General features: G+C 45.9%; 3 protein-coding genes and 1 long non-coding RNA gene across 7 annotated transcripts in view; 2 read left to right on the top strand and 2 right to left on the bottom strand.

Moving 5' to 3' along the window:
- Positions 1-71,382, top strand: part of LOC138745525 (AT-rich interactive domain-containing protein 3B-like) — a 183,617-nt gene extending 112,235 nt beyond the window's left edge. Inside the window, exons 5-10 of one of the 3 annotated variants that reach the window (XM_069902620.1) lie at positions 44,531-44,714; positions 45,756-46,000; positions 54,096-54,347; positions 59,730-59,819; positions 61,899-62,040; positions 65,760-71,382. In XM_069902620.1, coding sequence (XP_069758721.1) covers positions 44,531-44,714; positions 45,756-46,000; positions 54,096-54,347; positions 59,730-59,819; positions 61,899-62,038 — 911 coding nt within the window. In that variant the 3' untranslated portion in view covers positions 62,039-62,040; positions 65,760-71,382. Of the gene's footprint in view, positions 1-44,530; positions 44,715-45,755; positions 46,001-54,095; positions 54,348-59,197; positions 59,334-59,729; positions 59,820-61,898; positions 63,156-65,759 lie in introns of those variants that run through there. The other 2 variants (XM_069902621.1, XM_069902623.1) reach the window with 2 other exon arrangements.
- A 4,914-nt stretch (positions 71,383-76,296) lies between these two features.
- LOC138745523 (synaptotagmin-11-like) lies at positions 76,297-124,839 on the top strand. 2 transcript variants are annotated; one of them, XM_069902618.1, is made up of 6 exons: positions 76,297-77,462; positions 77,897-78,126; positions 106,482-107,371; positions 118,757-118,916; positions 120,531-120,697; positions 122,301-124,839. In XM_069902618.1, the coding sequence occupies exons 2-6, from the start codon at positions 78,060-78,062 to the stop codon at positions 122,448-122,450; spliced, it is 1,434 nt and encodes a 477-aa protein (XP_069758719.1). In that variant the 5' UTR covers positions 76,297-77,462; positions 77,897-78,059; the 3' UTR covers positions 122,451-124,839. The 2 variants fall into 2 exon arrangements, with proteins under 2 accessions (XP_069758719.1, XP_069758720.1); XM_069902619.1 differs by lacking the exons at positions 76,297-77,462; positions 77,897-78,126 and adding an exon at positions 97,896-103,065.
- A 3,445-nt stretch (positions 124,840-128,284) lies between these two features.
- On the bottom strand, positions 128,285-287,835 carry LOC138745183 (early endosome antigen 1-like). Its single transcript, XM_069902240.1, has 36 exons — positions 287,823-287,835; positions 287,218-287,553; positions 245,990-246,143; positions 243,721-243,938; positions 225,875-226,026; positions 211,150-211,307; positions 208,502-208,823; positions 205,783-205,880; positions 202,719-202,851; positions 198,507-198,632; positions 196,686-196,811; positions 194,603-194,707; positions 189,292-189,480; positions 188,169-188,407; positions 185,008-185,215; positions 183,800-183,876; positions 180,728-180,824; positions 180,577-180,644; positions 180,316-180,379; positions 177,738-177,884; positions 174,457-174,539; positions 172,615-172,664; positions 169,442-169,493; positions 167,468-167,585; positions 160,893-160,934; positions 159,252-159,383; positions 154,903-154,976; positions 152,595-152,679; positions 149,921-149,982; positions 148,411-148,475; positions 147,370-147,452; positions 137,329-137,427; positions 135,747-135,863; positions 133,020-133,175; positions 131,276-131,336; positions 128,285-131,178 (listed from the first exon to the last, which is right to left on the bottom strand). The coding sequence occupies exons 1-36, from the start codon at positions 287,833-287,835 to the stop codon at positions 130,583-130,585; spliced, it is 4,905 nt and encodes a 1,634-aa protein (XP_069758341.1). The 3' UTR covers positions 128,285-130,582.
- LOC138745522 (uncharacterized) lies at positions 215,993-224,758 on the bottom strand. The gene is made up of 3 exons (XR_011346320.1): positions 224,680-224,758; positions 217,023-217,173; positions 215,993-216,076 (listed from the first exon to the last, which is right to left on the bottom strand). It is a non-coding gene; the product is annotated as an uncharacterized lncRNA (long non-coding RNA).
- Positions 287,836-288,358: the final 523 nt, after the last annotated feature.

Below are 288,358 nucleotides of genomic sequence, written 5' to 3'. Positions count from 1 at the left end.
CACCGAGGCTCTGTACAGCTGTAGCAGGATCTCGGTACTCCTGTACTCAAATCCTCTTGCCATGAATGTCAACATAGCATTCGCCTTCCTCACCGCCTGCTGTACTGGCACACCCACTTTCAACGACTGATGCACAGCAACACTCAAGTCTCTCTGCAGCTCCTAAACAGATCCCATTTAGATAATAGTCCTCTTTCCTGTTCTTAACTTCAAAGTGGATCACCTTGCATTTATCCACATAAAAGATATGCCAGGATCTGGAGAGGTTCCCGGTTTAAAGTGCGCCGGGATCTGGAGAGGTTCCTAGTTTAAAGTGCGCCGGGATCTGGAGAGGTTCCCAGTTTAAAGTGCGCCGGGATCTGGAGAGGTTCCCGGTTTAAAGTGCGCCGGGATCTGGAGAGCCATCGTCTTGATTGTTTCCTGCCATGACACTTTCCACATTGCTCTTGTGGACTGACATCAATGTAATTACAACATTCATCCCATCAGCTTCTTACTGGTTTCCAGCATTGCAGTCCTACCTGTTCCACAGCCTTACAGCTTTTTCTCCCTCCATCTGTCTCTATCCCCCCTCCCCGATCTCTCTCACACACTCTGGCTTACACATGCACGCACTCCAATAAGGCAGCCTCAGGTCTGACGAGGGGATATCTGTTGAGTGTTGGGAAATTACGAAGCGCCAGTCCTGCTTCACAGACAGACACTTTCGACTCCAAGGACCTGCACCGAGAGAGTCCGGTCTGACACCCCTCAGCGGTGAAGTCTTTCCGTCAAGAGCTTTCCATGGGGCCCCATCTGGAGAAGGCAGGCACAGAGAGCTCAGCGCCACCCGTGGGATCTTGCAGTGCTCGTCGGCAGAGTTTCGTGGGGCGGAGGGGATTGACCTCACTCCTGAAGCACTTCACAGGGAGTAACATGTTTGAGGACAATCTGAGGATCCAGATGAATGACTGAAGCTCCCTTTAGGAAGGAAACTTCACAGCTGTAGTTAAATACTGGATCGAAGTATTTCAAACTTTCCCTGCACTTTGTTTAAAGTTAATTTTAAACCTAATCCCTCTACGACTTTATTTGGTATTGTTGGAGAGAGTGGTGTTACTTTAATGGCATCTGATTTGATTGTAGTAGCTTTTATTTCTCTTGTATCTGGGCGGGTGGTGTTGCTCAGATGGAGGGACTTTATCCCGTCTAATGACGCTTAATGGCTACATGACATCCTCAAGTTTAAACTTAGAGAAGATTAGGTGCTCAATTTCTGATTTGATTGTAAATTTTCAAACACTTTTCGAATTACTTTGATTTGGTATGAAGGTGGAAATGTTGATTAATGAGATAGTTTATCTCTGAGAAGAATCATGCCTTTTGTTGGACAAACAACTTTTTTTGGTAGTTTTTTAAAAATAACAAAATATTAATATAATCTGTTTGATTTTTAAAAAGTGTCTCTTGGAAATATTAAATTTAGCTGATAATTTCACCATAACATCTCAATTCCTGTACCCAGTACTTTGATTTATGAAGGCCAATGTTGCCAAAAGCTTGCTTTGGGACCCCACTTTCAGGGAATTATGTCACCGCTTCACCAATCAACTTGTTTGACGATCCAGCCGCACACTGTGTCTGGCTGGGCACAAAGCTCCAGGCTGGCGGGGGCTATTCTGGATGGGCTCCGTTCGAGGAGACCCCCATAATATGCTTGCTCGTGTGGTCTGGGGAATTGCAGAGTTGTCTGGCCTCTCTCCAAAGCACAAGGATCAGGTTCAAATTTATTTGTCATCTGATTGTACGAGGACGGTGTTCCCCGACCACATTGCAGAGCGGTGCAAAGCACATATGCAGAGCAACGCACATGCAGACAAATGATATACAAGCGCACGACATAAGTGCAGATAATAAAATTAATTTTCTGATTAAATAATGGAGTCACGGAGAGTTGTTTTGAAGCAGGCGTTCAGCCGTATCACTGCCTGTGGGAGGAAGTTGTCCCTCAGCTTGGTGGTTCTGGCTCTGTTACCGCTGTACCTCTCTTCCGATGGGAGTAGCTGGAAGATGCTGCGTGTGGGCTGTTAGGGGTCCACCTTGATTTTGCAAGCCCTTTTTTTAGCGATCCTGATAAATCCCATCGGGGGTGGGTGGCCGGCGACCCCTCTGATTCTCTGCCTGTGGATTGACCTCCGAGCCGAGGCTCACAGCCACATGGTGATGCAGCCAATTTAAGGATCCTAGGTTATTTTGTAGAGGGGAGTGTCCGTGGTACCGTGGAGACAGTGAGAATTCACAGCAAATTTAGAGGCAGCTTTAATGCAAGCAATATAAATCGGCTTCCTTGTGCCCGGATCACAGTTGAAAGCATCCTATAAAAGTCAACATCTTGTTCCAATTACAGGGGACCCCATTGTTCCAGACCAAGAATGCACCCTCCCATCGCACCACTCTGAAAGGGATTATTCAGTCCACATAGGAGCATCCACGGGAACGTCTATGTCAATTAAATTAATGATCGGAGACCTCCAGTATCTTTTCACAGACTTTATTTCACAGAGAATAGGTTACAGCCTCCACTGCTACCCAGCTCTGAATTCTACTTCTACAAGCAGATTATTTATATAGAGAGACAAACAAGAAAATGGAATTACATCATGGATTAAACTCGTTGAGAACTACATCAAGACCGTTATTACAATTTTCGTCTTTTAAAAAGACGACCTACTGATTAGCGCAACGCCTTTAGAGCGCCGGCAATTGGGACCAGTCCTGGGTTCGAATCCTGTGCTGTCCGTAAGGACTTTGTAAGTTCTCCTCGTGTCTGCATGGAGTTTCTCCAGAGGCTCCGGTTTCATCCCACCCTTCAAAAACATTCTGGGGTGGACGTTGATGGGGTGTAAATTGGGCAGCATGACTCATTGGGCCGAATTGACCTGTTACAGTAATGTAGGTCTAACTTTAAAAAAAAAATTAAATTTAAATGCGTCAATAACCACTGTTCACATTCTTTACTACAGTTAAGGCTAAGATGCAGTATTAAAAGGGGCTGTTTGCCAATTATGTTATTGCCAGTGTGAGTCCTTTCTTTATAAAATGTCGTCCACAGTCTGCTGCCTTGCCCTTCTTGACCTGGCTGCCATCTTTGAGATACTATTATAAGTCCAGTGACTTCTCCATTGAGGAGCATTCAGGTTGGTGCCAGAAGCTGTGTCCCTTCCTGCTTGACCACTTCCTCCTGAGCCACTCAAGATTCAGTGCTAGCGTTCACACAAGCCCAGATCTCCTTGCCCTTCCCCTCCCAACCACTGTTCCCGCTAACCTGTGTGCACGTACACGTTTTGCAACCAGCGCACAGAGGAAATTAACACACTCACAAAAGGTTAGTGGCCTAAAATAATGTAGTAATTAATAATTATATCGAAATAATCTCCTAGCTCATGGCTTCTGTTAACTAATCAGTTAAACAGGTAGTTAATCATAATTGAATTACAGGTACGCAATCCTTTATCCAGACATCTAAAATCCTGAAAGCTCCAAAAACCGGCAAATGGGGAGAGAGAAGGCAGCGCGAGTGGGGCGGGCAAGGGTGGGGGGGGGGGGGGGGGGGGGGGGCGGGAGACCGGCAGCACGAGTCGGGCGGGTAAGGGCGGGGGGGGGGGGAGATGACTGGAAAGGGGTGGATACAGCAGTGCAATTCAGGTGGACTTAAATCTGGCTTTCCAAAATCCGGAATTCAGGACGCACTGTCCCCCAAGGGTTCCGGGTAAAGGATTGTGTACCTGTATATTAAAACATGCCATTACAGTTTTATTAGCCATGAGAGATGGTCGGTGCCAAAATGATTTCAAGTTTCTATTTGCACAAACATTCAGTGCGCACAGACTTTTGTCGCAGGAAAACGATTTGCACAAAGTAAGATTTTTGCACACACTGACGACTAAAAATTAGAGGGACCTTTGCTCCTAACCCCATCCCATCTCGCCCAGCACTAACCCCCAACCGTCCCCTCTCACCCCTTTTCCTCTCTCTTGCCTCACCCCTCCTCCGTTTCTTCCCTCTCACCCTCCCCGCCCCTCCTCCCCTAATCAGGCCGTCTCCTCCCCCCCCCCCCCCCCCCGCCTCATGACTGTCCCTTTCTCATCCTCCTGCTCCCTTCTTGAGCTATGTTCTCTCCATGGATTCTGCCTGCCCTTCTGAGTTCCTGCTGCAGCTTCGTGGCTCACTCATGATTCCAGCATCTTTTGAGTTTCTCACCTTAAAGGCAGTATGGGATGAGGTGGGGGGGGGAATTCCTCAAATTGAATAAACGATCGGACAATGAATGGACAAGCCTTCGGACCCACAGTTCCCATGCTGTGAGCTTCTAAGGTTCATGAGATGTGCCTGTTGCTCCAATGGGGACAGGCTGCAACCCGATAACTCCTCGCTCTGTGGGAGCTGCCGCATTAGGTCATCCACCGAGGAACTTCGGGCCCGCTACCTCCGCTGGGGAAGACCGAGTCCTCCCGCCCCCCTCCTTCCTGCCAATCTGCCTCCCCCCACCTCCCTACCCAAGCCTAACCCACACCCAGTCCTGTCAACACCAGGGTGATTGATGGCTTCCCTTCTGAGCTACCGCAGCCCACTGTCTTGGACGCTGCCGAGGTGGTAATCAACTCAGCAAGAGAGTGAGACTGAAATGAAGCGAGTGGCTACTTTAAACGTGGGACAATGCAGCACAGGAACAGGCCCTTCTGTCCACAATAACTGTGCCCTAATTAAGCTAAAACTCTATGGGTATTCCAAATTCCCTGTCAACTTTATGTATCTTTAGAAGCCTCTAAAACACTGCTATACTATCTGCTTCCACCCTGACTCCTAGTGGCCTGTTCCAGGTACCCACCACTTTCTTATTCTAAAGAATCTCCTCCCCCACTGCCCTAAATCTCCTTTAAAATGTTCCCTTCTCATCTTCAATGCATGTCCTGTAGAATGTGACATTTTTACCCTGGGAAAGAGGTTCTGACTCTCTACCCAATCAATGCCCCTCACAATTTTGTGATTAGAAGTAAATTGAGATCTGAAGATTTGTGAAGAGTTTCCTGATCTCCTTGGGTCAATTTTCTTTCTTATAATGAGTGGTCTTTCCCTGAGGCAACTGTTACTCAGGTGTATGCTCACCAGATCGTGGTAATGTCAACGCCCCGGGCAAGGACGCTACCAATGCCAATACATTTGAGACTGGTCCCAAATCAAGAGGAACAGAATACAAGAGCAGGGATGTGATATTGAGGCTTTATAACCAGCACGCTTGGCATAGCGGTTAGCGCATTGCCTTTGCAGCGCCAGCGATTGGGACCGGTGCTCTTATCTGTAAGGAGTTTGTACGTTCTCCCCGTGTCTGCATGTGTTTTCCCCGGGGGGGGGGAGTCCATTTTCCTCCCCATCGTTCAAAAACGGACTGCGGGTTATAGTCAATTGGGAGTAATTGGACGGCAAGGGCCCGTGGGCCAAAAGGGCCTGTTAACGTGCTGTATGAATTAAAAAGACACTAGTGAGACCTCACTTGGAGCATTGTGAGTCATTTTGGGCTCATTTAAGAAAGGATGTGCTGATGTTGGAGAGGGTTCAGAGGAGGTTCTGAGAACGAAGGGATTATCATATGAGGAGCGTTTGACAGCTCTTGGCCTGTACTCGGAATTTAGGAGAACGAGGGGGACTTTATTGAAACATTTCAAATGTTGAAAGACATGTACAGAGCCGATGTGGAAAGGTTGTTTCCCATGGTGGGAGAGTCAACTTCAGGATTGAAGGGCATCCTCTGAGAACAGAGATGTAGAGGGATTTTTTCATCCAGAGGGTGGTAAATCTATGGAATTTGTTGCCATAGGCGAATGTGGATGCCAAGTCATGGGGTGTATTTAAAGCCCCTTTTCCACTGGCACCTTGACCCAGGGATTAACTGGGAATTTACTGAGACAGGGTCCAATGGAAAAGGAACACTGTCTGATTTCCGACGTCAAATGACATCATTTAACGCCGGGGATTAACCGCCTCGACCCCTACCTCATATTCCCAGTGTTTGCTAATAAAGCCACTGGAAAAGGGGCAGCAGAAAGTCACCCATTTCCAGTTGAAGGTAGAACATTCCAATCGCCCGGGGATGAGTTGTGTTCAGTGGAAAAGCAAATCGTGTTAAAGGTGGCCCCGTGGAAATGGCACAAAGGGCTTCCTATCCCGGGACACTGCATGGTCAATTCCTTTGACATTGGTAGGTTAATTGGCTGTTGTAAATGAATCCTTAGGGTAGGGTCAATGTCAAAAAAAAATTCTCTTGAGTGTACATGAGAGGTGAACGGGAAATAAAGAGAGTGAATCAAACTAATGTTGATCACTCCTCTGGAAGCTCCGAGCCAATGAGTCTAATGTCCTTCTCTGTAACAAGATAAGAGACGTGATATCATGGATGTGAGGTGGTCAGGAAAGTGAGCTCTAAATATTTTATATGACCCACATTTGGTGTTCTGAAATGTATTGGGTCAGGAAGAGCGGTATGGTTGGCACAGTGCTATTAGAGCACCAGTGACCCAGGTTCAAATCCGGTGCTGTCTGTAAGGAGTTTGCATGTTCTCCCCGAATCTGTGTAGGTTTCCTCCCACATTCCTAAAACATACTGGGTTTGTACATTAATTGGTTCATTTGGGCGGGTGCAGGCTATTGGGCTGGAAGATGCACAGGTGTAACACCTGTGGCTTGGGAGCCATCCAACTCACAGCCCCTTCTGCATCCCTTTGTGAAGTAACTTGCCACGGCTCAATGAAATTCCATGCAAGCTGCGGAGACCTAACCTGAAAATGAGGTACGAAAATGAGTGGGATTTTTCAGAAGTGGCATTACACCCAGGATTTGGGGGCGTGCCCCATCAGTTCCGCCACAGAGAGCTGGACACCAGCCCTCAATCTTCCGGCCTTCGAGCGCAGCCGACCTCATGAACCTGCTGCTTCCTTCGAGGTCACCCGAGTCCCCAACAGCAAAAGGGTTCCCACACCCCTCTCATTGACCCTTGCAGAAACATTGTCAAAGCCTGTTGGGTCAGTGTAATAAAAGAAAAATAGTGTTGGAGAAACTCAGCAGGTCCAACAGTGTACTTTGTATAGCAAAGATAAAGATGCCATACCAACGTTTCAGGCTTGAGCCCTTCATCAAGGTATGAGCAAAATGTGGGCAGGCACCTGAACAAAATGGTGGAGGGGGAGGAGCATGGTCCCACAGGCAGGAGGTAAATAGCTGGATATGGAAGGGAGAAGGGTGGGGGGGATGGCTCTGTTAATGGAGAGGGAAGGGGTGGAGAGCTGGAGGACAGAGGGATGAGGGAGTGGACCAGTAGAAACAGTAGATGTCTTTGCTATATAAACTACAGTGACCTGTTGAGTTTCTCCAGTATTGTGTTTTTACTTCAATCACAGCGTCTGCAGACGTTTCTATTTTACCACTGATACGTTTATGCACTGCCTTTGAGAGGGGTTATCCATGAAAGGCTCATTCACCGCTTGAATCATTGTCCAGGAGTTGCTTTGTGACTGGCTTTTGGGTGGGGTTTCTTCAGTGTTATTGGAAGAAGGGAATATGTAATGGAAGGCTTCCTAAGTTGGTGTCAAGTACAAGATTGAAGCTTGCCCAATTCTCCTTGAAACTACCTTCCCAAAGAAAAATTACCGCTTCTTCCTATCTCCTCGAAATTGACGTCAAAAAGGCAGAGGGGGTTGGAGGATGGAATTTTTAGGGTCTGTCATCTGGTAGGGTGCAACCTATCAGTAAAGATGGTGACTTGTGATTGGCTTGAGTCTGACGTTCATATTAGTCAAGTTTATTGTCATCCAATACAAGTACAACCTGACGAAACAGTGTCCTCGGTGCAAAACACGCAGACACGCAACCAGACGTAACACTCAGACAGACAATACATATGGAGGGCAAGTGTTCATATATGCAAATAAATAAATATTGTTTCACGAATATTCGTCTCAGATAGTTAACGTGAGCAGTTCCTTTGGTCGTTCAGCATTCTCGCTGCCCGTGGGAAGGAGCTGTTCCTCAGCCTGGGGGGGCTGGCTCTGATCCTCCTGTATCTCTTCCCCAACGGCAGCAGCTGAAAGATGCCATGTTTGAGGTGGGAGGGGTCCTCAGTGATTTTACACGCCCTCTTCAGACAACGATCCAGGTGGATCACATCAATGGGGAGGGAGAGGGATTCCAGTGATCCTCCCTGCCATTCTTTTGGTCCTGTGGATTAACCTCCAATCCATTTCTCTGCAGCAACCGTACCCACACTATGATGGAGCTGGCCAGGATACTTGATAGAGCTCCTGTAGAAAGTTAACTTGATGGTGGCTGGTATCCTTGCACATTCAGTCTTAGGAAGTGCTGTTGCACCTTCCTGACAGGAGAGGAGATGTTTTGTGTCCACATAAGGTCACTCATTAACTGAACTCCAAGGAACAGTCATTGATATGTAGAGGAGGGTGCTTGATTCATCCCTTAGATTTATACAGAGATTTTCACCCACTCATGATGTCCCACACCATTTTAATGTTGCTGGGATACTTCTTGAAGAGAAGACGCAGCTTAATATCAAGGAGGGAGAAACGGGAGGAGGTTTTTCAGAGCAGGAATTAATCTGCTGGAGGAACTCAGCAGGTCGAGCGGCATCCGTAGGAGAAAAGGTTTCCCCATCTAATCCGAACCAAAGTGATTCATCAGATGTTACTGACCTGCCTCAAACTCTACACGTTGTCATCCCCTGCCAGCATTTGGTCAGGTGACCTGCTCTCCCCTAGCAGTCCGCATGACCGGCCGTTACCACCAACTCTGCTTCAACCGTCCATCTGTGTGTCACCCTGGCCTCCTTTCTGCGTTCAATGGAATATCCTCATTGAGTTCTGTCATACAATGGTAAATTGTGAATCCTCCCAACTTCTTGACCACAGATGATTGGTGAACTAACTGGTCTCTGACTTCCTGTTTTTTTTCTCGCTGATGTTTTGTAAATAACATTGGAGCCAATTGCCACGAATTTTGCAGTGGTGGCCAAATAATATATTGGGCAGTTTCTTTGAAACAAAACCTCAGGGTCCTTCTCATCCACCTGAGTGTACAGTGGTACCTCCATCCACAGCTGTACAGTCTGGGTTACATTCAGGAATCTGGTGGTTGAAGGGAAGAAGCTGAGTGCTCATCTTCGGGCTCCTGTACCTTTATCCCAGTGGTAGCAGAGTGAAGCGGGCATGGCCTGGGGGGGTGGGGGTCCTTGAGGATAGAGGCTGCTTTGTTAAGACACCTCCTCCTTGATGGAGCGGTCTGGTGCCAGTGATGTCGTTGGCCAAGTTAACAGCCCTCTGGAGCGTAGGCACCTCCATACCAGAGGTAACCAGCCAGAATGGTCTCCACAGTCCACCTGTAGAAGTTTCTGAGAGTCTTCGGTGGCGTACCGAATCCTCTCAAACACCTCACAAAGTATAGCCGCTGGCGAGCCTTCTTTGCGATTGCATCAGCATGGAGGGACCAGGACAGGTCCTCAGAAAAATTGGCACCCAGGAATTCGAAGTTCTTGACCCTCTGCACTGCTGTGACCCCTCGACGAGAACTGGTTCATGTACTCCTGATTTCCTCCTTGGTTTTTCTAACTTTGAGCGCAAGGTTGTTGTTGTGACACCACTCAGCGATTCTGCTCACAATCGGCAAATTTGAATTTTGCCTAGCCACGCAGTCGTGGGTGTCGATTGAGCAGAGATACGTGTTTGTCAGTGAGGAGGGGACGTTGTTTCCAAATCACACTGACCATGGTCTTCTGATGAGAAAGTCAAGGATCCAATAGCAGAGGGGGGTGCAGAGATCCAGGGTATGGGGCTGAGAGAGAGGTTGAGAGGTAGACAATGAGGACTTTGCTCAGAATGGAGAGAACACATAGATCCACAGTGTCCAGATTTTGGAGTGCATTCAGGAGAAACTCCTTTGCTCAATTAATTATCTCAATGCTGTAAGTGGGATCTTGCTGAGCACAGTTTTGGCTGCCCTGTCTTCCCACCACAGTCACGCCTGTATTATTGGTGAGAATTACCGTAGGCTTGTAGAGGTAACAAAGCTGCCATAAAAATGCAAGTTGCATTACCAGGACCTCACTCGTGAGTAGATTTCTACAATCACCGCGTGGCCATGGTAATTAAATGTTAAATAGCAACATTAACATATCAGGATGTTTCCATTGATGAAGGGGTTGGCTTATGAGGAGATGTAAAGTGTCTGGAACTGTACTCACTGGAATACAGAAGAGTCAGAGGGACCCTTACAGAAATATGTAAAATTATGAAAGGCACATATAAGATAGAGGTAGGTAAGTTGTTATCATTGGTAGGGGAGACTACAACTAGAGGACGTAGACTCAAGATCCAGGGGAGTAGATTTAGGACAGAGATAAGGAGGAACTGCTTTTCCCAGACGGCGGTGAATCAGTGGAATTCGCTCCCCATTGAAGCAGTGGAGGCGACCTCAGTAAATATCCTTAAGATCAGGTTGGATCATTTTTTACCTAGTATGGGGAATTAAGGGAAATAGAGGAAAGTCAGGTTGGTGGAGAGGAGTCCATCATCAGATCACATTGAATGGTGGAGTAGGCTCGATGGGCCGGATGGCCGACTCCTGCTCCTATTTCTCATGAGGTACGGCACGATAACACGTCCTTCTGGCCCATGAGCCTGTGCTGCCCCTAATACACCAATTAACCTGCAGCCCCCACGTGTTTTGCAGGCTGGGAGGTAGCCGGAGGAAACCCACGCAAACTTGGGAAGAACGTAGTCGACAGTGCTAGATTACTAACCACAGAGCAGTATTAAACTGTTGTAAAATTGTGAATCTGGATTACATGAGGGTTAATCATTTTTATTCTGCAGAGAACAGGGTGTACGGCAAAAATATTGACTTAACTTTTGATATCAACAAACTGCTTCCCAGAATTGATGTTGAGATGTAATGTGATCAAATGCTTTGAAGTGTTTATTATTAAAAGACTTTGCCCATAAGAATATTTATATTGAAGCAGTGCCTTGTTAAATATTACTGACCCTCCATGGAGAATAGAAATGTAGAGTGTAGGAAAATAAAAGCTAACCCGTTAAGTTTGGCTTTGGTGATACAGACATGACCCCTGTCTGGTTTGTATCCTGGGATAGTTTCCCCCAACTGATCTCCAAAACTCTCCCACCACGTCCTTTAGTTTTCTGATTAATTCCTCCACTCTTGTTAACATCTAGTGTTTCCTGCTTCCCATTGGAATTAGAACATTACAGCGCAATAAAGGCCCTTCAGCCCTTGATGTTGTGCTACCAAAAAAAAAAACCGAAGCCCTCCTTATTTGTAACTCTCCATTTTTCTTCCATCCTTGGGCCTGTCTAAGAGTCTCTTAAATGCTTCAGCCTCCACCACCATCCCTGGCAAGGGATTCCAGGCACACACAACTCTCTGTGTAAAATACCCCCCCCCCCCCCCCCCCCAAACTTCCCTTTGTGCAGGTGGTGTTTGCTATTCCTGTCCTGGGGAAAGGATGCTGGCTGTGCCTCTCAGAATCTTGTAGACCTCTATCAAGTTTCCTCTCATCCTTCACTCCAAAGAGAAGCCCCAGCTGTGTTAACCTTGCCTCATGAGACTTGTGTTTCAATCGAGGCAGAACCCTGGTAAATCTCCTCTGCACCCTCTCCATCACCTGTAATGAGGTGACCAGAACTGAACACAATGCCCTTAAGTGTGGTCTCACCAGAGAGCTTCCACACCCAATAGTTGGTCATTTCACCCTGTTCTTCCGATCCTGGCTCCTCCACACTTTATTTCCCTAGCTGGGCTCCTTCATTTCCCATATCTTACAGAAATCTGTCTCTTTCTGTTTGAGAATGGGTAGCTCCCTGTTACGGGGTATTTTGGGGGCAAGAATACAACTTCCTAACCTTTCCTCGTCCTCAGGCACCTATTCTCACGGGAAATAAAGTGTGCGTTTTGCTTCCGGGATGCATTGCAGTGACGCGCTCCATGTTTCAACCTCTTCTATGGTCAGGCGATCTTTTGTTCATCGTGGTGTTCTAGCTGGTTGGTTCCTCCAACCCCCACCATGTCTGTCTGGTTGGTTGAGGCTTTGTAACATTTCCCCCTGCTTTCTTGAGCATTAGGGGCCACGTTTCCTGTCCCTGTCCTCCCTTACAGTGGGTGGGTCACGTGGATCTCTTGTAGCTGCCCAATGGTGTGATTCACCCTCCACAAGGCTTGATTTGGAATGCTTTCATCTAGATGGTGATGAAGAGAACTTATTGTCATATCCATAAGTATAATGTACAGATACATGGGGGAGGGATAGTATTATATAACAAGGGGCCAAATGGCTAGCACAACACTATTACATTGCCAGCGGCCTGGGTTCGAACAGAGTGTCCGTGGATTCTACTCCAGCGCTCCCACAGCCTCCTGTCCTATCCTTTGGTAACTCGAGCTCCAGATCCAAAGCCCTCTGGAAGCCTTCAGCGCCCGAGGCCCCTTCTTCCCGGCAGCACCCTCTTGAATCCCGGCTCCGACACATGGTTCCCATGAGCCAGTCTCCAGCAGCCCGCAGCCTGCGTGTCCTCCCCTTCTGCTGCTGAGCCCCTCACTGGCTCGCTACCGTGGTCTCCGTCCATGGGGTCGTCTCCTTCTCAGCAGGAGGTGTTTCTCAACGTTTCTGGTGCCCTGCGCCCCTTCTGCTGCTCCCTTGCAGTCCCTCAAGGCCACTAACTTGAGTGGTTGCAGGATTTTAAATAAAAGCACCGCCGGCTCCTTTGACAGGGCATTTAAAACCTGTTAGGCGCCATCGATATTGGGGCTGGGTGGTTGGACCCTGCAGTGGAGCTCTGAATCTCCATTCCCTGCTCTCCCTTAGTCCACACCAATTGCAGTCCTACCACTGCTGCAATTCCGGCAGAGCCAGAATCCAAATCGAAACCAGAATTTATTGTCATGAACAAGTCATGAGATTCGTTGTTTTGCAGCAGCGTGTCGTAGTCTAAACATTTATATAAACCACCTTACAAAATAAATAAAAAATAGTGCAAGAAAAATCAAAGGTAAGGCAGAGTCTGTGGTTCATTGATCATTCAGGAACCTGATGGCAGCGGGGAAGAAGCCGTCCTTGTGCCTCTGGGTGCTCGTCTTCAGGCTCCTGTACCTTTTCTCCGATGATGGCGGAGTGAAGAGGGTGCTCACCGTTTTTAGTTAAGTCTGGAACGGAAACGGACCTGGTAAAAGCTGAACAGATTTCTTGGGGATTCTTTAGAGTCCAAGATAAAGGATCAGAAGTAGGCCGTATGACCCATCCACCCTGAGCTAAACTGTTCTCAGATCTCGTTCCAAATTCCGGCCTTTTCCTCATGTCCCTTGATACCCCGACCAATAAATCTCCCCCTTAAACTCCCCCAATTACTGGGCCTCCATTGCTGGATGTGGAACAAATTGCACAAATCCATGCCCCTCTGGCTAAAGGAATTTCTCCTCATCTCCGTTTCGAATGGGTACCTTCTCATTCTGTGCCCTCCCGATTCACCCACCAAGGAAACATCTTATTCAAATTTAAGCATTCAAAATGTTTCTATGAGACCACCCGCCCGCCCCTCAATCTTCTGTACTCCAATGAATACAGTCCAAGAGCAGCTAAATGTCCTGCATTCCAGAAATCATCCTAGTAAATCTTCCCTGTATTCTCTCCAACATCACTACATCCCTTCGAAGGGAATAGCAAGGGGTTCAGCAGGAAATACTCAAACCAAATCCCTTCCCCGCTTACACAAGGCTAGGAGACCCACCCAAGGAAAGCTAGAGGAGATCGAGTAGACTGGACCGTAGAAGGTTGAGGGGGGATTTGATAGAGGTATATAAAATTATGAAGGGATAGATAGAGTAGATGTGAATAGGCTCTTCCCCTTGAGGGTAGGTGAGATTGGAACGAGGGGGTCATAAGTTAAGGGTTAGGGGGCAAAACTTTAGCGGTAACATAAGAGGAAGCTTCTTCACTCAGAGAGTGGTGGCTGAGTGGAATGACCTTCTGGAAGAGGTGGTTGCAGCCGGGTCACTTTTGCCATTTAAAATGAGGTTGGATGGGATTGGAGGGTTATGGACAGGTAGGTGGGACTAGTGGAATTTCACATAAATCGGTGCGGACTAGAGGGGCCGAGTATGGCCTGTTTCCATACTGTAATTGTTATATGTCTATATGGAGATCTGTCAGCCGGAAGCAAAGGAGGAGGGTGATTGGTGGAGCTTGCCTGAGGACACTTCATTCCTCAGTTGTATTGCCCCAATCGACCAGCAGCAAGCAAACTGGAGTGGAAATCTGCCTTGTTTTGGAATCCCCTTTCCCTTGCAGTCCGTCCGCACTTTTATCTGTTGCTCTAGAGGTACAAACGATTGTCAGATTAAGGACTGCTATCTCTGAGGCAATCACGGAAAAGGGATCTATCTAATCAGTGAAGCTCTTTGATCCTGACAACAGTAGAGTCTCGGTGAGATTACGTCATGGTTTTGTGAACCAAACGATGGAACCTGGTTGAGGATTCACTTTGGTCCAACACTTGATGTACAGTGTGTCTTGGCCAACGTTCACCCTCTCATTGACAGCAATGAGGAACCGTACCGGAGGGAGAGGGATCAGCTAGTTGAGTGACGTCAGTGTTAGCAAAAGTAAGGAATTGATTGTAGATTTCAAGAAGGGATAACTGGGAGGACACAAACCAGTCCTCATCGAGGGGTCAGCAGTGGAGAGGGTAAGGAACTTCAAATTCCTGGGTGTCAACATCTTGGAAGATCTAACCTGGGACCATCACGTCGATGCAATCGCAAATAAAGCGTACTATATTTCGTTAGGAGTTTTAGGTGATTTGTTATATGTCTGCAAAGACTTGCAATTTTCTACAGATGTGGAGAGGACATTCTGACTGGTTGCATCAAAGGACAGGAAAAGGCTGGAGTGGTAAACTCAGCCAGTGCCATCATGGACACTTGTCTCCACTCCATTAAGGACACCTTTAAGAAGTGGTATCTCAAGAAAGCAGCCTCTGTCATCAAAGACCCCCAAGCACCCAGGCCATGTCCCCTTCTCACTGGAGGTAGAGAAGCTTGAAGACGACCGCCCAAAGTTACAAAATCAGCTTCTTCCCCTCTGCCATCAAATTTCTGAACGGACAGAAGTGAATAGACACAACCTCACATTTTTCCCCTATTTTTTAAATCATGTACTTACGGAATTGTACTTTCTAGCATTTTTGCACAGTGCTGCCGAGAGGGGATCTTGTAGAAATGAATAAAATTTATGACAAGAGTGAGGAAGGTAAGTTGGAACAGACTAGAAGGGCTAAATGGCCTGTTTTCTGTGCTCTGTGGTACGTTATTCCCATCAGTGGGGGGAGACCAGAACTAGGAGGGATAGCCTCAAGATTCAGGGCAGTCGACGAGGAGGAACCGTTTTTCCCAGAGAGCGGTGAATCTGTGGAATTCGCTGCCAGTTGAAGTAGTGGAGGCGGCCTCAGTAAACGTAGTTAAGGCGAGGTTGGATAGATTTTTTTTTACCTAGTAAGGGAATTGGGGAAAAGGCAGGTCGGTTGAGATGAGCCCATCTTCAGATCAGCTATGATCACATCGAATGGCGGAGCAGGCTCGACGGGCCGGATGGCCGACTCCTACTCCAATTTCTCGTGTTCTCAGCATCAGTGGTTATTCCAAGAGATGCATTTTGCAATGTAATTTTTTAAAAAGAATAAACGCTTGTGTTTGAAGGGAAAAAAACATGACGGCTGAACTTTGTCCTTGGTCACATCAGTGTGAAGTGGTAGCAAGACTTTGATTGCACCTATATATTGTACTGATGTCTAAAACAATCAACTCTTTGTTCTTGCATGTTGAACTCATTTTCTGATATTCAGGTCAACTAAGGTGGAGTTACAACTTCTGGCTTCCCTCATGCAAAGGCCCATCTTGTTTCTGCCTTACCCATCTATACTGACCCCGTTCACCAGCCTTAGCCCTTCTGTGCCTTGGTGATTCAGGTTTTCATCAAATGTTTCAAGGTTGTTGGAAGTCTTACTCTTTTAGCCACCTTCGGGGTGAAAAATATTCTTTCTCTTATTTCTTGCCTGTTACAGACACCTCCCGGAGTGAAAGGTTTATCACCATGTGCTCTATCTGTGCCCCATTATAATTTTGCAAATCCTTCAGGAAGGACGAATTTCTAGTCTACAGTTTCTTTCTTATTTATGCTCTGTCCATTTTCTAGACCAGCCATTACCATCAGGGGCCACCGCACATTTAAGTTTGGGGGGGAGGGGCCAGGGCCTGAAACCACGGAGAGACGTCTGGAAGAACGAGTGCAGTATGGTTGGCGTAGCAGTTAGCACGATGCTGTGCAGCGCCAGCGACCGGGACCTGGGTTTGAATCCCGCACTGTCTGTAAAGAGTTTGTACGTTCTCCCTGTGTCCGCATGGGTTTCCTCCGGGGGCTTCGGTTTCCTCCCACTGTTTAAAAGCTCACTAGGGTCAGTTGGGTGAAATTGGCCGGCACTGGCTCGTGGGCCAAAATGACCTGTACTTTGCAGTATGTCTAAATTTAAAAATGTAAACTTGACTGCATCACAGGGAAGTTGAGCGATGGCCAAAGGAAAGGTTCTAAATCAATTGCAAAGGGGCTCCAGAAAAGTCCGAGAGTTTGCAACCTGAATATCAGCAACAAATTTTAGCTGAGGCCCAACCCCAACCCACCAATTTTCCCTTGCAACCGCTGCAACCGTGCCTACCTGTCCCGCATCGGACTTGTCAGTCACCAATGAGCCTCCAGCAGACGTGGACATACCCCGTCCGCGAAGCCAAGCCAAAGAAAGAAAAAAAAAAGAAAATTCATTAATGTACGATTATAAGATTTTTTCTCTGGTTACAGTTCGATGCTTCAGTGACACAAAAGACCCAAAGTGATTTGCATTAGGGCGTCATCAACTCAAAATACACACGGCGTCGCTTTGAAGTGGTGGCCAGAAGGCAAACGGGTTTTGTGGTTTGTTTGGTGATGTTGTTCTCATTTTGCTGTTTATTTCTGCAGTGTTCACCGTGATCTAATGTGACTAACGGTTAATTTTAGAAGCTTCACGGAAGTTGCCTTGAAGCCACTCTGGGACTGAGTGGTTGCAAAAACCAGCGCCGGAGTGGCAAGGCGTGTCTTGGGTCGGTGGGTGGACAAGAAATGTCAGACACCTGGGCAGGTGTTCAGCCTCTTCTAAATGAGTAAAATCCACTAGGGCTCTCTCCGTAGTGTCCAGGTTGTATGTGAGGTGGTGCATGTACCGTGAACTTGAACTTAGCACCATTTTGTGTTCCTATGGCGGCATGGTTTAGCAGTGCAGTTTGCGCCACGCTTTTACACTGCCAGCGACTGGGGCTGGGGTTCGAACGACATGCTGTGTCTATAAGGAGTCTGCACATTCTCCATGAGTCTGCGCAGGTTTCCGCTGGGGATACTCCAGTTCCCTCTTGCCCTTCAAAATATACGGGGGCTTGTAAATTAATTGAACGGGATGGTTAGTGCAAGGCTATTACTGTGCCAGCGAATTGAATCTGGTGCTGTCTGTCAGGAGTTTTTTCATTCTCCCCGTGGGTTTCCTCTGGGTGCTCGGTTTTCCTTTCCTCCTTGGAATCTTAAATGTCAAAACTACATCACTGCTTGTCATACTGTACGAGGGATGGGGTGGTTCTGGGGAGGACTCAGTGGGATGCTGGACGGACCTTCATCATCAATTCAACAGTATTATCCTCCCATGCTAACTTACCCCCGATACAGTGGCACCTCTAGGGTTGGTGTCACCCAGTGCAGTAAACTCATGGTGTCACGCCCCCCCCACCCCCATGGACCACCTCCCGTACTAGACCACACAGAATCCTCAGTAATATTTTTTGTGCTAATGTTACTTGTAAATCGTAATTCCGGTATATCACTGAATGTAACGGCAATAGCAGTGAGATAAACAACCAGCAAAATTAAAATGACAGTATCTAAATGTAAACACAGCCTAAATGTATTTACATTTACATAGTTTCATGTGGTTAAAATGAACATTCGGTAAGAAAACAATAGAATTCGAAATAATAATGTTTAAGAACTACCGGTACATCAAAATGTTAGCGTGAAACTTCGTTGTTACATGAGACACATTAATGGATTAGGTTTGCATGTGCAATAGTGGCCCAAAAAATATCGAACGTAGACAAATTCAGATTACTGATGGAAAATACTCATAATTAATATTGTAGCTAAAACATCAGAATATTTGACAAAACCAGTGACTATAAAAATACCAGCTGCAATGAAAACAACAGCACGTGGTTGTAGCGCGTCCGGCAGACGGAACCACAGGATTCGAAGCCTCGTCGTCATGGGGTAATAATGACGGCTCTGACCGGAGCGTACTAGAAGGTTCAAAAAGTAAATTAGCGTCGAGTTTTAGCTTTGTAGGTATATTGATGCATGTAAGCTGGGCTGACGAAAAATGCTTTTGTTGTTATAACTAACGGCAAGCATATTTTTATTTTTAAAAATTATAAATTTCTACTGAAACACCTGCACAAAACATTTATGGGCAGTGATCTTGGTGTCACCCCATCTGATGATGTCACCCGGTGTGATCCGCACCCTCGCAAGTGTCCTCATGCCCTGACAATGTGCGCTGAGGTAAAAAAGATGCTGTTACAGCATCACTGCTGGTGGTGTGCACTCGGGAGAGCGGAGACACCCCGCTGCTCCGGAGGGTTTCAACTGCCCAGTCCTAAGGCTGGAGGCTCCCTACGTTTGTAAACGTTCTGTTAAAAGAGCTGCCGGTGTTTGTAAGTAAAACCCTGCAACTACCGGGGTGCCTCAGATCGCGGCGCCTCCATTTGGCAGCGGCCACGAGGGGTTGCAGACTCCGGGATGGGGGGAGCAGCAGACCGGTACGAGACCATGGTCAGATGTTGTCAGCAAGGGAATGGGGCAGGGAATTGAAACAGGTGGCCACTGGGAGATCCATGCGATTGCGGCGGGCAGAGCTGCGATGCCCAATGAGGCGATCTCCCAGTCGGCGTCCGGTCTCTCCGATGTAGAGGAGACCACAGCGGGAGCACTGGATGCACGAGACGTCTCTGCAGGTTCACAAGTGAGGTGCTGCTTCACTTGGAAGGACTGTTTTGGGGGCCCTGAGTGAGGGAGGAGTTGTGGGCGCAAGTGGAGCACCCCCTATGGTCACAAGGGCAGGTGCCAAGGGGGTGATGGGTAATCTGACTAAATTCTGCCAATCAGACTGAAGCACACTTTACCTTTGGGCTGTCGGGTCGGCTTGTACTGAAAATAATCACCAAGTGAGCCAGGCGTTGGGATTCCGGCGTTCCTCTCGTGTTGGGTCTTTTCAAAAAATATTTTCGTTTCCCCATGACTGGGGGAAAGGGTAGGCAATCTCCCCAACCCCCCCCCCCCACCCTTTCCCACTGACCTCAGCCAGAACAGTGCTCCATTCTGTGGCCGTTCCTCTGCACACCATTCCGTGTAATGGGAGCCCACCACAGAGACAGGGACTTTGATCTCTGCAGTTGCACTCCTCCTGATATTCCAAGGATTTGTCCAGGATCGTTTACTTTCAAAACAAGCCTCAAGAAGAGACTTCCTGAGCACATGACACACAACTTAATAGCTTAAAGCTTCTCTCTTGAATGGGTGCAAGTGTACTGTACTTAAAGGAAGTGAACTGGTAAGGTATGGCATAGAGGGAGAATTAGTACTTCAGATTTTCAGATTTATTGTCAGATACATACATGACATCACATACAACCCTGAGTTTCTAAATTCTGTGGGTGCGGAAGAATTATCACTTATTGGTATTGCCAAAAAACCTGTACTCAACGTACACTTGTAATCAAATTAAGAAATGTAAACAAATTGACTGCAAAACCAAGAGAAAAAAAATCAATAAAGTGCAAAAGCATGAGTCCTTAAATGAGTCCCTGATTGAGTTTGTTGTTGCGGAGTCTGATGGTGGAGGGGTAGCCGCTGTTCCTGAACCTGGTGGTACGAGTCTTGCCCCAATCCCTCTTTCCTGATGGCAGCAGCGAGACAGAGCGTGCGCTGGGTGGTGTGGATCCTCGATGATCGCTGCTGCTCTCCGACGGCAGCTTTCCCCGTAGATGTAAGAATTAAAACATGAAAGTCTCCAGGCACCGTGATTGATGTAAGAACCCAACGCTGGATAAACTCAGCAGGTCAAACTGTGTACTTCATGTAGCAAAGGTTAGAGGGTGCGCCATGTCACTGAGGACCCCTTCCATCCCACACGTACAGCATCTATTAGCTCCTCCCTTCAGAGAAGTGATGCAGGAGGATCAGAGCCAGTACCACCAGGCTGAGGAACAGCTTCTCCCCACGGGCGGTGAGATGTTGAACGACCAAAGGAACTGCTCGCGCTCACCATCCGAAGTTCGCACATTCGCGAAGCAATATTTATTTGTATTGATGAAATCCTTGTCCTGCGTATGTATTGCTCATCTGTATGTGTGTTATGTCTGGCTGTGTGTCTGCGTGTTTTGCACCGAGGACCGGAGAACGCGGTTTCATCGGGTTGTACTTGTGCAGTCAGATGACAATGGACTTGCCTTGACAAAGCACGTCCTTCGTGCGCTTTCCGCTCGATGGACCGTGCAGCTGCAGAGGCTGCACGAAAGCAGCCTCTTCCGGGATTTGCTGAGATTTCCGAATGAACCACAGAGCCCACCTCACTTTCCTGGCACCAATTTAAATCCAGTTGATCTCAATATTGGCACTAAATGCCGCCTCCAAATTTCGTGACGTGCTCAGTAAACCTGGCAGTGGTTCGACGTCCGTGCTAGCAGCACCATCTCAGTGTGGGCCAGAAGCCTCTGCTCGTGAGCGCCCTGTAGCTGACGGGAGCGGTGCCTGCGCTGAAACTCCGCAAAGCAGGCGCCAACTGTACAGTGGGTGTCTGACCATCCAGCTGAGCCTTTCCCCTGCGATCGCAGGGCTTATCGATTGCAGGTGCTCTTGTTGCAACATGGACTGGATTTATATTCGGCGTGGGTCAAAGCTCAAGGCAGGGGACTGTTTAATTGAAGGCCGGATGTTGAGCTTATTGTCAATGTGACTGATCTGTTATCCACACGATAAAGTATGGTGTTAATATTTAATCAGAAATTGCATTTCGCGATGCTCCTTCAAGGTAGTCCAAGTTGCATAAAGAACAGTCAATGCACCCGCATTCACGTTGCAAACATCTTAGAAAGATTTCCACTGGTTGAAACCCTATCTCAATTATGTGTTTGCCTAATTTGATGGGCTGGAAACAGAACAAAGTTACTGACTTATAGTGTGCGCACAGTCCAGCAGGCTAATATTTAACAGTGAACTCTGTTTAAATAACAATATTATGTTAATAACATAGCCCATTTGCCATTGTAAACCGTTCTTGGGGGCTTCAAAGGACTGTAATCAAACAGAGTCTGGAACTGAGCTTGGACAGTGGTGTGGCTTTTAAGAGTCTACGGAGAATATAGAAGGTTACTTGGCAGATCAGCTTTGCTGTGCCACCCTGGCTGGTCCTTCCCCACCGTGTTCCCCATATCCCTTGATCGTTGACAGTCGAAAGGCAAAGATGATGAATTCCAAAGCTCAGGGCCAATTAAAAGTGGGGCAACTGAAGTCCAGGATCGCAGTGGTGGGGGGTGGGGGGCCTTGGGAGATGCTGGAATCTGGAGCAAAAAAATCAGTCTGATAGAGGAACCCAGTGGGTCATTCGGCATCTAATTGGTTTTAATCTAAAAGGGCGGCACGGTTGGTGTAACGGTTAGCGCCACGCTAACCGTGCCACCCTTACACTAACCGCACTGCCCCTCGCTAACCGTGCCTCCCATCTGTCACGGCAAAGGTATGGTCGAAGTGACTGCTCGTGACCCTACACCAGGATTGAGAGTGTGAAGTGGGGGGGGGGATAGGACAGATCATTGGGTTTTGACAGAGCAGGGATTTAGAGGCTGTGGGGAACTGAGACAGAAGAGAAGGCGAGGTCCAGGGTAGATCAGCCATGATCTAATTGCATGGCTTGAGGGAGTGAGTGGCGTATTGATCCTCATTCTGACGTTCTTGCCCACTCTTTCGCATAACGTTGTGGCTAATATAGAGACGTCAAAATAGGCCCTTCAGCCCATCCTATCAGTGCTGACCAAGTTGGCATTCTGGGTGAGCTCCATTTGCCTGCATTGGCTCTTATCCTTCAAACCCCAGAATCTGTCCAACTCTCTTCTGAATGTTGCTGTGGTCCCCAGCTGTGGCAGCTTGTTCCAGATGTGGACTCCCCTCCAAGAGGAAAAAGTTCTGCCTTCTTACATATCTGGGTGGCACGGTCAGCACGACGCTGTTACAGTGTCAGGGATCGGGGTTCGAATGCCGCGTTCTCTGTAAGGAGTTTGTACGTTTTTTCTCCGGGTGCTCCCGCTTCCTCCTGCCCTTCAAGACAAACCAAGGGTTGTAGGTCAATTGGGTAGCACAGTCTCACGGCCCGAAATGGCCTGTTACCCTGCTGTGTGTCTATCTAAATCTCACCTTAAGCCCATGCTCTAGGAAGTTGACTGGAGTATTTGCTTTATGCATGCCCTTCAAGACTTTATATTCTCCTTTAACGAGACTGTTGGCATCCAAGCAAGATTTCTGAAGATTTGACTTAAACGCTTTTAGATTTGAGTTGGAAAATTGGAAGCACATGTCTTACCTAAGTTCGGGGGGGAAAAAAAAAACAGATGTAACATTAAAAATGTTTAGTTTAATTTTCCATAAGGTGTGGATTGCTACCACAATTTAAAGATTTGAGGTGTTTGGAAGCTCCGGAGATGCGCTGTCTGGTTTCTGGAGGTCATCATTCGATTCACGTTCGCATCCGTTAACCTTGTTTCAACGGAGGGGTTTGATAATATGGGTTTTTTCCACTTCTCTTCTTTTTTCTTCTTGATAGGAAATTAGATAAAGACGTATTTAACCGAGAATTGTAAACACAAATCATATTAAACAAGTAGAGGTATGTTTTATTTTCTGAAAAGTATAAATCCCCTTCTTTTTTAATAAGGGAGTTTTATTTAGAAACTAGTTTGAAAGAAAGTGATTTTTATCTCAAGTTTTCAACATTACCTTTAGATATGCTATGAAGAACGTGTAAATTCAATCCAATCCTAGATTCAGTTTTAGATAAGATTAATTTAGAGAGAGAATTATGGATATGTTTTCTGTGAATTTGATCTCGATGCGGTTTATGTCATTTACTCGGTGATTTGGTGTGTACGCTCTCTATTAAACTCAATAAAAAAAATTTAGAAAGGAAAGGAAAATTGGATGCAGCCATTAGCATTAATAAGATTGGGTGTTTGAGCAGCTGGAGCTGTCACTAAAGCTGATAAACAGGTATGTGTGAGGGAAAGGAAAGGCTCCGTCAAACGTCACATTCTGCCGCTAGCCATCAACAGATTGATTACCCAACCTCATGGGACATTTATTGATGATGTTAACAAATAATGGAAATTCTAACCTTCAAATCAAACTGTCAGACCAGCTGATTAATTGCAAGACCAACCTGTTGAATGGAGGAAAAAGTCCTTTACAGCTACTGCCTCTGGATTAGCATCCGGTAATGACAAAGTGGGGATGGGAACGATCTGCTCCTGGACGCCCAGGCCTGGCCTTGGAACGTCAGTCTCAGAGGAAAGGAGGGCAGGGCCAATTCACTCTGTTCCCATCCCGCCGGCTTGCAGTGTACGTAACCCCATTTCACGGGGGGCGTGGATAGTGTAGATACCGGTGCTCCCCCTACTTACGATGGACTGACTTACGATTTTTCAAAGTAACAATGGTTCGAATTTCAAATTCTGATCTGTTCCCGCACTTGCGATGTGTGACACGCTACTCTCTCCCTCTCTCATTCCCACCAACCTCTCCATCCAGCAATTAATTTTAGTTCAATGCTTCAAACATTCTTCAGGCCCAAATGATTTTCTTCAGTGTAGAATAAAGATATTCAAAATTTTATTATAGATAATGGTAGGTACGGTATTAGAACACTACAGCACAGAAAACAGGTCATTCGGCCCCTCTGGTCAGTGCCAAAACATCATTCCGCTAGTCCTCATGACATGATTTTTCTCTTTACTTACGATGGGCTTGCCGGAACGTATCCCCCATCGTAAGTTGAGGACCACCTGCAGTTGCATTACACAAGCGTGCTGGGCAGCGCTGTTACAGCGCCAGCGACCCAGATTCGGTGCTGTCTATAAGGAGCACCTCCACCCTTCAAAATACATGAGGGTTGTAATTGGGCGGCATGGGCTTGTGGACCGGTAGAGCCTGTTACCGTGCTGTTTATTCTATATTTTTACAACTATATATACATTTAGGGTAAGTGTATGATATTTGTAATTTAAAGGTGTAATTTTAATTTTGATAGTTGTTTATCTCACTACTATTGCCGTTACATACGGGAATTACGATTTACAAGTAACATAAGTACAAAAGCATTACTAAGGATTCTGTATGGGAGGAGGTCCATGGGGGGGGAGTGACACCATGAGTTACCGCAGTGGGTGACACCAACCCTAGTGATGGCCCTGCAAACACGACCACTTTGCCAAACACCTGCCCTCTGTACATTGGTTGAAGCTGGAAGTTCCCGGTCGCCAAACGTTTCAGTTCCCTTCACCTTCCTACACGGCCATGTCTGTCCTCAGGCTTATCCATTACCAGGAAGAGGCTAATTGTAAACTCGAGGAGCTCCCAGACAACATTAATCCCCACCTCCACTTCATCTCTTTCTTTAGTCTCTCTCAGCTGCTGTCCAATACCCCCTCCCCTCCTTCTCCCCCCCCTCTTTTTTTCCCCCTTGATGTAATTGATATCACCCTCTTTCTACTTTGGTCTTGACCCAAAACGTGGACTGACCATTTCCTGGCCTCCTGAGTCTCCAGCTTCTCAGGATGGTGGAGTTCAGCCCTAAAGATCTGTCCCAGAGCCTCCCATGTCGATGTAATCATGAAGAAGGCTCGCCAGCAGCTATACTTCGTGAGGAGTTTGAGGAGATTCAGTATGGCACTGAAGACTCTCGAAAACTTCTACAGGTGTACCGTGAAGAGCATACTGGCTGGTTGCATTGCTGGCTGGTTGCATTGCTGTCTGGTTTGGAGGCGCCAAATCTCAGGACAGGGGGAATAAAACTATAAAAAGTTATCAATTAATGTCAGTACATCATGGGAATCAGTCTCTCCATTTAGGACATCTACATGAGGCAGTGTCTTAAGAAAGCAGGGTCTCTTTTCTGGGAGGAGTCACGCGATGGAGCCCTCTCCAGGAAAATTGGAAAAAAGTTAGGAAAAAGCAAAGCATAACAAAAATAAAATATAAGAAATAGAAGATAAAGATACAGAGAAGAGAAAGAAGATGGCTTCTAAGAAGGAGAAAGTAAGAACGATTGGGAAAAAAGTAGAAAAGTCACCGGAGAAGAAAGAAGAAGGCCTTACCTGCACAAAGGAACAGGACGCTGTGGTGACGAGGAGCGCCCAGCCCTCGAGGTCAGTACCTGCCCTGCAGAGTCATGACCCACCAGCCGGTACACTACAAAAATGACTCTCAGAGCCAAACAAAGGTGCGCAACTGTGCATGCGTGAGGAGTTGCGCATGCGCAGTGTGCAATCAAAGGAGAAAGAAGACACCGGTGGGAGAGGGGCTCAGCAGAGAAGTGGCTGTCACAGTGTGAACAGGTGAGGGACGCCCGACACCAGGGATCTCAGCTGGAGGATGAGGAAGATAGACGGAGGGGTGACCGACAAGAAGACCAACGTCAGGAAGCACAACAGATGAGCAGCCCAGGAGGGGAGGACTAGCAAGAAGAGGCCCGACAAAGGGATACAAGCAGCTCATCAGGGAAAACAGAAGAGGATTGGACACAACGAAGAGAAGAAGAAGACACAAACACAGGTACAGACACAGAAGAAGAAGACAAGATCTTCACAGAGAAATAGAAGGTAAAGCTGATGGACAAAGAGAAATAAAAGGTAAAACTGATGAACAGAATAAAGTCTTTTTTGAAGAACAAATGAGATCACTAAAAGAATGGTTTTCATTAGAATTTAGTGCAATTAAAAGGAAAATGAAAAGAACAAAAGATAAAATGCAAAGTTTAGAGCTGGCGGTGACAGAAATAAGGAAAAGATTAGAGAATGTGGAAGAGCGGGAAACGGCTGTAGAAATGGAACGACTTAAGAGAAAAATTGGAAGAAAGTGACAAAAACATTAAAGAGACACAAGAGTTGTTATCTCAGAAAATTGATATGTTGGAGAATTATAGTAGGCGAAACAACATAAAAATAGTGGGCCTGAAAGAGGGTGAAGAAGGCACAGACATGAAGGAATTTATAAAAGGATGGATCCCGAAGGTCCTGGGAACGACAGAAATGCAGGAAGAAATGGAAATAGAAAGGGCACACAGAGCGCTAGTTCCGAAACCACAGGCACATCAAAAACCAAGTTCCATCTTAGTAAAATTTTTGAGATACACGACAAGAGAAAATATACTGGAACTGGCGAGGAATAAAATTAAAGATAATAAACAATTGGAATACAAGGGTCAAAAAATATTTTTTTATCCAGACATTTTGAACTCTTAAGGAGTTTAATATAGCAAAATTAACTTTATGGAAAAAAGGTTATAAATTCATATTAAGACATCCAGCCATGCTTAAAATATTTATAGCCGTGGAGCAAAACAGCAAAACAGACCATTCTCGGATCCAGAGAAAGCGCATGAATTCGCAGAACGTTTGCAGGACAGGAGAAGAGATAAAGAGATGTAACTAGAATGAAGAACGGCGATAAAGTATATATAAAGATGTAAAAACAATGTACATGTAAAGAACTAAAGAGGGAAAATAGAAGGGAAGGAAGGGAGTAAAGGGGAGAAAAGAAGAGAGAGCTTGTTATATGTGTTAAAAAAAAGTGTTTTCTGGAGAGGGCTGGGTAGAGGGGGAATAACCATTACTGCAAAATGAGTTGACGCTGCGAACAAGATCGCAATCCAAATGAAAAGGGGAGTTGTGGTTGCCCAGCAAGGGATATGGGGCAACTCAGAGAGGGGGGGGGGGATCTTTTGGGGTTAAGGTATTAGTGGATGTGAGAACTGCGGGGGTACTTTATGTCTTAAATGTGTTGTTGTACATTAAATGTAATAAGAGAAAACTAAGAGATAAAAGGGGGATGGAGATGGCGAAGAGGTGGAAAAGAGGTGTATGCAAGATATAAGATGGCCTTGTTGAACTATATGACTATAAACATTAATGGAATACATAACCAAATTAAAAGGAAGAGGCTACTAAATTTATTGAAGAAGGAAAAAATAGATATAGCATTTGTGCAGGAAATGCATCTAACTAAAGCGGAACATAACAAACTAAAGAGAGACTGGGTAGGACACGTAATGGCAGCATCCTATAATTCAAAAGCTAGAGGTGTAGCCATACTAGTTAACAAAAATGTACCAATCAAGATAGAGGAGGAAATAATAGATCCGGCAGGGAGATATGCAATGATAAAGTGTCAGATATACTCAGAATTTTGGAATTTGCTCAATATATATGCACCTAACGAGGAGGATCAAAAGTTTATGCAGGTTTTTTTTGAGGATTGCAGACACACAAGGAAATATATTGATAGGAGGGGATTTTAACTTTAATTTGGATCCAATGTTGGATAAAACTGGACAGAAGACAAGTAATAAGAATAAAATAGCCAAATTTATGGTTCAATCAATGCAGGAAATGAAACTTATGGATATATGGAGGAGGGAACACCCAAGAGAGAAGGAATACTCATATTATTCAAGTAGGCACAAAACTTACTCAAGGATTGATATGTTTTTGTTGTCGGCCCATATTCAAGGGAGAGTTAGGAAAACTGAGTATAAAGCTAGATTACTATCAGATCATTCACCCTGTTAATAGCAATAGAACTGGAGGACATCCCACCAAGAACATATAGATGGAGGTTAAACTCCATGCTACTTAAAAGGCAGGAATTTAGAGAGTTTATTGAATGCCAAATTAAAACATATTTTGAAATAAACAGGATCAGTGAAAGACAAATTTATATTATGGGATGAATGAAAGCCTTCATTAGAGGGCAGATAATAAGTTATGTAACTAAGATGAAAAAGGACTACAATCGGGAAACAGAGAAGTTGGAAAGGGAGATAGTAAGTACAGAAAAGGAATTAGTAAAAAGGGATGATATAACGAAAAGGGGAGATCTGGTGGACAAAATAATTGGTGAATAACATAATGAAAACAAAGCAAAATTATTACGAACTGGGAGAAAAAACACATAAAATATTAGCCTGGCAACTTAAAACAGAACAAGCTGAAAGAACTGTATTGGCATCAAGGAAAAAGGACAAACAAATTACATATAACCCAACAGAGATTAGTGAAAACTTTAAGGAATTTTATGAACAATTATACCAAACTGAGAATGAGGGGAAAAGAATCATAAAATAGAGGAATTTTTAGCTAAAACTGAACTGCCAAAATTGCAAGAAGAGGAACAAAACAAACTAATAAAACCATTTGAAATAGAGGAAGTTCTGGATATATTAAAAAAGCTGCCGAACAATAAAACACCAGGAGAGGATGGATTTCCAATAGAATTTTATAAAACATTTAAAGAGTTATTAATCCCTCCTCTCCTGTGGAAAATTCTTGTGGAAAGGGAGGAAACTGAGGGTAGCGTTAGATAAATTAGCAGAGAGGTATAATCTAGGTGGTTTGCAGTTACCAAATTTTAGAAATTATTATAGAGCCGCACAATTAAGGTATTTATCAGATTTTTACTAGAACAAGGGAAAAATCAGCCTGGACTAAGGTAGAACTAGATAAAATAGGGGAGAAGATACCGGAACATATTCTTTATAAGTGGGATGAAAAGCTGGTGCAATATAAAAACTCACCAGTACTGCATCATTTACTTAATATATGGAAGAAGATCCACTTAGAGAGGAAAAAAACGAATTACCAAATACTAAAATTATTATTGACGCAAAATCCACTAATCCCTTTTACAATAGACATCCTTTCCTTTAGAGAATGGGAGAGAAAAGGAATCAAAAGAATAGAAAACTGTTTTTTGGGAAATAATTTATTAACATTTGAACAGTTGAAGTACAAATATGGAATAACTCATGGTACAATGTTTGCATATCATCAACTGAAAGCTTATTTAAAGGATAAATTGGGAAACAGCTTGAGATTACCAGAAGGAAGCAGCTTTGAATATGTGATTACAGATAAAATGATATTAAAAGATTTATAGCCAACATGTACATTAAGCTGCAAGATAAGGAAAAGGAAATAAACTATAAACCTAACAGAAGTTGGAAAAGGATCTAAACATAAAGACAAAAAATGAAACATGGGAAAAGTTATGTTCTGGAACTATGAAGAATACAATAAACCCAAGGTTACACATGACACAGTATAATTGGTTACTCCTCAAAAGGTAAAAAAAAATGGGATTCAACATTATCGGATAGATGTTTTCGCTGCAAGAAGGAAATGGGAACAACATTACATCCAACTTGGGCATGTGAGAAAGTGAATATGTTTTGGGAAGAATTAAATCAGATACTAAATAAAATTACAAAAAATATCATACCAAAAAAACCAGAGATATTTCTTTTAAGTAACATAAGTAGAGAATTAGGCCTCAAATTGGATAAATTGCAAAAAAAAATTCATTATGATAGCCTAGCAGTAGCAAAAAAATGTATAATGTCAACTTGGAAAATGGAAGAGAGCCTGAGAGTACAGCAATGGTACATGGAAATGAATAAATGTATTCCACTGGAAAAAATAACATATAATTAAAAAAATAAAGTCACATTGTTTGAACAAATTTGGGAATCATACATGGAACATTACGACCTCCATCCCCTAGAATGAGAATGAAAATGATAAGAAGACAAAATGACTAGATTCAGTGTGTAATAAATAGATGACACATTTTTCTTGTTTATTTTCCATTGTGTGAAGATATTGTTTTATGGTTTTATTGTATTGAATATGTTGAATATTTATGGGTTTTGGAGGGGGGTGGGTAGAGGGGAGGGAGGGAAGGGGGAATAAAAGGGGAGAAAAGACCACTGTGTACATTTAATGAGATACGTTCGTACATATTTTGGTTGATATGGTTCACAGTGTGAAAAAAAATTATATAAATATATATCTTCTTTTGGCTTGGCTTCGCGGACGAAGATTTATGGAGGGGTAAATGTCCACGTCAGCTGCAGGCTTGTTTGTGGCTGACAAGTCCGATGCAGGACAGGCAGACACGGTTGCAGCGGCTGCAGGGGAAAATTGGTGGGTTGGAGTTGGGTGTTGGGTTTTTCCTCCTTTTTTGTCAGTGAGGTGGGCTCTGCGGTCTTCTTCAAAGGAGGTTACTGCCCGCCGAACTGAGGCGCCAAGATGCACGGTTGGAGGCGATATCAGCCCACTGGTGGTGGTCAATGTGGCAGGCACCAAGAGCTTTCTTTAAGCAGTCCTTGTACCTCTTCTTTGGTGCACCTCTGTCTCAGTGGCCAGTGGAGAACTCGCCATAGAACACGATATATATATATATAATATATCTTGATATTCTTTTATATATCTATAGATATATCTGTAGATATATATATATATATAATTTTTTTCACACTGTGAACCATATCAACCAAAATATATATAAAAAGAAAGCAGCGTCAATCCTCAAAGACCCTCAGCAACCAGGCCATGCTCTCTTCACCCTGGTACCATTGGGGAAAAAGTACAGGAGCCTGAAGACGAGCACCCAGCGGCACAAGGACAGCCTCTTCCCCTCTGCCATCAGATTCCTGAATGGTCATTGAACCACAGACACAGCCTCACTTTGTCTTTATCTTGCACTATCTTTATTTATTTTGTAAGGTGGTTTATATAAAAGTTTGCACTGTGAGGTTGCTGCAAAACAACGAATGTTGTCACCTGTTCATGGCAATAAATTTTGATTCTGATTAGACTGGAGGTGTTAGGCTTGTTCTTGCAGCAAAGAAAGTCAGGAGATTGGATACCAATGGATAGGATGATGCCTGGTTGATCCACATATTGTTCCCATTATTGGATGGTTCAAGGACCTGGAGACACGGATTTAGAATTTTGGCCAACAGAGGGAAGTGAGAGAACATTTTTATTAGTGGTCATTAATTTTTATTAGTGGCCATCGGCAGTGCTGGGTGGATGGAGTGGTCTAAGAGCAGAGCTAGCATGGAATTGATGGGCTGAACAGCATCCTTCCGTGCTTGCAGCACTGGAGAGACTCCTGCCTCGACTGCGCGCTGAAGCCAGGCCTCAGCTCAGCCTTCAGGCCAAAGGGATCAAATGGATCTTGGACAGAAGTCACTTCCCCCCTTGGAAGGCTCATTTGCGATGAACTGATGAATGGAGCCCTGTGTCCGTGAGGTTTGCTGCCTGTCGAACGTGCCCCTGAGCCCAGCAGCATCACAGAGTGTTAAACAGAGCCATCTGAGTCTGATTTTCTGCTTTGAACGAGGATGGGGGGGGGGGGGGGGGCTCATTAGTGCTGGACTGTATTAAATTACACACAGCCCCCAGCTCGCAGCTCCTGGGCACAAGGAGCATGTGGGAGCTGGTGCCAGGGTGGAAGGCTTTGATTTCTTATCAGATGGAGGGCAGCGGGAGAGAAAGCAGCTCCTTCACAATTTGGCTTCCAGGATAAATTATTTGGGGGAAATGAAAAGGAGTGGGGAGGGGGGGGAGAATTGGATGGTTCTTCTGGTCATGGGCAGTTCCATCTCAGATCCCAAGCAGGCGCTGGTTGAAAGGCCCCCCAACCTTTCCCCTTTGGAATTCTGCCCTCTGACCCTTTGCATCATTAATCATCATGTGCTAAATGACAACCATTCATCATGAAGGCGACAGGAGGTGAAAACAGCAGTGAAAGAATCAAATCCCCAGCATGCCAGTGTTAAATGAGACCTCTCTCAGATCTCCAGGCAGCCAGACAAGCCTTCCCTCCACCCTCTTGATATTCCTTCACATTCTTTCTCTGAGAGCTTCCTACAGATTTCCCCTCCTCAGTTTCTGCTCCACACACCACCACTCATCACCTTCTGCATCTCTCTTTCTCTCCTCCTCTCTCTCCCTCCCCTCCATCTCCCTCCTCCCTCCATCCCTCTCTCCCCTTCTCCCTCCTTCCATCTCTCTATCCCTTCCTCCCATCTCTCTCTCCTCATTCCTCTCCCTCCATCTCTCCTCCCTCTCTTCATTCCTCTCCCTCCATCTCTCTCTCCCTCTCCCCACCTCCTTCCCTCCCTCCCTGCCCTGTTTCCTCCTCCATCTCTCCCCACTCTCTCTCTCTCTCTCTCTCTCTCTCTCTCTCTCTCGTTTAATTTGTACAGTTCTGCAGCTCCCACCACCCAAGTAGGATGTCATTTGGTCGCTGCTGGCCACCTGTGGTTCAAATCCCACTCCAGACATGAGCAGAAAACCTTACCTTGTTGTCCAAATCCGGGATGAAGGGGCTGTTGAGCTGCATTTTGGGTAGCATGCAAAACCAAGAACCAGTGAAATATCGGGTGTAAAAGATTCCATCGTGCAATATTCAACAGGAATTCCCTCCTCAAAAATGTTGCAAAGTTTGACCCCTTCCCTCAAAAACTACATACGGTCAACCAAACAGTTCATTGCAAGGCAGGTCTGTTCAATAAAAAAAGGATTGAGTAGAATAGGTCTATATTTCCTCCCAGCTTCTGAACACTCAGTTGCATCTCTCTCTTCCTAATTTCTGATGCAGGGTCACCGACTGTTGCCCTTCCCACAGCTTTTCTTTTAAATGCTACCCTTTCCAGCCCATGAAAACAGCCCCGCCCATTTGCACCCGATTAACCCACCAACCCTTATTTTTTGAAGGGTGGGGGCACCCGGAGGAAACCTACGCAGGTCACAGGGAAAATGTACAAACACCTTGCAGCCAGTGGCGGATACGAGCCTGGCTCACCGGCGCTGTTACCGTGACGCCCATTGAGCCTGACTTGCTGAGTTTTTCTGGAGTTTTCTGTATTTCAATCTCCTTAGTTTCTTTGCTAATTTTAATCCTCAACTATCACTAAAATTTGAAGGGAGCTTGCTGTGTGCCTCATTTCCAGTACAGGGTTACGAATGAGCACCATCTGCCTTTGAGTTGAATTTGTGGATAAGTCGGAACAGATACATACGGTTCTTATTTAGCATCAATTAGACAAATGTTTGTCTTAGTACTGTTAAAAAAAAACACTAAAGAAACAGTTCAGATCAGTGGTTCTCAACCTTTTTCCTCCCACTCACATCCCACTTTAAGTATTCCTTATGCCATCGGTGCTCTGTGATTAGTAGAGGATTGCACAAGGTGGGATGTGGGTGGGAAGAAAAAGTTTGCAAGCCAGTTTTAATCGTCCCTCTTTGACTTGTTATGTGCAAGGTTTCATAACTCCAAAGGAAATGGGCCTCAAGCAAAATATTTCAGTAACAATTGGGTCTAGAGCAGTGATTCTCAACCTTCCCTTCCCCCTCACATCCCACCTTAAGCCATCCCTTACTAATCACAGAGCACCGACGGCAGAGGGATGACTTAAAGTGGGATGTAGGTAGAAAGATAAAGGCTGAGAACCACTGATTTAGATAGGGGAAAAAAAGATCACGATTAAAAATTAACATTTATTCTCGTTCCATCGATGTCAGGTAACCTGAATTGGGGGCACAATTTGTTCGTGAGTACAGGTTGTCTGTAAGTCGGATATTCCTAACCCGGGGACTCCCTATATTACAACATCTTTGGACATGAGAAGTCTTGAACTATAAGGTAGGGCAGAGACTGGTCTTTGAATGACGAATGTTCAGAATCAGAATTTATTGCTGTGAACAAGTCATGAAATTCGGTGTTTTGTGTTTCACAGTTGTACATTCATTTTATACCATCTTAATACATCACTGTAAGGAAAAGAAAAGTACATGAGAATAAGACGGCATCTTTGGTTTATAAAATTATTGATGATTCAGGAATCCGATGGCAGCGGGGAAGAAGCCGTCCTTGTGCCGCTGAGGGCTCGTCTTTAGGTTCCTGTACCTTTTCCCCAATGGTAGCAGAGGGAAGAAGACGCGGCCTGGGTGGTGGGGGTCCTTGAGGATAGAGGCTGCTTTCTTAGTGCACCTCCTCGTGCAGATATCCTCGATGGAGTGAAGACTGGTGCCTGTGATGTCGCAGCCCGAGTTCACAACTCCTCTGCAGTTTACAGCCAATCTCAATCAATGGCTGAAGGAAGCAAATGTAACCATAGAACACTGCAGTCCAGAAACAGGCCATTGGGCCCATCTAGTCCTGCCTAATCCCACTGACCATACCCCTCCCATCCATGCACCCGGACCATACCCCTCCCATCCATGTACCTGTCCAAATTTTTCTTCATTGTCAAAATCAAACCTGCATTCTCCACACTCTCGCCACTTTCTGCATGAAGAAGTCGCCCGTCCGTCCCATCCCCCAGTGTTCCCCCTAAACATCTCATCGTTCACCACGTCTGACTGAACCTTTGTGGAAAAAGCCTATCAAAACTCCTCATAATTTTATATGCACATATCATATCTCTCTAGGGAATAAAGTCTTATCCTTTCCCTGTAACTCAGTTCCTCAAGTCCCTGCAACATCCCTGTAAATCTTCTCTGCCCTCTTTCAATCTTAATAGTCTCAAGATAATACAATGTGCTGTAGGAACACTCAGTAGATCGAGAAGTACCATCAGAAAGATGATCTCACTGATGTTGGTCGAATCACTGAGTTCCTTCGGCAGGTTGCCTTTAGCAGCCGCAGTCTCCTGTGTGTAACAGCCCCAAGTCGGCTTTTGAAGTGAACCTCTGTGCGAACATGAGGAGGGAGGATAGAAAGAGGCTTCAAGGGGATATAGACAAGCTGATTGATTGGGCAGTAGCTCGGACGTGGAAAAATATGAGCTTGTCCCCTGTGGTGAATGTCTGCCAAGGTGCCTATCTCCCCTCTGGCAAGCCTTGCTGTACTAACATTGGCTGTGGATGATCTCTACTGTTAAGGACACTCCCCTTGGGTATAACTGTGTATGCACCTATTACCTTTCGTTATTGTGCCATGAGTTTCTGCTAATAAAAGCCAAGATTATTGTTTAACCGCATCGTCTTTGTCTGCTTCATCAACTGGCACTTCAGCCCCCCTTCAGAAAACTGAAGTGGAAAGCAGACCACTTGTGACGGAGTAAAGAATTTGGAAATGTTGATGCTCTACAGCAGAGGTTTTCCAACTTTTTCTTTCCACCCAGATTCCATCTTAAGCAATCCTTATACCATCGGTGCTCTGTGATTAGTAAGGGATTGCTTAAGCCGGCAGCGGGACCAGGTTCAACATTCGGCACACCTGGAACTTCAGCACATAATGGAACTGGAGATGACTTACTACAATAGAAAGCCATGGAGAGATCACATCGATATTAAGTGCAGTATTTGTGCGGTAGGGTTACTGAGGGAATGCAGCAAAGATTCAGGAGACATTCCTGGGAGAAACCACGCTGGATTCCTCATTCTAGGGCAAGAGGTATCTGGAGAGGATGGGTCTGTTTTCCCTGGAGTGATTAGAGACCGCGGGGTGTCCTTATAGAGGCTTAGGATAAGGTCACAGACTTTTTCCCAGGGTAGGGGAGTTGTAAGATTTGGGGGCACAGATTTATGGTGAGAGGGGAAAGGTTTAAAGAGGACTTAAAAGCAGTAATTTTCAAATTTTTTTCCCATTAAGTAATCCCTTCCTAACCACAGAGCCCCGATATCTAAGCCAATTCTTAATTGCATTCCTCATTTGTTTACATGTACGTTTTCTCTCTCTGTTGAGCCAAGGTTTGTTTTTGCCCTACCAATAAGTGGTAAATATACTTAACAATTATAGAGAACACAAAACACCAAAAAACCCCATTTCCCTGCCCTTTCTATATCAATCCAATTAAACAAAGAAAAAAACCCCCCGTCAGTGCGTACAGTGAAGCACATAGAGACACCGTGCTAACAGTGTGATATCCTTTAAAGAGGCCTTCTGATAAGTGGTAATTCTGCCGCGCCCACAGGAAAAAGAATCATAGGGTTGTATGTGAAGTCATGTATGTACTGACAATAAATCTGAATCTTATAGCATTTAATGAGTACTGTCGATACTTTCTTTCTTTGGCTTGGCTTCGCGGACGAAGATTTATGGAGGGGGTAAATGTCCACGTCAGCTGCAGGCTCGTTTGTGGCTGACAAGTCCGATGCGGGACAGGCAGACACGGTTGCAGGGGAAAATTGGTTGGTTGGGGTTGGGTGTTGGGTTTTTCCTCCTTTGCCTTTTGTCAGTGAGGTGGGCTCTTCAAAGGAGGTTGCTGCCCGCCAAAATGTGAGGCGCCAAGATGCACGGTTTGAGGCGATATCAGCCCACTGGCGGTGGTCAATGTGGCAGGCACCAAGAGATTTCTTTAGGCAGTCCTTGTACCTTTTCTTTGGTGGACCTCTGTCACGGTGGCCAGTGGAGAGCTCGCCATATAACACGATCTTGGGAAGGCGATGGTCCTCCATTCTGGAGACGTGACCCACCCAGCGCAGCTGGATCTTCAGCAGCGTGGACTCGATGCTGTCGACCTCTGCCATCTCGAGTATACTAAACCTGTTTATATTACATAATATCCCTCAGCGCATATTATGAATACCCCTGTATATTAGTTTGTAATATAATGCACTTTATTATGCAAACACTATGTAATATATACTATTCTTTTTAAAATATCTTTGTTGAGTTTAATAAAAAATGTACACACGCCTTGATCCAATATATAAGACAGATAATTTGTGCTTCTCAAATAATAACTAGTGTAAATTGTGTGTACCCTTCTCAATCAAACCCATTTTGTCAAAATATCTCAAAAGAAAAAATACAAAAAAAGGTAAAAGAGGACCCCCCCCCATTAATCAAACCCCTCCCTCTAAACAAGGCTAACAAGGAAACGAAGGGCGACATTGGGAAACCAGCCAGCGCTTCCCAGGAGCATCGAAGCCCGCTAATTCTTTAAATTATGGGCCCCTCGTCCTGTAAAGATTCACCTTTTACCTTGTAGCGGATCTTTATCTAAACTTGGGGAAGACGTCACCTCCTGGACCCACTGAGTAAGAGGAGGTGGAGCACCGTCTCCCTTTCATCATAATTGGCCGTCTCGCAATCACTGAGGTAAACGCTAACATTCACTTCTGAGATTAATTTTTTCTTTAGAAGAACCAAATAGAGCAACTAAGGGGCCTGGTTCTAATTTACGCCTTAAAAAAAAACTGATAGAAGTTTGAAAATAATTTTTCCAAAAATGCTCTAAACTAGGGCAATCTCAAAATGTATGTATCATTGAATTTTCAAAAATTTTACATTTATCACATAAAGGATCAATATCAGAATAAAACCGAGATATAATACTCCAGAATATTTATTTTCCTTCATTTTTGACAAAGTCGAAAGTTCAAATTTATTACTAGTTTATACAACCCTGAGATACTTTTCTGGGGGGCATTGGCAAAGCCAGCATTTATTGCCCATTCCTGAAAGCCCCTTGAGAAGATGTGATGAGCTGGGCTGGTGGAATATTCCAGAATGAAGATCAATGAAGGACAAGCAATATAGTTCCAAGTCAAGGCAGGGCATGACATGGAGGGGGACCTGCCAGGTGGTGTTCCCATACACCAGCCGCCTCTGTCCGACCAGGTGGTGGAGTTGGGAACTGCTGTTGGTGGACTCAGAGACAGATCGCTGCAGTGTCCCTTTATGGATGGGTCACATTGTATGCCAGCAGTGGGGGTAAAGAATATGACGGAATGGGGCATCATCAAATAGGAAACATTTGTTGGAGATGGGCCTTGTCTGGCTGTTTAGTGCAGGGATGTTAGTTACCACTTGTCAACCTTTTCTGAAAAGAGTGAAACACGAAAGTCTGTAGACGCTGTGATTGTAGTCAACATAGAAATGCCAGAGGAAATCAGCAGGTCTCACAGTGCCCATGGGAGGTAAAGATATATTACTGAAGTTTCGGGCCTGAGCCCGTCTGACAGAATGTTGACTATGCCTGGCTACATGTACTGCTTTGATTGTTGATGAGTTCCCTCTGGAATTAAATTTTGACATACAGCACGGTAACAGGGCCTGTCAGCCCACGAGCCCATGCTTCCCAATGACATCCAATTGACCTACAACCCTCCCCCAGTACGTTTTGAAGGCTGAGAAGAAACTGGAGCACCCGGAGGAAACCCACACAGGCACGGGGAGAACATACAAACTCCTTACAGACAGCCGCCAGATTCGAACTCTGGTCGCTGGCGCACTAACAGCGTTGCGCTCACCACGCCTTCGTGAACGTCCCCACTAAGCATTGAAGGGGGCGTGATTGGTCGTGGAGCATTCCCAGCGGAAGTGATTAAGCACAACTGGGGAAATACAAAGACGGCAGATTTTGGAATCTTGACCAAAGAAAGAACTGTTGGAGGAACTCAGCGGGTCGGGCAGGATCCACGTGTGGCGCCCCCTTGGATGTTGTCTGACCTGCAGGGTATGGCTCATATCCTTTGATGCTTGATTGAATTCCAAGTCTTGTTAGGCCATCTCATCCCACCTAAGTAAAAACACTGGCGATAACGCTCCTGTATGTGTCAACACATGCAGGTTAGCAATTGTAACACACTTCATCTTCCTCGGTTATATATTGCATAATTGATGACCATGTGTTTCTGGGTCTATCACTCCTGATGTCATATCCCATCTGTTTGGGAGACAAATTGGATTTGACAATGCTGTCAGGAAGTCCCCTTGGGACTGGCGGTGCAATAGGCAAAGAAAGATTTGGTATAAATGCACATTTCCTTCAGCATACCGTTCCATCCTATTCAGCTCTTACACATCGAGCTTTCTTGGGATCTCCTGCCTGTAATCATCGCTGAAGACGCAGCCCATACCTCATGCTACTCTTCCGATTACTGAGGAAATGGTCTGGCACCAGCAAAGCAACCGAACTTTCTCCTCTCTCGCTGGTGACGTTGGGGTTACTGCGGGGCCAGCATTTATTGCTCATTCCAGCAGTGGATGTCCAGTGTATGTTCAAGGGTACAGGGACACCGGTCAGAATGTTAATGTGTGTGTGTGTGTGTATATGTGTGTCTATGTGTCGTGCATATGTGTGCCCAAATATACTGTAGGTGGTACACGTGTGTGGGTGTGCATGTGGGTGTGTGCGCCTGTGAGTGTGCCTTTGTATGTGTGTAATGTACATATGTGGCCATATACTGGTGGAATGTGTGTGTGTGTGGGGCGGGGGTGGGGGCGAGCTTTGTGTATATGTATAGTCCACACATGTGCCCACATATAGGATAGTTGCACACGTTTGTGTGTGTGTGTGTGTGTGCACGCATGTATGTCTGCATGTGCGCGCACATGTGCCCGTGAATGAGAGTGTGTGTGTGATAGCAAGCACAGAGTGGTGGTGGTGTTCCTTCCCGACTTCCAAAGATACAATCCAAGTGGACCTTGCCTTTTCAATATGTATTGCAGACAGGAGAGGGCATCCGACTCAGTGTGGGCAGGGCAGGGAGAGAGGTCCATCCTTACCACCCGAGTTCTTTGATTTTTACTATAAGGGGATCTCATACACTTGGCCACGATACCTCTGCAGTGGTTGCCCACAGCAACAGGGAAGTGGGGGGGTGGGGTGCGGTGGTGGTGGTGAGGGGGCTCACTTGCTTGTCCAAAGTGTTGCCTGGTTTAACGAGAAGACTTCATTCTCTCGTCCTGCGGTAGGTCGCAGTAGCCTTTTCAATCACTCTCTTCTTGTTATGTGGCAGCACAGATGTTTATCAGCTGGAGCGACTCGGCGGGTTTTGTCTTGATTTTAAAGCTTGCAATAGCTTTCCCTGACAGCCTATTAGTTTTCATTGAATCTCCTTAAATTCAATCAACATTTTCAATGTGAGAAAATAGACAGGATAATATAAACTATTTGAAGAATCCTTCAAAGCCAGGCCTAATTAAATTTCCTTCTTTTTTTTTCCCCTTCTCTTTTAAATGGGTAGTCCACAGACACATTTACTGAACTAACAGTAACAACTTCCATTTGTTCACCTTCAAGACCGTCTGAAGATGTTTCTTGGGGCTGTTATAAAAGCAAAGGTAGAACAAAGCACAAACCTTTTGGACGGTGTTTATAGAATGAAAACAGAAAATGCTGGAAATACTCGGCAGGTCAGCTTGCATCCATGGGAAGAGAAAGAGAACTAATGTTTCGGGTCGAAGACCTTGTCAGCAGGATTCCTGTGGAGGAACAGGGGCTCCAGGTCCATAGATCCCTCAGGGATGCCGATAGGCCTGCTGGCCTTCATTTGTCGGGTGATTGAATCCAAGACGGCTGCGGTTAGCGCAGCGCCTTTACAGCGCCAGCGATCGGGTCCGGACCTGGGTTCAAATCCCACGCTGTCCGTAAGGAGCTTGTATGCTCTCCCTGTGTCTGCGTGGGATTTCTCCGTGGGCTCCAGTTTCCTTCCACCCTTCAAAAACATTCCGGGGTGGAGATTAATGGGGTGTAAATTGGGAGTCATTGACCTGTTATCGTGCTGTATGTCTAAATACTTTATTAAAAGACCCTCGAGGTGATGTGCAGCTCTACAAAACGCCGGTCAAACCACACTTGGAGTATTGCGTTCAGTTCTGGTCGCCTCATAGATGCTTTGGAGAGGGTGCAGAGGAGATTTACCAGGCTGTTGCCTGGATTGGAGAACAAATCTTAGGAAGCAAGGTTGACAGGGCTTGGGCTTTTCTCTTTGAAGCGTCGAAGGTTGAGAGGTGTCTGTAAGATTATAAGGGGCATAGAGAGGGTGGACGGCCAGTACCATTTTCCCCTGGGTGACAACGGTAAATAACAGAGCTACCAACTCTGAAACACACCACAGGACACTGAGGGGTTTCAGCTGAACTGATTTATTTGAACTTTGCACGCGTCCTCTAAGGGCAGCGTGAGCTCAGCCCCGCGCGGGCGGCGACATCATCATGTTTGCCTGAGGCACGCGCTGTGGCCTGAGCCACGAGGCACTTAGATACCCCCAACGGCGCCATCTTCCCGCAGCTGCCCCCGCCGGCGCGGCGATACATGTGCGCCGCCACAAGAGGGCATTTGAAAAGGTGATTGAAGGAAAATTCTCGATTTCACACAGAGAGAGGTGGTGCCTGGAATGCATTGTCGAGGGTGGTACAATAGGGGCATTCAAAAGATTCAGGCGGACGGATTCAAGAAAAATAGGAGGTTATGGGTGTGAGGTAGGGAAGGTTCAGATTGTTGTGGAGGAGGTTTACATAGGTTGGCACAATTTAGAATTTAAAAATTGTAAACAATGTGCTATACTGTTCTATGTGCTTGAAAAACTTCACGATTCTTTTATAGTTATTTATAAAACTGAAAATGTGATTTTACATGAATTTTCTTTAGTCAAACAAAGATTCGCGGTCAGCAGAAATTGCCCAGCGCCCCTTACAGTCAGAGAAACCTAGCAAAAGAGAAATCCTCACCCCCACCCGAGCCACTGAGTGTCCGTGGTTTCATCTCCCGCGAGGCCCTTTTATGGTAAAAAAAATTGATTGTAAAGACGGAGATTCTCTGTCTTTAAATCGCTGCCCTTACCTCCAGAAAAGGTCGGAAGGTGAATTGATTGGTCGAACTTGCTCCATCTTCCATCCGTCTAAGGGGGGTAGTGTCAGAAGCGGAGTTGCTCCTCCTCCTCCGTGAAAGGATTGCCACTGAATGCGGCTCCAAAGGGGAGGGCTGATGACGCCGTCACCCCGTGACCCAAGGGCGCGAATTCTAAAGAACCCGAATGGTCATAAAAAGGGCGATTACGTCGCGCAGGAGGTTTGCCCGAGTCCTAAGACTGCTTTCATTGATCTCCACCAGCGCACGTACCTGCTCTTCAGTAGTCATTTACCGGTATAGGCCGCATTCCCTTCCTGGCGCGTGGGTTTGTGGTACTGCCCCATATCATTGAGCTTCAGAAGCCGGCTCGCGATTCACCCCTGCATAAAAGCACCGCGCGATCTGCATTTTTTGGCCGTCAGCATTAAAGGTAAGATCGCCTTATTTTAAAAAAAACCTCAGCAGGAGATTACATGCTTTTTTGCGTATAAAAGCCTGGCAACCATGCAGCCTTCAGTCCAAACCAACAGCAACCCGAGCTCCCAGATGCATTCCCCGACACAGTCAGGAAGCCTTCAGCGCCCTCTCATATCCTGGTTCCGATATCTGGTACCCCTTCAGCCAGGCTCCAGCAGTCCGCAGCCTGTTGCGTGTCCCCTGGCTGCAGTTGCCATCAGCCTGCAGCCGGCGTGGGATCCTCTCCTCGAATTGGGAAGGAGGTAAAGGAACTTGGGCATAGTGGTAAAGATGCAAGGAAATTAGAAATTCCAGACTTATGAATTTGAAAAGAGCGTTAATGATGTGTGATTTGGCAGTGAATCCCTGTAGGTGGGCAAGCACCTGGAGTCGAGTCCAATTTATTATCATCTGATTGCTCAAGTACAAAACACACAATCTATACGAAGAAATAAATACACATTGTTTCATGAATAAGAGAGTCTCGGAGGGTTAGTGTGAGGGCAGTTCCTTTGGTCGTTCAGCATTCTCACTGCCCGTGCGAAGAAACTGTTCCTCAGCCTGGTGGTGCTGGCTGTGATCCTCCTGGATCAGCTGAAAGATACTGTGTGGTGGTGGGGGAGGGGTGGGGTGGGGTGGGTGTGGAAGGGCTCCTCAGTGATTTTGTGCGCCCTCTTCAGACAGCAATCCCGGTAGATCATGTCTCTGAGGAAGAGGGAGACCCCAGGGACCCTCTCTGCCATTCTTCTGGTCCTGTGGATTGATCTCCGATACATTTCTCTGCAGCAACCGTACCCACACTGTGATGCAGCTGGCCAGCTCCTGTAAAAGATTGACTTAATCGTGGCCGGTAGCCTTGCCCGCTTCAGTCTTCTATGGAAGTGGAGTCGCTGTTGTGCCTTCCTGACAAGTGAGGAGGCGTTGTCCACAATAGGTCACCAGTTAAGTGAACTCCAAGGAACATGATGCTCTCCACTCTCTCCACTACAGAGTGTTGACGTGTTAGTGGAGGGTGGTAATTCCTGGTCCTCCTGAAGTCCATAATCATCTTGTTCACGTTTGGAATCATTTCATGAGATTTTCCACCTCCTCTCTGAAGAGCGACTCATCGTTGTTGCCGTGAGTGGGCCTGGGACTAGTTAGGACAGAGCAAGGACTGTTTGGTCTTGGACAGGATGCTCCATGTAAATATTCCATCGCCATCAAGCTAACACCGGAGTGTTACGGAGCCTGAGGTTGGGTCTGCCTGCCCACTAGCCCTGGGAGTCAGAACTGCTGTAGCCAACCTTCAGCCACCCCTAACCTTCAGCCACCCCGCAACAGTTTGTACGAAGAGCTGGGTCCTGTAAAATCAGGCCCCAGTGAGCTTTCCTGTCTAGTTAGGGTTGGAGATTGCCACAAGCTGTGAACCTGTCTGTGAAGTTAGTACCACTTTGGGATTAATTGTGATGTTCCAACATCCGTATTCTCTATAAATCTGCAAGTTCAGTGTGGGTGGGAGTACTGTTTTAAGTTCCTGTGTTAAACTCAGTGTCATCCAAGGTTACGGTGTATTGATTCAACCATCACTGAATTATGTGTCAACGCAGTTAAAATGCCATAAGTCATGGTTTATAGTTCCTATTTTTTATCTCCTCTATTCCCCTGCACAATCAAGCTTCACTAAAATTTAAGAACGACAGAATCAATTTAACATTCAACCTTGAATAAATCCTTGCAACTGCTCTCGGGCCGTGAGAGTTGGAGGGAAACCTGTGGTGAGATTAATAGGCAGTACCTTTCTCCTGGGTTAGCTCCTGTCGGCCCCGACAATCAGTGACATTAGATGATATTTGTCAAGCTTTGCCAGTGCAATAAACAGTCCGAAGCATTTCACTGGGGCATTGTCCAACGGTATTTGACATCGCGTCACCAGAGAAAGGAGAAAGGTTTGAAGGATCGCCTGGAACAGAGAGGGGTGAGAGGATTTTGGGGAGGCATTCCAGAGGTCTCGACACTTGGTGGCACAACTGCCTAGGAGGGAAATAAGAATCAGAATTTTTTTTCATGAGTATGTCATGAAATTTGTTGTTTTGCGGCAGCGTCACGCTGCAAACATTTCAGTAAACCACATTTCAAAATAAATAAAATACTGCAAGAAAAAGACAAAATGAGGTTGTGCTGGTGGGAGAGAAACCTTCTCACTCCCTTCTCTTTTGCAGGTACCCCAGTAAATCGGATCCCCATCATGGCCAAGCAAGTGTTGGACCTGTACATGTTGTACAAACTGGTCACAGAGAAGGGCGGCCTGGTGGAGGTGATCAACAAGAAGATTTGGCGGGAAATCACAAAGGGCCTCAACCTACCTACCTCAATTACCAGCGCAGCCTTCACACTCAGGACACAGTAAGTACCCGGAAGCCACGGTGAGCTCCCTACATGTCCATTGGCCCCACTCCAGGACACAGCAAGTACCAGAGGCCACGGTGAGTTCCCTACATGTCCAATGGCCCCAGACTTTAATCATAAATCATATATAGCTGATATCAAGTTTATTTTGATTCAGTTGAAAATCATAGATCACCCTTATCACATTTATAGCAAGGTCTTAAGGAACTCTCAACACTACAGAGTTCAAAAAACTCCTGATTTATCTAAAATGATGTTTGGGAAGTTTAAATTTAAGCGTTTATTGTTCGAATGAAGCTAAATTATTATCAATAAATAAATCTTGGAAAGATTGGATACCCAACTTAAGCCATTCATGAAAAACATTCTTGCACAGACAGTGGGGTAAAAGAGAATCTACCTTTTTTTCCCCCATTGACATACCATCTCAAGTTAATCCTTTACTCACCACAGAGCTCCTGTGGCATCCTACCCCATAGGTGATCTGTGGTTAGTAAGGGATAATTTAAGGTGGTATATCAGTGGAATAAAAAAGGTTGAGAAACACTGGTCTAAAGATATATAACCAATGTTTCGGGCCTGAGGCCTTCATCAAGGTACATCCAGGCAGGCACCTGAATAATAAGGTGGGGGAAAGAAGGGACATGGGCCAACAGGCAAGAGGTCAGAGGTGGATATGGGCAGGAGGGCAGACGAGAAAAAAAAGCTGAGTCGTGATGGGGGAGGGGGAGGGCAGTGAGATAGGGAAGAGAGAGATGGCAGGAGGTGGGGGTTATCTCACAGGCGGTGAGAACGCTAACCCTCCGAGCCTCTCATATTAATGAAACAATATCTATTAATTTATTTGTATCTATGAATACTTGTCCTGCATCTGCATTGTTTGTGTGTTATGTCCAGTTGGGTGTCTATGTGTTTTTCACAGAGGACCAGAGAACGCTGTTTCATCAGGTTGTATGTGTGCATTCAGATTATCATAAACTTGACTCGATTGGCAAGAGTCGGGATGTGTGTAACGCCCATGTTTTTGTCCATCTGCAGATACATGAAATACCTCTACCCGTACGAATGTGAAAAGCAATCACTAAGCTCTCCAGCGGAGCTGCAGGCAGCGATCGATAGCAACCGCCGAGAGGGCAGGAGGCCGAGCTACAGTTCGGCTCTCTTCGGCTACTCTCCGAGCTCGGCACCCAGCCTTCTGCCGCCGCCCAAGGTCCATCTGTCGTCCATGAATGTTCCCGCCAGCAATGGTACTCACCTCTCCCCAGGGCAGTTGATCAAAAAAGGTAACTTCCTCTACTGCTTTTAGATCAATGGGCGAATGGGGTCAGATTCCCTGTGTCTGCCGAGTTTCTATCTGCAACCTCTGACTCTCACCTCCAATGTATCCTCAGTTATTGCCGTGAGTCCAAAGCTCGAGAATTCCCACTCAAATTCACTTCACTTTAATATCTTCCCTCTTGATAATCTTTACCCCGGTTCTGAAACCAGTTAAACACAATCCGTCATGGGTGGAGCAGCATCAGTGGGGGGGTAAAGAAGTGGTTGGCATTCATCTTCTGTCTGGGTACCCTCCAACCAAATGGCATAACATCGACTTTTCCGGTTTCAATTACAACCTTGCCCTCAACTTCATCCCCTGTCTCCTTTCCTCTAGTTCTCTCTCTCTCTCTCTCTCTCTCTCTCTCTCTCTCTCTCTCTCTCTCTCTCTCTCTCTATCCCCCCCCCTTTCCCTCTGTCTCCTTTCATGGAGCCAAAATCAATTCTCATCTTTCCTCTTATCACATCCAATTAACACCTTTTGGCTGTTGGTGTGGACTCCTCCCCCTCCCATTGTTCCCCCTCAATCTCTAGTCTTCACTTAAGATGTCTGCCCGCTTTCTGGCCAGACCTTGAAGGAGGAACTCGGGGCCCGAATCGTCGGTAATATATCGTTACCTCCTGTGGACCTCCAGCCCTTCTGTGGGTTTTCAAGCCAAGGTCGGTCGGCATGTTTCACCCTGATGAAGGGTAACAACGTCGGCCACTCTTTCTCTCGCGCTGATGCTGCTCGGCCCACTGAAGGTTGTGTTTAGCTCCGGGGGATTCCAGCTTCCACAGCATCTCCACGTTTGGGCTCTTGTTTTTATGTAGGTCACTAACGACCACGTTGAATCAGGCTGGAGCACGGAGGTGGTTTGTGCAGTGCTCCCAGCCCATCCTCTCCCAGCAACATTCTCTTTAAAAAATTTTTTATTAATTTAAGAGAGAAATATTACATGTACATTTTGTTTAGATATTAATTATATAGCCTTTACATAGTGCATTACAGAATCTAAGTCACATATCAATTATACATTGTCTTGCATAATTCCCAAAACAAGTGAAATAACCTTCTATTAGGTTAATACTAAAATATACATGGTGATCATCTAAATAGCCCGATCTCTTCTAGTTGTAAAAAAATAAAACCCCTCCCCCCCCATACTAATCTAACCCCTCCCACTAAACATGGTCACCAACAAATAAATTGTAAAAAATCAGACATCGGGTCGAAAACCCCCCAGAGCACCCCTTGCGGTATACAGAGGAAACTTGGGACTATTTTATACTGGAGCATGAACACTACAAGACTGTAAGAGCTCAGTGCGACTATGTATCAATACACGACCAGTAACCTAATGTGAGTAAAGGATTGCGCTTTTAAACTTACAAGTTTTTCTTAGTGTTTTTTAAGACCTCCGATGGTACAATGAGGACTCAACATCCCTGCCTAAGTGATCGATCATGAATGGACTCATATCGTGTCCAATTCAGGCTTGATTAGCATTCAATCTAATTTTCTCCAAACTCAAGCAAGGCATAACATCCTGTAACCAGCTGCCTCTCCACCTTATCCAAATTGCTCGTCTGGCCATCAATCAAGTCAAAGTTACTAATCTTTATTTTTGAGTTTAATTCAAGGAAATTCTCTCTTCTAGAGAATAATCAAACAAAGCAATAAACGGACACAGTTCTAATTTAATCCTAAGAATCTGTGATCGAGTTTTAAAAAATTATTCCCAATATTCTCGACACCCGCAGAACATGAATGAGAGAGTCCTTAAAAATTTTGCATTTGCCACATAGTGGATCAACATCCAGATAAACATTCCCTTACCCCAACACTACCTGAGTTCACCCTTGTACTGATTTACCTGAGCTTTTGTTTTACGTTGCACCACCAGTGGTACTCAGGAATAAATTTGAATAGCACACAATCTGGATAGCACACAAAACAAAGATTCTCACTAAATCTTGGTACAGGCAGTCCCCCGGGTTACAAACGTCCGACTTCCGGGCAACCCGTACTTACAAACAAATTGTTCCCCAATTCGCGCATGCGCATAATGTAACCTTCCGGTGTGCAAGACGTCGATGGAACGGGAGTAAGTGTTAACTTTTAATCATGGTTTTTATTTTTGAAAAGAAAGGTCAAATATACTAAGTGCTTGTACTATTGACTAACTGGTGCTAAATAAGAACCGTTCCGACTTACCCACAAATTTGACTTAAAGACAGATTTAGGAACGGATCTCGTCCGTAACCTGGGGACGTAACAATAATTCAATTCCTCTAGAGCAGCCGTTCTCTGCTCTAGAGCAGAATTCTGCTCAGAGTTTATGGGCCCCCTCTTCTGTGGAACACTCAAGGTTTGGTTTCTTCCGTACTTCTACCGACTGGATGAAAAATATTGATGTTACACGAGGTGAAGAGAAAAACAAGGCTTTTACTTAAATGTGCTGCGGCCCCTGTTGAGAATGGCTGCTCTAAGCATCATGGGGCAATTTGTTTCTAATGGTGGCTACTGCTCAAGATTCTTTCATTGTCATGTAATAAAACAGGTGTTATTTTACACAAAACTTCCTTTGGTCTGCTGTAAGGCAGACAAAGATTCGCTATCAGGAGATATTGCCCAGAGCCCCTTACATTCAGAGAAAGAGAATCAAAAGAGAGTCCCGTTCCAAGTCATTGAGTGTCCATGGATTCACTTCCAGCGCTCCCCACAGCCTTTGGACCAACTCAGGCGTTCCATCTATTTTACCTTATTCCAAGATAACTCTGAACTCTGATCCCTGTTGTTCCTCTCTCTCCCCCCCCCGCCCCACCCCCACCCTGTCCATTTCGTCCCATGTCCCAAAGGATGAACAAATTGGCCATTGAGTGGGCAGGTGGGATCTGATCGATACATGTGGAGAACATAATGGGATCAGTGCAAAAGGGAGATGGTGAATGGCTAATGGTCAGCACAGACGATGGGCCAAAGGGCCTCTGGTTCTGTGCTAATACTTTATGGCTATTACTTCAGTGGCCATGTTCAGTGGATAAAGATATCAACAGCAGTGAGAAACGAAGGTGGATTATATTATTTAAACTAGTTTTAACCTGGTAATGATTTTTTAAGCACTTCTCTGCTTGCTAAATTTGGAGGAAACAAGCTTCAAACTTTAATTTTATTCACAGTATTTTTTTTTCCCGTGGACCTCAAAAATGACTGATGGTGGATGTCGACGACGTTGACCCTCGGAAGGAATGAAACATGAAAGTCTCCAGATACTGAGATTGTAACAAAAACACACAGAAATGTGGTGAAGAAATGCTCTGGACAGGCTCAGGCCTAGAAACGTCCGTCAGTAAAATATCTTTACCTCCTGTGGACGCTGCAAGACCTGCTGAGTTCTTCCAGCATTCCTGTGTGCTTTTACGTCATAAGGTGTGGTCTTGCTGTTGTAGTGTGGGATTCATGATTGAAAGGACCAGATTTAAACCCACCAAGAGAGCCGATATAAGGCATTTCAGCCCAAGGTGCTGCGCAGACCTGCGTAAACCAATCTAATTTTTTTGTACCTCACACCCACAACCCTCTAATTTTCTTAAAACATAAGATCTTGAGGGGTACAAGAGTAGACCACTCCCCTCTCAAGCCTCTCTCATGGCTGAACTCCGATATGGGTGGCACAGCGCCACTGACTTGGGTTCGAATCCGGCCCTGTCTGTAAGGAGTTTGTACGTTCTCCCCGTGACCAGTGTGGGATTCCTCCAGATGCTCCTGTTTCCTCGTAAACATATGGGGGGTTAGAGACTAATTGTTGTGGGACATGGGCTCTGGGCCGGAAGGGCCTGTTACCGTGCTGTACAGAAGAATTTTTTTTAATTGATTGCAACTTCAGCTCTGCATTCCTGCCTCCCTCTCGTCAATTTTCACTCCCTTGCTTATCGAGAACTGATCTGCCGGTGTCGGAAAAATATTGCAAGACTGAATCCACCCTCCTTTGAGAGAGGATTTTAAAGGACTCACGAGCACCTGATACAACAATAAATTGCTTCTCTCTAATCTGTTTCAAGTTGGAAACAGTGAACCCACTAGAGCAGTGGATCTCAACCTTTCTCTTCCCACTCGCACACCAGTTTAAGTAATCCCAATGCCGTCGGTGCTCTGATTAGTAAGGGGTTGCTTAAGGTGGGATATGGGTGGGCAGGGAAGGTTGAGGATCACTGCTCTAGGCTCAATTGTGACCAAAATATTTTGCTTGAGAAAAATTCTCATTGGCCCATTTCCTTTGTAGTTCTGAAACCGTGCACATAACGAGTCAATTAGGTACGATTAAAACAGTGGTTTTCTTCCCACCCTTACTAAACACAGAGCACCGATGGTATAGGGATTACTAAAAGGTTGAGAACCACTGCACTAGATTCAAATTCCTGGCCCACGTGCACCTCAGGATCAATCTGGTTCCTTCTCACTCAAGCCAGATACAGCCCCAGCTGATTGAACCTCTCCTCGTTTGGCAAGCCACCCAATGGAGGATTGATTTGAGTAAACCTTTTCAGAACAGCATTAGTATCAATCCATGAGTAAGAAAACCAGAACAATACACTGAATTCCACGAGCCTTCTGTGGAAATCTCTCCTCACCCGGTGGCTTTTGATTAATGAAAGGCGCAGGTGGATGAATTTTGCCCTCAGACCTCTCCATCCCTGCTGGCTCTCCTTTCTCCCAATGCCTGTCCCTCCATCCACTTTCTCCCCTCCACTTAGCAATGCCCTTGCTCGTCCCCATTTACTGAACACAGAGAACTGGCTCCTTACGAACTGTAGCTGCCCAACAGTTAGTGTCTGTGTGTTTGCATGCGCGCATTTATGTGTGCGGGTTTATGTGTGTCTGTATGTGCCATGTGTGTGCATGTCTGTGTTTGTGCGTGCGTGTCTGTTTGAGTGCGTGTTTGTGTGTGTGTGTTTGAGTGAGTGTGCGTTTGTGTGTTTGTGTGTGTGCATGTCTGTTTGTGTGTGTGTGTGTATGTGCGTGTCTGTGTTTGAGTGAGCGCGTTTGTGTGTGCGTGTCTGTGTGAGTGAATGTGCGTTTGTGTGTGAGTGAGTGTGTGTGTGTTTGTGTGTGCGTGTCTGTGTGTTTGAGCGTGCGTTTGTGTGTGTGCACATCTGTTTATGTGTGAGTGTGTGTTTGTGTGTGTGCGTGTCTGTGTGTTTGAGTGAGTGAGTGTTTGTGTGTGCGTGTGTACGTGTCTGTGTGTGCCTGTGTATATCTGTGTGCCTGCGTGCGTTTCTTTACTGATGGTTTCTGGATCCTGACTGGCTCTGATTACATCAACCTGAAACAGTCTTATCTATAGCAGAATAAAGTGCATTTTTCCAAAGTGCTTGAAAGCATGTTTCCTGGGGCCATTTGTCAGACACGCACGGAATGTGGGCCTTGACCTTTGCGTGAAGGTACTGAGCATTGTCTCCAGCAGTTTGGAGACCAGTGCAATGTTGCAGTGTCTGTGAGCTGGCGACAGTGTTCAGGATCCCTAATTCTCACAGACACCTGGTTGTTTCCCCATGAAGGCCCTCGTCCAGGGCACCTAGCAGGTTCAGGCAGAAGCAAACGAGAGTCTTTTCAGAGACACTGAATGTCCGTGGATCCCACCTCGTCTGATTCAGTCACCTCCTGCGCTCTGTACCCACGCGGCCTTCTGCCAGTTCCAGCAGTGAACCCAAGCTCTGAATTCACCTTAGCACTCAGCGCCCGAGGCCCCTTCAGGAGCCCCTGTTCGCCCTGAACACCTAGACGGATTCTGGCACCGATTAGATTTGATAGTGGTATTTAAAAAGATGAAGGGGATAAACAGAATAAATGTAGATAGGTTTTTTCCCCCGAGGTTAAGTGAGATACAAACCAGAAGACAAAGATTAAGAGTGCAAGGGGAAAAATTTCAGGGGAACTTCTTCACACAGAATGTGGTGGGAGCTGCCAGCTGAGGTGGTGAATGTGGGCTCTGTTTAAACATTTAAGAAGAATTTGGACAAGTTCATGGATGGGAGGGGTAATGACTGGGTGCAGGGCAGTGGAACGAGGGAGAACAATCGTTCAGCGCAGACAAGAAGGGCCGAAGGACCTGCTTCTGTGCTGTAATGTACTATGGTTCCTGCAAGCTGGTCTCCAGCAGCACACACCCTGCATCTTTACCTCCTATGGATGCTGCAAGACCAGCTGAGTTCTTCCAGCATTTCTGTATGTTTTTACGATAACCAGCCAACCCCCCCCCCCCACCATCTCTCTCGCTCTCCCTATCCCGCGCTCATTGTGGGTTATTCCAGCTGCAAGTTTATTTGTCACGCCCAGACTCCACCATTCATCCATCTTTTTTGTTCACCCCTTCGATCTCTCTTTTTGTGTCCCATACACTGCCTTTGGGACAGTTTGATCTGTCCGTTCTGCCTCTCCCCCACTCAGCTTGAGATAACCATCTGTAACAGAGGGAGCGGATTGGTCGGATAGGGGTTAAACGACTGTGTTCACCTCAGGTGCCATCAGTCAAGCGATGAGTTCAAACCCCCACCAAAGCAGCTGAGGAATTTAAATATTTCTGGTACAAACTCAGATGGTCACGCAATGTCCGTGGGAGGTAACGATACTTAACCAACGTTTCGGGCCTGAGCCCTTCTTCATACCAAGATGAAGGGCTCAGGGCAGAGACATTGGTTATGTACTTTTGCTAGACTGTTTGACCCGCTGATGTCTTCACTTCAACCCAGGTGTCTGCAGTCCTTCGTGTTTTATATCCCGTCTTCAAGGTACAAGTCCAACTCGAGCAGGCGTCTGAATGAAAGGACTGGGTAGAAAAGGCAGGCGCCCGCCTGCTCTTTGGTCAGACATTGAAGAAGGGCTCAGGCCCGAAGCTTCAATTAAATATCTGCACCTTCCATAGACGCTGTCCTGCTGAGCTCCTCCAGCATTTCTGGGTTGTTACTACAATCTGCAGACTTTCGTGTTTCACTTAAATATTTCTGGAATTATTTCTGCATCTGGAATTCACCCCTCTGACCTTCAGAGCTGTCCTTATCCTGTTTAATCTTCCCTCAGGATTGAGAACGACTCTGGTTCTGAGCCGGCTGCAGATGCCAGCGTGGGAGCAGCAAACTCTGCCTCAAACGGGGCTGGGGCTGGGTGGGGGTGGGGTGGGTCAGCGGCCTGGCAGGCCGTACCCTCCTCTCACCGCACCTCTGTGCGACCCCTCCACATTTCCCTCTATGATACCGGGTCATCCATTTTGACCCGCTGTGGGCCAGGAGTTCCCACAAGTTGGTGGGTTAGTTCCCGTGTCTTCTTGGGAACTCTTGAGAACACTTTAATATCCAGATTCGGCATGGTAACGGGCACCTCCAGCCCAGGATCCCATGGCACCCAAATTCACTAATTAACCGACAACCCTGGTATTTTTTGAATGGTGGGAGGAAACCAGAGCCCCTGGGGCGGGGGGGGAAGCCACAGGGAGAAAGTACAAACTCCTTGCAGACAGCGTGGGATTCGAACCCTGGTCGCTGGTACTGTAACAGCAGTTCACTAACCGCTACGCTAACCATGCCGGCCCATGATTGCATTGCTATATTCCATGCTTCATCAATAAGAAAAGATGTAGCAATGCGATCAAAGGATGACACAGTTAGCACAACGCCGTGTAGTGAGGGCAGCTAATCACGTGAGTTGTGTCATGCGCGGCAACCAGTCATGTAAGCTGCGTATTAAGGCCAGCCAATCATGTGAGCCATACCGCGAGGGCAGCCAATCATGCGAGTTGTGGCATGGGTGGCAGTCAATCATGTGAGCAGTGTAGAGAGGGCAGCCAATCGTGTTGAGTTGTGGCATGGGTGGCAGCCAATCATGTGAGCAGTGTAGTGAGGGCAACCAATCATGAGCATTGTGTCATGTTTGGCAGCAAATTATGTGAGCCAAGCAAAGAGTATGGCCTATCATGCAAGCTGTGTTATGGAGGATCGCCACCAATCACCTGAGCTATTTAATGCAAGTTGTGCATCCCTGACTGTCTCTCCCCCTTGTCCTCCCCCCCCCCCACCCCCACCCAGAGGGAGCCGTGGCAGCCTGCTCCTTGACGCCAAGCCGGATCCACATCCCCCTGGCCCTGGGAGGCCACCCTTCCGCCACGCAGACCATCACCCTGGAGCAACTGAGGGAGAAGCTGGAGAGCGGGGAGCCCCCGGAGAAGCGGATGGCCCGGTTCTCGGAAGATCAGCAGCGCCTGATGCAACAGGCCTTGCAGCAGAACCTCTTTGCCATGGCAACCCACGTGCCCATGAGCATCAAAATCAACGGGAAAGGTGAGACCCACTTCCAGGCTCATTGACAACCACTCCCCAGTTACAACCCCACCAACACATCGGTGCAACCCACGTTCTTCGTTTTAATATCAAGTTTTGAAACTCAGCACAGTAACAGGCCCTTCCTGCCCGCGAATCCACGTTGCACACATAACCAAATTTACAGGGAAATAATTTGGGGACTGATAAGGGTGACCCAGACTCAACAGACTGACTGAACTCCTTAACTCTCATAAGAACATTAAGAAACAGGAGCAGGAGTCGGCCTTCTAGCCCATCAAGCCCTCTCCGCCATTCAATGAAATCATGGCTAGTCTGATGATGGTCTCATCTCCACCCACCTGCCTTTTCCCCGTATCCCAATTCCCCTACTGTCTAAAAATCTATCCAACCTTGTCTTAAATATATTTACTGAGGTCGCCTCCACTGCTTCAATGGATAACACGTTCCATAGATTCACTGCCCTCTGGGTAAAGCAGTTCCTCCTCATCTCCGTCCTGAATCGACTCCCCTGAATCTTGAGGCTATGTCCCCTAGTTCTGGTCTCCCCCACCAATTTTACAAGGTCCTCTGCCATTCCGGTGAGTATCTCAATCTCTCTTCAGATGCTAGCCCCCCCTCATCTCTAGAATCAACCTGGTGGACCTCCTCAAGTAAGGTGACCAGAACTGCACGCAGACCTCCAGCTGCGGCCTCACCAGTGCCTTCTATAGTTGCAGCATAACCTCCCTGCTCATAAATTCAATCCCTCTAGCAGTGATGGGCTTCTTGGCGGCAGTTTAAATCTATTTTATTTACTCACCGCATGGTAGAAGCCAATTCCAGCCATTTGAACCCATGCTGCCCAATTACACCCGTATGACCTACAATCTGGTATGTTTTGAAGGGTGGGAGGAAACTGGAGCTTCCGGGGAAACCCTACGCAGATATGGAGAATGTACAAACTCCTTACAGACTGCACCGGATCGAACCTGGATCGCTGGCACCGTAACAGCATCACACTAACCATGTCACCTCTTTAATAGCTTTCAATGAATGATCAATTTCCTTAAATGTCTGCCTACGCAATATAACTGGAGCAGACTGAAGTCAAAACACAATGTTGGAGAAGGTCAGCAGGTCAGACAGTGTACTTTGTGTAGCAAAGATAAAGATTCATAACCAACGTTTCGGGCTTGAGCCCATCAAGGTCTGGACTATATGTGGCAGGTGCCTGAACAAAAAGTTTGACCTGAATTTCTCTCCAGCACTGTATTTTTACTTCAGTCACAGTGTCTGCAGACCTTCGTATTTTACTTCCGACTGAAGTCACTGTGTTGTCACGGCGAGGAGATCACAACCCAAAAGCAGGATAAAGCAAGCCCAATGACTCGTTTTTACCACACACGACCAGGCTGGAGCCTGTCTCTTGGATTTAAAGTGGCTTTATAACTTAATTCAGGGGTCTCCAAAGTGGTCGATATGCACCCCAGAGGGTTGATGGGACAATCCAAGACCTGGGAGGGTCAAAGTGGGCTTGATAAACTTTTGTGGTCAAAAGCAGGTGTCTATGTTAAATAACGCCTATGGCGGGGGTGGCCACCCTGTCGTGTCCACAGTAAATAACGCCTATGGCAGGGGTGGCCACCCTCTCATGAGAGCTGGCCTTGGTAGCCGCCATGTTGTATTTGGCTTCGGCCTCAATAAGGACTGACAGAACAGAGAGGTGTGTGCCCGACGCCACCAACCCCCTCTCACCGCCCAGCGCCACCATTACCCCCAGACCAGTCCCTATCCAATGATGCCACCACCCCAAGAATTCCATACCTTGGGGTCCATGAGGAATCAAGGATTCCATGAAGGGGGTCGATGGTCTAAAAGTTTTGGGGACCCCTGACTTAATTGTACAATGAGGACCGTGAGCTTGTGTCATGGTTGGCCGTGGTCCAACAATCCAGTGTGTTGTCAACTAAAATAACTTTCTAACTTGATAATGGACTTGGTCATATGTGGCAATGCCCAGGGATTCCCGGGAAGGGTCGGGACTGCAGTACACATGCCTTCAATTTTAAGGTGCTCTGTCAAACTTTGTTGTACAAGTAGAACAGAATGGAGAGAATTGCAGAGAGAGAGAGAGTTGGCACAGTGCAGTGGTAGTTCAGGCTTCAGGCCAGTGGGTTAAGTGACCATCCACATACCTTAGAACCATAGAGCATTGCAGCACAGAAAACAGGCCCTTTGGCCCTTCTGGTCCATGCCAAACTATTTATCTAGTCCTACTGGCCCGCACAGCCCTCCATATCTCTCCCATCCACGTGCCTGAGCAAAATCTTCTTAAATGTTAAAATTGAGCCCGCATTCACCACCTCAGCTGGACGCTCGTTCCACTTTAGAGAGCAGAACCGTCTCGCCTCGCTGGGAGCCCAAATCAGACAACATTGAAGGTCCAGTGGAGGTTTGGTGCCTCCCTGTGGAGTATTTGTGAGATTGGAGGTTATTGGAACACACATTTCCTGTGTGTTTTTATTTTAATCGAACTCACAGATACAGGCCATGTCCATCAACTTCTGTTAAAATATAGACTTTATTTACAATAAATTACTTACAAAAGGAAAATAGTTCAGGATCTCGTCCCACCCCTACTTTCATATCCATTCACTCCTGTCGCTGTGTCTTGTTTGATTCTACAGTATTTACACCATGACCACCACTGTGGCGCCTTGTCATTTCTCTTCACCACCACCCCGGTATCAGCCCCTCAATGCCCGGTAATGGGAGGTCTCTAGACTGTGTTCCTTCCCCACAGCACCCTCGTGTTAACTGTAGAGTAAGCACATTCCTGCACCAACGTCCCCATGTGCTGGAAGGCCAGCAGGTTTCAAGGCAGACCAAAAGTGTGTCTTTCACTGAGTAGGTGGTCTTTCCAGCTCGGGATGTCTACCCCAAGCCTCCACTCACCCCGCTGTCAATTCCCCCCACATTCCCGTCGGCTCTCCCAGATTCTACTGCTCACCTGCACACTCGGGTTAGTTATTGCGGCCATTTATCCGAACAGCCCATGCCTTCGGCTTGCGGGTGGAAACCGAGGCGGCCACAGGGAGGTCACGCATGCTGATAACACCAGAGGTCAGGATCCAACCTGGGAGGCAACAACTTTAACTACTGGGCCACTCGTGCCCAATCACTCACAGAGTTGGCGGTTGGGATTTTTAACCTCCTCTGTTCAGGAATAATTAGGGGTGGATGCCAGTGACATCCATGTCCCATCAATAAAACATCTGGGAACATCAAAATATTCCAGATGTTGGACATCGGAAACAGAAACCAATAGGGCTGGAACTATTCAACAGATCAGTCAGCATCAATGGGGAGAGAAACAGGGTCAGTCGTGTATTGGCGGGTAAACAAATTTACCGTTGCAAAGGTAAAACGCTGAAGTCTGCAGGCTCTGTCTTTGAAGTTAAACACACGATGCTGGAGAAATTCAGCAAATCAAACTGTACTTTGTAGAGCAAAGATAAAGGTACATAAACCAACATTTCGAGCTTGAGCCCTTCATCAAGGTCTGAGCAAAATGTGGGCAGGCACCCGAACAAAATGGTGGGGGGAGGAGCACAGTCCCAGGGGTAGGAAGTAATAGGAGGGTACAGCAGGAACCAGGGGGAGGAGGGAAGGGGATGGAGAGCTGAGGGAAAGAGTAGGCCGGAGAAGCCGGACGTCGATGTTAATGCTGTCTGGGTGAAAGTGTTGTCCCTCCAATTTATGGGTGGTCTTAGTGGGATAATACATCGTCCCCAGCCTGAAACATTAACTCTGTTTCTCCAGGTGCTGCCTGACTAGCTGAGTGATTCTGGCGTTTCCTGTTTGTGTCCTGAACAGAACGAGGTCTCCACCATGACTGTTGTCTGCTTTTCTCCGCTCTTTCTATGTTTTTAGAGTCAGAGAGCCATGGAGAAACAGCCCCTAATGACCCGCCTCACCCATGTTGGCTCTGATGTCTGCACTGATCCTTTTTCATAAGAATAGAATAGGCCCATCAGCCCATCGAGTCGACTCCACCATTCTATCATGAGCTGATCCATCCTCCCACTCAGCCCCACTCCCCAAACATTCCCCCATAACTCTTGATGCCCTGACTAATCTGCCTTAAATATGCCCAATCACCTCGCTTCTATAGTCGCCTGTGGCAACAAGTTCCATAGGCTCGTGACCCCCCCCCCCCCCAACGGCTAAAGAAATTTTTCCGCCTCTCTGTTTTGAAGTGACACCCTTTTATCCTGAAATTGTGCCCTCTTGTCCTTGACACCCCTCCCATGGGAAACATCTTTGCCACATCTACTCTGTCCAGGCCCTTCAACACTTGAAATGTCTCCATGAGGTGTCCCCTCCTCCTTCTCTACTCAAGAGCCAACAAATGTTCCTCATATACTAACCCTTTCATTCCTGGTATAATTCTAGCACATCTTCTCTGAACCCTCTCCAACACTAGCGTGTCTTTTCTCAAATAAGGTGTCCAAAACTGTACACAGTCTCCAAGTGAGGTCTCACCAGTGCCTTATAGCGTCTCATCATTACATCCCTGTTCTTGTACGCTATCCCTCTAGAAATGAACGCCAACATTGCATTTGCTTTCTTCTCCACCTGGAGGTTACCCTGCACAAAGATTCCCTTTGCACCTCTGAATTTTGAATTTTCTTCCCATTAAAACTTAAACCTGCACCCGCAAGATCTGGACTCCATGCCCCCGAGGAAAAATAAAGACCAACTATCCGATATTTGCCCCTCGTAATTTCGGAAAACTATTTCTCTACCTCGCCTCAGCCTCCTGCACTCTAGCGAGAACTACCCAAGCCTCTCCGATCTCATTCCAGACAACATTGCCGGGAATCTCTTCTGCACTCTCGCCCAGTACAACCACATCCTTCCTGTACAACACACAAACGTGCTGGAGAAACTCAGCAGGTCATGCAGCATCCACGGGGAGTAGAGGGTGACCAGCGTTTCTGTCCTGGGCCTTACATCAGGTATCTATCCTTCCTGTAGTGGTGCAATATGATACAGACGCTCCTCTACTTAACGATGGTCCGACTCATGATTTTTCGAAGTTGTGGTTGCTGTGATGATTAAAAATTTTTTTTCTAGTGTGGAATAAAAGATTTAACATTTAATTATAAAATGGGCGTTGTTGTAGATAAATTTGCCCAGCTATAGGCTACGGTAAGTGTTCTGAGCATGTTTAAGGTAGGCTGAGCAAGGCTATGATGTTGAGTAGGCGTGGTCTTTCTCGACTTACAATTTTTCCACTTACGATGGGTTTATTGGAATGCAGCCCCGTCGTAAGTTGAGGAGCACCCGTACTCTTAAGTGCGGTCTAACCAATGTTTTATGCAACCTCTTGTACAGATGATCGGCAGGAACTGTCCTTGAACTTGTCAACAAATGGTATCGGCAGCATTAACATGTCTATTGAGATTAATGGCACTCTTTACACAGGTAAGACATTCTCTCCTGCTATCCCATCCCGGGCAGGGCATTTAATATGTTACAGAAAGAATTGTGCACCCATTCGTGAACTGTTCTGAGGGAAATTTGTTTCCTGTATTGTTAAATTTAAATTTATATACCACATGGTTGAAGCCAATTCCGGTCCTTTAAACCTGTGCTGTCCAATTATGTCGAAATTAACCTGCAACTCCATATGTTTTGAAAGGAACCCCCCCCCGGGGAAATTGCACACAAACACGGGGAGAACTTACAAACAGCACAGATTCGAATCCGGGTGGCGGGCTCTGTAATAGGGTTGTACTAATCGTGTTACCCTTTCTCAGAGGGCAAAGAATGGCTTGAATTTTTAATTAAAAAAAAATGTAGACATACAGCACAGTAACAGGCCCTCCTGGCCCACAAGCCCGTGCCACCCTAACAGACCAATTAACCTACACCCCCCAGTACATTTTTGAAGGGTGGGAGGAGACAGGAACTCCCGGAGGAAACCCACACAGACACGGGGAGAATGTACAAACTCCTTACACGCAGTGCGGGATTCGCTGATCCCATATCAGCTTGTGCTAACCGTGCCGCCCACACCTGCAGGCAGAAAGCAGAGATGTGGTTATGACTTCCTGTATCTGGAACTGTTCCTTCTGTTCAGGAGCTGGCCAATATGGATTTGCACATTCCCAGCCCGTGCTGTCCCTCCAATCAGCTGCTCCCCTTCTTGCAGGTTTGAGGTGCAGGTAGGATCTCTGATCCCTGATTGGTGGATTCTTGGCCACCATTCAAATGGGCCTCTCTTTCTTTTTTGGTCTCCTCTGTCAGACAGACTGGAAGATCGTTTTGTTGAGCACCTCGGCTCTGTCCACCGCAATAGCGTGGATCTCCCCAGTGGCCACCCATTTCAATTCCCCATCCCACTCCATTGCCAACCTGTCAGTCCATTGTCTCATGCACTGTCAGACTGAGACCACCCGTAAATTGGAGGAACAACACCTCATCTTCCACCTGGGCACCCTCCAACCAGACGGCATTAGCATCGACTTCTTCATTTTCTGTTAACACCTCCCATCTGCACACCACCCCCTTCCCCTCAGCTCTGTTCTCTCTCCCCCGTCCCCTTTCACAGATCCAAAATCAATACTCACCTCTCATCGTATCTTTTGTTGGCTTCGTCTCTTCCTCCAGCCAGCCTTTATTCTGACACCTTGAAGAAGGCTCGAAACGTCAGTAATATCTTTACCTCCTGCGAGACCAGCTGAATTAATCCAGCATTTCTGTGTATTTTTACTACAATCTCAGCATCTGCAGACTTTTGAGTTTCACTAAGTCTCTTTCTTCTGCCAATGTACACATGTAAACCAAGAAATGTAAACAACTGACTGTGCAATACAGAAAAGATTTAAAAAAACAAACAATAAAGTGCGAAAGAAAGAGTCCTTAAACGAGTCCCTGATTGAGTTTGTGGTTGAGGAGTCTGACGGTGGAGGGGGAGCAGCTGTTCCTGAACCTGGTGGTGCGAGACGTGGCATCAAGACCTCTTTCCTGATGGCAGCAGCGAGAACAGAGTGTCCACTGGGTGGGGTGGATCCTTGATGATTGCTGCTGCCCTCCGCGTTCCCTGTAGATGTCCACGATGGTGGGGAGGGTTTTGCCTATGACGTCTTGGGCTGTGTCCACTACCTTTTGCATTCAGGGTTATTGGTGTCCCCCTTACCAGACCGCGACTCAGTCGGCCAGCAAACTTTCCACCACACCTCTTTAGAAATTTGTCAGGGTTTCCGATTTCATACCAAACCCCCTACAATTCTCACCTTTCCTTTTGTCATATTCTGTTATCGCCTTTTGTCTGTTGGTCTGGACCCCTCCCCCTTCTATTTCCCTCTCAGGCGCCTGCCTGCTTTTTGCTTATACCTCGAAGAAGGGCTCAGGCCCGAAACGTCGGTAATATCTCTTTACCTCCTACGGATGCTGCGAGATTTACTGAGTTCCTCCAGCGTTTCTGTGCATTTGTACCTATTTCTAATGTTCCCATGTCCGTGTGGCCGCAAACTAAAAGCAAACTCTTTCTTCTTTCAGGAGTCCTGTTTGCTCAGCGGCCCACTGTGCATGTAATCGCTGGACCCAGCACTAGCACGTCTGCCTCACAAAGTACGACCAGTCCTACCTCCGTCAAGGGCCCCGCCTCCGCCGAGCCCTCCACCAGCGGCTCCCCCTGAGGGTGGGCATCTGCCGGCGCTTCAGGAAAAGGACTCGTCCCGATTGTATTTTTCTAGATTCTAAAAAGGCAGGGAATTTGAGACAGAAAGTGGGAATTGGATAAACGAGAGAGAGAGAGAGAGAGAGAGAAAAACCAAGCCAGTAAAACGATTGCACAGATCTTTTCAGCTCAAGGAACCTATTCATTTTAGAATGCATTGCCCACCTCTTGAGGGTGGGCTGGGGGAGGGAGGGAGGCTGCCTTCAGGGTCAGGAGAGCAAGGGTTCATTGGACCTGGGTGCGCCGATGTAACTCCTCTGTCCTTAGACTCATCAAACCATTACCTCTTCTTGTATCTGTGTTTCCAACAGTTATGCCACTGAACCCCTGAATCCTTCCTGCTTTGGTGGAGCCTCCTCTGTTGGGAGGATGGAAACGCAGCGTGACATGTTTACATAGGTTGTCCCCATTACACGGACGGGGACTCACAATTGGCTAACTGGACAGGCGTGGACGCAAGATAATTAATATATTACTATAGAAATGTGTAGCCGGTTATATGAGTGATTTAGTTCCGCTTTGAATTCAAAAGGAAGTAACCCGCTTGTTGGCTGCGGAATCAAGACGGAGAAATCCCAGGTGAGATTAACACTCATTTAGTTTGGTGACTAGCTCCGATTTTATTTTACGTTTTATGTCTTCATTGCCATGGCAGGTGATGGAGGGACTAAAACGATGTTCCCAAACTCTGGCTGAGAGGAGATTGAGCATTGAATGTCACTGTTCCTCCATACCATCGCCATTCAGTGATGCTGACTCTCAGCCTGCCCCCTTGGCCTTGCCTTCCAGTTGTGGCCTGGTACGTCTGCTTATGAGTTGGAGAGATGGGGCTGCAGGGCCCACTCCAGAGACTCATCGGGTTGGCTCTGCACTGAAGCAGTGCTGCGCTGCCGTGGGTGCAGATCTACAGCTGTCACGCCAAGCTGAGACCCTCCCTGCCAGATGCTTGCTGTCCGAAATCCCATCACACTGCGAGGCAGCCCAGGGGAGAACTAACCCTGACAGCGACTGCCCAGGGGAATCGGACACCGCCCCACCGGCTATTGCTGTAGGGGCTGCTCCTGGCAAGGGACTCCAGTGGCTGAGGGGGGGAGTGGGGGAACGACTCCCTTCCGAGATCCAAGGCCACGGGGGCGGGGGGAGGGGGCGTTAGAAGTGAGACCATCTCCTTTCCCTAGTTCGGATCAGAAGGTGGGAGAAGCTCCGTGTCTCCCCTTTTTCAGGTGGATATGAACCAGTGCACTTAACGTTGATCTGATACAGAGGCGTCAGCATTTTTTATATTTGGGTCGGGGTTGCAGAAGAGTGGAAACTGTGTGTATGTGTGTGAATCATGTTGTGGGGCTTCTCAAAGGCCAAGTGAATTTTCGTCTTGGAGGGAAGGGGTGAAGCAACCACAATGTACAGTGCAGGACAGCAACCATCATGACTCCCTCCCCACCCTTTCATTGCAACGTGGCACTTCCGTTGGGTTTGGCGGGGGTCCCTTGGGAATCAGCAAGGCCGTCGGGTCTTGCGGCTTCTGCATCCAGAGTGGTCCTCGGTTGAAGGTGGGGGTAGGCTCAGGTGTGACAGACACTGAATCAGATTTGGAAGGACGCTGAGGGTGAATGGGGTCTGAGCAATGAAATGGATGGGCTGTCAGCTGATCTGGTCCTGATCCACATGGGAGAGGAGGCCCATCCGGAAGGAAGTCAAGAAAAATAACCTCAGTAGAATCCAAGCTAGTCAGCCACCAAAGAATAATTAAAACACAATTAATTACTAATGCACATTAAATTCTTCTCCCGATTGTGTCATTAGCTCCTTTCACAGTAGTACTTTAACCCAGTAATTTACTGGTTAACATGCCAGTGTGAACACTCGCGAACCAGAGCGAAGGGGTCAAATCGCCCCAGGGATGAACTGCCTCAGGAGGGAGTATCATCAAGGATTTGTTTTGAATTGGCATACCGGTTCACCCCGTGTGAACAGGACAGGGGTTGTGCAGGACGTCGCCTCTGGAAGACAGGCACCCCTTTGCGATGCCAGGTGGCGTAGAGATCCGGTTAACATTGGTCCAGTGTGAACAGCTCTGCTGGGATTTTGAAATGGTTCGTTGAACCGCCAATTTCGCCACAGTGAAAGGGGCTATTGATTCTGGAGGGAAGCCTCAACTAGATGGGCCAATGGAAGGGACAGGCCAATAACTGCCACCAATCACTTCCCTGTTCCTGAACTTTGACCTGATATCTCCACCTCTCCCCAGTAACTCAGATGGAAAAGCCAGAGTTTGGTTCATTACAACAGACAGTGCACTTGAAGAGCAGTTGACGGGTGCTTCGACCCACCCAAAACTGTGATAGGTGCCATCAAAACACAAGGTTCTTTTAAACAAAGGTATGGGAAAGAAGCCAGATTGTCCCCATTCCTTCACCCATCGTGAATCCAGGACACGCTGTGGGTTTGGCGTTGGGGTGGGTTAGCCAACGGGTGGGGTACGTCACAAGAACCGAGATTAGATGGATGAGGTGGGTGTACTGCGTCAGCTGATCTGGTCCTGCTGGTTGTGGTATCCACACAGCTGGATCTTACACTGAAACATGGTGATATGTAGGGATGGGGTGTGTATGTGGGTGAGTGTGTTTTTCTGTGTGAGTGTGTTTTGTGTCTATGAGTGTGTGTCTGCATGGATGCGTGTGTGTTATATATGTGTGTGTGTGTGTGCGCGCATGGAATTTCTGTGGAGTTTTCTGCTGAGATGCATTTTTTGCCTTCGAGCACTTCCTGTTTTACCAGGAAGGGGAGTGACAAGTTTCCAATACATTTTCCAGAGGGGAATATCCCCTTTCCAAAGATATTATCCAGCCTCTTCAGTCACTGAGAAAGGCTGGCCTGACCCACATGGTGCCATTGCCTGTAGACCTGGCAGACAGGACTCAGTGTGTGGCACTTGCCTGTCTAGGAAGTTCTTCCCTGCCAAAGGTGTAACCCATAGCGTATGTCAGCAATCACCCTGGAGCTGAGTTCCAATGGGATGACAGGAGGAGTAGTTTGGAGGTGAACTTACCCCGTCAAGTCTGCGACTAAAGTTGAATTTCTAGTCCGTGTTTGATTCATTCCATCCATCTCTCCCCACTGAATTTCTTAACTTCTCCCCAGCTCTCCAAAGGTCTTCTCTGTAAATTCCCTTCCAAGCCATGGGGGATGCAGCAGGGAATTGAAAGGGGGAGGGCAGGGGGAAGAAAGGAAATGACACAGGCCAGTCCGGGCACCCATCACTGGACACCAGCAAGGACCTCCGACTTTCCCTCCCGATGTCAACTGCGTGTGTCGACCCAACCAACCCTCCACGATGGTGGTAGATTTACATGTGGCCCTTCGTGTATAGGGTTCCCTCCACCTGCGCTCTGATGAACTTGAAGCTGCAATGAAGGCCTGAGAAATACCCTAATTTGGAAATTTAACAACAGAAAGGCGGGAGAAAGGAAGACTTGAAAACTGAGATATGTTTTTCCCCATTTCCTAATGTTCAGAAAGTATTGAAAGTTGAGTTGAAGATACCTGTGCTGCTTTCCCAACTCATTGGGTTGGGGTTGGGGTGGGGTGGTGGGGGGGGAGGGATGGCCATCAGATTGAAAGGAATCACGTTGAACTTCTTAAGGCCAAGGCATTGAATGTCCGACCTTTGCATCATCTAGGAATTCCGATCAATCAGCAGAAGGATGGTGGTTCGGGAATACTGTCCGACACCTCAGTTTTCCTGTAGCAAGCCCGTGCCATTCTGCAGTGTCGAAGGGGCTACACGACCCTGGTGATCGGCCCAATGAAAATGGAGGTGTTTGTGAACTGCCTGAGACGGCCACCTTTCATGAGGACTCTTGGCTCCCTGGCGGAGCAAGACGCTGGAATGTCGGGTATGGTGTTGGCAGAGGGGTTGGGGGGGGGGAGATCTATCCTTTGCCCCCAAGCTGCGAGCTCTGCTACATCAATGGCAGAACTCAGCGAGAGCGAGGGAAGGCGCGAGCTTGGCCCATGTTGGTGGGTGAGGTGCACCTAAGTTGGCACTCCCGTTCTCTAGTTCTGCCATTGCGTTGTGACAGACTCTTCCGTCTCAGGTGAGGGTTGTGTGTAGTAACGAGGGTTGAAGATCGGGAAAAAGAAACTGCAGGATGCTGGAAATTACACTGCGGGGTAGGCAACATCTATGGAGGGAGGAGCATCGTTTCTGGTCGATGGGCCTTTCATCAGGTGGGATCGTTCTGATGAAAGGTCATCGGCCTGAAACATTAATGTGTTTATCTCCCCACAGATGCTGCTTGGCCTCTTAATCATCTCCACTTGTTCCTGGCTGTCTGACAAGAAGTCAAACTGGTTTCGCCCAGACTCAGGCTTCCAAAAGACGTCAATCGGGTTCGCTGACTGTGAGCCCGCTGCCATACCATGAGGTGTCTAGTCACAGATTCTTCCAGGGAAGTCTCTCCCCCCCCCCGCCCCACCTCTCCCCAGTTATCACTGAAAGAACGCTGAATTAAGCGGCCTTTGGCGAATTGATCCTTGAATTTCTCGACCGTGAGACGACTTTATAAGCAAAAGCCAATTCCTGGTGAAAGAAATAAGGTTTAATTTAAAAAAAAGGGCAGCACGGTTGCCGTAGCAGTCAGCGCGACGCCTCTGTAGAGCTAGCGATCGGGACCGGACCTGGGTTCGAATCCCACGCTGCCCATAAGGAGTTTGTACATTCTCCCCGTGACTGCGTGGGTTTTCCCCGGGGGCTCCGGTTTCCTCCCACCGTTCAAAACGTATCGGGGGGGGGGGGTGTAAATTGGGCGGCACGGACTGGTGGGCCGAAATGGCCTGTTAGCGTGCGGTGTGTCTAAATTTAAAAATAAAAAAAAATGTAAGGTTGAAAATAGGCCATCAACCCAAAAACCTTCAACTCTGTTTCTCTCCAGTAATCTGCTTTGATTTCCGATTTCAAGCAACTCCAGGGTTTTCTTTTGCTTTTTGAAAGCATGAACCCATTTCCACAAAGGAATTAGTGCACCAAATGGAAATAACTACTGTTTGGGGAAAATTATATATTGTCCGTACTGCTCTCCAGTACAAATATCCAGGACTTGTGCTAAAAAAATAGACAAAAATACCTCAGACCTTTTTTTTCTGTGTTTCTTCATAGATGTTATATATATACCTCAGCTCTCATTAATGTTTAACATTTTAATGCTTGCGTTTGTTATGATGGTTGACCATTTTTGAAATTGTGACACCAAAGAAGAGATTTTTATGAAGATCTACTGTATCGTATACTCCCCAAAAGAAACAAAACAAACCTTAATTTAATGCCTCCAAAAGATTTTTTTAGACAAGTTGCTCTCCCCTTGGTTTGGGGCCGTGTGTCATGTTAAAATGCTGATGTTAAGGGGCGAGAGCTTCTTGTCCTTTAACCTAGGGACGTCTTGCCTCTGTGCATAAAAGCTGCCAAAAATAATGCAGGCATTTTGCAAGTCACCAATGTCCTCCTGTTGGGTCCTTTGAAGCAGGAGGGTCAAAGGGACGTGCTTAAATATTGCGATTGACTATGCTGTACAGCCTTTAGTGTATCCACCTGAACAAGATGAAGGAACATTTGGCTAAGGCAATTCGGTTGGAAGGCCAAGATGAGGAGATCCTGAAGTTTTAACTGGCACTCTTCCAGAAAACAATTAAACCTCATCTGCTACGTGGATTAGCACCTGGTGATGGAAGGGGGTCAAGGATGAGAAACGCCCTCCGTTGTCAAGGGGAGGTGAATGATGGGAAGGTTCAGGAGTGAGGCCTCTCTGGTGGTTTGCATTAACCGCAGGCCAAAACAAGAGGCTCGATCTAGCCAAAGTGTCCACAAACAACCACCCCAACATCTCACGGTGGTTGATGGAATGCAGTCCCACTCCTGATGTCACTGTGATCCCGTGGTTAAGTTGGTGGCCTGGTCGCACAGAGATGTGACCTGTTGATAGGCTGGTCATTTAAATCTCACTTCAGCCACTGAGGAAATTAAATCAATTCTAGATATGCCTCAGGAACACTAGTCAAGAAATTCCCAGGAACGGAAATCTGCCATCCTTTCGCTGCCCGGCCCACACTTAATGTCAAGTTTGCTTCTGAATTGACACCCACAGAAGCTCGGTCGTAGGGCAATTGGAATGGGCAATGGGTCCTAAGCACAGCCTTATCAAGGGGAATTATGGTTCAGTTACACTGTTGAAGCAAGGTTCAGGGAGGCTATAATTGCTCAACGTCTGACTTGGCGATGTTGGTTACCAACTTGCCTACGGTGTGGCCTCGCTGAAAAGATGCATTTAGACCTGCTTTCAAGCCTGCTCCTTTTAACGAGATAGTTTCCTAAAGTTTCTCCTGTCGGAATCCCAACCTGGACATCACGAGAGACTTGCTGCCCGACCCACTGTGTCCCTCCATCAGATTGTTCCGTGGACGTTCCTGGCTGACTATAAAATGCAGGAAGGTGAGAAAAAAGCAGTCCCCTCAATATTCCAGCATAAAGTGTTGGAGCTTCAGGAAACTGTAAGGAAGGATTGCATCCGCGGAAATGTCCTAGATGGTTCTGCCGGCTCTTTGGAAGAATTGGCCAACGCACGTTCCACGAGGAAAAGCACTGGTGATTCGGGCATCTCCCGTGGAAGCGTCTCTAACTCAGGGAGCACAATGGAGCCACCAACTGCAGTGTTTTGTTTTCAGCTGGAGTGCCCAACTTCCTTTAGAGGGTAGCCCAATAGTTGGGGGAAATTCATTAACAGTGGGTAGAAGAGTTAAGCAGGACCTTTTTTTCATAAGAATGGCCACAGACTGCCTTTTCTCTCTCCGAGACTGCTGTTGAACCACTCGCCCTCTCCAGCATTGCTTTGTTCCCCCTTTCGATCCTGTTGCTGTGTGTATCATTCACAGACAATCCATTAGCTATTGCTCGCAGATTATCGGAAATTCTTGCCCACTGATTGAATTGCCCACTGTATCATTCACTGACTCACCGACTGTAACATCCACTGGCTGAGTCATTTATTGTATCATTCACCAACTGTTTGGCTCACTGACTGAACCATGGGCTAACTGTATGGTTCATTGACTGTATTGTTCACCAACTGGATCATTCATCGACTGTTCACCGACTGTGCCGTTCATTGACTGTACCAGTCACCAACTATAATTGACCGACTGTATCACTCACTGATTGTTCCACCACGATTCTCCAATATTACGGGTGCTGTTTCGCCAGCTGCTTCTCTGATGTCCTCGAAAAGAGGAAACTCCCGCCCCGCTCATCCTGCCCTCGCCATTTTGGAAATGCCTTCCAATGTACAGAACTGAGAGCTGCAGCTACAGTCTTGCCATCTTCCCCAACCCCCACCCCTATCTCGATAACCGAACAAGTACGGTCTCAGCACGCAGCGCAACTTGTTCTGGATATGTCAACACTTCACGCGTAGACTCAGGGCAGCGAGGTCGTGGCGGACTGGAGTCCACCTAACGGGACTTGCCAATCATTGAATTGCAATCTCGGAGTCACGGCATTACTTGGGACACTACACTACATCCAACGCATCTTGTTGGAACTTGCAAATCAGCCAATTAAGTAAATCTTCAACCATTATTACTCAGAGGATGTCACGGGCAGGAAAACGATGACTCCTTCCAGTTCACTGTTGTTTCTCTACATCAACAGATTTTAATAGGAAACTAAACCACGGGGGCTTGCTGAGGTAAACCGGATCTGTTGACACGTCCCTCCAATACTTGTTTGCTGGGGTAGTTTAATCCCAGGATCGTGCCTTGAAACAGGAGTGGCATGGAAGTGGGTCTTCCAACTGGGCCAATGTGGACTTGATGGGTCGAGGACCTCCTCTGCCAGTCATTTCTGGGAACACCCCTTTGCAACTGGAATCTGCTGTGATTGAAGCCTGCCACAAATGCGTTGACACCAAGTGAGCGTGGGAACAAGCCAGAAAACTTAAGCGATGGTGAGATGGAGGTTGGGGATTTGAGGAGGAGTCTCCAGCTTAGCCTTGGAATGATCGAGAGATGGGAGGAAACTAAAAGGGGGCATCGCGGTTAGTGCAATGCTATGTCAGTGCCAGTGATTCGGGTTTTGGCCGAGAGCTCCAGCTTCCTCCTATGTACGGTTAGTGGGTTAATTTGTCACAAGGGTGTATTTGGGTGTGAGCCAGAAGGAGCTGTTACTTTGCAATAATTGAAACTTTTTTTTTAATTTAAAGGCATAGATTGGGGAGATTAGGGTAACTGAGGTGGGCAATACTCTGTGCTGGTAAAGAAAAATAGTGGTATTCCCTTTCATTGAACCAAAATGGGACTTTGGCCACTCACTAAATTTCTAATCTTTTAAAAAAATTTAGACAGCCTTTTTGGCCCGCGAACACAGGCCGCCCAATTACACCCAATTAACCTACAATCTCAGTCCATTTTGAACGGTGGGAGGAAACCGGAGAGCCCAGAGGAAACCCCGCGCCGACACAGGGAGAACGTACAAACTCCTTTCAGGGCAGCACGGGATTCGAACCCCGGTCCCCCAATCGCTGGCACCACGACAGTGTCGCGCCAACTGTTCCGCCCTCGCGATAAAGACTGTACAGTGCGTCATCCATTGCCGCGAGCACTGATATTCAGGGAGTTCTTCAAAATAAGTTGTATTCATCAGGTGGCGGGATCCAAGACAAACCCGGTCGAAGTTCAGAGGTTATCTTGTGGTACTCAGGGGTCAGAGGGAGGGAAAGGTAACCCTTCAGTTTGCCTCAGTATATTTTCCTTTTCTGTTTTTAAGGTGTTACAATTAACTGTTTCATTTTTAAAAAGAAAACTTTACAAAATGAAAGAAGTTTTATAGCTACCTCTTACAACTGTTCAGAGATTTTAAATATTTTTTAATTTAAAATTAAAAAGTGGAACTAGACAAAACAATTCAAGAAGGCAAATGAGCCGGAATTGTTTTTGACGGTAACCATCGAATCATGTATAAAAAAAAATGTTAGTAACATACACGCAATATAAATAGAAATCTGAGAACTTGTTAACCAAGATTTGGAATGTAGACTGGCCTCTCACAGTAACATACTGAAAGTCTTTTATTATTAATTTTTATTAATTTGTGTGTTTTACTGTGTAACTATATAATGTATTAACTGGTAATTAGACTAGTTGACATCAATACCTCAAATAATGTTACTTATGGATATTTCTGTATATTTTGGTTATTTCTCTTTGACATTCATGTGAATGTTTTTTTTTATCCAAATAAACTTCTACTGATCCATTGCTGTGCATTTTAATTAGATATCTTTATTGCTACCGTTCGTTAGTCGGGAGATTGAGTACAAGAGCAGCTCTGTTTGGTTAGACCACACTTCGACCATTGCGTTCAGGAAGGATGTGGATGCTTTGGAGAGGGATGTGGCCTGGATTGGAGAGCTGGGAGCGACGGAGGATGAGAGGTGGCGGCTCTGTGGAGGTATACAAGATTAAGAGGGTCTTAGGTAGGGTGGACAGGGGCAACAACAGCAAATACCAGAGGACATCTGTTTAAGGTGAGTTTTGGGAGAGATGTCAGAGATTATTTTTTTGTATACTTGGAGAGGGGTGGGTGCCTGGAATGCAGTGCTGGGAGTGTACGTTGGGGCCAGTACAATCAAGACGTTAGGCACATAGATGTATGAAAAATAGAGGGCGCTATTGTATGAGATGGGAAGGAATAGATTGATAGTGGTCGGCAGAACATTGTGGGCTGAAGGGCCTGTGCTGGAATGTTTGATGTTCTAAAGCAGTGGTTTTCAAACTGCCCCCCTCAACTCACATTCCACCTTAAGTATTCCCTAGGCCATCAGTGCTCTGTGATTAGTAAGGGATGGCTTAAGGTGGGATGTGAGTGGGAAGGGAAGGTTGAGAATCACTGCTCCAGACCCACTTGTTACTGAAATGTTTTACTTGAGAAAAATTGTCATTGGCCCATTTCCTTTGGAGCTATGAGACCCTGCACATGACGAGTCAATGAGGTACGATTAAAACAGTGGTTTTCAAACTTTTTTCTTCCCACTCACATCCCACCTTAAGCACAGAGCACCGATGGCCTCAGGATTACTTAAAGGGGGGATGTGAGTGGGAAGAAAAAGGTTGAAAACCACTGTTCCAAAGAGTAGATTTTTTTGGGCAAATTTTTTCAAATCATTTGCATCTTGCAGAGGGACGTCGGCTCACAGAGTTGTAAAGAATGGTAGCTCATCCATCTCAGTCAGGTCCCCCTCACCTGTCAACTCTCGCCCCCCTGTTCTCCCCCACCCCATCAAGTCTCCCGTCCATCCCACTGCCCCTATATTCTCTATGTCCTCTCCCAACCCCCTTCAATTAGCTCACCCAGTCAACACCCCCACCCCCATCAACTCCCCTCACCACTGACAACAACGCCCCCCAACCCTCATCCTCCCCAACCCCCATCAGCACCCGGTCAACAGCCCCCACCCCCTGTCCTCTCCCAGTCGAGATCCTGCCACTTACCGACACCCTGGGGCCAGTTTCCAGTGGATGATTGACCGATCCATCTTTTGGGGGGCACAGGAGCATCGAAGGAAGCGCAGGTGGTCACAACAGAGGACGTGCAAACTCCACGCAGACAGCAGCAGACATCGGGATGGAACCTGTGTCCCTGGAGCTGTGAGGCATTAGGTCTACTAGGTGCTGCCTTGGAGTAGATGCAGTTGCCATGTAAAAGGGGAAAGAAAGAGGGGTAGAGTTGGTTCATTGTCTGCCCTTCCAACCTATTTCTGTTCTTCCTTTAGTTTCAATAACCAGAACTGTACACAAAAAAAAATCTGGAGAACATACGGTAAAAGTCCAGCTCAGGGATTGGATCCGGATTTTCCAGATTCTCGGGCAGTACTTTTAAAATTCAAATTTAAGGAGGAATAAAAGAGAGGAGAACAGGTGAATTTTGATAGTTTATGAATTAGCAAATACAGTACACTTTGTTTATTTAAAGAAAAATAAAGTACGTTTGACGAAAATGTAAACATAAAATGTCTCCACGACGAAGAAAAGCCTGTAAAAAAAATGTTTGAAATTTAAGTTTAAAAATGAACATTGTAAAAGGAAAATATGCAGTATTACAAATGAATTTCTTTGTGATAAGATGACCTATACAGTAGGATCCACAGTATCCGGCATCTACAGGGATCGTGGATGCCGGATATGTGAATTTTCCGGTTGACTGAGACTCGTTCTTCCAATGCCTAACTAATACACCTGCATTATAAATACGCTGTTCAAATAACAATGTACAGTAGGTAATTTGATTTAAAAAATCAGTATTTTAGTATTTAAATACGTAAAGTTCACTTTAATTGGGTAGTTCTCTCGTCTTACGAATATGTATTCGAACCCCAGTCGCTGTAACAGTGAGGTGCTGGCCAACTCATAATTAACTCCCGCCAATTTTAAACTTGCTGTTTTTTTAACCTACTGGTGCACGGAACTACCCTCGAACATTAAAAACGTCGCCTTAGAATCAGGTCCTCTTGTGCACTGGATCTAAACTCTGAACCCCGAGAGCAAAGTCTCAACACTGCTGCCGTCTTCCCCCTCCCCTCCCACCGGCTCCGAGTCGAGCGCCCCCAGGTGCACTCATACCACCTTCCTCACGCTGGCAACCCGGCTCACCTTCCGGTCAGCCCCTCGACTCAGCGGGGCTAATCCTGTACGTGTCCAACGAAGTCTCAGTGCTCCCACCCCCCGCTGGGTCCATCCACCCAGTCTTATCAATTTGAACATTAACTTATTAATTTCCTCGATTTATTTTTGGTTCAATTTCAGTTTCCGGTTGATTGAATTCCGGATAATGACCGTGGTCGCTTGTTGCCGCTGTGCATCTGTGGCACTTAGGCACATTCACAAAAACCTGCTAAATTTAAAAGGTTGAGTCGTCTGGATTTTTGGACAATTTACTGTATTTTTCTACCAAAAGAGGTGAATGATTAGGATTTATTAAGGAGACATCCAGATCACAGTGGGGCTGTAAAGCCGCTGGGTCTGGTGGGGGAATGGTCACCAGTGTTGTGCTGTATTTCTAATCCATGACCACTTGGTGGCACCATTAGTAAACAATCAACATTTAGTAAAACCCAGAAATAGACTTTATTCCCAATAAAGTTTTTCTCAAAAAAACTATTCAAGATTTCTTTGCATCCTTAATGTCGCATCCATACATTTCCATCATCGTTTATATTTTTTCTTTATTTACAGCACAAATACGGCCATTTCAAATCAAGTTTATTTTCATCTCATTGTACAAGTCCAACCCGACGAAACAGCATTCTCTGGTCCTCGGTGTTAGACACACAACCTGACATAACACGCGCACAGACAAACATGTGCAGGACAAGTATTCATACACACAGTAAATAAAGAAATAATGTTTCATAAATATGAGAGTCTCGGATGGTGAGATCATTTAAACTCATGCTACCCAACTTACATTGACCTACTACCCGGATTTTGGATGGTGGGAGGAAACTGAAGCGCCCAGAAGAAACCCACACGGACTTGGGGAGAAAACATACAAACTCCTGACAGACAACGCGGGATTCGAAACAGGGTCACTGGTGCTGAGATGCCAGCATTGCCATCACTGCATTGAATGCTGGACTCCAACACCCCAACCTACATTAAACGAGCCTTCAAGAGTTAGGGCAGTGGTTCTCAACCTTCATCTTTCCATTCACATCCAATTTTAAATATTCCCTATGCCATTGGTGCTCTGTGATTAGTGAGGAACAGCTTAAGGTGGGGTGTGAGTGGGAAGGGAAGGTTGAGAATCATTGCTCCAGACCCAATCGTTACTGAAATATTTTGGTTGAGAAAAATTGTCGTTGGCCCATTTTCTTTGGAGTTATGAAACGGTGCACGTAACGAGTCAATGAGGGCCAATTAAAACAGTGGTTTTCAAACATTTTCTTTCCACAGAGCACCGATGGCGTAGGGATTACTTAAAGCGGTATCTGTATGGAAAAGTAAAAGGTTGAGAACCACTGAATTAGAATATAGCCTCATGACCGGGCCTTATGTTGTCTTCTGTGGCAACCACTGTAAATTAATCAGTTCTCATTGCAAAGCAACCTCAGTGTAGATCTACTATTGGTTGAAATCTTTTGATGCCAAACTTTTACACCAAAGCCAACAAGGACAATTAAAAAGACATTACCCTTAAAAAAATTGGGATAAGAGGTGGACCCTGCTGTGTAGAAGCAAGTCAATAATCCAGGGAACCTGGCCCCAATCTGACCCCGAGAACCTGGAGAGACGGAGCAGGTCAGACAGCATCCATGGCTTCGATACCTTCAGCTAAAAGTAGCCACAAGAAGATGGGGGTCCTTTATGCTGTTGGCTGTCTTCTTGAGGCATCGCCTCACTTCAGTGTCTTCAATGGATGGGAGATTGACACCGGAAAGCATTGGAAATAGGCTATTCAGCCCATCGAGTCTACCCGATGATCCATTTTCCCACCCAGCCCCATTCCCTGACCTCCCCTTCACCTTTGATGCCCTGGCTAATCAAGAGCCTATCATCTCTGCTGTGGCAACAACTTAGCACGGATTTACCACGCTCTGGTTGAAGATATTCCTCCCCATCCCTGTTCTAAGTGGACCCCTTTCAATCCTGTTGTGTCCTCTTGTCCTAGACTCTCCCCCAATGCGAAACAACCTTTCTACATCTACTCTGTTCATGGTTTTCAACATGTTTCAGTGAGGTTCCCCCCCCCCCCATTCTAAATTCCATGAACCGTCAAACATTTGTCATATAATAACCCTTTCGTTCCCAGAATCGTCCTTGGGAACTCTCTCCAATGTCAACACATCCTTTCATGAATAGGACCACAAAACTGCTCACAATATTCCAAATGGGGTCTCATCAGGGCCTTAAAAAGCCTCAACATCACATCCCTGCTCTTCCATTATCTTGAAATTAATGGCAGCTTTGCTTCTTCACCGCTGATTCAACCTGGGTATCCTACACAAGGTCTTCTATGGGCGACCTGACCATGTGTTTGCTACCTTCTGCATTCCTGGGTCCTTGTATTGCCAAAGCAGGCTGGGACACAACCAGCCAGTACACTTCCCACCATGGACCTGTGCAGGTTCGATCGCGTGTTCGAAAACGTAACAAATTTCCTGAGAAAGAAGAGATGTTGGTGTGGCCTCTTCACCGTTGTCTTTGTGTGCCGGTCGCAGGAGATGTGGACTCCCAGGCACCTGAAGATACTAATCCTCTCCACCAATGCAGGTGTGTGGTTCCATGGCCTCCCTTTCCACAAATCTACAATCCGCTCCTTGGTCTTGGAGACGTTAAGAGCACCACCTAACCAGGTTCTCCATCTCCACCTGATTCATCAATTCCACTTATTCGTGTCACTCTCTGCACTTTTGTCGTCACTTTCTTTTGCATGAGGATAACTGAATATTTATGATTATTTTTTGCCCCCAACTTACATGGTCTGACTTAGATTTTTCAAAGTTACGATGGTTAGAATCCGTACTGTACTTTGAATTTTGGCTAGGCTATGATGTTTAGTATCTCCCAACAGCACTGTATCAAGTCCCACACTGATCCCACTGCCTCATTCTCTCCTGACAGCCCCGTGTTTGTCCCCACACTAATCCTACTTCCCCACTCTCTCCCCACAGCCCCATGTCATTCCCCACACTGATCCCACTGTCCCGTTCTCTCCCCGCAGCCCTGTGTCATTCCCCACACTGATCCCACTGCCCCGCTCTCTCCCCACAGCCCCATGTCATTCCCCACACTGATCCCACTGCCCCGCTCTCTCCATCAGCCCCATGTCAGTCCCCACACTAATCCCACACCCCATTCTCTCCCCACAGCCCCAAGTTGGTCCCCACACTGATCTCACTGTCCCGCGCTCTCCCCTCAGCCCCATGGCGGTCCCCACACTGATCCCCCTGCCCCACTCTCTACCCACAGCTCCATGTCATTCCCCACACTGATCCCACTTCCCCGTTCTCTCCCCACAGCCCCGTGTCATTCCCCACACTGATCCCACTGCCCCGTTCTCTCCCCACAGCCCCATGTCATTCCCCACACTGATCCCACTGCCCCTTTTCAACATACGATTCCTTTCGACTTACAATAAGAGCACTGGAACGCAGACCCATTGTAATGTGAGGACGACCCCTATTTATTGTCTTTTTGACTTAACATGCTGGAGACTGGCTCGAACTGGCCAGAGGGGCGCCAGGTATCGGAACCGGGATGCGAGGAGGTGATGAGGACGCTGAAGGGTTCCTGACTGCGTCGGAGGTTTGGATCTGGAGCTCGGGTTTGAAATGCTGGAGGTGAATATTTGGACAATTGGGGACTCTGGGGGGTGGGGGTAAAGAAATTCTCTTTTGCTTCCCTTTCTCTGACTGTGAGAGGCCCTTCAGGAAATTCCTGCCGGTGGTAAATCTGTCTGCCCTTCAGCAGACAAAAAGCAATTTTATGTCCTATCACACTCTTATTTACAATTATTACAAATTGAATCTTGAAGTATTTTACTCTGGAGTTACTTTTGAAGGTTTTTCTTAATACCAAGTACCTGTCCCACTGCTGTAAGTTAGGATTTTGGGTGCATAAACGTGTGATCATTACGCCTCATCAGCGAACTTATGGTCTACAGATGGAGATTTATAGACTGCCCTCCCTCTGCAGGTGTGGCCCGGCTGCGTTTCATGTTGTTTCCTTCTCAATCAGCTACTGTTAATTACTCTCTCTCTTTCTCTCTCTCCAGACCCCGTGACCGGAGCAGAATAAATTCTGCAACCCAAGAGGGGGCTGTGTTTAGTACAGGGACGGCTGGGAAGTGACACCGCCTGTTTTAGCTGTTGCCCGGAGTTGAACTGTCCGACAGGGGATGGTGTCTCCATGTTGCGTGACCCAGCAAAGTTTCCGAAATGTCACTAGTTGGAAGTTCAGATGCGGGGTATCACCTTACCGCCCACTCCAGTGGCTCCCTGCCAGGTATGTCACAGGATTTTTGATTTACAATTTTTAGTTGTGTGCACTTTTTAAAAAAAAAAAAAATCCTTTTGGCCCTATGATGCTTGTGATTCCGGGGCTGAGTTACCCGTTAACCAGGTCAGACTTGCAGCCTTCTGGTCCCTGCATGTTCTGTGGGCAACAGTGGTTCTGGATGGTGCCACACGTTGTTGGACAGGCAGGCAGTCTGAGGTCTCAATGCCACCAGTGTGTGGAGTCTGAGCTCAACTCCCACAGGTGTGCTGGGGAAAGCTGGTTGCATTGGTTCAGGGCTGGAGCCCAGACTTCTGCTGGTTTCCACTGTGTTGCTGTGGGAGTGTTGGAGGTGAACCCATAGGTGCAACATTATTCTAATTTTTTTTAGAATTAAATTTTGACATACTGGTCACTTGAGTCAGTGCTGCCCTATTAACGTACATTTTTGGGAGGACAAAATTTCCCCCGGGGGGAAATCCACACCGACACGGAGAGAACGTACAAACTCCTTACAGACAGGGTGGGATTCGAACCCCAGTCCCGATCGCTGGCGCTCTTACACTAACCAAGCCATTCTTGCTGTTTCAGGCAAGTTCTATCTTTTGGCAAACGAAAACACATTTCGTGTAATGTTGCGCTGTTTCTATTACTTGGCAATAAGTTGAATCTTCCATCTTGTATCTCAGCCTGGCTTGGAAATTTGACTGCCCAGGAACGGAGAAGGTGGCATATATACGTAGCCAGGTGCATCACCAACACACAGGGAAAGAAATTTTAAGTTTATTTAACACAAACCATTATAGGATGAGTTCTTCTCCGACGTCAGTACTATGGGTGCCCGCAACCTTTAAGAAAACAACTAAGGGAGCTGTAACCAAAATAATGGTTGAGAATGACTGGTCTGGACCCTGGAGCCATAACACCAGAAGCCATAGGAGCACCAACAGGCTATTCAGCCCATCTAGTCTGCCCTGCCATTTATTCATTCTCCCTCTCAGCCCCACTGCCTGGCCTTCTCCCCATAATCAGTCTTCCTTTGTAAATCTAGTCAGATCTATGTCTAATTTGTCATGGGACTTGGAAGTCTTCAGGAAGAAAATGAATTTACAGTTTCAATTATGAATTGCTAAAGGTTGGTTTGCAGGTGCAGCAGGCTAAATGTTGGCCTTCGTTGCCAGAGGGATTGTATCTAGGAGCAGGGAGGTAACGCCGCAACTGTACAAGGTCCTGGTGAGGCTGCATCTGGAGGACTTCATGCAGTTCTGGTCTCCTTACTCGGGGAAGGATGGACTGGCTTTGGAGGCGGTGCAGAGGAGGTTGATTCCAGAGATGAGGGGGTTGGCTTATGAGGAGATTGAGTTGTCTGGGACTGTACTCGCTGGAATTTAGAAATGTGCGAGGGGATCTTGTCGAATAATAAAATTATGAAAGGCATTGATAAGATAGAGGTAGGTTAGTTGTTCCATTTGATGGGGGAAACCAGAACTAGGGGACGTAGCCTCCAAATTCAGGGTAGTAGGGTTTAGGACAGAGATGAGGAGGAACTGCTTTTCCCAGAGGGTGATATATCTATGGAATTTGCTGCCCATTAAAGCAGTGGAGGTGGCCTCGGTAAATATATTTAAGGCATAGTTTGATAGATTTTTACATAGGAAGAGAATTAAGGGATATGGGGGATGAGCCTATCATCAGATCAGCCATGATCTCATTGAATGGCGGAACAGGCTCGATGGGCCAGATGGTCGACTCCTGCTCCCATTTCTTATGTTCTTGTGTTTTTTTCCCTTTATGGCCAGCAATGTGTGGTGGACAGACTCTTCATTGATGTCATCATGGCTATCACTTGAGGGTGATGGCTTTCGTTCCATTTTCCGCAGAGCGAAGATGCCTGTGCGTGTATTTCCTCCCCCCCCCCCCATCCCCCCACTCCCTGTCTCCGTACCTGTGCCAAAGATGTGTGGTTAACGAGAGAATTGAAATATGTTCCTGCATATGTAACAATGGATCTCCCATCTATTCGTCTGCTTGTTGGTTCCTGGGCATAGAGCTCATAAATGTCAACAAAGAAACAGTGGGCTCCCACACTAATGTTAGTATATCCTTGAGCAACATTCGGAGGATGTGAAATTGTTGCGGTGCAGTCACAGTCGTTCTGGAGGGAACGAAATTTTGCTCAGTAAACTTCCAGACAGCGACCAGGTATGAATGATTATGTGGGTTAAGAGATGGTGATCCAAATGCCTTCTTACTGCATTGAACACACTGTAGTTCTGAAGGAAAAGGGAGAACTTGTGTATATACTTGTAGATTGTCTATTCCATGTAAAAGTCAACCCCATCCCCTTTTTTGACCCCTGACCGGCCCCCCCCCCACCCATTCAAGCTCCCAATGCCTTGACTGCAAATGCTCACCTTGGCCGCCGCCCCCCCTATCCGAGCTCCCGAGGCCCCGACCGTGGATCCTCGCCCCAGCCACCTGCCTATCGGGGCTCCAAGGCCCAGACCGCCCGCCCCAAAAGTGGACTCACCATCCGGTCCTGGCCATCCAAACTCCTGCTGCCCTTTGAACGATGCAGATACTTACCAAGGTCAAAAGTTTGATCTGAGCAAAACTTTTCTTTCCTCCCCCCCCCCCCCCCACCGCTCCCATATTTGACCTGAAATATTGGTCCAAAAATTCAATGATTACACAGATATTTACAGTATGTATATATTTTTTTTAAATACAGATGCTATGATTCATTTCTCAGTTCCTGGCATAATTTAAATCCCTGACCTGAAATTGAGCCTCTTGGCTTAATCCCAGGTAACAGTTATACATTCATAACAATTTCACTCAATGAGCAAGTCCATTAAGGGACAGGAAATGACTCCAAACTGCCATGGAGACCATAGTGAATGACATCAATGCTGAAGGACCATACTGAGGAGACAGGTGAAAAACAAATTGAAATTAATAAGCTCTTATAATTGTATTAGTAAAGTTGCATGCAAGAGTGTTTTAGCATTGGTTCGTTGGAAGGATACCAATAACTTGCTTGTCCTTTGATTTTGGATAATTTGGTGGTCAAACTTGTTATCAGAAAAAGCATCCTTCCACCACTTCAGGAGTTTGTGGAGGTTTGGCATGACACCTGGAACCCTGGCAAATTTCTACAGAGGTACGGTGGAAAGGGTGTTGACCGGTTGCATCACCATCTGGTGCGGGGACGCCAATACCCCTGATCGTAAAGCCCTCCAGAAGGGAGTGGACACAGCCCAGGACATCACCATTGAATACATTTACAGGGAACACTGCCATCAGAGGGCGGCAGCGATCATCAAAGACCCTTTCCACCCAGCACGCCCTCTGCTCTCGCTGCTGCCATTGGGAAAGACCCACACCCACCAGGTTCAGGTGTCAGACCCCTCAACAAGAAACTCAGTCAGGGTCTCATTTAAGAATTCTTGTGCACTTTTATTGTTTTAATTATTTGTTCTCTCTGAATTAATTGCACAGTCAGTTTGTTTACATTTACACTGTGTACTGTTTGTTTTGCACTACCAATTAGTGGAAATTCTGCTGTGCCGGCAGGAAAAAGAATCTCAGGGTTGCGTGTGAGGTCGTTTATTTTCTCTGAAAAGGAATCTGAAATCTATACTCTTGCCCTTCATAATCAATTTAAATTCAATTAGCTACATTAGATCCCTTGTGCCTTAACCTTCTGGACCTGACTGATAAGTGGATGCTTGTCATATGGGTTCCTGAAGTTCATGTAGACCATGCTGCCTTCAATCTCCAGCTACCTTTTCAAAAAGTTGAGTTATCTGTAAAGATGGTCGGGACAGATTCTTCACAAATAACATAAAGCAAATCCCATTATGGCCAGCGATGTGTGGAGGCAGACTCTTCATTGATGTCATCATGGCTATCACTTGAGGGTGATGGCTTTCGTTCCATTTTCCGCAGAGCGAAGATGCCTGTGCGTGTATTTCCTCCCCCCCTCTCCCCCCCACTCCCTGTCTCCGTACCTGTGCCAAAGATGTGTAGTTAACGAGAGGATCGAAATATGTTCCTGCATATGTAACAATGGATCTCCCATCTATTCGTCTGCTTGTTGGTTCCTGGGCACAGAGCTCATAAATGTCAACAAAGAAACGTGTACTTGATGTTGCTCTCCAAGAAGCACACGATACTTCACAAATCAACCAACTAGTTCCAACGGCCTAGAAACCACGACAATGGGAGCTGAGGAATTTGTTGCAGCCTTCACAGCCGTCGAGTTCAGAGTCCCTTCATCCACCTGTAGAGGTCTCGGTTGGATTGTTATCACCCTCGGTCTTACCACCATGGGTGGCCCTACCAGGAGCAGAGCTCCAGACGGCATCAGTCTCGGCAACAAGGTGACAATCCATGGATGTAACAACCCCTGTGAAAGTTAAGAATCAGAATTTATTGTCACGAACGTGTCACAAAATTTGTTGTTTAGTGGCAGCATCATTTCAAAATAAATAGTGCAAGAAAATAGGAAAAGATGGGGCAGTGTCTGTGGTTCATGGTCCATTCAGGAATCTGATGGCAGCGGGGAAGAAGTCGTCCATGTGCCGCTGAGTGCTCGTCTTCAGGCTCCTGGACCTTTTTCCAAGTGGTAGCAGAGTGAAGAGTCCTGGCCTGGGTGGTGGGGGTCCTTGAGGATAGAGGCTGCTTTCTTAAGACACTGCCTCTTGCAGAAGCTCTCATGAAGTGAGGTCTGAGTTCACAACAATCTGGGATTTTTTTCCCCCCTGTCACCTCCATACCACACAGTGATGCAGCCAGACAGTGCTCTCTGCGGTACACCTGTAGAAATCTTGGAGATCTTTGCTGCTCAGGCTTAGAGGGGAGACCGCCTAGGGACGCCAGGTGCTAGATTATTATTCTGCCTGGTCCCATGTACCTGTCCATATTTTTTAAATTCACACTCCCACCACTCTCTGTGTGAAGATGTTCCCTTTCAATTTTTCAACTTTCGCCCTTAACCCACATCCTCTCATATTTTAGATTTCAGATTTATTGTCAAACGTGCCTTGGGTGGCACAGTTAGCACAATGCCTTACGGCGCCAGCGATCAGAACTGGGGTTCGAATCACGCGCTGTCTGTAAGGAGTTTGTACGTTCTCCCTGTGTCTGCGTGGGATTTCCCTGGGGGTTCCAGTTTGATACGTAGCGGGCATGTAGATTGGGTGTAAATTGGGCGACGTGGGCCGAAATTGTGTTGAATGTCTATATTAAATTTATATTTATGACAACCCTGAGATTCTTTTCCCTGGGGACAAGGCAGATTTAGTGCAAAGAGACTACTCATTGTACACATGCAAACAAATAAAGAAATGTAAACAAACTGCAATACAGCGTAGGAGGAAAATTAATGAACAGCAAAAGTAATATTCTTTAAATGAATCCCCGCTTGAGTTTATTTGTTGAGGAGTCTCACCAAATTTGGGGAGAAAATAATCGACAGGGGCTAAAGGGTTAAATACTTGGGATCTTGAAGGGATTTATGATTGCAGCTGGATCGGCTCCATTGTCTGGTTTCTATCTTTACCATCTGAGCCTTTTTCTCTCAATGAAGAAGAGAATGGCTCAGATGAATCATCCTTCGCTGTTTATCTAAACCTCCCACAGGTTTGGCCAAATCAACTGTGGAGAAGCTCCTGAGTGGAAATCAATCTGACACAGACAAGCTTTGCCTCCATAGCGATCAAGTTAAGTTGGCAGAGAGGGGTGGGGAGGAGGGAAACAACCGATTTTGCCTGTCGATCCGAAAACCAGCCTGCTGCCTGCCGTTCAGCACGATGCCAACTTTGCATCAGGTTCCAACTGGGAGATGAAAGTTCTTGAACTGGGGACGTAGCTTTAACACCAACATGAGTAAGTAAGCAGACTTAAATTTCAACTGACTTGCAGCTTCTGTGAGGCAGGTGAATACATCTCTGTCCTTAAAGTTTGCATATTTTGGAGTGGCCTTAAGTTTTTATGAGGGGCTAGGATTTATACAAATTATTGCGGACTAAGTTTTAGGCAGAGTGAATATGAGCTTCATTTGCTGTGTAAAGGGTCACTGGGTATTTGCTGGGCTTTCTTGCGCTGACTGGCATTTAATAATGGCTTGTCCATCCTTCAGACGCCTTCTCCAGCTTTCAAAGTCTCCTTTATTCCTATTTCTCTTTGCATTTTTGAAGTGAAGGGCTGTATGTGAATGGAAACCCGAAGCAGTTAGGGTGTTTTCTGCGGTGTCTTTTCAGCAAGGACTTTGTAACTGCTGTCTGCATGGCTTTGAGGGTGCAGTATTTAACTCTTTCACTGATACTGTCTGGATTTAATTTCTTTTCTTCTTCTTTGGCTTGGCTTCGCGGACGAAGATTTATGGAGGGGCAGGTCCACGTCTGCTGCAGGCTTGTTGGTGACTGACAAGTCCGATACGGGACAGGCAGGCACGGTTGCCGCAGTTGCAAGGGAAAGCATAGTTTAAATTGCCATTTCCCTTCTGGGCTGTTTAATTCTTTGTCGCCCTTTTTTTAAATTAGACGCACAGCACGGCAACAGGCCAATTCGGCCCTGAGTCCGTGCGGCCCATTTTACACCCTACGCTAAGGGTGGGAGGAAACCGGAGCCCCCGGAGAAAACCCGCGCAGACACGGGGAGAGAATGTACAATCTCACAGACAGCGTGGGATTCGATCGCGGGTTGTCCCGAGCGTTGGCACTGTAAAGGCATTGCGCCACCTGTGCCTGCCCTTCCGTTCCAGGAAGCTAGGCTGAGGGTCTGATACATTCGGTGAAAGCAGCAGTAAATTTCATACATTAGTGTAGAATGGATTTCAGAGTCTGACTCTCAGGTGAATATATATTATCCCACAACTGCTACTGTTCCAATTATGTTTTAATGGGAGGACATTGGAGTATTTCTCTCAAGTCAATTCAATATAATTAAAAGAATAATTTGGCTGATATAAGGCTACTCAGCACATCATCCTATGGCAGCTCTTTGAATGTACAGACACTCCGTGAAAGTGTGTCATTCAGCACTTGAATAATGAGTCTTGACAAAGGGCCCTGCCCTGAATTGTTTTCTGACCCATTGAGTACCTCCGGCGACTCTTTATGCCCACAAAATAACCGGCCTGAAAGTGGGATCTGCAGTACTTTCAAGGCAATATCCAGATGTTTGGGACAAAGTCATTTTTTCCCCTTTATTCGCCTCTGCGCCCCACTGTTTTAACTTTGTAATCAAACAATTCGCATATGATCAAAAGCTTTGAAACAAGCCCAGCTCTCCTATACCTGAACCAATGAAGCAATTAAACATACCTGAGGACTCACAAACACCTGTGAAGCCAAATGTCCCAAACCCTGGCAAATTTGGGACATCGTGTTTGCACTCTGACAATAAATCTGAAACGAGGGGATGATATATAAAAAGTGCTGTGATTTCTCCATGGTAAAACCAAAATGTATACAAATAACTTCAAATAAAATCTAGAACGTGGACTTTGATCACGTAAATTATTTAATTACAAATTTAAAACCGTGGAGCACAGGGGCAGCAAATAAAGGAAAAAAAAAAACGTGTCTCTGACCCAAACATTTTAAATTTAGGCATACAGCACGGTAACAGGCCTCTTCAGCCCACGAGTCCGTGCCACCCAATTTGCACCCAATTAATCTATACCCCCAGTACATTTTGAAGGGTGGGAGGAAACCGGAGCCTCCGAGGAAAACCCACGCAGACACAGGGAGTACGTGCAAACTCCTTACAGACAGCACGTGATTTGAACACCGGTCCTGATCGCTGGCGCTGCAAAGGTGTTGGGCTGACGGCTACGCCAACCATGTCCTTGTATTGAATAAAAACAGAAAGTGCTGGAAATTGGAGACAAGGCTGCATCTTGCAGAAGGAAATAAATCGAGCATCTCATGTGGATGAAGCACCGCCAAAATGGAACATTCATCGATCTGAAGTCAGCGCTTGTTCTGCCAAGCTTACTGGATACTACTTCCAGCCTCAGCAGTATTTTATGTCTGAGTGGCCATAAAAGTGCACATCGTTGTATTAGATCACTTCATAGAAATTTACGGTGCAGGAGGTTTGCTCTGTCCAAATTTATGGTTTTCTATACTGTACCTAAATCTTCTCCCCACCCCCGCCCCCCCCCCCCCCCCCGACACTCCCAGTCTAGACAGTTTTTCCCCTCTAAACAATAATTCTCCAGCCTTTACAACATATGATAAATCTCAGATTGGAGTTGGCATAAACCTTTTAATATTTTTGACTTGAAACTTGAGAAATGCCACTGATGGTTCTGACTGAAATTGGGGTCTCGCCTTATCCACCAAAATATATGGTACAAAGAAGGGGGCTGCGAGGTACTAAAAACACAGAAATGCTGGAGGAACTCAGCCGGTCTCGCAGCGTCCTTAGGAGGTAAAGATACATTGCCGACGTTTCAGGCCTGAGTAGGCACCTGAATTAAAAAGCCGGGGAGAAGGAAAGAAAGGGGGTGAAACATGAAAGTCTGCAGATGCTGAGATTGCGGTAAAAACAGACAAAATTGCTGGAGGAGCTCCGCCGGTGTCACACCATTAAAATCTTAATTAAAGATTATGGGGTGTGGTGGGTGTACTGAAGTAGCAACAAGCAAGCACAAAACTCGAAACACTGTACAACAGGCTTTATTCCAGTAAAAGTCTTTACACCAGTTCAAGCCTTGGTGGCTCCCCGTGTGACTGGCTCAGGAGGGGCCGGCTCAGGTCTATATTCAGGTCGGCTGATTGACAGCCGGCCAGGTGGAGTCAGCCCCCTCAGGGGGTCTATTCAGGTCGGCTGATGGACAGCCGGCCAGGTGGAGTCAGCCCCTTAGGTGATCTTCCTGCAGACACCGAGATCGCCCCCTGCAGTCGGCTGGTGGTCGTATCACCACAAGGTGGGAGAATGGGAGGGGGAGGAATCTTGACCTAACAGCCAAAAGGTGCAGATTGGATATGATAAGAGGAAAGGTGAGAATTCATTTTGGTTCCGTGAAAGGAGACAGGCAAAAGGGATGAGAGAGAGACAGGACTAGAGGAGAGAGGGGTTCTGAACGGAAACCAGATAAATCAATATTAAGGCCATCCGGTGGGAGGGTGCCCCAATGAACATGAGGAGTTGTTCCTCCAATTTGCGGGTGGTCTCATAAGGAAAGAAAGAGCAAGGGTAGGAGTACAGGCCAACAGACAAAAAGGGGTGATCATTGGGCACAGATAGGAGGCACTCGCTGTAACACCCCGCACTCTAACGTACTCTTGTGCTCTGTTACTTTGAAGGCTGTATGGGTGTTGGAGGTGACTTGCTGGACGGCTTGTGAAATGAACCTTTCTCACTGCCCCACTCCCATGCTGACCTGTCTGTCTGTCTGTCTGTATCCCACCAAGACCGCCTGTAAATTGGAGGAACAACACTTGATTTTCCATCTGGACACTCATTGGATGGCATTGACCGACTTCTGCCAGCCTCATTCTCCCTCCTTTCCCTTTGTCTTCTTTCCTCCAGCTCTCCATTCACAGAGCCAGCTCCCCCTCCCCTCTGTTTGCTGCTGTGCCCTCCCTCCCATCCACCTGCCTGTGGGACCGTGCTCTTCTGCCTGCCCCTCCCCACCCACCATTTTGTTCTGGCGCCCACCTCCATTTTTCCACACCCTGACAAAAGGCCTCAAGCTCAAAACGCTGGCGACGTGTCTTTATCCTTGCTACACACTGTTTGACCTGCTGAGTTTCTCCAGCCTTGTGTTTTTACTTTCTCATTGTACCAGGTGACCACTGACTTAGAGGAGACAGTTGGATGGGAAGGGACATGGGGGAACGGGTCACAACTGGAGAAATTCATGCCATTTTATCTGTAGACACATTTGTACACAGAGCCTCTAATCTCTACTAATCGCAACACTCTCGATTGATTGACGCTCCATAGATGTGACTTGGATCTATTATCCCTGAGTCAACTAATCAATCATTGCCTGAGTACATTTGCTGACTAATACACTCTTGTTTCCTGCTATTCTGCAGTGCGAGCCCGATTCTATCTATTTCTCAGCTGGGTTTTTTTTTCTGCAGATTCAGTTGGCTCTGGACGTTTCATTCACCTCAGGAATGGGAACCGAACGCTTGCTTTCATTACGAATCAACTCACTGTCAGCTTAACATAAAACTTTCAAGATATAAAATGGGCATCTGGGAGAAAAAAAATGGCCTCGCGTGCAAGATCCCTCCTGAATCGAGAGCAATTTGAGAAATAGCCGTCAGCTCATTTGCTTCGAACTGGAGGCGACTCCAGGACCAGTCCGACTTTGGGTGAATAATTGATTTGCTAATTGGTACAATTAATTCCATCTGATGCAAGGGAACCGTTGCGGTCAGTGGGCGTGTGCGCTTGATGTTCGGTTAGTCAGCACTCTGCTCTCTCCCTGTGGTTATCCCTCTCACTTCTGTGGTCGAATTCTCCGTTCGCTAGCTCACCGCAGAGCAGAGGCTGTATTGTTGTTGGTATCGGAATTCGGCTGGGTGTAAAGTAACCAATTACAGGCAGTCCCCGGGTTACGAACTTGTACTTACGAACAGACTATCTGTGGCCTCAGCGGTTCATCGGCTCGAGGATCACATCGCCGTTAATGATCAAAATCAGTCTCATATGCCTGTTAGCCCGCATTTTAGTGCAAGAAAACGCTTTTTAATGATTTAAAAGCTGAACGGCAGCATGTTCCGACTTAAAGACAGACCTAGGAACAGATCTCGTCTGTAACCTGGGGACTGTCTATTTTATTTCCTGATTCTATTCCTAATTTATCCTTGGCGTCATGAACAACATCCATTAACAAAATATTATTGACTATTCAGAATATTGTAAGACAATTAGAGGGTCGTGGATCTGAGGTGGGGAAAAATTAGATTGTTATGGAGTAGGTTTACATAGGTCAGCACAACTGAAGGGCTTGTACTGTGCTGTAATGTTCCATGTTCTATTTATACGGGAGGTCGCTGTGTGCAAATTGCTTGCCATGTTACTTTAATTAATATCTTGGGATGTAAAAAAAAACGCTCAGTAACAATTAAAATTTTGCTTCTAGTATTTATCAGTCAGTAACAATTAAAATCTTGTTTCTAGTATTTATCAGTCACTTCATGGCTTTAGTTGTCTGGTTGCAAATGTCACGGGGAAGCAATGCAGCCCTTCGGGGAAGCAATGCAGCCCTTCCAGAAAGCTAAATGCCTGCAAAGTTTAATTTTCATCAATCTTTGGCGATTCCGTGAAGACCCACAGCAGTTCGGAACATGGCGTTTAAAAGGAGGGGCTTAATTTTTCAGGAGATTTCTTGACTGGGAGCCTTCATGACTTTCCTTCAAAAATATTTGTGGTTGATATAATTTTCATCAGGAATCTGGGTGCACACCCTGCACGAGTGACAAGTCTTGTCCATGTGACAATCCCAGCTCTTGGAAACACTCCATGGAATCCTCCAGATCCACCCTGCATAGAGTGGCAGGACCTCGGTTTAACCTGACAGATCCAGTCGACCATCATTCTACACTTGGCGTTGTTTCTGTGATCCTCACAAGGGATGTGATCACAGAGGAGATTCACTGGGATGGAGGATTATGAGCTTTTATCATCGGACTTGTCAGCCACAATCGAGCCTGCAGCTGACGTGGACATTTACCCCCTCCATAAATCTTCGTACGCGAAGCCAAGCCAAAGAAGAAGAAGTGCCTTCTAAGTTAAATGTATAGGTGCACTAAATTTCTTGCTTGCTTCAGCTACATAAGATACACCAGCAACATTTGTATAAATTAATTTACCATCATTATACAGAAAAGAGATTATAAATTTAAAAGGATAGATACATACAGTAAAAATATTCAAAGTTGCATAAATATTCAATATTACATTTATTATATAATTAAACAAAATGTATTGCAGGTACTCCCCAACTTGCAATTTGGGTCCATCCGCACGTACAACTGATTTTTTTTTAAATATAAAAAAATATAAAATTTACACAGATTATGTTGCATTTGACAAAGAGGCACGGCAGAGCCAAAATGTGCACACTTACCGTGTTAATCGGAGACCCGGGATCCGTAGGCTGGCCGCGGCCATCTGGATTCCTGTGCACATTATTCGCGAGTCTTCGGTTGCCGCGTGTGTGGCGGGTTCCCGCATTGGAGTTCAGTTGGCGCAGGCGCGAGGGTGAAGGGCGCGAATTCAAAATCGTCGGGACTCGGCCTAAAGGCTAATCCCTCTGGTGTGAGTCCTTTGTCAGCAAGTCACCAGCAGGCCGGGGCCTGTGTGGGTTTCTCGCCCGCACCTCACTGCCCTTCGGCGCAGAGCCCCTCGGTGCTCTTCCATCGTGGTTACCTTCCACGATGTTGGCTGCCTTCTTGGAGGTATCGCCTCCTATCTCACAGATGTACGAGAGGACTTCCCCCGAAGCCTCCCACTGTTGGCCCCTCCCCATCTCCTTTCCCCCTTCATATGCATAATATCACCCCCTTTTTCTTTTAACTTTAGTCTCAATGAAGAGTCCTAACGCGAGACATTGACTGACCATTTCTACGCATGGATACTTCCTCCAGTGGTTCATTGTGTGATCAATATCTCTCCTTAGTGACACTGGCCAACAAAGATTTTGCCTCCTGAATGCTTGTGGGTGTATTTTATGGATCATAAAATATTCCTGACACGTAGCATTGTTTTAGACAATCTATTTTTGTGATTGCCTGTCTACTTCAAACATACAAAACCATGCAGTGCAACATATAATTGAAAATTAATTTTCTGCCTTCGCACTTGGACTCCTTCCCCGCTGGTGCCGTCAGTGGCGAACACGGTGAAAGGTTTTCACCAGGACATTGCGCTTTCACCAGGGCAACTGGAATCCATCAACACTGGCCGACTATTGTTGGACACTGACACGAGACGCTTCAGAGGCTGTGTACCATCTGACCTATAAAGACATCTTTAAGTCAGTGGAATGAACACCATGTGTCAGCGACGAAACGCGTGGTTTCTCCAGCTTCCTACGTCACAGTGCAAATCTGGAGTTATCTTTGTGTTCAGCTTGAAGTCGTCTATTATTAATCACCAATTTTTTTTTGTCAGGAAGCAAACCGTTTGAAGATATTTGTTGTCCAGTGTAATCCTCTTGCGATGCACTCCAGCCACATTGGCTGAGCTAAGACAGAGTTGTTAGGTTTTTAATAAGCATCATTGATCTTTGGTAATTGTAGAAACCAGACAGATTTATAGCACTGGTAACAACCCCTGCATTTAGTACACTGAGGACGCAGGCGATGTGCATAGCTGCCGGCCAGGTCATTCTTCGCTTCAATGCTTATCTTGGGGAACAGAAAGGGATTCTATCACCGATCCTCCTTCAAGGGTCAAGCTGTTCAGTCCCTGTCCTATTGTGGGCTGAAGGTGTGTTTAATTGCTTGCTTCAGGAAAGGAACAACAAGCAAACAATCAATATGGTCAATGTTCTGTGACAGGTTGGGATTGAAAGAATGGATTTCTCATTACCCAGCTGTTTATGAGTTTATTTTAAGTGTGCATCAGAGCCAAGTGTTGCCCAATTAAATTTAATTGTGATCACATTGATCTTAAATAAAGGTGATGAAAGCAACCAATGAGTGCAACACTCCTGGAATTGGTGAGAGAGGAAGGAACACGTGATACTCTTCCTGGTAAGTTGCTTGTCACCAGTTGTTGAGCATGTCCTGCTGTTCACCTCTCGTGTTTCTCGGGGTTCAGCTCCATGGCCCAGTTGATCTGCATCTGAAGGTTGTGGCTTTATTTCCGACCTGTGTGATCCCAAATTCCTGACGGCAACCCCTCCCACCCCCCCCACCCCCCCCCACCTCTGCTCCAGACCTCATTAGAGCCTTGGACCAAGCATCTGTATTCTAGAGGTGAAGTTAAAGTGAGTGTCCAAGCCTCGACTAAGGAAGGCACTCGATGTCACCAGAAGCAAGGAGCTGATTGTGGACTTTAAGAAGGGAAATCTAGGGGTGCAGATTTAGTGGTCATTGGGGTTTCAGCGGTGGAGAGGGGGAGCAAATTTAAACTCATGGGAGTCACCAGCTCAGAGGACCTTTCTAGGACCCAGCACCCTAATGTCATAGTGAAGGAAGCACGTCAGCGCCTCGACTTCCTCAGGAGTTTGCAGAGGTTCGGTATGATGTCGGAAACTTTGGCAAACTTCTACAGATGTGTGGTGCACTGTGCGCGGTCCGGCTGTATCCTGGGGTCACCAATACCTTTGAGCAGAAAGCCCTGCAAAAGGTAGTGGACGCAGTCCACCATGTGACCGGTGAAACCCTCCCCACCATCGAGGACATCTGCAGGGAATGCTGCAGTTGGGGGGCAGCAGCGATCCACATGTTCTGTTCTCACTGCTACCATCAGGTTCGAGGTTTAGGTGCCACCAGCTCCCCCTCCACCATCAGACCCCTCAACCACAAACTCAATCAGGGGCTCATTTAAGGACTCGTACTTTGCACATGATTTATTTCTGAATATTTTTTGGTTGTAATGCACAGTTGACTTGTTTACATTTATTTCTTTGTTTACATTTCCCGGTTTTCTGCACAAATCATTTTCTTGAGAGCAGAGTGCAATGACTGATAATTGGAAGAACTTCTGTCTGGCCCTTAGGGAAAAAGAATCTCAGGGTTGTATCAGAATCAGAACTTATTGACCTGAATGTTATAAAATTCATCGATTGGCGGTAGCATCACAATGCAAGTATGGGTATGTAACATTTGAAAATAAATAAATGTTGCGAGAAAATCCGATAAAGTGAGGTAGTGTCCATTCAGGAATCTGATGGCCACAGGGAAGAAGCTATCCTTGTACTCATCTCCAGGCTCCTGTACCTTCTTCCCAATGGCAGCAGAGTGAAGAGGGCATGGCCTGGGTGGAGTGGGGTCCTTGAGGATAGAGCCTGCTTTCTTAAGACCCTGTCTCTTGTAGATGTCCTCGATAGAGTGAGGACTATTGTCGGTGAGGTTGTGGCTGAGTTAACAGCCCTTTTTTTTTCCTTGCGCCTCCAGTGCAACCAGCCAGAATGTTCTCCACGGTGTACCTGTGGAAATTTTCACGAGTCTTTGGTGACATACCAAATCCCCTCAAACTCCTGACGAAGTATAACCACTGCATCGACAAGGAAGCTCCAGGACCAATCCTCAGAGATGCTGACATCCAGGAATTTGAAGTTCTTGGCCCTCTCCACTGTGATGTCGTGTATCTATTCTGGCAATCAGTCTGAACTTGAACGTGATCAGGAAGACCTAGTAAAACGGGTCCATGGTCATTGATGAGAAAATGCACCTAGGTTCATATTTTGCACAATGGAACATAGCTGTAGTTGGACATCACTCACCCAACTCCATGTCATCACTGCAGGAGATACTCAAGCAAGGTTTCCAGCCCCAGGTGCCCTCAGCGAAGGGACTTCAAATCATCCACAACTGATTTGGTCAGATGTTCAATCCCATTCACAACTTCTGTATGAATGAAGCAAGATCTAGACGACATTCCGACGATTAGCACTCACACCACAGAAGTGACCATCTCAAGCGAGCGTCCAACTGCCTGTCCTTGACATTAAGAGACATGGATAGTGTAGTGGTTAGTGCAAAGCTATTACAGAATCAGCGATCTGGGTTAGAATCTGGCGCTGCGTGGAAGGAGTTTGTAAATTCCTCTCAGTCCATGTGGGTTTCCTCTGGGTGCTCTGGTTTCATCCCATATTCCCAAGGCTTGGTCATTAATTAGACATTATTTTTAAAAAAATTTAGACATCACAGCACAGTAATGGGCAATTGTGGCCCACGAGCCTGTTCCACCCAGTTGACCTACAACCCCCACACGGTTTTTTTGTTTGAATGGTGGGAAGAAACTTGAGACCCCGGGGGAAAACCCATGAAGACACTGGGAGAACGCGCAACTCCTTACAGACAGCACCGAATTCGAACCCTGGTCACAATTGCTGGCATTGTAACAGCGTTACCTTAACTGTGCTGATGTAGGGTTTCACAGCACAGGCATGTAGGCCAGAAGGGGCCTGTTACTGTGTTGTATAATTAAATTAAAATTTTAAAACATTCAAGTGTGTTACCATCTCTGAGGGCATCACCATGTGCATTCTTGGGCAGTGAAGACTAGAAACTCAATTTGCTCCACCTCCAATCTAGAAGCTATAAGAGGACTGTGTGAAGTGGCTCTAACACCCAAAATCATTCCCACGGTCCACAATTCCAGAGAGTGTTGGAATGCTCTCCACTTTCCTGGGAGAGGGCAGGACAAAGCAGGTCACTTGACGATTCGTTCCCACCAACATCCTTACCCTGCACACTTCTGCCCAGATCAGACACTATTTATTGTCATGTAATATTGCACGATATTGCCACAAGGCAGACGGAGATTCACCCTCGGCATTGACCTGGCGCCCCTTGCAATCAGCGAAAGAGAAGCAAGAGAGAGTCCCCTCAGAGACACGGTGTGTCCGTGGGTTCACCTCCTGCAGCCTGGGCCAGCTGCAAGGGATCCCAGGTCAGATCAGAGTGAACTCCGATGCAAACCTCTGTCACAATGAGGAAGCCCTCAGTGCCCTTCGGGAACTCTCCTTGCCCTCAGCCAGAGCCAGTTCCCGCTCTAACGTCACTGCCCAGCACCAACACCTGAATCCTCGGGACTCCAATCCTGAAAATACCTTGTGCCAGTATTCTGTAACTCCCTTCCCAACGGCACTCTGGGTAGAATGTTCAGACAAGGACACATCAAAAGGGCAGTTGAGGATGGGCAAGAGATGCTAATCAGCTGGTATTTTAAAAAAAACATTTCATTTCAAAAAATACATTAACGGTATGCTTGCAAATCATTATATATGTATTTCCACGTGAGATGTCAAAGGGATTAGATAGTCATAAATCAACATGAATTACCTGATGAGCCCCTTTCACACTTGCCAGTGATCCCAGGCATCGAACGCCAATTGGCCTTTAAAATGGCAAGTGTGAAAGCTCAATGCTGGCATCAGACATCATCATCTCACACCAGGGATTGACAGCCTCAACCCCTAGTACAATCCCTGGTGTCTGCAGACGCCGGCGTTGAGATCAGGCAAGTGTGAAACAGGCAAGCAGGACTTCCGATCCAAGGTGGAACTGACCAAACGCCGGGGATAAACCCTTGCAGGTGTGAAAGCGTTCAGTGTCCCCAGTTAGGAGTGGTCTAGTGCGAAAGGCCAAACCCCCCCTTCCTATTCCAGGACACTGAACAGCCGATTTACTGGGATGCACGTGTGAAAGGGGCTTAGGAGAAAAAAGCTTTTGCCTTTCTTTTCTGGTAAACTTTGTGATATGAATCAACTATTGGGGAGAGTTTGTGCGAGTTCCATCTACAAGCTGCGTTGGAAGAAATCCTCTAATTGTAATGAAGAAAGATTTTGTCTCCGGATTGTGTCCTGGGGTTCCTAGAAAGGCCTAATGGATAAGAAGAGACTACAGATGAGGGAATCCCAGAGGAACAGACAAGATGGGGTCAGGTAGCACCAACAGAGGCAGAGGGATGGTCGATGTTTGGGGACTGAGAGTGGCGATACAAGGTCTCGACCCGAAACGTCGACCATCTTTTTGCTTTCACAGTGCGACCTTGTTTTGTGTTAGCGGTCTCCAAGTCCGATCTTCTCTTGTTTAACTTCTGAATCAGAAACTTGATTCTAACCATCTCGCTCAGTGCCCCAGTGCAGTCTGACTGGAGGCTGTCGGCAGCGGGGTGGGGGAGGGGGGGGAGAGATCCGCTACCGGTTTCAATACTGGCCTCCAGTGCACCCTTTGTGGAGTTTTCCTCGAGGTTAGTGTTGGCGAGCACTTCGGGTCCAGTGATCATAATGCCATCAGCTTCAATGTCATTATGGAAAGAGATAAGTCAGGGCCAAGGGTTGAGGGTTTTGATTGGGGAAAAGCTAGATTTGAGGAGATGCGAAAGGACTTACAGGGTGTGCATTGGGACAATTTGTTTTATAGGCAGGATGTAATAGAGAGATGGAAGTCTTTTAAAGATCAGATTTTGAGAGTGCAAAAGCTTTACGTTCCTGTTAGGTTAAAAGGAGGGGCAAAAGGTTTGAGAGAGCCGTGGTTTTCAAGGAATATTGGAAACTTAGTTCGAAGAAAAAGGGAGGCGTACATTAGGTATAAGAAGCATGGAATTAAGGAGATGTTTGAAAAATACATTGAATGTAAGAGGAATCTTAAGAGAGGAATTAGGAAAGCTGAAAGAAGGTACGAGGAGACTATAGCAAGCAGGGTGAAAATTAATCCAAAAGGGTTCTACAAATATGTTAATGGTAAAAGGAAAGCGAGAGACAAAATTGATCCCTTAGAGAATCAGAGCAGAAAACTGTGTGTGGAGCTAGAGAAATGGGGGAGATATTGAACAGTTTCTTTTCTTCGGTATTCACCAAGGAGAAGGATATTGGGATATGTGAGATAAAAAAAGCAAATTGGGTAAATATGGAGAGTATAGTGATTACGAAAGATGTAGTGTTAGGGCTTTTGAGGAATATAAAGGTGGATAAGTCTCCGGGACCAGACGGGATCTTCCCCAGGACATTGAGAGAAGTAAAGGAGGAAATAGGAGAGGCTCTGACGGTAATTTTCCAAATGTCATTAGAGATGGGGATAGTGCCGGAGGATTGGCGTATTTAAAAAGGGTTCAAGGAGGAAGCCTGGCAATTATCGGCCTGTAAGTTTGACGTCTGTGGTAGGTAAATTAATGGAGAAAGTTCTTAGAGATAGAACTTATAAATATCTGGATAGACAGGGTCTGATCAGGAGCACTCAACACGGATTTGTGGGCGGAAGGTCCTGTTTGACCAATCTGATTGAATTTTTTGAAGAGGTGACTAGGAATGTGGATGAGGGTAGCGCGGTGGATATTGTCTATATGGACTTCAGTAAGGCCTTCAATAAGGTACCACATGGAAGGTTAGTTAGGAAGGTGCAGTCTTTAGGTATAAATTTTGAGATAGTCAAATGGATTGAACATTGGCTGAAAGGGAAAGGCCAGAGTGTGGTAGTGGAAAATTGTCTGTCAGGTTGGAGGCCGGTGACCAGTGGTGTGCCTCAAGGATCTGTATTGGGCCCATTGTTGTTCGTTATATACATTAATGATCTAGGTGATGGGGTGGTAAATTGGATTAGTAAATATGCAGACGATACTAAGATAGGTGGAATAGTGGATAATGAAGAAGGTTTTCAAGGATTGCAGAGGGATTTGGGCTGCTTAGAAAAGTGGGCTGAAAAATGGCAGATGGAATTTAATGCTGATAAGTGTGAGGTGCTTCATTTTGGTAAGAAGAATCAGAACAGGACATACGTGGTAAATGGGAGAGCATTGAGGAATACAGAAGAGCAGAAAGATTTAGAAGTGACGGTACATCGTTCCCTGAAGGTAGAAACTCACGTGAATAGGGTGTTGAAGAAGGCTTTTAGTATGCTGGCCTTTATCAATCATTGCATGGAATATAGGAGTTGGGAAGTGATGTTGAGATTGTATAAGACGTTGGTGCGGCCTAATTTAGAGTTCTGTGTGCAGTTCTGGTCGCCTAATTATAGGAAGGATATAAACAGAGTGGAGAGAGTGCAGAGAAGGTTTACCAGAATGTTACCTGGGTTTAAGCATCTAGAGTCTAGGGAGAGATTGGACAGATTAGGTCTTTATTCTTTGGAGCGTAGAAGGTTGAGAGGGGATTTGATAGAAGTATTTAAGATTATGAAAGGGATAGACAGAGTGGATGTGGATAGACTATTTCCGTTAAAAGGAGGAAAGATTAAAACAAGAGGACATGAGTTAAGAATTAAGGGGCAGAGGTTTAGAGGTAACATGAGGGGGAACTTCTTTACTCAGAGAGTGGTAGCCGTGTGGAATGAGCTTCCGGGAGAAATAGTGGCGGCAGAGTCAATTTTATTATTTAAGAAAAAGCTGGACAGGTATATGGATGAGAAGAAGGTGGAGGGTTATGGTCATTGTGCAGGTAGGTGGGACTAGAGAGGAGTGTTTGGTTCGGTGCAGACTAGAAGGGCCTAATGGCCTGTTTCCGTGCTGTAATTGTTATGTTATATGACCTGTGGGTCAATCAGGTAGATGGCTGCTGTAACTTGACCCTGGTGGGTGGCAGAATCAGGGGAGAGGTTAATGTAAGCAAATGATGGCAAGTACAGTGTGGGCTGAAGGGCCTGTTTACCTGCTGAATCTCTCCATGAGGCTGCCTCTTCCATCAGGTGCATGCAAACTATCTCGTGGTGATTCTCCTCCGAGTCCTGGCCATTATCTACCCACCTTTTAACATTGGAATGAAAGTACTCCAGAGATGAGCAGTGATAAGAGAGTGAGCCCACCTTTTAAATCAGATTTTAAGCCCTTTACCCCTCTTCTCTGGGAAATAGAAGGCCCTTTTACACTACCCTTGAAAGGTGGAAATTAACCACCTTTTAACTGCTTCACTTACCTGTGTGAATGTTGATGAAACCGGGATGGGGGTCATTTTTATCCCAGAACTTCCCCTCCAAGGTAGATAGTATCAGAGCCATTTCACATCGGCTCCTGTGTAAAGGTCTTACCTGCTTTACTGGGACGCTAACGCTGTAACACTGCAGGTCCCAGCGCCAGGATGCCGGGTCCCTGTTTAAAAGGTCGCACTGAACCTGCTTTTCTTGGTTCAGTTTGAATGCTCCGACCCAACCTGGCTTGAAACACGAGCCGTTTAGTGAGACCTCTGTGTAAAAGGGGTCTGAGGAAAGCAGGAGGGTTCGCCATGTCATTTAAAAGACTCTCAGACAGGAATGCCAATAGTAAATGTTTTGTGGGATTTGTGCCAAACACAGGCAAATGGAACCAGCTCAGGTCAACAACTTGGCAGATCAGAAGGGTTGGGCCAAGTGATGCAGTTCAGTCCTGTCCAAATCTATGTGACTCCGAAACTAACTAAAACCGGTCTCCTGCTGTATGCCTAAATAAAAAATTTAAAACCTTGCACTTTTGAGGAGCTTGTAAAGTGTTATTCAGCAAATGAATTAGAACAGGCCCTTCAAGTCCTACTTTTTCTGCCTCGTCCCCAGACCGTAGACCTCCATACCCCTCCCACCCATGGACCGCTCCAACCTTCTTTTAAATGTCAACGTCGAACTGCATCCACCACCTCTACTGGCAGTTCGTTCCACACTCTCATCCTTACCTTCAACCCATGTCCTCTAATTGTTGCCCCCCCCCCCCCCCCGTTTAACAGAAAAAAAGCCTGTCTATACGCCTCAAATATGTTATTGCTGGTGTAACTCGACTGGTCAGGCAGCATCTGTGGAGGGAAATGGACAGTCATGAATGGACAGAATTTATTGTCACAAAATTTGTTGTTCTGCGGCAGCGACACAGGTGTAAATATTGTTATAAATTACATTTTAAAAGAAGTAGTTCAGAAAGAAGTGACAGTGAGATAGTGTCAGTAGGTTCATTGTCCATTCAGAATGTGATGGCGGAGGAGCAGAAGCTGTTTTTGTAATGTTGGGGTTCATCTTCAGACTCCTGTCCCTCCTTCCCGAAGGTAGCAGAGTGAAGCGGGCACAGCCTGGGTGCTGAGGGGGTCCTTGAGGATGGAGACTGCTTTCTTGAGACACCGCCTCTTGTTGATGTTCTCGACGGAGCGAGGACTGGTACCCGTGATGGCGCTGGCCGAGTTAACAACTCACCTGTGCATTGGAACCTCCACTCCAGAAAGTGATACAACCAGTCAGAATGCACCTATATAAATTTGCAAGAGGTTTTGGTCACAGACCATACGAGTAGACCAAAAATTCTCCATTTCCCTCCATAGATGTTGCCTGACCTTTGGAATTCTTTCACCAACTTATTCCTTCTACCCCAGATTCCTACAAGCGCAGTCCCATGTGCCTCCATAGAATTTTATTGATGGGATAAATCAACATTCTGGCAGTATTTCCTCAATTGAAGTGTGTTGGTCCTCTCGAGTCAACTCTTCATTTATAAAAATAACCTTCCCCTGTCACTACTACACAAAGGGAAATAGTTACATATTTTCTATCAGGAAGTCTAGTGCAATTATGAATGATGCAATTTAACGTTTCACAAGGGATTAGAGATTCAATGGGTGCAAGAAGCAATTCACTCATTATGTAATAAAACTTATCTACACCCTCAGAACTTGGGCTTATCTTGATGTCAGGGAGTAAAGCAAATGAAAGGATAGCTGATCCGAATTGCTACCATTGTAGGCTGCGTTGTGGCTTTGTGCAAATCTGCGCTGGATCTTTAACTGCCATTCTAAAGTTAGAATGGTGCCCTTGGTTACAGAACCCAATGAAATTTAGTGCTGAATGTGGGCCATTCAGCCCATTGCATCCACGCCGGGAGACGTTACGTCGTTATTGCTCCGGCACTTAATTTCTGGAAGCTTTGGATAGGCGATTGTATCTAGAAACTGGTCCCTGCAAACAAAGATGTGTATGCCTGGTGCTCTATATCGGACAGGGAAAGATGTAATTTCAATAAAATCCAATCAGATAGAAGCTGGACATTGGTGGTCTCATGTTTTACACTATGTAAACTATGAGATCCCTCGTGCATCTCTTTAAGAAGACATTGGATATGTTTAAGGCAATGGTTCTCAGTACTTTTTCCCGCACTCATCTTATGCCATAGGTGCTTTGTGGTTAGTAAAGGATCACTTAAGGTGGTATGTGAGTGGCAAAAGGTTGAGAACGATTGATTTAAGGGGAGCATCAGGGAGAACTGTTAAATGCTGCTAGATAGAGGATTGTTTAACCAATAGAAGGCAGAGTTTTGGGATACAGGGGTGCCTTTCTGGTTGGCAATCGGTGAGCGGTGTGCCCCAGAGATCGGTGCTGGACCCACAGCTGTTCATGATATACATGAACAATTTGGAAGAGGGGACAGAGTGTCGTGTATCTAAGTTTCCTGATGACACTAAATTGAGTGGAAAAATAAATTGTGCAGAGAAACCGGAGAGTCTGCAGAGAGATAGAGATTGGTTAAGTGAGTGGGAAAGGTTCTGGCAGATGGAAACCAATGTTGGTAAATGTGGGGGTATCCACTTTGGAAGCAAAATAAATGGAAGATCCGATTAGTATTCAAATGGCAAGCGATTGCAGTGTGTTGCTGTGCAGCAGGACCTGGGAAGGTTTGTGCATGTTTCACGAAAGGTTGGTTTGCAGTTGGTCAAGAAGGCAAGTGGAATGTTGGCCGTCATTGCTAAAGGGATTGGATTTAGGATCAGGGAGGTTATGCTGCAACTGTAGAAGGTCCTGGTGAGGCCGCATCTGGAGCACTGCATGCAGTTTTGGTCTCCTTACTTGAGAAAGGATGTTCTGGCTTTGGGGGCAGTGCAGAGGAGGTTCACGAGGTTGATTCCTGAGATAGTGGGGTTGGCCTATGAGGAGAGATTGAATCGTCTGGGACTGTACTCACTGGAATTTAGAAGAATGAGAGTGGTTCTTGTAGAAACATAAAATTATGAAAGGCATCGATAAGTCGTTAAGTTGATTCCATTGGTGGGGGAGACCAGAACTAGTGGTTGTAGCTTCAAGTTTCAGGGTAGCAGATTGAGGATGGAGACGAGGAGGAACTGCTTTTCCCAGAGGGTGAATCGGTAGAATTTGCTGCCTATTGAAGCGACTTTAGTAAATCTATTTCAGACAAGGTTGGATAGATTTTTACATAGTTGGGGAATTAAAGGATTGAGGAAAAGGCAGGTCAGTGGAGATGAGCCCATCATCAGATCAGACATGATCTCATTGAATAATGGAGCGGGCTCGACGGGATGGATGGTCGACTCCTGTTTGTATTTCTTGTGGTCTCATGTACACTCAGATGGGGAGAGTGTGGAACGAGCTGCTAGTGGACGTGGGTTTGATTTCGACATTTAAGCGAAGATCAGATAGTTACACGGATGGAAGGGGCATGGAGAGCTATGATCCGGGTGCAGGTTGATGGGACTAGGTTAAAATAGTGGAGCCAGGAGGAGTTGGGGGTCCCTCAAATTAGAAATATGATTGTTCATGCCATTGGGCCCGGGAGAAATTTGACGCATTGTTCCTCATTCGCATTTACCTCCATGCTGGATGAGATTGAAGACAATGGTGGGAATGGGGTGGCGAATGGAAACTGGGAATGCTAGCTTGGACTCACAGACAGGTGCCCAGCGAATATACGTGCGATCTCACCGATGTGGAGGACACTACACCGAGAGTACCCCAGCTGAAGTAGATGCAGTTGGAGTTGTGTGATTGACTTCTGTTAGACATCCCGCTGCCTAAAGCATCAAAGAAGTTGACATGTTTAAACATTTGAAATGAGTTTGCCTTCGATCTGATCTGCAAATATTAACACTCTCTTTTGAACGCAATTACACAATGGCAAGATAACTGTATTTAATGATGTTGTTTAAAGGAAGGTCATAGCCCTTTGTGAAGCTCTGTACATTTTTGTTTCTATTACAAAAGTTCATGTGATCAGTCTCAGGCAGAGACTCTGAACGGCAATTATAAGTTCACGTCAATTTACTTTTCGAGGAATGTCATTTTACCGTTTGCTTTCCTGAGAGTCGGTGGAGTATATTTCCAGAACTGCACGCTGTGCTCCAGATGCGGCCTCACCAGTGCCACTTTGAGCAGCCAGGAACAACATCTGAGGATTTTCACAAGGGAATGGCTCGTGTAAAGGGCCAGACAGTGCAGGAGCTTTTCTAAAACTCTTCATCTTTAGCGAAGGCGTTGAAAGAGTGTTCACTACAACATGGACTTGGCTACCTGGGAAAATTAAACGTTGGGGGTATGGAAACCTTTGCACAAATCGACACAGCAGGTAGGGAACCAATGAAAGGCTGTAACGTTTGTCCGTTGTGACAATTAGTTTGGTGAAATCCTCATCCAAGTTCATTTTGGAAGTTCTGTCTCTATAACATTTACAGGATATTCCAGGCAAGATAGATACCACGTGTAAGAGGCAGACACTTTAACGGACAGGGAAATAGAGGGAGTTTATGGACTCTGGCTGGAGGAACTCATCCTGTCCGCAGCGTCCATAGGACGAAAATATATTATTGATGTTCTGGGCCTGAGCCACTCTTCAAGGTATGAGCAAAAAGTAGGCATCTCAAAAAAGACTGAGAGAGAAAGGTGGAAGAATGAGAAGGGGTGGAATCCAGTCCAACAAACAAAAGGTGTTAATTGGAGATGATAAGAAAATTGATTCTTGGCTCTGTGAAAGGAGACAGAGGGGGAAATGGGGGGGAGGGGGGAGAGACAGACTAGAGTAAAGGAGACAGGTGGACAAAGATGTGGGGGGGGGGGCGTGTTTAATGGAAACGGGAGAAGTCGATATTAAAATGGGAGAAGTCAATATTAATGCCATCCGGTCAGAGGGTGCTCTGACGGAAGATGAGGTGGTGTTCCTCCAATTTGTGGGTGGCCTGTCTGAGACCATGGGCAGACATGTCAGCAAGGGAATGGAAATGGGTGGCCATAGGGAAATCTACGCTATTGCAGCGGACAGAGCTGAGGTGCTCAATGAAGCGATCTCCCAGTCTGCACCCAGTCTCTCCGATGTAGAGGAGACCACAACGGGAGCACCGGATGCATTAGATGAGTCCTATAGATTCAAAAGTGAAATGTTGCTTCACTTGAAAGTTCTGTTTGGGGCCGCATATAGTGGTGAAGGAGGAGGTGTGGGTGGAGGTGGAGCGTCTTCTGCAGTCACAGGGGTAGGGGCCAAGGGGAGGGAGCGGTCCCTGCGGAAGGTAGAGAGAGAAATGTGTGTCTAATGGTGGGATCACGTAGGAGGTAGTAGAAATATGTTGGATGCATGGGGCAGTAGGTGAGGGCAAGGGGAATCCTATCCTTGCGGCACGTGGAGGTGGAGGGGACAGGTGAGGGATAAGTTGATGGTGGTGAGGGAAAGCCATGTTGTTTGAAGGAGGACATTGAGGGATATTGACCATGTTCAGGCAGATGAGATTAGTTGGACTGGCAATGTTGTCAGCATGGCACTTGATGGGCTATAGTGTTCGATGCTTTATCCACGTTTTTTGCTCGTTCCCCTGTACCCTTCTCTCATTGTGAATCCATACCCTTTCTTGAACTAATTCATTAATTTAATGGAATTAACCTCCCTATGTGAACCTGTATTCCACCTCACTGCAACCAAGCTGCCACAATTACACTCTGGATATGAGACCATCTATTGCCTGTGCCTTTATTTCCATTATTCTATTCAGTGACCCATACCAGCTTGCACAAGCCACATGAAAATGTTAAAACTCCTGCTGTTTTTATGAAATCCTTCTGTGTCCCTCTGTAATCTCATAAGAAATTCTCTTTTATGCAATTGCTTTTCTGTTCATTAAACCCAGGGCTGATCTACCAGCTTGGCTCATTTTCTTGCACTCACCTCATGTCTCTCAGCATCTTTACACTGGGTGGGGGGTGGGGTCTTGCTTTCCTCGACTGATGACATTTATCGGGAGGGTTGCTTGAATAGGTCTCAGAGAATTATAGAAGACCTTTTCCAGCCAGCACACGGTATCTTTGACCTACGACTCCAGTGGTTCTCAACCCTTTTCTTTCCACTCACATACCACTTTAAGTAATCCCTTATGCCATCGGTGCTCTGTGGCTAGTAAGGGATTGCTTAAGGTGGTATATGAATGGAAACAAGAAGTTTGAAAACCACTGTTTTAATTGTACCTCATTGACTCATTATGTGCACGGTTTCTTAGCTCCGAAGGAAATGGGCCAATGACAAATTTTCTCAAGCAAAATATTTCAGTAACAATTGAGTCTAGAGCAGTGGTTCTCATCCTTCCCTTCCCACCCACATCCCACCTCAAGCAATCCCTTACTAATCTCAGAGCACGGATCGTATAGACATTTTGAATTATATCAAGAACGGGTACAGATTCACAATGGTGAGAGAAGGGTACAGGGGAACGAGCACAGGCAGTGGTCATTCAGCCCATCAAGTCCTGTGCTGACCCCAGTGCCAGTCCAACTAATCTCACCTGCCTGAACATGTCACTATCCCTCATTGTCCTCCTTCAAACAACGTGGCTTTCCCTCCACCATCATTAAATCGTCCCTCACCCGCACTTCTGTCCAAGTCCCCGATGCCCCCACGTGCCACAGGGACAGGATTCCCCTTGCCTTCACCTACTGCCCCACCGGGGTAGTGGGAAGAAGGTTGAGAACCACTGTACATCTGGAAGAAGGTGCAGGAGTACCAATATCAGGGCTGCCAGTCAGGGGATTAGCTTCTTCCCACAGGCTATGGGATTGATGAATGGTATCTTGTAACCGAGTAAATCATCCCAAAATGTTTATATTTATTTAAAATTATAACTGTAGGTATCTTACGTGTTGTGTATGTGTATACACTGTAGTCTGTAAAAATGCTGTTTTGTCTAGTTATATATACACAGGTTAAGAAGGCCTATGGGATGCTGGGCTTCATTAATAGGGGGACTGAGTTCGAGGTCTTGATGTATCTCGACAAATCTCTGGTGAGTCCACTCTTGTATCTGGTCACCTCATTGTAGGAATGAAGGATGTGGAAGCTGTGGTGATTACAGCACAGAGGAGATTTACCAGGGTGTTGCATGGATTGAAAAAAATGAGTCTTATGAGGCAAGGTTCGGAGAGTTGGGGATTTTGTCTTTGGAGTGAGAGGAGACTCAATAGAGGACTACAAGATTCTGAGAAGCATAGATAAGGTGGACATCCTGCATCTTTATCCCAGGGCAGGAGTTGCAAACACCAGGGGACATCCATACAAAGTGGAGGGAGGAACGTTCAGGGGTAAGTTTTTTTTTACACTGGAAGGTTGAGGATGCCTGGAATGCATTGCCAGGGGTGGTTATGGAGGCTGGAACATTATGGGCATTTAAGAGACTCAGACAGACATGTGGATACAAGAAGAAAGAAAAGGTAGGGAGGGTTTAGTTTTATTTTTGTTAGGAATGTATAGGTCAGAAGAATATTGAGGGCTGAAGGGCCTGTTCTGTAATAAATGAACTTGATCTGCTCTATCGTAGAACTCAGGAAGGCCAAGTCCTGGAATATTATAGTTCTTGTATCTCAAGCAGCCTTGAAACCATGGGTTTCTATGACAGGAGGCTGACTTTAGAGTGAGAAAAGCCAAATTAAGAGATTATGGTGACGATGTGCAGGTCAGATCGGTTTACCTCCTGTCGCACTCTAACACCTGCCTCTCTGTGTCTTGTTCAGTGTACCTGCACGTTGTCCTCGGAGCTGGCCTGGCTATCTTCTGCTTCTGCCTGATTGTTGGCTGTGCTCTCTGTTGGCGAAGAGGAAAACACCGGGACCCCACTGGCGGCAAAGGCCTGGGATCGGAGCGCATTGTCCTGGAGACCAACGCAGGGCTGCTTGGGAACACCAGCACACCTGTGAAGCAACAGTATGAGGAAGTGGAGGGCTCGGTGTTGGACTATCCACCGTGTGTAGTCAGCCATCTGCAGGACTCCGGCCACCCATGCCAGCTTGGTCCTCATGGGAGGCCTTCTTTGCCCTTCATCCCAGTTATCCCGAAGCCTGGCCTGAACAGTAAAACTAAGAGAATCTTGGAGAGGCGTTGCACTGTGTCGGGGGACATCTCGGACTACAAAGAGCCCGTCAGGTTGGGAAGCTCTGTTCCAAAGCCCTTGGGGTCGCCTTCCCAGAATGTACCGGACAGTTTCATGGGCATGAAGACAAAGCCAAAGCCTCTCCTGCACTTCACCCTCTTCTACTCATCCTACGAACTGAATCTAACAGTGTCCATCATTGGAATCTACAACCTTCCCAGGAGGTTTGGCACGGGGTGCGACTCCTATGTCAGGGTCCACCTCCTGCCCAAGATTCTGGAGCCACGGCAGACAGCTGTGCGCAGGAAGAGCCTGAACCCAGAGTTCCGGGAGAGCTTCCAGTTCTCGGGTCACACCCCGGAGGAGATCAAATGCTTCACGCTTCGCTTTGCTGTCTACGTCAAGGAGTTCCACAATCTCAAAGACTCGTTTGTTGGTGAATTGTTCTTTCCCTTGGAACAGTTGGACTGGAAGCTGGACGTTCCTTCGACCCACACCATGGGACTGTCTGCCACCAAGACAAAGCTCAAAAAGGTAAGCAAAAAATTTGGCCTCACCAACGTCTTGTACAACTTTGCCAAAATAACCCAACTCCTGTACTCAATACCCGGTATGTCATTTTACAACCCACTTTCAGGGAATTGTGCATCTGAATTCCCAGATCCCCCTGTTCTACTGCACTCCTCAGTGCCCTACTTGACGAATTCAGCAGAAAAATGCATCCTACTTGATGCAAGGTCCTGCCACAAACATCAATTTTTTTTTTCCGACCCATCGATACCAGAGGTCATCTGTTTCAGGCGAGTGGAGGAAAGCTCAGAGGTAGGTTTGTTTAAAAAAAAAAGTGGTGGGGGGGGTGGCTGGAATGTATTGCTGGGGTTGGTAGTTGAAGCTGATACAAACAGGGACTTGTAGCTAGACACATGAACGCAAGAAAAATGGTGGAATTGTGAGGAATGAAGACTGAGATTGGTCATGGAGTAGGTTTGTATGGGCTAGCATAACATTATGGGCTGAAGAACCTATACTTTTTTTAAATAACTTTATTTATTGATTCATCAAAGTTATTACATACAATAAGTAAAATATATATTACGAACGATAAAAAAAATTTTCCTTATCAAGAAACCCCACCTCCCCCTCTCAGCCACCTCTCTTTTGGAGAGCCAAAGAAAGAAAAAAGAAAACCAAAATATATTTACTCAAATCTAATCATAAATGTAAATTTTCTAAATATAAAGACCACTTATTAAGAAAAAAAGAATAATTATCATGTAAAATATGTATAATTTTTTCCATGACCAAACAAGTTTTCAACTCATATCTATTAATATCAATCGCATTATTCCACGTACTAGCAATACATATTTTTGCTACAGATAAAGCTAAATATACAAAAGCAATCTGAAATTTATCTAATCCTAAATCTTTCAAAGGATTCAACTCACCCAACAAAAATATTGTCCGATCTAAAAGTATTTTAATCTTGTACAAATGTTCCAAAAACAATTGCGTTGCTTTCCAAAAAGATTGTATATGTGCATATAACCAAACAGCATGGAAAAAAGTTCCAACCGAATTACCACGTCTAAAACAAGAGTCTGATTCACTAAAACCTTATTTTTTAAAAACTTTTCAGGTGTTAAATACAATTTTTTCCATATTTCCTGTAATATTTGGTAATCAATGAAATGTATCCCTTCCTTGGTGCAGTCACAAGAAAAGATTCAAATTTAGTCAAATCAGGTAAAATCATGTTTCTACCAAATATTTGTTTTACTAGAGATCGAAGTTGATAAGAAACAAATAAAGAATTCTCATTAATACCAAAATCTTCCCTCATTTGATTAAAAGATAAAAATTGACCTTCTTTAAAACAAACCCCCAAGTTTTTTATATCTTTAGATTTCCAATGTAACAAGTATTGATTATATATTGAAGAAGGAATAAGTTGGTTATTATATAACGGTGTTAAAGTCAGTAATTTACCCGTAGAACCTATCATTCTATTTTTCCTCATCCAGAACTTCATTAAATGTTTTAGTTTAGGCACATTATATTGTTGTAATAAATTTAAATTCCACCGAAACAAAAATTGATGTGTTTCAAATTCAGAAATATTTGCTATCTCAATTTTAGCCCAACTAGGGGGGCCGTTCCAAGTCCATGAATAAACCAATACATTTCAATTGAACTGCCTCATAATAATTTTGAATGCGTAATCCGCCTGATGCATATTTCCAGGTTAACTTATTCAAAGCTACTCTTGGAAATTTACCCTTCCATAAAAATTCCCTAGCCATTTTATCTAAACCTATACTGGTCTATGTTTCATATTCTATGATGCTACTCCACATGCCAAGATCCTCCAGCAGATTGTTCTAGATTCCAGAAATTGCATTCTCTGTGTGGGTCTCAAAACAAGTGAGGCCACTGAGCTGTTGTGTTCTATGAAGCCCGATATTGGAGGGGTAGCCACGATCAGTCTGTGCTAGTGATGAGGGGTGTTTAAAAGTAAAATATGTCCTCTCCAGAGCAGTGGCTTTCAAACCTTTTCTTTCCTCTCACATACACCTTAAGAAAGCCCTAACCCTGTGATTAGTAAGTATGTGGGTGGAAAGAAAAAGTTTGAAAACCACTGTTTTAATCGTCCCTCATTGACTCGTTATGTGCACGTTTCATAACTCCAAAGGAAATGGGTTAATGACAAATTTTCTCAAGCAAAATATTTCCGTAACAATTGGGACTAGAGCAATGGTTCTCAACCTTCCCTTCCCACTCATATCCCACCTTAAGTGATCCCTATACCATAGGTGTTCTGTGATTAGTAGGGGATTGCTTAAGGTGGGGTATGAGTGAAAAGGAAAATTTGGAAAACCACTGCTTTAGAGAATATGTGAGACAAGCTGCCAGAGAATGTGGTGGGGCACAAAAGATCTGAGGAATATCAGCCATAACCCACAGGAAGGTCCTATACTTTGAAGAGCCGAGCGATTGTACCCAGAATGCAAATCAGAATTTATTATCATGAGTGAGTCATGAAATTCAGTGTTTTGCGGCAGCGACACAGTGCAAACTTTCACATTAAAAACCATCTTACAAATAACAAAAAAATGAAATAACCATGCACAAAAAGTAAGGCCATGTCTGTGATTCATTGATCGTTCAGGAATCTGATGGCAGATGGGGAAAAAGCTGTCCTCGTGTCGCTGAGCGCTCATCTTCAGGCTCCTGTACCTTTTCCCCGATGGTAGCAGGCGTGGTCTGAGTGGTGGGGGTCCTTGAGGGTAGAGGCTGCTTTTTTTAAGACGCCGCCTCATGTAGGTGTCCTCGATGAGGTGGAGTCTGGTGCCTGTGATGTCGCAGGCTGAGTTAACCATCCTCTGGAGTTTGCTCTTGTCCTGAGAGTTGGCGCCTCTGTGCCAGGCAGGGATGAAACCCGCCGGAATGCTCTCCACCTGCAGAGGTTTTCCGGAGTCTTCTTCGACATTCCGAACCTCCACAGACACCTCACAAGGTATGGCTGCTGGTCAATACCTGAGGAAGCCGATCATTTAGCTCAGTGGGAGCATATTGATCCCCCTACCACCCCCACTACCCCTCACACAGAAAATCCTCCTCCGCTCTGTCCTCAGCAGACGCCAACCGCCCACCCCACATACAGAAATTCCCACTGGCAGTGAGATAGATTAAATCATTCCGATTTATTTTTTAACAATAATTATTTTAATATATGTGCTACATATAAATCGCTATGTCTAAATATTTGCATGTTTTTGCACCAAGGAGTAAAGAACAGTGTTTTGACCAGTTGTACAATAATAACAAATAGACCAAAAATCTCACGTAAATCAGGCTATGGATGAATTGAGCAAACAACATTAAATTCATTTTAAAAATCATCTAAAATAAAACGCTGGGAAATGCACAAAACTGAAACAAAGAGAATTGTGCCGACGGACTTCCTGCAAACTACATCTGCCGTTCCAATGTCAAAGGCATTGGATTTTAACAATTTACTATTTATTCTAGATTAAGTCTTTCTTGCAGTGTTTGCTCATTGTAACAGCCCATTCAGAATCCAACTCTCTGACGTTAGTAGATTCTCATCATATAATTATATTCACATTTACGCCTTGCTTTTTATCTCATTGAAAAATACATCAGTGGCTTGTTAGGAAATATGTTGATTAAGCCCCTGGAAAATCTGCAGCACCCTGCATGTAAGGGTTGCCAGAAGTCCGAAACACTTGCCATCTTTGACACCCACTTGAACAGGCCGATAAGTTGCTTTGATTTCTAGCACTTCAGCTCTCAAGTGATAAGAGACGGGTACAATTTACTACGTTTTAAAGGCATTTGGACAGGTGGATGGATAGGAAAAGGATACAGGGCAAACACAATCAATTGGGACTAGCTCAGATCAGCAGTTTGGCCAGCATGGATGAGTGGGCTGTTTCCCTGCTGTGTAACTCGTGTCCTTATTTTGCAGTGAGTTATGATTGAATGGCATTTGAGATTGATGCTTCCTTCAATTTAGTGAACCGTTTCCCCCGCTCAAATGCAAATCGTGAGACCATTTTGTGAAACATCTCTGTTCAGTATGAAAAGGGTGGCCTGAAGCATTTTGCATCCTAATGCTTTTAGTTCTATTTGGATGGATCAATCCATGAGCCTCAATGGGCCAAATAGTCTCCTTCTCTGCTATACGCTTCGATGGTATTGTGAGCATTTAAGAAAGGATGTGCTGATGTTGGAGAGGGTTCAGTGATTCGGGGAATGAAATATGAGGAGTGTTTGACAACTCTTGGCCTGTTCTCATTGGAATTTAGGAGAATGAGGGCAGAATCTCACTGAAACATTTTGAATGTTGAAAGGTGTGGACAACGTAGATGTAGAAAGGTTGTTTCCCATGATGGAGAGCCCAGGACAAGAGGGCGCAACTTCAGGATTGAAGGGCGTCTGATTAGAACATGAAATGAGATGCGGAGGAATTTCTTCAGCCAGAGGGTGGTGAATCTATGAACTTTGTTGCCACGTGTGGTTGTGGAGGCTGGGTCATTGGGTGTATTTAAGGCAGATATTGATAGGTTCTTGCTTATCCAGGGCATCAAAGATTACAGGGAGAAGGCCAGGTAGTGGGGCTGAGTGGGAAAGTGTATCAGTTCCTGATTGAATGGTGGGGCAGACTCGATGGACTGAATAGCCAATTTCTGCCCCGTCTTTTGGTCTTGTGGTTCACTCGCATGTCAAACTCATATCCATGGCTTCCTACAATTGTTCCATCGATGGTCAACGTAAGGAACACTGCCTCATCTTCCATCCTGAATTCATGGTTAACTCTTGTTTGCACTTCCTCCAGACACATCTTTTTCCAATCTTGTGCATTGTTATTACATCCTTTAATTCTCCTCTGTCTCCATTTCTTCTTTCCTGCTCTTCCCACATTATTCCTAACCCACCCAATCCCCAATTTGAATAAAATCTCAGCAGCTTTGAAGTTTTCACTCCTTTCAAGAGCTTGGGGGGACTCTGGCAAGGTCGACATTCTGTGGCGTGTTACCCTTGTGAAGGTGAAAGATAATGAATGAGAATCTGACACTGAGCCAAGGGTTTGAAGGACAGATTAGTTCCGGAGGTAGGTTTGAAGAAATGAGAAGTTCCGGTATTCCTGAGTCTAGGGCTCTTGGCTACTGAAGGCACAACAGTGGAGCAATTAACATTGGGATGGAAGAAGAGTGCAGACTTGGAGGAAGGTGAAGATTCACAAAACAGTACAGGCCCTTCAGCCCACAATATTGTGATAACCCATATATCTCAGCGATCAATCTAAACCATCTCTCCCTCACAATCCATAATCCCCTATTTTAATTATATTCAAGTCTATTTAAGAATCATTTATACGTCCCTATTGTAACAGCCTTAAACACTACCCCCTGGCAATGCATTTCAGACACTCACCACTCACTGGGCAAAAAAAAACCCCTCCTTTGCCATCTCCTCTGAACTTTCTGCTCTCACCTTCAACAGATGTTCGTTGATGCCCTGCAGAAAATGTGCTGACTGTCCGCACTATGCTTCTCTTGTACGTTGCTATTAAGTCACCTCTCACCCTCCATCGGTCCAAAGAGAAAAGCCTACCTCCCTCAACCTTTCCTCTTAAGGCATGTTCTCTAATCTGGACAGCATCCTGGTAAATCTCCTATGCACCCTCTCTGAAGCTTCCCATAACGCGGTGCCCAGAACTGATCATAAATTCAAGGACAACCAGGTGATTGGGATGGATAAAGTGCCATGGCATTTGAGCACAAAGGGCAAGTTCTTTGATCTGAAAGTCATTCACAGCCAATCAAATTCCCAGGAAATGGAGGGCCACTAATTATGATGTAGGGTGGCCAACCTTTTAATTTAGACATATACCATGGTAACAGGCCATTTCAGTCCACAACTATGTACCGGGGGTGTAGGTTAATTGGGGCAGCACAGACTCGTGGGCCGAAATAGCCTGTTGCAGTGCTGTAGGTTTAAATTAAAAGTTTATAGGTTGCCCACCCCTGGTGGAGATGCCACAGCCAATGTTTGCACAGGAACATCCCAACAGCGGCAGTGTGATAATGGCCACATGCTGCGTTGGTAATGTTGTGGTGAGCCAGGGTCATTTAAATGTCCAAAGTTTAGACATACAGCACGCTCTTCTGGCCCACGAGCCCGTGCTGCCCACTGACACCCAATTGACCTACAACCCCGGTGCGCTTAGAGGGGTGGGAGGAAACAGGAGCCCCCAGAGAAAGCCCACGTAGGCACAGGAGAAGGTACAAACTCCTTTTAAAAAAAAGCGCCGGATTCAAACACGGGTAGCTGGCACTGTAGCAGCATTGCGCCGACCGTCACACTATGCACAGAATCTCACCTGATGTAATTTCCTCTCTGTGATGTGTTTTCCACTGATGTCTCACCAGTGTAGGTGTATTGGTAAACAACTGTACAAAGATAATTTAAACCCATTGCTTTTCCTTATTGCACATCAGTCCACAACAGGGAGTTGGATCAGTAATCTGCTCCAGTATTCAACAACTTACGTAAATAATTCATAACAGCAAATCTACATGAATTATTAGCCAGCTCCGGTTATTTTTAGATGGCGCACATACTATCTTTTATCAATAGGCCTGTGTCGTCCTGGATAGCAGTGAATTACTAACACAAAGCATTAGTTCTCTTGTGACGCACAGAGACCGGTTTTCTTCCACTTCTATCTTAATATATTTGAATTGCTGTTTATCTTGAAGTTATTTGTGTTCATCTTGTTGTCATCTCACTGAGGGGTAATGTAACACATCTGTTTTCCGATACTGTTATGACATAGCATCCTTTACAGCCAGTTTTGAATGGTAATTATCTTTGCAATGTGGGTCAGGCAGACCTATTCGCTCACAGCCAGTTTTCACCAGCGATCAAGGGATTTAAAAATTGATCAAAGAGGTGGAGATTCAAAATAAAAACGGAGACTGTTGGGGGAGTTCTCAGCGGGTCAGCCAGCGTCGGTGTGGGGGTAGAACCAGAGGCAACATTTCAGGTCAGGGGCCCGACATCAGATCTGGTAAAGCAAGAGGAAAAGTTAGAGGGAGCTATATTTTTCCTGCCCTTTTCTGAAATACAGGCACTTGTCCGCATGCAAATGCCCGCGCTCATGAAGAAGTACAGTGTCCCTCTATATAGCAGGAGGGCCACTTGTTATGACAACTCAACCCAATGAGAGTAACCAGTCTAAGAAATTCAAGCTTTGACAGATTGTGTTTCATTCAAACATTGAAATTGGAAGCATGGATGAGTGAACTACAATGTTGGAAAGTGTACGGGCATGCACCCTGGTCGAAAAAAATAAACAGGCAGACTGTTTTCTCAGTGGGGAGAAAATTGAAAATCCCCAGTGGCGAAGGGACCTGAGAGTCCTTCTGTCGGATCGCTGAAGGTAAACTTGCAGGTTGAGTCGGTGACGGAGAAGGTAAATGCAATGCTGGCGTTCATTTCAAGAGGATTAGAATGTCATGTTGAGGCTTTCTCAGGCACCAGCGAGACCTCACTTGGAGTATTGTGACCAGGGCTCCTCCTTTAAGAAAGGATGAGTTGAAATTGGAGGGGGTTCAGAGGAGGTTCACAAGGATGATTCCAGGAATGAGAGGGTTATCATACGAGGGGTGTTTGACAGCTCTTGGTCTGAACGTGTTGGAATTTAAGAGAATGAGGGGTGGGGCGCATTTCATTAAAACATTTTGAATGCCGAATGGTGACAGAGTAGATGTAGGAAGGTTGTTTCCTATGGTGGGAGAGTCCAGGACAAGAGGGCACAAACCAGGTTTGAAGGGAGTCCGCTGAGCACAGAGATGCTCAAGAATTTCTTTAGCCAGAGGGTGCTAAATCTGTGGAACGTTGCCAAAGGTGGTTGTTGAGGCTGTATTTAAGGAAGAGATTAATAGATTCTTGATTATCCATGAAAGGATATGGGCAGTGGGGCTGAGTGGGAAAATGGATCAGCTCATGATTAAATGGGGAGGCAAACTTGATGGGCTGAATAACTTTTTTATGGAGTGTATAAAAAAAGTACTCAAGTGACGCCCAGCACTGGGGTGAAGTAAAGGACCCCAGGCACTGCAGGGAGGTCAGTAAACTCTGTAAACAGAAGTCTGATCAGTGACCCTGTGGCTCTCGTGAGCATTGGTGAACCTGATCATAAAGATTGAAAGGTAATGTTGGCAGATCACTGTCCTCAGGGAATGAAGAAAGGTCAGTGATACCCTGTCCCCTCTGAGGGCAGGGTTCAGTGATTCTCCACCATCAAGGTTGGGGGGGTGGGTGGGTCATTGACTCTCAGATATTTGAGAATAGATGGGACTGACCTATTAAGAACATGTAATTCCTATGCCATTGGTGCTCTGTGATTAGTAAAGGATTGCTTAAGGTGGGATGTGAGTGGGAAGGGAAGGTTGAAAACCACTGCTGCAGACCCAAATGTAACTGAAATATTTTGCCTGAGAAAAATTGTAATTGGCCCATTTCCTTTGGAGTTCTGAGACCGTGCACATAACGAGTTAATTAGGTATGATTTAAAACAGTGGTTTTCAAACTTCTTCTTTCTGCCGACATCCCACCTTAAGTCATCCCTTACTAATCACAGAGCACCGATGGCCTAGGGATTACTTAAAGGGGGATGTGAGTGGAAAGAAAAAGGTTGAGAACCACTGAATTATATCTTACACTGCAGAAGTTGAATAGATTGAAATCAGATGTAGGTGTGGTGAAGATGTACAATCCGTTGTACATTTAACGTGGTCTTGGCCCGATGTGAGACCTTTCTGGGCGGCTTTACATAACTGTTTGGAACAAGTTACAGAAATTGCTTTTCCACAATGTCCTGATATATTTTTTATTAGGAAATATTGAAAGTGTAAGCCCTAAATTGAAACTATCAATTGGAATTTGTTAAGTTAGCATTAGTGGTCGCAAGGAACTGTATTGCAATTACTTGGAAATCCGACATATCTTTGACAATGCCAAGGTGGCACGCTGAAATTCAAAATGGTGTTCCTTGAGAAAAATGAATCACATAATTTAAGAAATAAATACCCTATGTTATTACAAATTTTGCGCCTGTCCACCCAAAGACTGGGATTAAATTTGAAGTGATACTCCTTCTTCTTCGTCTCGACCTGCGGGATTCTCTTTTGCAAGTTCTTGTTAGATCTGGTGAATTGCATGGACGACATCTTTCTCTGCAATCCAAAGATTTAGTTATCTTTTATACCTATAAAAATTTTTTTTTCAGTTTGTATATTGTTCCTTTGAGGGGGGGAGGGGGGTTGGGTGGCAGGGAGGGATTTTGGGGTGGGGTGAAAACCATCATGTATGGAATCAATTTTTTAAATATTTGTAGTATTATAATAATTATAGTATCCATCTGAATGGAATTTAAAATAAAATATTCAAAAAAGAGAGAGAAGGGGTGGGGTACGAGAAGAAAGATGTATAAAGATACGGACAGAGCTATAGGAAGGGGGTGGGGTTTATGGAAACTGGAAAAGTCGGTTAGTGCCATCTCATTGGAGGGGGTCCAGACAGAACTTGAGATGTTCCTCAGTGTGGCAGTGAATGAGACCATGGACTCGTATGGGGCAGAGAATTGAAATATAAGCGTCTTCCTGTGTTTCCATTTCTACGACGCATTGAGTCCACAGTTGCCATCCCAGGACTATAGAGGAGGTTGAAGGCAGGGCCACATTAAGGCCATCTGACGTCTTAAGCACTCCAGTGGCGTAACTGGTGGGTGGGTTGCAGGGGGAGTGACCGCTCCCCCGAGCAAAGTTTTCGAAAGTGATACCTTCCCCCTCTTCCCCCACGCCCACCCCCCCAATCCATTGCCGCCGTGGTCCTCCCACAGACAGCCGCCACCACCACTACCCCCAATATGGTACAAAGCCGCTGAAAAAAAAATCAGCGTGACCCACAACTCAACCAACGTGGAGCCTTTTTTACGTGCTCGCTCCCCCTAACATTAGACCCTTCACTGACAAGACATTAAGACTCAGTAAGGTGCTGAATGTGAAATAATAGATCAAAAAAATCAGTTTTCTTTCAGGCCGGACCCCACAACTATACTAAATATAACGAGCACGTGTGTGTGTATTTTTTACCCCATTTATTGTGTGGGGCCCTAGTTCAACTGTACAATGGTAAATCCAGCACTGGATTTGTTATGCTCCCTTCCCCTGGCGCCCTAAACATGTGCTCATTTTGCTTCATGGCTGATCCAGACCCGGTTGAAGGATTCATGGGCTTGGGTCTGCTGGGGCAGACAATGACTCAATCCGCTTGGAGGAGGACTGGCATCTGTATTATGAACGGAACCGTTGGGATACTCAAAATATAAACCGGAAATGTTAACTTTGCTCCTCATCCCACTGGTGCTGTACAACTAGTGAAGCATTTCCAGCAGTTTTTTAAATAATATATTTTTGATTACCATTCAGACCCCTCATGCATTATAAAAGCCCACCCATCACCATGAGCATGACCTCTTTTCAGTACAGTTAACATAGTGGTTAGTGCAATTGGTATTACAGCACCAGTGATCCAGATTCGAATCCCACACTCTCTGTCAGGAGTTTGCATGTTGTCCTATTTTCTTTCCTCGCTTTTTTTTTAACCGGTTCTTGAATTTTTACCGCATTTATTATTATTTTCCTTATTCCATTTATATTTATCTTTGTTCTTGTGTTTTATGCACCCGTGAAGCTGCAGCAAGTAAGATTGCATTTGTCCATCATTTCAAGTTCATTTATTGTCACTTGCAGCGAGAAAGTTTACTGTTGAGAGCAGTCCAGTTCGTCAACCTATACATAGTACAGAGAGAGAGATCAGTCAATTCAGAGCAAAGGCAATATTGTTTTACTAGTGCAAGGTTACTTATGTCTATGACAATAAACTTCATTCATACTCGTGTCATGTTGCGGTAGTTATGTTTAAATTTATTTAAATTTAGACATGCACACTGTAGCAGGCCCTTTCTACCCTCGAGCCTGTACCGCCCAATTACACCCAATTAACTTACAATCCTGTGTGTTTCGAATGGTGGGAGGAAACCCACTCAGGTCACGGGAAGATGGTACAAACTCGCTGGCGCTGAAACAGTTCCGCTAACCGTACCACCCTTGTTAGAAGATGCTCTTGTGCCAGGCAGGGATTTGTGATGTGTTCTCTCAAAGGTTCCTGGAATTGCCTTGAACAGAGGGTCCATGAATTGAGGAGGAGGAACGTGCAGGTTTACCGACTGACAGAAGGGAGGGGGGTAGCTGTACAATCGCATCGGGCAGAATGGCCACCTGCTGTCTCCATTTTGACTAAATGGCCTTGCTTTATTTTCAGTGCCTCAGCACCCAGGACGTGGCAAGCGGTGCGGCACCTCCCAAGCTGCTGGGTCAACTCTTCGTCTTGCTGCAATATCAGACCCTAGCAAACCGCATCAAGGTCATGGTTCGGAAGGCTGAGACTCTAGCCCGCCTGACTCGCATGCCAGGCTCACCAGGTGAGGGACCTTGGAGGGCTCATCCAGTGACGTAGCTGGGGAGGTGCCAGGCGAGCACATTTTTCAAAAGTGGCGCCTTCCCCATCACCTTCCCCCCCCCCCCCGCTACTCTGACACTATCACCCCCTCACTCCAAAGCCCCCGCCCCCTCCCTCGTGCAGTCCGCCATTCAACCACTGACTCACCATCTGGCATATGTTCCCTAACATTAGAACCTGGCTAGGGCCAGGAGTGTATCGTGAAGCAATTCTTCATCCAGTTCACGTGGGATGTGCACCAGTCTCCCCAGTGGAAAAGGTAGAATCTACAGTAAAACTCTGACACCTGATTGCGTGGAAATTCAGATGTTTCAGCATCTGGAGCTCTGGGCAATGCTTTCCATGCACCTCTTCAGCAATTGTACATAATCAGTGATCTGGAAGATAATGTGGTGAATTGGATCAGCAAGTTTACTGATGACACAAAGATGGGAGGTGTTGTGGACAGTGAAGAAGATTTTCAAAGCTTGCAGAGGGATCTGGACCAACTAGGACCTTTTTCTTTCCACTCACCTTCCACTTTAAGCAATCCCTAAGCCATAGGGATTCAACCAACTGATTGCTTATGAAGTGACTGAATGCAGATGTTGAAATGCATTGTTTGCTTTTTAAACAATTACAGATTTTTACCCTCACTTCTTGAAAGTATAGTTCCCTTGACCAGTCCACAGGTTCACAAGGATTCTCTTGTACCTTGCCCAAGTGACCAATGGGAGGCGAGGATGAGTTGGGCCAAAGGGCCTGTTCCCTGCTGGTCGGCTTTATTGTCACACAGATGTGAAGTATGCAGTGATGGGAACTCACCGTGGGAGACTTCAGAAAGTTCCAGCAGACGTTAGTGATCCCTGGGAACTGCAGAACATTGTAGCACAGTACAGGCCTTTGGCCCATGATGTTTTGTATATATCAACTCAACAATCTAAACCAGTGGTTTTAAAAATCTTTCTTTTCACTCACATACAACCTTAAGTAATTCCTATGCCATCCGTGGGAAGGGAAGGTTGAGAATCACTGCTCTAGATCCAATTGTGACTGAAATATTTTGCTCGAGAAAAATTGTCATGGCCCATTTCCTTTGGAGTTCTGAAACCGTGCACTTAACGAGTCAATTACAGTGGTTTTCAAACCTTTTTCTTGCTACCCACATACAATCTTAAGCAATACAAGCACTTATGGCATAGGGAATACTTAAAGTGGTATGTGAGTGGCAAGAAAAAGTTTGAAAACCACTGAGCTAAACCTCAATTTTTCCTGCATCCATGTGCCTGTCTATGAGTCTTTTAATGTCACATTGTACTCACCACCTCCATTGGCAATGCATTCCAGGCACTCACTACTCTGTGTTTATATTTTTTTAAAAAAAGCACTTACCCCTGATATCTCCCCTAAACTTCCTCCCCTCACTTTGTCCTCTGGTATTTGCTACTGTCACCTTAACTTAGCTGTACGAAAGCAGCGAGCAGATTCAAGCCAGTGACCTGTCTAGTCGTCGTAACATTTCAGCAAATGGACCAACTCGAATGTTTCCTCAAGGAAGCCATTGACTAATTTGCCCTCTTTCCATCTTTCTTCCTAGATCATTATGTCATTATAAATCTCTACAAAGATGGCAAGACACTCTCCAGCAAGGTAACCAAAACATCAAGCGGCTACAATCCTGTGTGGAATGCCCCATTTCTCTTTGATGTCCCTCCTGGCGACATTGAAAGCTTGGACCTCTCTCTGGAGTTTATTATTATGCAGGTAAAGGCAGTGGTATAATTGGAGCTTGTGTTATGTGTCACTTCCAACAATGTCAGTAGAACATTCCAGAACTGGAACTTATAACACAGTGGTTCTCAACCTTTTTCCTTCCACTCACATCCCACTTTAAGTAATCCCTAGGCCACCAGTGCTGTGATTAGTAAGGGATTGGTTAAGGTGGGATGTGAGCGGGAAGGGAAGGTTGAGAACCACTGCTCCAGATGCGATTGTGACTGAAATATTTTGCTCGAGAAAAATTGTCACTGGCCCATTTCTTTGGAGCTCTGAAACCGTGCACATGACGAGTCAATGAGGTACGATTAAAACAGTGGTTTTCAAACTTTTTCTTTCCAACCACAACCCACCTTAAGCAATCCCTTACTAAATCACAGAGCACCTATGGCCTAGGGAATATTTAAAGTGGTGTGTGAGTGGAAAAAAGGTTGAGAACCACTGATTAACGGGCCTGCACTGAACATGATACCCAAGTTAAACTCTGCCTGCTTGCACATATACCCTCATATTCAGGTGCTTACTGAGAAGTACTTATGGCAGTCTCTTTGAGCCACCTCCCATAAAATATTTGCCCCGCACATCTTCAAATACCCCCTCTTCACCGTATCTTCAATGCTTGCCCTCTAGTGTGTGTCTTTTTTTTAAACCCTGTGATGAAGTTTCTGATGCTCTACCAATCGATGCATCTCATAACACTGGACAACAAATCTTTGCAGAAGGTTTTCTTCCTGAAAACCTATATGGAAATTATGACAGACAACTTCAAGCTGAGCACAAAGGTAATCTCAGATTTGCTGTATTAGCAGGAAGTTGGAGAAACATTCACGTTTATTGAATTTAGCATGTTGAAGCTGACCCAAGAATGTTTTGCCGCTGGTTTTCGTTTGCCCCTTTTGGCAGTGTCCAACAATAGTCGGCCAGCATTGATGGATTTCATTTGCCCTGATGCTGCTTTTCCATGCTTGCAATGTCCTGGTGAAACCTTTCGCCCATGTTAGTCATTGATTGCTCCAAGATATGAAAGTGTATCACCTTAAACTGTAATAACAAGTGTATTGTACACTTAAACCGTAATTTTTTTTTAACCTATTTATTTTTCACAAATCTGTTTACTGGTTGCTTGAAATTCCGATAATGGGGATTTTACTGTAGTTATAAATGTGCCCCATTTCTTTGAGGAACATGGCTTAGTCTTTCCAGGTTGAAGCCATCATTACCGAGCTTCAAAACGTTCTCCACTGGTATGCAAGTCCGATTTTGAATTCTAGTGAAAGATTTTTATTCATCTTGATCAGTATATTTATGAATCCTTCTCATGCCTCGTAACTTCTGGTGATGCTCTGCCCACCCAGAGTTGGAGGAGGCCGTGGACGAGAGGCATCAGGTCACCTTCCCCTTTTGGAGCTGGCTATTGTGGGTTTCTAGACCCTGGGATCTTTCAGGGCTTGTGATCAGTGAACTGTGTTGAACCTACCCGTTCCAGTTTATACATCTCTGGGCCAGTTCTGTCTCTGATGGGCTTCTTGAAGTGGGAGATGAATGCAAACACCATTCGTTACTCCAGGCAAATCTCTTCTCTCATTCCCAGGGCCGTATTTACACCAGGAGCAGTGCCCTCGGTCGGGTGGTCATCAGCGCTGATGCTTCGGAGACTGGGAGGATGCACTGGAAGGAAATGGCCAGCCGGGGTCACGTGGAATCTGCCAGATGGCACACCATCCAGCCGGATGCTTTCTAGATGCTCATGTACACATCCCGGCCCCTTTCCACAATGCCGTCCAGACCAGCCATTCTCAACCTCTTTTTTTTTTGGGCTATGGCCCCCGCAAGGACTCTGCTCAAAGTTTCTGGGGCCCCTGTCCTGTGAGGCAGTCAAGTTTTGGTTTCTACCTACTGACTACGTTAAAAATATTCATGTCACGCGATGTGAAAAGAAAATGAGGCTTTTACTTAAATTTGCTGTGGGCCTCCAGGGAGGGGGTTGTAGGGCCCCTGTTGGGAATGGCTGGTCAGTCCCATTGATAAATGCCCTAACCACCCTCTGCTCATTTGGAGCTTGGTGTGATAGACTCCCCAATGCTACCCTTGCATTTCTGTTGACCCAGCCCAGTCAAATGCTCAAGGGTTGCGAGAGGACGACGTTGAGAGCATTTCACCTCTAAAGCTAGTGGATTGTGCTTGGCCGAAGACTGAGTGAGTTTGGTTGTGAGAACTAGCGCTTAAGGTACAAGAGTGAAATGACCAGTCCCCTACCATGCACACCTTTATGTGGCATGTTCCCCCACAGTAAAACCTTGCAATATCAGGAGATATTGGGTAACGTTTGGTCAAGGAGGCACAAAGAAAGGGAGTAAGTAAAGCGTTTGAGAATAGAATTCCAAAGTTCAACCCCCCACTGGGCTTGAAGGTTACTTTTAAATGTTATGTCGTAATACATTAAAAATGTGATTATACATGATATACTTCAACTTTGGTCTGGCGTAAGGCAAACAAAGAGTCACCACGAGTATTGCCCGGCACTCCTAACACTCAGTGAGAGTCCCTTCAGAGGCACTTAAGTGCCCATTGGATTCACCTCCAGAACTCCCACAGCCTCTGCAGCTGCCCAGACTCGAGTTCAAACCATAAACAACCTGAGCTACAGATCCGAACTTCGGATCTTCTATTGCAACCACCGATTGCAATAGACGACCCCCGCAGATTCGCAAATGAAGTGTTGCTTCCCTTGGAAGGACTGTTAGGGGTCCCAAATGGTGGTGAGGGAGGAGATGGAGGCGCCAAATGGAGCACCTCCTGCGGTCACAGGGAACGATTGGTGGGGAGGGAAGGAGTGGATGAGGGAGGAGTCCCTGCAGAAGGCAAAGAGGGGAATGAGTGGTGGTGGGATCAGCTTCAGGGTCAAGGGTGAATTGGTGGGAAATGCAACACAGGCATCAGAGATTTTGATGAAAGTCAGGAACATCAAGATTCCGATCTCCAAATACCATGTTGCAGAAGGGAGCTGGATGGAAGTTAAACATGCGAAGCACTTTGTTACACTACTGTAACATATTGCAATGGTTGGACCTACCCCAGGTTGAACCCCAGTCATAGGGTTCGCCAAAGGATCATTAATGGAAGCATTCCCTTTCTTCTTTCCAAAATCCCCTCTGGTCTACAGGGATTATTCCAACATCACAGACTGAAAAGATATGGATTTCAGGGAGATTAATTGTAATTACCAATGGCTTTGCATCAGAAGTGAAACTTGCACCAGTTCAAGACTATTGGGGGTTGAAATGTTCAGAGAGCAGGCGATTTGTACGAGTGGACAGAGCCTTGCTTCATAAATTGTGATGATGTGCATTTGGCTACTGATTCTAACTGCACAGAGCGCCCGGAATATAATGAATCGCTGAGGGGAAATTAAGCGATTTGTATGTATGCTTCTAATTTTATCTTCCATTTTCATTCCACATCCTGTTTCCAAATGTCAGATGTGTTTGCTGGGTATCACTGTGTGGTTTGAAATGTTTCCCTTCACGTCTTGAATCATAATTTAGTTTCTGTCTCAATCTCTTGTCATCTATATCCCTGCAAGTTCCAGCTGAATTATGCTCCATGTCTGCTCTGCATAAAGAACTCTTCCTGTTGTGGAATGTGGTATTGTTCACTGATCCATGGCTTTGTTGAGATTGAGCCCTCCAGTAACGCCTGCTTCCTTTGTGTTTCGTCAACTTTATTCTCAGTGAATCTCTGTGGCACCACTTGGTGCGGGACGGCGTGGTGAAATAAGTGTACAAATGCACACTCGCTTCCTTAAGCGTCAAGTGATTTGCGTTGCTGCTCCAACTCACCCGCTCGCGACTGTGGTTGCATCATCTTGTGGTATCACGCTGGCCTGAATGATCTTCAGTGACGATTTAATTCCATAACTTTTCTTTACAAGACACAGGTGAGAAATGTGCATTAATCATCAGTAATGGCTGGCTCTAATTGAGCCAAGCAGATCCAAGTGTCAGATCCAGTTCCGTGAACACCTTGGATCAGAATAGTTGTGGTGAGTCTCCATTCACAGTATGTATAAACTTTGTATATCAATGTGCACCGTGTGTAAATGTCATCTCAAATAAATCTGACAAATGAAGGCTGTAACCTTTTCTTCCCATCTTGTGTAGTTCTTTGTAGACGTTCTGGTTTAACGGACATGCATTTGTTCTTTATTCCAACTTTTGTCCCTTCGATAATGAGGAACAGGTGCTTAACGAGTCGGGTGAGAATAGAGTCGGCCTGTAACGTAGATGGGAATGTGACTGCCTTCTAACATGACCTTTCCTGGGCTATTGTGAGATAGTAACTACCGCTACAAGGAATGCAGTAAGACCAAACAGAGAAAGAAGTAAGGACGTCCTGTTTGCAGACACCACAGGGGGAACATTCTTGTAAAAACAAAATTTCCCAACTGTGTGAAACTTGTAGAATCTCATGCAGACCCCTGCCTAAAGCTGTATAAAAATGGGATGAATAATCAAGGTGGAATGAAGGAAACTGTTGTATGCAAAATTGGTTCTGCTGTTTGTTTTATTATGGGATGGACTGATTTTTCACTCAGGGCCATCAAAGTTCCCAGCAGGACATCGCTAAGAGGCCATTTTCTCTTTCAATGAGATAGAGAATGATGGCTGGTCCATCCTATTTCTGCCACCTCCGTCAATTCCGTCCTTGTGTCCCTGGAATGTGTTATCCTCTAACATTAGGGGTAGAAGGTTGATGCAGTAGTCAGCTTTGGGGACTTTGGTTCAATTCTGACCTCTAGGGCCATTTTACAGGGTCTCCCTGGGTTTTTGCTGGGTGCTCTGGTTTCCTTCCACACTCTCCAGGCACGGGAATGTTAACAGGCAACTGTACTTGGCCCTTTCATGTAGGTGAATGGCAAAAGAAGCAAGGAGGAGTTGATGTGCAGTTTTGGGCCTCTTATCTCAGAAAGGATGTACTGATGGTGGAGAGAGTTCAGAGAAGATTGACAGGGATGATTCCTGGAATGCAAGTGCTAACATATGAGAAGTGTTTATTGGATCTTCTTATTTTTGTATGTTGTTAATATCGTTCAACTGTATATTCATTGGAGTTTAGAAGAATGAGAGGGGATTTCACAGAAACTTTTCGAATGCTGACAGAGTAGATGTGAATAAGATGTTTCCCTTGGTGGATGAATCCAGGACAAGAGGGCACAGTCTTAGAATTAGAAGGTACCCATTTGAAACAGAGATGAGGAGAAATTTCTTTAGCCAGAGGGTCGTGGAATTCATTGCTACATCCAGCTGTGGAGGCCCAATCATTGGGGGAGTTTAAAGAGATTAATAAGTATCTGATTAGTCAGGGTATCAAGGGTTATGGGGGGAAAAGCCAGAAATTGGAACTAGATGTGAGAATGGTTTAGCTCATGGTGGAGAAGACTCGATGGGCTGAATGGCCTACTTCTTTTCCTTGATCTTGCGATGGGCAAGTGAGACTAGGTTGCAAGTCGACGGGAAAATTATAAGGAAAGTTGTTGCGCTGGGACTTACTGGGCCAAAGCTCTTCCTTCTAGGTCACAATATGCAGTGCCCTCCGTAATGTTTGGGACAAAGACATCTTTTTTGCATTTATTTACCCCTGTGCTTCAGAGTCTTAAATTTGTAATAAAGCAATTCAAGTGAAATTGAAGTGAACATTCCAGATTTTATTCAAGGTTAAATGTATACATTTTGGATTGACCATGTAGAAATGACAGCATTTTTTATCTCTCATTTCAGGGCACCACAATGTTTGGGACATAGCAATGGTATACATATTAGTCATATTTAGTACATTCCTTGCATTGCTCTGACTGCTTTAAGTCTGTGATTCAGAGACATCACCAGGTACTGAGCATCTTCTGTGGTGATGGTCTTCCAGGCCTCTACTGCAGCCATTTTCAGCTCCTGCTTGTTTCGGGGGCTTGTCCCCTTTACATGTTCTCTTCAATTTGATTTAGATTAGATGTTTGTCGTGGCCATTCAAGAATTTTCCAGTCTTTAGCTTTCAAAAATTCCTTTGTTGTTTAGGATCATTGTCTTGCTGCAGGATGAAGCGGATGAGTTTGGAGGCATTTGCTCGCACCTCAGCAGATAAATGTCACCATGCACCTCAGCAGATAAATGTCACCATGCACCTCAGAATTAATTTTGCAGTTGGATCATCCAATGAAGGTAAGTGCACCAGTACCTGTGGCAGCCACACATGCCCAGGCCATTTCACAGATGAAATGCAGTGGTATGCTTTGGATCTCGGGCAGTTCCTTTTGCCATCACTCTGACACAGGTTGATATTCGTCTCATCTGCCCTCAAAACCTTTGAAGGGTCTTTTAAATACTTTTTTGGCAAACTGTAATCTGGCCATCCTGCTTCTGTGACTGAACTAGTGGTTTGCATCTTGCAGTGTAGCCTTCATGAAGTTTTCTGCAGAGAGTCCTCACTTTCTTCTTAATGCCGATCCTAAGGTTTGCCCGATGTCTCTTCCTGTTTTATTTTTGACTTTCACTGGCACCTCTCTGGTCCTCGTGTTTAAAAAATGGCAACTTCAGATTCCAAAGGTGATCAAAAGCTTCAAAGTAAGCCCAGCTCTCTTATACCTGCACCAATGAAGCATACCTGAGGACTCACAAACAGTGTGATGCCCTGAATTGGGAGAATTTTGCATAAAAAGTGCTGTAATTTCTACATGGTCAAACCATAATGGACACTTTAATCACGTGAATTATTTAATGACAAATTTAAAACTGTGGAGCACCAGGACAAATAAAGGAAAATAGTGCCTTTGTCCCAAACATTATGGAGGGGAAACCTTTCAATTTTTAATTTAGACATACAGCACAGTAAACAAGCCAATGCCACCCAATTAACCTACACCCCTGGTATCTACTGATGGGCCAAAATGGCCTGTTACCATGCTGCATGTCAAAATTAAAAGGTTGCCCACCCCTGGTGGATCCCATTCCTTGTTGAGAGCTGGTCCAGCAAGAATTCAATTAACTACTTTTGTCCAGTCACCCACCATTCTTTTACCAACCAAAATTAAAGACAACAGGGCTTTAAATCTGATGTGTTCCTCACCTTGGGCTGACATATACACGAGCATTTAAATTTAGACATACAGCATGGTAACAGGCCCTTTTGGCCCACGAGCCCCTGCTGCCCATTTAACCTACAACCCCCGGTACGTTTTTGAACGGTGGAAGTCCCCGGGGAAAACCCGCACAGGGGAGAATGTACAAACTCCTTACAATCAGTGTGGGATTTGAACCCCGGTCGCTATACCAGCGCTGCACTAACCGCTACACCCCAGCAGCATATGAACAATACCCTTCCTTCAACACTGTTTTGATCACCCACTCTTCAGTCAAAGATTGACTATGGCACCACCAGGCTATTGGGGGCATTTTTGCTGTTAACCAGAAAGGGAAGGAAACTGGGAGTCAAAATATACGCCCTTCCCACAGGCTGTCGATAGGTATAACGTGCATGTTATAATAAGACACAGTATCCTAGGAAAACACCACATGACAACAGAACAAGTGTAAACTCCAGCTATAATCTCACGAATCAAAAAAAACATGCCAAATTCAAGGATTTACAAAGATCAAGAAAACAAGGGAACAAACATAATCCGTGCAGTGTGATTGCCAGAACAATAAACCTAACACTGCTCCCACTGGACGGTGCATAAATATGTAGAACTGCTTCTTAATACCAATATCTTTAACTCAGCGACCATTTCAGGTGCAAACCTAAGCCAAAAATCACAGGCCTTCAAATTAAACAAACTTGCTCTCATTCCACATCAGAAACCAAGCATTTCAACATGTAGATTTTGAGTCCTACCATCTTTTGCAGAAAATGGGGGTCGTTCAGCCTCGGAATCTTCTTCCAGCATCGCGGCCACACAGCTCTAGTGTCCCAAGTTCAAAGCCTACCTGTGAGGAATTTACACTGAAAGTGTGGCCTCCCCTGCCAATAGCTTCCGCACACATCCCAAAAATGGGTAGGTGGATTCCACCCCGAGGAGTGATAGACCGTTCCTGAATCTCGCCATTGTTTTTTTTTAAATTGCTGTTAACCCAACCAGACCTGGTCACTTTCTCCCCCAGTAAAGTTCTACATGTTCTTATTTAAGAGATGTTCTACCCGCATTCAAGGAATGACCAATCAAAAGAAGCCAAACTCTGTGAACTTTGGAAGTCCCAATGCGTGTAGCAGGCTGTGATCGTGCAACGTAAAGGCTTTTTTTTTGTAATGAAGGGAATCCAGCAGCCAGTGCACAGGAAACTTACAAAAGCAAGTGTGAAAGTGAGCAGGCAAACTGTTTCAGTTTGGACAACTGAGGATAAACATTAGCCTCTTTAGGAGGAGACCTCCTCCGTCCTACTTTTAAATTGTGGTGTGGATCTTTCCCATTCCCTCAGGGGGCAGAAGGGCTCTTGGTTTAACGTCCCACTGCGACGACAGTGGTGTGCCATGGCCTCGCACCATCAATATTCCCCCCTCCTCCCCTCACTGCACTTCATGATCTAGAACCCACCCACAAGTTGAGAGTGCTAAGTACTGAGCCAGTTACCAATACAGTCAAAATTGAAAAAGAAATTCAGGTGAATTGGTTCAGATGGATCTATTTGTACCTGTTGTTGCAGAATAATTTCTAGATACAGAGGGACCTCGGGGGCTCAAGTCCATATACCTCTCAAGGTTGCCGCCCAGGTTGATGGGATAGTTCATAAGGCTGATGGGCTTTAGTCGGGGGGATTGAGTTCGAGTCGAGAGGTCGTGTTGCAACTCAACAAATCTCTGGTGAGTGTTGAGCACAGATCTGGTCACCTCCTTATAGGAAGGATGTGGAAACAATGGAGAGGGTGCAGAGGTGATTTACCAGGATGTTGCTTGGACTGGAAAATGAAGCAGGATTTGCAGAGCTGGGGCTTTTCTCTTTGGAGCGAAGAAGGATGAGAGGGGACTTAATAGAGGTCTACAAGATTCTCAGAGGCACAGATAAGATGGAAAACCTGTTTATTTTTTTCCCAGGGCAGGAAGAGCAAACACCAGGTGACATATCTACAAAGTGAATGGGGGAAAGTTTAGGGGAGACATTGGAGGTATTTCTTTTTTAAACAGAGAGCTGTGAGTGCCTAGAATGCTTTCCCAGGGGTGGTGATGGAGTCTGGAACATTAGGATATTTAAGAGACAGACAGGCACATGAATATGAGAAAAATAGAGGGTTATGAGGTAGGAAGGGTTAAGTATTTCTTTTTGGCAGGAATATATAAGTCAGCACATTGAGGGCCGAAGGGCCTGTACTGTAATGTTTTCTGAAAGACCATCTGCCTTATCCAAAGGTCCACAAAACTCCATTCCCAAAAACCTTTTGCTTCTCCAAGTCAAACTGTATGCAGCCCCAATTACCTGAATTTCCAATCACCCTGACACCCAATTGTCAACTAAAGCCCACTGACTGAAGATTTAAAGTCAACTTCAGTCCAACAACATTCGCCTGTCACTGAACGGTTCCAAATCCCGAACGCCTCAGACAGCATCCGTGAAGGCAGTGAGATGGTGGAGGTTTCGGGCCAGGACTCTGCATTCAACTAAGCAAAGGGATAAAGACAGAGGTGGAAAAGTTGTGGGGGGGGGGGGTCCTGTCTTGGTTTGTAAACAATTCTTCGGTGTAGTATTGTGCCACATATGCAAGTGAAAAACAAGCTTGTTGAAGATTGTCAAGAAGATGATGTTCGGTAAAGAGTAGAGAGCTCCATTCTTTTCTGTTCTTTCAGAATAAACTGCAATGGCACAGCTCATTACATGATCCCTTCGAGGAAGTCTTAGCTCTGTTCTTTCTTATTCAAGTTCATTCTGTGCATGTTGAAGGGGCGAGGGGATAAGAGAAGGGAGCATTTCATTGCAGACGGCATGGTTCTTCCTTGTGACTTCTCCTCCTCGTTCTGGTACCCCGAGGGGGAATCGGGAGACGACTTGCTGAGGTTCAGTGGGGAGACTGGACGGTTGGGCCTGTGTGGGGATGGCGTCCTGCTGAGAGGCAAAGGGGACAAAGACCTGTCCGGCGTGCGGGCTCGCGTTGGCTGGCGCGGGCTCGCTGGAATGCCGCTGAGCCACGCCTCTGGTTGGGGAGCAAATTCAGAGCCAAGGGCACCTTGGCCGCAGAACGCGGCATCCAAGTAGCTTTGTCCAACTCTCACGCTGGGTGCGCCGGCCTCTAAAGGCAAGGCCACGACTTCCCTTTGGAACGGGGAGCGGTCTCTGCCTCGTCGGTTAAAAGGCCTGAACTCTTGAAAAGAGTGTGCTGCCCACGGACTGGCAAGTCGCTCATCTTCCTCCCCCGATGCGGCAGGCGATGAAGTCTGGCTCTGCTCCTTCACCCTCTGCCCATTCTCCATCTGCCACTGGGCCCTCGCTTGAGCTGTTGAGGAAAGAAGGGGAGCGTAGGGTCAATGGGAGCCTTGGGACAAGCAGCAGATAGCCGGCAAGCAGCGGCAGGGACTGGGGCAGCTTTTTACCTTTCATGAGGTCTTCATTCTTGTGCTTCAGTGATTCCATTTCACAAGCCATGGCAGCCATCTAAAGTGAAGGTGTGAAACAGACTTAGTAGGAGAGGACGGAATCTGCAGCAAAACCAACGAGAAGCTGAAGGGACTCAGCGCATCTGCAGAGAGAAGTCGTCGTTGACGGAGCTGCCTGACACAGCAAGTCCCTCCAGCGTCTCATCACGATCGCACTCTGCAGGCTGTTGAGACCTGAACAATACATTTCCAAAAGGGGTCTTAGCTGTTCGCCAAAGGAAATTAACCCTGTCCCTGTGTTCAGGGACTACCAACAAATGCATACACTCCACGTCCCCATTGGCCAGGACTAATTTTACAGGTGGTCCCCTACTTACGACCATCCGTACATACGACCAAAAAAAACTATAAATTAAAAATATACGTATTTTATGTGTGTCAGGTCCCAGTGATCCAAGGGCTGTTTATTTTGAAGGACCAACATGGTGGCGGCCACGGGCCAGGAGGGAGACTCTGCTGTCGCCAATTGTGTTCCATTTTCGGGACACGAAGGCGGTGGTGGATCCGGTGTTGGAGGTGGGGAAGGTGAGCGCAGGCCAGGTGTCGGATAACGGGTCTTTCCAGTACCAGTCAAGAACGTGGTGGCCCAGAGTAACAGACGTCCATTGTGCGATCCGACTGGTTGGTCAGAATGGAACTCGAACGCATGTCAGGGGCCATCTGTATACCCAACCACCATCTGGGTCGCACTGGTGTTCGTTTACCCATGGAGTATATGTTATAAAAGGTTAAAAAATGGCCAGAGACCAAAGGGGTAAGTGGGATAGAAACAGAATCGATCAATTTTTTTTTAAAGCGACGCAACACATCGTCCCAGTCCTTGAGCCTGTGTCGCTCAAATACATCAATTAACTTAGATACTCCATATATTTTTTTGGGGGGGGCTGGAACCAGAACAGCCAGAGAAAGACCACACACAGGTCATGGGAGAATGAACAAATTATGAACCTCTTTTTAGACTGGAGTAAAAAAAATACAAACAGCTGGAGATCCTGAGAGGGTCAGGTAGCATCTGTGAAAGCAAAGGGTCGGTTGATGTTTTGGGTCAGGACCCTGCATTCGGGCTGGATTTTTAATCTTATGTTAATTTTTTTTAAAATGGAGGCTTAAAGCACGGAAACAGGCCATTTTGGTCCCAACGACCTGAAACCGGAGCCCCCCTACCCCGCCCCCCGGGGAAAACCCACGTAGACACGGGAAGAACATATAAACTCCTCACGGGATTCAGACCCTGGTCTGGTTCACTGGAGCTGTAACAGCATTGGGCCAACCTCTACGGTAAATGTGTAGCCCAATTCGGAATCATTCAACTAAGCAAAGGTATAAAGGCAGTGGGGGGGGGGGGGGGGGAATCTGTCTTGGTTTGTGAACAATCCAGCAGGGCTGTCTTACACACAGCGCAGAATTTGAATCCGGGTCACTAGCGCTGTCGTAACTTTGTGTTAACAACTGACTAATGAGACCCACACTCAGAAATTTGCTTCCCCCCCCCCCCCCCCACTTTAAGACCTACATTTGAATTTGGCTCTCGGAGGAGCTTTGAGTTGCTAATCCCCTTTCCGTTTTCAGATGACCCCACTGAGTAACCTTGTGACATTTGTTATTTTCCTGTTGCCCCCACTTTAGCCCCCTCAGTACATCACAGAGCCTGGGGCGCTCTGATGCCACAGACCGCCCTTACCTTTTGCCTCTTCGCGCACAGCTGGTGCTGCAGCCGATGCATTTCCTCCTGTAGCTTCTGGAAGTTCTGGCAGGCGCCACCATCCTTCAACCTCTGATTCTGCTCCTCCTGGTTCCTCCACTGCTCCTCCTGGGATTTCAACATTTCTCCCACGTTCTGCCACAAGCAAAGAGTGACAGTTTCAGATCTTGAAAGCAGAGGTAATGCCTTTGAAGGGCAGCAAAGATTTTTTTTAAAAGCTGCAGATGCCGGAAATCTGAAACAAAAACAAAATGCGCTGGAAACACTCAGGAGGACAGGCAGCATCTGTGGAGAGAGAAAATCAGTTAATGTCTCAGATCTAGATCCCTTCATCGGGAACCTCTATTCTGACAAAATACCTTCAGACCCAAAACATTGTGTTAATGTTCAAGTCCCTTATCCACCCCTGACAGGGATCAGTCCATCTTTCAGCTGTTCCCATCAGGGAAGAGATCCAGGAGGATCAGAGCCAGCACCGCCAGGCTAAAGAACAGCTTCTTCCCACGGGCAATGAGAAAGGAACTGTTCAGACTAACCATCTGAGACTCCTATATTAATGAAACATATTGTATGTCTGCATATGAGTTATTTCTGGTTGTGTGACCATGTGTTTTGGACCAAGGACTGGAGAATGCTGTTTCATCGGGTTGAACTTGTACAATCAGACGATGATAATCTTGACTTTCACTAAAAGTGCCTGCGATGTTCTCAAATGTGCAAATTTTGAGCACGATTTTGAACATTTGCATTGTTTGACATCACTGTGCATGCCTGCTAGAAATAAAACTCAAATTCACACAGCGTATAGACACGGTTGTGTTCACAAGAGCCATCGCTTTTTATAACCATACTTAAGATTCACTCACACGGAGAGCGAAGACTCCGCTGTCCCCGCAGGATCCAACTGCCCTCAGCTGTATACAGACGTTAAGCGGCCTGTGAAAGGAGCTGTCTTTGGTTTATTTTAAAATCACACGATTGGCAGTGGCGGTTGCAGACTCCGGAGAAACAGAGGACTGGCACCAGGAAACAGGGAGATCATCCATCGTTTGATAAGGATAAGCAGAGGAGGTGACTCGATGGGACGGTGACCAGGGTGGAGATCTGAGGAACACACAGGCGGCAGGCTGTTGGCACCTCGAGGTGATGAGCCTGCGCAGCCTTGCTGGCGACTGCAGTCAAAGGGCTCACACCAGGCTGCGGACTGGCTGAAGGGTGCCAGGTACCAGGATGCGAGAGGCTTCCTGATCATGTCAGAGGTGTACAAGGAGCAATTTATTCTGACGGTAGACAGAAGGAAACTTCGTGTAATATCACATTTTCTGTTTTATTACATGACAATAAAAGTAATCTTAAATCTTGAACCCACAAGTTCACAGTACTAGACAGAGACTGAAGAAAACATTGAAAGACCACACAGAGCATTGTGCTGGGTTCTGGGCACCCCACTATATTAAGTTGGAAAAAGTGAAGAAAAGATTAATGAGAATGCTTCTGGGACTGGCAAAATTGAACAACAAAAAGAGGCTGATCAGGCTGGCATATTTCTCCTTGGAGAACAGAAGGCTGAGGGGAGGTTTATAAAATCCACGAGGAACCCAGATACTGTATATCAGCATCGTCTTTTATCCACAGGGTAGGGGCATCTAAAACTAGATAGGATTGAAGTAAGGAAATTGGGGGAAATATTTGAGGGGCAGTTTTTGTCCTCCCCCCCCCCCCCACACAAAGGTTAAAAAAAATCTCAGGGTTGTACATGGAGGACAGCGTGCAGGTCTGGTCTCTTTACTTGAGGAAGGATGTACTGTATTTGAAGGCGATCCAGAGGAGGTTCACCAGGTTGATTCTAGAGATGTGGGGGTTGGCCTACGAGGAGAGATAGAGTTGTCTGGGGAAGCACTCACTTGAATTTAGAAGGGTGAGAGGGGATCTCATGGAAATGTATATTATGAAAGGCATAGATAAGAAGAGGTAGGTACATTGTTTCCAATGTTGGGGGAGACTAGAACTGGAGGACATTGCCTCAGATCCAGAGGAGTAGATTTAGGACAGAGATGAGGAGGAACTGCTTTTACCCAGAGGGTGGTGAATCTGTGGAATTCGCTGCCCATTGAAGCAGTGGAGGTGACCTCAGTAAATATATTTAAGACAAGGTTGGATAGATTTTCACAAAGTAGGGGAATTCGGGGATATGGGGAGAAGGCAGGGAGGTGGAGAGATTAGATCAGATCAGCCATTGAATGGCAGAGCAGGCTTGAGGGGCCTGATGGTCGATTCTTGCTCCTATTTCTTATGTGATGCCATTTATGTGCTCTGACAAATCAATCTGAACTTTGGTATGGAATGAACTGTATTCAACCACAAGCCAGCAAGGGATATCACGCAGTTCTGCGAACCCATTAAAGGAGCATTGAAGGTCTGGATACAATGAGCAACTGTCTACAGCTAACGTCATTCAGGAACCCAATACCTCTGTCCTACCCTTTCAATGGGAAACCGAGTCCTCAGTGACTTTGTTTCGTGGAGCTGCTGCTCATTTCATTCTGCAGAAGAATGCTTTCTCGTTCTCTCCCAAACTCTCCGGCTCTGTTACTATGGAAATGGGCTCTTTTTCCCCAAAAAGAATTAATTTAATTAAAAGTATCACTTACTTGGGTAATAAAGAGCAGTGTTCCCATCAGACAGATCATTACGAAACGTAGTTACCTGGACAAGGTGTGACCTGGGCGCCCAGTATTCAAGGGAAGTCTCGCCTTTCCTATCTTTTGCCAGCTCATTGTAAGCTTTTGTCAAATCCTCCTGCTCTTTTGCCAAACAAGACAGCTGTTGAAAAAGCAGGAAATTTATCATTCATTCCTTTGTATGATGAGTCTGTATTAAGACCATAAGATATAGGAACAGAAGTAGGCCTTTCAGTTCATCCAGGTTCAAGTATTATCATGCAATTAAACAATTGAACGAAACAGAATTTTATATATAGACATAGAACACATATTTACAAGCAGCACATATATAAAAATGAAAAAATATTCTTAAATAAATCTCGGAGGGCTTGTATCAGTCGTTCAACATTTTCACTGCCCGTGGGGAGAAGCTGTTCCACAGCCTGGTGGTGCGAGCTCTGATACTTCTCGATCTCTTTGCCGACGAGATTAGCTGGAAGACACTGTGTGTGTCGGGGTCCTTAATGATTTTGTGAGCCCTCTTCAGACCATGATCCCAGTCGATCACGTCAGTGGGGGCAGGAGGGAAAGTGTGATCCTCACTGCCGCCCTCAGGCAAGCGGGCGACGTCAAAAAAAGAGGAAAAGAGTTGAGCACTTGCACGAGCCGTACAGCGGGGGGGGGGGGGGTCAAGGGGGCTCAGCGCTCCTTGCAGGGAAGGGGGGTGGGGGGGGTAGAGACCCCCATTTGGAAAACTTTTGAAAATGTACACTAATTTTAAACAAAATCAATTTTTTTTTTACAGTGAGACAGGCACTACCATCTGTACCCAGACTCCAAACCCCTTCCACATCACCAGGCCATACCTGCTTGACCAATGCTCAAACCAGAGTACTTGCTCATAACTAGCAACCAGCATGCCAAGCAGTGCCCTTGCCCAACTTGCATCCAATCCCCAAGTAGTAACTACTACCCTGCACCCAATCCCCAGGCTGCGCCCCTGCCCAACTTATCCCCAATACCCAGGCAGAACCCCCGCCCAATTTATCCCCAATCCCCAGGCAAAGCCCCCACCCAACTTATCCGCAATCTCCAGGCAAGTGGATTGATCTGATTTTAGGGTGACATTTTAAGAAAAACTTTCGAGGACCGTCTTGTAACACTGGGATACACGGTAGCCAGAGCATAAAAGGTTATGGGGAGAAGGCTGGGGCAGTAAGACTGAGTGGGGAAATGCATCAGCTTCTGATTTGAACGGCAAGGCAGGCTCCATGGGCTGAAAAATGCAAGTTGCTCACACTGTTTATTTCTCAGGCAGAGTGGAAATCTTAATCACCACGCTCCTGAGTCTCGACGATTTCCTGTCGCTACACCTCTCTTGTCCTTAAACACCTCCCCCTCATCGTCTGGCCATTCTCCATTCCCTTTTCTGAGTGTGTCAATCTCCTCGAGGCACGAGGCTCTGCGGGAGTTAACATAAAAAGGTAAACTCACTTTTCTCACGTTGCACCATTAAAAAGGCCCGCTGATGCAATGTGCAGGCCGAGTGCTGCTGGAGCCAGAGTTCATAGGATACAAACCAAAAAAAAAACCATCAGCCCAGCCACATTTCTGGGGTGCCTCACCTGTTCCGACAGTTGCTGGCTGCGTCTGGTGAAGTCGTTATTCTCTCCTTCAAGAGTCTGCGTGAACTTCCGTTCAAGGCTTACGGTCTCTTGCAGCCCCTGGAGAAAAACAGGAGGCTTTCTTTATGTCACACTCATTAATCATTTCTTTGAAGTCTGTCAGTCAATATATGTCACTGCTTTATCGTCCATGTCCCAGCCATCATCCTGTCCCAGATGGCATTAACATCGACTTTTCCGGCTAACCTGCTCTCTCTTCCCTTCCCCCAGCTCTCCTCCTTCCTTTCCTCTCTATTCATCTGGTCATCCCTCCTCCCCCCTGCACACTGCTGTGCCCTCCCTCCCTTCTCCACCTTTGCTACCATGCTCTTCCCCCTCGCCTCCCCCCTTATCTTTTTTGTTCGGATGCCTGCTGACATTTTTCAATCCCTTGGTGAAGGGCTCAAGCCCGGGAAGTCAGTAATGAGTCTTTATCTTTGCTAGATAAAAGACCTACTGAATTTCTCCAGCGTTGTGTTTTTTCTTTAACCACAGTATCTGCAGACTTTTGTCTTTTACAATCCCCCCCCCTCAAGTTCAAGTTTATGTTTATTGTCACAGGCGCCAAGGTAGAGTGAAAATGTTTGTTTCATGTGCTATCCACCAAGTCAATCCACACACACATGAATAAAGCACAAAGACTAGAGCTGGAGAGAGGGATCAGTTCAAGCAGAATATTGGAATCATTGTTTCACTAGTTCCGAGGATCTTTCCTGGACCCAACACACTAATGGCATCTTGAAGAAAGCACGTCAGCGTCTCTACTTCCTCAGGAGTTTGCAGAGGTTTGGTATGATGTGGCAAATTTCTACAGAGGTGTGGTGAAAAGTGAGCTGACCGGCTGCATCACGGTCTGGTACGGGGACACACAGATACCCCTAAGCGAAAAGCCCAGGACATCACAGGCAAAAACCCTCCTCGCCATCGAGAACATCTACAAGGAACGCTGTCGTCGGAGAACAGCAGCCATCATCAAGGATCCACACCGGCTAGCACACGTTCTGTTCTGCTGCCATCAGGAAAGAGGTACAGGTGCCTCACACCACCAGGTTCAGGAACAGCGGCTAACCCTCTAACATCAGACACCTTATCGACAAACTCAATCAGGGTCTCATTTAAGCACTCTTGTGCATTTTATTGATTTTTTTTCCTCTTTGTATTGTATTACATTGCTTTATTTGTTTATATGTGTACACTACTAATAAGTGGCAATTCTGCCTTACCCACAAGAAAATAATCTCAGGGTTGTATGTGATGTCATGTATGTGCTCTGACAATAAATCTGAACTTTGAACTTCCAACTACCCTTACCCTTAAAATTAAATTAAAATCAGTAGCAAAACCTTTGGCTGAGCTAAAAACAGAGTCTGCCATCAGCTTTCTCATTGTAACCCTGCAATATCTCAGTGACCTGTTCACTGGCAGGTTCGGAAACATTGCCACCCTCTGACTGACCTGTTGGTTACTTCACAGACATCCCGAGAACCAGGTACCAGAGGCTGAAGAACACTTTAATCAGGCTTTTATGTGAATAAGTGGAAGGTTTTAAAATTTTGTTTTTAGACATACAGCATGGTAACAGCCAACAAGCCCATGCCCGCTAAATGCACCAATTAACCTACAACTCCCACACATTTTGAACAGTGGGAGGAAACCAGAGCCCCCGGAAGAAACCCGCACAGACGTGGGGAGAACTTGCAAACTCCTTGCAGATGGAGCCAGATTCAAACTGGGGTTGCTGCCACAGTAATAGCAATGTGCTTACCATTAAGTTAACCATGCTGCTTCTGTGTGGTCACCATTACTTTGTGGTCACCAATATTCAGCCTTGTATTGGTGGGATTTGAACTGGTGTCTCCTAACCTTTGATGCAAGGCACTGAATGCCAAATGTGGCCTATTTTCTACCATATTCCACTCTTCATAGAGTCCTATAGTACAGAAATAGGCCCTTCAGCCCACCATGCTCATTCTGTCTCTTAGATTTACACTGATCCAATTTATCCATATTAGGTCCATAACCCAATCACACTCTGGCTTCAAGGCTTGGTCGGCTGACGGCATTGACATCGATTTCTCCGGTTTATGCTCACCCACTCCCCATTCTTCTCCATCCCTCTGTCTTCTTCCTTCCAGCTCTCCACCCCCTTCCTTCTCCATTCACAGAGCTACACCCTGCTTGCTGGTGTGCCCTCCCTCCCTTATTCACCTATTACCTCCTGCCTATGGGACCATGCCCCCCCCCACCTCGCACCATTTTGTTCAGGCACTTGCCGACATTTTGCTCATACCTTGATGAAGGGCTCAAGCCCGAAACGTTGGTTATATTAAGGACACCGGTTGACCTACCGAGTTTCTCCAGCATTCTCTTTTCACTTCAGTCACGGTGCCTGTAGACTTCTGTGTTTTGCCCCTAGTTATGTAGGTGAGTTTTGCAAACTGGGAAAAGTCGAGAGAGTGACTAATATGGGATTAGTCTAAATTAGTCGTCCATGGTCAGTGTGCAATCAGTGACCTGGTCTTTTTCTATCACACTGTGCAACAGAGGATTCTAACACAAGAATTCCCTTGAACCAAAACCCAAAATCAACCAGTAAAACTAGTTGAGATGACTGAAAGTAATCTTTCCACATGGCATAATAATGCAATTGCTCACTTGTGCCATGCCATTTCCCGCTGGATCAGTAAATCACTTGGGCATAAAAGGTTTAAAATGTCAATGTGCTCATTGAGTCCAATGAGTCTTGGCAACATCGTTATAGCTGTCAGAAAGAATCCATTACCAAGCCGCCCCCATGTTTCAAAAGGCAAGACAAGGCACAAAACACCCCCGCAAATGGGCCAAGACCACGTTAGAAAGAAAACAGGCTGCACAATATTTGTGCATACGTGGTGTACAAAATTCTGGCATCCATGCAGGCAGCGTCTGTGCACGCAGCTGGTCCTGACCACCCTTGTTCCAATAATCCCTATCTAAAATGACAATCACTGCTTTGACATGCCTTCTACTGCAACAGCAAATAACTCATTAAACTGAACATTTTTATTGACAGATTTCTACAGTGTGTATGGAGCGAGGCGCTGTAGGCTGCATTTGCCGTGATTGTAGTAAAAACTCAATGCTGGAGAAACTCAGCAGGTCAGTAAAGATGAAAATACATAACAGATATTTTGGGAATGAACTCTTTATCAAGGTATAAGTAAAATGTAGAAAGTCGTGTGAATAGATTTGTGGGGGGGGGGGTCAGTGGGAGGAGTACGGTCCACAGGCAAGAGGTCAGAGGTGGATATGAGAGGGAAGGCACAAGCTGTTGGGGGAAGGAAATGGGGGGCTGGGGAATCTGGGGTGAGGGGGTGGTGGAGGAGGGAATGGGGGCTGGGGGAGACCAGAGGTGGCAGGAAAGGGAGGTCAGAGGGGCGTTGGGAGGAGAGGGTCGAGGACTAGGGGGGGCGGGGTGGGGAGCTCAAAGGTGTAGATGGTGACTTGAGCAGGGAGAGGAATTATGGAATAGGGAAGGGTAAGGAGTGGTGGTGGTGGTGGAGTATCAGCAGCGTAAGTATCCAAGGTGCAAGCCTTGCGGAGGCCGCGGGAACCAGCGAGTGAATTGGTGTGGACACCAGAACATGGGTGGTCAGGACCAGCTGCGTGCACAGACGCTGCCAGCATGGATGCCAGAATTTTGTACACCACATAACATAACATAATTTACAGCACGGAAACAGGCCATTAGGCCCTTCTAGTCCGCACCGAACCAAACACCCCTTTCTAGTCCCACCTCCCTGCACAATGCCCATAACCCTCCATCTTCTTCTCATCCATATACCTGTCCAACCTTTTCTTAAATAATACAATTGACTCCGCCGCCACTCTTTCTCCCGGAAGCTCATTCCACACGGCTACCACTCTCTGAGTAAAGAAGTTCCCCCTCATGTTACCTCTAAACCTCTGCCCCTTAATTCTTAACTCATGTCCTCTTGTTTTAATCTTTCCTCCTCTTAACGGAAATAGTCTATCCACATCCACTCTGTCTATCCCTTTCATAATCTTAAATACTTCTATCAAATCCCCTCTCAACCTTCTACGCTGCAAAGAATAAAGACCCAATCTGTCCAATCTCTCCCTATACTCTAGATGCTTAAACCCAGGTAACATTCTGGTAAACCTTCTCTGCACTCTCTCCACTCTGTTTATATCCTTCCTATAATTAGGCGACCAGAACTGCACACAGAACTCCAAATTAGGCCATACCAACGTCTTATACAGTCTCAACATCACTTCCCAACACCTATATTCCATGCAATGATTGATAAAGGCCAGCATACTAAAAGCCTTCTTCACCACCCTATTCACGTGAGTTTCTACCTTCAGGGAACGATGTACCGTCACTCCTAAATCTTTCTGCTCTTCTGTATTCCTCAATGCTCTCCCATTTACCACGTATGTCCTGTTCTGATTCTTCTTACCAAAATGAAGCACCTCACACTTATCAGCATTAAATTCCATCTGCCATTTTTCAGCCCACTTTTCTAAGCAGCCCAAATCCCTCTGCAATCCTTGAAACCTTCTTCATTATCCACTATTCCACCTATCTTAGTATCGTCTGCATATTTACTAATCCAATTTACCACCCCATCACCTAGATCATTAATGTATATAACGAACAACAATGGGCCCAATACAGATCCTTGAGGCACACCACTGGTCACCGGCCTCCAACCTGACAGACAATTATCCACTACCACTCTCTGGCCTCTCCCTTTCAGCCAATGTTCAATTCATTTGACTATCTCAAAATTTATACCTAAAGACTGCACCTTCCTAACTAACCTTCCATGTGGTACCTTATCGAAGGCCTTACTGAAGTCCATATAGACAACATCCACTGCACTACCCTCATCCACATTCCTAGTCACCTCTTCAAAAAATTCAATCAGATTGGTGAAACAGGACCTTCCTCCCACAAATCCATGTTGAGTGCTCCTGATCAGACCCTGTCTATCCAGATGTTTATAAGTACTATCTCTAAGAATTTTCTCCATTAATTTACCTACCACAGACGTCAAACTTACAGGCCGATAGTTGCCAGGCTTCCTCCTTGAACCCTTTTTAAATAACGGAACCACATGCGCAATGCGCCAATCCACCGGCACTATCCCCATATCTAATGACATTTGGAAAATTACCGCCAGAGCCTCTGCTATTTCCTCCTTCACTTCTCTCAATGTCCTGGGGAAGATCCGTCTGGTCCCGGAGACTTATCCAACTTTATATTCTTCAAAAGCCCTAAAACTACATCTTTTGTAATCTCTACATATTTACCCAATTTGCTTTTTTTTATCTCACATCTCCCAATATCCTTCTCCTTAGTGAATACCGAAGAAAAGAAACTGTTCAATATCTCCCCCATTTCTCTAGGCTCCACACACAGTTTTCTGCTCTATTCTCTAAGGGACCAATTTTGTCTCTAGCTTTCCTTTTACCATTAACATATTTGTAGAACTCTTTTGGATTAGTTTTCACCCTGCTTGCCATAATTTCCTCGTACCTTCTTTTAGCTTTCCTAATTCCTCTCTTAAGATTCCTCTTACATTCAATGTATCTTTCAAACATCCCCTTAACTCCATGCTTCTTATATCTAATGTACGCCTCCCTTTTTCTTCGAACCAAGTTTCCAATATTCCTTGAAAACCACGGCTCTCTCCAACCCCTCCTTTTAACCTAACAGGAACATAAAGCTTTTGCACTCTCAAAATCTGATCTTTAAAAGACTTCCATCTCTCTACTACATCCTGCCATAAAACAAATTGTCCCTATCCACACCCTGCAAGTCCTTTCGCATCTCCTCAAATCTAGCTTTTCCCCAATCAAAAACCTCAACCCTTGGCCCTGACTTCTCTCTTTCCGTAATGACATTGAAGCTGATGGCATTATGAAGTGCTCGCCAACACTAACCTCCGTCACTTGACCCATCCCATTTGCCAACAGTAGATCTAACACTGCTCCTTCTCTGGTTGGCACCTCTACATATTGTTGTAAAAAACTATCTTGCACACATTTCACAAACTCTAACCCATCCAGCCCTTTCACAGAATGTGTTTCCCAATCTATATGTGGAAAATTAAAATCTCCCATTATTACAACCCTGTGCTTATCACAAATATCTACTATCTCCCTACAGATTTGCTCCTCTAGGTCTCGGTCCCCTCCGGGTGGTCTATAATACACCCCTACAAGTGTAACCTCTCCTTTCCCACTCCTCAGTTCCACCCAAATAGCCCCCGTGGATGTGCCCTCTAATCTATCCTTCCTAGGCACCGCTGTAATATTTTCCCTGACAAGCAATGCAACCCCACCTCCTCTTGCCCCTCCGACTCTATCTCACCTAAAACAACGAAACCCAGGGATATTCAGCTGCCAATCACATCCCTCCTGCAACCATGTCTCACTAATCGCTACCACATCATACTTCCAAGTATCAATCCACACCTTCAGCTCATCCACCTTTTTTACAATACTCCTGGCATTAAAATAGATGAATTTCAGAGATTTCCCAATTTTTAATCCCTGTTTTCCCTCATGTACAAATATTGTGCAACCTGTTTTCTACAAAGAATGAAGCCAGGGTTGTGTTGACTATCAGTCCAGAGATGTCCCGCATAATCGAACTACAATAACAGTGGAATAATAAGTGTCGGCTCTGAAGCGCAGGGTGGAGATTGTGCGGGGAATCACACCAGAGAACAGTAGCAAATTCTTTCTCCTCAACTCTAATAATAAACTCACAAGAGATCAGTGCCAGCAGGCACAAAGCAGCATCGGCCCCTCTAGTCTGTGCCAAAACCACTTTTTCTTGCCTAGTCCTGCTGACCTACACTCAGCCCATTGCCCTCTGTGCCTCTCCCACCCATATATCTGTCCAAATTTCCCTTAAATGTTAAAATCAGGATTGCATCTACCACTTCAGCAGGAAGCTCGTTCCACACTCCCATCACTCTGTGCGGAAGTTCCCCCTAAACTTTTCTCTTTTCACCCTTAACCCATGTCCTCTTGTTTGAACCTCACCTACCCTCATTGGAAAAAGCCTCTCTACATTTACTCTATCTGTCCCCTTCATAATTTTAAATACTTCTATCAAATCACCACTATTCCTTCTACATTCCAGGGAATAAAGTCCTAACCTGTTTAACCTTTCCCTGAAACTCTGTCCTTGAAGAGTAGGCAACATCCTAGTAAATCTCTGCACTCTCTGTATCTTATTGATATCCTTCCTGTAGTTAGGCCACCAAAACTGGATACAATACTCCAAAATTGGCTTCACCAATGTCTTATACAAATTGAACATAACATCCCAACTCCTGTACTCAATACTTTGATTTATGAAGGCCAATCTGCCGAAAGCTTTATTTACAATCCTATTCACATATGATGCCACTTTCAGGGAATTATGTATCCATTAGCTGTGGATGAGTGGGTAGCATAAACACACAGAAATGCTGGAGGATCTCAGCCAGTCTCACAGCGTCCATAGGAGGTAAAAGATATATTACTGACATTTCAGGTCTGAGCCCTTCTTCAAGGAATAAGCAAAGAGCAGGAAGATGCCAGAATAAAGACTGAAGACTGGCCGGAGAAGGAGTCCAACTAAGGGCGTTAATTGGATATGATAAGAGGAGAGGTGAGAATTGATTTTTGGTTTTGTGAAAGGAGGCTGAGGAAGGAGAGAGAAAGAGAAACATACACACACAAACAGAGGGAGGGAGGAGTTGGGTAAGGGAGTGGGGGCTGGGGAGGCTAGAGGTAGCAGGAAGGGGAGGATGGGGAGGGGAGGTGGGGATAAGGCGAGAAGAAAGGCCAGGGAGGGTTTAACAGAAACCAAGGAAGTCAATATTAATGCCATCCAGTTGGAGGGTGCCCAGTTGGAAGATGTTTCTCCAGTTTGCAGGTGGTCTCAGTCTGGTAGAAAATTAGATCATGGACAGACATGTCAGCATGGGAATGGGACGGGGAATTGAAGTGGATGGAGCCCTTTGTCTCCCAATTGGAGGTTGTGAGTTCAAATCCCACACCAGATACTTGAGCCCAAAATCAAGGCTGATGTTTCCAGTGGAGTACAGAGAGGGGAATGCATGGTTTAATGGTTCCCATCTTCTATACAAGACATAAAGACGCTGGTTCAAGCAGGAGTTAAATTGACATCAGCTTTGGGAATTTGCTATGCACAATTGGCTGTTAGAATTCTCATCTTATAATACATTTCATAAAGTATTTTATTGTCTTAATGTGCACTGAGGCCTCCTGAGGTTTTGAAATACTTTGATTAAGCGATGAGTCAGAATACAGGAGGGAGATCCAAGGATCTGGTTGGGTTGGGTGGTGCCAGAACATCATTCTTGCTCTCATCGACACCAAGATCAACGAACTGGTTGTGGTACCAGAGGGTGAGGGACCACACACCTGTGATGGAGCAATGGTGAGGTCCTTTATGTTCCTGAGTATCCAAATGTTGGAAGACCTTCCCTGAGGGAAACCATGAAGAATGCACATCAATGCCACCACTCTCTATGAATTCTGTTGGATACTCTGTTGAACGTCTACAGGTGCACTGTGGGAACCACACTGTCCTGGTTTGAAAATTCGAGGATCCAGGAATGCAGAAGGGCTGCAAAAAGTGACGTCCATCATGGGCCCGAGCTCCCATGCGACATAGGCGGCCAACGCTGAGGGTGGGAATTCCAGGGACATTGCATGCAGTAAAAGCAATTAGCTATACAGGTGGAATACCCTTTATCCAAGTACCTGAAATCCAAAATCCAAAACGATTTTGTCCGTGGTTCCATAAGGTAATACGTTATAGAGTTCAGAAATTCCGATTGGAGATCAGGACGTATCAGAGGTACATTATTGAGTATAGATCCATATAATATATATATAGCGCATACAGAGCCGTTGTCATACCCACACTCCTGTTCAGCTCCGAATCATGAGTCCTTTACCGGCATCACCTACGGCTCCTAGAACGCTTCCACCAGCGTTGTCTCCACTCCATCCTCAACATTCATTGGAGCGACTTCATCTCCAACATCGAAGTACTCGAGATGGCAGAGGCCGACAGAATCGAATCCACGCTGCTGAAGATCAAACTGCGCAGGGTAGGTCACGTCTCCAGAATGGAGGACCATCGCCTTCCCAAGATCGTGTTATATGGCGAGCTCTCCACTGGCCACTGAGACAGAGGTGCACCAAAGAAGAGGTACAAGGACTGCCTAAAGAAAGTTCTTGATGCCTGCCACATTGACCACCGCCAGTGAGCTGTAATCGCCTCAAACCGTGCATCTTGGCGCCTCACAGTTTGGCGGGCAGCAACCTCCTTTGAAGAAGACCGCAGAGCCCACCTCACTGACAAAAGACAAAGGAGGAAAAACCCAACACCCAACCCCAACCAACCAATTTTCCCCTGCAACCGCTGCAACCGTGTCTGCCTGTCCCGCATCGGACTTGTCAGCCACAAACGAGCCTGCAGCTGACGTGGACATTTACCCCTCCATAAATCTTCGTCCGCGAAGTCAAGCCAAAGAAGAAGAAGAAGAAAGAAGAAAAGTGTGAATGCATGCATCTTTAAGTCTGAGTGAACGAGTGCATTTTTTAAATGGTTTTCCAAAATCCAAAAAAATCTTAAATCTGAACTTCTGCTCTAGACCCAATTGTTACTGAAATATTTTACTTGAGAAAAATTGTCATTGGCCCATTTCCTTTGGAGTTATGATACCGTGCACATAACGAGTCAATGAGGTCCGATTAAAACAGTGGTCCTCAACCTTCCCTTCCCACTCACATACCACTTTAAGCAATCCCTTACTAATCACAGAGGACCAAGAGTGAAAAGAAAAACGTTGAGACCACTGACTTAAATTAATCTGCAAGAACATGAAATTCAAATGAATGTTCCCAGCACTTGTGTAACAGCTTCCAGTGGTGAGAGGTTTCAGGTGAAGGTCCACCTACCTGTGTGCGGACTTGGGCCTCATTTAATGATTTCAGGGCCATTGCTTTCTCTCCCCGCAGCTCAGAATTCCTGGTACGGTAGCCTGCAAGACACAGGAATGCTCAGGGTTTTAAAATCCTGATCCAAGTTGAGGGAGAAGGGAATGGTAATTGGAGTCTCCCTTCCCGTCGGGGAAGAGATACAAGAGGATCAGAGCCAGCTCCACCAGGCTGAGGAACGGCTTCTTCCCAAGGGCAGTGAGAATGCTGAACGACCAAAGGAACTGCCCACAATCGCCCTCTGAGACATGACAATCTATTAAACAATATAGATAGAGAGTGTGAGTGTGTTTTGTTTGTCTGTATGGGTGTTATGTCAGGTTGTAGTTCTGCAACTGGTTGATAAATAAACTTGAACAATTCCACACCTAATCAGAATTTGGGCTGGCCACATGCACACAAATGCTGCAAATTCTTTCTATATAGATCCCAAAAAAACTTAAGGGAGAAAGAGAGATGGAGAGAGAGAAAAAAGAAAAGGGGAGGACATGAAAAGACAAGAGGGTGGAGAGTGAAATGGAGTGTTGAATAAAAATATAGAAGAAAGTAAGTAAACAACGAGAGCAAAGAAAATGAGGAGGTTGTAGAGAGGAAAATAATAGAGGAAAAATAAGAAATTATTGGGTTACTTGGTTAAAGGATGAGAGAGTAGTTGAGGAGATGGCCAACAGGGTCTGAAAGGGTGGTGCAGAGACAGATTATCCTTCTCCACCAACCAAGTTTCAATGGGCTGAATGGTCTCTCCTGTACCACAGTTTTCTGTGCTGGTGGGTGGAAATGAAACAAACATGTCTCAGGACAGAAATGGAAAGGGACCGGTGATGTTACTGGATGGACTCTGTACACTGGTCACTGTGAACCAGCATGGTTTTGAGTTAGGATTTGGAGAGAGCTTGGGCCCATCTTGTTCTTGGGGTTGGATTGGGCAGCAAAATGAGTGAAGCATCCCGACTAGATTGCACATCACACAGCAAGACCAAGGGAGAGAAGGGAGAATGCTACCTTGCACTTTGGCCTTCATTTCCTCCTGGAAGGAGTCACAGCGATGGCATTGCTGAAGTACACAACTGCAAAAAAAAAGAGTTGGTGGAGTTCATTTCTCATGGGGACCAGAGGCAAACCTCTCACTCCCTTCCTCCAGCTCCCCACCCCTTTCTTCTATCACAGAGCCATCATTTGTAGACCTCTGCTCCCTCCCCTATCTCTTCCCAGTTTCTTTCTCCTATCCTTCCCACCTGGGGACCAGAACGAAGCCACGTTCCTAGAAAATGTGCCTTCCCCTCTGCTGCCAACAACTCAGCCTTGCTCACATCTCCTCTATTTTCTGCGCACTTGCCCTGCTCTCCTTCCACATCCAGGCACAAGGACAAGGTTCCCTTCATTCCCACCTGCCATTTCAATGGCCTCTGCTTCCAACATGTCATCCTCCTCAATCTCTGCCACTGGCAAAATGATCCCACCACCAGACACTTCTTCCCCTCTCATCCCCACATTCAGTTGGGACCACTCCTTCTTCCCTTCCCACCAATCGCCCCATGATCACAAACGTGCCTCACTTCACTTCATTCCCTCACCACTGTTTAAGGCCCCAAACAGTCCTTCCAAGTGAAGCAACACTTCACTTGTATCTGCAGGTATCATTTACTGCACGGTGCTCACAAAGTGGTCCCCTCTGCATCAGAGAGATTGGACGCAGACTAGAAAATAGCTTCGTTGCCCACCTTTGCTCCATCCCCTCCCCTCCTACCTCAAATCCACACCCCATTGCTACACTGATTTGTCTGTCCATGGGTTTATGCACTGCCATTTGAGGCCACCAACCTGAGATTCCACCTCGGCAGTCTCCAACCAGATGGCATCAATGTTGACCTCCAATTTCCATTCACCTTCTTCGCCACTCTCTCTCCCTCATTGCTCCCACTCCCTTCCTCCAGCTCCCCACCTCTTCTCTTCCTTCTATCAGACAGCGATCATTCGTAGACCTCTGCTCCCTCCCCCATCACTTCCCAGATTCTTTCTCCTACCCCCCCCCATGTGTATGCAACCATTAGCCTGTCTTTCCCCCCACTTCACCACTCCCCCAATCTTCTTATTTTGGCATCAACCTGATTTTATTTAATGAGTCATGAAGAACTTCGACTGGTTTTTACTTTCTATGGATGCTGTGTGACCTGCTGAGTTTCTCCAGCACTTTTGGGCACCACACAGTCAGAAAATTCCTCTGCAATTAATCAGAAAGCTGTGGGAAGTCTCACTCTAGAGACTCGAGAGCTAAATTTGAGGCTACTGGAGGAGCGCAGAACTGTCAGTTCAACATAGGGGGCATTGGCGTAAAATCTTTCAAAGAAAGGAGGGAAGTTCTCCCCAATGACACCGGAATTATTTATCCATCCATTAAGCAATGTCATGATGAAGCTGTTGAATGCAAGTTGGCAGTGGTGTATTCTCTGGCATTGTTCAGTTGGCTTGGAGTTCACCCCAGCAGGATATTAGCCACAACTCCAAACCCTACCTCTTGTGTTCCTCACTTGGAATTTCTTGTTGAACTTCACCCAAGACTTCCACTTCTGCCAACTGAAAAAAAACCCAATAAGGTCAGTCTAACACCCCCCAGTCCAGACGTGTAGCATCAAGGACAACATTTAGTGCTCACTGAATGCTATAACATGGTTTTTAAAAAAAATCACCCTGCTTCTCCATTTCACAGGACTCTGAGGAGATGTAGTCATAAAATGCTCAACAGTAAAAGTTGGTTGTAGGGACATTTTTAAGGGAGAGAAGGAAATAGAGAGGGGATTGGAGATCTTAGCAGTCGAAGGCTCAGTCACCAATGGCGAAAGTGTGCAATTCCAGAATGATCGTGACCTCAGCAAAAGGACCAGAACTCTCGTTGTGTCCTATGGATAGATAAGAAGTAACAAAATCTTCCACTCAAGCCTCTTGTGAGTTGAGCGCGTGCCCTGGAAAGTGATGAAACTTCACACCGCAATATTTCTTCGTAGCACTCCATGCTTTTACCCGGAATCCAGACATTCCCAGCTCCAGGAAGTGAGCATACGTGGGTTAAGGCACTGGGGATGTGGGGGGTGGGGGGCTTAGTTGTGGTTCCTATAAGGGATCAGCTGGTGGCGACACGATTGGCGTCGCAACTTTGCGGTACCAGCGATGGGGTTTGAATACCACACTGCCTGCAAGGAGTTTGCAGGTCCTCCTCATGTCTGCCTGGGTTTTCTCTGGGGGGCTCCAGTTTCCTCCCACCGTTCAAAACGTACTGGGGATGTAGATTAATTGGTTGTAATTTGGGCGGCACCGGCTCATGGGATGAAATGTATGTCTAAATAAATAAATAAAGACACCATTTGTGCCAAGCTGCACTGTGACCCAGATGCCAACAAGTAGCCACATCTCTGGGTGATTAAAAAGGCTCATGGGATGATTGCCTTCATTTGGGCGGTGAATTAGTGCAAAAGCAAGGAAAGCAGGTTGCAGCTGTGCAGAACTTTAGAAAGACAGCACTTCCAATTCTGGTTGCCCCATCATAGGGAGGAGGTGGAGGCTTTGGAAAGGGGACAAAGGCGATTTACCACCATGATGCCTGGCTTAGAGGGTATGAATTTATGGAGAGAGGTTGGGACAAAGCTTAGTTGTTTTCTCTGCACGTTAAGAGATGGAGGACAACCTGATGGAAGTTTATAAAAACCATGCGAAGCATCGATAGGGTAGATAATTGGAATATTTCCCCAAGAGTTAAAATACTAGAGGACATGCATTTAAAATTATGAAAGGCACAGAAAAGATACATTTGAGATTCATACTCAGAGTACATGTAAGACATCACATACAACCCTGAGATTCCATTTTCCTGCAGGCGAGGCAGAACTACCACTAATTGGTGGTGCAAAAAATAAACTGTGCCCAGTGTGAATATGTAAATAACTAATGAGCTGTAAACAGATAACGAATGTAAACAAACTGACTGTGCAATAGAGAGAGAACAGAAAGAAATTCAAGAGCACAAGAGTCCTTAAATGAGTCCCTGATTGAGGAGTCTGATGGTGGAGGGGGAACAGCTGTTCCTGAATCTGGTGGGGCGAGTCTTGTGGCACCGAGACCTCTTTCCTGATGGCAGCAGCGAGAACAGAGCGTGTGTTGGGAAGGGTGGATTGTTGATTATCGCTGCTGCTCTCCGACGGCAACGTTTCTTGTTGATGTTCTCGATGGTGGTAAGGGTTTTGCCTGTGATGTCCTGGGCTGTGTCCACTACCTTTGGTTTACATTCATTATCTGTTTAAATGTGTATGTTGAGTAATTTTTTTTGCACTCATTCTGCCTCACCCCCAGGAAAGAGAATGTCAGGGTTGGCTGTGATGTTATGTTTGTACTCTTGACAATAAACCAGAACTAGGGGACATGGATCTGGGGGAGTAGATTTAGGACGGAGATTCACCCCCCCTTTTCCCAGAGGGGGGGGTGAATCTGTGGAATTCACTGTCCATTGAAGCAGTGGAGGCGACCTCAGTAATTTAAGACAAGGTTAGATAAATTTCTACATTGTGAAGGACATTTCTACATTGTGAAGGTGGAGATGAGCCCATCATCAGATCAGCCTTGATCTCATTGAATGGTGGAGTAGGCTCCTTATGTTCTTAAATAAATTGGGGGGGGAGATGGATGGTGAGTTGAAAAGAGATGTAAAGGGCAAGCGTGTTTATTTACATAAGAATTATAGGTACCTGGAACAGGCTGCCAGTAGAAATTTTGGAAACAGAAGTTTAACAGGCTGCTACATCAACACATGAATATAAAGGGAATGGAAAGATACCTATCAAGAGCAAGCAGCCAGAGTTTTAATTTGATTTGAACGTTGTGTTTAGCACAGACACGTGGGCCGGAGGGCCTGGTTCTGTGCTGGACTGTTTCATTTGGGGATAATTGAGGAAGGGTGGCACAGTTAGCGCAGCGGTCCGAGCAACGCTTTTACAGCGCCAGCGACCGGAGTTCAAATCCGGCGTCGTCCGTAAGGAGTTTGTACATTCTCCCCACGTCTGCGTGGGTTTCTTCCGGGTGCCTCCCACCTACCAGGGATTGTAGGTCAATTGGGTGTAACTGGGCGGCACGGGCTCGTGGGCTGAAAGGGCCCGTTACCGTACTGTAGGCCAAAATTACATTTCGTTAAGACAACAAACCTTTAATTCTAACGCCGAAGTCTTTATTTCATATTCAGTCTTCTCAGTTCGTCTGAACCTTTCAAGTTGTCTGAGTGTCTGCTCCCTGGATCCCCAGAGACAAAAACGTCAGTCAAATATTCTGCAGCAATATTCAAATCCTGTGAGGTTTCATCTCACATAACCTGAGGTGACACCTGAATACATTTAACATGAATGATAGGGTGCAAAATTAAAAAAATTTTTTTTAAACCCCCTTGAATTTTTGTTCCTTGCCTGCTTCTGGACAATTAACACTCCTACCTGAAATTCTGGCGCAGGACCCAGAAAGGTGAGAGCCAGGGAGTGGGGCACAATAAGTTTATTATCATCTGATCGCACAGGTACAACCTGGTGAAACAGTGTTCTCCTGTCCTCGGTGCAAAACACGCAGGCACACAGCCAGGCATAACTCACAAGCAATACACATGCTATACAAATATTCATATAAATAAATAGTTTCATGAATGTGAGAGTCTCGTGTGAGCAGTTCCTTTTTTTGGTTTAGTTTCTCACTGCTCATGGGAAGCAACCTTAGTCAACTGAACCAGATGAGTTCAGCTGTGAGACACAGAGTCTGCAGATGCTGTGATCGTAGTAAAAACACAGAAATGCTGGAGGAGCTCAGCCGATCTCGCAGCGTCCACAGCAGGTAAAAATAAATGTAACCGACGTTTCAGGCCTGAGCACTTTGTCAACCTTGAGAAAGGGCTCAGGTCCGAAACATTGGTAATAGTCTGTCCGTGTCAGCAGAAGGACGTCGAGCACCGTCATGCTAAGCGCTGGCGTACCTCAGGGCTGTGCGCTCAGCCCCATCGCACTTAAACTACTGACCCACGACCGCATCGCCAAGTCCAGCAGATTATACAACCGTCGTCGGCCTCATCAGCAACAACGATGAGTTGCCCTACAGAGAAGAGGGGAGAAATCTCATGAAACGGTGTGAGAGTAACAGCCTGAGTCTCAACGTGCACAAGATGAAGGTGATCATGGACCTCAGGAATGACCATCCTCCACTGCACATCAATAACTCTGTAGTGGAGAGAAGTAAAACACGAAAATCTGCAGACACCGTGATTGAAGTAAAAACACAAAGCTGGAGAAACACAGCAGGTCAAACAGCGTCCTTTATATAGTAAAGGTAAAGATACATAACTGATGTTTCGGACTAGAAATGCTGGTTATGTATTTTTAACTTTGCTTCATGAAGGCCACTGCTTGACCTCCAGCATTGTGTTTTTACTGTAGTGGAGAGAGTTGAGCTCCTTGGAGTCCACTTAAGCACTGACCTACCGTCAACACACAACATCTCCCTCACTTGTCAGGAAGGGGCAACAGCGACTGCATTTCCTGAGAAGACTGAAGCGGGCAAGGCTACCAGCCACCATTATGTCAAACTTCTGCAGGGGCTTCATCAAGAGCATCTGCATCACAGTGTGGTACGGTTGCTGCAGAGAAAAGGATTAGAGGTCAATCCACAGGACCATAAGAGTGGCAGAGAGGATCACTGGAGTCTCCATCCCCCCCTCCCACATCGATCTACCAGGATTGTTGCCAGAAGAGTGCGCTCAAAATCATTGAGGATCCCTTCCACATCACACACAATATCTTTTAGCTGCTCCCGTCAGGATCAGAGCCAGCACCACCATGCTGAGGAGCAGCTTCTTCCCACGGGCGGTGAGAACGCTGAACGACCCAGAGATCTGTCCACACTAACCATCCAAAACTGTCATATTCATGAAACTATTTATTTATTGGTATCTATGAATACTGTCCTGCATATGTATGGTCCGTCTGTATGTGTGTGATGTCTGGTTGTGCGTCTACATGTTTTGCACCGAGGGCCGGAGAAGGCTGTTTCGTCGGGTTGAACTTGTGCAATCAGATGGCAATAAACTTGATTTGACAAGACCAATGTGTTGAGCTGCCAAGTTGGGAACCTCAAACTCAGCTCCTGGTCTGAGCAGAATTCATTAATATCTGTTGGCCAGTCTGAAGAATGCAAGGAGGTTAGAAAAACAGGTTGCCTTTAAGACAACATAAATCACTCAGCTATTGCTAATTGTGGAACATTGATTTCTCTGAGTGAGCCACACGGATTTATTCAGTGACATTATGGAAAGCCTTTCCTAAATATACCTTATTACCAGTGGAAAAAGCATTACTTCTCCCTGATCAACCCAGTTTAGAACATGTCCCATGGCCATTAGTGCATAACACATGACCTTGGCTTGCAACCCCGGTATGTTCTCCTCCATCAGGTGACAGGGGAATGATTCACCCAACTTACTTCTCTGTCACTTGCTGCTTCAAGGTGGCGACCAGGTTCTCCAGCCTCTGGTTCTCTGAGCTACATTCGGTGAACTGCAGAACAAAAGGGCGCAGGGTCAGCTTGGATGGCAGCGAGCATTCCTGAAGGCCAACACCAATATCTGGTCGTAGCCTGAGACCTGGGCAGCGCACAGCTTTCCTGGTGCTCTTGCCAAATCTGTTTGGAGAAACAGAGAGACCAAGGAGCAATTGTTCCCTGAAAGTGGTGACATGGGGAGGCAGAGTGGTGAAGGCATGCTTGCCTTCTCTGGTCAGACACCAAGTACAGGAGCTGGAACTAGTACAAGACTTCAGTGAGACCACAGTTGGAGTATTGTGAGCATAAGAAATAGCAGGAGTAGGCCATCATGGCTGATCTGATGATAGATTCCTTTTCTGCATATCCCTTTAAGTTTCTTACTATGTAGAAATCTTTCCAACCTTGTCTTAAATATATTTACTGAAGTCTCTTCAATGGGCAGCAAATTCCACAGACTCACCATCCTCTGGAAAAACAGTTGTTCCTCATCTCTCTCCTAAATTTACTATCCAGAATCTAGTTGTGGTCTCCCCTACCAATTTACTTGCCTCGATCTTATCTATGCCTTTCATAATTCTAAATTCTAGTCAGTACAGTCCCAGACAACTAAATCTCTCCTCATAGACCAACCCCTTCATCCCTGGAATCAATCCACACCACTTCCAAAGTCAGTACATCCTTCCTCAAATAAAGATCCCAGAACTGCCCGCAATATTTCAGATATGGGTTCACCTGTTGTTACAGACTTGTGTTATTATTAATCTTTAAGTTTTATATATATTGTTTTGTAAAATTACTTTGTGGGATGGACAGGCACAACACTATTTTTAAGCTGACGCAAAGGCTCTATCAAAGAGGAGATGAGAAGAAGCTTATCATTGTTCAGTTCAAAACAATAATACTAGTATTAATGTTCTCCATTGAAAACCAGAGACAATGAATGTTTACTCAAAAAGAGACCTGTTTAAACGGAAGAGCATTTGTTTGTTAACTCAATCTTTTTGGGAAAATTAAATATTAGAGCCAGTAATGATCAAAGAAGTCATGTGATTAAAGACACATGAAGCAGCATTTTGGTTCATGAACCAGAATTATCTGAACACAGAATTGGAGAGGCATCAGAGAGGATGGCCACTTCGACTGCTTTTCTTTGTCAAGAGAGAGAGAGCAGTGCTGCTGTGGCTATTGTAATGGTCACTGTTGACTAACCCATATTTGGGTAAAAGAAACCAAGATCATTCTGGCACTTGGATCCTAACTATTCTGACGGTTACTTCATTTAACCCTTGCCTGACTTTGTGAAAGAATCACAGAAGTCACAAGTTCTGTAACCTCGACGCAAGAGGGGGGAATTGTGAAATCATTCGTATGAAGAAACATTTTTCTGAATTCATGAGTTTTGAGAAGTCTAATGACTAAGTGTCTCACATCACTTCGTAATTACTTCTGAACATCAATTTAAAGATTCTAAGTTTCAATACAAGATGTTTAAGTCTGAACTCTGAATTATCTCTTCAGAAATGTGCCTAAGCTGTAATTTCTACACATATGCGCATAGTTGAAGATTAAGTTTAAAGTAAGATTTATTTATAAAAATTATTATTTTGAAGATACCATTGTCTTGGTGAATTTATCTTGCTGTTGGTCGATGTCGTAACACAGTTCTTTGAACAGCATAACTTCCATGCTCCTAAACTTGGTCCGTGTGACCGTTACCGCAGTGCATCCGTGTGTGTGACCGTTACCGCGGTGCATCTGTGTATGTGACCGATACCGCGGTGTATCCGAGCAGGAAGTATTGGCAAAGCCGGCCGCAAGGCCGTGTGTTGACAAAAACCACGGCCCAAAATATTGTGACAAGATGTGAATTTGTTCGCTTTGGTGGGAAGGAAAGAAATACAGAATATTTTTTACTCAACGTTGAGAGCGTGCAGAAGTTTTCCTGGTGCCCTGGTTCGGCACAGACTAGGAGGGCCCTGTTTCTGTGCTGTAATGATCTATGGTTCCCTCGAGCAATGAAGGCCAACATTCCATTCGCCTTCTTGATCACGCCTGCAAACCAGCCTTTTGCAATTCATGCACGAGCCCTCCCAAGTCCTTCTGCACAGCAGCACACTGCATCGCTTGCCATTTAAATAATATTCTGATCTTCCATTTTTCCTTTCAAAATGGACAAACTCACATTTGCCAACATTGTTCACTATCTGCCAGACCCTTGCCCACTCACTTAACCTATCTATATCTCTCTACAAACTCTCCATATCCTCTGTACATTTTGCTTTTCCACTCAATTTAGTGTCATCAGCACGAGATAGGAAAGATATACAGCAATTAAACATGAACATGAACATTTTTATATATAAAAAAAGAAAAAAAAAAGAAAAGAAAGAGAGAAAACCCCCCCCCTTCAGCCAACTCTCCTTCGGAGAGCCATAAAAATAAATGGATATAAAAAAAAGTTTATATATATTAAAATCTAATCAATATAAATTGAAATGTAAATATACAACATTTCAATTTACTTTGATTAGGGCTGTCCCTCCTGTTAAACCTTTGTTATCCGGAATTCAAGCAATCGACAGCTGCAAGTTACCAGCAAACAAACAAATAAAGAGGTAAAGCAAAATGGAAATTTTAAATTGTCGCACCTCACCTTTAATTCGGCAATTGTACAACACGCAATCTCCGGCAACCTGAAAATTCACTTATCCCCATAGGTACTGGACACCAGGGGTTTTTAATTTTCTGAGGGGCATGGAAGAGGTCTTTTGTCAAGGGGAGGGGGTTCTAAAACCAGGGACGTTTGAGGTGAGATTTAAAAGAGACCAGAGAGGCAACTATCACAACACACAGGGTGTTAAGCATGGCCAACAAGCTGGCGGATGAAGTGGTATAGATGGGTGCAATGATCGCACCTTGACAGTTCTATTTCTCCCAATGGTGTAGCTCGACCCGTTGGGTTCTGCACCGAGGTGGATCTTGGAAACCACCCCAAATCTGAAGCCGTGGTGGGTGGAAGCACAACTGCCTGCATAACGTGATCAGACAAGAGCTTACAGAGTGAGCAAGATTAGACAAATTACCCCATGTGTACTCTGCTACGACATCTATGGCACAGTTTCATTTTACCGTGGAGTCAGAGAGGCAACTTAACACAAAAGCAGAGCAAATATCCACTGTTCTGCTCAGTGACATGTCGACAATAGAGCTTTTTGTTCCTCAATGTACTGTTCATCTGCTATTCAACAGAAGCAATTTAGAAAAGGGGTTTACTGGGGTGGAGCCAACTGCATTTTAATATACCTGTGTAATTTAGTCGTGGGTGCGGTCGGTTGGAATTATTCCAAGACTCAGATTCAATATCCAAGCATTCAGGTGCATCCCAAAGCCAATTTGGGCCTTCCAAGGGCTTACGGGTGGCACGGGCTCACGGGCCAGAAACTCCCTGTGTTCATGCCAGCCATCTGTACAAACCCCACTCAGGTCTCTTAGCAATCTAAGAATTTATGTTTCATCTAGTTATTCTGTGAGTATCATTGTGAGTTTGAGCCATCTGCTGGGTGAAAACATCCCTGATCAAGTTCACTGAAGAGCAGTCCCAATGCAGGAGATCTACTTGTCATGACACATGAGGAATGGTGTGCAGAAATCCTCTATTATCTGGAATTCTCAAGTAACCAGCAAAAGATTTGCGGGAAATATATAGGTAAAAAAATGTGGAAATTTAAAATTGGCACCCCCCAACGATTAGTTCACAAATCCAAACATCACACACAATCTCAAGCAACTGGCAAATTCACTTATTTGGTATCTAACAATCCCTATAGACACCAGATACCAGGGGTTTTACTGTATATTCAGGAAGTGAAGCATGAAGATTTCTTGAATATGTTTCTAACCAGTTTGATAGGTTTTTGTTTAAGCTAGAATATTAAGAATTACAGAACCAAAGTCAAACGTTAGGGTTAAATGAGAAGTCCACAGAGGCTGGGGAATGTACACAACACAAAAGGGCAGAAGGAACTTAGCAGGTCAGGCAGCACCCATGGAAAGTGAAAGGGAGCCGATGTAATGACCCTGAGCACATCATCAGGGATGACAAAAATCGGGCCTTGTTTTGGGCCCGAAATGTCGGCTTTCCATGAATGCACCTGACCTGTTCCTCCAGGACCAATGTGTGGTGTACTGGAAGGTAGGGGGATAGATCAGTCCTGGGCTGGTTGGATGGTTTACACTTGTCTCCATTTTTTTGTGGTTTAGAAGAGGCAAAGAAGACCAAGCGTCCTGACCTGGCCTCGTGCAGACTCCAGCTCCTGGTGTTGTACCTCCAGCTTGCTATCCCGCATGTGCAACATGTCCCAAACCTTCTGAAGTTCCTCCCGCACCTGAAAGAGCTCGCTGTCCACTTCCTCCAGGGAGGCCTGCAAAGGAAAGGAACTGAATAACACACACGCACAGTTCAGAGACCAGTAGTTAAGCTGCTTCCTCACTGCCCAGCGACCCAAGTTCCTCGGGACCCGTCCGTGAAGCTTGGACTGGTGATTATGGAGTTTCACCTGGGCACTCCAATTTATTTTTATTTACTGTATATACTTATTGAGGTCGACTTTTACACGGGTCATAATTTGGATCTCGTAAGTACCTGCGTTGTTCAAGGCTTCGGAGGCTCAGATGGGCAGGACTGGTGGGTGGCCAGGGCAATGGTTACAATGGTTCAAATGGCATTGCTCTGAGACATTCTACTGTCATTGTTCACTCTGCCATCATACCCCACATCTGAAATGAGGTTCCACTGCTGTCACTTCAAGGTAATTAAATGTTAAATTAATTTTTAAAATTTAATTTAGACATACAGCATGTTAACAGGTTATTTAGGCCCACGAGTCCGTTCCACCCAATTTACACCTCTACACTCCTGGCACGTTTTGAAGGGTGGGAGGAAACCAGAGCCCCCGGGGAAAACCCATGCAGACACGGGGAGAATGTACAAACTCCTTACAGACAGCGCGGGATTCAAATACAGGTCCCAATCACTGGCGCCGTCAAGACGTTGCGCTAACCATGCCGCCCAAAATTCTTTGTTTACTCAAAACTAAACTACTTCACTTAACATCTCTTACAAAATTCTCTGAGGGATTTCCCCAGAGAAATACAAGTACTGCAGATACTGCAATCTTGAGCCAACAACGACCTGGTGGAGAACTCAGCAGATCAGGCTCCATCCGTGGGTGGAAATGCTCAGCCAATGGTTTGGGTCGGGAGCCTTTATCAAGGCGGAGAAGGGGCGGGGTGATGCTAAGTACATAGAGGGGAGGCAGGGAAGAAGTTGGGAGGGGGCTAAGATGTGCTAGGGTACTGGGCAGAAGGGAGAGTTGGGGACTGGTAGATGGAGAGAGCACTGTTTGGAGGTAATGGAGAACAGATTGGTGAGAAAACTAAGAAATTGAATAGGCAAAGAAGAGATGTCAACAGTGGAACTAGATAGAGGTGGGGTTACCTAAAGTTACAGAACGGGGTTCAGATTTCTCACCTCTGGTCACATCGCATCTCTCCAACATGAGCTTTTTATTAAATGGCTTAATGTCTTGACAAAACATGACACCGGGATGTAGGTTTAATATATCAGACTGCTTAAATTTAAGGAAACACAAGAGAAATGGGTCATTCCACCCAATGTTAACACTTTCACACACATACACGTGCATGCAAACATACGCGCACACTGGCACCCATACACATGAACACACACACACACACACACACACACACACTCAGCTTATTCCTTGAAGAAGGGCTCAGGCCCGAAACATCGGCAATAGGCCCTTATCTCCTATGGACGCTGAAAGACTGGCTGAGTTCCTGTTGAAATTGCGTTGTTTTTAGCGCGCATGCTCACACCCCCCTACTGCTGAGCAAACATTTCATTTTACCTTTATTTCTCCTGGTTTGTTGAAGTTGGCTTCTTCCAATTCCTAAAGAGTTAAAAAGGAGAAGATTAGAGTGCCAAACAGAAGAAGCCTCCGCCTTGCGAATAAACACCGCAGGGAAATTACTGGACCTCGGTGAGGTCTGGATTTCGCAGAGGTCTTGTAATTTGCCCACTGATTTCCCCCTGTGGAATTTTGTCTGCTCACAAATGAGGTTCCATTCAACAAATGTGCCACTGAACTGGAATGATATCTTCACATAGGATCATCCTGCATCTATTAGTATTTCTGACTTTTCCACCATCCTAAACACCCACTCCCACCATCAGAAGGAATGGAAGGATTACCACATGAGGAGTGTTTGACAGCTCTTGGTCTCTAGTCATTGAAATTTAGGAGAATTGGGAGGTCTCTGAAACATTTCTAATGTTGAATGGCACGGACAGAGTAGACATGGAAAAAAAGTTGTTTCCCGTGGTGGGAGAGTCCAGGACAACGGGCTCAACTTCAGGATTGAAGGACGTCCGCTTGGAACAGAGATGCATTGGAATTTCCTCTGCCAGAGGGTGGTGAATCTGTGGAATTTCTTTTGGCCGCAGATGGCTGCAGAGGCCGGGTCGCTGGGTGCATTTAAGGCAGAGATTGATGGGTTCTTGATTAGCTAGGGCATCGCAGGTTATGGGGAGAAGACTGGGCAGTGGGGCTGAGTGGGGAGATGGACCAGCTCATGATTGAAGGCGGGGCAGACTCAAGGATGGGCTGAATAGCCTATTTCTGCATCTAGGTCAAACTAGGGTGAGTGTAAATGGGCGCTTGTGGGCCAAGGGGCCTGTAAAAAAGGCTGGAAGATAAAGAGTACAATACACAAAAGTGCTGGAGAAACTCAGCAGGTCATGCAGCGTCTATAGGGGTCACCAGCATTTCAGGCCCGCGCCCTTCGGCAAGGAATGAGCGAAAAAGCAGGCGGGAACCTGAATAACAATGTGAGGGGAAGAGAGGGGAAGGGGGCTAAGGAGTTGCACCAGCCCACAGATCTGAAATGTTAGTGTTTTTTGAGACAGCAAATGTTGGAAACATTTAACATAATTACTCACCTCGTGGTCGTTCACACCGCACGCCTTAAGTTTTTGTGCGCGTTAGCCTCGGGGCTTTTAAGCGGAGCAGTATGGCCTGAGCCATCAGCTGGACGTCGAATTCCTGAGGTGAGTTTTGCCGTGCGATTTAGACTGCAGGCTTCAGGGTCCTGCGGGATAAACCGCGGTGCAGGGATCGACTAAAAATTCCTGCACTTCCCTTTTTAGACTGCCCGCACAGCGGCAAATTTCGCTGATTGTGCCGTTAACGTGCCTGCAGTCTAAAAGTTCTAATTGGTTACTCTCTGCTTCCATGGATGCTGCGTGATCTGCTCAGTTTCTCCAGCATGTTTGTGTATCGCACTGCAATCACAGCGTCTGCAGAATTCCCTGTATAACGGTGAAAGAGTGTTAGCATTTCAGATTAATGAACCTGATATTACCTGCAGACCTAAAACAACCAAGTCAAAACTTCACACATCATTTAATTTCAGATTTGCAGCAACTGTAGTGTTTTGCTTCTGGCCTGAAATTCAATTAAAGAGGTCTCATCAATCAAATCCCTCTCCTTGCCCTTTTTAACTCGATGGGAAAACAACAAGATTTATAAACTCTGACCCTTTCCCCTCCAAGTGACGGTCTGATTACAGCTGAACATTTAGGACCTCGGGCTGCCTGAGAATTAAGGCAAGTAATTAAGATTCCATTCAAATTGTCAATCATTCAGATTGCAAAGATTCCCAGAGGTGCTGGGATCAATAATTTAGCACAAGCTGGTTGCAAAAGGAAAAGATTCCAGATTGGACTGCTTACGTTACCAGCATAAGTCAGACTATTCTCAGTCAAGTCACTGTCATTTTGTATAAAATACAGTGCTATACAATGTTAATGGGAGGACTTAGAGCAGAATGGATGAACTGAGAAATTTCAGGACCCTCAGGTTGATGGTGTTGTCAGGAAGGTGGATGGCTTGTTGGCCTTCATTAACGATGAGGTCGAATTCAAGAACTGTGAGGTATTGTTGCAGCCACACACGAACTTAGTTAGACTCCACTTGGAACACTGGGTTCAGCTTCTGGTCGTCTCACTACAGAAACGACGTGGACGTTATGGAGAGGGTGCAGAAGAGGTTTACAAGGACGCTGCCTAGATTGGAAGAACATGCCTTATGAGGATAGGTTGAGTGTACTTGGTCTTTTCTCTTTGGAGCAACAGAGGTGACCTGACAGAGGTGTACAAGAGGCACTGATCGTGTGGATGGCCAGAGGTTTTATCCCCCAGGGCTGAAATGGCGAAAAGGGAGTAAGTACAGGGGTTGTGGGGGTGGGTACATGGAATGAAACACACAAGTCTGCAGATGCTACGATTATAGTAAAAACACACAGATGCTGGAAGAACTCAGCAGATCTCGCATAGAAAGGCAAAGATACATAGTCGACATTTCGAACCTTTCTTGGAGGTACAAGTAAAAATGCAGGTGCATGGAATACACTTCTGGCAACGGTGGTGGAGACAGGGATAAAAAGAATCTTCAAAGAGACGATTAGATACGTACATGGAAATGAGAAAAATGGAAGTAGGGAAATTCTAGGCAGCTCTTTAAAGTAGGTCATCAGGTCGGCACAACATTGTGGGCTGAAGGGCCTGTTGTTCATTGCACGCAGGAAGGTTCCCCTGAACAGCCAAGTGACTTCACCCACAAGTGATGACATAAAACATTTGCAGCACAGTAAACAGGCCCCTCTAGTCTGTGCTGAACTATCATTCTACCTTGTTCCACCCATCTACAACAGTCCATAGCCCACCACTTCCCTCCCAAGGATGGACTTTGTGCAGAACGCAGGGGGTGACTTCACCTGTGCTGTGCAGGATTAAAGCTTTGGAGATTTTTGCTGAGAGTGAAGTTGCAGGTTCTCCATGTTTCAGCCAAAAGGCAGCTCCTCCAAGATGGTGCATGACGACTCATCAGATTGGATTACAGCACTCACCCCTTGTGGGGGTAGGGTTCAGCCTGACCTGCTGGGCACGTCCTCCCGCTCTGCATTTCACAACTCCTACATTCTTGCGTCCGTTGACTTATTGGCCAGATAACCTTGATCACATCTCATTTCCTGACAGAGACATCAGCCCTCTCCCACTCTTCCTTGCCTCTTCTCTCTCTCCTTCCCAAATTCTGTTGAACTGGTTCCAACCTGAAACATTCACTCAGCTTATCTTCCCATGCATGCGGCTTGACCTGATACTCCTTGGCATTTTTTTTAAACTTAAATTTAGACATACTGCATGCTAAACATAAGCTACAACCACCCTCAGTACACATCAACAACTCTGTAGTGGAGAGAATTCCAAGATCCTTAAGTAGTGACCAATTGTGAATACACAACTCCTCACTTGTCAGGAAGGCACAACAGTGACTTCACCTCCTGAGACTGAAGCGGGCAGGGCTACCGGCCACCATCATGTCAACCTTCTATAGGAGCTCATCCTGGCCGGCTGCATCACAGGGTGGTAAGGTGGCTGCAGAGAAATGGATCGGAGGGCAATCCACAGGGCCAGAAGAGTGGCAGAGAGGAACACTGGAGTCCCTGTCCCTCCCCATCAACATGATCCACCGGGATCATTGTCTGAAGAGGGCGCGCAAAATCACTGAGGACCCCTTCCACCCTGCACACGCCATCTTTCAGCTGCTCCAGTCAGAAAAGAGATCCAGGAGGATCAGAGCCAGCACCACCAGGCTGAAGAGCAGCTTCTTCCCACGGGCAGCGAGAAAACTGAATGACCGAAGGAACTGTTCACACTGACCATCTGAGACTCTCGTGTTTATGAAACAACATTTCATGATTTAGTTGAAAATAGGAATACTTGTTCTGCATATGTATTGTTTGTGTGTGTGTGTGTGTGTGTGTGTGTGTGTGTGTGTGTGATGTCTGGTTGTGTGTCTCTGTGTTTTGCACTGAGGATCAGAGAACTCAGTTTCGTCGGGTTGTCCTTGTGCAGTCAAATAACTTAACAGGCCCTTCCAGCCCATGATCCCATGCCGCCCCAAATACACCAATTAACCTACAATCCCTGTATGTTTTTGAAGGATGGGTGGAAACTGGAGCGCCCAGAGGAAACCCACGCAGACACGGGGAGAATGTACAATCTCCTTACAGACAGCACCAGATTTGAACCTGGGTCGCTGACACCGTGACAGTGTTGCGCTAACCATACCACCGTGTCTTTATTTTGCTCCGTTTCTCAATCACGGCAGTGATTTCATGCAAGAAACAGTTACCTCGATGCCAAAGCAGGACGTCTTTGTGACTGCTACATCCTGCAACTGATAAAGAAGTCTTCAACGCCTACGAGGCGCTCGTTTGTTCCATACACGTCAACCAGTACTTCTCAGCTGCTGCGGTGGGAACCACTGCCGACAGTAATGAACTGCTCGCTGTCCCGTGATCGCTGACCTTTCAGCCCGAGCTGCTAGCAGTGCTCTGATCAATGAGTGCACCTCCAGTCAATGGGTGATCGCCCAGCCCTGCAATCAATTGGTCTCCCCTGGTTCCTGTTGCTGGATCTGTGAACTTCCGCCCGGCTCACAGAATCGCAGCATTGTTCCAAATGTTATGGCATTTTCCCCTCCTGAAGCAAACCTGGAGGATCCTATTTCAGGTGCCAGATGAGAGAGTGGCATCATTTGTTCCAGCCTAGATTTTTTTGAAATATCATGATGAAGGGCTCAAGCCCGAAGCATTGGTTGTGTATCTTTATCTTTGCTCTGTACACGGTTTGATCAGCTGAGTTTCCTTCGCATTGTGCTTTTACAGTGAAACTCCCGGTGGGGATTGGCAGATGCCGAATAAGTGAATTTGCTGGTTGCTTGAATTTGCATGTTGTGTGTGGATTGGCAAACTCATTGCTAAGGGGTGCCAATTTTAACCTGTTTATTTTCTGCGATTTCTTAGTCGGTTGCTTAAGGCTCCCAGTAGCTTGGAGTCCAGATAATGGGGGTTTTTATTGTTTTTTTTTCCTTCTTTGGAGAGGAAGTGGAGGATGGGTTCAATCTGACCTGCCGGGCTCTGCATTTCTCGTCTCCGACTTTCTCGGGTCTGCGTTCTCTTGCCTCAAGAACCCATCAACCACCAGTTTAATGACTTGGCCTCCGATGGCCACACATTCCATAGGTTAGGAGGGATTAAAAACTACTAGAGGACCTGGGTTAAGGGTGAAAAAGGAAAGGTTTAATTTTTTTAAAAATAAATTTTAGACGGGAACAGGCCCTTTCGGCCCATGGGCCTGAGCCACCCAGTTGACCTAGGAACCTCAGTACGTTTTGAACGCTGGGAGAAAGCCGGAGCCCCCGGGAAAAACCCACGCAGGTCACGGGGAGGACGTACAAACTCCTTACAGACAGCGCCGGATTCGAACCTGCATCACTGCTGCTGTATTTGACGGCACGCAAGACACGCTACCCCCCCCCCCGCCGCCAAAATAATTTGCTCAAAAATATCCCTCAGGTCTTGCATGCGAAGTTGAAATTAGGCCTATGCCAGCAGTGCAAGATCGTGCTTTCCGGAACCGCCGCTCACTTCTCCCAGTGAGAAGGCTGACCACGGTGGCCCCTGCCAGCTGTGCAATAGGTGCAGGAGGAACCCATTCACCAACTTACCGAAAATACACTAAAAAAAATTCTTAATATCCCCTGCTGAGTTGGGGTGGGGGGGTGTCTTATATGCCCATGGGTCTTATTTATGCTGTCAAATACTTTACCTTAAGGGGGAGGAGGGAATCTTCAACACCCAAAGTGGTGGGAGTGTGGAACGAGCTGCCAGCTGAATTGGTGAATAGAGGCTCAAATATGACATTTGAGAACAATTTGGACAGGTACATGGATGAGGGGGGTATGGAGGAATATGGTCAGGGTACAGATCAGTGTCACCAAGCAGAATAATAGCTTGGCATTGACTTGAATGACCTGTGCTGTAAATGCTCTCTGGTTGAAGGGGATGTGGTGTGCCAGAGTTTATTCTACCCTTGATTGTGGGTACCAATGAAGATCTCTAAAGGTTGTCATGGCCAAAGGGTGGTCGTGGGGACGAGGTCCCACTGTTACACAAACACTCGAAGGCGGCTGACTGCTGTACCCAGCACGGCAACTCCTGTGATGCTGCTGGCATCAAACTGCACAGATTTTTGTTGTTCCTTTGGACATGTCATTAGTATGGGGGGAGGGGAGGGGATCCCACTGCACGGGCAACAGACGCAACGCCATATCAACACTGCTGTGGCTTGCAGCCTGGAGAGGCCACTCCAGCTTCGCTTCAGTGACTACCCGAGGAAGAGTATCCATGGCTGACCACGACCGAAGGAGTCCACAGCCATTGAAGATCTCAAACATCCCATCCTTGATCAATAAATCAAAATAAACTTGCAAACATCAAAAAATTTGTTTCATGCCTGGAATTAAAGCTCTCAGCCCATCCAGTGAGCCTGTGTAATCTGTCAAGACCAAGCACTGACCTCTCTCAGGCCTCGTATGATCGCGTTCTGCTGCCGTTGGGTGGTCTGGGAGTCTCGGAGTTCTTGCTGCAGAGAAGATATTTGCTTCACCAGCTCCTGTGTCAGGTGTTCGGCAGTGCTGGGGGGGTGGGGGGGGGGGAGGGGAGAGAGGCAACAGCAGTTGCGTCAAAGATGGGGAGTGCACTTGGAGATGGGGGATGATTGAACCCGCACAATTCCCGTTCAGCAACTCCCTATGCCAGGACAGATTTTGGAAGCGGCATGATCTGCTGTCAGGCAAGTGAGGGGAGCTGGTGTATGGGAGCAGAGCACATAGTGGGGGCACGATGAACCAAGGGGTAACTGACACAGATGGGGTGTTCAGGGGGAAGAGGTGCAGTGAGGGGGGGAGGGGGAAGGGCAGAGAGGGGTTAAACAAGAGAATCTGCAGACACCGGGGTCATGCAATGCACAAACGTGCTGGAGAAACTCAGCAGGTCACGCAGCGTCCAAAGGAAGAAAAGGGTAACCAACATTGGCCTGGGCCATTCATCGGGAATTCAGGGGTTTGACTAGTCGAGCAGTGTTACAGCCACAGCCTTGCACTCAATGTTAGCAAAACCAAGAAGATGATTGAAGATTTCAGGAGGGGGAATTCAGGAGAACACAAAATAGTCCTCATCGAGAGCTCAGCAATGGAGGAAGAGGGGAGGGGGGGTCAAGATCTTTAAATTCCTGGGTGTCAACATCTCCACGGATCTGTCCTGGAGCCTCCATGTCAATCCAATCATGAAGAAGGCTCGCCAGCGGCTCTACCAAGTGAGGAGTTGGAGGAGATTTGGTACATCACCAAAGACTCTCAAAATTTTGACACTGGAGAGCATTCTGGCTGGTGGCATCACTGTCTGGTACGGAGGTGCCCAGTTCAGGACAGGAAAAACACTCCAGAGGGTTGTTAACTCGGCTTGCAACATCACAGGCACCAGACTTCACTCCATCAAGGACATCTACATGAAGTGCTGTCTTAAGAAAGCAGCCTCCATCCTCAAGGACCCCCACCACCCAGGCCTCACCCTCTTCACTCTGCTCCCATCGGGATAAAGGCACAGGAGCCTAAAAATGAGCTTTCAGCGGCACAAGGACAGCTTCTCCCCCTCTTCCTTTAGATTCCTGAATGATCAATGAACCCCAGACACTGCCTCACTTTCTCCTTTTTCTTTGCTCTAATTATTTATTTGTAAACGAAATTTATAGCAACATTTCCCTGTGACGCTGCCGCAAAACAACAAATTTTGTGAGACGTTCATGACAATAAATTCTGATTCTGATCCACAACATTCATTGCAATTTACTTCCTTTGGACAGCACGTGACCTGCAGGTGTGCAGTGCTAAGTTTTTTTTTACATGCCACCAAAAACAATCAAATATCTTAATGTTCTCTGTGGTATTCTTTCCCCACCAGCCACCACCCCTTCTCCAGCCCCCACCCCAACACCCGCCTCCGTCAAACTTAGTCGGCGTCAGAACAAATCTGATAGGGTAACTGCGGAGGGGGTACCTACACAAAATAGTGTGTTTGGCAGGGGGGGGGGCAATGCCTCAAAATAAACGGCAGCAAGGAGGTCTCGTGCAACCTGGCCTCGGTGGCCGCCATGTTGTATAATTGAGGGCAAACGTTAGGACGAGGAAGGAGGACAAGTGAACCAGGCGTGGATGCCGTATGTCCAGAATAGCGCTCAGAGGGGCGGAGGGTGGGGTCATGACTCCGGCCCTCCTGTATCTAATATGCGGCCACTGTTAAATTTCCCACTGGTTAAAACTCCCCACTTGTTTATTTTACCTTTTTTTAAAAAAAACAGAGGTGCCAAAGTGATGTTCTGGCCCCTTGAGACAGAGAGGTGGAAGGTGTCGAGGCACAGCAAGGGCCAAGGGGGCTGACCTTCAGGCATTAGGGAGAAAGCACATGGTATCAGAAGGTAAAGTTGCACTGGTACCTGTTTGGGGAGGGGTATGGGTTGGGAGGCTGATCCACACGATCCTCATTGTCTGGAAGATAAAGCAAGGAGACAATATTTCAAATTATGGAGGGAAACGTGGTGTAGTGAAAGAACATCAAATGGTCCTTCATTTTGTGACAGCACCACCCAGAATTAACAGCCACTCTAAACAACGTCACAGGTCCAGAGTCATGTCATCAGGAGATGGACGCAGGCCATTACTTTCTGATGCAGTCCAGGGGCTTGGAATAAACCTTGAGTGCTGCAGTGATGTTAATCTGCTGCACAACAGGGGGTCAAGGTAGAGAGGGAAAGTGAGGGGGAGGGAGAAGGGTGGGGAAAAGAAAGAGAAGCAAAGGGGGTGGGGTGGGAGGCAAGAGAGGAAAAGGGGGAGAAGGGTGTGAGATGGGGATAGGATGTAAAGGGGAGGGGGAGGGGAGGGGTAGGCAAGCGGGGAGAAGTGCAGGCATAAGATGGGGAGACGATATGTTGAGGGGAGAAAGAGGAGAAGGAAAGGAGAGTGGGCAAGGGGGAAAGGGGAGAAGGGTGTGAGGCACGAGGGGGAAGAAAGACAGAAGAGCAGAGAAAGTGAGAATGATAAAGAGAGAGGCTGAGAGAAAAAGAGGGGGAGGTGTCTGGGAGAAAGAGAGGAAGAAAAAGAGGAGTTAGATGCAAAAAAAAAGAGAACAGGCTACAACAGCAGAACCCTAACCTCAGCCTCTATACCAGACGCAGCACTGAGGTTGTCCCCACCGGCTGTGACCAGCTTTTCAGATGCCCGCTTGCTGTAGTGGAGAATGAGAGAAAAATCGTAGACAGTCGTATTTTTTAAAGATCATCCTTCCCAACCTCAGTGAAGTCTCTTTAAAATGCACTTGGTCTTGTAACTTAGCAGCCAGCTTGTGCACAGAAAATTTAAAGCTGCTTTTGAAATAATGGTCGTTCACCTGGCACAATCGGAGGCCAATCCACAGGACCATAAGGGTGGCAGAGAGGGTCACTGGAGTCTCCCTTTCCCCCCCCGCCCCCCCCAATTGACGTGATCTACCGGGATCGTTGTCTGAAGAGGGCGCACAAAATCATTGAGGACCCCTTCCACTCCGCATTTCAGCTGCTCCCGTCGGGGGAAGAGATCCAGGAGGATCAGAGCCAGCACCACCAGGCTGAGGAACAGCTGTCTCTCACGGGCAGTGAGAACGCTGAACGACCAAAGGAGATGCTCACACTCACCCTCCGATTCACTCATATTCATGAAACAATGTTTATTTATTTATTTTTATAGATATAATACTTGTCCTGCATGTGCATTATTTGTCTGCATGTGTTACGTCTGGTTGAGTGTCTGAGTGTTTTGCACCGAGGACCGGAGAAGGCTGTTTCATCAGGTTGTCCTTGTTCAGTCAAATGACAATAAACTTGACTTGACAAAGTAGACAGGACCTTCCTTTATCATCTGTAAGATGGCACCCAAAACATTGCGGCAACTCCCTCATTGCTGCCCTGGAGGGTCTGCTGTACTTTGTGCTCATCTTCCAGAGCAAGGAGGAACTTTGAGGTCAGTGAAATTAATGATATAAGTAACATACTTCATGTTTTGTTCAAGGTAAGGACAGTCACAAGAGATCTGAACACAAAGCTTCCTGGGAATGATCAGGGAAACTTTGGCTGAGCCTGCCATCTAGTGTCAGCAAGCGGCAGTGCAACAGGTCTCTCCCAGCAGGGCGCAAGGTTAATAAAGTGCAAACCTTCTAGACAAACCATATTAAATTACAGCCAAGAGTAAAAAAAAGATTGCAGGGTGGGAGAGGGCGAGGTCAACTGTAGCCGTTGCACTGCCCATCATAAATACGTGGTAGAGCAATGGCCGTCTTCCCTACCCATAATCCTTCACACAGCTGGAACTCCTCTGCATTACCCAGAACGGTTCCAGCTGTGTGGGAGATTGAGTAGGGAAGACGGCCATTGCTCTGCCATGTATCGAGGCGCTGGCACTGACAAGCAGCCCTGAAGGTCAAAGCAGCCCAATACGGCCACAGGCCGCCCCCTTACATCTCCGCCGCTCCCCGACGGCCCCCGCTGGCCGCCCCTGCCCTGAGGGGGTCATGGAGGGAGGAGGGGGGTGAATGAATGGGAGAAAAGTGAGATGGCGTCACCACGACATCATCAGCCCGCCCTAGCCATCCGCTTGCAGCAGCAGTGCATTTATGATGCATGACAGAGCGTTGCGCCCCGACGCTGACTCTACCTCGGAGAAGGATCGGAGTCGGCGCCTTGGAGCCGGTCGGAGAGCCTTCATCAAGATAAGTTTTCCGACGTAAGGGCCCGTTCTCTCTCTTCCCCCCCCCCCCACCCCTTTCTCTCTGCCTCCTTGTACAATTGCATTAACTCTTTACACCTGCACTCTAATCCTCTTGAAATAAAGGTCGACATAACAACTAATTTCTAATCGCTCGCTGCACCTGCAATTTCCGAGATGTGTACACGGATACTCCGGTCCCTTGTCATGGTCCCTTCAGTGTGTTGCTTTTTCTGTTCCATGCACCAAGCTGGACGCCTTTGTATTTTGCCATGTTACATTTCCATTTGATATGTTATTAACTCAGCTTGCCCTTGAAGCCTCTTTACATCATTTCCCCTCCACCCGGCTCATATCCCCACCTCGTTTAGTAATTTAGACATAAGGCACAGTAACAGGCCCTTCGGCCCACAACCCCCACTGACCGGAACACCCGGAGGAAACTCGCACAGACGACCGGGAGAACGTACAAACTCCGATGGATTCTAACCTGGGTCGCTGACGCTGTAACCGCGAGCTGCCCCGAACGGCTATGCTGTCCACTGGCAGCAAATTTGGAAATATGATATATGGTTCCCTCAGCCCAAGTATCGAAGCAGAGAATAAACATCTGGGGCCCATACACTGATTCCCCTTTCTCCCTCACTAAGACAGTAACCACAGTTTAGCTCGTTTATTCCCTGTTAATTAACCAGTTGACCTTCCTTTTCATTGCAATCCTATACTCTTGTCATTGTGCTATTTTCACAGACGTACAAACATTAGAGATATTCTGCCAGTCTGCTCGCAGAAGAACCCTTCTCCCTGAGTTTTCTGTGACAAAACTCAAAAAGATCAATGAATATAATTATCTTAATAAATCCAAAATTATTACCTTCTTGCTTGAAGGAAGGATGATTAAGTGAGCCATCTTTATTCTGATCACTGGCGAGATAACAGAAGCAATATTAGTGAATGAGTGTGAGACATAAGGGTCAACCAATGGGGCGGTGGTGAGGGCTGGCAGGGGTGGGGAGGGGAGGAAAGAGAGGAGCAGATATGGGGAGGGGAGGAGGTGTAGAAACTTTGAGGGTTAAAGGAAGCAGCCAGAGAACGAAAAGGTGGGGAAATGGAAAAATGGAGAAGGGAAGGGCGAAGGGTGGGGAGGGCCTGAAAATGTGTTACAAGCTTTAATGAAAAATTAGATATACACTCGTGCTTTGAAAGGAAATTCTCTGTTTGTTCTCTTATTGGACCCAAGAGATTGTTTGCTGGAAGAACTTTTTATCTTAAGCTCTCACAGAAGGAATGTGCTTAGCTCCTGAAGGTGGCAGTGAATTAAGAACTGAAAATCAGAAAGAGTAAAGAATTCACCATGATCCTTAACAAAACATAGGTTTGGCTGCAGGTGGGATGTTGTTTCCAGTTCTGGGCACCGCAACTTGGTGAAGATGTGAACATATGGAGAGAATTCAAGCAAGGCATCTCAGTTACATAAAGCATCTCTGAGAAGCTGTGATTTGAAATTAAATGCAGCATGGTAACAAGGCCCATGATCCCTTGCTGCCCAATTTACCTACAACTCCCATACGTTTTGGAGGGTGGGAGGAAACCCACGCAGACAAGGGGAGAACGTGCAAACTCTTTACAGACAGCGTCAGGTTCGAACACGGGTCACTGGCGCTGTAATAGCATGCCGCTAACCCTTGTTGCCCTGGGAACAGAGGAGGGAATCTGACAGAGGCAATTGAAGACCAAAAGACGTAAGGAGCAGAATTAGGCCATTTAAGGGTATGAACGGAATAGTCTGAAGAGTTGCCCATTGGGTCAGACTAGGTGACACAGTAGGAAGGTGAATGGCAAAATGACCAGGTATGACCTGAGGAAAACCTTTCTTTCTAAATTTAAAATATTTATTTATTTTTTAAATTTAGGCATACGGCACACTAACAAGCCCTTTTGGCCTAGGAGTCCAATTTACACCCAAATGACCTACAACCCCAGGTATGTTTTGAACGGTGGGGGGGGAAACCGGAGGACCCGGGGAAAATCCACGCAGACACGAGGAGGATGTACAAATTCCTTACAGACAGCGCGGGATTTGAACCCCGATCCCCATCGCTGGCGCCGTAACACAATGCTAACCGTTCCACCCTCAAAGGAGTGGATAAGATCTGGGATGACAGTTGAGGCATATTCACCTATCACCTTTATTGAAAGGGGGATGTTTAAACCTCTGAGGGGATTTCTTTTTAGACAGGTTTGTGAGGGTATAGGCAGGGAAACAAAGTGAGATAAAGTGATCTTTTCTTGAGAGCCTGTACAGAGTTAATCTATACTGAATCCATTCCACGATTCTATCGGAGGCTCAAACTTTCCAACCAGTCAATGTGGGAACAAGAATCCAATAGAGGAACGGCAAGGCTTTGAACCTTACAGAAACTGTCAGAGATGCACAGCCCGTCAGGCAGCATCTATAGGGACAGAAACAGAATTAACATTTCAGGTTCACGACCTTTCGTTAGAGTATCTCCAACATTTTCTGCTCTTGTATCACAGATTGAGCAACTGCAGCGTTTGGTTTTGATCACGTGAAGGATTGACACTAAAGTGTGGCCAGAGTTTGGGCAGCAATCAGAATTAGGCTCTGCTCCAACAATGAAAAGATGGGATGAAAGGGGAGCCAACACACACACAACAGATATTCATTTTAAAATACTAAAATTTATTAACTAACTTGTGGAGCCCGCATTCCTGTTCACTCGAGTCCTGCAACAGCAGTCCACTCTGTGTGCTTTGCATCTTGTGTGACATTGCTGTCTGCAAAGGAATTCGATCAAGTTATAGAACATAGAACACAGAAATCTACAGCTCAGTACGGGCCCGTTGGCCCACGGTGCGATGTCGACCTAATAACTTAATCTTACAACCGCCTAGAATTTCCCCACTGGATAAACCTCCATTTTTCTTAATTCCATGTACAGTGAAACTCCCGATATATGAATTCAAGCAACTGGCAAAAAGATAAATTTTAACATTAAAATAAATAAGAATAAAGCCATAGGTAAAAGTAAATGTTCTGTGAAGTAACACATAAATCTTTGGTGAAGACGGGAGCAAATATTCAGCCAGGGGAGGGCCTTGGTTGGGCTTTGTCGTGGCAGCTGTTTGAATAAAGTCGTGTGAATCAGCAATGGCGTCGCCCAGGATGAAGAGCTGGTCGATGCCGCTCGCCATTGGGGTGACTCTCTTCAAGTGTCTCCTTATCCCTGCTTAGTAAGAGTCATCTTGGACAGAGGATTTATCTATAAACTGGGGGGGGGTTAATTACCTCCAATGTTATTGTTCGTCTTTTGGGCGGCTCTGTGGAGGGGGAGGAAACTGCAGATGCAGCGATGGTTAAATGTTTTTGAAGAGCATGACTGAAAATAAAGCAAGATGCTTTATATATTCACGCAAGTGAAGTTTGTTCAGCTCAAGTACAGTGTAGTATTTTTATCTTTTACATTTATTCTTAAAGCAGGTGTATTAATTAGCCATATAAGAGCAAGTCTCAAGAAACCAGAAAATACACTTATCTGGCATCTACCAATCTCCATAGGCGCCAGATACCAGGGGTTTTACGGTACCTATCTAATAGTCTCTTAAAATATCCTTCAGTACCTGCCTCTACCACCATTGCCAGCAGCGCATTCCATGACCAGTGTGGAGAAACCTACCCCTTACATCACCCCATAATTAAACCTAAGCACCTGTAATGGAGGATTAAAACCATGTACCCAGATGCTTTTTGCTTATGTGGAACTGACGACACTGGGTCCACACGCAGGTCACCTTACTTTCAGAACTAGCAGATGTAATTAAACTCAGCCATGGGGACTTATCTGAAGATACACTTTGAAATGGAATTCCACTGCGAGGCCCAGGGAAAGCAGTTGTCAAATGCAACACTCTGAAATTGACGAATTGGTCACAACCTGTCTTGCTCGAGAAGTTTTAATAAGTCTTTGTATCTACGAGATAAACCAGGAAATTATAACATCCTGGTTCCATAATAATTAATCTTCTAAATTGTAGAATGTAATGTTCAGTTTTGATTTTGACTGACAAATGTTAGGAGTAGGCGCATGATTAATTGTTTTTGGGGTATATAAGCCTGTGGTCCTGCTGCTGAAGTTTAGACTCTCCGAGGGGTGGGAACACCCCTTGTCAAGAAGGAAGAACAGCCAGAGTCCAAGCAACGTCCCGGTCGGGGGAGGTGGAGAAGCTGCTACCAGCGCCCTGACAACCTACTACAAGTGTGCAGTCGTTGCCTCGCTTCGGCAGTTGGGACCAGTCCAAGCGTTGATAAGTATAGTTGGGAAGGGCTTGCATATTGTAGTGTGAAATCAGCTTTTGAATTAGTAATAAACATTTGTATAAACTGAACTGCTCTCGGTGTGTGTGTCTATTTTCTTTCGGTAGCTCAAACACTGTGACCAATCTAAAATGAACAAAATGAGAGGTATAAGTTTACCCAAGACAGCACCTTAAAACTATGCCCCCTCACGTCAGTCATTTCAGTCCTGGACCAAAGTTTCTGGACATCCACATGATCCACGCTTCTCATCATCCTGTACATCTCCATTAGGTCTTCCTCAATCTCCAGTGCTCCAAGGAGAAAAGACCAAGTTCACTCCGCCTATCCTCATAAGGCCTGCTCTCCAATCCAGGCAGCATCCTTGTAAATCTCCTCTGCACCCTCTCTATGTGGACCTCTCTACTCCAGAACTCAATCTGAACCTTTCTTAACTATCCATAGCTGCAACATTGCCTCACAGCCCTTGAATTTGATCTCACGGTTAATGAAGGCCAACATTTAATACGCTTTCTTAACAACACTATCAACCTGTGTATAATATTTGAAACATAATACCTTTATGTTTCCAAGAAGGACCGTGAGATACGATGGAGTTAAACACAATGCCATGATTGAAGTAAAAACACAATTCTGGGGAAACTCAGCAGGTCAAAAATTGTACTTTATATAACATAACAATTACAGCACGGAAACAGGCCATTAGGCCCTTCTAGTCCGCACCGAACCAAACACCCCTTTCTAGTCCCACCTCCCTGCACAATGCCCATAACCCTCCATCTTCTTCTCATCCATATACCTGTCCAACCTTTTCTTAAATAATACAATTGACTCCGCTGCCACTATTTCTCCCGGAAGATGATTCCACACAGCTACCACTCTCTGAGTAAAGAAGTTCCCCCTCATGTTACCTCTAAACCTCTGCCCCTTAAAGATTCTGCCCACACCTAGTCCTTCACCACCATTCAGGGCCCCAAACAGGTCTTCCAAGTGAAGCATCGCTTCACCTGTGAATCTGCGGGAGTCACCTACTGCATCCGGTGCTCCCATTGTGGCCTTCTCTACATCGGAGAGACTGGACGCAGACTGGGAGATCGCTTCACTGAGCACCTTTGTTCTGTTCGCATCAATGAAAGGGATCTCCCAATGGCCAACCATTTCAATTCCGCGCCCCATTCCCAAGATGACTTGTCTGTCCACGGCCTCATGTACAGCCATCCTATCTGTAAATTTGAAGGCCAAAACCTAATATTCTGTCTCTAAACTCTCCAGCCAGATGGCATCAATATCGACCTCTCCGGTTTCTGCTAGACCATTTCCCGTTGTCCCCCCTTCCCCGTTCCCCTGTCTTCTTTCCCTTTCCACCTCCTTCCCTCTCAATTCCATTCCCCCTACCCGTTTGTTGCTATGCCCTCCCTCCCTTATCCACCTATTACCTCCAGTGGGTCTGTGCTCCCCCATTTTCTTCATCTTTGCTACTGATTGACCTGCTGTGTTTCTCCAGCGTCATGTTTTTACAGAGACACATTGGAGCAGGAGGACAGTGAGAAAAGGGGAAGGGAGCAGTACGGTTCATTGAAGCAAGAGTTCTGTAAGTAAATGCTGAGGGTGATGGCAGGTATGGAGCAGGTGCGGGTATGGGTGCGGGAGTGTCCACGTACTTGGTTCAGTTGGCTCTGCTCCAAGAGTTGGCTGGCCCGTTTCAAGTCATGGACCTGATGTTGCAGCTTCTGGCTCCTGCTCCGCTCCAACTCCAGCTCCTGCCTGCAGGCGTCAAGCTCCACGCGGACCAGGGGGGCACCCTGCAGCTGCAAACATCCGTGAGACGAAGTAACGCAGAGCAATCCCGGGGAGGGAGGGGGTGGTGGGGTGGGTTGAGTGGTGAGACGTGTGAAGCTGCTATCACACTCGATCGCTGGATCTAATTGTGCAAGCTTCTTGTCTACACACACAGCGCGATAACAGGTCCTTTTGGCCCACAAGCCTGTACCGCTCAATTACACCCAATTGACCTACAACCCCCGGTACATTTTTTGAAGGGTGGGAAGAAACGGGAGCCCCTGGAGAAAACCCATGCAGATACAGAGAGAACGTACAAGCTCCTTACAGTGTCAGATTCGATCCCCAGTCATTGTCGCTGTAACAGCATTGCGCTAACAGCTATCCTACCGTATATACCCATGTAATGATCGATGCTATGTAATAGTGACCCCCCCCATTTTTTTTGGCCAAAAAAAATAGAACATTTCCATATGTCCTGTGTAAAAGTTGACTCCCCCACCCCCCCACCTTATGTTTGGCTATGATCGCCTGCCAATTCAAGTTCCCGATGCCCCAACAGCGGACCCATTGCCCTGTCCGCCTGCGCACTGGAGCTCCCGACGTCTCAGTCACGGACCCTCTCTCCAGCCTCGGCTGTCCACCCATCTAACCTCCCGACACCCTGCCACGGATCCTCGCTCTGGCCGCCAGCCCACCTGAGCTCTCGACACCCCAATGGCAGACCCTCTCCTTGGCCATGGATCCTCGCCACGGCTGCCCGCCCATCTGAGCTCCCATCGCCCCACCACAGATCATCATGCCACTCGCCCATCTGAGCTTCCATCGTCCCGGCCACAGCCTTACCAACTGGTCCCTGACATTTGAGCTCCCAATGCCTTGAACCACGCAGGTATTTATGAAGTCAAAAGTTTGACCTGTGTAAAAGTCAACCTCCCTCTCACCCCCCTTTTTTGGCCCAAAAAAGTGGTCCAAAAAATTTCAATAATTACACAAGTATGTATGGTAACCATTTTGTTGGGGAGTTAAAGATAGAAAAAATCTAAGTTGGAGGTGGAGTCAGTGCCAGATTTAAGCATAAGATAAACAAGCTACAGCTTTGGGCCTCACAAATATATTAATGTCTGTTAGAAAACTCAACTTTAGTATGGACTTTTTGAACGAGTCATAAACATCAATGACATTCTAATCTCTCCAAGCGACTACGAAGGAAGATAGTCACAACATATGTTAAAACTATTTTAAAAAATTACATTTAAGTATTGTTTCCAGGCCAACCAAATGATAAATATGTAATTAGTAAATGCATTCATTTGAAAATAATTTGTAATGTAATTTTTTTTAAACAAGGGGCCACCAACTTGATATAGCTCAGGCCCTCACCAAGTCTAAATCCGGCACTGGGTGGGGTGAGCGCAGAAGTATGAGAAACCCACCCCTATCTTCCCACTGAATTCTTCCACTCTCTCTTCCCCAACCCTTTGGTTCCAGTTGGTCTCCTGCTACACCAGTGGTTCCCAAACTTTTTCTTTTCACTCACATATCACTTTAAGTAATCCCTATGCCATAGGTGAAAAAATATACAAATGCCACATAAAGGCACTGTTTGACCTGCTGAGTTTCTCCAGTATTTGTGTGTTTTTTTTTCCACTTAACCATGGTGTCAACAGAATCCTGTGCTTTACCCCTCTGTGATTAGTAAGGGATTGCTTAAGGTGGTATGTGGGTGGAAAGAAAAAGTTTGAAAACCACTGTTTTAATTGTACCTCATTGACTCGTTATGTGCACCATTTCATAACTCCAAAGGAAATGGGCCAATGACAATTTTTCTCAAGCAAAATATTTCAGTAACAACTGGATGCAGAGCAGTGATTCTCCACCTTCCCTTCCCACTCACATCCCACCTTGAGCAACCTTTTACTAATCACAGAGAGCCGATGGCCTAGGGAATACTTAAGATGGAATGTGAGGTGTTTTTTTTTAAAAAAGGTTGCCCGCCCTGGTCTATTGCATACTATTTCCCCAGAGTATTGCTGCCTTTCTCAAAACTTCAGGGAGAGCGGGGCAGCTGGGACCGAGTTTGGAAATGGGGCAGGAGTAGAACAAGCTTACATGCACTGAGAATCCACCCACACCCTTTACCAGACTGCAATGCCTAATAACCCAGTGATACAACTCAGAGAGGCAGAGAGGGCGAGGGGGTGGGGGGAAGGGGAGGGCACTTGAGAAAGTGACTCATTGAGTAGAACTGCCTGAGGCAAGGTAACCAGTCACAGTGGATACAAACTGTGGACACCTTTCATGCAGCCTCACGCACCCACAAGTACCTCCGTGAGCGCCCAGCCAGCCACACGCTCCATCTCTCCCCACTGTAGACAACCATGGACCACTTCAAACTCGCTTTCACGAGGCCTGCTGAAATATCAGGTATTGCAATAACGGGCTTCTCACTGAAAGTACCTTCAACTTCTTCAGTTCCATTTCCATCTCGGCCTTCTCTTTCTCAAGCTCATGAATTTGATGGCTGTTTGAAAACAAGATGGGTGTTCGTGGGCTTAATTTCTACTTCCTTTGATTGTTTTCTGATCTTTAATTCAGAGAGAGAGAAAATGGGGAGGGGGAGGGAGAATAGGAGGAGGCAAGATAAAAGGGGAAGAAGGGAGAGGCGGAAAGGCAGAGAGAGAGAGAGAGAGGACAGAGGTAGAGACCTTGAGAACATACCGATTCTTTTGTAGCTCGGCGTGCACACTCTCCAAACTCCTGGAGATCTTGGAAGAACCTCGCAGGGTCTGCAAGAAGGGAAACAGAAGGTGAGGCAGTGGGTAGCTAGGTTCCCTGAATTTCCCGGCAGATTGGGCATTTACAGACTTACAGAGTCACCGGTGATGTCTTTTTGGAGCTGGAGCAGGTCAATAATGCGCCCACTCTCCTCCTGCTGCCTTTTGAGCTGTGCTTTCTCTGCCGTCACCCTGAAACCAGGAGGAGTACAGGGTAAATTGCAGCCAATGCAGTGTGCTGCACCAACCTACAAGATAGAGTTTGTGTGTACAGTAACCATCCTGGCTTTAGAATGGGTACAAGCTCATGAACATAGAAATCTACAACACGGTACCAGACCGTCATCCTGCAGCGTCGTACCAACCTAACAAACTATTCTGCTCACCGCCTAGAATTTCCCTACTGCATAACCTTCCATTTTTCTCAATTCACCATACTATCAAATAGTCTCTTAAAAGAGACTCCACCACTGTTGCCGACAGTCCATTCCATGCACCCAACACTCCATGTGTGAAAAATGTACCTCTTACATCCCCCCTGTACTTACTCCTTAAAATGATGCCCCCTTGTATTAACCATTTCAGCCCTGGGAAAAGGCCTCTGGCCATCCACACAATCAGTCTCTCTCATCATCTTGTATACCTCTATCAAATTACCCCTCAGCATCTGCTGTGAGTGAGGGGACAAATTTAATATAAAAAGAATATGCATATATATATATATATATTATATATATATATATATTATATATATATATATATATATAAAAAGAATATGCATATATTTCAAAAACAGAGACCACTTACTATCAAAAGAAGAATTATTATGTAAATTATACCTTTTTTATGCCAACTTAAGCCAAGAGGTTATTAGAAGATGACGAGAATTTAATACGGCTAAAGATGCTTTGTTGCGAAAGGGCTAAAAGTTTGCTTTTCGTTATCCTGAAATTTTGAAGGTTTTTTATGGAAACTTTCAATCTCAATTTTTTGAGAATGATCATGATGCTTTGGTCTTTGCTAATTCTTTGCCGGAACGGCGAAGAAGTGGGCGTTCTCCTCCGTTGTCGCCTAAGAGGAGGGTAAATGGAAATGGAAATGGGTAGTTAAATATATTAGTAGTTAAAAAGATGTCTCAATTGAATTTTGCAACTTTTAATGTTCAGGGATTACATAATCCATTTAAGAGAAAGAGAATATTGGCTTATATATAAAAAAAGAAAATTTACATCGCTTTTTTACAAGAAAAAAATCTGACTGAAAAAGAACATTTGAAATTGAAAAGAGATTGAGTTGGCTATGTTTTTTCTTCTTTTAATTCTAAGGCAAGAGGAGTAGCGGTTTTGATTCATAAAAACTTATCATTTGAATTGGATTCTTCAGAGGGGCATGCTGGCAGAGTTTTAAGAGTGAACTGTAAATTTTTTGCTGAATCTTGGACTTTACGCCCCTAATATAGATGATGAGCGGTTTATTTCAGAAGGTGTTTTTACTGTTAACTCAAGCTAATGAAAATATTTTAGTTGGTGGTGACTTTAATTGTGACTTTAATTGTGTTCTGGTCCCCTTATTAATTAAGCACTCAAACTGATAAGTTTTTAAAGTATTATAATGTCATTTCAACTTTGCTAATGCGGCTTTTTTATCTTCTGTTACATCTTTCTGAAAATATTTCTCTAACTCAGCAATCTGATTTTTTAACTTTAAACTTTCTGCCATATATTGTTTCTTAACTTTTGTAGAATAATAATCTTCCCCCTCAAATAAGCTTTTAAAGCGTCCCATATTACAAAATGACTATCCACAGAATTAACATTAAATAAAGAGATATGCTCTTTAACAAAAGTAACAAACCCTGTTTTTTTCAGTAACATTGCATTGAACCTCCATCTATACGACGGATGTACTACCTCCGAACTTTCACAAGAAAAAAGTAATAATGAATTATCTGATATAACTCTACTTCTATATTCAGCTCGTAATACTCTACCTTGTAAATGTGCTGATACCAAAAATAAATCAATTCTAGAAAACGAATCATGTCGTGAAGAGTAAAAAGAAAATTCTTTCTCTGTAGGATTAACTTTTCTCCAAATATCCACCAAATTTATATCTTTCATTAACGCATTAATTTGTAATATTTGTAAATTTATTAACTTAATTCATGCAGTAGAAGGAAATAAAGCACCTGCAGTAGCAGTTGCTTTAGACGCAGAGAAGGCCTTCCAGCCCATGAAATCGGTGCCGCCCAATTACACCCAAATGACCAACAACACGGTATGTTTTGAAGGGTGGGGGGAAACCGGAGCACCTGGAGGAAACCCACACAGGTCACAGGGAGACCGAACAGTGTCCCTTACAGCCGGCGTCGGGTCGCTGGCACTGCAATAGTGTTGCGCTAACCCTGCTGCCCTTGGAGTCCTAGAAACCTGCAGCAATGCACAGTGGGTCGGGCAGCTTTTCAGCCCGAAACGTCGACTGCCCGCTACTTTCCGTGGATGCTGCCTGGCCAGCTGAGTTCCTTTAACGCTGGAAATATTTATTTTGTGGCAGCTCGCTTGCCAGGAAACCGAACCGGCTCAGGAAGTCTCGGGCAGCGCGATGACCTCACCTTCGGCTACACGGTTAAGCCAAAATGTATATAAATAACCTTGAATAAAATTTGAAATGTGCACTTTAATCACATGTGAAATGATTGATTACAAATTTAAAACTGTGGAGCACTGGGGCAAATAAAGGAAAAAAGTGTCTTAATTTGGGGGGCACTGTATGTACATACGTACTGTGCATATGTATCATGTGTGTTCTGTCTGTACATGAGTTTTCCACTGTTCTGAACAGAGGATTAGAGAACGCTGATGAAAAATAAATGCAAACTTTGTGATAGAGACCTGCATCCAGGAGTTGTTGAGCAGCTCCTGTAGGAGACAGTGAGGGGAAACATCGAGCAAGACTATTAAAGCAGAGGAAGTGGGAACAGGAGTCAGCTGTTGAGAAAGCCAAGCCAGCTCTGCCACAATTACAATAGATCAAAGCCATCATTATCATGGGCGAAGAAATGTCAGATACATTAACTGTGATTTAAGAACTCCAGGAGTTTAATTTTCTCAAAGGTTTTACAAGTGCATCACTTTGGACAGGTCGGTTCAGAGCACACTCCGTCCTACCTCGCCAACGCAGTCCTTAGCTCAATCAGCTCCTCCAAATCTGCGGCAAAGATGTCGCAATCTCCCAGCAACTCCACCTGTGGTCATGGGGAAAGAACCATCACTAAATTTAAACTAATACATACAGCTCGGTAACAGGCCATTTTCGCCCACAAACCCGTGCCGCCCCCAATTAGACACAACTAACCAAGAACCCCTCGTACACTTCGAATGGTGGGAGGAAACTGGATTGCCCAGAGAAATCCCACACAGACATGGAGAGAAATCTTTACAGGCAATGTGGGATTCGAACCCCAGTCCCGATCGCTGGCGCTGTAACAGCGTGGCGCTAACTGTGCCACCCCTATGGTTAGAAATTTCAAATGCTGTTTGATCTTGATAGAATGTGGTGGGTTACTGGTGTGGGATGTGAAAGCCCTGGGATGCATGTGGCCCTGCAGCTATTTTTCAAGTTTTAGACCAGTGGTTTTCAATCTTTTTCTTCCCACTCACATACCTGTGCCATCGGTGCTCTGTGATTAGTAAGGGATCGCTTAAGGTGGTCTGTGAGTGGGAAGGGAAGGCTGAGAATCAATGCTCCAGACCCAATTGTTACTGAAATATTTTGCTTGAGAAAAATTGTCACTGGCCCATTTCCTTTGGGGCTACGAAACCGTCCACATAACGAGTCAATTAGGTATGATTAAAACAGTGACTTTCAAACTTTTTCTTTCATCCTACAACATGCTTCAAGCATACAAAACCATAAAGTGAGCCACGTCATTGAAAATTCATTTTCTGCATTCGCGCTTGGACTCCTTCCCCGCTGATCTTAGTGCAGTCAGTGTTGAACACGGTGAAAAGTTTCACCAGGATATTGCAACCATAGGAAAGCAATATCAGGGCAACTGGAATCCATCAATGCCGGCCGACTATTGTTGGACACTGACATGAGAGGCATCAGATGCTGAGTACAAACAAAAATCAGTGGCCAAACATTTTTATGTCAGTTGAACTAACGCAATGTGACAGCATCACGATGCAATTAAACATGCAGGTTCATTTAATGTTTCTCCAACTTCCTACGTGAAACTTTCTATCATAATACCCAATTTTTTTTCAGGAAACAAATGTTTTGGGGAAAAAATAGATTAACCAGAGTAACGAACAAGACAAATTGTTCCTCAGCCCCGTGTGCATTTCAGCATTCCCTGATAAAAAGCACCCACCTTCTCCTTCTTGGTCAGCTGTTTGACAGCTGCCAGTTGGAGTTCCTTCTCCTTGACTTTGAGAGCACAGGCAGTTTCATGCCACTTCTCCTTCCACTGCTGGGCCACGTGACCTTGCTCCAGAGTTACCATGGCGACCTCCTCAATCTTCCGCCGCAGCTCTGCCTCCAGGTACTCGCTGCGCTCTTTCAGTTGAGCTTCAGAGGCCCTGGAGAGGAAAGCATCTCACTGTAAATGAATGGGGATTCACTGCAGGCTATAGTGCAGGGCAAGGCAGCCAACATCTATTGCTTGATGCTTAGCACTGGGCAAAAGGTTCCCTTCAATGGTCATAAGAAATAGGAGGAGTTGGCCATTTGGCCCATTGAGTCTGCTCTGCTGTTCAATAATTTCATGGGAGTAAAGAATCCCAGAGAATGGATATTTATAAAGAGAAAAGGAATGGAGTAAATAATCCTAGAGGATGTGGACTTATAAAGAGAAACGGAACATGTGTAAAGATTCTCAGAGAACAGCGATTTATAAAGAGAAATGGAATGGAGTAAAGTATCCAAGAAAACGGGGTCTTAGAAAGAGAATCTATGAGGATCTGGAAAATCTCAGGATGTACCAACCTAAGGAGCCTCTGCTTTCTCAGGAGTTTGCGGAGGAGCTAGTGGAGTTGTTCAAATGAACCGGTACGGACTTGAAGGGCCGACATGGCCTGTTTCCGTGCTGTAAACGGTTATATGGTTATATGGCTGATCTGATGATTGGCTCATCTCCACCTACCTGACTTTTCCCCATATCCCTTAATTCCCCTATGTAAAAATCTATCCAATCTTAAACATATTTACTGAGGTCACCTCCACTGCTTCAATGGGCAGTGAGTTCCACAGATTCACCCCACTCTGGGAAAAGCAGTTCCTCCCCATCTACCCCCCTGCCTCCTAGTTCTAGTCTCTCCCACCAATGGGAACAACTTACCTACCTCTATCTTATCTATGTCTTTATGCATTTCTATAAGAACTCCTCTCATTCTTCTAAATTCAAGCGAGTACAGACAACTCAATCTCTCCTCATAGGCCAACCCCCTCATCTCTGGAATCAACCTCCTCCGCACCATCTCCAAAGCCAGTACATCCTTCCTCAAGTGAGGAGACCAAAACGGCACGCAGATACTCCAGATGACATTTTTATGATAACCTACATTGACAATTATGAAATAGCCAGGCACAGAAGATCCATGTATCTCTCAAGGTTGTAGTGCAGGTTGATATCACATTTAAGAAGGTCTGTGAGATGCTGGGCTTCATTAGATGGGGGAATTGAGTTGAAGAATCAAGAGGCCATATTGCAACTCGACAAATCTCACTTGGAATATTGCTTTCAGTTTTGGTCATCTCATTTACAGGAAGGATGTAGAAGCTGTGGAGAGGGGGCAGAGACAATTCACCAGGATGTTGCCTCGATTGGCAAACAAGTCTTACAATCAAGGCTAGCAGAGCTGGGACTTTTATCTCTGGAGCGAAGAAGGATGAGAGGAGACAATGAAGATCTGCAAGATTCTGAGAGGCGTAGATAAGGTCGAGGACCATCACCTTCATCCCAGGTCAGGAGTAGCAAACACCAGAGGACATCTGTACAAAGTGAAGGGAGGAAGGTTCAAGGGAGACATAAACACAGAGAGTTGTGGGTGCCTGGAATTCCTTGCCAGATGTGGTGGTGGAGGCTGAAGCATTAGGGGCATTTAAGAGACTCTTAGACAGGCACATGGATGAAAGAAAAATAGAGGGTTACGAGGTAGGAAGGGTTTGGTATTTATTTTGGTAGGAATATATAGGTCAGCACAACATTGAGGGCTGAAGGGCCTGTACTTTCTAAATCAATCATGGAGTCCCACTACAGGGGAACAGGCCTTTCAACCCAAATTGTTCATGCCACTCTGAGTTTGTTCCATTTGCCTCTGCTTGGCCACACGCCATTCAGCTCATTACTGAACCTAACCTACCTGTCTAAATGTCTTTTAGTTGTTCCTGCCTATACCAACCACATCCTCTGACAGCTCGTTCCACATACCCACCACACTCTGTGTTTATATATATACATTTTTTTTTTTAAAAATCGCCCTCAGGATCCTTTTCCTTCTAGTTTCAGACATTAATGCCCTGGGGAAAAGATTGTGACCATCGACATTATCTATGGCCCTCAGGATTGAGGGGTGTCACTTTGAGCAGAGATGCGGAAGAACTTCTTCCGCCAGAGAGTGGTGAATCTGTGGATTTGTTGCCATGGGGGCAACAAATGGAAGCCAAGTCATTGTGTGTATTTAAAGGAGAGATTGATAGGTTCTTGTTTGGTCAGAACATCAAAGGTTATGGGGAGAAGGCCAGGCAGTGGGGCTGAGTGGGAGAATGGATCAGCTCATGAATGAATGGTGGGGCAGACTTGATGGGCTGAATGGCCTATTTCTCTGCTATATGAACCATCGTATGGCCAAACCCCGGCCTCCCTTGCTCTGTTTCCATCACCCAACTCGCTGGTCTACTGGGAGTTATCAATAAAAATTCTGTTTTTTAAACCGAGTGAGGTGAGTTCATTTTAAATAAAGAGTTTATTTTCAGTTGCAGGTTACCCTTGTGGGGACTGCTCGTGTGGAATTGGCTTTTAATTGTTTGGAAGAATGAAAGGCGATTTCACTCAAAGATCACGTTTTCAAGAGGCATCTTTGTCAGACAAGAAAGTGTGGAACAAGACATCGTCTACACATAAAGTGCTGGTCGACAGGAAAATTCCTGACACAGAGCACATGGAGAATACCCACATAGGTCATAGGGAGATCGCACAAATTCCTCATAGACAGCACTGGATTAGAACCTGGATCAATGGCGTTGTAAAAGCATCGCACTAACGCAGAGGGCCAATTAAACTACAACCCACGCTTCAGGACCTAGTACCCAGGGGAGAACCTGTCACTCACAGTGAGACCTTCACACACAGCACCATTGGTTGGAACTAGACAGGGTGTTTGGAGCTGTGAGATAGCCACCTGAAAGCTGCCTTATCACACGGCACTGAAACTAGCCTGTGCAGACCTCATTATTAATGCAAGTTATTGTACAGACACGGGTTGAGCTGCTCATTGAATAATTCTTCACAGGATGCACGAGAACACCATTTACCGGAGTTCCTCACAGTCTGCCTTCAGAGCCTCCAGCTCCCCTTTGTGGGCTTTGCCTTCCACCTGCACAGAGGCCAGTAGTGTCTCCTTCTCGCCCACTAGCTGAGTCCGCTCCTTTTCCAGAGCCTCTACCCGATTCATCAGGATCTTCTCCTCGGCTTGCAGGTGATGGAGCTGCTCCTGGCGCAGCCCCAGAGTCTGGCGCAACTCGCCCAGCTCCGCCGTGAGCTTCTCGCTCGCCTGCAAAAGAAAGAGCACGAGAAGTGGTCTGTGACCTGACTGAACATGGAACAACATACTCCATTGGGAGTCAGAGAGAGAGAGAGAGGGAGACAGACAGAGAATTAAAATAAAATATAAATTAAAATAAAATATGCACGTTTCAAATTGCAAAAATAAATGTTCTCTGAAGTAGCATAAACCTTTGGCGAAGATGGGAGTAAATATTCAGCCAGCGGAGGGCCTTGGTCGGGCTTTGCTCGGAGCAGCTGTTTGAGTAAAGTTGTCGGTAACAGCCCAGGATGATGAGCTGGTTGATGCTGCTCGTCGTTGGAGTGACTCTCTTAAAGTGTCTTCTTATCCCTGCTTAGTAAGTCTGCCCAGTTTGAGGCTTTATCTGTAAACTTGGGGAGGGGGGTGGGTGAGAGGGGGATTAATTATCTACAGTGTTATTGATCGTCTTTCGGGCGACTCCGTGGAGGGGGAGGAACCTGCAGATGCAGCGACGGTTAAATGTTTTCAAAGAATGTGACTGAACATAGAGTAAAATACTTGAAGGTGCCTAAATTCATGCAAGTGAAGTTTGTTCACTGAAGGTGCAGTATCGTATTTTTGTCTTTTATTCTTAATGCAGGTGTATTAGGCAATTGTAAAAGTCTCAAGTAATTGGAAATACACGTATCAGTACCTATAGGTACCAGATACCAGGGGTTTTACTGCATGCATAAATATTTTGGAATAATTTATGACCCCCCAAGGTTACAGGATATTGTTCATCAATCTCACACAACTTCTATGCTTGTCTCACCCCACTCGAATAAACCATGGTGCCTTGTTACTTTTGATAAAGCAGCAATGACACACTGAATTGGTTGGGAAAAGATAGATTGGAAGATTATGTATACCTGCACGGTGGCTGCTAATTTTTCCTTCAGTAAGACCTTTTCCTGTTCTTGCTTGTTGGCTTGAGATTTGGTGCTCAGCAGTTCCATGTGGAGATCAGCGACCTGGTCATCCAAACCTTCTCTCCCTCTCAGAGCTCGTTCCAGCTCCAGGGTCAGGTGTTGGACACACTTGTGCAAATCCAGCTTTTCCTGTGGAATTCAGCCGTGTTTGAAAGCTTGCTCAGCCAGCCTTGTTGGCGTAACGTTCTCCACATTGCCTACCCATTGCGGCATTACAGTGCCAGCGACCTGGGTTCGAATCAGGCGCTGTCTTGTAAGGAGCTTGTACGTTCTCCCTGTGTCTGCGTGGGTTTCCTCCCACCCTTCAAAACGTATGGGGTTTGGAGGTTAATTGGGTGGCACGGGCTCATGGACCAGAAGCGCAGTTTAAAGCACAGAAACAGGCCATATCGGCCCTTCGAGTCCGTGCCGGTTCACATGAACCACTCCACTAATTTCCCCCTCCCACACTCCACCCATATGCCTCCAACCCCCTCATATCCGTGTACACATCCAACCTTCTCTTAAATGACAGAAAGGACCCTGCCGCAACTATCTCCTCTGGAAGATCATTCCATTCTGCCACCACTCTCTGAGTGAAGAAGCATCCTCTAATATTTCTCCTAAAGTTTTTCCCCCTTACCCTTAACTCATGCCCTCTTGTTCCAACCTCCCCTGCCCTCAGTGGAAAGAGTCTACTCACATCTAGTCCCTTCATAATTTTAAATACCTCTATCATAACCCCCTTCAACCGTCTACGTACCAATGAATAAAGTCGCAGTCTCCTTAATCTTTCTATGTATTCCAGATGTTGTAAGCCAGGCAACATTTTTGTAAATCTTCTCTGCACCCTCTCCACCTTATCTATATTCTTCCTATAATTGGAGATCAGAACTGAACACAATTCTCCAAATCTAGCCTCACCAATGCCTTAAACAGCTATACTCTAGTCTATGCTATGATTTATGAAGACATATGGTATATATGCCTTCTTAACAACCCTGTCTACCTGGGAATCCACCTTCAAGGAACTCTACCGTAACTCCAAGATCCCTCTGTTCCTCTTCATTCCTCGACATCCTCCCCTTAACTGCATATGCCCTATTTTGATTATTTTTTTTCAGGATGCAGCACCTCACACTTGTCAACATTAAATTCCATCTGCCATCTTTCAGCCCACTTTTCCAAACAAACCAAATCCTGTAATCCAAGAAAACCTTCCTCAACATCCACCACTCCCCCTATTTTCGTATCGTCTGCATATTTGCTTTCCCAGTTAACCACACCCTCATCCAAATCATGAATATAAATGATAAACAACAGGGGACCCAGCACCGATCCCTGAGGCCTACTGCTCGTCGCAGGCTTCCATCCTGACAGACAGTTGTCCACCATGACTCTCTGCTGTCTGTTTTACAGCCACCTTTGAACCCATCTCACTATCTATTAATCCCTAGTGACTGAACCTTCCTAACTAACTTTACATGCGGAACCTTATCAAAAGCCTTACTAAAATTCAAATAGATCTCATCAACCACCCTACCTTCATCCACTTTTCTTGTCACCTCTTCAAAAAATTCAACAAGATTCATCAAACATGATTTTCCCTTCACAAACCCATGCTGGGTGCCCCTGATCAATCCCTGCCTATCCAGATATTTGTACATACTATCTCTAAGAATACCCTCCATAACTTTCGCCACCACCAAAGTCAAACTTAATTGCGAAGTTTCACATCATGAAGAGTACAGACAGAACAGATAGAAACTGCTTCCCTTGGCAGAGGGGTCAAGAATGAGGATAGGGAGCATACAGGTGACCGTCAAAAGAACCTGCCCTCATTCTCAACTAGACCACACCTTCCCTCTTTGTGCATTAGAAAATCATTTCACCTCCCATTCAACCAGCATTTTCCAGTGCAGGTAAATTGTCAGCTATCTAGTCTAATCATAAACCAATCTGTCAGTTTAAACACATCTTTCCATGTACCATTAGAGATTGCAGCTTGTTTGCAATATTTGCCCCATGAATTTTTGTAACATCATGGTGTCTAATGCAGCCGATCTCAACCTTCTTTATTTGCATATGGGCCCCTTAGGACTCTCCTCCCAGTTTATGGGGCCCCCTTCAATGTGAAGCAGTCGAGTTTAGTTCCATCCTTCTGACTACATAAAATATTTATGTTACGTGAGGTGGAGAAAAAAAAACAAGGCTTTGAGTTAAATGTGCCATGGGCCCTGAGAAGGCCTGGTCTAAAGGTGTGGATTTCTGAGATATTTTTATAATTCCACAACTTGATTGTGTTTTTTTCTTTCAATTCCCAATGATGGGGGAGACAAGGACTAGAGGGCATAGTTTAAGAATACAGGGTAGGCCCTTTAGGACGGAGATGAGAAAGCATTTTTTTACCCAGAGAAGTGTGAATCTGTGGAATGCTCTGCCACAGAGGGTGGTAGAGGCGGATTCGCTGACTATGTTCAAAAGAGAGTTAGATAAGACTCTTGTGGGTAACGGAGTTAAGGGTTATGGGGATAAGGCTGGAAAGGGGTACTGATGGTAGTGATCAGCCATGATCTGTAAAATGGCGGTGCTGGCTCGACGGGCCTACTCCAGCTCCTATTGTCTACTGTCTAATTCACTGACTGCCATGGGATTTAAACACATTCTGCATTACTGCAGATGCTGGGGTTGAGTGCCATGCAGGAGTAACTCAGCAGGTCACTCAGCACCCATAGGAAGTTAAAGGCCACCAGCGTTTTGGGCCAGGAATCAAAAAATGCTGCCTGATTTGCTGAGTTTCTCCAGCATGTTTGAGCATTGCATTATTACAACTTGTACCACTAGATGGAGACCCCTGCAGGTGATCACCACCTTCTCCCATAAACTATGTGCGCAATGAAATTTAATTTAGACAAACAGCTCGGTAACAGGCCATTTCCACCCATTAGTCACCCAATTAACACCCAATTAACCTATAACCCCCCCCCCCCCCCCACACCGGTGTGCTTTGAATGGTGGTAGGAAACTGGATCCCCCGGGGAAAACCCACGCAGACATGTGGGGAACGTACAAATTCCTCACAGTCAGCACGGGATTCGAACCCCCCGGTCCGGTCCCAAATGCTGGCACTGTAAAGGCGTCGCGCTAACTGCTACGCCAACCGTGCCGCCCTATCTACTTCCCGCTCCTTTCCTGAACCAAATACGGAAGGAACATCGAACAATTTGCATTTATTTCAAACAGATGATCGCAAATACATCTATTCCTGTCCTAAAGGTCAAAATCACAATCTAAAATGCATCACGCAGATTTACTGTAGAGTAAAAACAGCGCTGGAGAAACTCAGCAGGTCAAAAATGGCAAAGATACAAAACCAACACCAACCTTTCAGGCCTGAGGCCTTCATCAAGGTGCAATACCTTGACGAAGGGCTCGAGCCCAAAACTTTGGTTATGTACCTTTATCTTTGATATATAATGTACACTGTTTGACCTGCTGAGTTTCTCCAACATTTTCAACCACGGTGTCTGCAGAATTTTGTGTTTTACTCCAGATTTACTGTGTACGCTCATGTAATATAAAACAATACCACGTAAAAGTCGACCCTCCCTATGGTTGACATTTAAAAACCTGGAATTTTCCATACATCTCATGTAAAAGTCGACCCTAGTCTCTCACTTTGACCCGAGCACCCACAGTTCAGAGTTCCCAATGGCTCGGTCGTGAACTCAAGCCTCAGTCGCCCACCCATTGGAGCTCATGACGCCTCTCGTGCGGACTCACGTCTTGGCCGCCCGCCCATTGGAACTCCCGACGCTTCCGACAACACAGATACCGCAGCCAAAAGTAGTATCCGTGTAATAGTCAATCCCTTAAATTTAATATTCATAACTGGTCTACAAAATTCAACTTTTACACAAGTATACACAGTAGATTCATTCTAAATCTTCCAAGAGAAATAATGAAGAAAAAAATGCTTCTATGAGGCAATAACTAAATTATGCAAGTTTAATGTAACTGTCAATTGGGTTGAGTGTCCCTGGCATCACTAGGGGGGTGCGGACTGCATCAGGTGACACCATCAGAGGGGGTGACACCAAAATGATTGTTTATAACATTTCTGTGCAGTGTTTCAGCAGAAATTTATTATTTTTTTAAAAAATATCCCTGTCATTGATTATAACAACAAAAACATTTTTCGTCAGCCGAGCTTACATGTATCAATATACCTAAGAGGCTAAAACTCGATGCACATTTACATTTTGACCCTTTTAATGCGCTCTGGTCAGAGGTGTTGTTATTACCCTGTACAATAATGCTTCAAATCACGTGGTTTTGTCTGCACGCGCCACAAGCACGCGCTGTCGTTTTCGATGCCGATGGGCACTTTTATAATCACTGCTTTTTATTAAATATTCTGATGTTTTAGCTACAATATTAATGATTTCATTTACGAGTACACTTCCATCTGCATTTGTCTGCAAGTTCTACATTATTTGGGCCACAATTATTATGCAAACCTAATCCATTAATGTATCTCATGTAGCAGAAAGTTTAACGTTAAAATCAACATAATTTTGACGTACGGTAGTTCTTAAATGTTTTTATTTCGAATTCTATTGTTTTCTTACTGAATGTTCACTTTAACCACATGAAACTATGCAAATACATTTAGGCTGTGTGTATGATTCTCTAATTTAAAGATGTAATTTTAATTTTGCTGGTTGTTATCTCACAACTATTGCCATTACATTCATTGAAATATGGGAATTACAATTTACAAGTAACATTAGCACAAGAAACATTTCGTATGGTCTGGTACAGGAGAAGGTCCGTGGCTGGGGGAGGTGACACCATGAGTTACCGCACTGGGTGACACTAACCCCAGGGACGCCACTTTGTTCTGGAGGTTGAACATAAATGCTCCACTCCCAAACCCCTCTGCCCGAGGACAAGCAATAATCCTTTCAAGTGATCAATCAATTATTGGTACTAAAGCCTCCAGACATAAGCGAGTGAGAGAGAGCGAGAGAGAGAGAGAGAGAGAGAGAGAGAGAGAGAGAGAGAGAGAGAGAGAGAGAGAAAGAGAGAGAATGTATCCACAGACCAGCTGGTCCTTTTCTGTTAAATTCAATTTCTCTAAGGAATGGGGGAAATCAACCAAATAGAGGACTCACCTGGAAGAACCGATCTTTGTCTGATGTAACATCTTCTAACTTGGTCTTCAGGTTTCTCTAAGGAATGGGGGAAATCAACCAAATAGAGGACTCACCTGGAAGAACCGATCTTTGTCTGATGTAACATCTTCTAACTTGGTCTTCAGGTTGGTGACAGACTCTTCCAGTCTCTCAGATTTGGCAGCGAGCAAGTCCCTGGTCTGCAAGACATAAGTGAATGAGGTCCAGCAAAGGGAGCCAGACCCTCTTCATAATCTTACGACATCAATCCCTCCAGCTGCCTTGGCAGAAAAGAGATGCTCTAGTCTGTGTTGTTACTTTTCAAGTTCTCACCAGCAAAATAAAGTTGGCGTGGTCTGTGGCATTAATGAGGCCAACCCCTTGATTTACAAAAGAGATAAGTTGCTAGAAAATGGAGAATTTTGTTAATTGAAAATTGGGCAAAATGCACTGTGGCCATTTTAGTCCAATGTGGTCTTATGAATGGGGGACAGTGCATTGTTTGCTCTAGAAACAAGGCATTAAATTGAAGACACACACCTCAAAGAGTCATTGCATTCTAGTGAAACTGTTATCTGGATGTTCACGGATCAATGGGAAAAGAGGCGCTATGGAGGCGCCAGAAGATCACCGATAGCATGGCAAAATGCCCTGCTGCATTTCAGAAGATTTAAGAATCAAAGTCTGATGCCAGGGACATCGGGCAGTTTGAGAACAGCTGGGCAAAAACTTGGTCAAAGAGAATCTAATCATTTATTGTCACATGAACCGAGATGCTGCTCTCAGTGCAATAATGAACAGCAGCCATTAAGGCAACAACCTGGGTTCAAATCTGACGCTGTCTGTTACGAGACTGTGTATTCTCCCGATGTCTTTGTGGGTTTCCTCCGGGTGCTCTGGTTTCAACCCACCCTTCAAAATGTACACGGGGGAAGGGTGTAGGTTCATTGAGCAGCACGGGCTCATGGTCCGGAAAGGCCTGTGACCGTGCTGGATGTCTAAATTTAAATTTTTGATGGGCAATGCAAGCAGTGTGGTCGACAGCATCAAGTTATAGAGAAGAGGGGCGGCACAGTTGGTGTGGCAGTCAGCGGCAGCGATTGGGACGAGGGTTCAAATCTCGCAGTTTGTATGTTCTCCCTGTGTCCGCGTGGGTTTTCCCCGGGGGGGGGGACTCCACTTTCCTCTCACTGTTCGAAACGTACTGGGGGCGTAGATTAATTGGGTGGCACAGATTCTTACTGTGCTCTATGTCTAAATTTTTTTTAACAATTAACAAGCAAATAGGCAAAATTGATCTAAGAGGATTTCAGAGGTAAATAAAGAAGACGTACAAAGGACAAGACAAACCGTTTTCCAAGTAGCAAGTAAATCTGCCAATTCAACCTCGGGGAGAAAACTGGTGAAGAAACGGGAAACAGCAGTGGTGAAAGGATATTGATCGGCTGGTGAAAAGTACAAAGATGGAGAAACTCAACAGGTCAAATAGCGTGCTTTATATTGCAAAGATAAAGATGTATAATCAACATTTCCTCCCACCTTTCAAAATGTACGGGGGTTGTAGGTTAATTGGGTGGCATGGGCTTGGGGGCTGGAAGGGGCTGTTACCGTGCTGTATGCCTAAATTTAAATTTTAAAAATGTAGCATATAAAAATTTAAAGTCAAGTAGTGCTGGGTATAGTCATACAAAAAACAAACTGTGGGGTAGAGAGAAAATGACAGTTATAAACAGTGGAAGGGCATCATTGTTTTCCAGTGAGAGGGCCATTTAAGAGTCTGATCACAGCAGGAAAGAACATACCCTTGAATAAGGAGGTTCTGCGTTGTATGTTCTGCCCAATGGAAGGGGTGGGTTGAGACCTTCATAGGCTTGCTGGGACAGTGGGGTGCATGGTGGGAGAGATGGGTTCAGGCACTGTTGGAGGAGAAAGGGATTTGAGACATAGAGGGGAGATAAGGAGTTCTGCGTTGATGGCCAGGCCACTGAAAGCAATGGTGGGGATATGAAGAGGCTAAGGTTAGGATCTTGGAAAGTTGTATGGGTGAGAGATGAGATGAGAACTAAGGCATAACACATTCTGCCAGCATAATGTCTTGCTGGGCTCCACCTTTGATTCCTGCAATGCCTTTGACAACTCCCGTTTTAAAAAAAAACACTTTTATCTATAAATGTTTACCAAATTGGCCTTGTTATATTTGAGACGCATCTCATTGAGTTCTTCGTGTAGGCTGGTCTGTGCTTGCAACGAGTCGGTCAGTCTCTGATTGGCCTCGTTGGTTTTCACAAGTGCCGCTTGCTGAGCCTGGAGGAGACGACAAAGACTGTCGGGACCCTCCGTTTGTCACAACGAAAGCGGTTAACAGTGGACCCCGCGTTACGGCAGTTCAGCGAATGGAGATTCGTCCTTAATAAACTCACAAATCACGACCAAGAAAACAAGATATTGGCTAAAAAAAAACCTCACGGCACTGTTATGCATAGCGGTTAGTGCAACGCCGTTACAGGGCCAGTGACGGGGGTTCGAATCCCACGCTGTCTGTAAAGAGTTTGTTTGTTCTCCCCATGACCTGCGTGGGGTTTCCCCCTGTTGCTCCGGATTCCCCCCACTCTCCAAAACGTACTGGGGGGTTGTAGGTCATTTGGGTGGCACGTGGGCCAGAAGGTTCTGCGTGTTCGTCTAAATTTCTAAAAACTCATTCTTGCACGACTTACGTGAGAGAAAAAATAACCTTTCTGAGACTGTGCATCTGGAATTACCTGCTGGAAGAAGCGGGGTCAATTTGGGACAGGTTTAAGGACAGGAGGGGCTATGAGACAAATGGGGCTAGTCCAGAATTGCAACTTGGTCACCATGGACAAGTTGAGCCGAAGGGCCTGCTCTGTGTACGAAGACTCTAAACTCGAAATGCATAACTAATAGTGCCGAATTTTGTCGAGGGTTATTTCCCACGGTGGGAGTGTCCGGGGCAACTTCAGGATTGAAGGGTGTCTGCTTAGAGGTGCGGAGGAATGTCTTCAGCCAGAGAGTGGCGAATCTGTGGAATTTGTGGCCACGTGCAGCTGTGGAGGCCAGGCCATTGGGTGTATTAAAGGCAGAGATTGATAGGCTCTTGATTAGCCAAGGTGTCAAAGGTGATGGGGAGAAGGCCGGGCAATGAGGCAGAGTGGGAAAACAGATCAGGTCATGATTGAATGGCGGGGCAGACTCAATGGGCTGAATGGCCTATTTCTGCTCCTATAGTAACAGTTTCTAGGAACGTGGGGTACATGGTCCAAATAGTCTGCTGAATTAAGTTTGACCAAAAGGGGAGGTAATCAGAGCAGAACTGCCGAGAGACTTTTTTTGCACATCATTATCCCTCTTTGCGATGAAGTGTCAAACTACAGCAGGCGCCCGAACAAAATGGTGGGGGGGAAGGGCAGGGGGAGGAGCACAGTCCCACGGGCAGGAGGTCATAGGTGGATAAGGGAGGGAGGGCGCAGCAACAAACTATGGTTGGGGGGGTTGGGATGGCTCGGTGAATGGAAAGGAAAGGGGGGTGGAGAGCTGGAGGGAAGACCGAGGGAAAGGGGAGGGAGGGAGAACAGGGAGTAGAGTAGCAAAAACCAGTCGATGCTAATGTCATCCAGTTGGAGAGTGCCCAAGTGTTCTTCCTCCAATTTTCAGATGGTCTTGGTGGGACAGTACATGTCAGTGTACATGGATAGACATGTCAGTGTGGGAGTGGGTGTGGAATTAAAGTGGGGCCTGACTGCAGTATTAGCAGGGAGCCTGGACAGTGGGAGAATAGGAATTAGGGTAAGTGGGTAGGTGTGGACTCGATGGGCCTGTTTTTGAAACCCTGTGATGCTGCAGGCCAATGGGGGGGGAGGGGGGGGGCGCAAAGAGCAGGTGTGCGGGAGCAATTGGATAGCTCGCTCAGGAAGGCAGCAGAGGAGCCAAGTAACCTCTTGACTAGCCGACTGGCAAATAAACTGGGCCAGTGGGCAGACTAACCTCGCACACGTTCCTGAGATCTTCTCCAGCTTTGTCACGCTCCCCCTGGAGCACCTTCGCTCGCTCCTGGTAAACTCGCAGGGCTTCCTGCATCGACTGCAGCTCCTCCTTCAAGCTCTCTTTGTCCTGCAGTGATTCATTGCAGAGGGTGTTAGTTGCAGGATGGGGCTATGGAGGAGAAGACCAAGTTCAAGGTGATTGTCAAGATTCACAATTCCTTTTATTGTCATGTAATAAAAATGGAATTTGTTTTGTTGCCTGCTGTAAGACAGACAGTTTTACCATTGACAGAAATAGCCTGAAGCACATCTTACAGTCAGAGAAAGAGAGTCCCCCCAAGAGCCACCCTGTCCGTGGATTCGCCTCCAGCGCTCCCACAGCCTCGCAGAGTCCAGCCAAAGCCATCAGCAGCCCGAGATCCAAATACGAACCTCCGACATGATCAGGAAACCGTTAGCGCCCTCGGCACCCCCAGTTCCGATACCTGGTACCCCTCCAGCCAGTCTGCCGCCTGATATGAATCAGCCGACTACAGTCTCCTGCGTCCCACCTCCAGTGTGTTGTTAAGCCACAGAGTCCCTTGCTGGTCCACCGTCCTGTGGATTGCCTCCTCTGCTTCTCCTTCTCAAACCGGGGGGTATTTCTGGTGCCCTGCACCTGTCCTCTGCTTCCCCTCGAAGCTGTTGGCAACCACAGACACTACCGTCCTGGGCCTAGACCCCGCGGTCACAGAGTTTGTAAATAAAACCACCGTTGGCTCCACTAACAGCCGCTTGAAGCCTGAATGGAGCTGATGACTGGGCAGCTGGATCCCGCAGGAGACGCGCACACCAAAACGCAGCAATTTGTCTTGAAGGCTAGATTACTTGTACAGAGTATGGCAGGTCGATAACCAAATCCAGACGAAGGGCAAAACATCAACTGTCTGTGACTTTCCATGGGTGTTGTCCTCCAGCACTGGCATCACCCCAGTCTTTCTGCCTTTGCAGACTTCTTGTTTATCAAGAACAGCTCAATATTCCTGTGTGCAATATTTTAAGGTGTGACGGTGGGGGGGGGGGGGGGGGGGGGGTGGGAGGTCGGGGGTTCCAAAATAGGAGATGTGGCATTACTGACCAGGCAGAGGATTAGAGCAGGGAGGATAATGTCCTGGAGAGATCAGAAAATTAAGCTGTACGAATGGCACTGAGAAGAGTGAAACATGAAATCGGCAGACACTGTGATTGTAGTCAAAACACACAGTAAATGTGGAGGATCTAGGCCGGTCTCGCAGCGTCCACAGGAGGTAAAGGTAGGTTACCGACGTTTCGGGCCTGAGCCCTTCTTCAAGGGATAAGCAAAATACAGGAAGGTGTCAGAATAAAGACTGAAGACTGGTTGGGGAGGAGTCCAGACCAACAAAAGGTGTTAATTGGATATGATAAGAGGAGAGGTGAGAATCATTTTGGCTCTGAGGAGAGGGGGAGCTGGGGGAAGGTGACATGGGGAAGAAAGTGGGTGGGGGGGGAGTGAAAGGGAGGCAGCTCAACAGAAACTGGAGATGGTGATGTTTATGCCATCTGGTAGAAGCAATCACTTTGATTGGTTCATCATGACAGGCTGCGGGCTGCTCGAGACTGGCACATGGGAACTAGGTGTCCGATCCAGAGGGTGCTGAGGGCAAGGAGGGCCTCGGGTGCTGAAGGCTTATTGATCGTGTCGGAGGTTTGGATCTGGAGCTCGGGTCGATGATGGATCGGACAGGAGTCTGTGCGGCTTCAGGAGCTTCGGGGGCGAATCCACGGACACTGTCTTCTGATGAGACTGTTTCTCTTTCTCTCTTACTGTAAGGGGCGCTGGGCGACTCTTTGCCTTGGGCAGGCAGAAGGAAATTCTGTGTAATATTACATGACAATAAAGGAATAGAAATATACGAGAGACCTCCAAACAGACAGGGATTTTGAAGGACAAGTATGTGCACAAAAGAGCCGTGGGGTGTAAATCAATATGTTTGTGATTGAGGATCTATTGACTTGGGTGGAATCTGTGTCAAGGAAAGGTTTGGAATGCAATTCAGTAGAAGTCTGAAATTCCAGACTGATCAGGGATTGCATCGGTCCAGATTCTCGGGCAGTACTTTTAAAATTCAAATTTAAGGAGAAATAAAGAAGAGATGAACAGGTGAATTTTGATAGTTTATTCATGAGCAAATACAGCGTTCTTCATTGATCAAAACAAAATAAAGTCAACGTGTGTGGCCGCTTTTTGCACTTACACAAGCACTCAAAAGCCCAGTAAGTTTGAGAGCTTATGAAAAGTCTGGATTCTCAGGTGGTCCGGATTTCTGGCATCGGGATTTTTGGACTTCTACTTGAGTTGGGGAGGAGATGTTCTCAGACTTGTCTAGTGAAAATCCCCAGTATCTGGAATTCAAGCCACCAGCAACCCCAAGCAACCGGAAAAAATAAATAAATGATTTTTTTCTTAATAAATAAATAAGTATAAATAAAAGTGAAGCCACGCATGACCGCTTGGTGAAGATAGGAGAAAACATTCAGCCAGCGGAGCGCCCCGGTCGTGACCCTGCCCGCAGTAGCTGTTTGAACAAAGTTTCAATAAAGTTGTGTTTGAATGAAATGGTGGCACCGCTGGGGCGACTTTCCTAAAGTGTCTCCTTCTCTCTGCCTAGTAAAATGTCTTTATCTTTTTTAGCATTGTGAGGCTTTGCCTGCAAACTTGGGGGAGGGGGATTAATTATGATTAGGAGCACGGTTAGTGTAGCATTTACAGCTCCAGTGAATTTAAATTTTGTAAACTACAGGAATTACAGATTATTGTCAGAGTACAACCCTGAGATTCTTTTTCCTGCGGGCCAGGCAGAATTACCACTTATTGGCAATGCAAAAAAAAAAACTGTACAAATTGCCTGATTAAACTTTTCATAATTAAGGACGACAAAACTGATTTGTTTTAAATTACTTTACATTGTGCACTGTCTTTTAAACTGTTTATTCTTAGTTAGTCTCAAGCAACTGTAAAACTCGCACATCCGGCATCTGCAAACCCCATAGATACCGGGGATTTTTTACTACATTAGGGAATGAAGATGGGCAAGTCGTGCAAGTGCCTGTGGAGGAACAGTTTGCGAAGGGCGGCCACAATTTGGCAAGCTTCAAGATCGTCATGAAATGGAAAGAGTTGTCCTTTGAGTTAAAGTCTCAAGTTAGCAGCGGGCTAGGTCCAACAGCAGAAGTAGAATTTTGAGCAGATGCTTCAGAGAAAAACAACATCTGATATGTGGGAAGCATTTAAAAGCATAGTAAGGGTTCTGAGTCAGCCTTGTCCTTTTAGGAGCAAGAAACAAACATGGTAAGGTTAGGGAACCTTAGCAACGAAGTAAATTGAGGGCTTGTTCAAGATAAAGAATGGCAGGTGTAGGCGGGAGTCAAAGAGGCATTTATGTACAGCGACACTTCGGGTCTCAATTCCAGCTGGATGATACATCACCCATAGGAGAGGCACAGCGGTTAGCGCAATGCCATTACAGTGCCAGTGACCACGGTTCGAAACCAGCAGCGTCTGTCAGGAGTTTGTACGTTCTTCCTGTATCTGCGCGAGTTTCCTCCGACCCTTCCAAAACATTGAAGTCAACTGGGTGGCACGGGCTCGTGCTCTACGTCTGGATGCATTTCATACCCAATTCAGTTCTTTTTAAGACAGGACTAAACGGCTGGGAAATGCCGTTGGACCAGGCATTTCTCGTCCAAAACTCCACACCCACATTTATAACTAAGGTACTAAACGATAAAAGAACATTTGGTTTTCAAGTGGATTTTGAGTGGCTCAGCTTCCCATCAATACATTTCTGGAGTAAATTTGGTTGCAATGGTAAAAAATATTTAGAAGTGCAGCCCAGTAACAGGACCTTCTGGCCCACGAGTCCATGCCACCCAAATACACCAATTAACATAAAACCCCTCGGATGTGTTTTTTTTTAAATAAAGAGAGTGGGAGCCTCTGGAGGAAACCCACGCAGATCACGGGGGAGGATGTACAAATTCCTTGCAGAGTGTGCCAGATTCGCCCACACGGACATGAGGAGGATATACAGACAGCGTCCGAGGGTCGCTGGCGCTGAGGTAGCATTGCGCTAAACTGCTAGTCTTGGTGAAATACCGTAGGCCGTTAAATCCACGAAACCCAGACGTGACAAAACACAACAAGGACCTTTACCTGTTCAGGTGGATCTTCCGCCTTGGACAAGGGAAGGGTGCGGGAGGGTGATTTTGGCATTGGCTCACAGCCACGGCTGATCAGGTCCAGTGATGATTTTGCTTTTGCCATTTCGATTTCCAGATGTAGAATTCTAAATTTAAAGTTTTAAATTTAGATGTACAGCATGGTAACAGGCCATTCCACTCCCCTCCAGATACACCAATTAACGACAACTCCCAGTACGTTTTGGAGGGAGGGAGGAAACCAGAGCACCTGGAAGAAACCCATGCAGACACAGGAACGTGCAAGGTCCTTGCAGACAGCGCAGGATTCGAACCTGTGTCACTGCAATAACGTCGCGCTAACTATGCTGTTCACAATTCTGAGTGGGACAATTGGGTTCTTTAAACCGCAAACAGCAAGATTAGACTGTAAAAAATCCCTCTCTTGACAGAGATCATAGAGTCAGTGTCATGCAGCTCAGAATAGGCCCTTCAGCCAACTTGTCCATGCTGACCAAGTTGGCATTCTGGACCTTTCTGCATTTGGTCCATAACCTCTAAACCAGTGGTCCTCAACCTCCCCCCCCCCCCACCCCCACCCACTCACATACCGCCTGAAGTAATCTTACCCCAAAGGTGCGCAGAGGTTAATCAGGTGGCATGTGAAAAGGCTGAGAACCTCCTCTCTAAACCCTTCCTCTCTGTATATCTGGCCCAATTGCTTTTGAATCCCCCAATCACGCTCACTTCTATAGTTTCCCCTGCGGCTGAGTGGGTGGTCGTCTTACTTGTGAATCGGGAGATTGTGAGTTCAAGTCTCACAATAGAGGGAACGACAATAGCCCAAACTCTGCTGACCGCCCTCTCTGTAATGTTCACTATCTGTGAATTTTTAAAACCTTTGTCCTTCTTTTCAAATTCCTCCAGGTGTCCATTCCCAGTCCTACGTTGGCACATTGATGGAATTTTCCACTCCAGGATATGTGTACTGTCGGAGAAGACTTTAAACTGATGCTTTGCCTGACTCAGAGATGCCCTTGAAAGGTCCCATTGTTAAGCAACAGTTATTCTTGGTATCTCAGCCAATATTAACCCTTTAACCCAGCGTTTCTTTTTACCCTTGTGGAACCCTTGAAATTGTTTTCACGTCTCAGGGAACCCCTGCATGAAAATTATTATATACCCTTATTAATATCTATCTCTTTTATATTTTTAATCGTAGTTCACGTGGTAAACATCATATATTTTTTTTGGATAACTTGTTTAAGGAAAAAATGACCCTTTTTTTGTCAAATTTATTGGCATCGCAAATAAAACCATCATCCTGCTGGTTTATGAGACCTCACACCGAGGTTTTCATTTTAAATAATAAGAGATTGAAGCCTTTATTATAATAACAAAGAATTTTCCAACAATATGCCATCCATGTATAGTAAAATTACGAATATAAAGTTAAACAAAAGTTACTCAAAGATGCATTAGCCTATTTATCACTGTTTCTTGCGGAACCCTCGGGTTCCGGGGAACCCTGGTTGAGAAACACTGCCTTAACCACTGTCACCTCCTGAAATGACATCTTTTCCCAGGGGTTGCTAAACCTAGGCTCCATCTCATCTGTGGAGAGAGAAACAGAGTTAGGCTTGCAACCTAAATCATTTACGCCATTCCCCTTTCTGCAGATGCTTCCTTATTTACTGAGGTGATCCCAGCAGTTCCTGGTTTATTTAGAGATTTCTAACATCAGGACAAAGTATGTTGCAGGGCCTTTAAGAGAGAAATTGTTCGTCTAAAAGAACGGAACGGAAGTGTTTTGAATCGAGATAATTCAACTGCATTAGTTCCTGGGAACTTAAATTGTACATTATTTTCTGTTCACTGCACAATCTTTTAGAACTTTCTCCTTGTCCTGCACTTCTTGACTACTATTACACTACTCTCTGCCCTTATTTTCTTTTATTCCTGCATTACCTGATGTACAAGATGGATTCCCTGGGTACCGTGCAAAACCAGGCCTCTTAGGACATTTCAGAGCATCTGATACGATTTGATTCAATTCAACAATTCAGTGAAACATGATGCTGTGATTGCAGTAAAAAAAACACAAAAATGCTGGAGGAGCTCAGCCCATCTCACAGCGTCCAGCCAAGAAGGGCTCAGGCAATCTATCTTTACCTCTTATGGACCAGCTGAGTTCCTCCAGCATCCCTGTGTGTGTTTTAAATCAACAATTAAATTCAGTCAGAAAGGGTGGAAGATGCAAATTCAACAGTCATGTCAAGGGGTGGGGGGGGGGGTTGCATGTAAATGGAAAGGAAAATTGTCAGAATGTGGCAGTCGTTTAAAAAGAGCTAGTACTTGCAATAGTGGGCAGAATGGCATCCTGTTCTGCTGCGATGTGATAGTGAGTGTGGCAGTAGGACTGAAGGAAAAGACAACCTGCTGGGGAAACCCAAAGGCTTGGCAGGAGAGAAAGAAGAATTCCTCCTCTCTTTCGATATTGAAGAATATCTTGTCTCTTCCACAACCCTGACCCTTCCCTGTTGCAGAGACTGAATACACACATTTAAAAGAACATGCTCACTCTTCCTTCAGCACAGAAAATGGCTCCGACCTTCTTTATTCTCATCTAAACCACAGCTTCCCAAAAGGAAAACCCCTCACCAAAGCCTCCCCTGCCCTTCTCATTGGTTCTCCGCCACGCAAAGGGCCCGGGACGCTCCTAACCTCATCCTCCTGCGGTCCTGCACATACACGTGGCCCATCACATCATTGGAACCCCACCCCCATTCTGATCTGAGCAACGCACGTTACTTCCCTCGCCAGTGGCGAACGGCTGTTCCAGACTCGCGCAAGTGTGGGACCGCGACATGGTGAACCAATTGTTTAGTTGGCTTCTTCTATACTTCTCTCCAACTGACCACATTTCATTCCGTAGGCCCCCCACCACCCCCAACAAGTTAAATTTGTAGAGACCCATTGAGAATGGCTAGTCTATATTGGACTTCTGATGCAAACACTGCCAGTCAGTAGCAGATGAATACAAACTACCAGCAGGGCATTAATCAACAAGTCTATCTTACTTGTCTTTCAACGATCCACTGTTCTTCTGGTCTTCAAGGTGCGACAATTCCAGCAAGTTCTTCTCTCCTTCCAGCTGAGAAATGGAATTTTCCAATTGCTAAAATATCAATTGAAGTCATTAAGCATAACTGTACTTCAATAAAAATTTCCACTTGCATTGGCAGTGGACTGGACAGACCCCGGGACATCACAGGCAAAACCCTCCCTGCCATTGAGAGTATCTACGGGGAAAGAAGCTGCCGTTGGAGAGCAGCAGCAATCATCAAGGATCCGCACCACCCAGCGCATGCTCTGTTCTCGCTGCTGCCATCAGGAAAGAGGTGCCACAAGACTCGCACCGCCAGGTTCGGGAACAGTTGCTCCCCCTCCACCATCAGACTCCTCAACAGCTCTTCCTCCTCAGGGCTCTTGCACATTATCAATTTTCTTTTTCCTCTTTGTTCAGCACAATCAATTTATTTACATTTCTTTATTCATTTACATGTACGTTAAGTACTTTTTTTTCCCAATACTGTCTCACCTGCAGGAAAAAGAATCTCATGGCTATATGTGATGTTATGTATGTATTCTGACAATAAACCTGAACTTTGAAAATTACCCCTCAGCCTTGAGGCAAGTTTCACATTCTGCTGTTTGGCAGGTAAAAAGGCTTAACTTGAAAGTTTTTCTGGAATTGTAAGTACAGGTACACAGTCCTTTATCTGGACATCTAAAATCCAGAAAGCTCCAAAATCCAGCAAGTGGGGAGAGAAACGGTAGCGCGAGTTGGGTGGGCGGGGGGGGGGGGGGGGGAGACCAGCAGCGCAACTCGGGCGGGCGAGGTGGGGGGAGGGGGTGAGACCGGCAGCGCGACTCGGGCGAGCGAGGGGGGGGGATGGTGAGACAGCAGCGTGACTGGAAGGGGATACGGCATCACAATTCAGGTGGGCTTAAATCTGGCTTTCTGAAATCCAGAAAGATCCGAAATTCGGAACCCACTGTCCCCCAAGGGTTCCGGATATAGGATTGCGGACCTGTATTGTAAATTATTTTTATTCATTTACAAAATGACCTGCATTTACTGCCCCATTGTTTTAACTGTCCTCAAAAAGTTTTTTTTGCAAAGCGTTGCTGTCTTTCATGTGGTGGGACTCCCAAACAACTTTTGAGTGTCGTGTTCCAGCTTTAACCTCAGTGTCGATGAAGGAACCATGACACCTCTTCACTTGTCAGGAAGGCACAACAGCGACTGCACCTCCTGAGAAGACTGAAGCGGGTAAGGCTACCGGTCACCTTCCTGCCAACTTTCTAAGGGAGCTCTGTTGGGAGCGCTCTGGCTGGCTGCATCACAGTGTGGTAGGAGTAACGAAAGCTTGTAGACACCGTGATTGAAGTAAAAACATAACACTGGAGAAACTCAGCAAGTCAGTGTACTTTATATAGCAAAGATATAGATATATAACCAATGGTTTGGGCTTCAACCCTTCATCATCGAATGAGCAAATTGTAGGCAATCCCTGAACTACAAATCAGGACAACTGCTTACATTTTGCTCAGATCTTGATGAAGGACTCAAGCCCAAAATGTTAATTATAAATCTTTATCTTTGCTATAAAGCACACTGTTTAACCTGCTCAGTTTCTCCAGCATTGTGTGTGTTTTGCATCACAGTACGGTTGCTGTACAGCTGTGGTTTTCAAACTGCCCCCCTGAACTCACATTCCACCCCAAGCAATCCCTCTGCCGTCGGTGCTCTGTGATTAGTAAGGGATTGCTTAAGGTGGGATGTGAGTGGGAAAGTTGAGAATCACTGCTCCAGACCCACTTGTTACTGAAATATTTTGCTTGAGAAAAATTGTCACTGGCCCATTTCCTTCGGAGTTCTGAAACCGTGCACATAACGAGTCAATGAAGTACGATTAAAACAGTAGTTTTCAAACTTTTTCTTTCCACTCACATCCCACCTTAAGCAATCCCTGACAGAGCACCTATGGCATAGGGATTACTTAAGGTGGAATGTGAGTTTAGGGGAGCAGTTTGAAACTGCTGCAGTGGAGCATTGGATCTGAAGTCAATCCACAGGACCATAAGAGCGACAGAATCACTCCTGCCCCCTCTCCCACCCCTTGCTTGAAGAGGGCTTTCAAAATCACTGAGGTCCCCTTCCACCCTGCACCCAACATCTTTCAGCTACTCCCGTCGGGAAAGAGAAACAGGAGTATCAGAGCCAAAACTGCCAGGCTGAGAAACAGCTTCTTCCCTCCAACAGTGAGACTGAATTAAACTGCTCATACAAACCCTCTGAGACAATCTTTATTGAACAATATTTATTTATTCTTATATATGTATGCACATACTCATCTGTCTGCATGTGCATTATGTCTACTTGTGTGTCTGCATGTTTTGCACCGAGGTCCAGAGAAAGTTGCGTCAGATCGGCCTTGTACAATCAGATGATAACCAATTTGAACTTATCAGGATGGTGGGTTTGGATGGAACTTGCGGGTGGTCGGGTTCTGCACGTGCTACTTGCTCTCACCTTCACGATGCATTCACCAAAACTGAAGGAGACACCTCTACAACGACTCACGCAGGCAGACACTCGGAGTGGTCTGCACACAATAGGTAGGTGTGAGTGCGCGCACACACTCACTCACACACACACACACACACACACACACACCTAGCATTGCAAACACATCTGTGAGGGGTGAATAGAATGGGAGACAAGGCACTTACTTTCTGCTTGAGGGAGAGCATCTCGATCTTGGACCTGCTTTCCGACAGCTCACCCTCACATTTCCGCAGCTGGACTGTCTGCTCTTCCAGGAGGTGGTGCGCTTCTTTGAGGCGGCCTACCAGCTCTGCCCTCTTCTTCCCGCTGTCCAACAAAGAGACCTTGAGGTCCACGCCAAAACTCCCCAGACCCGCCCTGTCAGAGAGCGAACGGAGAGGATATTCCACCTGGCGGCTGTGTGGAAGGCAGGACGAGGAGCACTGCCTTCTGGCCATCAAGTGGCCCAAGGGCCCGATGTCCACTGCTCCATTTGGTAGAGGTGAGCTGACAGGGAAAGGGAGACAAGTCAGATTCACACATCTCAACGAAGTATTAAAGCAATTTTTCAAAAAGATTTTCAACAAATGAACCTTTAATGTATAGTATTTTTTAAAATTTGGTTGTATGTGTGGGTGTATGCAACTCGAGTGGGTCACATGTTGAGGGCTAATTGTTTAAGTGTATGTTGAGAACAGGGGTATCTTTTTGCACCACCAATAAGTGGTAATTCTGCTGCGCCCGCAGGAAAAAGAATCTCGGGGTAGTATGTGATGTCTCTGACAATAAATCTGAACTTTTCTTCCCCCTTGGTCCATCTTTCATATCCCCTCCTCTACCTGGTTCCAATTGCCCATCATCCCTCTCTTACCTGGACCCACCTACCTCCTACTAAACCATCTCTACTTTCCTCCTCTCCTCCCCTTCCCCACCAGCACGCATCTACCTATTTTTTTCCCCCTTACATTTCCATCCCCCCACCTCCATCTATCTATTGTTCCCCTCCTCCTCAACTCATCCCACCCTTCACTTCCCAGCTGGCAGCTCACTCACCATTCACCCCTTCACTTCTTCCCTCTGCACTTTCAGTCCTGATGTGAGCCCTTTGCCGCTACGAATGCACCAAGGTTTCCAGCAGTTTGCTTTCTTTGCTGGAGTTTAACAGAGTTCTGGATGAAGTTATCAAGTGAGGGAAAGAGGAGTGGAGTGGGAAGGCAAACCAATGGCCAATTCAGTTAAAGCACAATGCTGGAGAAATTCAACATTCAAGCAGTGTCCTTCATGTAGCAGACATATCTTTATTTTTGTTACATTAAGGACACCGTTTGACCTGCTGAGTTTCTCCAGCGTTGAGCTTTAACTTCTGCAGACTTTCGTGTTTTACTGATGCCCAATTCAGAATGGATTTACCTTCAAGGGATAAAAAGCAGCTGTCTGAACTCACTACCCAGTGAATCTCAGTGGGTGGCATGGTTAGCGCAGCGGTTTTACAGATCCGGGTTCGAATCTGGCACTGCCTGTAAGGAGTTTGCACGTTCTCCCTGTGTTTGTGTGGGTTTTCTCCGGGTGCTCCAGTTTCCTGCCACCCTTCAAAAACGTTCAGGGGTTGTAGGTTAGTTGGGTGTAATTGGATGGCATGGGTCTCAATGGGTGGAAATAGCTTCTTCTGCATGGTAAATAAAAAAAGCACGGAGATTATGGGAAAGCATTAGTCTCGTGTTTTCTGAACAGCCAGCCACTTGATACGCAAGGGGTGAAAACCAGTTCCAACTTCAGTCACATTTCACAGGAATCCATTGTCCAATATGTATCTCATGCACAAGCGCGCCACAGACACGTGCTCAAATGCGCGCGCACAGACATAGACGCAGTGTGGGTCCTGGTCGTTTGCAAAGGTTAATGGGGGTCTTGTGAATCAATGCCCTGGGATGGTTTCCATTTCCTCAGTGTCCTTGCAGCCAGGTGGTTAGAGATTCTGCCCTACAGATTTCCCCAGGAAAGAGGGTGGGCATCAGAATAAAGTGACTTTGTGCTTCAAGCTGGCTGAAAAATGATTAATCCGTAGAGTTCATGGAATTTTGTTCCCACTTGTGTCCAAGAAGGGTTTCCAAAGTACGTATATTTTAATGAGGCCTTTAGAGAGTCATTCTGCAAGGTCTCTCTGCAGTTGTGGTTGCATGAATCACAGGCTTAATGATATTATTGACTTTATCATCCACTGACATACCTTGGCAACAAGCCAACAATTCTTTGCCACATCTACTGCCCAAGCTATTCTTCTCTGCGCTGTTCCTTACAGCTCAACCTCGAGCGTCCCCCACACCCTGTCCCCCCAAGCAACCTTATAACCAACCAAGCATTTTCCCGAAATGTGGTGACTGCTGCAATATGGGATATACTGCAGCCCGTTAATACACAGCAAGATCCGGCAATCCCCAATAACCATGTCTGGGATCAAACATTAACCGGGAGTTAATACCCAGGTCTAAAAGAGAAACTGCATTTTGTTTTGTGTTCATCCAAGTCAGGTTTAATGCTGCAGCTTAAAGTGACAGCCAGGACAGTTCTGGATCTCCTCAGGACAGCACAAGGAGTGTGAGATTTAAATCGTGTCTTGTGGTGGTCGTGTTGCCCTTGCCGATATTCCGTCACGCTGCACATCGCCCACCCCCCAAATTCAACCCAATTTTCCACCTTGGCACAGTACGCTTTATGTAAATAGAGGAGGAAAAAATGGAAAGGGAATAACTGAGAAAAGGACGAGTTAAAAGACAATAAAAGCAATGCTCAGAATCGAGACAACGACTGCCACTCAATGAATACGCTATCTTACCTGGCTGCGTCAAATGGAGCATAATAAAGCCTCTGTGCAGGTTTCAATAAATGCAGGGTCTCCTCTCGCCCAGGGCTGGCTGACCATGACCTCAGATCCTTCACTCTACGCCGTGGCCAGATCGGATCAAAGGAGTCCAGATCCTTGTTCAACGGGTCCTGGTGCAGATGGAACAAAAGGCGGGCTCGGGTTAAGTGAGCCGAGATGTGAAGCCTTCCGCACAGCCTCCACAATCAGCTCTCGCTGAGGTGTTTGCTTTCCATTTACAAATCAGAAAGGCAGCCTGCCAGAATACTTAAAGCAGCACTGCCCCACCGTCTATTTTCAGCTGTGAAGCACAAAATGGCAAAGAAATAATTTTTAACCACACACTTGATGGAAGTGGATAAACGATTAAATCATTATTTTGGTATCTTACTGTTTTTAAGTAGTACAATTATAATTTTTAAAAAGGCACCTGAACAGGTATTTGGAGAAGAAAGGGATACAGGGCTCATACTCTCAAATGAGATTGGGACAGATCGGGATGGTTTAGCTCTCTGTCGTAGACTCTTATCTGCATTCCTGGTCTCCTGTAACACTAATCCTGTAGCTGTGGGCACGTGTTAGACCACACAAAAATGTTGCAGGAACTCAGCCGGTCTTGCAGCGTCCATAGGAGGTAAAGATATATTACTGACGTTTTGGGCCGGGCCCTTCTTCAAGGTATGAGCAAAAAGCAGGCAGGCATCTTCGTGAGAGATCAAGGGGCAAGAATTGGGGGGGGGGGGGGGGGGTCGAGTCCAGACCAGCAGCCGAAAGGTGTTAATTGGATGTGGTGAGAAATGATTTTGACCCTGGGAAAGGAGCCAGAGTTTCCCTCCTGCTATATGCACGTGCCTTGAAGAAGGGCTCAGACCCAAGCGCCAATAATATATCTTAACCTCCTGTGGACATTGTGAGATCTACTGAGTTTGTCCAGAATTTCAGTGTGTTTTTACTGCCATCACAGCGTCTGCAGCCTTTTGTGTTTCCCTACAAACGTTAGACGCTGTTTACATCCGGTACCGCACGGATGGCAGTCTCTTCAATCTGAGGCGCCTGCAAGCTCACACCAAGACACAAGAGAAACTTGTCCGTGAACTACTCTTTGCAGATGATGCCGCTTTAGTTGCCCATTCAGAGCCAGCTCTTCAGCGCTTGACGTCCTGCTTTGCGGAAACTGCCAAAATGTTTGGCCTGGAAGTCAGCCTGAAGAAAACTGAGGTCCTCCATCAGCCAGCTCCCCACCATGACTACCAGCCCCCCCGCATCTCCATCGGGCACACAAAACTCAAAACGGTCAACCAGTTTACCTATCTCGGCTGCACCATTTCATCAGATGCAAGGATCGACAATGAGATAGACAACAGACTCGCCAAGGCAAATAGCGCCTTTGGAAGACTACACAAAAGAGTCTGGAAAAACAACCAACTGAAAAACCTCACAAAGATAAGCGTATACAGAGCTGTTGTCATACCCACACTCCTGTTCGGCTCCGAATCATGGGTCCTCTACCGGCACCACCTACGGCTCCTAGAACGCTTCCACCAGCGTTGTCTCCGCTCCATCCTCAACATCCATTGGAGCGCTTACATCCCTAACGTCGAAGTACTCGAGATGGCAGAGGTCGACAGCATCGAGTCCACGCTGCTGAAGATCCAGCTGCGCTGGATGGGTCACGTCTCCAGAATGGAGGACCATCGCCTTCCCAAGATCGTGTTATATGGCGAGCTCTCCACTGGCCACCGTGACAGAGGTGCACCAAAGAAAAGGTACAAGGACTGCCTAAAGAAATCTCTTGGTGCCTACCACATTGACCACCACCAGTGGGCTGATATCGCCTCAAACCGTGCATCTTGGCGCCTCACAGTTTGGCGGGCAGCAACCTCCTTTGAAGAAGACCGCAGAGCCCACCTCACTGACAAAAGGCAAAGGAGGAAAAACCCAACACCCAACCCCAACCCACCAATTTTCCCCTGCAACCGCTGCAACCGTGTCTGCCTGTCCCGCATCGGACTTGTCAGCCACAAACGAGCCTGCAGCTGACGTGGACTTTTTACCCCCTCCATAAATCTTCGTCCGCGAAGCCAAGCCAAAGAAAGAGACCCGGCTACACTGGATGTGCAGATTTACGAGGCCCAGTGTGGGCTGAAATTTGGTGAGAGACATCACAATTTGATTTGAAATCGGAAAATGGTGGAAACGCTTATTTCTGTGGGGAGACAGTTAATGTTTCACTTCAACCTCCTGCTGCCACTTCTCCTTTTAAGTTTTTCAATTATGTAAAGTTTTGTTGCATCTTGCCTTTAGGACCAGAGAACACTACAGCACAGATGTGGCCTTTCAGCCCTTCTAGTCTGTGCCAAACTTTTTTTCTGCCTCGACCCACTGACCTGTACCCGAACCATCTCCCTCCTCGTGGCAGAGAGGATCGCTGGAGTTTGCCTCCACCCACCACCCCCCCCCCCATCACATTGGCATGATCTACCGGGACCATTGTCTGAAGAGGGTGCACAAAATAATTGTAGATCTGATCTACCAGGCTCATTGTGGAAGGACAGTGTGCAAAATTATTGAGGACCCTTCCTCCCCGCACACAGCATCTTTCAGCTGCTCCCGTCAAGGAAGAGATCCAGGAGGATCAGAGCCAACTCCACCAGGCAGTGAGAACGCTGGAACTGCTCACACTAACCATCCAAGGCTCTCATATTCAGAAATAATATTTGTATATATGAATACCTGTAGGTATTGTTGCCTGTAGGTGTGTTAAGTCTGGTTGTGTGTCTGTACAAAGGATCCTCGAGTTGAACTTGTGCAGTCAGATGACAATAAACTTGACACCCCCCATCCAATTTTTTTTTTAAATATCAAAATTCAGAAATTTAAACAGTGAATTGAGTGCTTTTTCGAGTGACGAAGATCACCATGTCAAGAGATGGACGTCTGCAAATGCTGGGGATCGAGTGCAGCACACCAAAGTATAGAAGAAGCGGAGGAGACCATGCAGCATTCATGGAAAGCAAAAGGTAGTTGATAATTTAGGCCTTAGCTCCAACGTCAACTGCTCATTGCTATTCATGGGTCCTGCATGACCTACTGAGATCCTATTGTGTGTTGCACGTCAAAAGTTCATTGTCCAAAGCCTTTGAAAACACTTCTTCTCCCAGATTTCAGATTTATGGTCAGAGTACATACATGACATCACGTACAACCCTGAGATTCCTTTGTCTGCGGACGAGGCAGTATTTCCACTTATTGGTAGTGCAAAAGAAAATCTGTACACTCGCAATCAAATATAGAAATGTAAACAAATTCCCCGCGCAATACAGAGAGAAAAGAAAATACAAAGTAGAAAAGTGAGAGTCCTTAAATGAGTTGACGGGTCTGATGGTGGAGGGGGAGCAGCCGTTCCGGAACCTGGTTGGTGCAAGTCTTGTGGCACCGACACCCCTCTCCTGACGGCAGCAGAGTGTGTGCTGGGTGGTGGGGGGGTCTTTGATAATCGATGCTGCTCCCCGTAGATGCTCCCGATGTGGGGGAGGGTTTTTCCTGTGATGTCCTGGACTGGGTCCACTGCATTCTGCAGTGCTTTACGCTCAGGGATATTGGTAGAAATTTGGATTTCTTTCATGTGTGGCAGTTTAAGCATGACTGATTTATAAATTTTAAATACAGATTGTTGTGGTCTTTTTCTTTGTTAGCCAAGTTTATTGAAACAGGGTTTGATAGAGATTCAGAGTGGGAGAAGATAAATTGCAGATTAGTGAATGGAGCAAGAAGGCCAGGCAGTCAAGGGCCCAACCTTGGGCTGTCCTACGTTGTAAGCCATCCTCTTTCGTGCCTCAGGTGAGCAGGCAGGGCCTTCTCAAGTCAAGAGGATATCAACTTACCTCAGAACCAGAAGCTGGGGGTGAGTTAATCCATGTACTCACTAATGAGGACTGACGCCTACTAGACCTGCCGGAAAAAGATAATGTCCAGGGTAAGTTCCCACGGAAAAAATAAAGAGCTTTGAGAAAAGAGTCCTCGAACTGCAATCAGCGGTTGAAGAGAACCAGGGAGGATAAGGAGCTTTCAAATCAGAATCTAGAATCAAAATTTATTGTCATGACCATGTCACAGAATCCGTGGTCTTGCGGCAGTTTCACAGTGCAAAGATTTCTAGAAACCGCGTTTCAAAATAAATAAAATAGTGCAAAAAAAAAGAAAAAAGACAAAGTGAGGTAATTTCTATTTAATTTTGTCACTGAATACATTAATTGGGATAATGGAGGGGGACACGGACGGTGAAGCTTGTATGTGATTGGAAAATGTAGAGTATTTTGACAGCAAGTTTGAAAAGTTTAAAAAAATTCAAAAAAGTGAAAGAGAGGCAGTGTCTGTGGTTCATTGATCATTCAGGAATCTGATGGCGGTGGGGAAGAAGCTGTCCTCGTGCTCGTCTTCGGGCTCATGTATCTTTTCCCCGATGGGAGCAGAGTGAAGAGGACGTGGCCTGGGTGGCGGCGGGGTCCTTGAGGTTAGAGGCTGCATTTTGAAGACACCGCCTCTTTCAATGTCCTCGATGGAGTGAAGTCCGGCGCCCGTGATTTTGCAGGCCAGGTGAACAACCCTCTGGAGTTGCATCCTGTCCTGGGCGTTGGCGCCTCCGTACCAAACAGTAGACGAGAGTGCGACTGGGCGATGGACATTGAGGCAGCTCACTGCGATGATTTTGCCCTCTTGAAACAGGTGGGAACCTCCAACTGCAGGCGTGAGAGACTGAAAATGTCCGTGAACGCTCCAGCTAGTTGGTTGGCCCAAGTCCCCTGCCAGCTACGCCGTCAGGGCTTGACGCCTTGCAAGGAGGATTCACTCTGCTGAATGATGCCCTGTTGTCAGTATCAGAGACAGATATCACAAGGAACTGTAAACAGATAATAAATGTAAACAAACTGTGCAATACAGAGAGAATTTTTAAAAAATCAATCAATCCTTAAATTAGTCCCTGATTGAGTTTGTCCTTGAGTTGAAGGGGGAGGAGCTGTTCCTGAACCTGGTGGTGCGAGTCTTGTGGAACTGATGGAACCCTAAAGGGTGGCGGTCAGGAATAGTACAAAACTCAAAAGGATTTTTTGGGAAAAGCAGCTGAGCTCAATCCTGGCTTTAAAAATCATTTGGTACTTTGTGACATTTCCCTGAATCATCCAGCGAGTTGTTATAGTAACCACCGTAACCAAAGCAACACATTTTTCATTGGTTTTCTCCAACAACTGCTGTGTTTCACAAATCAAGTTTTGCAGCTCATCATATTAAAGTGTCCAATGCTCACTTTGCAAGGCCTTCAAAGCTTCCCCAACGGTTATTTTTAGAGACACCGCAACGATACCGGGCACGCTGCAATGGTGTTGAACGCACCATGCCGCCCAAATATGTTTGCATATAACCCTCTGTTCTAAGGTGCTTCTGATATTGACTTGCAGAGGCCACCATGCTGCCCATTGAGTTCATGCTAGCTCTCCATTGGTCAGTCGACTTCCTCTCCCTCCTTAACCCCAAACCTCTTTCCCACAACTACCCTTTGGGGTATGCAAGAGAACCGGAGCACCCATATGATTACGGACCAGGGGTAGCCAACTGGGGGAACAGGTTAATTGGGCAGCAGAGACTTGTGGGCCGAAACGGCCTGATACTGTTCTGTATGTCTAAATTAAAAACTAAAAGGTAAGCCACCCTTGATCTGGGCAGTGCTGGGGGTCAGGATCAAATCCAGGCCCTTTAAATTGCTGAAGAAAATTTGGACGGCAAGGTTAGCACAACAAATTCCCTGCCACACGTTCATAACAATAAACATGATTCTGAACAACAGCAACCTGGGTTTGAATCCGACGTGGTCTCTAAGGAGTTTGAACATCCTCCCCATGACCTGCATTGGCTTCCTCCCTCTTTCCAAAAACGTTTGGCGCTTGTAGGTTAATTGGTGTATTTGGGTGGTGCTGGGTCGTGTGATGGAAGGATTTGTGACTGTGAAATTAAAATGAAAACAAATTAAACGAACACATGCCACAGATGCCGTGTTACCAGAGGACATAGATTCATAAGTTAGCCGAGGGCAAATAATTTTCTTTCATACAGGACAAGTTAGGAGGTGGAATAATCCACCTAAAAAGCTTTTGGAAGCACACTCAATTCATTTTTTAAGAAGGGAATTGGAAAGCAGCAAACAAACTGCAGGAAAATGGGGAGAGAAGAGGGAAGTGGAACCTATTAGGTCCCTTCAAAAGAGGTAGCACATGGTGGGATGGGGTGAATGGGACGGAAAACCAGCTGGGTGCTTCAGAGATAGTCAGGTTCCATGGCTATCTGATGATGGAGGATGAGTTTGCTCTGAAAATGTGGCTTTGTCTCCACAAGGATTAAAGTCATAGAACACTGCAGCACAGTACAGCCCCTTCAGCCCTCGATGTTGGGCCAACCTATACATACGTACCAAAAAAAACCCTTCCTACCTCGTAACCCTCTGTTTTCTCTCATCCATGTGTCTGTCTCAGAGACTCTTAAATTCCTCTATTGCCAACCTCACCACTATCCCTGGCAAGACACTCCAGGCACCCACAACTCTCGAAAAAAAAAACTTACTCCCCTAACTTTTCTCCCTTCACTTTGTTTGCTACTCCGACCCCGGGAAAAAGGCACTGGCTGTCCACCTTATGAATGCCTCTCAGTATTTTGAAGACCTCCATCGAGTCTCCTCTCATCCTTCTACAAAAAGAAGAGCCCCAGCTCCGCAAACCTTGCCTCATAAAGACTTATTTTCCAATCCAGGCAATGTCCTGGCAAATCTCCTCTGCACCCTCTCCACAGTTTCCACATCCTTCCCATAATGAGGTGAACAGAACTGAGGTCTCACCTTGGATACAGGCCTTTCACCTCACTGATCCTTGGGGGGAGGGGGGGGAAACAATCTGCTGGGGGACCTCCATGTGTTGAGCAGTTTCACTGGGGTGGATTGAATGCTCGGTGTTGTGGGTCAAGACACAAGCTAGTTTCCATTCTGTTCACTCGAGGTGAGAAAGTGGATGCAGGGCGACTGACTCTGGACAATATTCCCCCTCCCCGCCCCAATCGAGGTGATCTCCTGGGATTATTGTCTGATGAGGACGCGCAAAGTCACTGAGGACCCCCTTCCACCCTGCACAGAGCATCTTTCAGCTGCTCCCATTGGGGAAGAGATACGGGAAGATCAGAGCCAGCGCCACCAGGCTGAGGAATAGCTTCTTCCCGCAGTCAATGAGAAGGCTGATCGACCAAAGGAACTGCTCACACTGACCATCTGAGCTTCATATTCATGAATCAATATTCATTTATTTATTTGTATAGATTAAATACCTGTCCTGCATATGTATTATTTGACTGTATGAGTGGTTTGCACACTTTCTACCATACATCTCTTGTGTGTCTGCGTGCTTTGCACCGAGGATCATAAAACGCAGTTTAGTTGGGTTGCACTAGTACAATCAGATGACAAAAAACTTGACTTGAAGATGTGCACTCCAGAGCTCGTTGCACTTTTAGCCGAGTTAATTCAGTAGTTATAACAATGGCTGTACAGAAAGTTGCCCACACAATTTAATCCAACACTGCATCACATCTGATCATTAGGAGTAATGGGTGGCGTCATCAACAATCTCCTCATGGGACATCTGCTTGCTGACAGCCTGCTCAAAGTCTAGTGTGGGTATCGCCAGGACCACAAGGCTTGAATCCTCCTCGTAGCCCGGTTCCAAATGTGGACCAAAATCCACAGATATGGTTATGGATGCGCTTGAAAATGGATGACATCAAGAGGCTGAGGTGGAACTAAAATAAATGGGCAACAATGGGGAAAATATTGCAGTGCTTGGAGTTATATACAGTAAAACCCCTGTTATCCGGAATTCAAGCAACCGGCCAAACAAAAAATTGCAGAGAATATATTGGTTCAAAAAAAATACAAAGTTTAAAAATGGCACGCCTCACTTATCTGGCATCTGCCAATCCCTATAGGTGCTGCATATCAGGGGTTTTTACTGTGCTGTGCAATGGTAATCGGTTGTTAGTTGGTCCATCATCCCATCCACAACACTTCAGTGCAGGAGATCCTTGAGGACACTGTCTCAGCCCAACCAGTTGCTCCATTAATGACTTTACTTCCATCACAATGTCTGCCACTCCGGGGCAAATTAACTGGCTCATACCTGCATGCAACAAGCCCTAGATAATGACTGAAGTAAAAGCTCAGCAGGTCACACAGCGTACTTTATATAGCAAAGATAAATGTATGTAACCAACGTTTCAGGCTGGATCCCTTGGTCAAGGTAGGGCTTAAGCCTGAAATGTCGGTTATGTATCTTTACGATACAAATCATGGTGTTCAAAATGTTGACCTAGATAACATTCCGTCATGGTGACATTTGTGCCTCTAAAGTTCTACACAATGATTTATTCCACAAAAGATTCCAACCACCATACCTCGATACTATAATGGCATTTCCATCAATTAATCTCCCTCCCCATTAATATGTTGGGGGTGTTCACAAACTCAACAGGATCTGCCCACTCTATTCTGTGGGTGGCACTGTGGGTGGGTATCCTGTGCCAAGTAAATCTCTTCCTAACAACAGAAACAACCATCTACGAAGCACAAGTCAAGAACATCTTGGAACACTCTCTACTTGTCGAGATGAGTGCACTTCCAACAACTCAAGCTCAGTATCACACAGGAAAAATCAGCTCACTCAATATCCAAAACCTTAAACATTTATTTCTTCCATCACAGTGCAGCGGTACACTTGGAGGGAGTGGGCAGAACCAGGGCTAACAACTGTTAGCCCTGGTTCTGCCCACTCCCTCCAAGCATAACGCTACAACAGTACAATAATTGCTTCAATAACTGATTCGACTTCAGGAAGAGAAAACCAGAGGTATTTGATCTAATGATCAATAAGGGATCAATGGTGGAGAGGGTGAACAAATTTAAGCTTTTGGGAGTCACTATCTCGGAGGATCTTTCCTGGACCCAACAGAAAAAATGGCATCATGAAGAAAGCAGGTCAGTGCCTCTACTTCCTCAGGAGTTTGTGGATGTTTGATAGGATATCAGAAACCTTGGAAAATTTCTACAGATGTGTGGTGGAAAGTGTGCAGACCAGTCTGGTATGGGGACACCAATACTCCTGAGTGGAAAGTCCTGCAAAAAGTAGTGGACACAGTCCAGAACATCACAAGTAAAACCCTCCTTGCTCATCGAGAACATCTACAGGGAACGCTGCCGTGGGAGAGAAGCAGTGATCATCAAGGATCCACACCACCCAGCACGCGCTCTATTCTTGCTGCTACCATCAGGAAAGAGGTGTCGGTGCCACAAGACTCGCCCCACCAGGTTCAGGAACAGCTGCTCCCCCTCCACCATCAGTCTCCTCAACAACAAACTCAATCAGGGACTTACTCAAGGACTTTTACTTTTGCACTTTACTGATTTTTTTTCTCTCCGTATTGCACGTGTACAGTTTTTTTTAACATTACCAATAAGTGGTAATTCTATCTGACCTGCAGGAAAAAGAATCTCAGGGTTGACTGTGATGTTGTGTCTGTGCTCTGACAATAAATCTGAAAAATTCCATCTACCAAATGCCTTGTATTTATCAGCCCAGAGCACTCAAATAGCACTTCCTAAATTCATAACTTTGTACCATCCTAACTTGGAATATGTTGATGGTATTAACAGTGGCTGTAGAAGGAAGTATGCCGCTACTTTCTCAAGTGATGAGCAATAAACGTTGACCTCACCCACATCCTGGAAGTAATTTTTATTTGAGGAACAGAAGTCCTAAAACTAAAATACAAGAAATAGGAGCAGGAGTCGGCCATCCGGCCCGTCAAGCCTGCTCCGCCATTCAATGCGATCGTGGATGATCCAATTTGATCTCTCCACCTTCTCCCCGTATCCCCTACTTTGTAAAACCTTGTCTTAAATATATTTACTGAGGTGCCTCCACTGCTTCAATGGGCAGCGAATTCCACAGATTCACCACTCTGGGAAAAAGCAGTTCCTCCTTATCTCCGTCCTAAATCTACTCCCCTGAATCTTGAGGCTATGTCTCCAAGTTCTAGTCTCCCCTACCAATGGAAACAACTTCTCTACCTCTTATCTATGCCTTTCATAATTTTATATGTATCTAGAAGATCCCCTCTCATTCTTCTGAATTCCAGTGAGTACAGTCCCAGACGACTCAATCTTCCCTCGTAGTCTAACCTCCTCATCTCTGGAATCAACCTGGTGAATCTTCTCTGCACCGTCTCCAAAGCCAGTCCATCCTTCCTCAAGTAAGGAGACCAGAACTGGACGCAGTCCTCCAGATGTGGCCTCACCAGTACCTTGTACAGTTGAAGCATAACCTCCCTGCTCCTAAATTCAATCCCTCTAGCAAACATTCCATTTGACTTCTTGATAGCCTGCAAACCAACCTTTTGTGATTACTGCACAAGCCCTCCCAAGTCCTTCTGCACAGCAGTGTGCTGCAATCACGTGCCATTTAAATAATAATCTGAAACATTCAATGTCTTGCATGTCTGAAATCAATAGGCTACATTCAGAAAATAAATACTAAAAAAAACCAGATGTCACAGTTGAGAACTCAGCTTTTGAGATGGCATTATTTTTACAAGTCTTCATTTTTCAAGACTAATTGATCCCCATATGAATTTTAAAACATGGCTAGTCACCAGAATAGGTCCAACTGGTACGCAGTGGTGAGCCAATGGGACCTGCTACAAGCCGGGATACAGGTTACAGTGTTTTGAACAAGCTTAATTTCAAAAACAAGCAAGAAGTCTTTAAACACGTGAGATGGCTCCTGTGACAAATGAGCTGAGGTTGGGCAGAGGAAAGTCTATTTCTATGAAATATATTGAGTTACAGTGGTCAAGTGAAACCCCATTAATCAGAGCACATATAGATCCTGTAGCAATGCTTCCAGACCAGTGGTCTATAGGTCAAAGAGTGTATTTTTAATAGCAAATTTAAGACTCTTTGAAACTTCTACAGTGGAAAGCATTCTGGTTGGTTGTATCACCGTCTCATATGGAAGGGCCAATGCTCAGGACAGGAAAAAACTCCAGAGGGTTGTTAACTTGTTAACAACATCACGGGCACCAGACTTTACTCCATCGAGGACATCTACAAGACACAGTGTCTTAAGAAAGCAGCCTGCATCCTCAAGGATCCCCACCACCCAGGCTATGCTCTCTTCATACTGCTACCATCGGGGAGGTGGGGGGGGAAAAAGGTACAGGAGCCTGAAGATGAGTACAAGGACAGCTTCTTCCCTACAGCCAGTAGATTCCTGAATGAACAATGAACCACAGACAAGTACCTCACTTTGTTTTTTTTTTCTTGCACTATTTTAACTTACTTTGTACAGTGGTTTATATATAAATGTTTGCACTGTGGACGCTGCTACAAAAACAACAAATTTTGTGACACGTTCTGAAAGGTAAAAATACGATCGTTTTGGGCTTGAGGTCTTCAGTAATGTGGAGTTCTAACCCGAAACGTTGAATATGTATCCTTTGCTATACAAAGTACACTGTTTGACCTGCTGAGTTTCTCCAGCATTGAGTCTTTATTTCTATCCCGGTGTCTACAGACTTTCATGTATTATTTCAGTGAGCTTCAAACATCCAGGAACAGGTTCAAAAATATTCAGTACGTTAAATTACATTTGTAATAAATGATCATTTCAGTATAACTAAACGTGGGCGAAGATTGATACCTTTAGGTTTCCGACACCCTTGTGAGAGATGAGTAAACTTGACATAAAAATATGAAAGATGGGGAAACTAGTACAGACACATGGAGTGATGGATTAAACCAGTATGAACAGGCTAAGAATGGAAATTAGGATGCAGAAAGCAGAGTCAGCCTATGTAAGATAAGAACCTTCTAGTCCTTAGACAGGATCCTAAGATGAGGAGAGGTAAGGAATAATAGAATGTAGGAAGTTGAGATAGTCTGGATGAGATAAGGGTCTCCTAGCCCTAGACAGAAGTACCAAGTTCTACATATATAATTAGTAAGCCATACAGATATATCAAGTTATGCATATTTAATTAGTAAACCCTAGACAGGATTAGTAAATTCTGCACATGAAGGGACTGTAGCCCTGAGAATTGGAAAGGTGTGAATGGGGACAAGGGCAAGGTTGTGAATAAGGACCATGGGGATAATGACATGAGAAGACACCGACAGGATATCCCCTGGTCCTCCAAGTCCACTGAAACTGCACGTAGGCAGGAAGGATTGCCTAATGCCAAACCCATCCAGGGGGCAGAAGAATGTTAAGGGGGGGGAGGGTACCTCTACACTGAAATAACCTGTATAAAAGTTGGGTGAGCCCCAGTGTAGGTGTGTATTCCCAGGGTAAGGGGAAGCACCCAACTTTGCATTGTTGTTATAATAAATGTTCTTTATTCTCAATTTTTGTCTCGAGCAATTTCTGTTAAGGTATTTCTATTTCTAACACCCTTAACCTCCAAGTGACATCAAGTTAACTGTTAAATATTCTGATGTGGCCTCCAGTGCTCAGTTCAAGGGCATTTGGGAGGCAACATCCACAATGACTGCAGCACGACTCTCAGAGTTACAGCACTGGAAAACAATTCCCAACCCCCCCCCCCAGAAGATTTGCTTCCTGAAAAAAAAAGGGGAATTATGATGGGCAACTTGAAGCTGAACACAAAGATAATTTCAGAATTATTGCATCATGTAGGAAGTTGGAGAAATATTAACTTTTATTGAATGTAACATGTTTAATTGCATAATGTTCCTCTGAGCCATGTTCTCAGGTTGACAGCACATGTGGCACAACAAACATGAGGAGTCCAGCGCGTCACAGGAGACTCCATTTCCTCCATTGAACCCTTACTCCCAGTGGTGCTACCACTATGTGTATTGTATGTATGTGCTTATGGGCTGGCCCTCCCCTGAACCGGTGACTCCTCCCTCCCAGTTATCCCCAAACCCCACCCTCTGTACCTGCCTTGGAACCTGGCCAGCAACATGCAAGCTGTGCTGACATCTAAAGGTGATTAAGGCCTATTAATCACAGATCCTTGTTTGGGAAGCCTCCCCTATCCTATTGCCGGAAGAATAGGAGTGTAATGCATAGCACTTGTTTATGTGAGCACTTTTAAGAGACTGTCTACATCTGTTGGAAGCATGCCCAGGCCCAAGACAACATTTGCATAGGGCCTGCACTGACTGCATGCCCAGGCACGCTTGGACTGATCAAACTAGCTTGTTTTGTGGTAATATACCAGTAGACTTAAAATATGGTATATTTTTTTAAACTAGTTCATGATAGGAACATTTTAAGGTGATTTTTATGATCAGCAGACCAAAATACACCCCAAAGTGTTCAGGAAGGGTCCAGTGTGATTCTTCCATGGAAAGATGAATTTGCAATGACCGTACATTAAATATTCAATTACCTGAAATTGGAACGGGGATCTGGTGACCCGGTAAACGTCCTCGCCACTCTTACCCAGTTCCTTGAGAGTCAGGGGTGGGGACTGCAAGAATTCCCTGCCGTGCCAGCCGCCTTTCAACCCCGACCCGGGGTGCCAGTCTGGTCCGGGGACGTAACGACGGCTGGTGGCGAATCCAGCCATTTGTCAATGGCCAGGCCGAAGAAGACTTGCCAAAAACCCACAGGCAGGGCGGGTGAGGGAGCGGGATCCCACAGCGGAACTTCTTGCCTGCGACTCAGCGTCCAATGTCCCCGACTCCACCAGGGGACGAGGGAGATGTTCCCAAATCTCGCCACTTCCTCACGTATCACACTGAAACACCCCGCCTTCTGCGTCCACAGTAACGAGAAACATACACACACTGTTGCAACCCTTCCTCTCCCCGATCCTTCGGATGTTACGTTTCACAGAGACCCCCCCCTTAACCCTCTTAGACCCCTTCCATCAGCCAAAGGGGATCCACTGCCTTTCAGAAGTGGATCAATTTCCCAGCCAATCTCCCGCCGGTGCGGAGCATCTTCGAACGTTCCCGCCGACAATGTATCCAATTTTCTGGAGTTTCACCTACAATGTAACCATTCGCACTCGCAGCGGGTCCCGTCCGGGCGATTTCAGGCAGACTGCGCCTGCGCAGGCGGCGCGAGTGACCGCGGCAAAATTCCATCTCGAAATCAGTGGGCTTGCAAAATGCATTTAAATTATAATCTGCTCTCAGCAAATCCTGGGACGAGAGATTTTCTCTCTCTATCGCCCCAAAAAGGTTTGCTTCCTGGAAAAATAACTAAGGAGGAGGAGGATGGGCAACTTCAATATCAGATTTTCTGGATCAAATTGTCATTAAACACCCCGCCTTCTGGGTCCACAGGAACGAGAAACATACACACACTGTTGCAACCCTTCCTCTCCCCGATCCTTCGGATGTTACGTTTCACAGATTCCCCCTTTAACCCTTTTAGACCCCTTCAATCAGCCATTCAGAATCTTATCCCTTGAACTTGCCATGGGCAGAAGTTGGCTTTGACAGTCAAAGGGAGCACCCCCAGAGACACGAGTGTCTCCAGCGCTTCCACAGTCACAAGAGACCAAACCATGAGCTCCATACGCGAGCACCCCCCCACCCCCCCACCACCACCACCTCGCATCCCGGATCTGATACCTGGTGCCCCTTCAGCCAGTTTTGAGCCAGTCTGAGTCTCCTGGCAGCAGGTCCCCAGCCTCCTTGGGTTCCTCGTCTTCTCCTCCTCTTCCTCCGACTGTCGCACCTTCCACCGTGTTCATCGCCGACGGTGCCCAGATCAGCAGGGAAGTCTAAGTGCGAACGCAGAAAATGAATTTTCAATGAACATGTTGCACTTGATGGTTTTGGATGCTTGAATGTGACTTAAGACATCTCAAAAATTGGTTACATCTAAAATCAAGGGACCTGATGGGAAAATGTTACGGGGATTTTCGTGAGAATAGCCCCCAATTCATAAAACACACCAAAAAGTGTTCAGGAAGCAAAAATATTTATTTGAATACATTTTTTAAATGTCCAATTACAATCATAAAATGGATGTAGCATTTTTTTTTAAATGAACATCAAAAAGTGTTTCAGCGACAACTCTGATCTGGTTTCACAGGTCTCTGGGGAAAGATTTCACACTGTGGTCGGAAGAAATAGGAGCAAATGGCCGGTCGAGCGCTCTCCGGCATTCAGTAAGATCAAGGCTGATCTGGTCACGGACTTCATTCAGTCACCTGTTCCCCATGACATTGGAGTGGATGGCCTCACATTTACCAACGTTACACTTCCTTCCAGACGTTTCCCACTCACTTCATACCTTGACAAAAGGGCTCAGGCCCAATAAGTTGGTCGTGTATCTTTGATACCATAAAGGACGCTGTGTGACCTGCTGAGTTTCTCCAACATGTGTTGTGTATCAACATTGTGAGAGTTGTGAACTTGGAATGGAAATGGCATTCATTTAGTAAAGGTAGATGGTTCCCCAGACCCTGATGGAAGATGGTTATGGTCTGGTACTTTAGTTGTATGGAGATCCTGCTATTTGCTGGAATTGATCACCAGGAGCTGACAAACTATGCAACCACCAGCAAACATTCATACTGTCTGACAAAAGGCAGGGAAATCAGATAGCTGGGAATTGGATGCTCCCCTGAAGAGACAGAAGCAAAAGAGAGCAACCCCAGAGTCACAAGTGTCTCCAGCGCTTCCACAGCCACAGAGACCAAACCAAGAGCTCCATACCAGAGGTCAGTGGAGACCTCCAATAACCACAGCCTTCTTCCTTTTTCTATCACTAAACATTGATGTTTGAAGCCAATTAGCAGCTACAAAAGATTACAAAATGTAAATTGGAAAGATAATCAAATCTACTATCCCATCCCCCAGTATTAAAGAGAAGGGGGATGGGGAAGTAGATTAAAGGGAGTTAGAACAGGGGACCAAGGGGAATACAGTGATCGCATTTAACCAACTCCCCTTGCACTATATTCAAGAGGTGTTTAGACACTTAGAAGCAAGGATACAGACCTAATAGGCACAACTTGAGTCCGTGGAGGTGGGCAAAACAGTCAGCAAGGGTCTGGTTCCATGCTATACAGCTATTCCGTTTTTTTGCACGGATGCTGCCTGGTCTGCGGAATGTTTGTCTAAATTAAATTATTATTTGTTCTTCTATTCACAAGAGCATTATCAGTCAAACTTTACCCCAAGCCCTACAAGGGAAATAAAAGTTTGGTTTAAATGACAAGTTTTAAGCATTTGGAAGGTAGAGCAGCTCAGAAGAAATCCCAGAGATTCTCTTTGGCTTGGCTTCGCGGACGAAGATTTATGGAGGGGGTAAAAAACAGTCCACGTCAGCTGCAGGCTAATCCCAGAGATTAGACCATTGATAACATTGGACAGTGAAGATTTTGCTTCCTGTACCCTTTTGGGTGTATTTTATGGATTTTGGGCTCCTGATCACAAAAAAATCACCTTTCTACAGTATTCAAAGTTTTTAAAAAAAAAGATGTAACCTTTTATGTAATTTCCTGTAATATTTTAAGTCTCCTAAAGCAAGGTGTTCTGGTCAGTCCAAGCATGCCTGGTCCCTCAAAGCAGATCTTGGTGCAGTCAGTGACAAGCATGGGGAAAATTTCACTAGGAAAAATGGTATCAGGGCAACTGGAATCTATCAGTGCTGGTCGACTATTGTTGGACATCAGATGTTGAGTATAAACAAAAATCAGTGGCAAAACATTTTTTAGGTGAGTTGAACTAATGCAATGTTTCGTCATGATGCGACGAAACTGGCTAAATTCAATAAGAGTTCATGTTTTTCCCACTTTCTACATGATACATCAAATCTGAAATCATCTTTGTGTTCATAATGCTTAATTTTTTTCAGTAAGCAAACATTTTGAAAAAAATGTTAAATTAGAAGTGATCACATTTCTTTGTTCAGTTTTAGATAGTGACCCCCAACAACTTAGGGTTCAACAGCATGTTGCTATCTCGGAGAACCTTTCCTGGAGCCAGCACACTAATGGCGTCATAAAGAATGCATGTCAACGCTTCTACTTCCTTAGGAGTTTGCAGAGGTTTAGTAAGGATATTGGAGCAAATTTCTACAGATGATGGTGGAAAGTGTGCCGATTGGCTGCGTCAGGGTCTGGTTTGGGGACACCAATATATCGGAGCATAAAGCATTGCAAAAGGTAGTGGACACAGCCCAGGATATCACTGGCAAACCCCTTCCCACCGAGAACATCTACAGGGAATACTACTATCGGAGAGCAGCATCAATCATTAAGGACCCACACCACCCAGTACGCACTCTGTTCTCACTGCTACCATCAGGAAAGAGGTCGAGGTGCCACAAAACTTACACCAGCAGGTTCAGGAACAGCTCCTATCCCCCCGTCATCAGACTCCTCAACAACACTCAATCAAGGACTCATTTAAGGAATTTTACTTTTGCACTCCCCCCCCCCCCACCCCACCCCTCTCTGTATTGCACAGTTCTATACGTGTAGTTTATGAATTTTTTTTAAGCCGGTAATTCTGCCTGGCCTACAGCAAAAATCTGAGGGTTAAATTTAAACATACAGCACAGTAACAGGTAATTTCGGCCCACGAGCTTGTGCCACCCAATTAACCTCAGTACAATTTGAACAGTGGGAGGAAACTTGAGCCCCTGGGGAAACCCCCATGATAACAGAGAGAACATACTTACAGACAGTGTGGGATTTGTACCCCAGTCCTGATCTCTGGGACTGTAAGTGTTGCACTAACCTCAAGGCCAGCCATGCTGTCCCTATGTATGTGATATTATGTATGTACTTCCAACAATTAAAAAAAACCCCTAAAATAAATTATTCCCAATTTCCCAGAATGCAGTCTGTGTAAAAAAGATCGGAACGGGAATAAAGGACTCAATCCTGTTCCAAAATTTTACCTCCTCAACCCCTAGTAATTTTCACAGATTGCCTGCCGTCTAAACTGAAGGCGATCCATGAACAACAGCAGTGGTTCCCAACCTTTTTCTTCCAATTCGCATACCACTTTAAGTATTCCCTATGCCATCAGTTCTTTGTGATTAGTAAGGGATTGCTTAAGGTGGGATGTGGGTGGAAAGAAATAAATTTGAAAACCACGGTTTTAATCGTCCCTCATTGTGCACGGTTTCATAACTCCAAAGGAAATTGGCCAATGAGAATTTTTCTCAAGCATAATATTTTGGTAACAATTGGGTCTAGAGCAGTGGTTCTCAACCTTCCCTTCCCACTCACATACCTCCTTAAGCCATCCCTTACTAATCACAGAGCACCGATGACAGAGAATACTTAAAGTGGGATGTGAGTTGGAAGAAAAAGGTTGGGCTAATGAATAAGATGTCCTTAAATACCACACTTCAGGTATTCTGTCAAAACGAGTGATGTGATACAGATGTTTGGAGTTTTGGTTGTTCCTGAGTGAACGACTACTCTCAGAAGGTAGGGAGACACTTGATAATGGAAAAAAAATCATCCAAGTTTTATGTAAAATAAATCTGAAGCCTGAACATTAGGGATTAATCTGCCTGACCAGTCTCACATTTAAAGTGAGGCAAACCGCCACCTGGTGGTTTTTATGTGTATAAACCAGGTGAAGATAAATCTGTTGCGTTCACACTCACTGATACAAACTGTCTACAACTTCATAGGCTACGTTCAATATTCATCTCAGTAGTTTTTTAAAAAAAATTCTACCTTCACCACTACTCTTTCATCAAGAAGTTCCAGAATTCAAATAAAACCAACTCTGTTGCACCATAACCTGTTCCCAGCCCAAACTGGCTTGCGATCACAGACATAATTCTCATTTCCCAACTTATTGGTCACAATACAGTGGACCGGTTATTCTATCCACAAATAAAATAACAAGCAACTCTTATAGCTGTCAATTAACAGAATGCACAATTTCTAGCTTAAACTAAAAGACGGAAGTCTGCAGACATCGTGGTTGAAGTAAAAACACGAGGCTGGAGAAACTCAGCAGGTCAAACAGACAAAGAAACAGAACCAACATTTTGGCCATGAGCCCGTCATCAAGGAAAAATGTTGGCAGGCGTCCAATCCTCCTGCCCTTGATCGTTGCTGTTCCCTCCCTCCCTTCTCCACTATTAACTCCTGCCTTTGGAACCAGATGTCTGCTGTCATTTTTCCATACCTTGAAGGGCTCAAACCCAAAATGTCGGTTCTGTATTTTTTTTTTAAACCTTTGCTGCACAGTATAAAGGAGACTGACTTGATGAATCTCACCATTCCTAGCTCAATACTTGTTTGTACTTGCTTATATATTTTTTTAAAAAAAGGAGGATCCATATTTTTTATGGAGCATCCAGGAAAAGGTGTAAATATGGTCTTCTAAAGCCCATCCACATTACAGGAACTGTGCAAATTGTAGACATTTTATTTCTTCAGGAAGAACCAAGCAGAGGTAAACCAGTGGCTATATATTTGATATAGACTCTAATAAATCTATCAGGAATTAATTTTCTATTAAACCTTAATGGCAATGAGAACTTGCAACTTGTTTACACATCCAACAACTGAAGTAATTAACACAAATAAAAAGAAATCAATTCTGCATCCTTCTCTCAAGCAGTCCACGACCTCATGCCCTGTCAAACCAAGACCACCTGTAAATTGGAGGAGCACTCTCCAACCGGATGGCATCAACCTCTCCAGTTTCTGCTAGCCTTCTCCCCATTCTCCCTCTGTCTTACCTTCAGCTCTCCACCTCCTTCCTCCTCCACCCCCCTCCCTATTTGCTGATGTGCCCTTCCCTCCCTTATCCACCAGATACCTCCTGCCTGTGGAGGTGTGCTCCACCACCCCCCCCCCCCCTCCACCACCTGCTCACATGCCTTGATGAAGGGCACAAGCCTGTCTTTGCTTTATAAATTACCGTTTGACCTGCTAAGTTTCTCCAGCGGTGTTTTTACTTCAATCACAAGTGTCTGCAGAATTCTTTTATTTAATAGGAAGACATGGGAGAACAAAAGTTGTATTCATTTTTATGTCGGACATCTCGGCTATTCCGTTTATTGTTCCTTTTTGCACCACGAACTGTACACCAAGAGGAAAAGGAGACCAGTCACCAGAAAATTCCCAACTTTATTGAGTTATTTTCTCTGGCTGCAAAGAAAAACACACCTTCCAGAACTCAAAAACATAAATTGGAAAGATTTTCTTCCAAATAAACATATACTTTGTAAATGTCTGCATCAAAAAGCAACAAATCCACAAAACATCTGAGTCACAATTACTCATGTAATAAGATTTCTTATAACCAATAGACTGCTACAGCCCAAGAATGACACACATCAGTTCTGATTTTGCAGATTAAGTGTCCAGCCTTCAAACTGGAAGCAATGGAGAGGCATGTACTGGGGCATGAATGGATATTTTAAGAACGCCCTGCCATTGGCAATACAGCAGAGCAAAGAGGATTGGGGGGGTGGGGGGGGGGGGTGAAGCAATATTGCACCTACATCACAGCTCAATAGTTAAATAATGCTGCAGTAAAGCGCACTCCCAAAGCTTCGATGAGAGAGCATTTCCACTGAATGTGCCCCTCCCTTCAGCACAATTGCACATTATGATTTGACAAATTAGCAGTAACTGGTCACAGTTTTACAGCTGTAAGACATGTAAACATAACAAGAGGGACTGATCAACTGCAAGTGCTGAGAGCTGCAGTCGGGACCGTTCTGTCAGCCAGTCTGAACCTTGCAGGGAGACACAGGGCACCAACATTTCAGTTCTTTATTCCACCCCACCCCCAGCGCTGATGCTGATCAGTTTCGACTTTGTTTTACTCTGGACAACTGCCAGCTGTGAACGTACTGTCGGCAGCTCCCTCCCCCAGCCCCGTTGATGGGTGTGGTGGGGGGGGGGGGGGGGGGTCATTTTGTGAAGATGTAGAACTACAAGTACTTGTGAAGCTTCCAAATTTACAAGGCAAGGTGGTGACGTTGCTCCAGCAATTCTTCAAGTTGCTTTTTTTAATATAAAGAGCTTTGTAATCGTGTTGTGGGCCAAACACCATCACCTTTCATGATAAGCTCATTTCTCCACTCTCTCACCCCACTCCGAATAAATGGCAAGCGACACACACTTGAAGGTCAAATTGGATCAGGTCTGCCTGTATTGGGGGGGGGGGGGGGGCGCATGTCATCAGTGATGACAAGAGGCTTACACACCCCAGAAAACCAAGGGGTTTGACATGAATCGTGTGTGAAGAAATAATTAAGTTGTCCACTATCTCCTGTCAATATTATCACTATGTGATTGAATTTATCAATCAAAGTAACTATTTGATGGAAGATAGGATTTATAAATCGCTGAAAACTTGCTGCCTCACAATGAGATTCTTATACTTGGCAGGTAGCAACACTTTTTTTTTTGTTTTGAGTGAGGAATAATTCCTTCAAGGATCACTTTGACTAGAACACCCTCATCAATGCAGAGGTCAAAATTTGTTCCAGGCTGCACTCAAATCTATACTAAGCTTCTGGGACAGAGAACAAATCAAACAGTGATGTTACAACTTCAGACGAGGGTGTCAACTGAAGTTTATCGCAATACATTTTGAACAATATCATCGTATCCCAAAAACATCAGGATATTTAGATTCTACTCACCATCGAACAAGCTGCTAAGGACATTGCAATATTATTGCAGTCATCTTTAAAATAGCTTACACACAAATCTGGTGTTCGTTTGAACAGAAATTGGCGCTCAATTATTAAATCAGATTCCTAGGATCACTTCTGATGGTCCAGAGAACCTTTTCTTTTAAAAAAAAGCATTGCTACGAAATAACTTGTATACTTTCTTAAACCACTCAGAAAATCAGGCAGCTTTGTTAAGTTGCAAGCCAAGCTTTTTAAAAAAAAATTAGTCCTTACACACAAAAGCCCCATCCCAATGGAATTGTGCACGTTTCATTGAACATCAGCATCCAGTCCAGCAGATAATTTTTCCTCTGGAGGAACAGCAAGGTCATGTGCAAAGGCCTGGTGTTTTGCAGCCTTCCCCCCCCCTCCCCCCCCACCAATATACATCAAAAGTACTCATTTGAAGAAGCATTTCTTTGCTTCCCTGCTTGCATCTGTTAATTAAACTTTGCACAGATTTATACTATTAAACACAGCTATCCCTACAATACTAAAAATATCTACCCAATAATAAACTCAGCTATGGTATTCAAGGATCAATTACGATATCTCAAAGGTTGTCTGAGTATGACGGACGGTGAGAAAATTTGTGGCTAAGAACATGCATATTAATGTAGCAACATTGATTTTGAATGAAACAAAAAGGAAGTGGAATTAATATCAGAGATTAAACCAGGTACTTTGCACTGTAAATGATGCAGTTCTGGTTTTAAGAGACAAGACACCAATCTTGGTATCCACAACACAAGCCAAGGTGCCAATATCTCTCTATTGACCTTTAAAAGAAAAGATCTTGAATGTTCTCATTCTACGAACAAAAATTGAAATTAAACTTAAATTTCTCTCCATCAGAAGCGACCATCCACATTAAAATAAGCAAGGCAAACAAATTAACTTGCAATTCTTTCTGATGGCTCCTCTTAACGTCGCTTGCTGAACTCTTCCAGTCCTTTGACCATTGATCCTGAAAGCAGAAGGAAACTTGCAGGGAGTAACTAAACTTGACAGGGGTTCAACAAATGTTTAACCTTGTTCAAAATAACATCACTTAGTATGGGCATCCACGATCTTTCAACTTAGGAAAGATGATTACAACCATGGTTCCCAAAGATTTAGATTTAATATTGAAACTTCAGGGACATGCCATGCAAACATTGGCATCCATCTTTTGATCGTCTGAGGAGGCTTCAGTGAAATTTTGCCAGTTCAGCAAGTTAAAAATCAAAGCGTACTCATCACCTTAGGACAAGAACGAGAAAAGCAATCTTCAGAAAACACCTTAATGCTCAATTTAAACTGGTCAGTATTAATCGGGATGCACTGTTTCTATCTTCAAAAAGTAATAATCCCATGGATGGCTTTGCCATTGAAAACGTTGCAATTCCAAATTTGGAATTGATCGTAAGCATTCAGAAGTTACTCTGGTTAATTCTCTTCTGACATTACTCAAATTTGTAGAGAACAGGTCACGATTGTCCAAGCAAAGATTGTGACTGGGTATTTATTGGGTGTTGCAGAAGAACTGATCAAAGCAAAATAATGTGTTTTGACCTACTCATCGTGTGCCATTAAGGCAGGCAGCAAAAATGATAAAATACTTTAAATGTTCACTTAAGAACCATGCAGTACTTAGAATACCACATGATTAGAATGCAAGTGGCATGATGTTTAGGCACACAAAATCTCCCCATCCACTTTGGTGTGCCTTTTTAACATTTTCATCCATAATACAATTCTCCCTGCCACTCTAGCCATGCCATAATGAAGTGCTTAGAAATATTGAGGATATGATGATGGTCTGTTTAATCCTGCTGGTTCCATTTTAATTGCCATTTTAGGCTCTTCGATATTTTGTAGCTTTGCTTAATTTTGAAAATGGCCCAACCTCTCTTTTTTCTGGTTTTCTTTCCTCCCATCAACTGCATTTTTGCACTATTTGGCCATTAAAAAAAAATCCCTGTTGCTAAAAGTACTTGTTTTATTACACAAGGAAACCAATTTTCGGTTGCCCCTTCCATTACAATTGTGTAAAAACACTCATCTTGGCAAACAAAACCGATCTCTTGGCCTCCTCTGGAAGGGAGCGCGATCATGAAACTGACACCTGACAACACAAAACGTGGAGGATTATTTCATTCCTTTAACCTTGTTCAAGATCCTTGCACAGATCAATCCTTCTATACTGGTCCGTTAAGCCATTTTATATGCCATAGATTTAGAATTTGACCCCACTACAGAAATGGAACTGGTACTCCATTTAAAATGGCCAATTGATGACGGAAAGTTATGGAGACCACAACTGTTGCTGCAAACCATTCATCCCGTCCGAGTCAGAAAAAGAATCATCTGTTCCGTCCAACAATGCAGCTCTAGTGCCAATATTCTTCTATCTGCACGATGCAAGGTGATGCCATGTGCATATTCCGACGGACACCAGTACGCACGAATTTTGTTCATCGGTGCAGGATGAAACGCCAGTATTCCACCATAAAAATCTCCCCTAAAATAGGGTTTAGAATTATTTTAAGCCACAAGCTTGTGTTACTGAGAAACAAAGCATTCCTCCACTTCTAAACGGTGCACAGAAAATTGCAGATGCCACTTTTTTTTCCTGTCTTCCTTTATGAAGACCTATCAATGTTTAATCCTGCTCAAGGTTAAGATGGCAATTGTGCATGCATGTAACAGGTATTGTGTTGGTGCCCTAGCTAACACTGTTACAGAATTTAGAAGTGTCATGAAGAGGACAGAGGACTGTGAACAACCTTCTCAACAAGAGCACAGTAACTTGCATAGGGACACAGCTAAACTGCAAAGCAGTAATCACCTCGAGTACCACTATCCCTTCATGGAATGTGGTATGGCGCAGCATGCAACTGGACGCCCTGCTTTCCTTGCATCTTTGTAACATTATAATTTCAACCCAAGTCAATTGTCCATTAAGGCTTCAAATTCTTCATCATGTACCTCTCTCTGCCAGCTGCTAAAATGTTTTACAGTCTGTACGTTCTTCTTCTGCACCGATTAAGCAGAATGCAAAGGTATAACAAACTTGCAGCCAAAAGGCGAGTGGTAGGAAATTCCCACTTCCTGGAAAACCTTCTTTGGTATTCCAATATCACAGAGATACAGGCGGCCAGCACTTTCTCCCAGTGGCAAGGGTAAGCCCAGGGCCAAAGACCACTTGGCATCGATGACGTGCTCCAATTCACCCACAGGTGGGTCGATGCTAAGCACTGGGGCCCGATTCTGGTTGGCCCATTCGACAGCAGCTCTGTACCATGGCTGCTCGCGAAGATACGGGTTCTCATGGCAGTCAAGGCAATTAATCACCAGGTCAACAGGAGTGTCTGGCAGGTCTGGAAATTCAGGAAGGAAAAGATTAAGACACATGACAGACTGCAAGTGCAGGGATAACAATCTGCTGAAGGAACTAATGGGTCGAGCATCATCGGAGCCCTTCAGCAAGGGGGGGGGGGGGGGGAGATAGCCGTGTAATGAAGACAGGGGGAGAGGGGGCTTGGACAAGGGGCCGTTAGGAGATTGGTGAACCAGGGAGCAGTGAAGGATGGCAGAGGCAGCTGATTAGTAGGTACCAGGCAAAAGGGAGGCAAGAAAATCAATGGGGTCAGGAAAGGCATAATTTATCCTGCCCCAAGAGCATGCAATAAATAAATCTGCTTTTATCATTTGCTAAAAATTGGGGCCTGCACATTTGCGTCCTCACCACCATTCGGGGCCCCTAACACTCCTTTCAAGGGAAAAAATACTTTACTTGTATATCTGCAGGAGTTATCGACTACATACAGTGCTCCTTTTGTGGCCTTCTCTCTGTCAGAGAGTCTGGGAGATTGCTTCACTGAGCACCTTTGCTCTGCCTGTATCAATGACAGGAACCTCCCACTTCAATTGTGCTCTCCACTCCCATGCTCACATGTCTGTTTCATGGCCTCATGTCAAAACCCACCAAGACCAGCCATAAATTGGAGAAGACTCGATTTCCCATCTGGGCACTCTCCAACCAGATGGCATTAATGTCAAGTTTTCTGGTTTCTGTTCTACCTTCCTTAATCTTTCCCTTTGTCTTCTTTCCACCATCCCTCCTCCCCCTGTTTGCTGGCGTGCCCTCCCTCTCTTATCCACCTATTACCTTCTGCCTATGGGACTGTGCACCTCCCCCCCCCCCACTATTTTTGCCCACATTTTTTTTCCCCACACCTTGATGAAGGGCTCAAGCCCACAACATTGGTTATATATTTTTATCTTTGCTCCGTGAAGTACACTTTCGACCAGCTGAAGTTTTCCCAGCATTGTGTTTTTACTTGGAAATGCACCATTGTTTCACTAGGTCAATATTTCAAGTAAAAATGGGCTCATCTTAGCTGTGATAACATGAATACAGCCATTACATTACAGTTTTACAAATGAAGATCGAAATCTCAGTGCAGGACCTGGAAGACACAACGAAGGCACAGGTGCCATATTTCAGTGAGAGGTCATCAAAACACACACCTGGGGGGGAAAAAATCCTGTTAAAAAGTTAATTTTCTGAACAGAATCTATTAATCAATACCAAGTTAGATGATCATTCACCTTGTTCGTGGATTGTGTAATTTAGTGGACTGGGCAAGGGCCAGGGAGAGGGAGGGTATTTTTAAAAGTGCCAAGCAAAATCCATATTCTGCTGCATGGGGTTATGGAATCTGTTATAGTCAATCAGAAGATTAATTGAGAATGCAAGCCACTTCACTGTCTCATTCCTTGTGCCCTCGAATTCTACATAAAAAGAACATGGACTGAGTTCAGTTGCACAAAATATGAAATAGGAGCTTATGGTCTGTGAGAAGGGGAATTGAATAAAAAGACATACTCTGGTTGAAATATGACATATTAGAATTATCCATCTCTCTAAGTAGTAAAAATGCAAAGGTCTGCAGACACCATGGTTGAAGTAAAAACACAATGCTGGAGAAACTCAGCAGGTCACGTCAAAAAGATGTGTCTTTATCTTTGCTACATAAAGTACACTGTTTGACCTGTTGAGTTTCTCCTGCAATGTATTTTTACTCCATCACTGTTGCAATATCAAAGGTTTTACCTTTCAGGTAAGATATTAAACAGATTATCCCATGTCACCATTTAAAAAAAAACAACTGTTGGCTTACGTTGCTCTGGTGAATATTTATCCCTTAGCCAAGACATATATTGCTATTTAAGAAATCTTGCTGTGCTCCGACAAACTGCCAGACTTCAGTGCAGTCCAAGAAGAATATTTTTGAAGGACAATCAACTATGAAGAACTTTGGGGCCACCCTCATTATTAAAGGCATGTTACAACTGCATTTCCTTTCCTTCCTCTGCTTATGGATCCAACCCAAGTTCCAGCTGCTGGTTTTAGTTCAGGAACACTGTGGGATCTAATCACAAGCAGAACACAACAGACATTCACAGACTCTAAAGAGACTCAAAACGTCAGGGTATTCAATAAAGAAGGAACACTCAATAAAATCCTTGAGACACAGTTTGTGTGCAAACATTTTCACTTTTAAGAACTGTATCACTCTCTTGCAGAATATGGTTTGTCATTTATATCAATGATCTGGATGTTAATGTGGTATATTGGATCAGCAGGTTTGCAGATGACACAAAGACTTTGTGGAAAGCGAAAACCGTTTTCAAATCTTGCAGAGGACTCTAGACCAGATAGAAAAGGGTGAAAAAATGGCGGATGTGCGAGGTGTTGTAATTTGGTATTTTGGAAGGACAAACCAAGAAAGGACATACATGGTAAATGGTAGGGTATTTAGGCATGTGGTAGAACAAAGGGACCTGGGAATACAGATACATAATTCCCTGAAAGTGGCGTCACAGGTAGATAGGGTTGTAAAGAAAGATTTTGGCATTCATAAATCAAAGTATTGAGTACAGGAATTGGGATGTTATGGTAAAGTTGTATAAGACATTGGGGTGGCCAGATTTGGAGTACTGTCTGCAGTTTTGGTCACCTAACTGAAGAAAAGATATTCATAAGATTGAAAGAGCGCAGAGAAGATTTTCTAGGATACTGCCATGACTTCAGGAACCGAGTTACAGGGAATGGTTAAACAGGCTAGAACTTTATTCCCTGGACTGTAGAGGAATGAGGGAGATTTGATAGAGGTATTTAAAATTACAAGGGGATAGACAGAGTAAATATAGGTAGGCTTTTTCCTCTGAAGGTAGGTGAGAAACAAACCAGAGGACATGGGTTAAGGGTGAAAGGGAAAACATTTTGAGGGAACGTGAGGGGCAACTTCTTTAGTGTGGAATCAGCTGCCAGATGAGGTGGTGAATGCAAGCTCAATTAAACATCTAGGAAGAATTTGGACAGGGTGCATGAATGAGATGGGTTTGGAGGGCTAAGGACTGGGTGCAGGTCAGTGGGACTAGGCAGAAAAATAGTTTGGCACAGACTTAAAGGCCCAAAGGGACCTACTTCTGTGCTGTAATGTTCCAAGGTTCCAACACGGGCACAGAATCATGACTGGTGTCAAAGCGTAAATGCAACAGGCAAGTGGAAAAATGTCTAAAGATTAATGCCATTCATTAACCAAATTTCCAACAGTTTGGAGATTTTAATACAATAACTGGAATTTAAGAGTATCATGTGTGAGCAGTTTTGACCCTGTGAAGTAAGTAGTGATGGTCAGTGGCCAAAAGACATTCCCTGTTTCCTTGATTCAAGATAAAACGTGATTTGGGTCATAGGAAATTGTTCTCAAGTAATTGTTCCAATTGGATCTGGAAGGTACAATTCTTGAACGTACCAGAAACAATTAATGACTTCCAAATTTATTTTGACAAATGTTTAAACTGTTCTGAAACTATTTGTATAAGAACTGCAAGATGACCAAATGGTTTAAAGACCTTCAGAGAAGTGTGTCTTTGTTGAGACTGAAAGAAATAGATTCGTGTTTTGTTAATCTATGCATAGCTGGAAATAACAAATTTGAAATGCTGGGGGAAAATAGCTTCAGGGATACATGTTGTGCAAACACTCTTGATCTGGGTTCAATAGCCACTTAGGACAGCACCCAAGTTATTCCGTGGTAAAAGCCAGTGCCTTGAGGAAAACTGGAAAGACAACCAAGTTTTGAGAGAAAAGAGGGAGGATGGTGGCTTATTCACTGAAGTTAGAAAAAAGATTCTGAAATCAGCTTTAGATGGTTTGGCCAAAACTAATTTTAAAGTTTTACTGTTATACAAGATGGACTGTAATCACATGGCAAAATATTTAGCAGCCAGAACACTTCTCGAAAAAGAATTCTATGTTAAAATAAAAGTAGATTGATTTAACATAGAACACTACAGCACAGCACAGGCCCTTCAGCCCTCGCTGTTATGCTGGCCAATCTTCTTAACAAAAACCCTTCCTTCCTCGTAACCCTCTATTTTTCTTTCATCCATGTGCCCGTCTAAGAGTCTCTTAAATGCCCCTAATGTTTCAGACTCCATCAATACCCCTGGAAAGGCATTCCAGGCATCCATAACGGAGTAAAAAAAAACATCCCCGATGTTTCTCCTGAATTTCCCTCCCTTCATTTTGTACATACTCCAACCCTGGGTGAAAAAAGCACTGGCTGCCTATCTTATCCATGCCTCTCAGAATCTAATAGACTTCTCAAGTCATCTGTCATCCTTCGATCCAAAGAAGAAAAAAAATCCTAGCTTTGTAAACCTTGTCTCATGAGACTTATTTTCCAATCCAGGCAACTTCCTGGTAAATCTCCTCTGCACCCTCTCCGTAGCTTCCACATCCTTCTGATGAAAAGATTTTTGCAAATAATATTTCTTCTGTTGTCAGGTTGAAAGTGCAGAACAATTGCCCCAATTTCAGCCATGGAAAAATAAAAGAACTATTGAAAAGAATTCACAAAACCTCCTCCCTCAACTCCTTCTGCCCCCCCCACCCTAAATAAAGTCTCAGTAAAACCACAATGCTGTAGAAACTTAGCAGGTCAAACAATGTACTTGATATAACTGACATTTCCAGCTCGAGTCCTTCATCAAGGAACCTTCATAAAGGGCTCAAGCCCGAAACATTGGTTTATCTTTATCTTTGGCATATGAATGGTGCCCTTTGACCTCCTGAGTTTCTCCAGTATTGTGCTTTTACTTCAACCACAGTGTCTGCAAACTTTCGTGTTTTACCAAATAAAGTCTCATGCACCTACACACCCATAAAGGAAAAATAATTTGAAGGGTGTGTGAGCTACGGTTTGGTGTTGGAAAATAATTTGTACTGTAAAACCTCCAGTATCTGGCACCAATACAGATAGATAGATGCCAGATGAGTTCATATTCCGGTTGCTTGAGACTGCATGTTCCATGATTGGTGAACTAATGATGAGGTGCGCCAATTTTAAACTTATTTTTTACCTCAATTTTTTTGCCAGCTGCTTGAATTCTGGTTAACGGCAGTTTCAGTATATTATGTACAACATTTATCACAGCAAAAATACTAAAGGAACTTGATTGGAATTGGAAAAACTGACACCACCAATAGATGGAGTCAGTGATACATTGAAAATTTTAAATGCACAATGGAGGAGGGGTTGTCGAGCTTAGAGCCTTCATAACTGAAAGCACATCCACCTCTGGAAGGTTACATTTGGGGATGATCAAGAGGGCAAAATTGGAGGTGCATATACTTTTGAGGTTTAAAGGGCTAAGATGGGAGAGAAGACAAAACCAAGCAAAATGAAAGCAGGGGTGAGAAAACAGTACAAAAACCATCTCAAAACAGTAAAATCCTGAAACTGTTTCTACATAACCAAGAATGTTACAAGTTCAAAGTTCAGATTTATTGTCAGAACATACATGACGTCAAATACAACTCTGAGATTTTCTTTCCTATAGGCCAGGCAGAATTACCACTTATCGGTACAGTAAAACCCCCAGAACCCAGCACCTGTGGGGAGCGATAGATGCCAGATAAATGAATTTTCTGGTTGCTTGAGATTGTGTTGCACGATTGGGGACCCAATTTTAAATTTCCGTAACTTTTTCATATTTACATGCTTGAGGTTCCCAGTTACTTGAATTCTAGATAACAGGGATTTTAGTTCAAAAGATGTGTTTTCTTTGGTTAAAACCACACATCTTTAACTAACAGCAGAAAGTTTCCAAAGCTCACTGTAGAGTTGCTTCACTGCACCTTACATTCAATTTCAGGGATCCGTAATACGGTATATACTCATGTAATAATCAAATTTATTGGCCAAAGGTGGGGAGGGTTCGACTTGTAAATGTGTCAAACCTTTAACCTCGGAAAGTACCTGCATCGGTCAAGGTGTTGGGAGCTCAGATGGCCGTGACTGGGTGGCAGGGGTATCAGGAGCGAGGATGAGCAGGCAGCCGGCACATCAGAAGCTCTGATGAGGCCAAAGATAAGGGGTGGGGGAGGAGGGGGGGGACGTGGGAAAGACTTTTACACAGGTCATACAAAAGCATCTTATTTTTGGGCTGGGGGAGGGTATCGACAATTACACAATCATAATGATGAGGTTGTATTCGAAAATGGGTTGTCACTCGAATTATTACCTCTGGTCTCAGCTCTTCCCTCAACTTTTCTGTCTTCATTACTTCTGGACAACTCCTGAGTGATCGGGTTTTTTGTTTTGTTTTCCTCTCCAATAAACACAGGTCATCCAAAATTCTAAATCCCAATACCCAGAAGACCCACTGAACAAGATGGGTCTTAGGAAAAGGGACAGAAATCTTGGATGACTTTTTGATTTTTTTTTTTATAAAAAGAAGAGAACCTAATGAACGAGGCTGTAAATGAATATACCAGAGCTCAGTGATGACCCGTTTGGGTATGATCACAAAGCCAAGCAGCAAAGAGGTAATCTTTAACATTTTACGAAAGCTCTTGACTAAAATTCTGACTGAAATCCCTCATCTCTCTTCCTCCAGTACAAAATTTCAATAGACTCGAGATTTATTTTTTTATATAAAGTTTCTTTCAAAAAAAGTGTATGAAATGAAAAAAAAATCTTTAAATTACAGAAATATCAAGCTGTTCCAAATACATTACTTTCAAGACTGACATTGAGAGACATGGTCAGCAAAGAGGTTAGTTAATGCTATTTCAGCGCCAGCGACCCAGCCTTGAATCCAGCGATCTGTAAGGCGTTTGTACGGTTCTCCCCGTGTCTACGTGGGTTTACTCATAGGTGCCCCGGTTTCCTCCCACCTTCAAAAACGGACAGGGATTGTAGATTAATTGGGGCTGGTAAGGGCTCGTGGGCCTGAAGTGCGTGCAGTGGGGAAAAAAAAGCTAACCGTTTGGCTTAACCTCCTCTTTATAAGAACTGTTGGCAACTGTCAGAGACTTCGCAAGTCTGACTCCTGCATTGTTAGAGATCCCGCACATTGTAGGAGTGGAAGCTCGAACAGGGCCACTGGAATAACAATCTCAACTATGTGAACATTCAGAAGTAGACCTTTTCCTCTCCAACAATACTTGGAAGTCATTTGCAATGTTTTAATTAAATACTGTCATCTGCTCGTGAAAGATGCTAATGTAAAATTAATGAAGATTGCCCAGTTCGAGTAGAAATTTGCAGGAATCCAATTTTATTAGGATTGAGTACTGGTCACTCAATTATTTTGTTAAAGATTGAAATCTTTACCATCTTCAGAAAATTGTCTCGTTTAGCAGATTTATACTGATGCAGGCCTCTCATGCCCTGCATGGCCATATAGACAAAGTAGTGAGGTTTCAACAGGAACAGACGATCATATGTACCTTTCACACTGGCCACTTGCTTGCCATCAGTCTTGCTAAACAGTTGAAGCTCAGTGGTGATGCACTCCAGCATCTTCACAAAGTTGGGCAAGAACAAAATAATCTGCACTTCATGATTGGCGAGATGGCGCCCACAGCTGATCCCTTGAGCTCCCTTCACATGTGGTCCGCATAGCAAAGCGACCGTTGGTCGTTGGTGGACATTCTTGGGATTTAACCTTGAACACAATAAATATCATCCTAATTTATGCTGAGATCAAGATCAGCAGACTTAAACTGTAACATGAAACCATTTGTCGGACTATAACCAAATTAATTGGACTTCCATTTTAATTAAAAATATCTCCCGTTGGCAATTCTACTGACCCAGAACTCAGTAGCCAAGCCCTCTGTGTGACACCTCACGGCTCACTTGTGTGAATTTCAGGATCAGATGGAAACTGAAAATTCTCATTGCAATGTTAGATACTCACGTGACAAGAACTCAACAAAAGTGGCAGTGAAATAGAATTTGAAACAATATCAGCGACAAACTATTCAATTAAAAAACACACATGCACGTTGTTTAACTGTGCACACGTCAACTCAACACTAGTCTACAGAAGTCAATAAAAATCCTAGGTTTAAGCTCATGATGTATTTGCGTTTGCATCATATTTAATTAGCGAAGAAGATGCTGATACACTCAGTTCAAAATACTTATTTGATGATCCTTTTAAAGCAATGGTTTTCAAACTTTTTCTTTCTACTCAGACACCACCTTAAATGAACATTAGACCATCGGTGCTCTGTGATTAGAAAAGTGGTATTGCATGGGGAAAAAAGGTTGAGAACCACTGCTCGAGACCCAATTGTTACTGGAATATTTTGCTTGAGAAAACTTGTAAATGGCCCATTTCCTTTGGAGCTATGAAACGGTGCACATAACGAGTCAATGAGGTACGATTAAAGCAGCAGTTTTCAAACTTTTTCTTTCCATTCACATACCACATTAGGCAATCCCTTACTAAGCAAAGAGTCCCTATGGCATAGGGAATTCTTAAGGAGGTGTGAGTAGAACGAAAAAGTATGAAAACCACTGCTTTTAAAGGATTACCATGGGCTGAATGACTGATGAACTGCTCATAATAATCCCCCTGAGAATATACTATTATTTAACAACATTTATTTTGAATATATATATATACTGCCTCTAAATTGCTTGTAACTATGTGTGCTATGTCTCTATACATGTTTGCATGTTTTTACATCAAGGAACAAAGAACACTGTTTCGTCCAGTTGAACTTAACAATAAATAATAATAAAAAACTTTAATTTTTTTTTAAAAAACTTCCAATTCTAGGAAATTTAAAGTTCAATCTTGTACACATTCCACTTAAGCCTGGGAAACCTGATAAAATTAGCTTCTTCAGAAAGTTGCAGGTAAGATGTCATATCCACTGGAATTGCTGTATCCACGACTGGAATCTTAATTCTGATGCAAGCTAGCTTTTCCTAGCTCATATTGGATTTAATATTTTCGCGTGCTCATTGCGGTTATGAATTAATAAGTACAATACTGTTGGTGTTGCTTCAGGCCAGTTTAAGATAAAACAATCATTGATTTGTATAATCGTACGTTCATGAAGTACCACAGATGAGTGGCTCACAGTCTTGCCAGCAGATGCTAAAGAGGGGGAAAATGGGAATTTTCCAAGAAAATGAAATTGAATGAAAGGGAGCTAAAAGATTGGATTAAAATGGTCCACTTTTGATTCTCAAAGGGTTAACAAATGACTATCTACTCTTAAACCAGCTCCTTTTTGGCACTGCAGAAAGTAAAATATCATCCACTACCACTTTCCATGCAAAGTAGATCTAAAAGGGAAGCTTCGTGACACCCAAAAATGGTCCATTTCGTTAAAGAAAAAAAATTAACAAGAGAAAGGTCACTATTCTTGAATGGAAAGTTCAAGCTCATTGTCACTTGTACCAATTGATCTCTGGGGTTAACGCAACATTATTTCAGTGTTGTGGGCTCAAATCCGGCCCCGTCTGTAAGGAGCTTCGACATTCTGCCCATGTCTGCATGGGTTTCTTCCTGGTGCTCCAGTTTCTTCCCACTTTTCACCCCATATAGGGGTTATAGGTTCATTGAGCTGGATGCCCAAATTTAAAAAATATTAATTTCAAAACAGAGCAAGAGCAATATTTAATGATCAACCTCCATTCGGCTGCCTGAAGATGGTCGATAAGAAAAGCAGTGATCAACGATAACACAAGAGCTACCTGTTAGGCCCACCAAGAAGTGTTAGCGTCATCTGGCTGGCACACACCCCAGTCATTTCCAGCCTACGTTCCAATGACAGGCCATACCGTTCTGCAGCTGCCAGTAGCCTCTTGTGCAAATAATAAGAAATACTAGGGACAACCAATCCCGAATCTGCAAGGCAAGCAAGAGAAAACCAACCGTCAAATGTGGAAAGCAGCTTAACCCAAATTGCATTAGTTTACTTAAGCCCTCTTCTAAATTAACCAAGATAGAGACCGGAAACTCAAATTCCAATATTCAAGAATTTAAATTCAGTTTAAATCGAGAGCAGACTATGAAGCAACTAATGTGAATCGTTCACCACTCTTCTTTAGTAATGCTACCATGCTTATCCAATCTCTGCACTGATTCCAGTCCCACATCAACATGGCAGCATCCCCACACCCCCCCCAAAAAAAATCAGTATTGTCGTGAACAGGTCACGAAATGTGTTGTTTTGAAGCAGTATTACAGTTGCAAACAGTCATGCAAGCCACTTCACAAAATAAAACAAAATGGAGCAAGTCAAAGTACATCAGTGTCTGTGGCACATTGTTCATTCAGAAATCTGATGGAGGAGGGGAAGAAGCTGTCCTTGTGCCACCGAGTGCTCGTCCTCAGGCTTCTTTACTTTCTCTCTCTCCGAACCCCGCCCCCGATGGGAGCAGAGTGATGAGGGCACGGCCTGGGTATCCTGACTGTTATCTGGTTACACAAAGGAGGTGCCCCAAATTTTCAGTGACACCCATGTTATACCAGAAATAGACAAGCTTTATATGAAAAAGGCAATTTGAACAAATGATCCAATTTGTATTAACTGCAGTCATAAAAATCCATACTTCTTACTCTTGTCCATGGACACACACATTTATGATTCATCCTAGTTGAAATCCTGTAAAAATGCAACAAGATTCTCCTAAGATAAGGAGATTTTCTTAAGTGGCAATAGTCCACCAGTTGATGTATACAGTGACTCTATGGCACTGCATGAAGCTAAAGATGCAAGGACACAACTAACACGATATGTTGGTAATGGTGCCATTTCACCGTAGACAATATTAATTATATGGCTAACTCCAAAACTCATGGGCTAATTGAAACAGAGTTTATTGAAGTCAGCCAGCTGAGGATTGGTCCGAGCAGAAGTGGTGGAATGGACAGATGGTTAGCACAAATGCTACTAGAATGCCAGCAAATCCCACGCTGACTGCGAGGAGTTTGTACTTTCTCATCATGTCTGCATGGGGTTCCTCCAGGCACTCAGATTTCCTCCCACCTTTCAAAACATACAGGAGTTGTCAGATCATTGGGGTGTTTGGGGCAGCACGAGCCCATGGGCCGGAAGGGTCCTTTACCACGCTGTATGTCTAAATAGAGTGAATCCCCTCTCTGGTGCAAGATTTGAAAATGCAATCAACACAAGCCAGCTACATTCACGAAGAAGAATGTAAAACTATGTGAGGAAGTGGCTCAGGTACCTCCTGGATCCTGGAGATCTTGGTTCAATCAAACAACAATGACTGACCTAAATAGGTGACTCGAGAGTCAGAGGGTGTAAAGGAATGGGGAAAATAAATGGAAACCAGTGGTAAGTAGGTGCTGCAATCAGTGAGATGGGGTTTACCTGCTCAAGTCACCAGTAAACTAACTGACCAAGACTGCAGCCAAAGACAACAAGCTTACAATTTAAAAAAAATGGCAGGGGAGCTGTTCTTGCAAGATATTAAAGCAGCTGGGTTTAAATTAGGCTCTAGCCAGAACCGTTGGCCAAAGAGAAAGCAAGTTCCAAGAAAAGTTAGAGGGGGAGCGGGGAGTTAGAACTACACAAACAGCATGTGATTGAAAGCTCTATTGGAATGCATGCAAGCTTGACTACATTATGGGGGCTGTAGGTCCTGGGGACAACAATCTACACAAGCTTATCAGCATAACTTTCTGAAGTCAAACAATCCAGTGTTAAATTTTATTGATGTGTCAGCATTTTGCATGATTCATCCATCAAGTGACAACCCGCTTTTATGAATTACAGAGCATGGAAATATTACATTCCACTTTAGATTTTTTGAAGCTTGCATATGGATGCACAAGGACAGTAGTCACAACAATGGAAATTTCTGCAGAGCACCTGAAAAAATCTGAAATATTAAGGCTTCAGCAGTTTGACATGACAGATTGCATTCTCAGACCGAAGCCCTCCCCCCCAAAACAGGAAGCCAGAGTTCAAATTCCAGGCTCTTAGCTCTGGCCACTGATCACCTTCTATAAACAACCTCCACTTTTGAGGTAACTTATTTTCTTGTGGGTAACTGCACATATCAAATTCCTGGCCTGGGCTATTCAGTTCGTTCTTTGACAGAGTACAGGTACAGGGCATATACAGCCCTGTCCTGCACATTCAGGAAACACATGCGGACAGACTCGACAATAGTGAGGGAACACCCAAGGAACATTAATCAGTCGCTTGGCCTTCATTAAGAACATGGGACTTTGAGTCAGGGCTGCATTATTAACTGTAGCTGATTTCCATCAACCTGTTACAATGCAGTTGTAAGCGTATCACTTATCACTGCCTCAGAGAGACCAATTTAATCACCAGGAATTAAATTCTTCATGACTGTTTGTCTAATTCATGAAAAATCCAGTGATACCAATTTCACCAATATTATTATTAAGTAATCACCAATAGCCAGAAAAGATTACAATCCCTTTGAAATTTTAACCTGCTGCACGATGCCACAAAGTTTACCTGTCAACCCTCAAGATTATGTTGTTGCCCATTTCTTTATGGATTCACTTTGCAAATGGTAACGTGCTTTTCATCAGATCTATTGTTTACAAAAGGTAACCATGAGAGATGACAACACTACGAGCCTTTAGGGATCGAAACAAAATCGGATGGTTCTCAAAACATACATATGCTTTAAACAAAAAAACCATCAGGCAAGTTTATGTTTTCTGACAGCCTGTTTGAATGCCTCTCAAGAAATTCTGAATGAGTAGCCTGGACTCAGCACATACCAATTATATAGCAACAATGAAGAATGAGGAAACTGACTGTTTACTTAACCTAAAACATGCAATTTTGTAAACTATAGGTTGCCAAGAGAACAGTATAGTCATGATTCCTAACATGCAAAAGTGGTTAGTGTGAATGCTTTCCCTTGAGAAAGAGTAAACCTTTAAGGTTTCTGTTATTCAAGTGGTCAACAAGACAGGGATCAACGCAATGGTGCCACACAAATTATCGTATTAATTTTGGGAGCTCTGAATAAGAATTCCCACCAGTTTTATAAGTCGTACCATAACTACACCAAGTGAAAGGAAACATCTGCTTGGCAACCCTTTCTCCAAGCTACAAAACTCCGCTTTCAGCATTTGCTATATTCTACAGGAAGGGATTCCCTGAATAGGTCTGTACCAACTGATCACCAATCCTTTTTGTTTGAAGGATTATGGCAGAAATCTTTGATTCTTTCATCATTCTAGTAAATCTTCTGTGGTCTCTCCAAGTTATTGTGCTTTGTTAGGTCCAGAATTAGACAATATTGTTTCAGAACAAGTGAACTACGGTAAAAACAGTGGGGATCGGTAGATGGTGCCAGATAAGCGTATTTGCTGATTGCTTGCGATTGTGCGTTGCGCGATTGGCAAACTAACCGTGAGGCGTGCCAATTTTTTAACTTCTGTATTTTTATTACCCACCGGATTATAGGCATCAGCCTCACTCCCAAAAATAAACGCAGTAAAAAAAACCTGTTCTCCAGAATTGAAGCAACCAGCAGCCTCAATCAGTTTGAGAAACATAATAGAAAATAAATAGCAGTAGGTTAAAAATAAAAAAAAAGGGAAATTTAAAATTGGCTCTCCTCGCCATTAGCTCGCCAATTACACAACACACAATCTCAAGCAACTGGAAACTTAACTTATCTGGCATCTACCAATCCTTGTAAGTGCTTGGATACTGGGGTTTTAATGTACCATGAAGCAGCCAGCAAATTTTGGACAAACAAAAATTGAAGTGGTGGATGGGTTGTGCAACAATAGATTTTCATCTGTTTAATCTTGATCGGTTGTATTGTCTCCAAGCATGGAAGAAATGGAGTAAAGTGCCCTGAAGCAGGATACACTAGAAACCACATGCATCGAGGACTAAAGACTTAAAGAGCAAGAAAATTATAGTTTGAAAACATTAAACTGCTAGGGCTTACCAAGGGCAGATGCCAAAGACATTTCAACCCAGTTCAAATTCCACTCCAGTTGGCCAATTTTAAACAATTTTCCTATTTTGGAACTGCAACATCACCAGTAATTTAAACATCAACGGGGCCGTTTGACAATTTTGCTCATTTTTCATTTTCTTTTTCTGGTGCTTTGAAACTAAGATTTGGAAAAGTTGATTCTTCATCCTGCCAGACAATTGGATGCATACAATTAAAACCCAAACGAATTGAGATAGGTGGCGCTCTCGATTTACATTCCCAAGTCTGCCACACTTGCAATTGAACTTGGTTCAATAAAAGTTATAGTCTTTCATTCACAAAAAGACGATGCAGAATTTCCTAATTATCATGTGCCACAAGCTGTTCTCCAATGTAACAAAGGGTTCTAAATATAGCGATATAACCTGTTCAGCCCAGAAATTACAGGCATTGCACAAACACATGCACACAAGATAGGGAGCAGGGATGGCGTTCATGTGATGGCTGCATTCAATGTTGCGCCCAGAGGTGCTCATACTTCAGGGAAGAGACACTGCACTCTCCAAGACTTTTGAGTGACTCTCAGATCTGTGCTGGAGGCATGGGAAGGAGCAGAATTTCAGTGATTTTGTACTTCTGCACCACTTGAAGGGCAGCAAGGGGTGGAATTGGAGGAGTGTTGGGTGTGGTACATGAAGTTAATTGTTTTAACATGGCCCTTGAAACTCCAACTGATTTATACGTTGTCAATAACCACCAAGGCCTCGCCCAGAATTCCGCCAAAATCTCAAGGCCAAAATGTATGCAAAGATACAGGTGAAGTACATTTAAAGAGCGGTCATTGCTGCTTTAATGTCCACTGAGCAAAACTGCTCAGCAAACCAGTGTCACGATGTAACAACTCCAAGCATGAGCAGAAATTAAAGGGCTATTAGCATCCAAGAGAGAGGTTTAAACAAAAGCAGCAGGCTCAAAGCCCTGATTCTATGAAACACCTGCCTTAAATTTATCTATGTGTCTTCTTTTCACATTCAGTGCTCTGAAGATTCATGGGGCGGGGGGTGGGGGGACAGGTCGGGGGGGGGGGGGGGGAAATGCTACATCCCTACCATGACTGTTCAAATGGAGAGCAGCTTTGGAAGAGCACCAAAAACAGAGGTCACCTAACAGAATTTGTTATCATGAAATTTGTTGTTTTGTGGCAGCATCACCGTGCAAACATTTATACAAGCCACCGTACAAAATAAATACAAGTAGTGCAAGAAAAAGTCAAAGTGAGGCAGTGTATGTGGTTCACTGATCATTCAGGAATCTGATGCAGAAGGGAAGAGGCCGTCCTTGTGCCGCTGAGTGCTCGTCTTCAGGCTCCTGTACCTTTTCCCAAAGGTAGCAGAGTGAAGAGGGCATGGCCTGGGTGGTGGGAGTCCTTGAAGACAGAGGTGCTTTCTTAAGAATCAGCCTCTTGTTGATGTCCTCAGAATGAAGGCTGGTGCTCGTGATGCCACACCCTCGAGTTTTTTTTCTTGTCCTGAACATTGGCATCTCCTTTACAGACAGGATGCAACCATGGTACACGTATCGAAGTTTGAGAGTCTTCGATGACGACTACATCTCCTCAAACACCTCAAAGTATAGCTGCTGGCCAGCCTGCCTCGTGATTGCATCAACGTGGAAGCTCCAGCATAGATCCCCAGTGTTGACGTCCAGGAATTTGAAGGTCCTGACGTTCTCCCCGCTAACCCGTCAATGAGGACGTGTTCGTTTTTTCCCCGACTTCCTCCTGAAGTCCACAATCATCCTCTTGGTTTTGCTAACGTTGAGTGAAAGGTTGTTGGTGTGACCCCAGTCAACTCGCTGATTGATCTCCCTCCTGTACACTTTCTCATTGCTGTCTGTGATTCTGCCGACAACTCTGGTGTCAGATGCAGAGTTCAGTGTAAATGTCATGGCAGGTGCACTATTTCACCATCTACACTGAGTTGACAAGCCCGACTTCGGCTTCATTGGTCACTTCAAAAGCCTCAAAAGTTGAATGTGAGCAAGACACCCATGAGGGATTGCCTAAGGTTGGCTGCAATACATGAAAACATAGCTGCCTATCTTGTTCAGCAAGGTCTTTCATAAAGCAATTTGATAATCAATAGTTTTTTTTTTAAAAGGAGTTCTGTTTGGAACAGTGCCATACTGCTAAAGAGTAATCAGTAAACAATAAAGAATTCACAGGGAAACAGCAGGGTTAAAATTAAAGTATTAGATCAAAATGTGGTCCTTGGAAGCAGCATGGCACCTAATTCAATTCCCTATTTTCTAAACTGTGAAAGCACACCAAAGCACTGCAGGAACAGGAAGATAAAAGGCAAAAATCAAAAAATCTGCAGTACATTGTTCAAAGTTAATCATAAAGGGATGGTTTCATCTGAGAAAGGGGCTTATTAAGCAAGTTTCTTAACACCATGTCTTTGCTGATAAGCTACAAATTTGAAAGTGGGCTAAACCTGCCTTGTAAAGGAGCCAATTTTATAAAAGATTCTGTGACTGAAGAAAAAATCTGCAGACACCTTGATGAAGGGCTCAAGCCTGAAACGTTGATTATGTATTTTTTTTCATCTTTGCTATATAAAGGACACTGTTTGACCTGCTGAGTTTCTCCAGCGTTCTTATTAGCAGTCCTGTTGAAGAGGTGCACATTTACAATTTAAGTTCTATTTTTCTAAAGGAGTGAGATACGTTATAAAATGCATCCATTCACCTGCATGCTAGGACAGCAAATACAGGCTTTTGTTTGAGAAATCTTAGCTCCATGGCACTTTGAAAGGCAACCAAATAGCTCGTGTCGTTCACAAACTGCAGAAGCCCGAAAATCTGGCCTGCTTGGGGACTGGGTCAGTCTGAATTTTTGGGCAGAACTTTTAAAATTTAAGGAGAGATAAAGAAATGAAAAGAAATTTTGATAGTTTATTCATTATCAACACAGCATGCTTCATCTACCAAAACAAGCAGCTTTAAAGAAAAATAATGTCAACCCTTGAGAAAAAGCGCGGCTGCTTTTGCATCTGTGACACTTGTGCATGCAGACCCGCTAAAATTTAAAACGTTTGAGTTTTCGATAAGTCCAGATTTCTGGCATCTGGATTTTGGACTTCTGCACTTCAAATTGTTCAAATAAATTGTACAAAATTTAAAATTGTGATTTGCTTTATCAGCTAAAACACAATTTCATTGTCTGTCTTGGCTTGCCTACATACCTTTGGTTGGGTGGGAAGAGGAGAAAAGTGACTGAGTATCACTGAGAACGCAGATACTGTTAATTCAACTTGAATTATACAGCAATATCGTAAGAGGCCAACAAACTTTGATTTGCCATTGCAAGGAACCAAGCCAATAACTTTGTCTTAATATCAAGTCAGCTTTCATATCTCAACAGGATTTCAAATCAAATGCCTAGCAACTGACTGCTTTTCTGTCAACATTCGTAAATGACCATTAAACAATGGACAGAAGTAATTTATAAGCCTTTATTGCATTTGATAATATTATCTGCAATATTACTGTCAAGTGTTTATGGCACATGTTTATGGTTTCCGTTCTTCGCTCAAAAATGCTGAGTGCCTTCAATGTACTAAAATGCAACTCGTAATGCAGGCTATTCAGAAAGGGAAAAAAAGCAATGTTATCTCCATAAAATGAAAGGTAATCAAATTTCAATTGTAATGTTTAAATTTGGACTTGCTATTACAGTAATAATGTTGACAAAGTTTGATAGTGGATCTGGAACAGAACCCTGAAATAATGAAAGGTTTACCAGGTTGTTCTGGATGTCATTTGACAACACAGGGATTTTGTAAAAGACCCCAGCGAACTTTGATTATTACTTACTCCAACCTGCAGCTTTAATTAATCTGGATAATGCCACTGAGTACCACAAGCAAGTCTTTAAGGGAGCTGGCCCAAAATGTTGACGTCTTTCTACCAATGGTGCCGCCCAACTCAGAGATGCTCCAGCAGATTGTTACTCCAGATTCCAATATGTGTAATCCCCTCTGTCCCGTATACAATTCAATCACTTGTAGAGGGAATTTCAGATCCATTGTCAGTAAACTGGAAATATAACAAACTTTGAAACTTATTACTGAGCAGCATTGAAGTACCCCCACTACAAAGTATGCAACAGTTCAAGTTAGCAACATGCTATCATTTCCTCAAGGGCCTACAAGGGTGAATAATCAGCCATATCCTAAAAGTGAATTATCAAAAATAAATTCACAAGGTTAAAAAATAAACTACATGCATGGTTATTTACTGAATATTATTTATTGCGTGCAATTCTGGTTGCTTCATTTTAGAGAGGATGTGGAGGCTTTGGAAAGTGTATTTAAGAGATTAGTATAAAGGATTTTGCCCGGATTAGAAGATGTGTTGCAAGGAGAGGTTGGACAAACTTGGGTGGTTTCCTCTGGAGTGGAGACAGAGATGTTATGGATAAAAATTTATAAAATTATCAGATGCATTGATTGGTTAGACCATTGATTCTCCACTCCCCCCCCCCCCCGCCCCCCCACACCACCTCACATAGCATGTTAACTAATCCCTTATTAACCACAGAGCAACTATGGCATACTATGCCACAGGTATTCTGTGGTTAGTAAGGGATTACTTAAAAGTGGCATATGAGTGGGTGGATAAAAAAGGTTGAGAACCAATGGGGTAGACGGTTCATATACCAGAGGAGATCCATTTAAAGCAGTAGTTCCCAACCTCCTCCTTTCCACTCACATCCCGCTTTAAGTAATCCTTAGGCCATCGTGCTCGGTGATTAGAAAAGGATTGCTTAAGGTGGGATGTGAGTGGGAAGGGAAGGTTGAGAATTACTGCTCTAGACCCAATTGTTACTGGAATATTTTGCTTGAGAAAAATTGTCAATGGCCCATTTCCTTTAGAATTATGAAACCCTGCACATAACAAGTCAATTAGGTACGATTAAAACAGTGGTTTTCAAACTTTTTCTTCCCACCCACATACCACCTTAAGCAATCCCATACTAATCACAGAGCACTTATGGCATAGGGATTACTTACAATAGTATATGTGGAAAGAAAAAGGTTGAGAACCACTGATTTAAAGTGAAGGGGTGGGGTTGAAGTTTGTACAGCGTTCTTTTTACATTTTTTACATTTTACAATGGGCTGCCAGGAGTAGTAGTGGAAGTAGATATAACAGTAGTGCTTAAGAGGTTACTAGAGAGACATGCTAATTTAGCAGGGAAGAAGGAGATGCATCATGTACAAGCACCAAAGTTATAGTTTAAATTGGGCATCATGTTCAGGGCAGCGAGGTAGGCTGTAGGGCCTGATACTATATTGTACTTTTATAAGTTCTACATACATCAGTAACAAAATACAAGCCAGTTCTCCAGTTAAGTGGTTCCCAGATTAAGATCTTTCTATCAAGTCTGTGCCACAGATACCACACGTCAAAAGAAACCATGCACCGTCAACTTCCATTGCACAATAAAAAGTTGAGCCCCTTTCACACTGGCAACCCGCTAAATAGGCGTGTGAATGACCAGTGTTGAAATATCCATTCACACTGGACCATGAAATCATAACATATAACATAACAATTACAGCAAGGAAACAGGCCATTAGGCCCTTCTAGTCCACACCGAACCAAACACTCCTCTCTAGTCCCACCTACCTTGCACAATGACCATAACCCTCCACCTTCTTCTCATCCATATACCTGTCCAGCTTTTTCTTAAATAATAAAATTGACTCTGCCGCCACTATTTCTCCCGGAAGCTCATTCCACACCGCCTCTCTGAGTAAAGAAATTCCCCCTCATGTTACCTCTAAACCTCTGCCCCTTAACGCATGTCCTCTTGTTTCAATCTCTCCTCCTCTTAACGGAAATAGTCTATCCACATCCACTCTGTCTATCCCTTTCATAATCTCAAATCCCCTCTCAACCTTCTACGCTCCAAAGAATAAAGACCTAATCTGTCCAATCTCTCCCCATACTCTAGATGCTTAAACCCAGGTAACATTCTGGTAAACCTTCTCTGCACTCTCTCCACTCTGTTTATATCCTTCCTATAATTAAGCGACCAGAACTGCACACAGAACTCCAAATGAGGCCGCACCAACGTCTTATACAATCTCAACATCACCTCCCAACTCCTATATTCCATGCAGTGATTGATAAATGCCAGCATACTAAAAGCCTTCTTCACCACCCTATTCACTTGAGTTTCTACCTTCAGGGAACGATGTACTGTTACTTCTAAATCCTTCTGCTCTTCTGTATTCCTCAATCCTCTCCCAGGACTGTGCGCTCTTTAACATTAAAGACTCTCTTTCGCAGAGCTAAGGGGGGACCCCAACCTCCATTGGTGATGTCCTGAGTGGCAGACATTCGATAAGGAAATAATTTCACACCTCGCTCCAACCTCTCACTCTCTGGCATTTTACCACCCCTCACCCAACAGATTTGATGGGTCTCAAAAGAAAGGAATTTGAACGCAGTTTTGTAGTGAATGATTGCATTTACAGAAGATGGGCATGGGAAAATTGTAATGGGGAGAACCGTTTATAGTGAGTGTGGGAAAGCGGCAACAGGAATAAAACATACGGGCATGGGAAAGTTGCATCGGCGATTAAACACGTGCACGCAATTTATAGCGAGCACACTCCAGCAATGAAACACACGCGTAAAAATGATATCTTGCCACCCAAACGTCAGAACCGCTTGAAGTAATTGAGGATTTTTTGTTACTCCATAACCACAATGTTCAATTTGATGAACAGCATGTGGACTGTTTGTAGTCATTCCAACAAGTTCCTGTTCTCATTCTGCACTCTATAACCTAGTTAACAGTGGTCTCTGCTGTGATTTTTTTGAAGTACACTTTAATTCAGTGGTTTAATTAAATTGTGCAAGTATGCTGTATTACATTGTGTGCATATTTTACTGCTCTCTTATTTGTGTTTTATTCCCGTTACGATTTTCTGATACTGGAGATTTATATAGGTCAGCACAACATCATGGGCTGAAGGGCTCATACTGTGATGTACATAATGCTTAATTATATTTTAATACAAGGACTGGAATCCCATACTAGTTCATTCTTGGTGCTGAAGCTTACTCGGTTCCTCCAGTTTGTCGCTTCAGAAGGTGTTTTCATTGCCTTGCTCTTCAAGCGCACCATCTTTCTCAAGTTACTAAATGCTATTTTTCCCAGAAAGTTTTGAACACACAAGTTTTATTTGATTTCTTTAGTCAAAATAGCTGGCAGAATAGAGTTCAATTGACCAAGTGCGTGTTCAATATTTGCTGAGACAAGATGCACCTAGTTTGATAATAAGACTTTTGAGACAAACCAAAAGTTATTACCAGTGACCACTTTGGCCAATTTTCACATAGCGAGCTCCCACAAACAAGGACACACTAAATATCGGGTTTTCACCTCCATTTTTTCTCATCAGTGTCATCATGACACAGACATGTGGCTCAAGTCCACAGCATGGGTAAGTGACTAAACTGAAGTAACACAGTCGCAGTGGGCCCGAAGTTGTAGAGTTCGCAAAAATCCACTGGTAAAGTTCAATCTTTGCTGTCAATACATTGCCCATGATCTACAACACTCCATTAAGGCACTGGATTTTATTCATGGGTCCAACCCTCATGGGATACAAGATGACTTACAAATATGAACCATTAAGTTGTCAGTATGGTTCTTGTGCAACATGAATGTCCTCCTGGCAAACAAAGCAAGTCATGCAAATTCCCTCAGCAGATCTGCCAACTGAAAAAAAATCATTCCACAATTTAGTTCATGAGCTGATTCAGTTAATATAATTATGACAACTGCTATTTTTAGTAGTGTTCAAATAACAGTTCATTTTATTCCAAATTATTGGAGTGGAGAAATGGGGACTTTACTAGTTATTGTCCCAACTGCCCTCCCTCAACCAAGACAATGCCAGATTAATAATAAGTAAAAGGTAAATAATTCTCACTTAATTTATAGACGTGCAAGTTTCATTTATGTTGTGCTTTTCACAAACCCACCAGATTGTACTTTTGAAACAAGGTACCTAGCATAATGGAGGAACCAATTTTCACATAGCGAGCTCCCCCAAACAAGGTCACACTAAATATCGGGTTTTAAGTTTGATTGAGGGCTAAGATTTGCATCCAAAATATTAGAAAGAGCACCAATTTTATGCCTCGTCAGATGACATGATTCATCCTCAATTACTTCAAGCAGTTCTGACGGATGGGTGGCAAGATATCATTTTTACGCATGTGTTTCATTGCTGGTGTCTGCGCTATAAATTGCTCGCATGTGCTTAATTGCCAATGCAACTTTCCCATGCCCATATGTTTTATTCCTGCTGCCGCTTTCCCACGCTCACCATAAACTGTTATACCCATTCCTCAGCACCTTAAAATGTCAAGCTACACTTTGCGCTCATGACTTCGCTGACAACCACCTCCACAACCATCTCAGGAGTGGAACACTACCCAGATGAGCTACAATTGACAACGCTGTAGCTGAAAAAGTTGCCAACACATTGATCCTTAGGGAAAAGTGCAAAGTTGGTACCACAAATTATAATCTATTAAAAATGAGATGAGGCTCCCGGATGGGATGCTGCATCCCAGGTGCCAGGGTCAGGGATGACTTTGAGTTCACAGCATTCTGGAGGGAGAAGGGTGAGCAGCCAGATGTCATGGTCCACGTGGGGACCAATGTCATAGATAGGAGAAGTGATGAGGTCCTGAGGAGGGAATATAGGGAGTTGAGAAAGTTAAAAAGCAGGACTTCAAGGGTGCTAATCTCAGGTGTGCGCCAGAGACGGCATTAATAGGAAGTGATGGCAGATGAATGCGTGGCTGAAGAGTTGGTGCAGGGGCCACAGGGTCTGGATTTGTGGATCATCTTCAGGGGAATGTCTGACCTGAACAAAAAAAAAGAGGGCTGCGCCTGAAGTGGAAATCCTGGCGGGCAGGTTTGCTAGAGCCGTTGAGGAGGGTTTAAACTAGTTTGTCTGGGGGGGGGGGGGGGGGTGGGGGGGGGGGGAGAGAAGAACCAGAATGCAAGTGCAGAAGTCTATTTTGAGGAAGGACAGGCAGGTGACTAAACATGAATGTAATCAGTTAGAGGGTTTGAAATGCATCTATTTCAACACTAGGAGTATTAAGAATAAAGGGGATGAACTTAGAGCATGGATCAGTATGTGGAACTACGAGTTGTGGCCATTACAGAGATATGGCTGGAGGAAGGACAGGATTGGTTGATGCAGGTACTGGGTTTAGGTGTTTTCAAAAGAATAGGAGGGGAGGTAAAAGAGGTGGGGGGGGGTGGGAGTTAATTACTAGTCAGGGATAGTATCATGGCTATAGAAAGGGAGGGGCTGCAGAGGGAGTGTCCACTGAGTCAGTGTGGCTGGAAGTCAGAAATAGGAAGGGAGTAGTCTATAGCCCCCACCCCCAAATAGCCCTCAGGACACTGAGGAGCAGATAAGCAGGCATATTTTGGAATGGTGCAGGAATAGTTTGTAGTTATGGGTGATTTCAGTTTCCCAATTATTGACTGGCACCTCCTTACTGCAAGAAGGATAGATGGGGTTGAATGGTCCAAGAAGAAATGCTGACGCACTATGAGGACAAGCCAATGAGGAGAGGCCAGACTAGATCTAATTGTGGGTAATGATCCTGGTCAAGTGGCGGACCTCTTGATGGGGGAGCATTTTGGTGAGAGTGATCACAACTCACTGATTGGGGAAGGGCTAATTATGATGGGATGAGGCAGGAACTAGCAAGAGTAAACTGAAAACAGATGCTCAAGGGAGAAAGCATAGCTCTAATGTAGAGGAAGTTTAAAAACCACTTGTGCGGAGTTCAGGATAGGTTTGTCCCACTGGGACAAGGGAAAGATGGTAGGAAAAGGGAACCATGGTTGATGAAACAGGTGAGGTGGCTAGTCAAGAGGAAGCTGGAAACAGGAAGGGTACATGAGAAGCGTATGGTAGACAGGAAGGACTGAGGAGAGCTCGAAAGGGGCAATGAGAAGGCCTTGGCTTGTCGGAATAAGGAGAATCCCAAGGTATTCTACACATATGTGAAGAACAGAAGGATGTCAAGAATGATTGAGGGGCGCTGAAGGATAAAGGAGGCAACATGTGTCTGGAGACAAAGAAGGTCCTAAATTAATACTTTGCTTCAGTATTCACGAGAGAAAAGGACCATGGATAGGGTGAGGGGGGAACAGAACAGGCTTGTGTGCTGGACGGTGTTGAGACTAAGGAAGCATTGGATCTTCTTAAAAACATTAAGATTGATGGTCCACGGGGCCAGATATGATATACCCCATGTCGCTTTAGGAAGTAAGGGAAGAGATAGCTGAGGCAGTAGCTATAATCTTTGAATCCTCTGGCCACAGGGGAGGTGCTGGTGGATTGGAGAATGGTGAATGTAGTCCCCTTGTTTAAAAAAGGGGATAGGAAGAATCCTGGGAATTATAGACCAGTGAGTTTTATGTTAGTGGTGTGCAAACTATTGGAGAGGATTCTTAAGGATAGAATCTATGAGCATTTGGAGAAGTGCAGTCTACTCAAGGATAGTCAGCAGGGCTTTGTGAAGGGAACGTTGTGCAAAACGAGTCTAATTGAGGTTTTTGAGAAGGTAACAAAATAAGTTGATGAGGGTAAGACAGTACATGTAGTCTATACGGATTTTAGTAAGGCATTTGACAAGGTTCCCCCATGAGAGACTCGTTCAGGAAGTCTTGAGGCATGAGATCCATGGAACTTTGGCTGCATGTGAAAATAAAATTGGCTTGGTGGAAGAAAGTAGTGGAAGGAAAGTATTCTTCCTGGAGGTCAGTAACTAATGTAGTACTGCAAGGATCTGTTCTGGGACCCCTGCTCTTTGTGATTTTTATAAGTGACCTGGATGAAGAAGTGGAAAGATGAGACAGTGCAGATGATACAAAGGTCGGAAGAGTTGTAGATGAAGCTGAAGGTTGTCGAAGGTTACAAAAGGATATTGACAGGATGTAGAGTTGGGCAGAGAAATGGCAGGTGGAGTTCAATCTGGATAAGTGTGAGGTGATGCATTTTCAAAGGACAAACCAGGCAGCTGAGTACAGGGTTAGTGGTGAATGAACAGAGGGACCTTGGGATCCAAATCCATACATCCCTCAAGGTCATTGCACAGGTTGATAGGATAGTTAAGTAGGTCTATGGGATTCATTAACAGGGGGATTGAGTGAGTCGAGAGGTCATGTTACAACTCCTCAAATCTCTGGTGAGACCACACTTGGAGTTCAGTTCTGGTCACCTTAGTACAGGGCAAGAATAGCAAACAGAGGACACAAGTACAAAGTGAAGGGAGGGAAGCTTACGGGAGGGAAGCTTACGGGAGGGAAGCTTACGGGAGGGAAGCTTACGGGAGGGAAGCTTACGGGAGGGAAGCTTACGGGAGGGAAGCTTACGGGAGGGAAGCTTACGGGAGGGAAGCTTACGGGAGGGAAGCTTACGGGAGGGAAGCTTACGGGAGGGAAGCTTACGGGAGGGAAGCTTACGGGAGGGAAGCTTACGGGAGGGAAGCTTACGGGAGGGAAGCTTACGGGAGGGAAGCTTACGGGAGGGAAGCTTACGGGAGGGAAGCTTACGGGAGGGAAGCTTACGGGAGGGAAGCTTACGGGAGGGAAGCTTACGGGAGGGAAGCTTACGGGAGGGAAGCTTACGGGAGGGAAGCTTACGGGAGGGAAGCTTACGGGAGGGAAGCTTACGGGAGGGAAGCTTACGGGAGGGAAGCTTACGGGAGGGAAGCTTACGGGAGGGAAGCTTACGGGAGGGAAGCTTACGGGAGGGAAGCTTACGGGAGGGAAGCTTACGGGAGGGAAGCTTACGGGAGGGAAGCTTACGGGAGGGAAGCTTACGGGAGGGAAGCTTACGGGAGGGAAGCTTACGGGAGGGAAGCTTACGGGAGGGAAGCTTACGGGAGGGAAGCTTACGGGAGGGAAGCTTACGGGAGGGAAGCTTACGGGAGGGAAGCTTACGGGAGGGAAGCTTACGGGAGGGAAGCTTACGGGAGGGAAGCTTACGGGAGGGAAGCTTACGGGAGGGAAGCTTACGGGAGGGAAGCTTACGGGAGGGAAGCTTACGGGAGGGAAGCTTACGGGAGGGAAGCTTACGGGAGGGAAGCTTACGGGAGGGAAGCTTACGGGAGGGAAGCTTACGGGAGGGAAGCTTACGGGAGGGAAGCTTACGGGAGGGAAGCTTACGGGAGGGAAGCTTACGGGAGGGAAGCTTACGGGAGGGAAGCTTACGGGAGGGAAGCTTACGGGAGGGAAGCTTACGGGAGGGAAGCTTACGGGAGGGAAGCTTACGGGAGGGAAGCTTACGGGAGGGAAGCTTACGGGAGGGAAGCTTACGGGAGGGAAGCTTACGGGAGGGAAGCTTACGGGAGGGAAGCTTACGGGAGGGAAGCTTACGGGAGGGAAGCTTACGGGAGGGAAGCTTACGGGAGGGAAGCTTACGGGAGGGAAGCTTACGGGAGGGAAGCTTACGGGAGGGAAGCTTACGGGAGGGAAGCTTACGGGAGGGAAGCTTACGGGAGGGAAGCTTACGGGAGGGAAGCTTACGGGAGGGAAGCTTACGGGAGGGAAGCTTACGGGAGGGAAGCTTACGGGAGGGAAGCTTACGGGAGGGAAGCTTACGGGAGGGAAGCTTACGGGAGGGAAGCTTACGGGAGGGAAGCTTACGGGAGGGAAGCTTACGGGAGGGAAGCTTACGGGAGGGAAGCTTACGGGAGGGAAGCTTACGGGAGGGAAGCTTACGGGAGGGAAGCTTACGGGAGGGAAGCTTACGGGAGGGAAGCTTACGGGAGGGAAGCTTACGGGAGGGAAGCTTACGGGAGGGAAGCTTACGGGAGGGAAGCTTACGGGAGGGAAGCTTACGGGAGGGAAGCTTACGGGAGGGAAGCTTACGGGAGGGAAGCTTACGGGAGGGAAGCTTACGGGAGGGAAGCTTACGGGAGGGAAGCTTACGGGAGGGAAGCTTACGGGAGGGAAGCTTACGGGAGGGAAGCTTACGGGAGGGAAGCTTACGGGAGGGAAGCTTACGGGAGGGAAGCTTACGGGAGGGAAGCTTACGGGAGGGAAGCTTACGGGAGGGAAGCTTACGGGAGGGAAGCTTACGGGAGGGAAGCTTACGGGAGGGAAGCTTACGGGAGGGAAGCTTACGGGAGGGAAGCTTACGGGAGGGAAGCTTACGGGAGGGAAGCTTACGGGAGGGAAGCTTACGGGAGGGAAGCTTACGGGAGGGAAGCTTACGGGAGGGAAGCTTACGGGAGGGAAGCTTACGGGAGGGAAGCTTACGGGAGGGAAGCTTACGGGAGGGAAGCTTACGGGAGGGAAGCTTACGGGAGGGAAGCTTACGGGAGGGAAGCTTACGGGAGGGAAGCTTACGGGAGGGAAGCTTACGGGAGGGAAGCTTACGGGAGGGAAGCTTACGGGAGGGAAGCTTACGGGAGGGAAGCTTACGGGAGGGAAGCTTACGGGAGGGAAGCTTACGGGAGGGAAGCTTACGGGAGGGAAGCTTACGGGAGGGAAGCTTACGGGAGGGAAGCTTACGGGAGGGAAGCTTACGGGAGGGAAGCTTACGGGAGGGAAGCTTACGGGAGGGAAGCTTACGGGAGGGAAGCTTACGGGAGGGAAGCTTACGGGAGGGAAGCTTACGGGAGGGAAGCTTACGGGAGGGAAGCTTACGGGAGGGAAGCTTACGGGAGGGAAGCTTACGGGAGGGAAGCTTACGGGAGGGAAGCTTACGGGAGGGAAGCTTACGGGAGGGAAGCTTACGGGAGGGAAGCTTACGGGAGGGAAGCTTACGGGAGGGAAGCTTACGGGAGGGAAGCTTACGGGAGGGAAGCTTACGGGAGGGAAGCTTACGGGAGGGAAGCTTACGGGAGGGAAGCTTACGGGAGGGAAGCTTACGGGAGGGAAGCTTACGGGAGGGAAGCTTACGGGAGGGAAGCTTACGGGAGGGAAGCTTACGGGAGGGAAGCTTACGGGAGGGAAGCTTACGGGAGGGAAGCTTACGGGAGGGAAGCTTACGGGAGGGAAGCTTACGGGAGGGAAGCTTACGGGAGGGAAGCTTACGGGAGGGAAGCTTACGGGAGGGAAGCTTACGGGAGGGAAGCTTACGGGAGGGAAGCTTACGGGAGGGAAGCTTACGGGAGGGAAGCTTACGGGAGGGAAGCTTACGGGAGGGAAGCTTACGGGAGGGAAGCTTACGGGAGGGAAGCTTACGGGAGGGAAGCTTACGGGAGGGAAGCTTACGGGAGGGAAGCTTACGGGAGGGAAGCTTACGGGAGGGAAGCTTACGGGAGGGAAGCTTACGGGAGGGAAGCTTACGGGAGGGAAGCTTACGGGAGGGAAGCTTACGGGAGGGAAGCTTACGGGAGGGAAGCTTACGGGAGGGAAGCTTACGGGAGGGAAGCTTACGGGAGGGAAGCTTACGGGAGGGAAGCTTACGGGAGGGAAGCTTACGGGAGGGAAGCTTACGGGAGGGAAGCTTACGGGAGGGAAGCTTACGGGAGGGAAGCTTACGGGAGGGAAGCTTACGGGAGGGAAGCTTACGGGAGGGAAGCTTACGGGAGGGAAGCTTACGGGAGGGAAGCTTACGGGAGGGAAGCTTACGGGAGGGAAGCTTACGGGAGGGAAGCTTACGGGAGGGAAGCTTACGGGAGGGAAGCTTACGGGAGGGAAGCTTACGGGAGGGAAGCTTACGGGAGGGAAGCTTACGGGAGGGAAGCTTACGGGAGGGAAGCTTACGGGAGGGAAGCTTACGGGAGGGAAGCTTACGGGAGGGAAGCTTACGGGAGGGAAGCTTACGGGAGGGAAGCTTACGGGAGGGAAGCTTACGGGAGGGAAGCTTACGGGAGGGAAGCTTACGGGAGGGAAGCTTACGGGAGGGAAGCTTACGGGAGGGAAGCTTACGGGAGGGAAGCTTACGGGAGGGAAGCTTACGGGAGGGAAGCTTACGGGAGGGAAGCTTACGGGAGGGAAGCTTACGGGAGGGAAGCTTACGGGAGGGAAGCTTACGGGAGGGAAGCTTACGGGAGGGAAGCTTACGGGAGGGAAGCTTACGGGAGGGAAGCTTACGGGAGGGAAGCTTACGGGAGGGAAGCTTACGGGAGGGAAGCTTACGGGAGGGAAGCTTACGGGAGGGAAGCTTACGGGAGGGAAGCTTACGGGAGGGAAGCTTACGGGAGGGAAGCTTACGGGAGGGAAGCTTACGGGAGGGAAGCTTACGGGAGGGAAGCTTACGGGAGGGAAGCTTACGGGAGGGAAGCTTACGGGAGGGAAGCTTACGGGAGGGAAGCTTACGGGAGGGAAGCTTACGGGAGGGAAGCTTACGGGAGGGAAGCTTACGGGAGGGAAGCTTACGGGAGGGAAGCTTACGGGAGGGAAGCTTACGGGAGGGAAGCTTACGGGAGGGAAGCTTACGGGAGGGAAGCTTACGGGAGGGAAGCTTACGGGAGGGAAGCTTACGGGAGGGAAGCTTACGGGAGGGAAGCTTACGGGAGGGAAGCTTACGGGAGGGAAGCTTACGGGAGGGAAGCTTACGGGAGGGAAGCTTACGGGAGGGAAGCTTACGGGAGGGAAGCTTACGGGAGGGAAGCTTACGGGAGGGAAGCTTACGGGAGGGAAGCTTACGGGAGGGAAGCTTACGGGAGGGAAGCTTACGGGAGGGAAGCTTACGGGAGGGAAGCTTACGGGAGGGAAGCTTACGGGAGGGAAGCTTACGGGAGGGAAGCTTACGGGAGGGAAGCTTACGGGAGGGAAGCTTACGGGAGGGAAGCTTACGGGAGGGAAGCTTACGGGAGGGAAGCTTACGGGAGGGAAGCTTACGGGAGGGAAGCTTACGGGAGGGAAGCTTACGGGAGGGAAGCTTACGGGAGGGAAGCTTACGGGAGGGAAGCTTACGGGAGGGAAGCTTACGGGAGGGAAGCTTACGGGAGGGAAGCTTACGGGAGGGAAGCTTACGGGAGGGAAGCTTACGGGAGGGAAGCTTACGGGAGGGAAGCTTACGGGAGGGAAGCTTACGGGAGGGAAGCTTACGGGAGGGAAGCTTACGGGAGGGAAGCTTACGGGAGGGAAGCTTACGGGAGGGAAGCTTACGGGAGGGAAGCTTACGGGAGGGAAGCTTACGGGAGGGAAGCTTACGGGAGGGAAGCTTACGGGAGGGAAGCTTACGGGAGGGAAGCTTACGGGAGGGAAGCTTACGGGAGGGAAGCTTACGGGAGGGAAGCTTACGGGAGGGAAGCTTACGGGAGGGAAGCTTACGGGAGGGAAGCTTACGGGAGGGAAGCTTACGGGAGGGAAGCTTACGGGAGGGAAGCTTACGGGAGGGAAGCTTACGGGAGGGAAGCTTACGGGAGGGAAGCTTACGGGAGGGAAGCTTACGGGAGGGAAGCTTACGGGAGGGAAGCTTACGGGAGGGAAGCTTACGGGAGGGAAGCTTACGGGAGGGAAGCTTACGGGAGGGAAGCTTACGGGAGGGAAGCTTACGGGAGGGAAGCTTACGGGAGGGAAGCTTACGGGAGGGAAGCTTACGGGAGGGAAGCTTACGGGAGGGAAGCTTACGGGAGGGAAGCTTACGGGAGGGAAGCTTACGGGAGGGAAGCTTACGGGAGGGAAGCTTACGGGAGGGAAGCTTACGGGAGGGAAGCTTACGGGAGGGAAGCTTACGGGAGGGAAGCTTACGGGAGGGAAGCTTACGGGAGGGAAGCTTACGGGAGGGAAGCTTACGGGAGGGAAGCTTACGGGAGGGAAGCTTACGGGAGGGAAGCTTACGGGAGGGAAGCTTACGGGAGGGAAGCTTACGGGAGGGAAGCTTACGGGAGGGAAGCTTACGGGAGGGAAGCTTACGGGAGGGAAGCTTACGGGAGGGAAGCTTACGGGAGGGAAGCTTACGGGAGGGAAGCTTACGGGAGGGAAGCTTACGGGAGGGAAGCTTACGGGAGGGAAGCTTACGGGAGGGAAGCTTACGGGAGGGAAGCTTACGGGAGGGAAGCTTACGGGAGGGAAGCTTACGGGAGGGAAGCTTACGGGAGGGAAGCTTACGGGAGGGAAGCTTACGGGAGGGAAGCTTACGGGAGGGAAGCTTACGGGAGGGAAGCTTACGGGAGGGAAGCTTACGGGAGGGAAGCTTACGGGAGGGAAGCTTACGGGAGGGAAGCTTACGGGAGGGAAGCTTACGGGAGGGAAGCTTACGGGAGGGAAGCTTACGGGAGGGAAGCTTACGGGAGGGAAGCTTACGGGAGGGAAGCTTACGGGAGGGAAGCTTACGGGAGGGAAGCTTACGGGAGGGAAGCTTACGGGAGGGAAGCTTACGGGAGGGAAGCTTACGGGAGGGAAGCTTACGGGAGGGAAGCTTACGGGAGGGAAGCTTACGGGAGGGAAGCTTACGGGAGGGAAGCTTACGGGAGGGAAGCTTACGGGAGGGAAGCTTACGGGAGGGAAGCTTACGGGAGGGAAGCTTACGGGAGGGAAGCTTACGGGAGGGAAGCTTACGGGAGGGAAGCTTACGGGAGGGAAGCTTACGGGAGGGAAGCTTACGGGAGGGAAGCTTACGGGAGGGAAGCTTACGGGAGGGAAGCTTACGGGAGGGAAGCTTACGGGAGGGAAGCTTACGGGAGGGAAGCTTACGGGAGGGAAGCTTACGGGAGGGAAGCTTACGGGAGGGAAGCTTACGGGAGGGAAGCTTACGGGAGGGAAGCTTACGGGAGGGAAGCTTACGGGAGGGAAGCTTACGGGAGGGAAGCTTACGGGAGGGAAGCTTACGGGAGGGAAGCTTACGGGAGGGAAGCTTACGGGAGGGAAGCTTACGGGAGGGAAGCTTACGGGAGGGAAGCTTACGGGAGGGAAGCTTACGGGAGGGAAGCTTACGGGAGGGAAGCTTACGGGAGGGAAGCTTACGGGAGGGAAGCTTACGGGAGGGAAGCTTACGGGAGGGAAGCTTACGGGAGGGAAGCTTACGGGAGGGAAGCTTACGGGAGGGAAGCTTACGGGAGGGAAGCTTACGGGAGGGAAGCTTACGGGAGGGAAGCTTACGGGAGGGAAGCTTACGGGAGGGAAGCTTACGGGAGGGAAGCTTACGGGAGGGAAGCTTACGGGAGGGAAGCTTACGGGAGGGAAGCTTACGGGAGGGAAGCTTACGGGAGGGAAGCTTACGGGAGGGAAGCTTACGGGAGGGAAGCTTACGGGAGGGAAGCTTACGGGAGGGAAGCTTACGGGAGGGAAGCTTACGGGAGGGAAGCTTACGGGAGGGAAGCTTACGGGAGGGAAGCTTACGGGAGGGAAGCTTACGGGAGGGAAGCTTACGGGAGGGAAGCTTACGGGAGGGAAGCTTACGGGAGGGAAGCTTACGGGAGGGAAGCTTACGGGAGGGAAGCTTACGGGAGGGAAGCTTACGGGAGGGAAGCTTACGGGAGGGAAGCTTACGGGAGGGAAGCTTACGGGAGGGAAGCTTACGGGAGGGAAGCTTACGGGAGGGAAGCTTACGGGAGGGAAGCTTACGGGAGGGAAGCTTACGGGAGGGAAGCTTACGGGAGGGAAGCTTACGGGAGGGAAGCTTACGGGAGGGAAGCTTACGGGAGGGAAGCTTACGGGAGGGAAGCTTACGGGAGGGAAGCTTACGGGAGGGAAGCTTACGGGAGGGAAGCTTACGGGAGGGAAGCTTACGGGAGGGAAGCTTACGGGAGGGAAGCTTACGGGAGGGAAGCTTACGGGAGGGAAGCTTACGGGAGGGAAGCTTACGGGAGGGAAGCTTACGGGAGGGAAGCTTACGGGAGGGAAGCTTACGGGAGGGAAGCTTACGGGAGGGAAGCTTACGGGAGGGAAGCTTACGGGAGGGAAGCTTACGGGAGGGAAGCTTACGGGAGGGAAGCTTACGGGAGGGAAGCTTACGGGAGGGAAGCTTACGGGAGGGAAGCTTACGGGAGGGAAGCTTACGGGAGGGAAGCTTACGGGAGGGAAGCTTACGGGAGGGAAGCTTACGGGAGGGAAGCTTACGGGAGGGAAGCTTACGGGAGGGAAGCTTACGGGAGGGAAGCTTACGGGAGGGAAGCTTACGGGAGGGAAGCTTACGGGAGGGAAGCTTACGGGAGGGAAGCTTACGGGAGGGAAGCTTACGGGAGGGAAGCTTACGGGAGGGAAGCTTACGGGAGGGAAGCTTACGGGAGGGAAGCTTACGGGAGGGAAGCTTACGGGAGGGAAGCTTACGGGAGGGAAGCTTACGGGAGGGAAGCTTACGGGAGGGAAGCTTACGGGAGGGAAGCTTACGGGAGGGAAGCTTACGGGAGGGAAGCTTACGGGAGGGAAGCTTACGGGAGGGAAGCTTACGGGAGGGAAGCTTACGGGAGGGAAGCTTACGGGAGGGAAGCTTACGGGAGGGAAGCTTACGGGAGGGAAGCTTACGGGAGGGAAGCTTACGGGAGGGAAGCTTACGGGAGGGAAGCTTACGGGAGGGAAGCTTACGGGAGGGAAGCTTACGGGAGGGAAGCTTACGGGAGGGAAGCTTACGGGAGGGAAGCTTACGGGAGGGAAGCTTACGGGAGGGAAGCTTACGGGAGGGAAGCTTACGGGAGGGAAGCTTACGGGAGGGAAGCTTACGGGAGGGAAGCTTACGGGAGGGAAGCTTACGGGAGGGAAGCTTACGGGAGGGAAGCTTACGGGAGGGAAGCTTACGGGAGGGAAGCTTACGGGAGGGAAGCTTACGGGAGGGAAGCTTACGGGAGGGAAGCTTACGGGAGGGAAGCTTACGGGAGGGAAGCTTACGGGAGGGAAGCTTACGGGAGGGAAGCTTACGGGAGGGAAGCTTACGGGAGGGAAGCTTACGGGAGGGAAGCTTACGGGAGGGAAGCTTACGGGAGGGAAGCTTACGGGAGGGAAGCTTACGGGAGGGAAGCTTACGGGAGGGAAGCTTACGGGAGGGAAGCTTACGGGAGGGAAGCTTACGGGAGGGAAGCTTACGGGAGGGAAGCTTACGGGAGGGAAGCTTACGGGAGGGAAGCTTACGGGAGGGAAGCTTACGGGAGGGAAGCTTACGGGAGGGAAGCTTACGGGAGGGAAGCTTACGGGAGGGAAGCTTACGGGAGGGAAGCTTACGGGAGGGAAGCTTACGGGAGGGAAGCTTACGGGAGGGAAGCTTACGGGAGGGAAGCTTACGGGAGGGAAGCTTACGGGAGGGAAGCTTACGGGAGGGAAGCTTACGGGAGGGAAGCTTACGGGAGGGAAGCTTACGGGAGGGAAGCTTACGGGAGGGAAGCTTACGGGAGGGAAGCTTACGGGAGGGAAGCTTACGGGAGGGAAGCTTACGGGAGGGAAGCTTACGGGAGGGAAGCTTACGGGAGGGAAGCTTACGGGAGGGAAGCTTACGGGAGGGAAGCTTACGGGAGGGAAGCTTACGGGAGGGAAGCTTACGGGAGGGAAGCTTACGGGAGGGAAGCTTACGGGAGGGAAGCTTACGGGAGGGAAGCTTACGGGAGGGAAGCTTACGGGAGGGAAGCTTACGGGAGGGAAGCTTACGGGAGGGAAGCTTACGGGAGGGAAGCTTACGGGAGGGAAGCTTACGGGAGGGAAGCTTACGGGAGGGAAGCTTACGGGAGGGAAGCTTACGGGAGGGAAGCTTACGGGAGGGAAGCTTACGGGAGGGAAGCTTACGGGAGGGAAGCTTACGGGAGGGAAGCTTACGGGAGGGAAGCTTACGGGAGGGAAGCTTACGGGAGGGAAGCTTACGGGAGGGAAGCTTACGGGAGGGAAGCTTACGGGAGGGAAGCTTACGGGAGGGAAGCTTACGGGAGGGAAGCTTACGGGAGGGAAGCTTACGGGAGGGAAGCTTACGGGAGGGAAGCTTACGGGAGGGAAGCTTACGGGAGGGAAGCTTACGGGAGGGAAGCTTACGGGAGGGAAGCTTACGGGAGGGAAGCTTACGGGAGGGAAGCTTACGGGAGGGAAGCTTACGGGAGGGAAGCTTACGGGAGGGAAGCTTACGGGAGGGAAGCTTACGGGAGGGAAGCTTACGGGAGGGAAGCTTACGGGAGGGAAGCTTACGGGAGGGAAGCTTACGGGAGGGAAGCTTACGGGAGGGAAGCTTACGGGAGGGAAGCTTACGGGAGGGAAGCTTACGGGAGGGAAGCTTACGGGAGGGAAGCTTACGGGAGGGAAGCTTACGGGAGGGAAGCTTACGGGAGGGAAGCTTACGGGAGGGAAGCTTACGGGAGGGAAGCTTACGGGAGGGAAGCTTACGGGAGGGAAGCTTACGGGAGGGAAGCTTACGGGAGGGAAGCTTACGGGAGGGAAGCTTACGGGAGGGAAGCTTACGGGAGGGAAGCTTACGGGAGGGAAGCTTACGGGAGGGAAGCTTACGGGAGGGAAGCTTACGGGAGGGAAGCTTACGGGAGGGAAGCTTACGGGAGGGAAGCTTACGGGAGGGAAGCTTACGGGAGGGAAGCTTACGGGAGGGAAGCTTACGGGAGGGAAGCTTACGGGAGGGAAGCTTACGGGAGGGAAGCTTACGGGAGGGAAGCTTACGGGAGGGAAGCTTACGGGAGGGAAGCTTACGGGAGGGAAGCTTACGGGAGGGAAGCTTACGGGAGGGAAGCTTACGGGAGGGAAGCTTACGGGAGGGAAGCTTACGGGAGGGAAGCTTACGGGAGGGAAGCTTACGGGAGGGAAGCTTACGGGAGGGAAGCTTACGGGAGGGAAGCTTACGGGAGGGAAGCTTACGGGAGGGAAGCTTACGGGAGGGAAGCTTACGGGAGGGAAGCTTACGGGAGGGAAGCTTACGGGAGGGAAGCTTACGGGAGGGAAGCTTACGGGAGGGAAGCTTACGGGAGGGAAGCTTACGGGAGGGAAGCTTACGGGAGGGAAGCTTACGGGAGGGAAGCTTACGGGAGGGAAGCTTACGGGAGGGAAGCTTACGGGAGGGAAGCTTACGGGAGGGAAGCTTACGGGAGGGAAGCTTACGGGAGGGAAGCTTACGGGAGGGAAGCTTACGGGAGGGAAGCTTACGGGAGGGAAGCTTACGGGAGGGAAGCTTACGGGAGGGAAGCTTACGGGAGGGAAGCTTACGGGAGGGAAGCTTACGGGAGGGAAGCTTACGGGAGGGAAGCTTACGGGAGGGAAGCTTACGGGAGGGAAGCTTACGGGAGGGAAGCTTACGGGAGGGAAGCTTACGGGAGGGAAGCTTACGGGAGGGAAGCTTACGGGAGGGAAGCTTACGGGAGGGAAGCTTACGGGAGGGAAGCTTACGGGAGGGAAGCTTACGGGAGGGAAGCTTACGGGAGGGAAGCTTACGGGAGGGAAGCTTACGGGAGGGAAGCTTACGGGAGGGAAGCTTACGGGAGGGAAGCTTACGGGAGGGAAGCTTACGGGAGGGAAGCTTACGGGAGGGAAGCTTACGGGAGGGAAGCTTACGGGAGGGAAGCTTACGGGAGGGAAGCTTACGGGAGGGAAGCTTACGGGAGGGAAGCTTACGGGAGGGAAGCTTACGGGAGGGAAGCTTACGGGAGGGAAGCTTACGGGAGGGAAGCTTACGGGAGGGAAGCTTACGGGAGGGAAGCTTACGGGAGGGAAGCTTACGGGAGGGAAGCTTACGGGAGGGAAGCTTACGGGAGGGAAGCTTACGGGAGGGAAGCTTACGGGAGGGAAGCTTACGGGAGGGAAGCTTACGGGAGGGAAGCTTACGGGAGGGAAGCTTACGGGAGGGAAGCTTACGGGAGGGAAGCTTACGGGAGGGAAGCTTACGGGAGGGAAGCTTACGGGAGGGAAGCTTACGGGAGGGAAGCTTACGGGAGGGAAGCTTACGGGAGGGAAGCTTACGGGAGGGAAGCTTACGGGAGGGAAGCTTACGGGAGGGAAGCTTACGGGAGGGAAGCTTACGGGAGGGAAGCTTACGGGAGGGAAGCTTACGGGAGGGAAGCTTACGGGAGGGAAGCTTACGGGAGGGAAGCTTACGGGAGGGAAGCTTACGGGAGGGAAGCTTACGGGAGGGAAGCTTACGGGAGGGAAGCTTACGGGAGGGAAGCTTACGGGAGGGAAGCTTACGGGAGGGAAGCTTACGGGAGGGAAGCTTACGGGAGGGAAGCTTACGGGAGGGAAGCTTACGGGAGGGAAGCTTACGGGAGGGAAGCTTACGGGAGGGAAGCTTACGGGAGGGAAGCTTACGGGAGGGAAGCTTACGGGAGGGAAGCTTACGGGAGGGAAGCTTACGGGAGGGAAGCTTACGGGAGGGAAGCTTACGGGAGGGAAGCTTACGGGAGGGAAGCTTACGGGAGGGAAGCTTACGGGAGGGAAGCTTACGGGAGGGAAGCTTACGGGAGGGAAGCTTACGGGAGGGAAGCTTACGGGAGGGAAGCTTACGGGAGGGAAGCTTACGGGAGGGAAGCTTACGGGAGGGAAGCTTACGGGAGGGAAGCTTACGGGAGGGAAGCTTACGGGAGGGAAGCTTACGGGAGGGAAGCTTACGGGAGGGAAGCTTACGGGAGGGAAGCTTACGGGAGGGAAGCTTACGGGAGGGAAGCTTACGGGAGGGAAGCTTACGGGAGGGAAGCTTACGGGAGGGAAGCTTACGGGAGGGAAGCTTACGGGAGGGAAGCTTACGGGAGGGAAGCTTACGGGAGGGAAGCTTACGGGAGGGAAGCTTACGGGAGGGAAGCTTACGGGAGGGAAGCTTACGGGAGGGAAGCTTACGGGAGGGAAGCTTACGGGAGGGAAGCTTACGGGAGGGAAGCTTACGGGAGGGAAGCTTACGGGAGGGAAGCTTACGGGAGGGAAGCTTACGGGAGGGAAGCTTACGGGAGGGAAGCTTACGGGAGGGAAGCTTACGGGAGGGAAGCTTACGGGAGGGAAGCTTACGGGAGGGAAGCTTACGGGAGGGAAGCTTACGGGAGGGAAGCTTACGGGAGGGAAGCTTACGGGAGGGAAGCTTACGGGAGGGAAGCTTACGGGAGGGAAGCTTACGGGAGGGAAGCTTACGGGAGGGAAGCTTACGGGAGGGAAGCTTACGGGAGGGAAGCTTACGGGAGGGAAGCTTACGGGAGGGAAGCTTACGGGAGGGAAGCTTACGGGAGGGAAGCTTACGGGAGGGAAGCTTACGGGAGGGAAGCTTACGGGAGGGAAGCTTACGGGAGGGAAGCTTACGGGAGGGAAGCTTACGGGAGGGAAGCTTACGGGAGGGAAGCTTACGGGAGGGAAGCTTACGGGAGGGAAGCTTACGGGAGGGAAGCTTACGGGAGGGAAGCTTACGGGAGGGAAGCTTACGGGAGGGAAGCTTACGGGAGGGAAGCTTACGGGAGGGAAGCTTACGGGAGGGAAGCTTACGGGAGGGAAGCTTACGGGAGGGAAGCTTACGGGAGGGAAGCTTACGGGAGGGAAGCTTACGGGAGGGAAGCTTACGGGAGGGAAGCTTACGGGAGGGAAGCTTACGGGAGGGAAGCTTACGGGAGGGAAGCTTACGGGAGGGAAGCTTACGGGAGGGAAGCTTACGGGAGGGAAGCTTACGGGAGGGAAGCTTACGGGAGGGAAGCTTACGGGAGGGAAGCTTACGGGAGGGAAGCTTACGGGAGGGAAGCTTACGGGAGGGAAGCTTACGGGAGGGAAGCTTACGGGAGGGAAGCTTACGGGAGGGAAGCTTACGGGAGGGAAGCTTACGGGAGGGAAGCTTACGGGAGGGAAGCTTACGGGAGGGAAGCTTACGGGAGGGAAGCTTACGGGAGGGAAGCTTACGGGAGGGAAGCTTACGGGAGGGAAGCTTACGGGAGGGAAGCTTACGGGAGGGAAGCTTACGGGAGGGAAGCTTACGGGAGGGAAGCTTACGGGAGGGAAGCTTACGGGAGGGAAGCTTACGGGAGGGAAGCTTACGGGAGGGAAGCTTACGGGAGGGAAGCTTACGGGAGGGAAGCTTACGGGAGGGAAGCTTACGGGAGGGAAGCTTACGGGAGGGAAGCTTACGGGAGGGAAGCTTACGGGAGGGAAGCTTACGGGAGGGAAGCTTACGGGAGGGAAGCTTACGGGAGGGAAGCTTACGGGAGGGAAGCTTACGGGAGGGAAGCTTACGGGAGGGAAGCTTACGGGAGGGAAGCTTACGGGAGGGAAGCTTACGGGAGGGAAGCTTACGGGAGGGAAGCTTACGGGAGGGAAGCTTACGGGAGGGAAGCTTACGGGAGGGAAGCTTACGGGAGGGAAGCTTACGGGAGGGAAGCTTACGGGAGGGAAGCTTACGGGAGGGAAGCTTACGGGAGGGAAGCTTACGGGAGGGAAGCTTACGGGAGGGAAGCTTACGGGAGGGAAGCTTACGGGAGGGAAGCTTACGGGAGGGAAGCTTACGGGAGGGAAGCTTACGGGAGGGAAGCTTACGGGAGGGAAGCTTACGGGAGGGAAGCTTACGGGAGGGAAGCTTACGGGAGGGAAGCTTACGGGAGGGAAGCTTACGGGAGGGAAGCTTACGGGAGGGAAGCTTACGGGAGGGAAGCTTACGGGAGGGAAGCTTACGGGAGGGAAGCTTACGGGAGGGAAGCTTACGGGAGGGAAGCTTACGGGAGGGAAGCTTACGGGAGGGAAGCTTACGGGAGGGAAGCTTACGGGAGGGAAGCTTACGGGAGGGAAGCTTACGGGAGGGAAGCTTACGGGAGGGAAGCTTACGGGAGGGAAGCTTACGGGAGGGAAGCTTACGGGAGGGAAGCTTACGGGAGGGAAGCTTACGGGAGGGAAGCTTACGGGAGGGAAGCTTACGGGAGGGAAGCTTACGGGAGGGAAGCTTACGGGAGGGAAGCTTACGGGAGGGAAGCTTACGGGAGGGAAGCTTACGGGAGGGAAGCTTACGGGAGGGAAGCTTACGGGAGGGAAGCTTACGGGAGGGAAGCTTACGGGAGGGAAGCTTACGGGAGGGAAGCTTACGGGAGGGAAGCTTACGGGAGGGAAGCTTACGGGAGGGAAGCTTACGGGAGGGAAGCTTACGGGAGGGAAGCTTACGGGAGGGAAGCTTACGGGAGGGAAGCTTACGGGAGGGAAGCTTACGGGAGGGAAGCTTACGGGAGGGAAGCTTACGGGAGGGAAGCTTACGGGAGGGAAGCTTACGGGAGGGAAGCTTACGGGAGGGAAGCTTACGGGAGGGAAGCTTACGGGAGGGAAGCTTACGGGAGGGAAGCTTACGGGAGGGAAGCTTACGGGAGGGAAGCTTACGGGAGGGAAGCTTACGGGAGGGAAGCTTACGGGAGGGAAGCTTACGGGAGGGAAGCTTACGGGAGGGAAGCTTACGGGAGGGAAGCTTACGGGAGGGAAGCTTACGGGAGGGAAGCTTACGGGAGGGAAGCTTACGGGAGGGAAGCTTACGGGAGGGAAGCTTACGGGAGGGAAGCTTACGGGAGGGAAGCTTACGGGAGGGAAGCTTACGGGAGGGAAGCTTACGGGAGGGAAGCTTACGGGAGGGAAGCTTACGGGAGGGAAGCTTACGGGAGGGAAGCTTACGGGAGGGAAGCTTACGGGAGGGAAGCTTACGGGAGGGAAGTTTACGGGAGGGAAGTTTACGGGAGGGAAGCTTACGGGAGGGAAGTTTACGGGAGGGAAGTTTACGGGAGGGAAGTTTACGGGAGGGAAGTTTACGGGAGGGAAGCTTACGGGAGGGAAGTTTACGGGAGGGAAGTTTACGGGAGGGAAGTTTACGGGAGGGAAGTTTATGGGAGGCATCAGGGGTACTTTAAAAAAAAACGCAGAGAGTTGTGGATGACTGGAAGCCCTCGCCAGGGACGGTGGTGGAGGCACATGGATGGAAGAAAAAGAGGGTTATGGGGTAGGGAGGGTTTAATGCTTTAAGGAATATATGGGTTGGCCCAACAAACCAGGGCCAAAGGGCCTGTGCTGTAGTGTTCGATGTTCTAAAAATGCGAAATGCTGCTCAAGATCATATCTACAGTTTCTTGCATCTTTTACAAGAGGCAGCACAGTTAAGAGTAGCAGTTAGTGTGATGCAATTACAGTGCCAGCAATCCAGTTTGAATCCAGTGCCGTCTGTAAATTGTCCCTGTGTTTGTGTGGGTTTCCTCCCACATTGCAAAGATATACAGGATTAGTAAGTTGACTGGTCACATAGGTGTGTTTGGATAGTGCACCCTGATGGGCTGGGAAGGCCCCTGTGACTGTTCTGCATTTCTAAAGTCAATTAAAATTTTAAAGAATGATCATCGCTTCAATTTTATTGTGAAAGAGTAATAAAATTGATCAGAGTAAACTGGGTCAGAAAGTGTACTCACACTTGGCATTGGAAGGAAAAGTCCATTTTAAAATAGCTCAAGCTGTTACACTGGGCTTCGGAATATCAATCTTGGAACCCATACACAACCGCCCACTAGTCATGTGCTTCTTGCTTGAGCTTCAGGTCCATAGAAGTAAAAATTGTCAAGAAAATTGTTTTTTTTTTCCCAGAACAGGAGAGGAAAAAAAATAATCAGGATTATACTCGTTCTGATGGAGATTGGTGCCAACAGTCCACAAGATGTGACTGCTCAGCATCTCTTCAGTGCTCTAACAAAATACATACGGTATTAGAAACCAGCACTTCATCCATCCAGGTGCAAAGGACCCTTTGGCCCAAGAGGTCTGCAGCAAGCACAATGCCAAATTAGACCCTCTCCTGTCTGCTCATGAACCATTTATCTTCCATTCCCTGCATTTTCATGCATCTCGCTAAAAGTTTCTTAAAAGGCTACTAACATATCAGCTTCCACCACTACCTCAGCAGCCTGTTCTAGGCACCTCGCACTGCTCCAAACACATCCTTTAATCTCAACTTTATCTTCACAAACTTGTGGACTGAAAACTACTGAGAAGCCCAAATAACCATTTCAACGACATTAAATTGACTGGCCCTCGAGTCACTATTTGTGCACAACATTTTACTCCATGTGCCAGTGACTCAAAAGGGCAAGTGTAGCGTGGCGGCATAGTTGAGCAACTGGACTAAGCATTTAAAAAAAAAGGCCTCAATGTAACACTGAAATAGTCAGAAAAGGCTATACAAAGATTTGCAAGTAGGAGGAAACATTTGTCCAACTCGAGAAGAGCCAAGTACCAATAATGAGTTCAAAGTAATGGTTGTGAAGGAACTCTGTCCTTGGATGTGAAAGGCACTATATAAAAAAAACCAGCTCTTCCTTTCCCAGATTTATTATTGCACAAGTTACAAATCCTGACTTTCGTGATACAAATAATTACTGGAACAAAAACACATTTTAAAACATGCATTTGGTTCAAATGTGCGTGATGCACCATAAATGGTCTGGTAAACAGGGCAAAAGTCTGTACAATTTAAAAGGAAACCAAACCAATGCACTTTGCTCTAACTGATACTGAACAGTCTGTCTGGATCAGGGTATTGGCTGCCAACCCAACTTCCTGTCAAGTACACACGCAATGCACAACTTGCCCCAAAAGATTATCAGTAGATTTGGAACACACCTCTAAAATTGCAAGTGTGATAAACTGTAGAGGAAAAGAATCAAGGTCACGCCACACAATGTGTATACAACAGTAACGCTCCACCTCAGTGAAGGAAATTTGCTTGAATTGCAGCCAATACTAACTACAACCAGTCGAATACAATTTTCTCATCACTGAAAGGCAATTAACCCCCCCCCCCCACCTACACAATGCAGGATGGCTATTACATCACCTTGTCAAGATACACAAAATGTTAAATTCATTTGGTCAACGAAACAAATGAACCATGAAGTCCAAAGCATGCACCGAGATAGATTTTCCAGTTCAGATGGCAATTCAAATAATTATTGGTGATAACTTGAAAGTCTTGTGTTTTCTTCTTTAAAACATGTGCAAGAATTTTCAGTGTTAACAGAATTCAAGTCAGTAAGAACATTTCCAAAGTGAATTAATGCACCTACTTTTTCCACATTTAAAAAAAACACCCTCAAAACATAATATAGAAAATAGTGAGTGGTTGCTTTAGCAACAACAGCTGGAATTCTGAATTACTGATAAATAGACATGTTCACGTTCCACCACATCAGTTAAATTTAGTAATTATTAAATGTGAAATCTAAAATTGTGAAACAATCCTACACTTAAGGATTGCTGTTAAAATCCATCTGGTTGACTAACATCCTCGGGTGAAGAAATCTACAGTCTTTATCTGGTCTAGCTGATCCTTTTACATAACCATATAACCATTTACGGAGTGGAAACAGGCCACGTTGGCCTTTCGAGTCCGCACCAGTTCACTGATTTTGTGCGCCCTCTTCAGGCATTGGTGATTTTAAGTGTATCTTTGAGAAGTTTAAGATCTATCCATAGGTTCTCTGTACTTTGGGTGTGAAATCTCATATTAAAATATTCAAAAGCATTGGCTTTGTGGGAGAAGCCAGTGAGTGGCCGTGGACAATAGCTTCTCAGACTGGAGGCCTGTGACTAGTGGTGTGCTGCAGGGATCGGTGCTGGGACCAGCGTAGCTTGTCGTCAGATCCACAATCTGGACAACAATGTGGTGATTGGATCAGCAAGTTTGCAGACAATACTCCTACTCTGTTCTATTGTCTAGTACTTATGGATAGATTTGCTGGATAGCACACAAAGCAAACTGTATCTCATTGAAACTTATTCCAATAGAGTATTTTGAGCCCAAATCCTGAAATGACTCCAGATAACGTCATAGAAGCCAGATAATGAATGGCCAGCTTTTTTTTTTAAATTGCAGACTCTTCAGATGATGCTAAACAAAAAAAAAATTGTTTGGGAATTTTTACTAATGCATTTCACAGTGGAACAAAATTCCCCAAAAGTACAGCTTTATTGAGAAAGTAAGCAAAGAATAAAGAAAGTGGCATTGATGTGGCAAAATTACAGGTATTGACAGTTTCAGCCAAAAAAAAAGCAATTTTGATTTGGTGCCCAAGCAGATTTTAGCAGGCACCTGCAAAGCACCAAGGCACTACCAAAATATCGTGCCAAAATCCTGAATTAGAACGAACCTTGAAATACTGGAAATTCAAGTTCTCCATTTCAGCTGTCTCAGTCACCAAGTTAAATTATAACCCTCTTAAAAACCAATTAGGTATACAATCTGAAGATCAGTATTTAATATCAACTGATTAAAGGGCATATATGACAAACTTACAGAAGCATACTTTTCTCCCAAAAAGAATTAATTGAGTATCAGGCAATGTTTCTTTTTTAATTCCCTCATGTTTCAACAGCCAACACTGCAGTTTACCCTATATTAAGTGCAACTCACTGGATTCCTTCAATGCACAGCGTATCCAAGTAGCTTCAAACATCCTGTACCTTCCTCCAAAACACAAAAAAAGACCACTAAGGTATATCTTGGACTCCATGTCACAGTTTTCAAGGATTACCAACAAGTGCACATACTGTGTCTCCATTTTCCAGGAGTACTTTTATACCCAACCACCAGCTGATTCAAGCATCGAATCCATGCTGCTGAAGACCCAACTGCGCTGGGTGGGTCACGTCTCCAGAATGGAGGACCATCGCCTTCCCAAGATCGTGTTATATGGCGAGCTCTCCACTGGCCACCGAGACAGAGGTGCACCAAGGACTGCTTCAAGAAATCTCTTGGTGCCTGCCACATTGACCACCGCCAGTGGGCTGCTATCACCTCCAACCGTGCATCTTGGCGCCTCACAGTTTGGCGGGCAGCAACCTCCTTGGAAGACGACCGCAGAGCTCACCTCACTGACAAAAGACAAAGGAGGAAAAACCCAACACCCAACCCCAACCCACCAATTTTCCCTTGCAACCGTGTCTGCCTGTCCCGCATCGGACTTGTCAGTCACCAACGAGCCTGCAGCAGACGTGGACATACCCCTCCATAAATCTTCATCCGCGAAGCCAAGCCAAAGATAAAAAAAAAAGAAAAATCTGTTTCATACTGGTGTTTGTACTGTGGTTTAGCCAAAAACTCAGTCCAGAGTATATAATATGAAAGGTTAAAAATGGCTGGAGTCCAAAAGGTTAAACATTCAATGTAGATAATGTATATGCTCATTTTTTAAAAATTACTCACTTCTCATGTAAATCAACCCAAGTGTTGCGCTTTTATCAGAAGCAATGAATGGTACAAATGGACTCAAGACTGGAACTATCTTGCATCAAATTACCATTTTGTACAAAGGAATATTTATTTATAAGAAGGAATCAAGATTGTTTTAGGAAATGAGGCTGGTGGGAGCAGATTAGGCATCATCCATGGAGAGAAATGGTCAGTCGATGTTTTGAGTTGAGATCCGTTAATCAAAAAATTAACTGACCATTTCTTCTTCCCCCAACTCTCGACCCTCCACGTTGACATCTCTGAAGGATAATTTTAAACCATAAATAAAACTGAAGTTATCCATCTTCAAGTCTTTCTTCTGACATCTGGCATACTTTTGGGGAGAAAAATAAACAAATTTACCCTAATTCTATTACTGCAATGTTGAACTAACTTGGCTTTCCACACTGCGAACCAACAAAGGCAATTCAAAGCCAAATCAAAATATCAAGGAATAAAACTTCGCCTTCAATTTTTTTTTGATTTGGAATTGTATTGGAACTCCAAACTCAACATACATTAGCAATTAACATTTGGAAAAATAAGCTTTATCAAGAGCCATTGCAATCTTTAAAATTAATCTATAGTTCACCATCCTATATTCTCACTCAAAAACTTTTCTCATTAAAAAGCCATTCTCCCCCACAGTTAAACACACAGGAAAGCAAAATGATGAAATTGTGATGTATCCCAAACCTTGAGCATTAGATTTAAGAATTTAAAAAACCCATTCGTAATACTTTATCTCAGTCTTTTGTAAAAAAATGCAGTCCTCTTCTGCTATTGTGAAAAGACATGAAATCTGCCAAAGCTATTTTGAAGTTACCATGGACTTCAATAATAGTTAATGACATGACGGAGGAAAACATCCAGAAGCAAAGTGTGCAAATGCAGGATGAACATTTGTTGCTCATTACACTAGTCTTTTTTTCTTTTTCTCTTTGGCTTGGCTTCGCGGACGAAGATTTATGGAGGGGGTAAAAAGTCCACGTCAGCTGCAGGCTCGTTTGTGGCTGACCAGTCCGATGCGGGACAGGCAGACACGATTGCAGCGGTTGCAAGGGAAAATTGGTTGGTTGGGGTTGGGTGTTGGGTTTTTCCTCCTTTGCCTTTTGTCAGTGAGGTGGGCTCTGCGGTCTTCTTCAAAGGAGGCTGCTGCCCGCCAAACTGTGAGGCGCCAAGATGCACGGTTTGAGGCGTTATCAGCCCACTGGCGGTGGTCAATGTGGCAGGCACCAAGAGATTTCTTTAGGCAGTCCTTGTACCTTTTCTTTGGTGCACCTCTGTCACGGTGGCCAGTGGAGAGCTCGCCATATAATACGATCTTGGGAAGGCGATGGTCCTCCATTCTGGAGACGTGACCCATCCAGCGCAGCTGGATCTTCAGCAGCGTGGACTCGATGCTGTCGACCTCTGCCATCTCGAGTACCTCGACGTTAGGGGTGTGAGCGCTCCAATGGATGTTGAGGATGGAGCGGAGACAACGCTGGTGGAAGCGTTCTAGGAGCCGTAGGTGGTGCCGGTAGAGGACCCATGATTCGGAGCCGAACAGGAGTGTGGGTATGACAACGGCTCTGTATACGCTTATCTTTGTGAGGTTTTTCAGTTGGTTGTTTTTCCAGACTCTTTTGTGTAGTCTTCCAAAGGCGCTATTTGCCTTGGCGAGTCTGTTGTCTATCTCATTGTCGATCCTTGCATCTGATGAAATGGTGCAGCCGAGATAGGTAAACTGGTTGACCGTTTTGAGTTTTGTGTGCCCGATGGAGATGTGGGGGGGCTGGTAGTCATGGTGGGGAGCTGGCTGATGGAGGACCTCAGTTTTCTTCAGGCTGACTTCCAGGCCAAACATTTTGGCAGTTTCCGCAAAGCAGGACGTCAAGCGCTGAAGAGCTGGCTCTGAATGGGCAACTAAAGCGGCATCGTCTGCAAAGAGTAGTTCACGGACAAGTTTCTCTTGTGTCTTGGTGTGAGCTTGCAGGCGCCTCAGATTGAAGAGACTGCCATCCGTGCGGTACCGGATGTAAACAGCGTCTTCATTGTTGGGGTCTTTCATGGCTTGGTTCAGCATCATGCTGAAGAAGATTGAAAAGAGGGTTGGTGCCAGAACACAGCCTTGCTTCACGCCATTGTTAATGGAGAAGGGTTCAGAGAGCTCATTGCTGTATCTGACCCGACCTTGTTGGTTTTCGTGCAGTTGGATAATCATGTTGAGGAACTTTGGGGGACATCCGATGCGCTCTAGTATTTGCCAAAGCCCTTTCCTGCTCACTAACAGGACAAAGCTACCCACATGCAGTTGATCATTTCACTGATAAGTTGTTGAGACAAGACACTCCTTGGTCTCCGATTTCTATTGTATCCAGGTGGGAAGAGAAACAAATCTAAATTCTACTACCAGATTTTTTTTCAGGGATAAAGTTTCAGCAGAATTCCCCCCCCACCATTCAAAAATCTGTCTGACTTCCAAGTTTAATTAATTGCTTCTTAGCACAGAGGTTTACATTACAAATCCAGAGATTACTACTTGCCAAATGTTCCAGTTATCCATGTGAAGAAACATGCCTGTTCCTATTCAAATTTGACAGCAAGTCCAAAAGCATATTAAATTGCAACCAGTGTCGTTTTCATGTAATACAGCTACAGATGACATCTGTTTGTTGCCACTTTCATTTCTATTTGAAAAGGACTTTTAAAAATTAAAAATGACAGAAAACTGATAAAATTACCCATTTATAATTATCCAAGACTACAAACTTCTGCCAGTCCAGCAGATTAAATCTTTTACAGAAAGAAAGAGGTGAAATGCAATTGAAGAATAATTTTTTTTGTCTATCATAGACCAGGTCAAAAATGATTCCTGCACATCACGATGCAATACACAAATTGTTCATTTATTCCCAACTACACTTGATAAAAACCTTAAGCTTTGGGAAAAAAAAATAGTTTATAGTTAGTAGGCAACTCAAAACATGCTGGTCTTTATTTCAATAAAGTCTCCAAGGTAACAAAGTCTTGCAACAACTATGCACTGCATGCACATCCGAGAGGAGTATGTGAAGCTTTGGGTTCCATAGCTCAAGGAAGATGCATCTGCCTTGGAGATGGTGCACTTGAACTCATTATATGGATTTATGCAAGGAAGAAGCTGTCAACGAGAGTGATTTCACTCCAGTTCAAAATGAGAGAGGCAACTCCATTGAGGTACACCGAGATCAGAGACATTGACAGGCTCTTTTCTCTGAGCGAGACTCACTTGTTTGGACTTCGGAAAAGAAGGCAGTCAATTGCAGCACTCTAAAAGGAATTTCTCCTTGTACTAAATGACAATTTTGGTGGGTGGGAACCCCGCACAAACAGGGAGAATGTACAAACTCCTGACAGAAAGTGCTGGATTTGAATCTGGGTCACTGGGGCTGTTACAGCATTATGTGCTAACCGCTGTGTGCAACCAATAGCAATTAACATTTAAATGCTTTTGGTGGCAATCCTTGCTCATCCCAACAAATTAAGAGACGGACAGAAGGAGGAGCTTTATGGCAATGAAGAACTGTCTACCAGAAGCCTAGCCAAGGAAAGAAACTTCAGTAAAAGTTCAAAAATCTGGATACTAGAATTCTAGACCATGCTAGGATCCAGACCTCTCAAAAACTCTCATCTGAAATCCTGACCTCATGATATTCTGGACTTTTTGAAAGCACTCTGCTTTTGTGTTCATGAAATGCCACAGATACACAGCGACAACAAGCGACCATGCGGAAGTCGCAGGTATGGAAGCATTTTTTATCTGAAAAAAAAATGCTTCATTAATAAAATATCAAAATTTACTTCTTTAATCATCCTAAATTTGAATTTTAGAATACTGCCCAAGAATCCATAAAATATAAAAATCCAGACTGAACCAATCTCTATGCAGTCTGTATTTTAGGACTTATACTATAGGTCTTTTATTTAAAAAAAAACTTTCTTCATAGCTTCTTGTATTCGCTTAGCATCCTCTGTTATTTGAAACTTGGCCCTGGGGAAATACTACAAGTGGTGTACTTTCATTAACCGGGACAGTAGCTACACAGGTGGGGCAATGATGGAGTGGCTCATTTATTCAAAAACTGAAAATGTTGAAACAGCTCACAATCTGGTTGAAGGGAAATAAATTCCAATGTAACATTTGAAATTCTGCTCAACTACCTAAAAAGTAATTCAGAAGCTAATTTGAGACATTAACGTTGTTTTGAACAGCTGACAGATGACACAGGAAAGAGGTTTGTCCAGGCCAGAAGAAAGGAAGAGTGGCTTACTGTTAGATCACGAGGGAATCCTGCAATTTTAGCAGCTGCTATAATAGTGAATAGCTTTCACTTTTAAAGTAAACCATATAACAGTTTACGGCGTGGAAACAGGCCATGTCGGCCCTTCAAGTCCACGCCAGTTCACTTGCCAATGCCCCAGGCCAGAGTTAGTCCCAACAGTGTTTACATAGGATGGCGGCCACTTCCCCTCTTAGCCATGAAAATATTCACACTCAGGAAGGATCACCAGAAATCACATCTCCAAATCATCAACGTATCACCTCCAGGGTTCCCAACGCAGCAGAATTTAAATGAAATATCCAGTAGTCCAGTGTTACTTTCAGGTTACCGTAATCTCTCAAGACATTCCACCACAAAAGGAATTGCTTTTATTCAGTATTTACTTAAAAATAATCTCGTCAGAATTTGAGTAAAGCCAGAAATTCAATTACCAGGCCACCATGCATCAAGACTGCCGTGATGAACCTACGTTGGGTAGAATGTCAAAACATGCTAAACTTTTAATTCTTTCACTAAAATATAGAGCATTACAGCACAGAAACAGGCCCCTTTGGCCCTTCTCATTTGTGACATTTTTTTTGGCCTCGTCCCACTGGCCTGCACCTAGTCCATCATCCTCCATACCGCTCACCCCCTCCCCAACCAATCCATGTATGTGTCCACATTCTTCAATGTGAAAATTGAGCCCTCATTCACCACTTCAGCTGGCAGCTAGTTCCACATTCCCACTACTGTGTGAAGTTCCCTTTAATGCTCCCCTAAACTTTTTCCCTTTAACCTCTGGTTTGTATCACACCTACCTTCAGTGGAAAAAAGCCTACTGATATTTACTGTCCCCCTCATAATTTTAAATATCCCTATTAAATCTCCCCTCATTCTTCTACGCTCCAAGAAATAAAGTCCTAATGTGTTTAGCCTTTCCCTGTAACACAATTCCTGAAGCCCGGGCAACACCCTTGTAAACTCTTTCAATCTTATTGATATCTTCGATATACTGTGGCAAATATCCTGGAAATGTTCAAGAAATATAGTGCTTACAACACGAGGCTATTTGTGTGCACTTAAAAATCAACACTCCAACCTCGTCAACATTGCAAACAATCCAGTTCACAAAGAAAAATGCAACTTTCCACCAAGATTAAAAGAATTGTTTTAATCATAGCAAGTTTCGACTGATTTTGGCCCAAAGCAACCTTGCAAAGTTGTGAACAGACTGAACTTGCTCATCAAAAAAAAAATCACCAGATTTAGAATATCCCAGACCATCATTGTTTTTTTAAAAAAAAATCTTGTTATTTACCTAAAAAAATATTAGACTTGGGACTCCCTTTCTCCACTGAATAGATTATTAGGATGGCACAGTTAGTGTAGTGGTTAGAGCAACGCTGCTGCAGCCCCAGCAACCGGGGTTCATATCCCGTGCTGTCTGTCAGGAGTTTGCTCGTTCTCAGTGTTTGCATGGGTTTCCTCCCACCATTCAAAACGTACAGGGGTTGTAGGTTAATTGCGTGTCATTGGGCAGCACAAGTTTGTCTAAATTTTTTTTAAAATTCTTTGGCCTTACCAGTGCAATATTCTTTACCACTATGCTGTGGCACTGTGATTTGTCTGTAGACAATGGGCTCAGATTCCAGGATGTTTTCATCATGGCGATACCTTGTTGGCTTCTCATTGGGCGTCCCCCTGGAACGGGTTCCATTCCGCCTTTCGAAAGTATCTATTTCCTCAAACACGGCTGCTTTGTCAAAGAGTGCCAAGTTGCCTTCAAAATCAAAATCTGTATCTAGGATGACTTCAATTCCATCCCCAAAACATTCATCATCCTTATTTTTCATGGGTCCATTCTTTACTCCATTTTTCTTTGGTGTCACTTGATTAGGAATCTTGCTGCTTGCAGACCCTAAGTAGAAAGAAAGGCGGAGAACAATGTTTAATATATTTAACATGTATGTAAAAACAAGAAGAGTTCTCCCTGTTAATTTCAATTATACTTTGCAACTCAGCTAGAGCATATTCAATAAGGTCACCATATCTTTAAAAAGAATTTGAAGTGCTGGGCAATATGACATCGATCCCATCACTAACCTCTACCCCTGGTTGATCTCTCTCAACTCAATTCTTCCAAACTTATCCAGTTTCCTCTTAGATATACACGTCCTTTCAACTCACCTGGACACCACATTCCATTATCTTTCAGTTACATAACATACATAACAATTACAGCACGGAAACAGGCCATTAGGCCCTTCTAGTCCGCACCGAACCAAACACCCCTTTCTAGTCCCACCTCCCTGCACAATGCCCATAACCCTCCATCTTCTTCTCATCCATATACCTGTCCAACCTTTTCTTAAAGAATACAATTGACTCCGCCGCCACTATTTCTCCCGGAAGATCATTCCACACGGCTACCACTCTCTGAGTAAAGAAGTTTCCCCTTATGTTACCTCTAAACCTCTGCCCCTTAACTCTTAACTCATGTCCTTCTACGCAGGTTCTCTCCAAGATTTATTCTATTTTGTGTAACAAATTCTCAACCATAATGGGAACATCTCAAGGTGCAGATAATCTGCCAGTATAGCACTAAAATGGACAAAGATTTTGCTTTCTGAACACTTTTGGGGTTTTTTGTATGGATTATGGGCTGTTGATCACGAAGGTCCACATAAAATTTTCCTATCGTGTACTTAAAAAAAAAATATAAC

Source organism: Narcine bancroftii, chromosome 11 (genome assembly GCF_036971445.1).
Source record: "Narcine bancroftii isolate sNarBan1 chromosome 11, sNarBan1.hap1, whole genome shotgun sequence".
Lineage (NCBI taxonomy): Eukaryota > Metazoa > Chordata > Chondrichthyes > Torpediniformes > Narcinidae > Narcine > Narcine bancroftii.
This window is presented reverse-complemented; position numbering and strand designations above follow the sequence as displayed.

Excerpts from the sequence above, each read along its gene's own strand:
- LOC138745523 (XM_069902618.1), top strand. The coding sequence starts at position 78,060 with ATGTCACTAGTTGGAAGTTCAGATGCGGGGTATCACCTTACCGCCCAC. Across the intron at positions 78,127-106,481 it reads CTCCAGTGGCTCCCTGCCAG|TGTACCTGCACGTTGTCCTC; the intron begins GTATGTCACAGG and ends TGTCTTGTTCAG. Across the intron at positions 120,698-122,300 it reads TGGAGTTTATTATTATGCAG|GGCCGTATTTACACCAGGAG; the intron begins GTAAAGGCAGTG and ends TCTCATTCCCAG.
- LOC138745183 (XM_069902240.1), bottom strand. Across the intron at positions 226,027-243,720 it reads GCAAGTGGCCAGTGTGAAAG|ACTTCCCTGCTGATCTGGGC; the intron begins GTACATATGATC and ends GTTCGCACTTAG. Across the intron at positions 131,179-131,275 it reads GAATGAAGACCTCATGAAAG|CTCAAGCGAGGGCCCAGTGG; the intron begins GTAAAAAGCTGC and ends TTTCCTCAACAG.